This window comes from Giraffa tippelskirchi, chromosome 7, assembly GCF_054371585.1.
Source record: "Giraffa tippelskirchi isolate mGirTip1 chromosome 7, T2T-mGirTip1v1.2.pri, whole genome shotgun sequence".
Lineage (NCBI taxonomy): Eukaryota > Metazoa > Chordata > Mammalia > Artiodactyla > Giraffidae > Giraffa > Giraffa tippelskirchi.
In genome coordinates this window covers 25,013,351-25,240,664 of record NC_137281.1, presented here as the reverse complement: position 1 = coordinate 25,240,664, position 227,314 = coordinate 25,013,351, and the positions used below count along the sequence as shown (strand labels likewise).

The following is a 227,314-nucleotide window of genomic DNA, read 5'->3' as shown; positions in this document are numbered from 1 at the left end:
ACATGCTATCAACATGATTTGTCACTGGTGATGTTAACCTTGATCGCCTGGCTCAACAAGCTGATTTTAAAACTTTGGTGAAAACATAAAGGGTCTAGAATAGCAGAAACAATTTTGAAAACTCAGAAAAGCTGAAGTACTTTCATCATTTGACTCTAAGCCTTACAAAGCTATCATAACCAAGATAGTGTGGAACTGGCATAAGGCTAGACAAATTACTGGAACAGAATAGCAAGTTGAGGAAAAGACCTACACTTACATGGTCAGTGAGTTTTTGACAAACATGAAAACAATTCAGTGAGGAACTGTTTTCATCAAATAGTGTTGAAACACTGAGTATCCACTTGGAAAAAAGAGATTGAGAAAGCCAGCTGAGGTCACCAAGTTTGTGAGTAGCAGGGACATAGATTTCAAGCTAGACTTTCTGGCTATCATGGGCTATCATTGTGAATATGAATTTATTTAAGCCATAGTATTTTCCTGAATCAAATTCAATTTGAAACCATATTCTTAAAAAATGCCTATGTCATGAAAAAAAAAAAAAGCAGAGGCTGAAGAATCATTCCTGAATAAAGGAAACAAAGGTGACATACATAAATGCAATACATTATCCTGACTTGGATCCTTAACCACATAGACATACCAAAATTTCACAAAGAACAGTATTATAATGATTGGAAAATAATGTGGACAGCTTGTTAGAAGATAGTTTTATTTGCATGTTAAATTCTCTGAACTTGAAAATCATACAGGGGCTTTTCATAAAAGACACGGAATTATTTGGAGGTAAAGTGTCATGAGGTCTGCAACTTGCTGTGAAATGGTTTGGTTTAACAATATTAACGACAATAATAAAAATAAATATAAATGAAAGAAAATACGGAAAAATAATAATCATTGGTGAATCTAAGTTAAAGTGGGAATTCATTGTATTATTCTTTCAACTTCAGTTCATTCGCTCAGTCATGTCTGACTTTTTGCAACCCCATGGACTGCAGCACGCCAGGCTTCCCTGTCCATCACCAACTCCCGGAGCTTGCTCAAACTCATGTCCTTTGAGTCAGTGATGCCATCCAACCATCTCATCCTCTGTCGTCCCCTTCTTGTTTTGCCTTCAATCTTTCCCAGCATCAGGGTCTTTATCCAATAAGTCAGTTCTTCGTATCAGGTGCCCAAAGTATTGGAGTTTCAGCTTCAGCATCAGTTGTTCCAATGAATATTCAGGACTGATTTCCTTTAGAATTGACTGGTTTGATCTCCTTGCAGTCTAAGGGACTCTCAAGAGTCTTCTCCAACTCCACAGTTCAAAAGCATCAATTCTTTGGCGCTCAGCTTTCTTTATGGTCCAACTCTCACATCCATTCATGACTACTGGAAAAACCGTTTGAAATTCTAAAAAAGAAATTTAAATGTTAATTTTATAAAAACCACTTTAATCTGATTCTAATTCCAATCGCCATGATGGTGGCAAATTGAGTCTCAGTCATTTATGAGCATTTCTCTCCTCTGCCCCAGGGGTTTTACATAGTGCAGAACATTCAGGAAGGGCCCTCTAGTCTTCATTCCACACTGGTCACTTCCTGAAGATTGGGCAGAGCTGACAGCCTCTGCACTGATGCTCAAATATGTCTGCTAGCTGGGAGTGTTGGCTCCAAGGGTCCAGTCTTTCTGCATGCATCAAGTAACTCTTCCACTTCAAAATCCTGTCACTAACCTAGGTCCCTTTGGCAAAGCTTATAGAGTTCTTGCTCCTGGAGGAATCCCAAACTGCTTTCTTCTTCCCAGACTCAGGAAGCCAAATTTAGCTTTTGTGGTACTCCAAATATATTTGTCCAATCCCTCCCTTTGTGGAGAGTTTCTTCCATGCTAGCTTCTTAGGGTCTTCAAAAACACTATTGCACTCAGTTTCTTAGAGGTGGAAGTAGTAAAGGAAATGCTGTGTGACTTTGCTAACTCACTGTATGAAAGATAAACACATATTAATATGCTTCAAAACAGACTCACAAGGAATTCCCTGGCAGTCCAGTGATTAGGACCCTGTGCTTTCACTGCCAAGGGCCAGGTTCAATCCTTAGTTGGAGATCAAAGATCCAGCAAACCTAAAGGTGTGGCCAGAACAAAAACAAAATAGAATGGCTTAAAAAAAAAAAAAAACAGACTCATAGATAATAGAGAACAAATTAGTGGTTTCCAGTGGGTGCGAGTGGGTGGGAGAGGGGCAGTATTGGGGGGAGTGGCAGGTACAAATAATTGGGTGTAAGATAGGCTACAAAGACATATTGTACACCACAGGGAATATAGCCAACATTTTGTAATAACTGTAAATGAGTGAAACCTTTAAAAATTGTGTAAAAATGTTTGGTGTTTCCCAAAGTTACCCATAGATCATGTGCATCAGCATCATTCAAAATACTTGCTAAAAATGTTAACTTCTGATTCTGTATCCAGACTTGCTGGACCTGAATCACTGGAAATGGAGCTGGGAATTTGCTTTTTAAAATCTTTTGTGTCTTAAAACAATGTTTTATTATCTCATAATTTTGGGTTTAATGGGGCTGACCTGCTGATACAGCCTGAACACAGTCATGGTTTGCATTAAGTTGATTAAGGGACAGTTTCAGCTGAGACACCTTAAGTAGCTGACCTTTGTTGACTGGGGAAAAAAAAAAAGAAAGCACAATGTGTGAGCTGTGTTTTGCTTCATTTGGGACAAAATAGGCCCAAAGAGACAGCATTTCTATAGCCTAAGAGATAGCATTTCATATAGCTCTGAGAAACTGCAACAAAGAGGTAGGGGGGAATGTCAATATATATATGTGATTTTGGTGAAGGGAAAGTACATGCAATGAAACACATATTTTTTGTAGATTACTGCTAGTCATGAGGAGCATATGTCACCATGAAGGATTTTAGTGCATTTCTAGATTCTAGGAGATGCAAAAATTGGGCTCATAAAATCATCTCCTGAAAATCCCTAATTAGCTGAAGACTTGTTCTGCCAGTTTTTCCCAGAGCACAGAGTGCCTCATTCCTATCTCCACCTTAACTCTTTTCATGGGGTGTGGAAGGTCTGTAGCTGCAGTGGCGAATAATTTGATCCTTGTAGAGGTAGGTGGCAAGTGCCAATGTACAGGTAACATCTTTAATCCAGGACTTCTTCACAGCATCATGAAGTGTTCTAAGATAGTGAAGATGGAAATTTCAAGGTCTCTTGAAGTCTAGATGTTATAACTTGCACAGTACCATTTCTGTCACAATCTATTGGCCAAAATAAGTAACAAGGGAAGCCAAGATTTAAGGTGAGGAAAAGTCTCACCTTCAAGATTGAAGGTGGGAGGAGAAGGGGACGACAGAGGATTACATGGTTGGATGGCATCACTGACTCAATGGACATGAGTTTGAGTAAACTCTGGGATTTGGTGATGGACAGGGAGGCCTGGCATGCTGCAGTCCATGGGGTCTCAGAGTCAGACACGACTGAGCAATTGAACTGAACTGAAAGTCTCTATCTCTGGACTGGAGGAAATCTGCTTTTTTGTTGTTGTCGAGCTGCGTGACTTGTAGGATCTTAGCTCCCCCAACCAGGGATCAAACTTGGGCCACTGCAGTGAAAGCTCAGAGTCCTAACCACTGGACTGCCAGAGAATTCCTGGGAATTTGCGTCTTTAACATAGCCTTCTAGTTGACTCATGCACACCAGGGTTAAGTATGAATCATCATTTAACAGATATGTTTACAGAGCTGTGTCCTTTTCTGCTACAAATCTCTGTTGCTAGCACTTAAATTTATTTACATGTAAATGTTTTTTGTTCTTTTCAGAAATTTCTGAAATAGTAATGTGCTTAAGTACCATACGGAGATGGGATCACTGGAGCTCAAAACGGTAGCAGAGTTTGTGAAAAAGAAGGAATTCAAGGAGCTTGAAAGGTGAGTAGGCATCAGAAGGAAGAGGGTATCATTCAGTGGGTGGACCTGATATGACCACAGATGTGGGCTTATACCACTGGGTTTAGAAGTCAGCGGCTGGTGGACAAGGCTTGTAAAAGGGAATGGTTGGGGATGGATTATGGAGAGTAATGACATGACTGAAGTGACTTAGCATGCATGCATGCATGGAGAATATGGGAGAGTGACACGATGAAAACAACATCTCACCATGACCAGTTTGTCAGTTGTAATGGCAGTTAAGAATGCGTAGCTCACAATATTGCGTATTAACCAAACTTATAATTCCAAAATGCTGGGACCTCTAACCAGCCACAGTTGAGGCGAAAGTCTATTTTAGAACACGTAGAAACAGTGTAGTTCTCCTGGTCACAAGAATTCACTTAAAAACAGATCCCTCCCCCCACCTCGCCCTGAACCTTATTTGAGATAATTGACATACAAGAAAATCAGATTCTCAGTAGTAGCACAAACTTGGGATTCTCCATATCGTACCCCCAAACACTGTCTCAAGGTCCCGGTTCACCGGGACCTAGTAATACACTGATTACTAGGCACCAAGCGCTCTGCAGGTACACTCTCTCTCTCAGTCGGCCAAATTTCTCTATAAAATAGAGATTATCATGCCCATTTTACTGGTGAAGAGGAAACTGAGCCTTCAAGAGACTGGATTTGGCAGGTCATAGCCCGGAGAGTGCAAAGTAAAAATGTACATCTGGGGCTGGAACAGAAGCTGCGCAGGAGTTGGGGTGGTGGTGGGGGCGGAACAAGTTGTTCTTGACTCAAGACGGATCCTCTACAAGGGGAAGGAAAACGGGGAAACCTTTTCCCCGTCTTCCAGAATTCTGCAGGTCTGTAAGCTGCTTCCCTGGTGGCTCAGACAGTAAAGAATCCGCCCGCAATGCGGGAGACCTGGGTTCCATCCCTGGGTTGGTAAGATACCCCGGAGGAGGGGTCATGGCAACCCACTCCAGTACTCTTGCCTGGAGAATCCCCATGGACAGATGAGCCCGGCGGGCTACTGCCCATGGGGTCGCAAAGAGTCGGACACGACTGAGCGACGAAGCACAGCATACGAGCCGACTGAAGAAGAAACCTCTTTCTCAGACGGACGTGTCTCTTAGGCACCGTTCCAAAATCACGGTATCTGATTGGTGGGATTGGAGGGGCTAGATGATCCTGATTGGTTAGTTGCACCTCGAACCAGGCCTAAGCCCCTAGGGTCTGGCGAGGAGTGGGTGGGATTTGAAATAGAATTCCTCGTCTCATTGGTGAAAAGAAAACGAACCAGAAACTATTCGCAAGCGTGATTGGCTGTCGACAGGTTGGTCCTGGTTACGGAAGCCGGTGAGGACGGAGCGGGCGGTGAACTTCCAGGAAGTTGGTAGCGGAAACCGGAATAGCGGTGGAAAAGAGGTTATCTCAGGCCCAATGGCGACTGAGGTAGCAAGCGGCAGCGATGGAAAAGAGCAAGGAGTCGAGACATCCGTCACCTATTACCGACTGGAGGAGGTGGCGAAGCGCAACTCCCCGGAGGACATATGGCTGGTGATCCACGGGCGAGTCTACGATGTCAGCCGCTTTCTTAACGAGGTGGGGCCCAGGAGGTGGGCTGCGCTGAGGGGGTGTGTGTGGGAGGGAAGTGAGGCCTAGCTGAGGACGAGGAGGCGTACGAAAAGGGACCGCGACCCTTCGAGACGGAGTTTGGTGGGGTTGGGGGGGAGCCTTAGGTCTGCGTGCATTTCTTCCGGCACTAAGTTCGGGTACCTTCGATAATATGCTTCTGTCACATGTTGAGCACTTACTCTTTGCTTGGCTAAACTTTGAGGCACCGGTATCACCATTTTACAGAAAGGAAAGCCGAGCCTCAGAGTTTCTCACCTAACAGCCTAGAGTCATTCGAACCTAAGTCTGAAAGCGGCAAATCTCTACTTATTTTTTCACTGTGCCTTCTGAAGTAATACCAGTGTTTGGTTTTAATTTTCTTGCGAAGAAGCTGAGATGCCTTCTCCCTTCCTACCGTTATGCTGCCTTGTTTTTTTCTGTTTTGAGCAGACCTTGAGGCCAAAGTTATGAGTTGATTTTTTTTTTTTTTGGCTTCTGACTCAGATTCTGTTACCTCTTTTGTAAATCAAGCCTCTGTATTAGGTTTTACAAGTTCTCCTTGAGACTGGTGCAACTGATTTTTTTTTTTTAAAAGAAATACACTTTTAATTTGTTTAACTCTATTGAGGCGTAATTTACATACAATAAATCCTGCATGTTTAAAATGTACACTTTGATGAGTTTTGACAAATGTATTCACCTATGCAATCACAACTCCAGTTGAGAAAGAACATTTTCATTACAGTAAAAATTTCCCTCTTCTTTTTTTGCAGTCATTCCCCTCACTCCCAATCCCTAAGGGTTTGGGATATTTTAAATGTAAATGTGTTTGGTTGTTTATTTTTGATGTGTATTTTTTTATTTTGAGCAGTAGATTAATAATCTAATGGTTAATTTCTTGGGCATATTTGTATAATATAAACCTACTAACACTGAGAAAAAGCTTAATTTCTCTTAGTTCTCTTTATGAAACAAATATACTAGTAAAAAAGTTTTTTTTTCTATTAATTTGGGGCCTACGGCATAAAACTCTACATCCTGATTCATAAATCTCTTTAAAAAATGTTTAAAACCTAAAATTCTCCGTCCAAACAACATTGATTTTAATAAATCTTCCTAGTGGCCAAGAAGTTAACATCTTAGCATTTTAGTAACTTCTTGTATTTGTGGGGTTTATGGCAGTTAAATGCTTTTAGAAGTGCTTTCCTGTTATTTCGGCCTCGAAATAACTAATTGTGAGTGAGTTGGATATTATTGATCCTTTAGCAGGGATGTAACAAACAGGTTCAGAAAGATTTTGGTCAGGCAGCTGATTGGTGGCAGGGTGTGTCTTAGATAAATTCCTTGTTTTCTCTTGTCTGCATAGCAATACTTTGGAATTCTAGTCTTAGCTATACTTTGGTGTATGCCTCCTAAGTTTCCAGTGTGGCTTGTAGCACAGTAAAGCATAGTTCAAAATGGGTAGCCAGTATGGGTTTTTTTGTGGTTTCATTTCCCCGCCAGTTTCTTCTTGATTGATTGAAAATAGATAATAAACTTGGAAGGAACACTCAGTGCATGTAGTCGACATTAGTTTAATCTTGAACAGTTACTAGCTTGCTTCACCACATGTTGATGGAGCCAGAGACGTCATAGGTGTGCCAGCATGGCCTTCCAAGCTTGACTTGCAGATCTTCACCTGCAGTTCGCCATTCTCACTTAACCCTGTTCCAGTCTCTGTCCCTGTGTTCTTGTTCATTCCAAGTCAAGTGCTAAGGAGAAAAATGGAGCAGAGAAGAGGACTATGGACATGTATGGAGTTCCAGCATGAAGTTGAAGGGTTGAAATTTTAGGTACGGTGACCAGAAATGGCTTTATTAAGAAGATGACTAAAGTAAAGGCCAAAGAGAAGTTAAGGGAGCTGGCCTTGTGGATATCAGCAGGAAGAGCTTGTTCAAAGCAAGTTCAAAGGCCTTGAGGTGCGAGTATGCCCAGTGTGTTGAGGAACAGTGAGGGAGGTTGTGATGGCTGGAGAGTAGTAGATGAGGTCAGCATGATCAAGGTGAGGAGCAGGTCAAGTACAGTTTTGCTGGTTTCAGAAAGGACTTTGACTTTTGTTCTGAGATGGGTAAGCATGGTGGAGCAGAGGAGCAGTAATATGTGACTTCATGGTTTACTATTCAAGCATCACTGACTGCACTGTTGAGAAGAGACTGAAGGAAGACTCGAATCCAGTTAGGAGGCTGTGACGGTAACTCGGGCTAGAGATAGTGGCTTAGGCTAGGGTGGTGGCAGTGGGGGTAGTGAGAAGTGTCAGATTTTGGATGTGCTGTGACGGTAGAGCCAATAAATTTAATGATGCCATGTTTTGTTTTGTTTTTCTAATGATGCCTTGAATTTGAGAGTCAATGGTGACTGAGGTTTTTGCCTTGGAGATCTGGAGGAATTGGGTTGTTAGATCAAATCAGAAAGAAACATCAATTTTCATCCTTTTCTTTTCAATCTGAATTCACTTTGGGGCTCCTCCTTAGAAAGAGGTTCCTCATTTGAATATCTAGCATTTATAGATTGCTTTCTTTTTTGATTAATGAATATGGTTAGAGTGTTACTCTGGACTTTGAATGTGATAATTTAGGATTGATAATATAATTGAATTATCTTCTAATAGATTAATTTAGTAGTTTTCATTCAGTGGTATTGATTTAATTTATTGAAATTACAAATGAAAAACCAAAACATTGCAGTCGTACGCATCATATTTCTGTTACTTAGTGGTTTTGAAAAAAATGACGTAGAAATGGTTACCATATCTTATCCCATTGACTATGAAATATCGAAGTGCATCTGTCTTAGCAAGGGTAAATATGATTTTGTGAACTTCATTTCAGTTTAGAGTCTTACTACTGTATCACAAGTGGGAAAGGTTGGGAAACCATTGTCTTATGTATAATTAACCATTTCTGACAACAGTAACCTAAAATAACCCATTATGCTGTTTTAAAGCTTTCTATGTACTTTTTTAGCGACTGTTGGGATGAGTGGGTATACTGCTTTAGGATCTGCTTCACAGATGGGATAGCATTTTATTCATGCATTTTATTCATTTGTTTAGTGCTGACTCTTTTCAAGTGCTGTGGTACTAGGTCCTGGTAGTATAAGAATAGACATAGATCTGCCCTCTTGAAGCTACCCTTCTAAGGGAGACAGAGCAAAAACAGCCAAGTGTTTTCTTCCTGGGAAGGAAACAGGCAAGGAGTTGAGAAAGTAAAATGGCCATGGTGGGGAAATCTACTTTAATAAGAGTGATCTGGGAAAGCTTCTATGAAGATGACTTTTCGTTGATGAGAGGGAACTAGCTTTGGGAAGATCAAAGAAAAGAGCATTCCTACGGCGTTTGCAGAGTCAAGCAAGAGTTTGGCATGTTGGTGGGACTGAAAGCAGCTGTGGCTTTAGTGTATCCAGTAAAGGTCAAGAATAGCCAGAGAACTTGGCAGGAGCCAGGACAGGCAAGGCTGGGTAGGTGGTATGGATTTGTGAACCATACCATAAGTAAATGGAAAACCACTGATGTGTTTTAAGATGGCGGTGACATTGAAGGAATTTATTTCAAATATATTATTTTCGCTGAGGTTTTGAGAATAGATTGAAGGGAAAAACCATACAGAAGAGAAGAAAGGAACTCTTTAAATCCCAAGAATTTGAATCCTCCATCTTCCATGGAGTGCTGCAGTCCGTGGGGTTGCAGAGTCAGACATGACTGAGCAACTTAACTGACTGATAAACAGAAATAGAATCACAGTATCCCTTAATCAAGTTATAGTGTTTATTAATTGATTCAGTGTAATAGTAACAGTATGTGTTAGGTGCTTATTGTTCTAACAGCTTGCATATAATTTCTTTTTTAATCCACTTAATAGCCCATTGTAGAGATGAGAAAACTGAGGAGCAGAGAAATAACTTTCACAAAGTGATAATGCTAAGTCGTACAAGCAGTCTGACCAGATAGCCTGTGCCCATGATATTAGGATTTGCCTCTGTTTTTTTGGTTTTTTCATGGCTGTAGAATATGGAATTAGATCTGTTTCACAGCCACCTTCTTCCACATCTTAGATGTAATTTGGAAGAGTGGGAATGTGATAGAGGGAAGTTAGAACTAGCACCTTTTTTCGGAACCCAGGTAATTTTTAATTTTTTGAGTAGGTCATATAGGTATACTGTGCAAAGCCTTCTTCCCATCTGCCCACTTCCACCTCCTCCTCAAATTAACTACTACTGTTTGTGAATCTTTCCAGAGTTTTGTTTTGTGCCTGCAAGCAAAAGTGAATGTAGTTCCTTGCATTCTTTTTTTTTTCCCCCACCCATAAGGTAACTGATACATGCCTTGCCTTTTGCACATAACTGTATATCTCAGGAGTCTTTCCATATCCACATTCCTTATTATTCATAGAAATTGTTGAACTGATTCTAATTTATTCAAGCAGTCTCCTATTATAAGCATTTGGGTTGTTAGTAATATTTTGCCGTGTAGATTTTTTCCCCCATCTAAGTCAACTCTATTGACATATAATGTCCATACAACAGAACATACAGATTTTATATGTGGAGTTCCGTGAGCTTTGACAAAGGTCTCCCCTGTATAGCCCCCATCACCATCACTGTTTAGAACATTTCTACCATCTGTGTTCCTTTGCAACCAGTGATTGATTCCTCACTGCAGAACAGTATGCTTTGTTCTGTGTCTGACATCTTTTACTTAACATATCCGTGAGATTCATCTATATTTTTTCTATGTGTCAGCAGCGTGTTCCTGTTTAGTGCTTACTATTTCATTGTAGGTATAGTAAAATTTAGCTGTTTACCTGTTGATTGACACTGGGTTTCCTCTTTTTTTTTTTTTTTTGGCTATTATGAATAAAGCTGTTGTGAACTTTTCATGTACAAATCTGGTGCGTAGACACATTTTCATTCCTCTTGGGGAAATACCTACAAGTGAGATTGCTGTGTTTTTTTTTTTTTCCTGGCTGTACCACATGACTTGTGGGATCTTATTTCCCCAACCAGGGATCCCTTGGCAGTAAAAGCTCTGAGTCCTAACCATTGGATGCCAGGGAATTCCCATAGGTCATATTTTTTTTGTTTTCTTTTGTTTTTGTTTTACTTTTGAAGCAGTTGCCAGACTTTTTCCCCAGAGTGGCCCCATCATTTTACAGTCATACCAGCAACGTGTCAGTCTTCCAGTTTCTCTACATCCTCACTGACACATGATGTATTGTCGGTGCTTTTACTTTTAGCCATTCTGATAGATGTGTACTGGTATATAATAATGGGTTTAACTTGCTTTTCCCTAATGACTAATGATTTTGAGCATCTTCAAGGGCTGATTTGCCTTGTTTATGTCTTATAAAGTGTGTGTTCAGTCTTGCTCATTTTTAATTGTATTGTTTTCTTATTCCTGACTTGAAGGCAGTCTTTATGTATTCTGGATGCAAGTCCTTTCAGAAGTATGTATTGTGAATATTTTCCCACAGTCTGTATTTTGCCTTTTCGTTTTCTTAGGTGTCTTTTGAAGAGAATTTTGGTGAGATGTATATATATATATATATATATATATATATATACATGCACACATATGTATATATACACACACATTTGGTATATAAAACTTTATAATGACTGGATGTGTGCTGTGGGGTTAAAGAGTCTTGTTCAGTTTCCTACTTTACTGTAAACTTAGGAAAATGTGCTCTGTAAAGACCTTTTCCCATCTGTTCAAGGGAGATCATAGTACCTACTCCACAGAGTTGTTGTTGAGACAGTTAATTTAGGTAATTCATACAAAGACTTACCATGGTACCTGACATAAAGAGCTCAGTAAGTGTTAGTGGCTATTTTTTATTAATAATTAAAAATTATGTTGTTTCCTATAGCATCTTTTGAGTGCATAGTAACTAGCACATGCCCTGAAGATGTAAAGGTGAATTAGATGCTTTGGACTTGCCGGGAAGATGAGATCTATGCACAAGCAATTGTTGTGCATAGTAGAGTAATCTTGCCTTAGGAAAGACAGAATGTGGGCTCTGCCTGGTGCCACCCTAGGGTACCCCCTGAAAGCTTCAGAGTTTGACTAAGCACAATTCTTACTTTCTCCAAGGCTGGTCAAATGAAAGTGCAATTCAGTCGTTATCTATCTAGCTTGTGGAATTAACAAATCTATAGAAAGTATGCTTTCTTTCCTTGAACAGGCCCATGTGGCTAGTCCTAGGGAAAGCTAGAAATAACATGAGGCAAAATTTAACCTCCAGTACTGTCCAGGTGAGCTGCCCTGATCGACACATCGACTTTGGTGTGTGTATTTGTGCGGCATACATGCCAGAGAGGGAGAGAGGGCAGGTGGGAGTGGAGGAGGTCACTGTGAGTGCCCCCTAGATCTCACTGTGTTCCAGGTTCTGTGCTATATTCAGGAATATAGCCGTGAGTAAGACAGCCATGGTTCCTGTTCTTGGGGAGCTTATAGTCTAGTGGAGGAAGAAGACATTAAATAAATAATTGCAGTTGTGATAAATAAACACCATGAAGATACCTAAGGAATCATGAGAATCTGTAGCAGTAGGACCTAACATGGTGGGGTATAAGGGTATATCATCTGGTGGGGATGAGTTATGTTTGGATCTGCAGACCTGATATTTAGACACTGAGCAGTTGAAACTGCCAAAGTTACACCCTTTCTGGCAGCCATCAAGTTAACCTCTCCTAGGTGCCTGGAGAATCCTGGGGACGGCGGAGCCTGGTGGGCTGCCGTCTATGGGGTCGCAGAGAGTCGGACATGACGGGTGACTTGGCAGCAGCAGCAGCAGCAGGTGACACCCCTACCTTTCTAGGTTCTTTCTAATCCAAACGCAAATACCTATGGACCTGCACCATTTCCTGCTGTTCACCACCCAGGTCTCTTATCTTTCTTTGAGTTGTCAGACTATTTTTTAGGAAGTAGTTTTTATCCTCTCCAAAACTTTAACCTCCATATCTTATTTTGATGATGAGTATTTTGCTAATCTGTTTGGCTAGCCTGGCCTAATTTTGCAGCTTCCGTAATCTTAATGTTTCTGGATTTCATTTTCCAAGTCAGGTGATCTTTAGCATATCCTATTGTTACATTTTTATTACATCACCATGGAATTTCCATTCACAGAGAATTTGTGTAATTTTTTTCCCAACAAGATTTTTATTCTGTAACTGTCATTCTTCACATTCTCTTTTCTGTTCATCTGTTCCTTATCCGTTCCATAGAATTAGTAATTTAGAAGTATTTGTTAGCAATTTGTCCTCTTTCTTTTCTATACTAAAATATAAATTTTCTGTCCTCCTTTCAATAATACTTAGTACATGCACTTAATGAGAAGCTGAAAGATTTCCCCCACTCCCTGCCACATATTCTGTGGACAATTGAATTTACTAAAACCCTTCACGGGAGGACATCACAAAATTTCGTTTGTATCTGTAAAGTATTTAACTTGATTATTGCTGGACTGAAATAGAAATGAATCCATCACAGGCATTGTTTCATCAATTGAAAGTTTATGATCTTGACTGCCATATAGTTTATTTGAAATATTTGTAATGTTATTTAATTGCTTATACAATAAAAGCTGAGACAAGATCCATTAGTCTTAAAACATAAGGCTGTCAAATTCAGAAGAATCTTTTTTGCAAATTCATATGAGATTTAAAAGCAAAGCAGACAAACGTGGGAAATGTGTACCACCTTATGTTCAGTCAGTTCAGTTCAGTTGCTCAGTCGTGTCCTACTCTTTGTGACCCCATGAATCGCAGCATGCCAGGCCTCCCTGTCCATCACCAACTCCCGGAGTTTACCCAAACCCATGTCCATCGAGTCGGTGATGCCATCCAACCATCTCATCCTCTGTCGTCCCCTTCTCCTCCCGCCCCCAATCCTTCCCAGCATTAGGGTCTTTTCCAATGAGTCAACTCTTCGCATGAGGTGGCCAAAGTATTGGAGTTTCAGCTTCAACATCAGTCCTTCCAATGAACACCCAGGACTGATCTCCTTTAGGATGGACTGGTTGGATCTCCTTGCAGTCCAAGGGACTCTCAAGCATCTTCTCCAACACCACAGTTCAAAAGCATCAATGAAATGCAGTACTTGGATGCAATCTCAAAAACAGCAGAATGATCTGTTTGTTTCCAAGGCAAACCATTCAATATCACAGTAATCCAAGGCTATGCCCCGACCAGTAACGCTGAAAAAGCTGAACTTGAACAGTTCTATGAAGACCTTCAAGACCTTTTAGAACTAACACCCAAAAAAGATGTCCTTTTCATTATAGGGGACTGGAATGCAAAAGTAGGAAATCAGGAAACACCTGGCGTAACAGGCAAATTTGGCCTTGGAGTACAGAATGAAGCAGGGCAAAGGCTAATAGCGTTTTGCCAAGAGAACGCACTGGTCATAGCAAACACCCTCTTCCAACAACACAAGAGAAGACTCTACACATGGACATCACCAGATGGTCAACACCGAAATCAGATTGATTATATTCTTTGCAGCCAAAGATGGAGAAGCTCTATACAGTCAGCAAAAACAAGACCGGGAGCTGACTGTGGCTCAGATCATGAACTCCTTATTGCCACCTTATGTTAGGTCTACTTAATAAAAACAGGGAGAAATTTATGATTGTGGGATAGATTTGAATAGCACTGGTAACCAATCTAGTTCACTAACCTCCAGACTCCTTTGGTCTTACTTGTTTTATTTTTCTGTGATTCAGACAAAAGTAAATTTTTGGGTTACATTAATTATAGGTATGTAAACCAAGCTTTGTATGTGTGTGTGGTAAAGTACACATAAAATTTTCCATTGTAACCATTTTTAGCTGTACCATTAGGTGACATTAATTGCACTCACAGTTTGTGCAACCAACACTGCTCTCTGTTTCTAAAGCTTTTTCATTACCCCAAACAAACTTCATAACCATTAGGCAGTAACTAATCTACTGAAACCTGTGGGCCTAGAGCCTGTGCTTCTCAGTAATTGTGGGCTCATCAGTTGTGGCACATGGGCTTAGTAGCCCCGCAGTATGTGGAATCATCCCAGACCAGGAATTGAATAATCGTCTTTCCTTGGCTTTCTTGACTTTGATATTTTTGGTGATCACAGGCTGATCACTTTGTAGAATGTCTCTCAGTTTGTGATTTTTCCTACGTTTCCTCATAATTAAACCCACAGTGTGCATTTTTGGCCAGAAGACACAGGAATTATGTAGTGTTCTCCCCATTGCTCCTGTCACAGGGTATACAGTGCTGGTTCATCCCATTGCTGCCATTTAAAGGAGAAAAGGGAAAAGAGGAGGGCAGCGGGGGAGGAGCTTATATCAGTTAGCTTTTCAGAGAGCCCTTACTTTAATAAATATCTTTTTCTTGTAGCATCCTGGCGGAGAAGAGGTTTTGATGGAACAAGCTGGAGGAGATGCAACTGAAAGCTTTGAAGATGTAGGCCACTCCTCTGATGCCAGAGAAATGCTCAAGCAGTATTACATTGGTGATGTGCACCCGGTAAGAACCAGCCGAGCTAGGAGTGCTTGTAGAGAGAGGAAGCTGTCTAGCAGCCACAGATCGTGATGAGGGAATGAATGACTAACATGGAGATTCATTCAGCCCAGCCATCAGGCTAAATTTTCTCCAAAATCATCCAGCCTGGCTGTGCTAAGCTGGAGCTTCTTGTTTGTAAATCAGCACATAGAGTATCTCTGAAAAGGAACTGATTTTGGAAGTGGGTTTTTAGTTGATTAATTTCTTTGCAATGAGGTTATTATCATGATCTAAAATAATGCTTTGATTGTTCTTGTAAATTCTTTGCTAAAAGTGGTAACTGTGGACCATGCCATTCTAACAAGGGACTATGATGTGCTCAGAGTCAGGGATGTGGGGGGGAGTGGGCAGGACCCTTCTATAGACTCTGACATTTCCTAGGGAATTGCTAACAGAAGGTAGTCTCATGTCCCAAAGTTAGAAATAAGCACGTAATGAGAGTTTGTTTGGATGTGTCTTAAAATATTATTTGTTTTCCTCTTTAAACAGAACGACCTTAAACCAGGAGGTGGTAGCAAGGTAAGAAGTCCTCTATTTCTCTTGTGTGTTTCAAGTGTTATATATTTCTATTTACTCAAATGGAATTGCTTCTTTTTTTTTTGAAGTATTTTAACGAGAAATGTTTACTTTTCCCTCTAAGCAAAAATCCCATTTTTCAGGAATTTGCTTCCTGTACCATCTCAGAAAAAAGTAGTGGAGTCTTGAACAATAATAGGAACATTTCGTTCAGGCCCCTATTCATTTCTTTAAAAAATTGAAACTCTAAAGCTATGACCGTGTTCTTACATTCAGTAGTATAGGCGATAATAATTGCTTCTGTGTTGGAAAAAAAATTGGAAAGTTGATTTACTCTTGCAAGTCTTAGAACAAGTTGTAGACTGGAATAATTGAGTAACTGGCTGGAACAGGCCTTTCTGTCCCCATTACCCTGTTGTCTGGGCTCAAATAGGTCTACACGCCCTTCCCATTCACTCACTGATACCACAAAAGTAAAAGATTAAATATTTGAAAACTTTAATGTGAACTGCATAATGTACCAGGAGGAAAATTTGAATGCCTTTTTGTTTCCCACAAGCTGGATGCCTCACTTCCCTTATTCCCTCATTTTTTTTTTTCTGTTTTCCTCGACTGTTCTACTCTCTTAATTTAAAGACACAGCAGTTAGTTGTCACCAGAACTTCATGGAGGCAATGCTCCTTCCCCTTTTCCTCCTTCTAGCTTCCCTTTCCGCATTGAGCTGGAATTACTGAACCTGTGTGACAGCAAAGTTGGCCAAGACACACAGATTCTTTCAGCTCAAGAGGTTGCTTGACAGATTCTGCTACCTGTTCCCCCACCATCCAGAGTGTTTGTGTAAATTAACTCTTCCATCTTGTTGCACTCTGCTACTCTGAACTGTTGGATTGTTTATGAAGGGGATGTGAAGTGGTTCCTTAAATGCTTTGCGAGCACTGGTAGTTGTTTGTCCTCCTCTCCTAACACGTGTACTATCCTTTCTTGAATCTTCACTTGTGTAATTAAGGTAAAATTTGAACTAAGCATGGCTTGTGTGGTATATTGAACATGTCCAGAAACCATTGCTCTCAGAGGTCAACATCTGACTTGAGGGATATGTATGTTTGTATAGGAGATGCACCTGATACTCAGGAGCCATAACCCTCTTGTTCACAGCACCCTGAGAGTACTTTTTATATTAAAACAAATAAAATCGATGTGTGGGGGGGAAGTTCCAGTGTCCAGAAGTCTTACAAATTGCTTGTTGTTGCCATTTTTCTTCCTTGGTGGTATAGTATGTAGTTAGGACCATTCTTAGGAATGGAGAGCAGTGTTTTTCCAGTTCTGTTCTTTGTACCGCATGTGTTGGAATCTCTTGGCATGTTTTCTGAAATGCATATTCCCTGGGCTTCCATTACTCCTACTGATTCATGCTCTCTGGAGGTGGGAGTTTGCATTTAAAGTAACCCAGGTAGTCAAGCGCCAGACATTTGGCTGAATGACATGCCCATCTTTTCATGGGAAAACTTTTAGGGAACTTTTAATTCTCTTCTATGGAAAGCACTGTCTGCCTTCTGTAGACCAAAGAAGTAACTAGAGATGTCTCAGATAAATTAAAACTGTTGAGCCTTGAACTTTTTATAAGAAATAAAGAAAAAGAAACCCTTTTAGCTGGTGAGATTTGATGAAATTTGATAAGAATTTAGAAGTCTCCAAATGTAGTTTGGCCCCAGCCCGGCTTAAATTAAACAGTGATTAAGGGCAGTGTTTTCAAGGCTCTGTTTTCCTCATGTCTGCTGTACTCAAAGGACAGTCTCCTTTAAAGAGAGAGTCTGATTATTGAGTGTTTCCAGTCACACTGCTGTACTTCAGGCAGACCCGCCAAGGGAAACCTTTGGGAAAATTTTCAAGACCACCTACATAGGTTGTCATAGAGCTTATATAGTCCAGCCTGATTTTAGTTCCAGGAAGAAATTCTTGAGCCTTCAGATTTATTTCTTACATGGGTTTTAAATAAGCCCTTCTGCATCTAGTGGAGAAGGAAATGGCAACCCACTCCAGTATTCTTGCCTGGAGAATCCCAGGGACGAAGGAGCCTGGTGGGCTGCCGTCTATGGGGTCGCACAGAGTCGGACACGACTGAAGCGACTTAGCAGCAGCAGCAGCAGTCTGCATCTAGGCTGCCGGTATCTCGTTTCTTAATTTTTTTTACATTTACCATGAAGAAGGAAATGTCAAGGTCATTTCATTACTATTCTTTTGGTTAAGGTTTCAGAACCTCTGTAAAGAATTGATTTTTTTTTGCAGTGCCTCATTTAGAGGTTTCTTCCACCTTATGGACACAGTTTTCATTTCCCTTCCTTTATTTCTCTGCTTCTCTCCTCCCTCCACAACTCCATATCTCATCCCCGTCTGAAACTACCCCCGCACCACTGAAAAAAAAAAAACAAACTTTTTTTAAAGCACCTGAAACATGCTATTCCAGAGTGCAAATCAGGAACTTTTTCCCAGTTTTTTAGAAACTACTTTTCATGCTACTTTTGCTTTGACACCGATGGTCGCCATTGTTTCCTTGTTAGACTGATAATGCCTGATGTTCAAGACTGTGAAGTGTTTGTTACAATACCAAAGCTTAAAAGCTTAGAGACTACGGATGTTTTTCTTACCTGCTTCAGTTGAAGATAACTAGAATTAAAAACATTTTTATCTCTTAACTTTCTTCTCAGCTGAATTAGTCCCCATGCTGAGAGCTATCAGTCTTCTGTTCACATTTGAGTTAACATTTTTCTGGTCTGCTTTTGAGTTATGGGAACTCACCTTAGAAACTGTTTTCTATGCCCATTTGCCTGTCTACTGTGCTGCAAGTAACCAAGATACATTTGTGGTCAGTGACGTCTCTTGATTATGCATTTCATTCTTGGTTAAAATCTTTATCAGTCAGAGTCTACCTTCAGTTCAGGAAATAACGTAACATACAGATGCAACCTGACCAAAAAGTGTGGTACTGTTTCATTCATTTATTCAGCAGGTTTTTTTTAGGTTACAGTTCCCAACTGCTTCACTAGTCAAGTCTCATTGCAGTGAATAGACCCAATAACTTGACCATTTTTCCATTTAAATTTTTTGAATGGGAAGTTTGTGGTGTACATAGTTAAAAATTCAAATAGTACAAAAAAGTATACTATAAAAATGATTCCCATCGCCAGCTCTGTCTCCCAGGTCCCCTTCTCCTGAGGTAGCCAGATGCCATTTTCCTCGTTTACTCTTCCAAAGAGATTCTGTGCATACATAAATGTGAATAGATGGATGGAAGGCAGATGGATTGACCAACAGACCAACTACCCCATCCTTTAAAAATCTCACAGGTGTTGTTCTGACCCTTGATTCTTTCTACTAAAACATTTTACCTTAGTGACTGTTCCCTATCAATTTATAAACATCTTTTTAAGCAAGTAAGGTTGTCTCTATAAAAGCTTAGCATGTTTCTTAAACTTCATTTTTCAACTTAAGAAATCTAGTCATTTCCGTCTATGTTAGAAATAATTTGTAAATTGCATTTAAAGGCAGATACAGGGACTTCCCTGGCAGTCCAGTGGTTAAGACTTCGCTTTCCAATGCAGGGGGTGAGGGTTCGATCCCTGACAGGGAGTTAAACCCCACATGCCTCCAGGCCAAAAAACTAAAACATAAAACAGAAGCAATCTTGTAACAGATTCAATAAAGACTTTAAGAATGGTCCACATCAACAAATATCTTAAAAAAAAAAAAAAAAGGCAAATACATTTTTCTCTCCCAGATGCTACAGACTTTTGTTATACAGAGTTTTCTATTATAGGTACATACAGGAACATTCATAATGTTTCTTTTACCTTCTTGTTAATGAGAGGGAAACTAAAAAGAACATGTACTTTATAGTTTTTTTGTTTGTTTGTTTGTTTTTTCTTTTTCTCTTTTTTCTTTTTTTTTTTTCTTCTGCTTTTGACTTCCTCTTCTCTTTTCTTTTTTCCATGTGATGTAGGCCACAAAATAGTAATGAACTATACTAAGTGGTTTAGCTCACTGTGGAGCGTGGCCTTCTTTTTTCTCCCAAATAGCCTGAAAGTACTTTATAGTTTTGTGATGCAGTTGGTTGCATCATACTAAGAATTTCCTTTTAAGAATTGTTAAATATTCCTATCATACCTACAACCCAATTTATTAATATTTGAAATGGATATGCCTTTGGATGAGTAGTGCTTGCTATTTACCAAAGAATTTTGTGTGGTTGTTTCATTGTTGACTGTTTTTTAACCTAATATTTGTATTTTGTAACATAATCTTTTGAAATAAAGCAGACTATAATGGCAAGGTCACTCTTGAAAGACAAAATACCCTTCTTGAGAAATCTCAAGGGTTAGTGCCTCTCCTTGTAATGCTTTATTTAGGAATGATGGATAGTTTTGCAAAACAAGATGTCAGAAGGACAAGGGTAACATCTTTTTCAAATCAGCCCTCCAATGTGGTGATAAGTTTTTCACTTCTTAGGTCCCAGTAGAATAGACTCTTGAGTGTTTTAATTTTTTCCTTCCGTGTTATCTTCTATATCTTGTCACAATGGATTCTTGAGAAAGTCGTGTAGAAATTTGTCTCAGCAGGTGGTTTTCATGTTTGCATTTGCCCTTATGTACAGGGTACTATTTTCTGTATGACTGGGCTGACCAGGCATTTATGCTTTACAAGACTGTAGTTGTTAAGACTGTATTCTCATCTAGAAAGAAATCTTAGTACGTTGGAGCTTCATGAGAAGGCTGTCCTCAAGATCCACACCCCATGGCCATGAATATATTGACATCATGTACTTTCAAAACTCAGACTTCCTAGATTGTACGATGAACCTAACATTAGAATTCATATAGTGATAGCTAATGTTACATGCAGTTTTTTGTATTCTGAGGGGAGAATCCTTTGCAGTAGTTTGAAGCCCAAACTTCCCAAGTTGTTTTTCATGTTTCTGGCCACATACAAACCAAACTATTCTAAATAAAAAGCTACAAAAACTACCAGGACACCCAAATACTCATTAAATTTGTTGACGGTGTCCTGTGGCTTAAAATCTACTTCTTCCAATTTTAAATACTTGGAATCCTCTAGGAATGGCAAATATTCAATTTAGGAATTAACACATAAGCTTCCTATATACCTTATGTTTCCTTTTTATTTAAATCTCTGAAAGTCTAAATATAAGCTATTTAGGCTTGAAGGTATACATATAATGCCCTGTCTATATATTTGAATGCCTCATAACCATAATTTTGACTCATTGCTTCCTGTGTTTATATTCTGGTGACAAAATACACCATTCCTTAAGCATGTATTCTGTTTTTTTCCCTAAACAGGGTTCATAGTGAAATCACCTCCCACTGATCCCTAAATCCTTTCCCATATGTTTGCCAGTTATGAGATTTCTTTATCATTCTTTTAACCACATGAAAGCATATCAGAAGAGCATCTGGAAGAAGCATCTTTATGTTCTACTGTGAGATAGAAGCATCTCTTTGTGGTTGTGCTCCTTCAGTCTTCCTGGATGTGGGAGCATGGTATTAACATCTCTCTAATCGTTAGAAGTCTGTCTGCTCTTGTAGGTTTTGCTGCAGTGCCCTTGGGTCAGAGAAATGTGTTGAGTTAATTGAATATGACTTTAGAATTCAGGTTCATCTGATCTGAGCTTTTCAGTTCACAAGTGAGGAAACTGATTTAGCATGGAGCCTGACGATATCAGATGTAATTTCAGTTATAATCGGCATTAATAAAAAGGTTACTCAAAAAATATGAAATATTTCCTTTGTTTAGTATTTATATGTATGTGCATGTATTTATTTATGTATTTATTTTATGGGGGAATTAAAGCCTTAGTGAATCTTGAACTTGAGGAACCACCTTGTTTAAACAGTTAATTTCTGTTAATTTTGAATTAAAGTTAGAGTAGACTTAGAGCGATGTGGTTGTTTGGGAGTGTTTTCCGGGCTTGTTGGAGGAGAAAGAAACATGGATGTTAATTACTTGAGAAAGCTTTTGGTAGAAGAACTCTGGATTTGAACTGCTGTTTTGTAACTAAAATCATACGGTGTTGTAGTTACTACTCTCTGTGCCAAAGATGGAGACCAGTGCCTTCTCCTGACCAATCTTGCATGTAAATTAACGTGTGGGCAAGAACATAAGCAGCCAAGATATGCCTGAACACCCACAGGGGTAAATTAAAGTCAATCATAAACTGTAGGAATTTCACCTAAGCATCTGTTAGACTCAGCACAGAGCTCTGGAGTGGAAATGAGAACTATGCACTGTGAGAACAGAAAGGTAGATTTGAAGAAAGGTTTTGTGTTAATAGAACTTTTTTCTTTTTAATTTTGTTAAATTAAAAATAACTTCTTTGGCTTCTTTCCGAAGTTGGATGAGGCACTTGGCTACCATGAGCAGTGCCTTAAACAACTCTTTCATTTATAGTTGATTAAAAACAGAGTAACTGTACTTTGGCATTTATTTGGCTGTCAGTATTCTAAAGAGGATATGCTGCTTTCTCTTCTCTTTCCTCCAGTGTTAGGGTAGTTGTTCTTTTTGCCTTCATGGAAAGCTTGATCTTAAAACGGGTTCAGATACTTGGTTAAAAGGAGGAATGAGCAGTAGAAAGGAAGGACGTAAACCATATATATTTAAATTTTTAAAAATTGCCTGTTAGGAACTATTACCATTTCAGTGTATTATGGTCTCGGTATGTCTCCTCTCTTCCCTGCCTCTTTCTTCCCTGGGTTGCTCACTGCATTGTCTCAGGTTCACTCGAGTTAGCACACACCCAGTGCTTGTGGTTGTAAAAGAGGCTAAAAACTTCTAGAGAATTCCTTTATATGAACTAATGGCTTTTAATGTTTTTATAGCTTAAGCAAAGTAATACATATATTATTCATTATGCTCTCATGTAAGCCTTTCAGATTACCTTCTTTTTTTAAAAAATGCTTATTCTACATTTTTTGTTTTATAAATCATTGGTATATTTGTGGATAATGAAAGCATAAAAGACCGTGGACATTTTCTTCATAGAATTCAATCATTTTTTGGTTACTGTAGTGGAATATTTTGAAAGGCAGTGTTATAAATGAGATGCAGACACAACCATCAGTACCACTCCCACCTTTCAACTCTGCAAAACATTTGCTGTATTTCTCAAAGATTGACAGTAACATGTTTTAACTAGCTTGACTCATTCTACTCAAGGAGAAATGTCTCAGATTGTTATCATCAGAGTCTCAAAGAAGTGTAATAGTAAAGTAATAAGATTTATCTAAAACTTATTAGAAGTTTTACTTGCCTGTAGGTGAATTTCTTTCAGGTTTGAGGCATGGTCTCATTTGCATTACAATGTTTTGGATATAGGAAGCTAAAACTCACCTCATGGTCTGCTCTAAAGTATCTAGGCCAGTATGTATGTAGGGTTGTTGGAATTCTTGGAGATTACTGAGAACTGTAATTATGTGTTCATACCCTGGCATACTGCTGACTATTGGCAGAGATGATCTTTCGGGCAGCAGTAACCTATGCTAATGGGTTACTGTCCTCTGGCGGTAAGTTAACATGCTTTTTTGTACTCTACAACTAATTAATGAAATCCATAAGTTCATTTGATGTTTACGTAAATTGAATTTAAAATTTTGGTATCAGCTTTATTAAGATGTAATTCACATGTCATCCAATTCACCTATTTAAGATGTACAGGTAAAGGGTTTTTAGTATATTTAGAGTTGTGCAACCATAATCACAAATCAATTTTTGAGCATTTTCATCACTTGAAAAAGAAACCCCATAACCTTCAGCAGTCATTTTCCGTGTTCCTCCAGATCCTCTTCTCCCTGCCCTAGGAAAACACTAATCTATTTTCTTGCCTCTTGGTTGCCTGTTCTGAACATTTCATGTAAATGGACTTACGTAATACATAGTCTTTTTGTCTGGTTTTGTCAAGTAACATTTTCAGGGTTCATCAGTGTTGTCACTGATGTATCAGTACCTCTTGATTAGTTGCTGCCACATTTTTTAAAAAATTTATTTTGGTATTTTCTTAACCCTAACCCCATTTTTCCTGTTTTTGGTGTGAAATAAGCCCTAAGATCTGTAATCGTAATTATCATGATTTCAGAGAGTAAACCAGTTTGCTTCTCTAAGCCACAGAGCAGTCATCTGCATGCTTTTGAGCATTTCCCAGTTGATTTCTATGTTACAAGAGAGGAGTTTTTATTTTTTAAATATGTTTTCAGGAAATGTGATTTTAACTACTGCCAGTGGCAAGTCCAGCTAAACTAGGCTTATCATTGTGACTGCAAATTAGTTCATTAGTTTATTGTAATATAGTTTGTATCAATGACATTTTTTTTCCCCAATAAATAAAAAGAGTTTAGGTCATTTCTGTATGCTTTCATTAGTGGTTGTTTACTAGAGAATGCCAGTATATTATCAGAAAAAGAATTGCCCATCTTCCCATTACATATGGATACTTGCGAACATCAAATGACGTGAAAGATAAAGTTGTTATTTAGTTTCATAGTTTACATGACTATTCATGAGAAGTTTTATATACTCTGTGTTAATCTTTTTTTGTTTTGTTTGTTTTTAAATATGCATCTTCTTCAGGAGCCTCCGAAAAGCAATACGTGCAAAAGGTTGGTATTCCCTTAATAGACTTTCTTATGCTCCAACATACTATGTGGCAAAGAGGTTCCTTCCATAAATACACATATGTAACATAACTTAAGAGTATAGTTTGACAGCTGATTCTTTTTTTTTTGGTCAAAATTATTGCAAATCAGTAGTCTCTTAGCTTTAGCAAAATTAATTTTTCCAGTTTCAGTCATCTTGAATAATCTCAAAAAAGTTCTTGCCTTGAATAATTTTTAAATCTCGTTGTGACGTAAATCAGAGTCATATGTAATGAGAGGCAAGAGTGCATGGACAAGTATTACTCCTGTCAGACCCATAGTCTCTGCAGCTCAGCCCAGCTATGCAGTTTCCCCTAAAAACTTATTCTCTTTTAATCCTCACAACACACCTATAATGTGGATGCTATTATTACATTTTACAAAAGAAAAAAATTGTGTATCGCAGTCATATTCAGGAGTTTGAGTTTTCTCAAAGGTTTACCTAGTAATATCCCTTGCAGTAATGTTGCTAATACAGTAGTAGTAGCCCTGAAAAGTATACATTTGTCATCCCTTAAATAGTGTCTCTACTTGAGATAAGTGTAGCATCCTTGGCTTATAAAAATTTACAGAGATTACATAGAGCTGTTTCTGAGATCTCATTTAAGGCATTTCATAGAAAGAGAAAATGTGTCTTCCCCCCCATAAAAGTACCATGTCTTTTTTGTTTGAGATAATGGTTAGAATATTTTTAAAAAGTGGAAATTAAAGGAAACTGTTAGTAAATTCAGCTTCCTTGATAGTAAAGATTTATACTCAGCCCAAAGCCCCGTAAAGAATTTGAAAATACAGGCCATAAACTTGCTGTAGACTTTTACAACACTTAAAATTGGTTAAGAATTATTACGTAGAATACATAAAGAATTTTTACAAAGCAGTTAAAAAATAACTTTGTAGAATATGAGAAAAAGACTTAAGCACCTTACAGAAGACGAAGCACAAATATGAGCATATTAAAAAAAAAGAGGTTTGATTTCATTTGTCATCAGAGAGATGCAAATTAAAATCATAGGGTATATTTCACACCTATCAGATTGGCCAAAATTAAAAATTCTAAAAATAAGAGGAGTTGTTTAGGAAGTGAATTACCAATATTCTGAGGCCCTGTTAGGGTCTTGAAGAAGTTTAAATGGGTACAATCACTGTGGAAAACAGTTTATGCATCATCAAGTAAATTTGATAATATAGTAACTTTTGATCCAGCAATTCCATTTCTAGGGATATATATATATATGTACACACTCAAGGAAAATGTGTATACATATATACCAGTGAACACATTACAGGAATGCTCATAGCAACATTATTCAAGATATTAAAATATTGGAAACAACCCAAATACCCATTCATTAGTAAAATGAATGAATTCGTTCTGGGATATTCATACAGTGGAATACTACAAACCAGTAAAAATAACAGTCACAGCTACAGGCAATAACCTGGATAAATTTGAATGAATAGAGTTCTGTCTTATGGGCAAGAGGTTGTTGTTGAACCTGTATCTCCTTTGCTGCAGTATAGATGCATTTCCTCTACTTCTGTTCTCAATGGTCATAAAGTTACAAAGGATTATCTGAGGATTGATGGCCAACCATTCTTAGCCTTTTGCACTGAAGGCTTTATCTTCTGTGTTTTGTCAAGGGTCCTGCTTTTGATCTCTTTTGCCTCTTGGACTGCCCTGGAAGGTTCCTGAAATCATTACTCTTCTGGGGAGATTACTTTTGTGTTTCCCTGTGCCATATTGCTGTTGTACATACTGACCAACTTGCTTATGTCTTGAAGCAAAGCTACCTGGCTGACATTCTAAACTTGTCCAGAACAGCTTTCTGCCATACTTTAATGTACAAAGTGCTTGACATGTTCAGGCAAAGAGAATCATTTTTATTATCGAACCGCAGCTGGTTTTTGTGGACGTCAAAGCCTTTTAATACTAAGACTGCATATGTCTTAAGTGGAGGGGCAGCCAGGTCATTTGGATTAAAACTAGCAGTGTTAATAAGTTCTAATAGAGAGGAAGGATTTTTTTTTTCTCTTCTTTTTGACTGTGCCATGTGACTTGCAAGATCTTAGTTCCCCAACCAGTGATTGAACCCAGGGCCACCGCAGTGAAAGTGAGTCGTCTTAACCACTGGGCCACCAGGGAATTCTCTTTATTTTGAGGAGAATAATGACTGTCCTGAAACTGAGGAAAGTTTCTTTGTAGGACTTCTTAAGCCAGCTACCATTTGCCTAACTTTATTAGCACAATCAGTATGTTCTGTGTGTGTTTGTGTGTGTGTCCTTATTAGTGTCCAAACAAGAGGATAGGAATCAAGCTGCTTGACTAACTCCATTTGTGATTTTGGGTGCAGAGCTTGTGTTTTCTGTGTGTAAAATGAGAATAATAATAGTACTCATTTCATAGGATTGTTGTGAGGATAAAATTTTAAAAATATATTTGGGGCAGATAAAATATCATCAGCAATTGTATTAGGTATCATTGGTTCTACACTGATAATTATATACATAAAATGGTGGCTTTTTCCTGTTTAAGGATGTTAATTGTAGAATATGTGAAAAGGCTTGAAGAAAAACTTAAACTATCTGTAATCCCGTAACCCAGAAATAACCATTTATGTCTTTGTGAAAACACATACTGAGGTGTGTGTGTGTGTATTATCTTTTTTTGGTATCATGCTATGTGTTCCATTTTTAGTGCTTTTAAAATTATTGTTGAACTTTCACTTTAATTAAAATCTTTGTTTTTTTATTTCTCCAAATCAAAATTCTTTGATTTGGAGAATATTAAATGTGGAAGTATTTAAATACTTTAGTATTAAAATGTGAATGTTGAATGATAGGGAACGTTTGGTATGAAATGTTCACAATTTTATTGCTTTTTTTCCCCCTTGAACATCTAGCTACTGGTCGTATTGGATCTTCCCCATCGTGGGTGCTATTCTCTTAGGTTTTCTTTATCGTTACTACATGGTGGAGAGCAAGTCCTCCTGAGGAGACCTGTTGAAGTCTGGAAAGCATTTCCACTTGGGAGCAAGAACTAGAGACTTGTTTGGAGCCTGCAGCGGTGCCCTCTTCTTGAGTCCTGCCATTTGTATTCTTACCCCTTGGAACCCAGACGGTTGGCCAGACATCCACCTCAGCTCCACGGCCGTGTCCAAGTCATTTCTCAGAGCCTTGCTCTCAAAGCACCTGCTCATTTTTCTGTATCCTTTCCTTTGTTTCCTCTGTTTACTCTTTTCCATGAGTGCCTTTATGTTTCAGAACTGTCTTCTATGATTACAGTCCACATGTCATCGTGGCATTCCCTTTGGTAAAATTGCCTGCTTTTCAGTACTTTGAACGCACATTAGAATATTTAACGGTGTGTCACGTTCTGGTTTTGAAGCTTTTCTTTTTCCCTTTTTCTTTTAAGTAAATGTTCCTATTTTTTAAATTATGACTTAATTTTATTGTTTATCATAAGAGGTTTTAATTCATGGCATCAGGTTGCACATCTGTGACTTAAAACACAACTGCAGAATTATCCTGTTCCTTGTTTGTATTTGTTAAAACTGACCAAGTGTAGCAAGGAGCCCTTGCCACCCTCTGAGGCATCAGATGGTGGGGCTGAGCAGAACTCGGCTTCCCTTTTGTTCATGGGGAGTGGAGAGAAACAGGGAGAGGGAGAGATGAATTAGGATGATAGAGTGAATTCACAGTAATCTTTCTTTTGAAAAATATTGAAAAACACTACTTTAAGGGCAAGAGTTCCGAAGAAGCACTAAAACTTGCATCCTTTATTTTGATTTGGAACCAGTTCCTAACCATCTTTTTTTTCTTCTTTTAAAGTTACCATCTTTTATTGGTAAAATGCAAGTAAGTATATCTTTAGAGCTTTACAGTTTTGTAAAGGATTTTGCTGTTTTTTTAATCAATTGGCAGTTTTTTATTTCCCATTTTATAGAAGTAAGAGACTCCAAATTGATCAAAAATACAGTATTTGATCTTTTGCTTGCCCCAGTAAAGTAATTCCCATGGTAAAGCGGCATTTGGAAGCAGGAGAGCAGGACAAGAGTGTTTTCCACTTCATCTGTATTTTACCTCCATGGCTCCAATTTGTGGTTTTGTTGTTTTTCCATTGAGAAGGGGAAAGAAAAAGTGGTACTTTTTTTTTTCCTTGGATAACTGTTTCCGTGAGGAGTAGGTTATTATTCAGAATTATATTACTGTTTCTCCTCAGTTCAGGCGTTTCTCTGGTATATTTGACTACTTTCTTCCTCTCTGTGGAAGCACCTGAGGAGACCGTCCACTGGTAGTTTTCTGCTGACATCTGTGGTGATTCTTCCTCCCTCTCCTTTGAGGATGACCAGTTTGCTCTGAGCCATTGTCACGTACAGCAGGGAACCGCGTGGTTCAGGAAGGACCATGGTCACTGCTCAGCATCTCCTCCCCTCTTCCTGCTTGCCAGAGACTTGACAAGACAGGAAACTACACAGCAAACCAGTGTCTGCCCATGCAAACTACTTAAGAAAAAGTTCAACCCAGGTCTTGTATCCTGTGATTTAGCAGTTGAGCGAATTCAGAATTCATAAAAATAACATTAACCTGGTAATTGTGCACTTGGTTATGACATTATGGAGTAATTTTAGGGGATTTCTGGCCAGCTTTTATATGTCAGGGATGCGGGTTAACTTTTAAAATTTTATCTTTAGAAAATATTTTGTATGCATTATAAGATGCCACTTTAAGATAATTTACTGAAAGAAAAATCTTTGATGATTATGTAACAGAGGTGGTGTGACTTGATTACTCCTCAATTTGAAGGCAAAGAAGGGTTGCCTTGAATAAGAATTGATATTTAATTGCTGTAATCATTTAAGTCACCTGATGACATGGGCCCACACTGGGGTAGAAATGAAGAACAAAGGAGTATTGAGGAGCTGGAAAAGGGAACATTCAAGCTAAAACTAATCCAGAAGATAACTTGGATCAATTAAAAATGTGTTGGCAGTTCCCAAAATTGAATAGAAAACATCTGGCTTAGAAGAAATGTTAAAGAACAATATTCTTAAGTAAAATTTGTGTTTTTTGTTGTTTTTTAAGGTAAAGACCACTGCAAAAGGTTTGTTTTTCTGTTTCATATTGGTTGTCGTTTCCTGTTTACATCTGGACTTGTTTTTATTCAGAGCCAGAGGAATGAAATCCATCCAATACCCAGGGCTCTCTTTTGATCTGCTAATGTGATGTCACTTTGTGTTACAAAAACCACTTTTGTGTCTACTTATTATTCTGCTGCCTACATAAACAGCCAGGTGAAAGGTAGAGCTTGTGTGAGAGCTTGCAGAGGTTTTTTTCTAGGCAATGAAGTAATACAGTATATTAGCCAAATCTATCAAAAAGGACTTTTGTTTTAAGACATAAATGGGAATTCTCGAAACAGCCTTGACACTGATGGGTCGTGAAAAATCCCTCTGCAGAGCCAGTGGAGCCAGTCCCTGTTGTCCGGAGCCTCCTGGGGTGTCTCTGGACTGTTGGGTTGTTTATTCCCAAGGAAGACTTAACTGCCGGCGCCCACCATACTGTCAACATAATGGCTGGAGATCACAGAAGAGGAGATGAGGGGAAATTAGTGCCCCCAAATAAGGATGTTAGTGCTGGGTCCCAAGATTTCCTGCCTCTGTCTCTCAGGAGTTGGTTTTGGTTTCCAAATGACTTACGTTTTGTAAAGACAGGAAAGTGGTGGGGACAAAGTTTATACTGTGTTTAGTTCTCATGTGACCACTTAAGCTGCAACAAAAATCCATTGGAACCTATAATTTGACCCTGTAAAGTTCTTTCAGCAATTGTCGTAAGTGCACATGTTGTGAAATAAGAACATTGTTGTGTTTACACTCACTCAGTTCCCATGTGGAGCAATGAAAAATGCTTTTCAGGCAAGATATATCATTACTTACAGAGTATCTCATGTTTAAAATCTCAAGTGATACCCATCTGATTAAATTCCATTTTAGAAACACAGAACAGTAATGTTCATTACTTCCTTCCCCAGGAGAAATGGATTCAGATGTGTCTTGTGTCAACAAGAGACTGGTGTTTTTTTTTTTTTTTTTCTTTCAACCATCTTTTTCTTGTGCCAGATATCATGAAAGTAATGAGGAGTTTAGTCCCATCTGGCAGTTGTGCTCTGAGAGATCTGGGTTTGTAATTTGTTGGGGGTGATCTCAGAGGGAAGGTTCCAAGAAACAGGTATTTTTCAGGTTACCTACTCCACACCTAGCTTCTCACTCATGACCTTGAGGGGCCAGTTTGCCCCTGCACCTATATTCTCCATTTGCTGTTTAGGCAAAGCACGATGATTTCACTTTCTTTCTTTTGATTTTACCCTCCACTCTAAGGAAGTAATATTAACATTCCTTTTGTGTATTCAATAAATGGAGTTTGTTTACCTATTTCATTTCAGCATATTTTGAACAAAGATCTTTGTCTGCTGGAATGTGCACACAGTGAATGTTTGTTTAGAACTATACACAATAAAGATACTGTTTTCCTTTTCTTGCCCTGACTACAGTTATTTAAAATAAAAAAAAAATCTTTTTTTAGTAGAAATATTGGTTCTGTAGTTCTCAGGTGTTCTGGAAGAAAAGAATTGGAGAGCATAAAAGCCACCTGTGTCTGTGCTAATACTGGGTTTAGTGTAACTGGAGAGAGTTCTGCAGTTCTTCAGGATTCTTGCTGCCGTTGCTCTTTCCTTGATGTGTGTGGCTCATTTGATAATAACAAGAGGCACAAACCAAGACTTTTGCTGTATTAACAGATGTGATATGGCAACGAGGTAGACAGGTTTTTACTGAAACCATCTGGTAAAGAGAAATCAGTTCAAGGTAATAATATTTGTTATCTATAATGCCAGTCTTCAAATGGTTGTTTTTCTTGGAAATAGCTAAACTGTTGGGGGAAATTAAGCATTGAGATCGAAGTTCTAGTGACTGTTAATAAAACAAGGTAAGTAAGCCATTTTTATAGTTACCTTTAAAACACACTGATAGCCTTCTAACATTACCAATGAGACATCGTTCTTTAGGGCATAGTTATTTCACTATCATATGAATTGAGGGTTACTAATAGAGAAGTCCCATTCTTGTTGCTAGTGTTTGAGTCTAATGTTTAATCTTCAGTCCTAATAATTCACTGTTCCTGATGCCTAATAATTCACTGTTCCTGATGCTGAGTGTTTGGCAGGTATTTGACAAATCCTGGTCGATCCTGAAAACCTGAGAAGATTGTGATTTCAGTTGTGTAAATTTAAGGGACCAAGCACCCACACAGTCTGCTAAATGATTGGTAATTGCAGGTACGTAGGTAACCTAACATTAATTAGCTTAATAGATATCTGTATACTCTGCAGGTTTTCCTCCATTTATGAGATGGTTACGTCCCAGTAGTGAGTATCGTACTGGATATCGCTGGCCCAGGTAAAGATCAAAATTCAAAAGTGTGATTTTTACTGAATGCATATCACTTCCACTATCATAAAGTAGAGAAATTATAAGTTAAACCACACGAAGCCTGGAACTGTATTTCCAGGGCCAGTCAGCTTAATCACAAACTTAACAACATTTTAGAAAACAATTCTTGTATGAAGCATTCAGGAGAGACTAGGGTTGGATTTCAGGTAAAACGTGAGAACACAGTTGTAACACTAATTTATGTGCCACCTATTCTGTCATGCAGTATCTTAGGCTTCCACACATTTCTGATTCTGCAGCATCTTTACATGGAAATCGAGGATATCCAAATTTTACCAATGACTTGAAGCCACACAGCTAAGAGGTGAGCTAGACTTTAACCCCAAATCCAGCCCTACAGCTCTCAATGTCTACTGTTGGTTGTTCCCATATGAAAACTAAGCTCTAGAATCTTCCCTGTTGGTTCAGCGGTTCAGACTCTCCTTGCGCTTTCCACTGCAGAGGACACAAGTTCAATCCCAGGTGAGGGAACTTAAGATTCCACAGGCCATGCAGTATGGCCAAAACGACCCCAAAACTGAGCTCTAGCTGTACCAAAATAATATGCCTGGTATATCTACTACTGACTCTCATTTATGTATATAGGTATTTCTGTGTATGGTCAATAAAATAGAATCATGAATACAATCATTTTTCTTAATCAGTAGATACCAGAAGATAGGTACTATCTTAGGAGTCCACCCCCAAAGTCTTCATTGTTGAAGAGAATCATATTGGTTCAGTGTGAACAATTTAAAATGACCCTCACTCCCTTCCTTGCAAAACAGTTTCTTGATGCCAGTTAATGAGGATTTAGATTTGAACTGTATTAGAGTCAACTTTGGAGAAAAGGTAGCCTGTAAAACAGACTATTGATGAAATCCTTAGGCAGCAGAGATGAAAAGTTCTTACATAACTTCTTCCATCCTATAATCCTGTCTAGGGTTCTGGATGAGATTTAACTTGGAAATATATGTACGTGTAAACTTACAGTTATTAATGATGAGTAATTGTTAATAGCTTGGCTTGACTTTTGCCTCTTCTGAACCTATCTATAAATCATCAGGAAATCCGAAAAATGAAAGTCTTCCACTTCATGCCGTGAAGCACACAAGACTTGGAAACTGTCATTTCTGGGTTTTTTGGTTATATCATTGCAAAAGATGATTCAAGGTCATTGGAGGAAACACAACATAATGCAAATACAAATGCTGTTTGTTACAAGTGTGACAAGTGGCATTTTTGATCCATCAGTGCCAGTCTCAGAGCAGTTTCCTATTGTTTGCTCCCGGTCCTAAGCTCTCTGCCTGAAACATCAGTGTGATGTTAACTTCAGAACCACATGGACCTAGTAAGAGAAAAATTTAAGAACCCAGGTGCCTGAATTTCATTTCTCCTTAGAGAAGCTTACTTTGGGGATCTTCCCCACCCCACCCCCCACCCCCCAGGTTCCTCATTTAAGTTTTTCAGGAAGGAAGGTGACATTACCTTACAAAACAATAGGGAGATGTCCACAATAAAAAGGAATCTTCTCACACACTTGTCCACTCTATCCAAGAAATCGAATCAAGAGCAATCCAGGAAAATGAGTTTTCCAAGACTCCCAATCTGACATACCACCACCCCCACTGTTTTTTTTCCCTGAATCTTTTTTTTTTTTTAAGCCTTTTTAGTTTTTAGACTTTTTTCTACACTTCATTCTGCTCCATCTGGCCCCCTTAAACTATAGTGCTCTGGCTCATGTTTTACTAATAAGTGACAAGGTTACACCTCAACTATGCATCTCTTCATTTTTAAGTATTATGGTCCAAAAATATACCCACTAGCCTGTCTTAGAAAACATTTGGAAGAAATAAAGCTGATTTGTTTATAAGCTGGGCCATCCATGTAAACTAGTGCAGTCCTTTTGAAACATCTTTATTGACCTCGCTCAGGGCTAAAGTCTACCTCTGGACCTTTCATGTATGAGTCAATACGTTTGGTTTTTGTCTTAAGCTAGTTCAAACTTGGTTTCTAAAACATATCCTAAATACAGTGGCCTCTGTAGCTTACCTGACCTTAAAATCCCTGCCTCGGTAGCATCTTTGAAAAGGTTCAGCCTCTCCAAGTATACCTAGCTCCTGTAGGGCAGAGACTCATTTTCTTATTCTGTGCCAAGTCTTAAGTATCTTTGCAAAGAAGAACTATTCGTTACTTTAAAAAGATACACACTCAAAAAGAAAATGCAAGTTTATTTTTGTCATAGAATAAGATACATAAATAAGAAATGTATTTAAGATAACAGTTGCAAAGGGAACTTAACTTGTTATGCATCAGTTATGAATGAGCATCTGATGGGACCTAGGGGTAAGGAGCACAACTGAACCTCATGTGCACTAGAACCAGTACAAATCAAGGTGGCTACACTGGTTTCCAGTACAAACCTGTGAGGAAGACTAACTCTTAGAAGTGAGAATGTAATTAGCCAGATAGTATCAGAGTGTCCATTTCTGGTCTCATCAAAGACAGCAGGACACATTCCTCAGGTTTGAATGGGAGAAGGATCAGGGGGAAGCAGATAGCCAAGGCAGGTACTGTTATCATATACTTTGTGTATTTTGTCTGAGTGCCTTCATGAATAGACTGTATGCCCCCTGAAGGAAGCATCTTCTGCATCTTTCAAGTTGCCCTGCTTTATACTGGACCATAGGAAAGACTAAGTAGATTCTGTATGGTTTATCATGCTGTGTCTAAATGAGCAACCTATCCAAACTTGTTGCAGAAGTATCTAGGACTCCCAAGTAGAATTTTGAGATGAATTCTAATTCTGCCCACATCACTAACAACCAAGAACCCCATTCACTCCTGTGTCCCTACAAATCCATTCTGTCTTTGTAAATCAGCTGCCAGCATTTATTGGTTTCATAGATATATTTTAAATGAACTTTATTTTTTAAAGCAGTTTTAACTTTAGAAAAATTGCAAAGATAATACAAAGAGTTGACATAAACTTAGCACCCGGTTTCCCCTATTACTAGCATCTTAAACATTAGTATGGTACATTGGTTACAGTTAATGAACCGCTATCAATACATTATTGTCAAAGTCTGCAATTTATTCATGCTTCCTACTTTTACATAATTTTTTTTTCTGTTCCACTGTTAAATTTAGTCATCAGCTCTTCTTTGCCTCTGCTTGACTGTGACAATTTCTCAGACTCTTGTTTTTGATGACCTTAAAAGTTTTGAGGAATGTTGGCTAGGTACACTGAAGGATGCCCTGAATTGGAACTTAATGTTTTTCTTATAATTAGACTGAGGTTATAGGTCTGGCTAGGGCCCAGGGAAGCTCTAGATGTAATTTGTTATTATCGTGTCATGTCAGGGGTTTATACTATCAATATGATATATGATTGATAAGGTTGTCCTTGATCACCAGGTCAGCCTTGATTACCTATATAAGTCCTGCCTGCCATCATGGAATCGGTAAAGAAGTAGGATTTGTCCTAAGAGTATACTGAAGCATTATGTTCTGTGCTCAACATAACTGGTAACAGACACCATCCCAGTAACTTCAAAAAATGTTTATGACTGTGCCCAAATGGGCAATTCCAAGAGGAAGGATCATTGACATTCAGAGCAGAGGAAGAGAGGGCAGAAGGCCGCTGTGTTTCTTTTGCCACAGTCAATTTATTCTCTCCTCCTAAGAGAGTTACTTACCTCTAATCTTGAATCTCTTTAACATTAGATTCAGCCACAAATCTCCCCTGTTTATAACCCTTGCTACCACTGATCAATATGAAGCATGTGTATACATGAGTGGAGGCAGGCATTTTCGTTTTCATTCTGTGGCTTGCTGTAGGGAGCACTGGTGTGGGCTTCTCAACATCCATCACACCCGAGCTGATAAGTCTAGGACAGTTGGGCCTGTCTTCTGTCCCACGTGGTTCTACATGTGACCCAGTTCTCACCAGTGGGATGAAACTTGTGGAAGAAATTTTCTCTCCAAAGACAGGGGTCACAGAAAGAACTGCTATGGCTGTTTTGCCACCATCTTGAGAAGAAAGCAACACACCAAGATGGCTGAGTGGAGGAGATAACAGGAGACTGTTGCCAGCTGCTGGCACAGTGAACCCTGAAGCACACCCTGCAGCAAGACTTCCATTTAGGTGGAGATTGTAAATTTCCTTATTGTTTAAGCCATTTGAGTTGGGATTTCTATTACTTGCTGCTGGAAGCATCCTCACTGATAAACCGTCCCTAAGAGGAATGACTCATGGGGAAACAGTCCTCCCAGCTTCTGATTAACTCTGCCCTCCAGAGATAATTATCTGGGCCATCAGATACCCAAAAAGTATGAAGGTCACAAGACTAAAAGGAGAGTGGTTATATTTAAGGAGAGGGTGAAGACAGTGGCTGGGAGGGGACCTCAGAGGGGCTTCTGGAATGTTGGTAATTTCTTGATCTGGGTGGTGGTTTGGTGAGTATGTTTACTTTGGGATAAATTCATTGGACTGTAGACTTACGGTTTGTGTACTTTGCTGCATAGAGGTTATACTTCAATTTTTAAAAGAAAGTTTTAGTAAACTTTTAGTAGAGATATTACCTTGTAACCAGACCTCCACACAAACTGTTTATATCTTGAGTGGAAGGATATGAATGCCATATTGTGGTCATTTTATTAGGCAGCCAAACTCAGCTGCAGCGATGTGCTTTCTTTGATAGGCTTCCAGAATCTCATTGTGAAGACCCCCTGTCTCTAGTGTGTGGACAGCCTTGTCTAATCTCAGCCAGAATGCTTCCCCATAGGGTCTGGATGGGAGGGTGTCACATCCTTGCAGATGAAGTACTTCATTGTTTTTAGAGTTCAGTCACAATGACTATTAAAAATAAAATGAAAGCTAACAGGCTGGCGCCTGTCCACATAAGGCTTGGTCTTTCTCAGAGAGGCGTTCTAGTTACAGGAGGGTCCACTCCAGAGAAACCACAGAGTTTGAAGACTGCAGCCAGCAACCTCATGCAGCCTAAGTTGAGACCTCTGGTTCATGGAGGAAAGGATGGAAGATGTTGAGTTAACTGTTTGTGGAAGAAGAATATATAGGCTTTGGGGACCAAATTATCTGGAAAAAGACTTGGCACCACTAGAGGAAAACCAGGTAAGAAAAGTTACCGTAGGGACTTCCCTGGCAGTCCAATTGTTAAGACTTTGCCTTCCAATGCAGGGGGTGCAGCTTCAATCCCTGGTGAAGGAGCTAAGATCCAACATGCCTCTCAACCAAAAAAGCAAAAACATAATAAATGGAAACCATATTGTTAAAAGTTCAATAAGGACTTTAAAAATGGTTCACGTTTTTTTAATTTTTTTTTTTTTTTTTTTAAGATAAAAGTTACCATAAATCATAGGTTGCAGAGTGGAATTGGACCTGGGATAGCAAGTTGCTGGTAATACAAATCCTCATGAGGGAGTGGATTTGGAGAGTGATTACATCATGATACTAAATGGGGAATCTGGTTGGTGGTCAGACCCATGGAATTCAAATCCCTTAGCTCCTTATAGCCCTGTCCTGATTGAGGAGTTACGCTGACCTGCAAAACTGGAAACTCATCAGAATGTGGAGACATCATAATTTCTGTCCCACCTAACTCATCAAGGCACTTACACATCCAGTATATCCTCGCTGAACCTTGTGAGGTAGGTAATTTAGATATGATCATAAAAAAGACAGTGACTAAGAGAACAGACCTTAGAGTCTCAGACCTGTGTTTCAATCCTGTCTCTGTCTTACCAGTGGAACTGTGTTGTGAAATGTACTCAAGCTGAGTGGTCAGTTGTTCTTACCACCATGTGGCAACCTATGGAGACATTTTTGATCGTCACAACTAGAGGAGTGCCCTTAGCTTCCCATGGACGCTGTTAAACATTCCGTGACACACAGGACAGCTCCCTACTGTAAAGGACTCTGCAGCCCAAAATGTCAGCAGTGCTGCTGCTGGGAAACCCCTGACTCTAATCTGATTTTTAGTTTCTTCATCCATACAGTGGGGATATTGACAGTACCTAGTTGGGTTGTTATGAAGAGTAGATGAAATAATAGTAGATGTTGGATTGTCTGTTCTTTCATTCTCCCTGCCATTCTCAGAGCTGCCCTCTTTGGATAGACATCTCTCCAGAGTTACATTTCCATAGGCTGAACTGCCGACTGTCCATAGTTCCCATTTGGTTTCATGATGTTTGTCCCTGGCAGGCGTTTTGTGTGGTGTGTCTCTGCCTCTGTGCCACAGTTGATTGGATCAGGGCAGAGGCTAGATCCAAACTAGAGCAGTAAGAGTTCTTTCCCCAAGGAACTGTGTAATCTGTACTGAGAGATGTCGAGGCTCTGTCTGGCTGGTGTCTTGAATCAGTTCAGTTCAGTTCAGTTGCTCAGTCATGTCCAACTACTCTTTGCAACCCCATGGACTGCAGCACGCCAGGCCTCCCTGTCCATCACCAACTCCCGGAGTCTACCCAAACCCGTGTCCATTGAGTCGGTGATGCCATCCAACCTTCTCATCCTCTGTCGTCCCCTTCTCCCACCGTCAATCTTTTCCCACCTTCCAATGAATATTCAGGACTGATTTCCTTTAGGATTGACTGGTTGGATCTCCTTGCAGTCCAAGAGACTCCCAAGAGTATTCTCTAACACCACAGTTCAAAGGCATCAGTTCTTCCGTGCTTAGCTTTCTTTATAGTCCAACTCTCACATCCATACATGACTACTGGAAAAACCACACCTTTGACTAGATGGAACTTTGTTGGCAAAGTAATGTCTCTGCTTTTTAAGCCGTCTAGGTTGGTCATAACTTTTCTTCCAAGGAGCAAGCATCTTTTAATTTCATGGCTGCAGTTACCATCTGAAGTGATTTTGGAGCCCCCCAAAATAAAGTCTGTTACTGTATGGAGAAGTTATAAACCTGGCAGCTGTGGATGGTCATTTTCTCACATGTGAGTGGAGTGCAAAAACAACCAGTTTACAACAAAAGAGAAGAATGCAACAGTTCCAGAGAGAAGAGCTGCAATAAGAGATTCTGTTCCCTGCTGCACCCTGCCCTTAGGTGATTGAGGCCATTTCTGCAACCATGTCATACTTCTTGCTTGAGCTGGCTTCAGTTACATTTGTTGTGCTCTTGGGACATATTACCGATGACGTATGTAAAAACATTTAGCATGGTGCCCGGGAATAGTCCTAAGTAAGTGTCAGTTGTTATCATTGTTCCCATTTTAGAGATGAGGAAGTCAAGGCAGAGAGATGAAATAATTGGTCTTATGTCACTCGGCTCTTTAGGGGTAACCCGATCTAGAATCCAGGTATCCTGACCCCTCGACATGGGTTCTGTTCCATCTGTCCTTTGAATTGTGAAATAAAACTTTAAGAATAGTGTATGAGTAAGTAAGTACCTATGTACAGTTAAAAATAATTCACAGTGAACCCTGGTGTATCCATCACCCAGGACAAGAACTCAAAAATTGGCTGCCACTCAGAGGACCTTCCTGTGTCCCTCCCTGACACGTCGTCTCCTGCTCTTCCTGCCAGAGGTAACCAATATCCTGTTTTTTGGTTGAAATAATTTTTAATAGTTTTTCCACCCGCATTTGCATCCATAAACCACATGATTTCACTTTCTTTGTTTTGGAATTTTATATAAATGAAACTGTACTCTACATAATCTCTTGTGACTTGTTTCTTTCAACACCGTGTTGGTAAGGCTCATCCATGCTGTGATGTGTAGCTGTAGTTCATTTATTTTCTTTGATGTATAGTCCACAATGTGTTTATGCAAGGTACTGTGAATGGGCACTGGATTATTTCTGATTTTTGGCCAACAGTATGACTGGAAGCATCCTTGTTTGTATGCTGGTGCACATGTGCAAGGCTGTCTCGTGGGTGTGTAAGTAGGAGACGACCTGCTGCGTGTGACTTGCTTTGCTCCACATCCTTGTCAGTTTGGGTTCTCTTTCATGCAGATGCCTGTACCTGGGGCCACAGGACAAGGAAATGACTATGTAGTGCTGTGGGATACACGGATTTAAAATACAGAATCCTGGAACTTCCCAGTTGTCCTGTGATTAAGACTCCAAGCTTCCAATGCAGGAGGCGTGAGTTTGATCCCTGGTGGGGAAACTAAATTCCCATGTGCTGGCAAAAAAAAAAAAAGAATAAAACAGAATCCTTCCTCAAAAAGTTACACATAGAATCACCATGTGACCCAGAAATTCCACATCTAGGTATATACCCAAGAGAACTGAAAACGTGTTCACACAAAACTTGGGCATGAATTTTTGTAGCAGCATTATTCATAATAGCCGATGTGGAAATAGGCCAAGTGTCCATCAACTGATCAGCGAAATGTGGTCTGTACCTATGATGGGATATTATTCAGCATAAAAAGGAATGAAATGCTGATTATACTTCAACTTTGTGATAAGTGAAAGAAGTCCAGACACAGAAAGTCACGTATCATTCTGCTTATATGAAATGTCCAGAATAGGCAAATTCATAGAAGCAGAAGTAGATTACTGATTGCCAGGAGCAAGGGGGCAGGGAAAACAGAGAGTGACACTGATGGGTACAGGGTTCTTTTTGAGGTGATGAATATGTTCTGAAATTGGTTTTCCTGGTAGCTCAGATGGTAAAGAATCAGCCAGGGTTCGATCCCTGGTTCAGGAAGATCCCCTGGAGAAGAAAATGGCAACCCACTCCAGTATTCTTGCCTAGAGAATCCCATAGACAAAGGAGCTTGGGAGGCTATAGTCATGGAGTCGCAAAGAATTGGACACTGCTGAGGGACCAACAGTTTACACTTGACACTATATGTTCTGGAATTAGTGGTGATGGTCTGACCAATTTGTGAATATACTGAAAAAACCACTGAATTGTATGCCTTAGGGGGAATTTAACAGTATGTGAATTATACATACATACATACATACATACATATATATATATATATATATATATATGTTTGGGGGTATTTTATTATTCAGCAGTAGATAAACAGACTTTCAACTAAACAAAAAAGTTTCAAATATTGCTTAATTAGAGGTATAAGTTAAAATTCTTTCTGCTATACTGCCATTTCCCTCACTTATGATAACCTGTTATTAATTTGTGATGGAATTCTATGTGAAGAGTCCTTCATTGGGGTTCCTTATTACTCCTATCTGACGTTTAGGCTGCAAACCTTAAAATAGGTGTGTTTCTAACCTTCTGTTAAACCTTCTGAGGTATTGGTCTTAGCTGGACGTTCCCCCTCTTTGATAAACTCCCGATGTTGAACCTCAGACAATGGTCATGGGAGTGGAAGCAGTTTTTTTTTTTAAACAACTATTTATTTTTGGCTGTGATGGGTCTTCATTGCTGCAGGCAGGCTCCTCTCTAGAGCGTCAGGCAGGCTTATCATTGCTGTGGCTCCTCTTGTTGTCGAGCTCGGGCTCTAGGGCACATGGGCTCAGTAGTTCTGTGGCACACGAGCTTAGCTGTCCTGAGGCATGTGGAATCTTCTCTGACCAGAGATCAAACCCATGTCCCTTGTGTTGGCAGGCAGATTCTTATCCGCTGGACCATCAGGCAAATCCTAAGGGGAAGCATTTTTGTTTTACTTACTGGAATCACCAACTCTTCTAATTCTCTTTAACTTTTCTTTACTTATCAGTGATGTGTTTAGTGTTTCCCTCGGGCCCTCCATCATTCTTTGATTCCTACACTTTCTATGGCACACTAAGTATTACAAGCATGTTCCATTTAATCAATGGTATGTGAATTATATCTGAACAGAAATGTCAATACAAACACAGTTTCCTTATTGTTCATTAATTTATTCAAAACACATGTGTTGAATACCTAGGACATGCCAGATGTTCCTTAGCACATTGTTGGCAAAACTGTGGTCAAGGAGTTAGATATGAACCTTGTTGTGGTCAGAACCACCGTTGGGTAGCCAATGCACATTCAGGTGGGCTCACCAAGGAGACTTTAATGCAGGGACAGTTTGTAGAAGTGCAGGCAGGGCTAAGAGATCCCTGGTGAAGGAATGGTGGTGAGGTACCTTGGGGTGGCAACAGCTGGCAGCCAACGCCACCTGGGCCTGGGAAGACAGCAGGGTTAGGAGAGCCCAGCAAGACCTGAGGGAGGAAGCTGGACAGTGGCCCTGCAGAGGCAAATGGGGAACTGCCTAGGAGCCCCTGTTGTCACAAACTTTAGGTTTTGAGTGAGGAGACAAAGAGAAAAACAATTACAGAAGGTGATTAACAAACAGGATGACATGAAGGAGAGCATCCTGAGGTATGGGTGGCTGTCTGGGAAGGTCTTTCCAGGCAGGAGACACTGCTGAGCTGGGACCTAAAGGGTAGAGCCCCAAGGTGACGAAGGTACTGCTGACCGAGATGGGGAAGCTCAGACGAGAGTCAGGTTTAGGGGAGGAAATTCAGACAGCTTGGCACAGGGACGTATTAAAGATAGAACCTATACAAACGCAGAAGAATAACAAATCAAGGCCAAGCAAGAGTCCATGGGGTGCACAGAGAGGCAGAGGAGGCGAAGCGATGGCTGCAGGCTGACACCCAGCGCCTGCCTCGGAAGCCAGGACGTGTGTGGACTGCACCCTCCCTGGAGGTTACACCAAGTGCTGGCACAGCACTCTGGCTCCCAGCCCGCCCGCCTGCTCGTGGGGCTCCTTCCAGTGTTTATTGGGCCTTCTGCCACATCTGAGGTCCTCCCCTTACAAAGGCAAGAAGGGCCAGGGGAAGGGAGTGTCCCTTCTGAACACCAGATGGGACACATAGCCTTAAATAGGCAGTGGCCACAGGGAGAAAAGTGGGCTTGCTAACTATAAAGGGTCCAAAGTTTGCTTGGAAATAGGCACCCAGGCCCCTGATGAGTACCAGAGCACCTGGAGGAAACAGCAGGCCTGACATCATGGCTGGAGCCAAAGCAAGGCATCAGAAGAAAACTGAGTCTGAACCGGCACCTTTTTCCTCACCTGGTGGGTCCCATGGCAGCAGCCAGAGCCCACCTTCGGGTGCTTCTAGCCCACACAATTTGACACATCTCTATATTTTCTTCCATCAAGGTCTCTGCCCTCTGGCTCTCTGCCCAACCAGTTGCCCACAGACTGGAAAACAAAGGCTCGAAGCCTTCCCTGGAGACCTGGGCTTAAGGGATGGGCCTTGGGCAGGCTGGGCGGATGCTCTGTTGATTTTTTTTTTTTTTTTCCAAGTGCAGAGAATGTGACAGCCAATTCCTGTTGGAAATAGCTTTTGTTTTCTTTGGAGCACAAAGCACTTTTCCTTTCTCGTGATTGTCTCAGTTCAGGTCATGTTTAGGATGATGATTTGCTAACCTAATTGCCTGCCTTCCAGATCCAGAGTTCTTAACCTTTTAGGGTAGAGACCCTATTGCAACTCTGATAAGAATTATGGACCCTGTCTCCCAAACGTACATACACACAGATACCCCCAATTTCACTTTTAATATCAATCCTAGCAGGTTAAAATCCCCTGGGTGAAGAAGAGTGTGTTCTTCCTACCCCACACCCCCCCACCCCCAGCTTTTTTTTTCCATCTAGATCTTAAAATCCCCCAGCACTTCTTGCCTGGCTCCTGCCTGAATTAATCACCCCTGCTGAGGAGCAGGGACACTGGCTGGATTTGGGCTGCCTCTGGTTTCAAGACTCCAGGTCCATGGTGCTTCAGTTTTTCAGGCAGCAGGATATTCCAGTGGGGTTTGTAAAATCTCTGTCTCATCCATGCCTGGTTATTATGGAGGAGCTGGGCAGCCAGAGTCTCGGAGATTCTAGAGGAGGTGGCACAGCTTTGGGTGAGACTAGGGAGACAGGCGTTGTCTGGTTTTGTTAAATTCCAGAAGCAAGTCATTTTGCCAAAAATGCCAAAAATAAAAGGACTGTCTAGACACACACTAGAAGCTCTCCTATGAAGAGAAACCTTCCTGAAGATCATTGATTTATACTTAAATGGCGAGACTAGAGGGTTCATTTATTTATTTATTTATGGCCACACCGTGCAACTTGTGGGATCTTAGTTCCCTAATCTCTGGACCGCCAGGGAATTCCCTGGGTTCATTTATTTAACAGGCATGGTTTGCGTCCCTGGGGTGCACTGTGAATCAGACAGACAACAAACCAGAGAGTTTTAAAGGTAGTGACAAATGCAAGGATGAAAATAAAATAGGGTGAAGTGATAGATGTGAACTGAGAAGGTGCATTGGAGCCAAAACCTACATATTGCAAAAGAAGCTTCCGTCTGGAGGAGAAGAGCTCCAGGTGGAGCAAGCAGCTGCTGAAAAGACCCTGAGGCTGAAACAAATTGGGCTGCTTAAGGGAAAGGAAAAACACCTATGGCTGGTGCAGCTTCCCAGAGAAGGAAGCTCCAGCTTCCTGGAGAAAGGAGGCCGGGACGGGGACAGGAGTGGTAGGTGGCGGGTGGGCCGCGTTGGGCTTTGCAGGAAAGATGATGGAGAGGGCAGAGCAGGGGTCTGTGACTGGATTTGCAGATTTGCATTTTGAGATTTGGCCTCCTCGGAAGAAATGTCTTCAGGGGGAGCAAGAGTGGAAGATGGACCGAAGCAAGGCTGACGAGTAGCCCAGGTGAGTGGGAGATGGGGGCTCTGACCTCTTGGTGGCCATACAGATGGCAAGACAGAACCATCTTCCAATGAACGCACGTGGTTCATATTATGAAATATATGACAGCTCCAGGCGGGTGAGACTCTGTGGGAACCTTTAATTACTGCACAGAAGGACCAAAGTTAAGGTGCTCTTGCCAGTCTAAGGTTTCCTGTTAGCGCCCTTCCAGGAAAAATGTGAACAAAGAAACGAATCCTCTTTTAAAGAAAGTTGCTGGCTGTTCTTGTCTCTGCAGAATGTTAATCATCTTGGCAGGCAGGAGGAGGGGGAGGAGAACTGGTATGTATTAGGTACCAACTGTATACCTTGATTTCATCTAATCCCACAGTAACCCTACAAGGCTCATGGTTTTTTGTTTTGTTTTGCTTTGGTGTTTTCTTTCTTTCTTTTTTTTCTTGAGATGAGGAAACAAGTTCAGAGAGGTTAGGTAAATTGCCCAAGGTCACAAAGATAACAAGTGATAGAGCTTGTTATCTGGACCCAAACCCAGGCCAGTGTGGTTCCAAAACTTTCTACACCATCCCAGGTGAGCACATTGAGGAGGACTTAGTAACCTCAAAGCTCTCAGGGTTTTAGCTACTCCTTGGATGAAAACTGGCCTCTGTTGGGGAGTCCCCTGACTGTTCCAGAACATGGGGTGTGCTGAGCACGGTGATGTCCAAGACTTGCATCTAGAGACATTCTCTAATGTTTAGAAGATTTAATGATGCCAGAGAATCTAAGGGAGAAAGAAGGATTTGAGTCTTCAGATAAACAGGCTCATTAACTAGCAACAACTCAGTAAGGGTGAACTCAATTAGGGCTTACTGGAAGGTGGAATTTATGCCACCTGGCTTGACTCTTAAAATGAGAGACTGATGGCGGCTACCGGTTTATCATGGAGGTGTAACTCAGGGACAGAGACCCTACTGAGAAATTCTGTGTTTTGAATCCTTCCCCTGCTGCTCTGCAGCCAGTTGCATGGCAGGAGGACTCTGGAGGGTTCTGGAGGACTCCAGTGTTTCGAGCAGGACCCCTGGCCCGGGGTCCTTGGAGCCTCAGGACTCTGTGTGTCATGAAGACTCCTTCTGTTCTTGCAGAACAACCCAGAAGGGAGTGGGCCTCGAGGGGTCCACCTTGTCTGACTGCCTGGGATTGTCTCAGAGAAAGACTGGGGCAACATTCCCAGCAACTGGACACAGGAAAAGCCAGCCCATCACACCCAGGGTTACACCCAGGGTTACAAAGAGAAACATGACCCTGTGTTCCTGTCTTTGGTGTTTCAGGCTCTCTGGTGGGCGTGCACACCTATGATTAGACTGCAAGCTCCGTGGAGGGAGGACTATGTCTTCTTTTTATTGTTTTTGCTGTGCTTGAATGAATGAATGGAGGCTGACAGATACTGTCTTCATCCTCTAGGATTTGACATTTCAGCTGGAATTATAAGCCCACAAAGAGAAAACTGAGGCTTCCTTGGTGGCTCATTGGTAAAGAAACCTCCTGCAATGCAGGATATACGGGTTCGATCCCTAGGTCAGGAAGATTCCCTGGAAAAGGATATGGCTACCTACTCCAGTATTCTTGCCTGGAGAATCCCATGGACAGAGGAGCCTGGCAAGCTACGGTCTGTCGGGTCGTAAAAGAGTCTGACACAACTTAGCGACTGAAAAACAAACAAGAGAAAACTGAGACATTAAGGGCAGTACATTTTGAAATCAGATCTAGCTTCCAGCAAAGATCGTAAAGTCTTGGTTTCCTCATCTGCAGAAAGAGGTGATGAAGTGATTGTAGAAAGTGGCTGTAAGTATTGAATGAAGTCGTGCATTTATGTGCTGAGCAGAGAGCTCAGCTCATAGCAACCTCAGAGCAAGTGCATAACATTTCTGCCACGACCCCCTACACCTTCCATGGTACTTCTGTTTCAGTAGGAACTTTCAGATCTTTTCGCTGTGATTCACATCACAACCCTATAATGTGTGTGTGTGTATACCTTCAAGTATAAGTAAAATGTAAATTTTATGAATTAACACCCCTTACTATGTGTGATGGATTCTGATAGTTTCTACTCTATTCAATTTTGTGGGAAAAAATAATGCTAAAGGGGCACAGGAGAACTTTGGGGTGATGGACATGTCCTATATTTTGATTAGGGTGGTGGTGGCGTGGGTGTCTTTGTCAAAAATCGTTGAACTCTACATTAAGATAGGTGCATTTTAGTGCTTGTCAATTATATCTTAATAGATTGGCAACCCTCCAAGTTACTTTTTTATTGAGACACAATTTACATTCCATAAAATTCATCCTTTTAAAGTGTACAATTCAGTGATTTTTAGCATATTCACAGAGCAACCATCACCACTAGCCAGAATATTTTCATCACCGTGAAAAGTAACCCTGTACCCACTGATAGTCACTTCGCATTCCCCCAATTCTAGCTTCTGGCAACCATTAATCTACTTTTCTGTCTCTGTGGACTTGCTGGTTCCAGACCTGCGGGGCCAGGATCAGAGTCTTTGAAGCTGGGCTGGTTACTGGGCCCCTTGGGGAAGGGGCACACTCACCCCCCAGAACTGGGATTTCTCTTTTTGGTCCAAGTTTTGTGTGACTTCCAAGGGCATCAGCGACACCTGTAGGTAACTCACCATTTGCCTCTACTTCTTTCTTTAAAAATATTTTTATTTATTTATTTGGCTGCACCAAGTCTCAGTTGTAGCACACGGGATCTTTCGCTGTGGCCCCCCAGGCCTACCCAGTCCTCTGGAAATACCCCTTCCTCTCCTGTGGAAGATGATGAACAAGGATGCACCCAAGCAGGGGTAAGGGAGGGATTCTCCAAGGTCACTGTGGGAAACCCATCACAGAAATGCAGAAAAAGATGCATGTTCAGGCATATCATGTTCAGCAAGGCAGCGTCTAGAAGTGGATCCGAAATGGGGCTGTTACTGGCTGCCTGGAGAAGGAGAGGGGGCACCTGGAGGTGACTCATACCCCCATGTCCCTGCCCCTTTCCTGCCCTGACACTCCATCCTGAAGTGCTCTTAGTCCCTTCACTCCCACTGCCTGGGAGAGGTGTGGACCAGGAGATACTTGAGGAAGGGAGAGGGTTGTGAGGGGGAACTGACTCTGCAACGTCAGTGAGGGTGGGACTGACCTGGACCAACTGACGCCAGTTCTGTCATTGTCGGGAGCCACGATAGGCATTACTGACAAAATGGAGGCACGGCACCAACCCCCTCTCCTCATCCCCCAGGCACGGTCCCGGGATGAAGGAGTTAGGTCTTGTGATTCTGACTTGTCCTTTCCTTCCTCCAGTTGAATTGGCTGGAAAGAATGTTATAATCCATAAAGTTAACTATTGACATTTGTTCAAGGATCTTTACAAAGAATGCTCCAGGATGAGCACATAGGCTGCAGCTTGAGACCATGGGAAACATTGTTATCTGAAACCTGCCTGTAAGGGGAATGTTTATGGCAAAAGAAGTTTTCTGAGTTTAGGGGTTAGGAATAATTAAAAATAGTTAGAAGCTAAAAGTTTAAGGTATGTTGTAGTGTTGGCATATTTTACTATAGCTTATGGAAACTAGGTATTTTAGAGATACTAATAGCTATAAGCTTTTTTAGGAGATGATGAGCTTAAGTTACTAGGGGATAACAGGATTTAAAGAGATAAGGAATAAACTGAGGAATGTGATATACAGCCCAGAGACAAACTTGAGTTACAATGTTATCACAAGGACACTTAAGAGGGAACTCTGAAGGACAACAATGATTTATGGAGACAGTAAATATGGGTGAGGGGAAACTGAAGATGTCATACCTCTGACCTAATGCTTTTGTAAAAGTATAAAAGAAAACCTGATGCTTAAAATAAACATGCAGCCCAGTGCTTTGAGCAAGAGACTGCATCATTTTCTCCGCCGAGATGCCGTCCAAATGAGTGAGAGGCTGCATCATTCGCCGACCCTATTTATCCCTTCAGGGCGATTCCCTGACTGCCGGAGCTGGGCTCCGGCATGCCATCGTCTAGAAACGGGTCTGACAGATGAGCTTTCCAGAGAGAAACTTGGAGGTGTTATCAAGGGCCACCTGGAGACGTAAGAGAAAAAATTCCTAGAGCTCTAAAAGCCCACTTTTTCCAGCTGTCAGGAAGGAAAAAGAAGGCTCTGGTGATGTCTAAGGAGTGAAATCACACTGACAAGATAAAATTTTAGAGCTATGTTAAGCAGCTGAAGAGCATAATTACCCATGACCCTGTTTATATAAAAAAAGGGTATTATGTATGATTGTTCATAATAGACCCAAATCTGAAAGGAGTCTCACCAGCCTCCCATTAATAACCTTCAGTGAAAGGAATTTCACTGTCTAGTATTAATTTTTTTTTACAGTTGTATGCTATTTGTGTAATTTAATGAGACATATTTTAAATTTATTTTTGATCTATTTTTAAATAGGTGATACATTCACATGGAAAAATCTCCTTCCCATTTTTGTCTTTATCTGCAAAGACAGGTGCTATGCATGCCATAAAGAATGTAAGTTACATTCCTAAGGTTTTTTTTTTTTTTTTCTGTATCCCTCTAGAATTTCTTTATGTATATGTAAGTAAATTTGGATAGAGATTCTTTGTGTTTATTTTTGGCTTCACTTTGTTTTCATTGCTATGTGTGGGCTTCTCACTGTGGTGGCTTCTCTTGTTGCGGCTCTCGGGCTCTGGAGTGCTGGCTCAGTAGTTGTGGTGCACGGGCTTAGTTTCTCTGCTGCACGTGGAATCTTCCTGTATCAGGGGTGGAACCATGTCCCCTGCATTGGCAGGCGGATCATTTACCACTGGACCACCAGGGAAGGCCCTGGATAGAGATTATTAAGGCAACTCTTTTGGATATCTGTCTCTAGGAAGGAAATCAGACTCTAAACCCAGTGACCAAACGTAAGGGCTCTGAGGTTTTCCCATAGTTAGACATATCTCCAGGGGACCAGTGAGCAGAAGGTACACCTTTCCAAAGAGGAGAAAGCTTTTAAACATGATATATGTAAAACAGTAATTGGTAAATGCTCATTATAAAGGGACTCAAGAGGGAGTTCCCTGGTTGGTCCAGTGATTAGGACTTGGTGCTTTCACTGTCAGGGCTCAGGTTCAATCCCTGGTTGGGGAACTAAGATCCCACAAGCCTCATGGCCAAATAAAAAACATAAAAGGACCAAGAAATGCAATAAAAAGGAAAATCTCCAGAAAATCCCCCCAAATCTCTGTATCCCAAACTAACAATAATTGACATCAATAAAACCTCTCATCTGGACCAGTGATGTCCAGTAGAACTTTCTGCAATGATGGAAATGTTTTCTGCACTGTCACGGTAACACTACATATGCCCATGGAGTGCTTGAAATGTGGCTAGTGCAACTGAGGACCTGAATTCTTTATTTTAATTAGTTTTAACTTAACTATCCACAGCCTTGTGTGTCTAGTGTTTGCTGTAACGGGTAGCAGGGGTTGTAGACCCTTTCAATGCAGATGTTTGAGTGGAAGGGTGTAAAGAGAGGCTAGGAGGCTGACTGTTTTGGCTTCACCTGCCAGAGGCTTCATAAGGGTGATTACTAATTAATCTAGGATTTCTATGTGTGGGAATTATCTTAAAGTAATGGCTATGAATTTGTTCAAAATCTTAACTCTGAGAGTGTTCATTAACGTGAGAAACTGGAACATTGTAGGAAAATATTTACTGACGTGAGACTATGTTCACAACTGTCTATTAAGTGAAAGGCACGTTTCAAAGCAGGACAATTTCATTAAAATATGAATCTCCTAGAAAGATACGTTTCATATGCTGCTCGGTACATGGCAAACACTCAATAAATATGTGTTAATGAATAACTGAAGGTTAATAAGGGTTAGCACTGGGTGACAAAATGATGAGTGATTTTATTTTTATTTTTTATTATTTATCTATTTTTGGCTGTGCTCGATCTTCGTTACTGCCCACAGGTTTTCTCTAGTTGCGAACAGCAGGGCTACTCTCCAGTTGTGGTGCGAGGGCTTCTCATTGCAGTGGCTTCACTTGTTGCAGAGCATGGGCTCTAGAGCGCGAGCTCAGGAGTTGTGGCTCACAGAACTAGTTGTCCCACGGCATATGGACTCTTCCTGGACCCGGGATCAAACCCACATCCCCTGCATTGGCAGGTGGATTCTTAACCACTTGACTACCAGGAAAGTCCAATGAGTGATTTTATATTTTCTTCAACTCTCTTATTTACATTTTCTAACTATGGTAAATACATGTACCTTGGTAATAAGAAGCAGCATGAATTGAAAAAAGAAGTATAGTCGCTGGGTCATAATATTTCACAGCTGGAAGGAGCTTTGGAGACAAAGGCACACATGGCTAGTTAATGGCAGAAGCCCAGGTTTCCCAACTATACACAAACATCTCCCCACGCCAAAGAGGAAAGATTGCTGGATGGTCTCTTGTACTGGTGTGGCAGTTCAGGAGCGGATTTAGAAAGGAAAAAACAAAGGGTAACAATGATCTTCAATAAGACATAATAAAACATCATGAAAAATCTCACTAACAAACTCTGGGCATTGATTTTGCTCCAGCTGCGTCTGCCCCACCCAAAGTGTCCTTAGTTTTGGCCCCAGCAGGGACACCCTGCTGGTCTCCCAGTCCGGCCAGTGTGTTGGAGAGAAGTCTCCGTCCCTTGCAGGGGGAAGTCTCCTGGTTGTCTTTACACATTGGCTCTTCTTCACAGCCTATTTTGCAAATTTCTTGACTGAATCACCTAATTCCTACCTCAGATGTCCTTTCTTTTTATCCAGGCTTTGCTGTTGGCATTTGTGCTCAACTTTGGAACTTTATGGAATGCACTTTACTATATGATTATTGCCACCTAGCAGCTCTTGGTTCCACCACTCAGTTAGTTTTATCACACTTTTTTTCGAGTAGTGACTAGCTCGTAAACATTGGTGGCTACAGAAACATACAAAAAGGTATTTATCCACGAGAAATGAGAACATACACCCCAAAATGTACAAAAATGTTCACAGTAGCTTTATCACAGTAGCCCAAACTGTTAACCATCCAAATGCCCATTAACAGGGGAACAGATAAACAAGTTGCAGCAAATGCATTCAATGCAATGCCACTGAGTAACAGAAAGGGATACAATTCCGACACACACACAACAGTGAGGGGAAACCTCAGAGACGCTATACTCAGTGAAAGAAGCCTGAAGAGGGGGCATGAAAAGAAAAGGGGAGGTGTGGGCTGTAAGAAAATAGTAATGAATAGAGTAGAAGTGGGTAGAGAGATAGATGAAACAAGAATGACAGAATGTTGATAATTGTAGTATAGGTCAGTATCCCTGTTGAACATAGATGCAAAAATCCTCAGCAGAATATTAACAGACCAAGTTCAACAACACATTGAAAGAATTGAACACCATGATCAATTTATTCTAGGGATGCAAAATGAAGGATAAAAGCCACATGATCATCTCAATAGATGCAGGAAAAACATTTGACAAAATTCAGCATCCATTTATGGATGAAAACTCTCAACAAAGTTTATAACAAAGTTATAAAGGGAATGTACTTCAACATAATAAGGCCATAGATGACAAGCCCACCACTAACTTTGTTTTCAATGATGAAAAGCTGAAAATTTTTCCTCTAAGATCAGGAACAAGACAAGGATGCCCACTCTTGCAACTTTTATTCAACATAGTATTGAGAGTCCTAGCAAGAACAGTTAGGAAACTCTGTATTATCTTCATAGTTTTTCTGTGTATCTAAAACCATTCTACAAAATAAGATATATTAAAACCTAGATGTGTTAATAATCTAGGCTGTTCTCTCAAGGAATGTAGTGGCTGGGGGCATGAATTCCTAGTTGATCTCCTGGGTCCAAACCTTGACTCCACCATGACCTTGAAAGAGCCCTTTTGGAGGCCAGTTTCGGCTTCCGAAAAGTGGGTATAATACTCAGACCTACCTCATGGGGGCACTGTGAGGAGCAAATGAGATACTTGATACAAAGTGCTCAGTGCCACCGCTCCCTGGTTAGAAATCAAGGCAGATAAGATAAAAGTGATTGAGAGAGAGTGCATTTCTGGGCCAGGCAGTCTGGATTCAAATCCTGGTTCCTCCAGGGCCTGTTCATAAAACTGTGGGCCTGTCACTTGGACTGAGCCTTAGTTTCCTTAGCTATAAAATGGGGTAAATAGCATCCACCGAAAGGGGGGGATTGGAGGATTGACTGGGCACATATAGGTGCAAAGCCCCAGCACTGTGCACAGGGTAAGCACTCCATCAGTGCGAGCTGTAGGAGGAGAGTATTTAGATGTGCGGGAAGAATTCAGAGCAAATAAAACGCCTGAGCGTCCAAGAAGGCTTCCCCGGGAGACTGCGGAAAGGGGCCCTGCTCTGGCTTCTGCGCTGAGGCAGCTGATTGGCTGGCTTCATGATCCTCCAAGGTCCTGTGTGACCTCCTCCTCCACCCTGTGAGGTCCTCCCAGGTCCTGAGCTTTGGAACAAAGCCTCTGCCTGCTGTTCGCTACTGTTCTCTGTCTGAACTCTGATTAGGTCCTTATCTCAGCCGGCTTTGCCCTGCTTGGCTGCCTGTCACATTCAATTTCACTCCAGGGCTTTCATTCTGCCTTGGCCTGAGTGTCTCTGAGCGTGAGGCTCCGGGACACAGGGCCTGGGCTCCATTGCCCTTGGTTCCCACAAGCCTGAGCACTGTGTCTGGAACACAGCAGTGGAACAGAATAAAATTATCTCGAAGCCAACTTTTGGGTCTTGATGTAGTTGGATTTCAAGGCCACTGAGATGCACCAGCACACTTCCCCTGTCACAAAGTACCTTCTGTCTCTGGACTCCCTCTGGCCCCAGGTTCCACGATCAGAACTTCATTGCTTTGGCTTAAGCCAAGTTAGGACCTTGTACCTGATAAAAAATGCAGCATTCTGTCCTAGCAGGGAACAGATGGTCCACTCAAAGGGTTTAACTGAAAAATAAAATCAAGTAAGGTAATTGGTGACAGGACTCCATCCAGTGAAGTGGGGAGGACAGAAAGAAATGGCAGGGATGGCGAGGTGCCTTGGGACTTGTGACAGCAGACAGCTGTTAGCATCCTGGGGTGGCGAGGCTGAAGGGAGCCCAGTGAGTACTGAGCTGTGGAGGAGTCGCCTTGAGGGGGATGAGGCTGTAGAGATGCAACACTGCCCAGGTGTGTGAGTCTGCAGTGAGGATGAAATATCTCCATGTTTGTTTTTTTTTTTTTTAATATTTATTTTTTTGGCTACACCAGATCTTAGGAGGAGAAGGGGATGATAGAGGATGAGATGGTTGGATGGCATCACCGACTCAATGGACATGAGTTTGAGCAAGCTCCACAAGTTGATGATGGACAGTGAAACCTAGCATGCTGCCGTCCATGGGGTAACAAAAGAGTCGGACACAACTGAGAGACTGAACTGAACTAACATCTAAGTTGCAGCACTTGGGATCTTTTCAGTTGAGGCATGCAGGATCTCAGTCCCCTGACCAGGGATTGAACCCCGGCCCCCTCCACTAGGAGCATGGAGTCACTGGATTACCGTGGAAGTCCCTCCATGTTCTTTTCTTGCTCTCAGGTCTCCTAGCAGTGACCCCATTGGCCAAAACCAAATGGAAACCACAGGCTGAGGAGCTGAGGCAGTGTGAAGGGCCTTAAGAGAAGCACAAGGGCAGAGGAAGGGAGTCCTAGGGTGGAATGAGGCTCTCTTGGGGTGGGGAGGGGCCAGAGATCATCGAGGGCCCCATAACTCAAAGTGAGGTCCAGGGACCAGCAGTATCCACATTATCCATATCACCAGCAAGACTGTAGGAAAGGAAGACTCTCAGGTTGCATCTCATACCTGCTGAGTCAGGATTTGCATTTTCACAAGATCCCTAGGTGATTCTCATGTGCCCACGTGTTGAGAAACACTGCTCGAACCCACCCTGCTCAGATGAGCCTGCTTGCTCCTTTTCCCTCAGTATCCTTACGGGCTTCTTTTTCCCTCACAAGTATGTTTGTGCCTTCTTCATTCAGAAAGTCATTCAACAAATACTGAGTAACTAATCCCAAGCCTCGCACAAGGGATACAGAAATTAATAATGGGCAGGAAAGCAGATAGGCAACTTCAACTCAGTGTGGGAAATGCTAAAATCAGGATACTGAGTGTGGGTGGATACGGGTAGCCTAAAGAAGGGGCCCCCCTCAACCGGTGAGGGCGGTGGTAGTGGTCAGGGTAACACTTCCAAGACTTGTGCCCCTGCAATTTGCCCAAATTTCCTTTCCCAGTCCCACCACTCACTCTGCCTCAAATCCTCCTTCCCTGATTATTTCACTATTTGTGTGCCCAGGTTTCATTTCATTAACTAAAGTGGACTCCTCTTGTTTCCTCCCACCCTAACATCTAGCAGGTTCTGAATCCTAAATATGAGGGGGTGAGTGAGTAATGAATTGGCAGATGGATGGTTCAATACAGATGATGAGTGTACTGGGGAATGGTGAGACCCACTCCCTTTATCCTATCACCTATCAACCTGCTTTGCAGACCCCTTATCCCTCTCTTCCTGTCGTATATGATTTTTGAAATATGAGTGTGTATTTCCTCACTTATGGGTTCTTTAGAAGCAGCTCGCAGAACAAGCCAGGAGGCCTCACGTAAGGAAGTGGCTAGAAGCACAAATGCAAGCCAGACACCAGAGTTCAAATCTTGGCTTCATTATTTACTAGGTCCGTGACTTGGGGCATGTTGCTTTACCTCAGTTTCCACAGCTGCCAAATGGAGGTAATAAGAGAGTTACCATGTTCATAGGATTACTGGGAGGTTACACGGGTGTTATCTGTAAAGTGACTTGCACAGTGCCTGGCACTTGGTAAGCGCTATGACAGTGTTTGCCGTTGCTGAGAAATTGTGTGTTGGACCTGTGATTCATTTGCCACGTCTCGGGTGGTCAGGAAGGCTGAGAACATCCTGGAGACTGGTGAATAGACGGAGGCGGATCTTTTCCACAGACACAGCAGAGAATTCAAGCTGGAGGTGACAGGTCTTTGTCCCCAGCAGGTGGCCACCGGGCTCTGGGCTCACCAGGGGCCATCACAGTCTAGTAACCACTTTTATTTTTAATTAAAACAATTAAAAAATTTTTTTTAAATCTTTTTTTAGCCACACTGTGCAGCACGTGGGATTTGAATTCCCTGACCAGGGATTGAACCTGTGTCCCCTGCATTGGAAGCATGGAAACTTGACCTCTGGTCTGCCAGGGAAGTCCCAGTAGCCACTTTCCTAGGAACTGGAAATGCTATATTGTCCTGTCCCCATGGTGGGTGCTGTGACTGGGTCTTGTCAGGGAGCTCCCTGACCACCTTCCCTCTGAAAGCCTTGGGACTGATGACATTTCCACTTCTTCTCACTTCTCACTGGAAGTCAGTGGGTTGGCTTTGGCAGGTAGATGATGATACTCAGATATGGCTGGTATTGAGAGTATTTGGTAGAATTAGGACTTATGAGTTTGCCAGGCCAGAGGGCCAGTCCGTTTCACTAGGGCATCCTCTGGACCTTGATTGAATCTGTTTCTTCTAAGTAAGTGGAGCTCCTGGCTGCCTCCTACCCACCTAGTAGAATGGGAATCAGATTGTGCGCCCTATATCTGAGACTGAGCATTTCTGACTCTGGGCCAGCTCTGAGACATTTGGCTAACTCTGTGGCTCTGAGATGTTTTTGGAAACGTGGGGGATTCTGCACTATGGCTTTCTGGCTAGGCTGCCTCTGATTTGGAGGGAATGGGAGAGATTTCTGTCTTCCAACTCAGGGCTCAATAAACTGATTCTTGGGGAGCAAGGGGCCAGGTGGTGCCACTGGCCAGCCTGGGACATGATGGAGGAGCCATGCAGATGGCTGTCAGACCAGAGGTCAGGGATGGAGTGAGCTGAAACCACCACTTCCAGGGGCTAAAGGTGGGGTCACAAGCACCATGCAAAGCTGTGGTAACGCTCAGGTTCCTAGTAACTGCCAGGAGATGTCAGCTCGGACAGAAGTCACCTCCAGCACCCTCGCCACAATGTTGGCTGGGTCATGTGGGGAGTTGACACCCATCTGACCTCGATTTGTCTTTGCATATTCCTCGAAGGAGCAGTGGCACCCCAGTAATCCTGTTCTTCGCAGAAGACCCTCAGGAGCTTCCTTTTTTTAAAAAAAAAAAACCTTATTTTGAAATAATTTCAAACTTAGAAAAAAGCTCCAAACATACTACAAAGAATTCCTACATATCTTTCAGTCTGTTTGCTGCATATATTCTGTCTCTTTCCATGTTTGTTAGTTGCTCAGTTGTGTCTGACTCTTTGCGACCCCATGGACAGTAGCCCACCAGGCTCTTCTGTCCATGGGATTTCCCAGGCAAGAATACTGGAGTGGGTTGCCATTTCCTTTTCCAGGGGATCTTCCCACCCCAGGGATCAAACCTGGGTCTCCTGCATTGGCAGGCAGATGCTTTACCATCTGAGACATCAGGGGAGCCTTATATATATGTGTGTGTGTATATATGTATATGTGTGTGTGTATACAGAATTTTTTTTTCAGAACCACTTGAAAGTATATTGTAGACACACTTGCCCCTTAATAATTAAGTTTGTGTTTCCTAAGAGCAAATGTATTTTATTACATAACCACAATATAATCATAAAATTCAGAAAAGAGAACATTGATCTGTCACTGTTATCTGCTCTCCAGTTTGAATTCCATTTGCACCAATTTCCGATTATGTATTTTATAGCTATTTTCCCTTTGTCCAGTATCTCATCCAGGCTAAGCATTTCATTTTAGAGATAGATGTCTTTAACTTCTTTACTCTAGAATCCTTCCCCAATCTTTGTTTCTTTTTCATGTCCTTGGGAGTTTTCTAAGCAAATTTAAATCTAAAAGCATTTTCACGACTGTGACTTCTCTAAATGCTAACTCAAAAAAAAAAAAAAAGCCCTTTTCAATTCCTTGCCTCTGAAGCCTCAAGACAGGTGGGTTTGACAACAATCTATTTTGGTCATGCCTGGGTATTTTTTTGGCTTCTCCATCTACACTGGTCTCAAATGATCCTGGAGTTTGCTCTTGGGTAGACCGTAGATGCTAATAAGTACTTGTTGATTTGCCAGGAAAGAAAGTGGATTTGACTTCTGGATTAAATAACCCAAATGACATTCCAGGAAGGTTTTGCTGGTGTGGATAGAGAGACAAAGTGTTGGCACTTCCAGAAGTGAATACCTAGGGCATTAACCCAAGGTCAGCAGCAGGCTTGGAGTTCTTTATCTTATTTCCACCAGGCACTAAGTATACTGAGGTTCTCCGCCTCAAATTCCCCTGCAGGGGAGTCAGGAAGCTCCACTGCAGGTTAAATGCATCACATGGAAGTAGTGAATCACAGAGCTGTTAGGATCCTACAGATTTTGATGTGTACTTTTTTGACCTCCTGCCTGGAGTCTGTAAATTTGGATCATCTCCTTAGGAGCAACAGAGAACAGATCTTCAAAGTCATTCTGTCCAAGATGGCAGCCAACTTCCAAGACAGTCTCCAACCTTGCCTCCTCTGGTATCTCCTTTTATGGAACTAGTCCCCACCCACATGGATTTGGGCTGGCCTATGTAGAATATGGTGAAAGCAACACAGTCTAACTTAGGAGGCTAAGTCGTAAAAGATGAGGCAGCCTCTACCTTGGTCTCCTGGCTAGCTTGTTTTAGAGGAAATCAGCTATTAATATTTTGAGGACACTCAGTCATCCTGATGGGGAAGCCCAGATAGGGAGGAACTGAGCACCTCCCTGCCCCCTAGCCAAGAACCAGCACTAACTTGCTGTTTATGTGAGTGTCATCTTAGTGGATCTTCTGGCTCCCGCCAAGCCTTCATTCGACTGCCTCATTGACCAGCATCTAACTGCAACCTTATGAGAGACCTGGAGGCAGAACCTCGTATTCCAGGTGCTCCCAAATTCCAGACTCACATAAACTGAGAGATAAGAAGTTACTGTTATTTTAACGCATGAAGCTTTGGGGGTTATTTCCTGTGCAGGAATGCTAATTGATACATTATTCCATTGAAAAGTATAGAGAAGCACACGATCCAGCAATTCCATTCCTAGATATATACCCGAGAGAATTGGAAACATATTCCAACATGTTCATTGCAGTATTACTCAAGATAGCCAAAAAAAAGTAGAAACAACCCGAACGTTCACTGATCAATAGATACATGAAATGTGGTATATTTTTTCTGTGGAATATTATTTGGCCATAAAGTGGAATGAAGTACTGATACATACTGTAACATGGATGAACCTTGAAAACATTTGGCTAAAGTGAAAGAAGCCAGTCACAAAAGACTACATATTGTAAGATTCATTTATAGACCATATCCAGAACAGGCAAATCTATAGAGACAGGAAGTGGATTAGTGATTGCCCAGTGGTTGCCTAGTGCTACGGGGCATGGGAGAATGAGTGGTGAGCACCTGTGGATACAGGGTTTCTTTTTGGAGTGGTGATGAAACTGTTCTACATTTGATTGTGGTGATGGTTGCAGAATTCTATGAAATACACTAAGAGCCACTGAATTGTATTCTTCAAACAGGTAACTTGTATATGTGAATTACATCTCAATAAGGCTGTTATAAAAAAAAAATTGTAAAGAAACAAGCTATCCTAGGAACCTCATGGGGTTTAGTTCTTGTTCTTTTCGAAGACAGTGTTAGTGTCTCTCATGTCAGGTGTGTGGAAAAGGTCCTAAGAGATTCACCTGGCTACATGGTAGAAAAGAACTTCTGGAATTGGAAGCAAGGAGCAAATATATGTTCTGCTAAAATCATTAAAGAATAATTCTAACCTACCAAATGCTGTACAATCAGAATCATGAACCGTAACCCTGACAAGATTAGACTTTGGGGAGGAAATTAAAAATAGAACCTGAATTCCTAATTAAGTCCTGGTGAGAATGTGGTTTCCACCCTCTATGACAGTCAGCCGCTGTCAAGAGCAGTTTTCTTCCTCTGCCTGCTGGAGCTTTAGCTCATATGTTAAGTGGCCCCCCCTCATTTTTTTTGTCATCCTAGATCACTGATGTTTTAGCCCAGAGCGTCTACTCTCAACTCTCTGAAGTTTCGGATTAGAAGTGGTCATGGGACTTCCCTGGTGGTCCAGTGGGTAAGACTCCGAGCTTCCAGTGTAAGGGATGCGGGTTGCATCCCTGGTCTGGGAACCAAGATCCTGCATGCCCTATGGCAAAAAAAAAAAAAAAAAAAAGTGGTCTCTGCTTTGCCTCTGGCATATGCAGACCAATATGTTGGGCCCCCGAAAGTTTTGAAATTATTCAGTCACTCAGTCGTGTCTGACTCTTTGTGACCCCATGGACTGCAGCACACCAGGCTTCCCTGTCCATCACCAACTCCTGGAGCTTGCTCAGACTCATGTCTATCCAGTCGGTGATGCCATCCAATCATCTCATCCTCTATTGTTCCCTTCTCCTGCCTTCCATCTTTCCCAGTATCAGGGTGTTTTCCAATGAGTCAGTTCTCCTCAGGTGGCCAAAGTATTGGAGCTTCAGCATCAGTCCTTCCAATGAATATTCAGGACTGATTTCCTTTAGGATTGACTGGTTGGATCTCCTTGAAGTCCAAGGGACTCTCAAGAGTCTTCTCCAACAGTTCAAAAGCGTCAATTCTTTGGCACTCATCTTTCTTTATGGTTCAACTCTCACATCCATACATGACTACTAGAAAAACCATAGCTGGAAAAACCATTGAAATTATTACTTTTATTTATTTGTATATGTTTATTTTTGGCCACGTCTCATGACTTTCAGGATCTGAATTCCCCGACCAGGGATTAAACCTGGGCCCTCGGCAGTGAGAACACGGAGTCCTAACCACTGAACCACCAAGGAACTCTCATTACATTTTTTTAATGATTTTATTTATTTATTTTTGGATTACTGTATCTTCGTTGCTGTGCGGGCTTTTCTCTAGTATGGTGAAGAGGGCTACTCTCTAGTTGTGGTGCAAGGGCTTCTCATTGCAGTGGCTTCTCTTGTTGCAGAGCATGGGCCCTAGGGCATGCGGGCTTCAGTAGTTGTGACTCATGGGCTTAGTTGCTCCACAACATGTGGGATCTTCCTGACCTAGTGATGAAACCTGTGTCTCCTGCATTGGCAGGCAAATTCTTTACCACTGAGCCACCAGGGAAGCCCTTCTTCTTACTTTTAAAGCAGTATCTGACTCTGCTTAATCCTGTCTCCTTTTTCAAAATGTTCTTTTAGAAATAATTCTTTGTTTTTCGGAACTTTATAATTTTTGTAAAATTTTGAGATCTCTTTTTATAATTTTTATAAAATTATAATTTTTGAGATCAAGCATAATCAAGGTGGCCAATAGTTATTTAGCATAAATAAAGAACAGGGCAATTATAGTTTCTTTTTTCACACTCTTGTAGAGATTTTTTGTTTAGATGTCATTAACATTCAGATGACAATTTTTTTCCAGTTTATTGAGATATAATTAACATACAGCCCTATATTAAGTTTAAAGTGTACAGCATAACAATTTGACTTACACTTGTTGTGAAATAATTACAATAAGTTAACGTTCATCATCTCATATAGATAAGTATCATTGTTGTTTTATGTTTTGGGTGTGTGTGTTTTGTAAATTCCGTGAACTCAAAGTCCACGTGTTTTTTTTTAGTATTTATTTATTTATCTGTTTATTTTTGGCTGCACTGGGTCTTTGTTGCTTCATATGAGCTTTCTCTAGTTGTAGCAAGCGGGGTCTACTCTTCATTGCAGTGCGCAAGATCTCGTGCATGGGCTCAGCAGTTGTGGTTCCTGAGCTTAGTTGCTCCTCATCATGTGGGATCTTCCTGGGTCAGAGATTGGACCCATGTTCTCTACATTCTACCCATGCTCTCCACATTAAGGTGGATTCTTAACCACTGGACCACCAGGGAAGTCCTTTTTGTTGTTGTTGTTTTTAAGTGACATGATATTTAAAGTCAGTTCAGTTCAGTCGCTCAGTCGTGTCCGACTCTCTGCGACCCCATGAATTGCAGCACGCCAGGCCTCCCTGTCCATCACCAACTCCCGGAGTCTACCCAAACCCATGTTCATCGAGTCGGTGATGCCATCCAACCATCTCATCCTCTGTCGTCCCCTTCTCCTCCCGCCCCCAATCCTACCCAGCATTAGGGTCTTTTCCAATGAGTCAACCCTTCGCATGAGGTGGCCAAAGTATTGGAGTTTCAGCTTCAACATCAGACCTTCCAATGAACACCCAGGATTGATCTCTTTTAGGATGGATTGATTGGATCTCCTTGCAGTCCAAGGGACTCTCAAGAGTCTTCTCCAACACCACAGTTCAAAAGCATCAATTCTTCGGCGCTCAGCTTTCTTCACCATCCAACTCTCACATCCATACATGACCACTGGAAAAACCATAGCCTTGACTAGACGGACTTTTGTTGGCAAAGTAATGTCTCTGCTTTTAAATATGCTATGTAGGTTGGCCATAACCTTCCTTCCAAGGAGTAAGCGTCTTTTAATTTCATGGCTGCAGTCACCATCAGCAGTGATTCTGGAGCCCAAAAAAATAAAGTCTGACACTGTTTCCACTGTTTCCCCATCTATTTCCCATGAAGTGATGGGACCAGACGCCATGATCTTAGTTTTCTGAACGTTGAGCTTTAAGCCAACTTTTTCACTCTCCTCCTTCACCTTCATCAAGAGGCTCTTTAGTTATAAATTGTAGCAATCTTGTACAGATGAGGAAAGTGAGACCTAGGAACATTTAATGACTTGCTCAAATTGATACAGGTAAATACAATTGGTATTCTCAATCTCAAATTCTACTTTTATTCTGTGTTACCTCTACCCACATGCAGTGGCACTGAATAAAAGGGATTCAGTTCCTTATGAATGGTACACATGATGACCATACTCAACTACTAAGTATCTCACCTGAGTTTTAATTTTTCTATCCAACTGAAGCCATTCCTGAATATATAACAAATACATTAATGTGCACTGTAAGAAACGTAATGAAATATATCCAATTTCTTGAATTTCTCAGCCTCAACTCTTAGTCTTTTTTGTTGAAATGAGAAAATTTAGGATCATTTTTAGTTGTGAATTTTTACTCTGAGATCCAGAAGTCTTTTAGAGTTTCCAGTTTTAAAACTGCTAAACGAACTGTGCCAACAACTTACCCAAATTCCTCATTTGGCTGTTATTAGTGTCACCAGTAAGCGTTTTATTTTTATATATGAAAAACAATGCCTTCTTATCATCATGGTATGCTGGCGGGTTTCTCTTAGGGGTATGGGAGTGTAGAAGGAGGGATTTTAAAGAGTTTCTCACTGATACTCAATGCTGGTACAAGGATGAGGGAGATGCAAAATTTAAGGGCTTGCCAAAACCCACAGCTATCAAGATAAATGCCATTTTAATGGTATATTTTTTAAAAAATCAAAATTAATGCAAAGAATCCATGATGAACAAAATGCTAGTATTTTAAGTAAAGGCAAGACCCGGCAGGGTTAGAATCAGAAAATGATGAATGACGTGAGTTCTACAAGTGCAGAGTCAGATTCTGTCTTATTTAGAATTTTGATATTCATCATGGATATTTCTTTTTTGGAAGAGAAAACATTGCACTAAAATATTATTTATCTTGATTGCTGAATTTTTGGCACCCCCTTAAATTTTCTGCAGTTGAGACAAATATCTCTCTTGTCTCACCCCAGCCCTGAACATCTTTGCCAGGGAAAGCTGGCAAGAAGCTCCCACACCACCCACCCCGTGTGTGCTTGGCTTTGTGAGCTGAAATTTCTCTCCCTGGCATCACCGATGGCAGGAGAAAACTTTTTTTCAACTTTTTCCATTTGGACACATTTATCTGTTCACAGGGCACGTCCTGCAGCCACGTGTTGTCATGGGGTCAGCTGACCCGACAGACCAGTGAGGGAGGGTGTCTTCCTGCTGAGTGTCCACATTCCCTGGATGAAAAGTAAAACTTCTGAAAGTCCTAACGAAGGCACAAAGGCACACATCACGCACTTAATACCTGTCAAATTGAATTCAACTTCTCTTTGGTGTCACCTGAATGTTCTCAAATGCTCCATGTTTCTGACATTGGAGGACAGAGGAACCTGGCATGCTGCAGTTTATGGGGTCGCAACACGACTTAAAGACTGAATAACAACAAAATCTGAGGTTATTTTCCCCCTAATAATCAAACAAGAGGCTTGAGCATCATTGCATAGAGTTTGGGATGCTCCCAAGGGGAAAGGAGAAGGGTTTGTACTGCCTCTTTCCACTCCTGCTTTCAGTTTCTGCTACCCTGACTCACTAACCCTCAAAAAGTTCTTGTCCATGCAGCTGTGATCCTCTCTGGGGAATGCTTTTCGCTCCATGCAGACACTTCTTTCCCCACATCCCCAAAGTATCAGCAACAAGGCTTTTTGTGTAAGAGACTTTTCCTGAAGGTTTGTGGGGAACAAAGAGACTACAGCACAGTTCAGGACAGGAAACATTAAATTTTTTAAAAAGATATGTTTGGATGAGCAAAGTCTAAGATCATTCACTGACAGCAAATTTACACTGTAAGAAACACTAAAGGGGTGTTTCTCAGAGTGAAATGAAATGGTCTCTGATAGAAACTTGGATCTTTGGGAAGAATGAAGGGCAAATAAAAAGAGTAATATTAAGAACCATTTGAAAATACTTCATTTCTTTAAAATACTTATGAAATAATAAGTATTTTACATTAAATGGCACAATATTAATTTTAAATAGACTGTGAAATGTTAGGATATATATATAATCTAAGGATATATATATGAACTAAGGATATATATGTTATATATATAAACTAAGGATATGTATATGATATATATATATATAAATTAAGGACATATATATAAACTTAGATCCTGAAATATATGTATATATTTTTTCTGGCTGCACTACATGGCTTGAAGGATCTTAGTTTCCTGACCAAGGATTGAACACAGGGCCTAGGGTGAAAGTGCCAAGTCCTTACCTCTGGACTGCTGGGGAATTCCCAAGGATATATATTTTAATTTCTACATCGACTACCTCATTTTTTAATTTTTTAATCTAATTTTTATTTTATATTGGAGTATAGATGATTTACAATGCTGTATAGCAAAGTGAATCAGTTATACATACACATATATCTATTCTTTTTTAGATTTTTTTCCTATATAAATTGTTATAGAATATTGAATTGAGTTCCCTGTGCTTATTCAGTAGGTCCTTATTGGTTGTCTATTTTTTTATATTGTGTGTATACGTTAATCCCAAACTTGCTAATTTATCCTTCCCTCTTTATCCTTTCCTCTTTGGTGACCATAAATGTGTTTTTGAGGTCTTTGAGTCTGTTTGTTTTGTAAATAAGTTCATTTGTAACTTTTTTTTTTAGATTCCACAGATAGGTGATATCATATGACATGACTTTTTCTTTATCTGACTTACTTCACTTAGTATGATCATGTCTAGATCCAACCATGTTGCTACAAATGACATTATTTCATTATTTTTTATGGCAGAGTGATATTTCATTGTGTATGTGTACCATATCTTCTTTACCATTCCTCTGTCCATGGACATTTAGGTTGTTTCCATGTCTCAGCTTGTAAATAGTGCTGCAGTGAACATTGGGGTGCGTGTAGCTTTTCAAATTACGGCTTTCTCTGAATATGCCAGGAGTAGGGTGCTAGATCATATGGTAGCTCTATTTTTAGTTTGTTTGTTTTCAATTTTTTTTAAAGAATCTCTATAAAAGTTTTTCAAGTTATCCATAGTGGCTACACCAACTTACATTCCCACCAACAGTGTAGGGGAGTACAGTGACCACTTTAAAAGTGCAAAGAAGCATAACAAAAAGCTGATAGACAAAGTAGATTTCTGAAGAAATATTTAATCCAAAAGAAGACAAGATAGGAAGAAGAGAGAAGCAAACACATACCAGAGGACAAAGGAAAAACAAATAATAAAATGGTAGACATATATATCCAACCAAATCAATAACAACATTAAAAGTTAATAGTCTATAACACTTCAATTAAAAGCTGAAATTGTCAGAACAGATAAAAATGCCTGTTCCAACTGTACCCTGTCTACAAGACACATGAGAACAGTGACTATTATCAGAGATAAAAAGGGTAGTAAGTATCACCAGGAAGGTATAGCAATCATATATAACAGAGTTTCAAAGAGTTTTCACGAAGGAAAAGCAGAGTGACAGAATTCAAAGAAATACAGAAATCTGCTTATCATAATTGGATATTTTAACACCTATTCAGCCAAGACAAAATAATCATAAAAGATATAGAAGATTTGAACACTACTATCAACTATCTTGTAAAGCATCTGCCTACAATGCAGGAGACCCAGGTTCGATCCCTGGGTTGGGAAGATTCCCTGGAGAAGGAAATGGCAACCCACTCCAGTACTCTTGCCTGGAAAATCCTATGGATGGAGGAGCCTGGTAGGCTACAGTCCATGGGGTTGCAAAGAGTCGGACATGACTGAGAGACTTCACTTTCACTTTTCATCAACTATCTCTGTCTTCCCAGGTGGCACAGTGGTAAAGAATCCGTCTGCCAATCCAGGAGATGGAAAAGACTCAGGTTCAATCCTTGGGTCCAGAAGAATTGCCTGGAGAAGGAAATGGCAACCCACTCCAGTATTCTTGCCAGGAAAATCCCATGTACAGAGGATCCTGGCGAGCTATAGTCCATGGGGTTGCAAAGAGCTGGGCACGACTGAGCTCGTGCACACACACACATCAACTATTTTGATCTAATTGATATTTACAGAACAGTGTACTCAACCAAATGCACATTATCTTCATGTTCAAGTGCCCCTGATGTATTCACCAATGATCATATGCTAAGCTGTAAAACAATTCCCAGTAAATTTAAAGTGGCTAAAACTGGGACCTCTCTGGTGGTTCAGTGGTTAAGACTCAGTGCTTCCACTGTAAGGGGCACAGGTTCCAACCCTACTGGGGGAACTAAGATCCTGAAAACTGTGTGGTGCAGCCAAAATAAAAAATAAAATGAAATAAAATGGCTAAAATCATATAGAGAATGTTACCTGACCACAATGAAATGATGAGTCAGTAATAATAATGTATGTAGAAAAATGCCAAATATTTGGAACTTAAATAGCACAGATCTAAATAATTAGTGGGTTTCCCAGGTGGCACTAGTGGTAAAGAACCTGCCTGCCAATGCAGGAAATATAAGAGATGCGGGGTTCAATTTCTGCATCAGAAAGATCCCCTGGAGGAGGGCATTTCAACTCACTCCAGTATTCTTGCTTGGAAAATCCCCATAGCTAGAGGAGCCTGGCGGGCTACAGTTCATAGGGGCACAAAGAGGAGTGCATGACTGAAGCAACTTAGCATGCACACAAATAATTAATACAAAAAGCCTCAGCGAATATTAGAAAGTATTTTAACTGATTGTTTATAAAAATAAAATATACAAGCTTTGTGAGATCAGACAAAACAGTTCTTAGAGATATATTTATAGCTTTAAAACCAAATGGCAGAAAAAAGACTTAGGTTTCACTTTCAGAAGCTAGAAAAAGAAGAGCAAAATAAACCTAAAGTAAATGATGGGAAGGAAGTAAGAAAGAGAAGGACAGAAGTTATAAAAGAGCAGATAAACAAATTTAACAAAGCCAAAATTGGTTATTTGAAAAGATCAACAGAAATAACCCCCAGCTGTACTAACTACTTCCCCCTCCACCCCCTGCAAAAAGAGAAGACAAACTACCAATGTTAGAAATAAAAGAAAGGATATCACTACAAATGTGGAAATTCAACAAGTCTCGTTCATAATCCTAGCAACCTTTTAAAAATGACAACCTAATTCTAAAATTTATATGGAGGATCTATTGATAGAATACCCAAACTGAAAGAAAAAGAAGCTGAAGGACAAGATAAGAAGGACTCATGCTACTTGATTTCAAGACCTACTGTAAAGTTATAGTAGTCAAGACTCTATATCAAGATTCTATTATAAGGATCAACAAATAGGTTAATGGAACAGAATAGGAAGTTCAGAAATATCATGATTTAATTTTTGACAGAAGTATTAAAGCAGTCTAACAGAGCAAGGAGACTCTTCACTGAATTATGCTGGAACAGCTAGATATGTGTAATTAAAAAAAAAAACCTCAAACATTATCTTATATACAAAAATTATTTTGAGGTGGAGCATAGACCTACATGTAGAAACTAAAACTATAAAGCTTCTCTAGGAGAATATCTTTGTGACTGGTTGATAAGCAAAGTTTTTTTTTGTTTTTTTTTAGGAAAATGCAGGCTATGGACTAGGAGATATTCTTTGTAAAGAAAGCATGTATCTAACAAAGGACTGGTATTTGGGATTTAGAAAGGACTCCTCTAAGTCAAGAGTACAAAAGACAAACAACCCATTAAAAAATGGCAAAAATTTGAAGAGACACTTCACAAAGGATGCTAGATGAATGGCCAGTAAGCACTTGATAACATGCTCCATGTCATTAATTATCAGTGCGTGCATGCTAAGTGGCTTTAGTCATGTCCGACTCTTTGTGACCCTATGAACTGTAGCCCTCCAGGCTCCTCTGCCCATGGGATTCTCCAGGCAAAAATACTGCAGTGGGTTGCCATTTCCTTCTCCAGGGGGCCTTCCCTATCCAAAGACTGAACCTGTGTCTCTTGCGTCTCCTGCATTGGCAGGTGGATTCTTTACCACTAGCTCCACCTTGTTGTTGTTCGGTCGCCCAGTCGTGTCTGACTCTTTGCAACCCCATGGACTGCAGCACCCCAGGCTTCCCCGTCCATCACCACACCCGGAACTTGCTCAAACTCATGTCCATCGAGTCAGTGATGCCATCCAACCATCTCATCCTCTGTCGTCCCCTTCTCCTCCTGCCTTCAATCTTTCCCAGCATCAGGGTCTTTTCCAATGAGTCAGCTCTTCTTTCAGCTTCAGCATCAGTCCTTCCGATGAATATTCAGGGTTGATTTCCTTTAGGATTGACTGGTTTGATCTCCGTGCTGTCCAAGGGACTCTCAAGAGTCTTCTCCAGCACCACAGTTCTAAGGCATCAGTTCTTTGGTGCTTAGCATTTTTTATTGTCCAATTCTCACATCCGTACATGACTACTGGAAAAACCATAGCTTTGACTATACGGACCTTTGTAAGTAAAGTAGTGTCTCTGCTTTTTAATACTGTGTCTAGGTTTGTTATTGCTTTTCTTCCAAGGAGCAAGTGTCTTTTAATTTCATGGCTGCAGTCACCATCCACAGTGATTTTGAATCCCAAGAAAATAAAATCTGTCACAGTTTCCATTGTTTCCCTATTTGCCATGAAGTGATGGGATTGGATGCCATCATCTTCATTTTTTGAATGTTGAGTTTTAAGCCAGCTTTTTCACTTTCCTCTTTCACCTTCATCAAGAAACTCTTTAGTTCCCTCTTCCTCTCTTCCTTTGCTTTCTGCCATAAGGGTGGTGTCATCTGCATATCTGAGGTTATAGGTATTTTTCCAGGCAATCTTGATTCCCGCTTGTACTTCATCTAGCTCAGCATTTCACATGATGTACTCTGCATATAAGTTAAATAAGCAGGGTGACAGTATACAGCCTTGACGTACTCCTTTCCCAATTTTGAACCGATCTGTTGTTCCATGTCCAGTTCTAACTGTTGCTTCTTGACCTGCATACAGGTTTTGGAGGAGGCAGGTAAGTGGTCTGGTATTCCCATCTCTTTAAGAATTTTCCACAGTTTGTTGTGATCTACATAGTCAAAGGTTTTAGCATAGTCAATGAAGAAGAAGTAGATGTTTTTCTGGAATTCCCTTGCTTTTTCTATGATCCAACGGATGTTGGCAATTTGATCTCTGGTTACTCTGCCTCTTCTAAATCCAGCTTGTATGTCTGGAAGTACATTTGGAAGCTCCATCTGGGAAGCCCTAAAACTGTGTGTTGCCTCCCCATCGGGGAATCAAACCCCGGTCTCCTGCATGACAGGTGGGGATAATCACCACTATACTAACAAGGATGGCTTAGTTATCAGAGAAATGCAAATTAAAACTACAGTGAGGGGACTTCCCTGGTGGTCCAGTGCTTAAGACTTCACCTTCCAATGCAGGGAGTTCAGGTTCGATCCCTGGTCCAGGAGCAAATTCAATAAAGACTTTAAAAATGATCCACATTAAAAAAAAAATCTTTAAGAAAAAGCACCACCACAGTGAGGTGTCACTACACACCCACCATAACAGCTTAAATGAAAAAGACAAACACCATCAAATGTTAGCAAAGGTACTGAACCAGTATTAACTTTCCTGTCTTGTCGCTGGGAGTCTAAAGTCATAAAGCCACTTTGAAATGAAGGTATGGCAGTTTCACATGAAGCTAAACATACCCCTACAACCCAGCAATTTTGGTTTTAGGTTATTTACGCAAGAGAAACGAAAGCATATGTCCAACAGAAAGACCAGTATGAGAATGGTAATAGCATTTTTCTTTATAAAGCTCCAAACTGGAAGCATCCCAGATGTCAATCAACAAGAGCATGGATAAACAAATTGTGGTACATTCATGCGATGAAAAGGAACAACTACTTATTCATGCAACGCCATGAATGAATTTCAGAAACATTACGCTGAGTGAAAGTAGCCTTAGACAAAAGAGTCCATATTGTGTGATTTCATTTATATGAAGTTCTAAAGCAGGCAAAACTAATCTTTGATGGGAAAAAAAAGGAGAATACAATGACTGTAGTGGGGAGTTGGGAAGAGGCACAAGGGAACTTTCTGGATGATAATAACATTTTAAATTTTGTTAAAGATTTGGATTACAGGTGTATGCATTTCTCAAACTCAGTGAATTATATGCTGTTACTGTGAATGCATTTCTCTTCATGTAAGTCTTCCCTCGAAGGAAACCCCATAAATAAACAGTAAACTTTTGTCGATGATACATATTCTGAAATGCTAGGGAAAGTGCAACTTGCTTTGAAATACATCCAAAGTCATATGTGTATAGATGTTCACTATATAATAATTGCAGTTTCCTATGTTTGTAGTATTGAAAATAAACAGGGGAAAAAGTGAATACTAGATAATGTCCAAGTACCTTTGTAGCAGCACAGTTTGCAGTGGCCCCCATGTGGAAATAACATCTCTGTCCATCAGCAATAGAGAGGATAAATCAATTGCATTACAATCATTAAAATGGAACAGTCTACAGCAATGAAAAATGAAAGATATATAACTGTATGCACCAGTATGGTTGAACCTCACAAATACAATGTCAAGTGAAAGAAGGCAGATACTAAAGGGCATGCCCATCTTGATAATATACAAAAACAGGCAAAACTAGTCCTTGCTGTTCAAAGTCAGGATAGTGACTGCCCTGGGGTGGAGTCACGACTGGAAAAGAATACAAGGGCAGCTGCTAAATTGCCTGACTTGAGTGCTGGTTATATGGGTGTGTGTGAAAAGTTAGCAAGTAGTAGACATTTTTCTCTACATCTATTATTACTTCAATGAAAGAGTTCCAGAAAAAAAAAATTAATGTTAGACCTCACTGCTCTTAAAACAGGTTCCTCAGCCCCACCCCACCCCTGGGAATTCTTTGCCAGCCATTTTCTCCCATTTCTCTTCTCCCAGTTCCCGGCCTCTGACACGCCTATCTCCCTCACCTGCTAGGGGAAAACTCAGTGCAGAGGAATTTAGTTCTCAACTTCTACCCTATTCTAGGTTCCAGGATGGAGCCAGCTGGAAAAGGCTCACCAAAGACTTTACCTAACCTGAAGAGCTGTGCAGCCCCAAGATAAATTCCTTTGCTTCCTGATGGCAACAACAACAAAATTGCTGCAGGCATTCTTTAAAAACAAAGTTGTCTTCCCTTTACATGGGTGTCTGTGTCTTCCCTTTCTACCACCTTCAGTTTATCCCTCTTACTGCCCCCCCCCTTTTTTTAGAGATTTCTTTTTTTATGTGGACCATTTTAAAGTCTTTATTGAATTTGTTACAATATTGCTTTTTTTTTTTTTTCAGTGTTTTGATTTTTTGGCCACAAGGCATGTGGGATCTTAGCTCTCCGACCAGAGATCAAACCCACACTTTCTGCATTCGAAGGCAAAGTCTGAACCACTGAACCTCCAGGGAAGTCCCACACCCCTTCTTTCACTTCAGTCGTGTCGGAATCTTTGCGACTCTTTGGACTGTAGCCCGCCAGGCTCCTCTGTCCATGGGAGTCTCCAGGCAAGAATACTGGAGTGGGTTGCCGTGCCCTCCTCCAGGGGATCTTCCTGACTCAGGGATCGAACTCACATCTCTTATGCCTCCTGCATTGGCAGACAGATTCTTTACTGCTAGTGCTACCTGGGAAGCCCTTTTAAAGTGAGATAGTAGCTTACTCCTTTCACCAACTCTGTGAATACTTGCCTCAGAGATTGTTCTGGTGTTTCAGCTAAGGCCCAAGATACCCCTGGCTTAGGTAAGTCAACCCCTACCAAAAGCTGGAGGTGAGGTTAGAGGTGGGGGGGAAGAGGTTAAGGGATGACAGGGGGGAGGGGAGGAGAAGAGGGAGGTGGGGAGAAGAGTAGGGGACAGAAGCATAGTGGGGTGAGGATCCAACTCTGCTCTTCTCACCCTTGTGATTGGTTGAGAAGGCTAGATGAATGCACATCTAAACAAAACAAGAAAACTATTCAATTAAACATTTCTTCTTTTGCTCGGATGGGTGAATTTCTCTCATCACTTGACAGATCAGAAGCCTTTGCCAGTTGATCTTTCCTTCTTCCTTGAAAGACTCCTCCAGGTGGCATCTTATCTCCCTGTCTGTTCCTTCTTGGTCTCCTGCTGACTTTCTCTTCATCTCTTTGACCTCCAAATGATTGAGCACCCTAGGGCATGGTCCTTACACCCTACCTCTTTAGCTACCTTCACTCTCTGTGACTCCACTCAATTTTGTGGCTTAAAAAAATACTATCCACACCCTAATGACTTCCACATTTGTGTGTCTAGCCAGATCGCTCCCCTGAATGCCAGAACTGTTTATTTAACTGCCTGTTCACCTAGATCTCTAATAGGCATCTGACATTTATCATACCCAGTACCAAGCTCCTGCTTTCCCTCCTCCAAACCTGTTCCTCCCACAGAGAGCTCAGTAAATGGCACCTCCGTTCTTCCAGATGCTTGGGCCAGAAACATGGGTGTCATTCCCGACTCCTCCCTTTCTCTCACCTCCCACCTCCAATCTGTCAGGAAGTCCTGCTGACTTTACTGCAGAAGACACCCAGTCTCTGACTGCTCTCACCACCTTCGTTCCATTCGAGCCTCCAGCATTCCTCACCTGGATTATCAACAGCCTCCCAACCTCGTCCCCTTTCAGCCTGATCTCAACACAGCAGCCAGGGTGATTCTGTTAAAATGCACGTCTGCTTGAAACACTCCATCAGCTTCCTGACTCACTCAGAGTGAACGCCAGCATCCTTACCATGGCCTGCTAGGCTCCGCACGGCCTAGCCTCCTCTCCTTACATCTCTCGCCTCACTTCTGACTGCTCTTTGCCTCACTGGTCTTACTCCAGCCACACTGGGCATTCCTCAGACACACTCCTGCCTCTGTGCCTTTGCACATCCCCTTCACTCTGTTTCAAATGCCCTTCCCCCTGCACGGCTCAATTTCTTCTCTTGTCTATGAGAGCTTAAGTCTGGTATCACTTTCTCAGAGAGGCCCTAGCCCCCTTGCCTAAAATTGTACATTTTCTTATGTCTTCTCTCTCTCCTTTCTCTGCCTCATTTCTCTTGCTGGCACTCCTTGCCATCTTAGATACATGTATTTTCATGTATGTATATTTTTAAAATCTATCTCCCCCCACTAGAATGTAAAGTCCATGAAGGCAGGGATTTTTATATGTTTGGTTCACTGCCAAGTCTTCCAGAACAGTGCCTGTCAAGTGTAAGTGTTCAGTATTTGGGGGGTTTTGTTTGTTTAAATACTTATTCATTTATTTATTTAGCTGCATGCAGGACCTTCATTGTGGCATGAGGGATCTTAGTTCTCCTACCAAGAATTGAACCCATGCCCTCTGCATTGGTAGGTGGATTCTTAACCATGTTGGACCACCAGGGAAGTCCACCCCTTCCTTTCCCCTGCCTGCCCCCCCTCCAGTTGTGGCATGTGAATTCTTGGTTGTGGAATCCTTGCTGTGTCATGTGGGATCTTCTTCCCTGACCAGGAATGGAATCCAGAACCCCTGCATTGGGAGTGCAGAGTCTTAGCCAGTGGACTACCAGGGAAGTTCCCCTCAGTCTTTGTTGCATGAGTGAATAGTTTCTTCCGAGGGCGTGAGAGATGCTAACAGGTAAGAGGAAGTCAGTCAGATTAGAGAAGGCCAGAGGGGCCTACAGATACCTGGGAGGAGATGGAATTTTCTTCAGTCTTTGGGAATGGGGAGTCCTTGGAAAAGTGAGGAGAAAGAGGACTTTTAGCATAGTGAGTAAGAACTTGTGGAGTCGGCTACTGTGGGTTCAAATCCTGCCTTGGTCAGTTACTAGATGTGGACAAGCCACCTCAATTCTCCGGAACTCAGTTTCCATGTATATAAAACAGAGATAACCATAGCACTGACCTCATAGGTTTGTTGTTGTTGTTTTAATAGGTGTTTTTTTGCTTGTTTTTGTTTTTAGGAACTAATGACATACAAATGACATTTAGCAAGGGCAGGGTACTTAGGAAGACTTGGCTCAGAAATTGCTAGTTATTGTTATTGTGAAGAAATACCTATAAAGTAAGACTTCCTGTTGAAGGCACTGATGAGCGTTCAAATGGGACAGAGGGATGGAGCTAGTTGGGCTTGACTTTTCGACTCAGGAGGAGTAATCCCTCATGGGTACACAACAGATTCTTTCTCAGAACTCTCAGTCCCTGGCCTCAGCTGGTTGGGTTGAACCTAACTCCTGACCTGCATTGGCTAAGATGGCCCTGCTTCCAAACAAAAAGGCAATCAGAGTTAGATGCAAGTGTGGTGTGAGGCCTCTGCTGGGGACCGAGCAGCTCCCAGACATGTCTGCCTGTTGCCCTGTCGCTGATGCAATCAGAGCAGAGAGAAATGATTCACTTCGATCCCACCATTGACCTCAGGATTCCAGCCAAGTGCAGGTTTAGGGGTTGCTCAGTGGATTAATTTTTTTTTCCCCCTTCCTGAGTTGAAAGAGTAACTTTGTGTTTCAAAAAAGGTACTTTCTTTATACAGAGAAATTCTGTGGTGAGGGCTTGCTGGGCTTGGTTTGGGGATGAACCACTTTTGCTTATGTCTGGGGAGAGAATGAAATCTACTGCCCCTGGTTTTTTTTTTTTTTTTTTCCTTTTTCCCTCCCACCCAGTAGACATGTAGAGCTGAAAGATGTCTTTCAGAAAACCTGGAGACGAGGGAGTTGACTCGTAGGTAAAAAGGGTGCCCGTTCAGGAGGCTGCCAGAGAGAAGTGGCTTCTTGTTTGTCATCGTGGGTTTGTGGTAAGGAGGTCGGTGAAGCCCTCCCCAGAGGACCTGGCACTAAACAGAACAAATGAAACCTCTATTTGTTCCTCTCGCCCCTGGATTTAGATGGTGCTTTATGGCCAGGGTTATGGGGATCAACCAAAACCCAGGCTAGTGTTTATTCCTGGGACTGCAGAGACAGATGCCTCTCTGTCCTTCCATTTTCCAGGCCAAGAGGGCAGGAGACACTTTCAATCAAGCAGCCAGGCAGTGAAGAATATTTTCGAGGTGCCCATGGTGTCCCCAACGCTGAGCCTCATAAATATAAATAGAAAAAGTACAGAATTGAGGCTCCAGCCCTCAAGGCACATAAAATCCAGTGAGCAGGAGTAGGCGTGATGGGCAAAACTGACTCCAAGAAAACTGAACTGACAGCAGTTTCGAGGTACTAAGAATTAATCTTACAGGAAGTATGAGAAGAGGGAGAAGGTGGGAGAAGCCTTCAGAGAGAGAGACCAGACGCACCATGGTGACAGAAAGCCTCTGTCTTCTGTTCCCTGCTGCAGTCTGGTACTTAGTATAATGCCTGATACAGAGTGGGGATTCAGTAAATATTAAAGGAAGGAATGCAGAAGGAGGGGGCCGATATTAGGAGGATAAATAGGTGAGGAAGAGGGAGGAGGGCATTCCAGCATGAGGAAAGGCCCCGAGAAATTAGTCGGATGTCTTGGTGAGACTGGTTTAACCACAGTGAAGGGTGTGTATTGAGGAGTAGTGGGGAATGAGGTTAGATATGGGGCCAGGCGGGCAGGCTGGAAAGCTAGGCAAAAAAATGTAGAGATCAACCTTCCTCCATCAGGCTTTTATTGAACGCGGACCGTTTGCTAGGTGCTGAGGCCAAAGAAAGTGGTAGAGATCTAAAGATGAATTAAAAGGCATCAGCATCTGTTGGGGATGGACAGAATGGCTGCGCTTTATTGTAATAATTGTGCACGTGATAGTAGGGAAGAAACCTTTTGAGGGTCTAATCACTGTTTGGATGCAAGGAACTGAAGCCATGTCCATCTCGCTCAAATTAGTTTTGAGTCTATGGAAAGGTGTACCAGATATCCAAGGCTAGAAAGTAGAATTCTTTCAAAAGGGAAACCAGAAGGTTCAGTCTGGTACAACGGGCTGGTTCTTCTCCTTCCCTTTCCCCTTGCAACGCCTCCTGGATTGTCTCTGACCTCTACCACTTCTCCACACGCGGCTCCCTTCCCCTGATTCTCTCTCTTGCTAGGATTTTACTCGATGCAAGCTTCATACCTTAACACCACAATACCCTCCTGCTCCAGGGCCAGCCATCCCCATCCGCTTTCCGAGCTTTTTAGGTCAGAACATCAAGGGAAGAAAATCTGATTGGCTCAGCTCAGCCTCCAGATGGATACCCTGGGTCAGGTGATCCCTCAGAACCAATCAACTGCAGTCAGGAGGCAAAGCTCGTGATTCAAACATGGCTGCCTAAGCCTACTAAGACCTGCAGTTGAAGGCTAATTCCAAAGAAGTGTGAACCAGGAGGCAGTAATAGATTAAAGATACTGGGAGCAAATCAATTCACTTGGTAGGAGTGGAGAAGAGAGAAGGCTATCACACTGCTAAGCAAGGCCTGAGTTAAAGGTCTGACTTAGTGTTAGGGGAAAAAATAACACCCCAGTTGTGGATGAAAGCAGGATTTTAAAGCATTTAGGCTGGCTGTGGTCCATAGGACTTTTCCAAAAATCGAGAAACTGAAGGGACCCAGAGAGTCAAGAAAGCTTTTGCCTAATCCAGAATGGAGCCGTTTAGGAACAGGAATTAAAAAACAAAAATGTAGCCTGAAAAAATTTTTAAGGGCAGAGTCTGCTTCTCATTTAATTGCTCTAACCCTGGCCTCATAGTTAGGCTCAGGGTAAGAAACTACGCATTTGTTGGACTGAATCGAACTCCCCTAAAACCCAAACAAGGAACACATTGTTATTTGTATTCTGTTTGAGTCAAAGCCAGGACCAGGAACACAAAACAAAAATCAAAATACGATTTTTCTGACTCCTGATTCAGGGCTTGGGTCACTGGAGAAAGACTTGATGAGGAACAAAAATGCAGCAGAAGGAAAGTCTGGGCCAAGGTGCCTGGCAGAGGGCTAGATGAACAGATAGCCTGTGCCCAGTGGCTCAGAGGCAGATCAAAGCTGGCTTTCCCTGCACAGGCAGTAAGCGTAGCAGGAATCCAGACCTCTCACCCAGTCCCCCACCCACGCTCACAGATGGAAAGCCACCCCATTAGTGGTCACACCTTTGAACACTGCCAACACATGGGCATTTGTGACAAAAATTTTATAGTCTAGCAGGTAGCTCTTTCCAGATAGGTGGCTGTGATACAAGCAGGTCACGTGATTTCTGCCCTGATTCCCCAGGTTCACAGCACACTTGGGCAGATTGCTTAACTGCTTGGCATCTCAGTTTCTTCTCTTTGTAAAACCAAGAATGATTAAATCCTTAATGAGGGTCAGTGAGGAGATTAAATGAGAGAATATAGGCAAAGCAGTTAAGTCAGTACCTGGCACAATCATCATCACCATAATTGCTACCAAAAAACTAAACTGCACCTAGGCCAGAGTCTCCTAGCTGGGCAGAGCCCAAGTTTCTGAGTCCTATTGACCCTAGATCCAAACCCCTACTCCCACTTGTCTGCAGTCTGATTACAGTAGCCATTAAATTAATCTCTCTTTCCTGCCTGATTTTGCTTTCTTGCTCTCTGCTCATCCCCCACCTCCATTCTCTTTTCCTTCTTAAACTGCTTTAGATTACTTTCCTGTTACTTGCAACTAGAATTTGTGCTTGAAGGTCAATTCAGGAGGAGAACATCTGAGTTTGCATTTTCTTTTACGTTAGAAAACAACAATACATTAAGTTTCATGGCAAAACAATATAGGTTATTACAGTTTATATTACTTTGTTTTTAAATAAAGAACACTAGTGAAAAAAATTGATGGTGATTTGTAGCCACCAAAATGTTGAGATTTGGATGTAATACTATCTGGACCATTTGAAAAGAGCAACCAAGGGGCAACGTTTACAAGTTACATCTATTAAATTTTTGAGTTCTTCTGAAGTTAGAGTGAATTTACACCAAGGGTTGCAAACCTCAGTGCTGCAGGAGCCAGGCAGGTAGTGTCAGTAAGTGAGGTGCATGGATAGTGAAAGACAAAAGGGAGTCGTGGGGACTGTGGCAAAGTAGTGAGTGCTTGATCTGTCTTAAAAAAGCTGCTACCACTCAGCCCCAGCCTATTGTTTCCATGTACAAATAAGGGCAAAGAGTTGACAGAGCCTCTAGTTTTTAAGAGATTCTGAACATTTGGGATGTTTAACGTGAGCTTCTAAATTTTGAACTTTGGCTGTGATTTCAACTTTAAAAAGTGGGCGTGTAGGTAGAATGACCAACTATCCCAGTTTGCCTAGGACTCAGGGATTTCCTGGGGTGTGGAAGTTGCATTGTGAACTAGGACAGGTTGGTTACCTTACATGCAGGCCACACAGAACTCTTGTGAGACCTCTGGCTCACATTTCATGGTGTGAAATGAAATGGTCTCATTTCACCCCAGAACGATCTAGTGAAGTAATGTGTGATCAGTACGATTAAGGCCTCTCCCTACTGCTTCCCCTCCATAGCTCTAAAATCTCCTCTCTGCTTGGAGAGGACAGGGCCTCTGGGCAGCCAGGAGATTAAGGAGTTTTTCTCCTTAATCCCTCTTCTTTAGGTTTAAAGAAAGGCTCCATTTATAATTACATTCCATATAGTGAACTTGGATGTGGTCCACTTGTATGAATGTGGAGACTGAAGGCTCAGAATTGGGAGGTGCCTTGCTTGAAGTGAACCGTATGTTGGTGGCAGAAATTAACCCCGAGTGTCTCATTTGCTGGCTCGGTACCTGTCTTCTCTGTTAGGGAAAGGGAAGGAGGCCAGCATTTGCTGACAGTCTTCTGGGTGCCAGGTCCCATGCTGGGTACCCATATTAGCCCTCCTAATTCCCAACAGATTCCTGAGAGAAGAACTGGAGTCCCAGACCCGCACCCTTTCCAGGCCACCACACTGCCAATCCAGGTGTGCTGGGAGAGCATTTGGGATTGCCAGGTTGTCACTGCACAAAGGGAGGGATGTGCGATTCAGGGTAGAGTGAAATTAGGGTGAAAAGAGGATCCCTCTGCCCAAGGCTCACCAGCTGTCGGTGGCTCTGGGTGGGTTACAGGAAGAGACAGGTCCACTCGTCATGAAATCATTCCCTGATGAGATGATGCATGTTAAGTGACCTATAAACTTTTAAGAACATTCCAGACCCACTCATAAGCATTAGGAATCATTCCCTTTGGGAAAGCTGGTGTTCTTGAGGCAACAGAGCGTATACCAGCCGAGTGCGGGGGGTGGGGCATTAGGATTTCCTCTCAACTGGAAGTCTGAATTCTTGTAAAGGAGCCGGAATTAGAAATACGGTTTGTGTCTCATTAATATCTGGAGCCTTTATATCTTATATGTGTCTCTGACCTCTTTTAACAAGAGAAGCAAAAATAACTGTATTATATCACAGTTACCAGAGGAGGTTTTTTCAGATATGAGTTCAAGTTGCAGCTCTTTCACTTAACCTGATGGGTGATGTGGGTCACAGGTGGCTAAACCTTTCTGGCCCTCAGATTTCCCTTCTGAGAATGAGGCTTAACAAGATCAGGACATGGGGCCACCGGAAGGATTAAAACAAGATGATACATACTTTCCATATGACCCAGACATCCCATTCCTATATATTCATCCAAGAGAAAATGATAATGCATGTTCCCGCATGCTCACACACACACACACAATTGTATTTGAATATTTACAGCAGTTCTACTCATAATTGCACCAGATTGCAAACAACCCAAATGTCCTTCAACTGATGAATGCATAAACAAACTGGTACATCCATACAATGGAATAGAACTCACTGAAAACAAGGAATAAACTACAATGGACCCTTAATCAGCATGGGTTTGAACTGTACTGGTTCACTTGCATGCCAGTTTTTTCCAATAATAAATACAGTATCACATGGTCTGCCATTGGTTGAATCTGAGGGTGTGGAACCATGGATACAGAGGAACCTCATATACATAGGGTGAACTGTAAGTTATACATGAATTTTCAGCTGGGCAGAGAGTTGGTGCCTCTAACCCCTGTGTTGTTCAAGAGTCAACTGTATTGATACACACAACATATACAATAGTGGGGATGAATCTTAAATGTATTCTAAGTGAAAGAAGGCAGACATAAACGGTTACAGTATTGGATTATTCCATTTATATGACATTCTGGAAAAGGAACAACTATAAGGACAAAAAACATATGAGTGGTTGCTAGGGGCTGGAGAAGTGAAAATCGTTCAGTCCTGTCCAACTCTTTGCGACACCATGATCCCCATGGACTGTACAGTCCATGGAATTCTCCAGGCCAGAATACTGGAGTGGGTAGCCTTTCCCTTCTCCAGGGCATCTTCCCAACCCAGGGATCAAACCCAGGTCTCCCGCATTGCAGGTGGATTCTTTACCTGCTGAGCCAAAGGGAAAGCCCATTGTGGCTCAGGGGCCAGAGATGAGAGTGTAAATTGAGTGGCAGAGAGGGTGGGTGGTGAATGACTACAAAGGATCGGGAAAGAATTTTTGAAGGTGGGGGGAGGTGATAAAATCTTTAAATATCTTGATGGCAGTAGTGGTTAGATGACTGTATAGATGACAGTCAAAACTCACAGGACTGTCCACTGAAAAGGGTGAATTTTCCTGTATGTAAGTGATGCAAAACAGGGACTTCCCTAGCAGTCCAGTTCAGGGGGTGTGGGTTGGATCCTTGGTTAGGAAGCTAAGATCCTGCATGTCTCCTCACCAAAAAACCAAAACATAAAACAGAGGCAATATTGTAACAAATTCAAACAAAGGAAGAGGGCCTGGCTCAATGCTCCCCAGGAAGAAAATAGCTAGGGACTCCTTTGCACAAAAGTGTTAGTAACGACGTGTTCTTCTCTCCAGCATTTTTACTTTTGTAGAAAAAAAAAAGGGGGAGGTGGCAGTCTGTGCATGTGTATTTATATTTATTTGTATGTGTGAAAAGATATACAAGAAACTAGTAACAGTTGTGAGGTGACCTTGGGAGTGGGATAGGAACTGGGCAGATGGGGGATCCAATTGGAGAAGGACTTTTAAGTGTAACTCTGTGTGTGTGTGTGTGTGTGTGTGTGTGTAAGACATTCACATGGTTAAAAATGTATGTCATTGTATATGCATTTATATAAATGGTATGTAGAGAAGGCAATGGCACCTCACTCCAGTACTCTTGCCTGGAAAATCCCATGGATGGAGGAACCTGGTAGGCTGCAGTCCATGGGGTCACAAAGAGTCGGACACGACTGAGCGACTTCACTTTCACTTTTCCCTTTCATGCACTGGAGAAGGAAATGGCAACCCACTCCAGTGTTCTTGCCCGGAGAATCCCAGAGACGGGGGAGCCTGGTGGGCTGCTGTCTATGGGGTCGCACAGAGTCGGACACGACTGAAGCGACTTAGCAGCAGCAGCAGCAAATGGTATGTAATTTTTGAATTATGTGGAAGTATTACCCATATAAACATAAAATTACAAAAAAAAAATGTTTAAAAGAAGGGGAAGTCTTTAATCCCCAGGCATGACTCCCCTCCAGTGGAATCTGTGAGGGGGTGGCATTCTGTGGCAGTCACATCACATGAGCGTCTGCTTTCTCGGCCTCTGCCCCACCCACCCTACTAATAGACTGAAGACAGGACTTGGCTCCTTGGGTTGATGGGGTTCTCGAGAGGGAACAGAACTGAGAACACCCTTGTTCTCCCTCAGACCTCTCTCCCACATGTCTCCCAATGGTAGAAATCTCTTTTTTTATGTTTTCACCCCACAACTGCAGTAGGACTTCACCTACAGATTCTCCCTGAAGGAGTAAATTATAAGCCTGAAGTCATGCTTTGGTCTATGTGTCTGGTATCAGACTTTTAGATGCTTTCCCAAAGACATATTTTGGGAGAGAGCAAGCAGACCACCTGTATTTCAGGTGCCTGGGCCATTTCAGAACACCTGAAATATAGGGCAATGGAAAGACACAAGTTGCTTACTTCTCAGTCTTGTCGGGGGTGGAGGGGGTAGACCTGGCTGAGAGCTCTAGGAAGGGCCAAGCCATGGGGTCTGTCATGTTTGGGAGGACTGGCTTGGGTTGGAGTCGGGTCCGATTTTGAATCTCACTTTGACTTCTTCCTGTGGGTGAGCCCTTGACTCAGGATCTCTGTACTTCAGTTTCCTCATTTTTGAGGTGAGAATGCTAACAACACCTATGTTGAAGGGGTGGCCACGAGGGTGAGAGATGAAGAGGGGACCCCAGGTGAAGAATGAAGGAAGGGTGAAGGACACACCTTAGGTGCTCACACCCAGATGCCCTTCTCAGCCAGCTCTGCCTGGGCCACCTCGAGGCCTCACATGTGGTTTAGGGGGAAACGGTGACAGACAGAGAGGAGCAGTGAGGTGGAACAATACCAAGAACGAAAGCCGAGCCGCGGGGCTGACTCACTGGCTGACTCATTTCCTTGCCCAGGGATGATGTGAGCCTCCACTGAGCTGCTCCTCTCATCCTCACACTCTCTGTTCCCTTTTTGTGGGGAAGACCCCAGAAGGATCGTCCTGCCTTCCTCTGGAGAGCAGGAACAGAGTACTGGACCTTCTCTGTCATAACCAGGACCAGGGGAGAGGTCAGCTAGCTAGCTACCAGGTCATTTTCCAATCCACAATACAATAGTCCCTGCACGATGCAATCATTTGAAGAAAGGACAATTTTTGTCTTAGAATGTGTGGGAGATTCTCTATTCTTTGTGCCCGTTTCTAGATTATCACAGGGGTATCTGCACCCCACGGAACACTTGGAAAGCTCAGAAGAGTGTAAAGAAGCTGAAAAAAAAAATCACCAATAGTCCTATCATTTAGACTCAGTCATGATGGTGAATTTGGTATTTTTCCATTCAATTTTTTTTCTCAGATTCTACAGTCAAGTTTATGCTGTTTATATTTGAGACAGTGCTATTCAAAAGATATGTGACTGTTTTAGTAGCCTCATTAAAGGAAAATGTAAATAAACAGGTAAAATTAACTTTAATAATTATTTAACCTTTTCAATATAAAATCAGTCTACTTTTTCAATACAAAATCAATATATAAATTTTGAAAATTTAATAATTTCATTAAATTATTAATGAAAGATTTTACATTCTTTTTAAGTCTTTGGAATCTTTTGGGGGGAATTCCCCAGCAGTCCAGTGGTAGGACTCCACACTTCCACTGCAGGGAACGTGGGTTCAATCTCTGGTTGGGGAAGTTTCTGCATGCCGAGTGGCATGGCAAAAAAATAAAAGAAATATTTATTTTTCTCCTACACTACAGCACATCTCAATTCATGGTAGCCACGTTTCAAGCATTCAGTGGACACATGGGGCTAGTGGCAACACTGTTGATAAGCCCAGCTCTATACAATTTCTATCTTGCCTTAGTTACTGCTTACATTGTATCCTAAGTGTTTCTTCATATCATAAAATATCTTTTTGAAGGAAAAGAAAACTTTTAAGAGTTTAATCAACATATAGTGGCAATAGATTGCTTTCTATTTTGTTTTTGTTTTATTTCTCTTCACTCAGGCACAATGTGTGTTAGCCACCTGTTACAATTATCTCCAGACTCTTTTCTCCTAGGTATTCATATTGAGCAGAAATTGGACACATACTATATGTTCTATTTTATAACTGTTCTTTTCACTCAAGGATACATTGTGAACATACACACAATAATGATGACAGTGTCACCTTTGAGCCTCTGAAGAGAGCCAGGCAGGTTCAAACACCTGTGCTCATCTCCTCAGTGGGAGGGGTATTACTTGCATTCCCACTTCTCAGAAGTGATTTTCAGTACTGCAAAGTTGGGATTCCACCCAGATCATATGATTTTTGTCTCTGGAGCCTTTCATTTGGACCATATGGTCTTCTCCTGTAGGGAGGCAGGCAGGGAATCCAAGATATGCCAAAGAAATATTTACAAATTAACTTTTGCATTAGGATTCTCAATAAATAGGAGCTGTCTCTACCCTTGGGTTTGCCTAACGACCTCTGAAATCACCCAGGTAAATCCTCTCTGCCGTCCCGCCCACCCCCCCACCTCCCCGCCGGGCTGTCATCTGCTTGTGGGATACCCTTCTGCTTCCATGTTTCTCCTCCTCTGTGACTTCCAAGGAAGAATCCTGAGAGTCTCTCTAAGTCAGAGTTTCTCAACCTCATCACTGTTGACATTCGGGTCAGATAATTCTTTGTTCAGGGAGGGAGGGAAATGTGCAGCTGTCCTGTGCACTATAGGTGGTTTAGGGCATCCCTGACCTCTGCACACTGGATGCCAGTGGCACTTCCCTCCAAACTGTGAGAAACCATTCCTTCCAGATGCTGTCGGAGTGAGGGGGCAGGGGAAACATTGCCTCTGTTTGAGAACCACTGCTCTAAATATTATTAGATGGAGGAGTCTTTGCTAACCCAAGTCATTTGATGTGACCCTGAGATAAGGTAGGACAATTACTTCCTATAGAGACTGTTGTTCTCACTAAGATAGTGAGTCTTTTCCTCCGCCAGTAAGTCTCCAGTATCTGCATCTAGTAAGGACTTGATAAATGTGTGCACAATGAAAGATGCTGGTGATTTGTTGTTGTTGTTGCACTTTATAGTAGGTTTTTCAAGATTGAACTAAATGCACCCAATATATGTCCTCAGTGATAGTCCTTTTTACAGATTCATTTCTCCTGAAGTTCTATGCCTTTCAGATTCTGATATTCAATCTGTTGTTTTCCTATACCAAAGAGAATAATATGCAGTCTTAGCATTTACATTTCTGACTATCACATTACATTTGGACTGTGCACGTATGTCCTATGCTAGACTGACAAATATTTCTATGAGGCAAAGGAAAGATGAATTTTAGCATTTGCATCATATGCCATCTTTTGAGCATACTGTGATCAACTGTTTTTCTAATTTAGAGTATTTAGATTGTTTCAGATTTTTTCCTATTTTAAATAACACTGCAGTGAACATCTTTGTGTACATATCTCTGCTGTACACTTTTTATTTTTATTTTTTATTTTTATTTTTTAAATTTATTTAGTTGCAGTATGTGGGATCTAGTTCCCTGACCAGGGATAGAACCCAGGCCCCCTGCATTGGGAGAAAGAAGTCTTAGCCACTGAGCCACCAGGGAAGCCCATGCTGTACACTTTTTAAATAAAGAATTCAAAAGAACAAACCTCTTGCTGCTCAACATATAATCTCCTTTGCTGAATTTTATACCTGGAAACTCCTTCCCTGATTCAGGAAACAAACCTCCAAAATGAACTGAACTAGTAATATTCCATTAAATTCAGCTCAAGTTAGCTTCCCTCTTTATGACTATAACTAGAATCGTGGCTTTGGAGACAACCTCATTGTCTGTCACTCCAATTCTTTTAACTTCAGTGTCCTCATCCATCAAGTGGGAGTAATAGTAGTACCAACTTCATGGCGTAGCTGAGGTGAGGTGTGCAAAGTTCTTGGCACCTATTAAAACCAATTAAAAAAATGTTAAGTATTAAAATGTTAATGGTAGAATCTAGGTGGTGGATATATATGTTCCCTATATATTAATAATAATTTCAACTTGTCTATGTGTTTGAAAGTTTTCATAATAAAATATTGAGAGGGGACAACTTCATAGATTAATGTTAACTGATCTCAGGATTGTTTACTAAAAAGAGAATGGGACAAATCTTAGAAAAAGTCAGGCACAAGGTAAGCACGTTTTGCCAAATTTGAAATGTGTAATCTGTTCCTTGGGTATCAGACCCAATGTATTTAGATCTTTCTTGAGTAGAAAAGTGTGAGCAGAGCTTGTGTGAGTGCTGGAAAGGACCGTTGGTTATTTTACCATCTGGTCTCAGAATATAAACCACAGTGTGGGAATAGCATATGCTGTAGAAATGGTTTAGTTTTTTTTTTTTTTTTTTTAAGTTTAGGAGATTAAAAATATATATATATATATATATATATATAGTTTGTTTGCAAAGTTACTTTTAAACATTTAGAAAAAACACATGGTTCCAAGTCGAACGCATCTGAATTGCAGTTCTTTTTAAGCTGCTTAGTAGTTGTGTGACATTTAGTGGAGTCACCTCTCCTCCTTGGGTCTCAGTTTCCTCCCCTGTGAGATGGGGATGATAATAGTACATTCATCACAGAGAGATGGGAGGATGAAATAAGAGCGCATAAAAGTGTGTGATGCTGGACTTGGCACAGGATGAAGGTTAATACCAGTGTAGTTTCTTCTGTTCTAAGGGTCAACGTTTATATATTGTTTTGGCAGTGAATTTTACAGAATGCTGCTCTGATAATGTAACCAAAGGTGATTTTGCTGTTGGGAAGGTCACACAGGGCTCAGGAACTGCCCACAGGCAAGCGTTGAAAAACTCAGCATATTGTTGTTCCGATTTCCTGCTATTCAGAGGCCCTGCACGTGGTGACTGGCTTTATGATTCACTGAGATCCCTCCCAGAAATTTCACTTTGACCTTAAATGTGTGAAAATTCCATTCCTGGCAGGCAGAGCACACTGCTTTGGGGAGGAGAGCTGAACCTATTTTGTGTTTTGAATCTTCTGCTATTGGTTAACATCGGAGGATCCAAAACGTGAGCCCATGATGGGCAGAATATGGGCTGGCTATTAACCTGTTATGAAATGCCATGCCCCTGTGTTTCCTGATATTTACAGGATACGCCCCTCTTTGTACGCTTCACCACTGGCAACGCAAAACACATTGAAAATTACACTCATTATTTTCTATAAAAATCATGGCCATGGCCAGCATCACCATCCTCTTGGCATAGGAGAGAGGAGGATAAGCCTTCATGTCAAGGAAATGAGGCCTCCACCCCACAGGCAGATACAGCCCTTGCCAGAGAGCATGACTGACGGAGCATATAGTGGGGCTCCCCTGATGCCATGCACAGCCTCATGGACCCTGGGAACTGCATGGGTTTGGAGTTAGGTAGAATCTGCTTTGAATCTAGTCCCAGATATTTACTTGCTGTTAGAGAAGACTCTTGAGAGTCCCTTGGACTGCAAGGAGATCAAACTAGTCAATCCTAGAGGAAATCAGTCCTGAATATTCACTGGAAGGACTGATGCTGAAGCTCCAATACTTTGGCCACCTGATGCGAAGAACTGACTTTATTGGAAAAGATCCTGATGCTGGGGAAGATTGAAGGCAGGAGAAGGGAATGACAGAGAATGAGATGGTTGGATGGCATCACTGACTCAGTGGACATGGGTTTGAACAAGCCCCAGGAGTTGGTGATGGACAGGGAAGCCTGGTGTGCTGCAGTCCGTGGGGTCACAAAGAGTTGGACGAGACTGAGCAACTGAAGTGTCTGACTGTGACCCTGACCCAGTTACTTAACCTCCTGAGCCTCAGTTTCCTCATTTGATTGTGATTTCATACGATTGTTTGAAGGCTTAAATGAGATAGACTATTTAAATACTGTATGTGTGTGTTTCGGTTCAGTTCAGTCATGCAGTCGTCTCCAACTCTTTGAATAAACATAAAAGAAAAATGCCTGGAAAGAGACACAAGGAGCTATTAAAAGTGGTTAGAATTTAGGGGCAGAATTACAAGGCCTCTTTTGGTATACATATTATATTTTTATTTAATTTAAGTATAGTTGATCTACAATGTTATGTTAATTTCCACTGTACAGCAAAGTGATTCAGTTATATGTGTATGTGTATATATATATACACATTCTTTTTTAAAAAATTCTAAAAAAAATATTCTCTCCATTATGGCTTATCATAGGATATTGAATATAGTTCTCTGTGCTGTACAGTAGACTTTGTTTATCCATTCTGTATATAAAAGCTTACCCCAACTTCCTACTCCATCCCTCCCCCAAACCTCTCCCCCTTGGCAACCACAAGTCTGTTCTCTATGTCCATGATTGTTTGTTTCACAAGTATTCATTTGTGTTATATTTTAGATTCCCCGTGTAAGTGATATCATATGGTATTAGTCCTTTTCTGTCTGACTGACTTCATTTAATATGATAATACCTAGTTACATCCATGTTGCTGCAAATGGCATTATTTAATTCTTTTTTATGGCTGAGAAGTATTCCTTTGTATAAATGTAGCACATCTTCCTAATCCATTCATCTGTCAAAGGATATTTAGGTTGCTTCCATGTCTTGGCTCTTGTGAATAGTGGTGCTATGAACAGAGGGGTGCATGCATCTTTGAATGGTGGTTTTGTCTGGGTATTTTCCTACAAATGAGATTGCTAGATTGTATGGTAATTCTGTTTTTTTCCTGAGGAAACTCCATACTGTTTTTCATAGTGGCTACACCAACCTACATTCCCACCAACAGTGTAGAAGACTCTATGAGGTCTCCTTTTGGTTTGTATTTGAACATTTCTGTTTTGTTTGAACTTGTTTTAATGCCCCTTTAAATATAATATTATTGGGGAATTATTTAAGATTTACAGAAAACATGCAAAAATAGTGCTGAAATTCTTTATCCTCCTTATCCACTTTCCCCTACTGTAAACATCTTATATAATCGTGGAATATTTGTCAAAACAAAGAAACCAATATGGTAAATTACTACTATTAATCTTCAGACTTTATTTAGACTTCACTGGTTCTCCTCTAGTGTCCCTTTCCTGTTCCAAGATCTCTCAGACCCACATTGCATTTAGCTGTGTCACTTTTGAATTTATGTATCTATCTGTTCCCCTATATTTGGGAATGTATATATATATTTCCATACATTCTCTTGTGTGTGTGTGTATGCATATATATATATATATATATATATATACACACACACACACACACATATATATATATATACATATTTAACCCAAATATAGGTGAAAGAAGAGTTCAAGAGGATTGAGAATGCCTCTGTCATAAAGAGCTGTGCAACTGTGAGTCAGATGCTTCCCCTCTCTGGGCCTTGGTTTTCTCATCTATAATATCAATGGGTAGGGCAAAAGATCACTAAGCTCCCTCTCTTAAGTCCAAGGTACCACCCTTTTTCAGGGGAGAAAAAAATTAGGAAGTTAAAGTGGGATGCAAAGGTGCTTTCAAAACGCAATTGTCAACATGTTAAAATAGATGCCTCAGCTCCAAGGAGTCCCTTTTGGCCTCATTAAGAAAAGGAACAAAGATCTGATCACATCTTCCAACCAGGGACTCCCGACTCCCGTAGTCACTGGGGATGGAGGTATTTGGTGATCTAACAGGTCTTTTCCATTTCTCTCTACTTGGTTGTATTTTTGTTGTTAAGGCTCTAAATGGAGGAAGCCTTGTTCAAATTTTGAGGGAGAGAGAGAGATTCTGTTCAAATTCTTAGAGGAATATAAAACATGGTAAATGTATGGATGTGAGAGTTGGACTATAAAGAAAGCTGAGCACCGAAGAATTGATGCTTTTGAATTGTGGTGTTGGAGAAGACTCTTGAGAGTCCCTTGGACTGCAAGGAGGTCAAACCAGTTCGTCCTAAAGGAGATCAGTCCTGGGTGTTCATTGGAACGACTGATGTTGAAGCTGAAACTACATACTTTGGACACCTTATGCAAAGAGTTGACTCATTGGAAAAGACCCTGATGCTGGGAAAGATTAGGGCAGGAGGAGAAGGAGACGACACAGGATGAGATGGTTGGATGGCATCACCGACTCAATGGGCATGAGTTTGGGTGGGCTCCAGGAGTTGGTGATGGACAGAGAGGCCTGGCGTGCTGCAGCTCACGGGGTCACAGAGTCGGACACAACTGAGCGACTGAACTGAACTGAAATCCTGAATTCTCTTTTTGCTTTATTGTTTATGACCTCCAGACCTCTTGTGAGGAGGACAGTGCCTATAGCCGGGCTCCATTTTTTTTTTTTTTTTTTTACCAGCTGGTTTAGTCTTTTTTTTTTTTAAAGGGTTTTGTTGTTGTTGTTGTTGTTGTTGTGGGCCATTTTTAAAGTCTGTAATGAATTTATTACAATATTGCTTCTCTGTTACGTTTTGGTTTTCTGGCCACAAGGCCTGTGGGATCTTAGCTCCCCAACCAGGGATTGAACCTGCACCCCCTGTGTTGGAACGTCAAGTCCTGAACACTGAACCACTAGGGAAGTTCCCTAGCTGGTTTAGTCTTAGGTTCATGGCAGACTGCCCAAGATATGCCTGGGGAGCAAGCTTTAGATAATAGAAGTCATATCTGATGTCCTTGTCACAGACCACTGGCATGAACTTATTTATTCAGAATTGTGCCCGTGGCAGACAGGTGCTGTCCATGTTTGGTGAAAAAGAACAGGCCATATTGTCACATGATCAGGGAAGCTTTCCTCATCTACTCCTTAGAGATGAGGTCAGGCCCCTAGTAAGTACATTCAAAGCATTTGTTTTATGAATTTTTATATAAATGTATTTCCCACAGTTGTATGCAACTTAGCTCTTGGATTCACTCTGGTTTTGACATCTGTCTACTTAGATCTAATGCCTTCCTTTTATCTGCTGCATAATGCTTCATGGTATGACCATTTTATGTTTTATCAGCCATTCTCCTACTGATGAATATTTTAATTGTTTCTAGCTTTTTATTTTCATTTTGTTACAAACAATACTGCAATCAACATCTTCTTGGTTGCTCTCAAGAGTGGAATTGCTGGGGTATAGAAAATGCTAATGCTGCTGCTTAGTCACTTCAGTCGTGTCTGACTCTCTGAGACCCTATGGACTGCAGCTCACCAGTCTCCTCTGTCCATGGGATTCTCTAGGCAAGAATACTGAAGTGGGTTGCTTTGCCCTCCTCCAGGGGATCTTCCCTACCCAGGGATTGAACCCAGATCTCCTGCAATGCAGGCAGATTCTTTACCACTGAGCCACTAGGGAAGCCTGATACAGAGAATACCTAAGTTTAATTTCACTGGTTCCTGCCAAAATTATGCCCTAATTTCTTCATCTGTAAAATGAGAGGGTTTCAGTGATTTCTATGGTTTCTTTCCGCCAGCTTGTAAAACACAATCATCCTGAGACAATAGAGGGGAGAGGCTGACTTTAAACTCTTGGCAGTGATCTCATATATACTGTGCTCAGCCAGATGCAGTGGAAACAGATAATATCCAGGGTCATGTGTTCCCCGTTGTTGCCTCTCTACATCCCTGGGAAGTGAAAACTCCATAAAACACCAGATCAGATTTTCTTTTAATCCTCTAAGTAATGAAGTGGATAAAAGTTTCTGACAGTGGAAAACTCCAATTATTCAATTACATTAAAATAAATCTGTCAGTAGACTTGGAAATGCAAGCTCTGCTTGCTTGGATAGTTACAAAAGTAAAAAGGTTTCCATACTATGAACAGTTTTCCTAACTTCCGCCACGTGATTGTGATTTAGGGTCATTTTACCCGCTTCAGTTCAGTTCAGTTCAGTCGCTCAGTCATGTCCGACTCTCTGCGACCCCATGAACTGCAGCACGCCAGGCCTCCCTGTCCATCACCAACTCCCGGAGTCTACCCAAACCCATGTTCATCGAGTTGGTGATGCCATCCAACCATCTCGCTTACACCTCCTGTTACCCAACTGTTAATATCAATGCAGTGAATGATAAAACAGTTTGTAAGGGGAACCCTATCTAATTCCAATAAATACCTCACTTCTATTTATCTTGAATGTGTCCATTGTCTCTGGGCAGTAACCACAATTCAGGATATCAGAATACCCACATGTGCAGGCAAATATACATTATATTCCTTAGAAATTAAAGATTCAATAGACATTGACATCATGTCCATGACTCATGTCCTCATGACTCCAAGCTCTTTGAGAGGGCTTTCACCTACTGATATGAGTTAGGAATAGTATTAATACAGTATGGACTTTTCCTATTTAATTGTAGCTACTCAGTCCTTGGGATTATATTAATAAGAATGTATATAAAAATGCATAAGATGATAGCTCAGTGTTGATTTTATACTGAAACTACCTCCAGATATTAGGATCATGTCTGCTAGAAACAAAACTTTAGAACAAGACAAAAATGATGTGGTAATTTTCCTCCCAGTATGGATGTGCTTATTACAAAAGTTTGGAAATTATGATAGAAAAGCAGAAGGAAGAATGAAAGGATGATCACTATTACTATTTTGGTGTAGTTCCTTCCCATTTTTCTGTAGAAATTCTTTTATATTTTGAGACGTTTCAAAAATATGGAAAAATGCAGAGTAACAAAATAAAAACCAGACCTATGTTCTTACTGCTGACTCAGGAATAACCATTAACATTTGTTAATGTTTGCTACCAATCTTTGTTTTGTTTGTTTGTTTAAAGAAAAAAGAAACACTGAAGATAAAGCTAAAGGCTGATTTAACCACCATCCCGTATCATGAGGTTGGGATTTTCCCTTCCAGTTTATTTTTGAATATGTGTGTATACATATAGAAATACGTACATAAATTTTATATGAACGATATATGGTATTCTTTTGAGTAGGTTTTTTTTTAATGTATTCCTATTTATAGGTTATAAAAATTGTCTGGTGACATATAGTGTTGTTTTGAGGTATCAGTACTGGTACTATAACCATTGTTCTGCATCTTAATATTGACCTTGAGGCATGGGAATCCTGAGCAGGATAGGAGAATAAAACCTTAGTTCTCTCATCTGCAAAATGGACACAATAGTAGTAGCTGCCTCAGAGTGGATGACTGATGAGAGTTAACAATAATAGGAATATCAAGAACTCACCCTGTGCCTGGCACACATGCTCCCTGCTGTTTCTCCCCAGCACTGAGAGCCTCCAGCTATTGAATGAGGTTCCATTCCAACTACTGTGTGACCTTCAGCCACATACCTGACCCCTTTGAACCTCACTTTTCTCATATAACGCAGATCAAAATACTATGTATCTCTAGGTTGTTTTGACAAGGACATGAGAGAATAATGTGCCTTGCATGGGACCTCCAATGTTGTAAACACTAAGGAACTGACAGCTGTTATTATTATCTCTTTATCCTTTAAAATGAAAATGTTTTAAAGTTGAAATATGATTGATTTACAATGTTGCATTAGTTTCAGGTGTACAGCATAGTGAATCAGTTATACATATACAGATATCCACTCTTTTTTGGATTCTTTTCCCATATAAGCATTATGGAGTATTTGAGTAGAGTTCCCTATGCTATATAGTAGGTTCTCACTTACTAGTGAGAAAACTACCTGTTTTATACATAGTAGTGTGTATGTTAATTCCAACCTTCCAGTTTATCCCTCTTCCTTCTTGCCCCCTGGTAACCATAAGTTTGTTTTCTGCAGCTGTAACTCTGTTTCTGTTTTGCATGTAAGTTCATTTGTACGCTTTTTTAAGATTCTACATATAAGCAATTTCATACGATATTTGTCTTTATCTGAGTTTAGTTCATTCAGTATGACAATCTCCAGGTCCCTCCGTGTTGCTGCAAATGGCACTAGTTCATTCTATTCTCATTATTGCTATCTCCTTATCCTTTAAAATGAAAGCTTGATCCTGCTTAATCAATCTTAATGGCTGAAAATAAATCCATGGAAAAAATGTTCTGTGGTCAGATGAGTTTGGGAAACCCTGTCTATTCTAGCTAGCCCTTGATTTACAGTGCATAGTAAGATATCAAAAGTGAAGAAGTTAAAAAAACAAAGTCCAAAGTAAAAAGAATTTTAACCCAACATTTCCCACATATTTGATCACAAAACTCTCTTGTTCCATTTACATCTGTAAACATCCCAAAAAAGTAATGTCCTGTGTGGAACACATTTTGAATATTAGTTTAAGATATGACTCCCTCACATTACATAGAAGCATCTGAACTGGGGGCCTACTTTTTGTGTCCACTCAAGAAAACTTAATTCACTCGAGGAAGTTTAGTTGGCTACTCCAAAAAATCTGTGATAAAAGAATACTGGCATAAATTAGAATATGTGTTGACAACCGTGTACTAATTCTCAGATTCTCAGAAAGTTCTGAGAGAGTTACAGATTATTGATCCTGAAACAAAGAGCTTTCTTTAGTTATTTTAGAGGCAGTTGTCCATTCATATATTGGACAGAGTTTTGTGACTAGGAGCAAATCTCTAACAGATGGAGACCCACCTTACCCAAGACTTGGCTTTCAAGTCTGAGGTCATTCAGATGTTCTTGAGACACCATAAACCAAGGCAAAGACCAACTATGGATAGGGAGGAGAAGATATTTGCAACACACATAACCAACAACATGTTTGTATCCAGAATATATGAAAGACTATAACAAAAGACATGCCACCCGAATGAAAAAAAAAAGCGACAAAGGAAATAAACAGAAGAGGACATTTATTAGTCAGTAAATATCTGAAAAGATGCTCAAACTCATTAATAATAAGAAAATGCAAATCCGAACAATGAGATAAATATATGTAGTAAAAGTACATAACCAAGCATGGGATGACACACTCCAACTTCAGAATAGTGGTTACTGTAGGGGTAGAAAAAGGTAAAAAGGATGAGAAAGACTTCTACATTATGTATAATGTCTTCTGTCTTTCTAAAAATTATGAAATATAGGGAAAAGTTGAATTTGTTAAATCTGGGTGATATATGGCATCTATTCCCTGCACATTTGAAGTATTTCCTATTTTAAAATAAACAAAAGGAAAGACTTCACTTTGATTACATGAATGTCAAACTTTGTAAGATATCACTTCATAAAAATATTTTCTTCAATTTCAAGTATTATTTTTATTTCATGTCTTTCATTTATTGATTTTGCACTTTGAGCAAGAACTGTCTGGAATAGTTTATGCACTGTAAACCCCAGGGATGTTGATTATTGTGGTTTAATTATCCTCTTAGGGTCTAGCATCTAGGCATTTAGTCTTGGCTTAATAACTGTTGCCTTTTTCCTTTTTTTAAAAAAAAAACTAGGCATGGATTTAGATGTACTTGACAATAATATTTAGGTGTATCAGTTAGGTCTCAATAAGCTTGCAAGTGACAGAAAAACCATTTCAAACAGGCTTAAGACGGACTTTCATTTGGCTGTGTAAGTGAAAAACTCTGGGTTGCAGGAGATCTGGTCAGGCTTCAAGCACCAGTGGATCCAGGGTCTTAAATGATGACATCTATTCTCACTTTCTGGTTTTTTCTACATTACAAATAATATTGCAATAAGCATGTTATTGCATGCTTATATACATGAGTGAAAGTTCATCAGATCTAGAGGGGGAATTGTTAAGTCAAGAGTATAGAGATGTCCTACTTTCCAAACATTGTTGCCAAATTTCTACACAAAGTTAGGGATTTGTTCATTTGTTTATTTTTTGTTTTGTCAATTTATATTTCCACTTGGATCCGCAGTGTATGAAAGTTCTCACTTACTTTTTGTCTGATTATATTTTGAATTTTAAGATCCCTAAATATTTCTACTCTTTAGCCAGGTGTGTAAGATCAACATCATAAATCATGTTGATAGTATGTTCGCTTGATATGATGTGATGAAAGTGGCATTTTAACTCCGTGGTCTTCCTTTAAGAAATTCATTGCCTCAGTATAATCACACGAATAATATCAGACAAATTCGAATAGAGGAGTATCCCACACTATATCTGTGCAGCATTCCTCAAAACTGTCAAGGTCATCAAAAACAAGGAAAGTCTGAGAAAATGTCACAGCCAAGAGAAATCTAAGGACACACGAGGACCACACGTAAAGGTCCCAGATGAGAGATCCTGGAACACAAAAAGGGTGTTAGGTAAACTAAGAAAATCTGGGACTTTAATGAATAATGATATGTCATTAATTGTAACAAATATACCACACATATTAACGTACAGGGAATCTGGTCATGAGGTACATGGAAACTCTATTTTCTCAGATTTTCTGTAAATCTAAAGCTATTTCAGAATGTAATGTCTATTAATTTTTTGTACTCCTCAGTTCAGTTCAGTTCAGTAGCTCAGTTGTGTCCGACTCTTCACGACCCCATTGACCACAGCACACCAGGCCTCCCTGTCCATCACCAACTCCCAGAGTCTACTCAAACTCATCTCCATTGAGTCAGTGATGTCATCCAACCATCTCATACTCTGTCGTCCCCTTCTTCTCCTGCCCTCAATCTTTCCCAGCATCAGGGTCTTTTCAAATGAGTTAGCTCTTCGCATCAGGTGGCCAAAGTATTGGAGTTTCAGCTTCAACATCTGTCCTTCCAATGAACACTCGGGATTGATCTCCTTTAGGATGGACTGGTTGGATCTCCTTGCAGTCCAAGGGACTCTCAAGAGTCTTCTCCAACACCACAGTTTAAAAGCATCAATTCTTCAGTGCTCAGCTTTCTGTATAGTCCAACTCTCATGTCCATACATGACCACTGGAAAAACCATAGCCTTGACTAGATGGACTTTTGTTGGCAAAGTAATGTCTCTGCTTTTTAATATGCTATCTAGGTTGGTCATAACTTTCCTTCCAAAGAGTAAGCGTCTTTTAATTTCATGGCTGCAGTCACGATCTGCAGTGATTTTGGAGCCCAGAAAAATAAAGTCAGCCACTGTTTCCCCATCTATTTCCCATGGAGTGATGGGACCAGATGCCATGATCTTAGTTTTCTGAATGTTGAGTTTTAAGCCAACATTTTTGTCCTCCTCTTTCACTTTCATCAAGAAGCTCTTTAGTTCTTCTTCACTTTCTGCCATAACGGTGATGTCATCTGCATATCTGAGGTTATTGATATTTCTCCCGGCAATCTTGATTCCAGCTTGTGCTTCATCCAGCCCAGAGTTTCTCACGATGTACTCTGCATATAAGTTAAATAAGCAGGGTGACAATATATAGCCTTGACGTACTCCTTTTCCTATTTGGAACCAGTCTGTTGTTCCACGTCCAGTTCTAACTGTTGCTTCCTGGCCTGCAAACAGATTTCTCAAGAGGCAGGTCAGGTGGTCTGGTATTCCCATCTCTTTCAGAATTTTCCACAGTTTATTGTTATCTACATAGTCAAAGGCTTTGGCATAGTCAATAAAGCAGAAATAGATGTTTTTCTGGAACTCTCTTGCTTTTTAGATGATCCAGCGGATGTTGGCAATTTGATCTCTTGTTCTTCTGCCTTTTCTAAAACCAGCTTGAACATCTGGAAGTTCACGGTTCACGTATTGCTGAATACTGGCTTGGAGCATTTTGAGCATTACTTTACTAGCATGTGAGATGAGTGCAATTGTGTGGTAGTTTGAGCATTCTTTGGCATTGCCTTTCTTTGGGATTGGAATGAAAACTGACCTTTTCCAGTCCTGTGGCCACTACTGAGTTTTCCAGATTTGCTGGCATATTGAGTGCAGCACTTTCACAGCATCATCTTTTAGGATTTGAAATAGCTCCACTGGAATTCCATCACCTCCACTAGCTTTGTTCGTAGTGATGCTTCCTAAGTCTCACTTGACTTCACATTCCAGGATGTCTGGCTCTAGGTGAGTGATCACACCATCGTGATTATCTGGGTCGTGAAGACCTTTTTTTTACGGTTCTTCTGTGTATTCTTGCCACCTCTTCTTGATATCTTCTGCTTCTGTTAGGTCCATACCATTTCTGTCCTTTACTGTGCCCATCTTTGCCTGAAATTTTCCCTTGGTGTCTCTAATTTTCTTGAAGAGATCTCTAGTCTTTCCCATTCTATTGTTTCCCTCTATTTCTTTGCACTGATCACTGAGGAAGGCTTTCTTATCTTTCCTTGCTATTCTTTGGAACTCTGCATTCAAATGGGTATATCTTTCCTTTTCTCCTTTGCTTTTTGCTTCTCTTCTTTTCCCAGCTATTTGTAAGGCCTCCTCAGACAACCATTTTTCTTTTTTGCATTTCTTTTTCTTGGGGATGGTCTTGATCCCTGCCTCCTGTACAATGTCACGAACCTCCATCCGTAGTTCATCAGGCACTCTGTCTGTCAGATCTAGTCCCTTAAATCTATTTCTTACTTCCACTGTATAATTGTAAAGGATTTGATTTAGGTCATACCTGAACGGTCTAGTGGTTTTCCCTATTTTCTTCAATTTAAGTCTGAATTTGGCAATAAGGAGTTCATGATCTGAGCCACAGTCAGCTCCTGGACTTGTTTTTGCTGACTGCATAGAGCTTCTCCATCTTTGTATTTGTAAAGGTATTTAATTTTTATTTTAATTTTCATTCCTCTTGTTACTGGTAAGGTTGAGCATCTTCTCATATATTTATTGACTATCCAGGATTCTCGTTGATGAATTTCTTGTTTACAACCTTTGCCTATTTTTTAAAATGTGTTATTCCATGGACAGAGAAGCCTGGTGAGCTACAGTTCATGGGGTTGCAAAGAGTCGGACACGAATGAGCGTGTAACACTGATTAACACACACGCATTTGTTTTCTTTAAATGATTTGTTGGAATTTATATATATTCAGTGTATTAATCTTATATTGGGTCATCTATTAATTTTTTTGTTGTGTTGAGTTGCAAATATCTTCAGTTGGTAAATATCCTTTGATACTTTATATGGTATATTATGATCTGGGCAGATATTTAAAATGTTATTAGCATCAGATGCTTTTGTTTATACTTGTATTTTTGAGTCTTGTGTAGAAAATCTTTCCCTATTTTGATGTTACAAAGATATTGCTTGCTCTCTTCTAACAAGTTTTGCAAGTTATTTTTTTACCTTAAAACTTTTAAATTCCCTTGGAATTTCTTTTTCTTTAGTGTAAGATAGGAAAAAAATTTATTTTGTTTCTTGTGTAAGTAGCTAATTGTTCCAACATCATTTATTGAGTTTTTAATCTTTCCCCACTGATTTATAATGTGATTTCTATTTTATGCCAAGTTTCCATATGTATTTCAGCTGTTTCTGGGCCTTTGTCCCTTTAATCTGTTTGTGTATCCTTAAATCAGTCTCAAATTGTTTTTTTTAAATATGTCTTTATGATAAATCTTTCTTATCTGGTAAGTCAAGTTCCCTCCTCCATATTTTTTCCCCTCAAAATTATCTTGGCTATTTTGGGCATTATGTTCTTTCATGTGAAATTTAATATCAGTTTATCAAGAGCCATAAAATGTCCTTTTGGAATTTTGATTATTATGATGAATTTCTAGACTGACATTATAGACTAATGAATTTACAGGCTAATTTTGAGTCCTTCTATTCACTAACAAAGTATAGTCTCTGTTTACCTAAGTCATTTTTTCTATTCTTCAATAAGATTTTGTAAATTTCTTCTTAAAGGTCTTGTCCATCTTTTGTCTGTTTTTTCATGGATATCTCATAGTTTTCGTTGCTCTTATTATATTTTTTGTCATTACCAACGCTTTTGATTCTTGGATGTTGTTTTTACTAGCAAGTTGCTGAACTGTTTGAATGTTTTTCTTGGACTTCCTACATAGACAACCATTTCAACTGCAAATAGCAAAGATTTTTCTGTATTATTTTTGAATCTTTACTCCTCTTATTTATTTTTTTCTTATTGCATTGGCTAGGACTTCTAGAACAATGTTGAATAGTAGCATGGAGAGGAAAGCTTATCTTGTTTCTTATTTTAATGAAATGTTTGTAATTTTTCAGCACTAACCATGGTGTTTGCTGTAAATTTGCTGTAGATTTTTGGTATATAGTTATCTTCCATTATCTGTTTTATTCTTCTTACAGTGATAAGACCCCAGATTTTTAGCTGATCAAATAGCTATACAAAATGCATACTATATTTCTCAGCCTCCCTCGCAGTAAGAAGATATGGTCCTCTCTAAGCTTTGGCCAAGAATGTATAATCGAGGTGGTCCATATCCCTTAAAGTGAAGGGGGGAGTGCTCTCTCCTTTCCTTTTCCTCCTCCTTTCCATTGACAGATTTACCTTTTTTCTTTTTTAAAGTATGTGAAGTTTTAAAATTAATAAATTAATTTTTTGGCTGTGAGGCATGCAAGATCTTAGTTCCCCAAACAGGGATCAAACCCACACCCCCTGCAATAGAAATTCGGAGTCTTAGACTCTGGACCATAAGGGAATTCCCAGGTATACCTTCCTGATAGCTGATCTTGTGATGATCATGGAGCTCTCTTGCTAGCCAGGATTGCCCATATTCACATGAGTAAGAAATAAATTCTTGTTTGACCCACTGTTTTTGTTTTGTCATTTGCAAGTAACCTTATCTTAATTAAACATTTATTGGATAAAAGAAGTTCCTTTTTATTCCTAGTTTGGTTGGAGTTTTTGTTGTTGCTTTTTTTTTGCCTCATGACTGAGTAATAAATATTACACAATATTTTTTCCTACATTGATTGAGATGACTGTAAGTTTGTCTCCTTTAAAATATTATTTCCATCTCACCTGTAACATTTATTTATCTTGTGACTTGTTTCAAACCAGGGTAGGAAGATTGATTTTATTATTTTAGAACATAGATTAGAAATATGTTTTCTGCCTGATTATAAATATTTTGTAAGTTGGATAAGAATAAACTGATTAAGGGACACAGAACTCTAAGAACTGTTAACTTGAAATACATTTCTTTAAATCAATTTGCCCATGTGATTATAAACTTTAAGAAATAGAAAAGAAAAAGATAAGACAAAGAGGAAAGACTTTATTCTTTATACATTCAAAATTTTATTTGAAATGATGTAATATGATTAAGGGGAATTTTAAAAAGAAAAATCTATAAAGCTGCCATCTAGGTGCAGATATTCTTATTGTTGCACAAATATTGTTGCAAATATTCTTATTGTTCCCTTAGCTCATTTTTTCCCCTATAATAACTCAGTGAGTGGCAAAGGTACTATTATAAGCCCATTTTGCAGAAGAAAAGATTGAGGCTTCAGAGTGATTAAGAGATTTATTTATTTACTAAGTGGCAGAGTAGAGACTCAAACTTCTGCTTTTCCATCTAATAGTTTTTGAGCTCCACCAAATCAGACAATGCCAGCCATTTTTCAGTTTAGAGTAGAACAATAATTAATGGGCCAAACTTTCTCAGTTACAAATTTTTCTCTTATGTGTTTTTCTTAAATGGATACCTCATGCTTGTCTGTATAAGATGCTGAAATAGATGGTTTCTGATGTAGCATGAAGTTATGTGTCTTGTGATTTTAAGTTTCCCCATCAGCATTTCTGCAGTGTTTTGGAGAGAGCTCAGATTTCCAGGTGTTGAGCCACAGGAAAATATTTTAAAATCATTGCATTATGTTATGCTGAGTAAGCCCTGGAACCCGCAAGCCAAACGCATTTTAGGTCCCAAAATAATGATGAAAAACTACTATGAACTTGCTTCATTCTCTCATTTCATACATTTTTTTTCCTTACTGCCCATCAAAGTAAAGCTTACGGAAGGATATATCCAAGGAAAATAGTTAAGATAAGGCTATAAACACAGATTAGCTACAAGGATTTTTATCTCAGTTCATTCTTATTGTTGCCTACTATCTTTCAGCCTTTGTCCATATACTCTTGTTTTTTGCACTTAAGATTATAGTATAGAGACACTTTTACTGAATAATAACAATAAGAGTTCATAGAATAAGTGTTCCTTATTTACAAAGGTTTTCAAAAAAAGGAAGTAAACTAAATGACAAAAGTAGATGATTGCCTAATTAAGATAGATTCTACAGTTAAGTACTTCTTTGTCATCACACACTCAGTTCAGTTCAGTCTCTCAGTCGTGTCCGACTCTTTGCGACCCCATGAACCGCAGCATGCCGCAGCATCCATCACCAGCTCCCGGAGTCCACCCAAACCCATGTCCATTGAGTTGGTGATGCCATCCAACCATCTCATCCTCTGTCGTCCCCTTCTTCTCCTGCCCTCAATGTTTCCCAGCATCAGGGTCTTTTCCAATGAGTCATCTCTTTGTATCAGGTGGCCAAAGTATTGGAGTTTCAGCTTCAACATCAGTCGTTCCAATGAACACCCAGGACTGATCTCCTTTAGGATGGACTGGTTGGATCTCCTTGCAGTTCAGGGGACTCTCAAGAGTCTTCTCCAATACCACAGTTCAAAAGCATCAATTCTTCAGCGCTCAGTTTTCTTTATGGTCCAACTCTCACATCCATACATGACCACTGGAAAAACCATAGCCTTGACTAGACGGACCTTTGTTGACAAAGTAATGTCTCTGCTTTTTAATATACTGTCTAGGTTGGTCATAACTTTCCTTCCAAGGAGTAAGTGTCTTTTAATTTCATGGCTGCAGTCACCATCTGCAGTGATTTTGGAGCCCAAGAAAAGAAAGTCTCTCACTGTTTCCATTGTTTCCTCATCTATTTGTCATGAAGCGATGGGACTGGATGCCATGATCTTAGTTTTCTGAATATTGAGCTTTAAGCCAACTTTTTCACTCTCCTCTTTCACTTTCATCAAGAGGCTCTTTAGTTCTTCTTCACTTTCTGCCATAAAAGTGGTGTCATCTGCATATCTGAGGTTATTGATAATTCTCCTGGCAACCTTGATTCCAGCTTGTGCTTCCTCCAGCCCAACGTTTCTCACATTATTAAGAATATTTATTGATGTGTACTGATATCCACAGTTATATCAAGAAAACAGGATAATAGTATACATGGTGCAGCTAATTCTTGTATATATAATGCAAATAAACATAGAAAATTTGATCTTCTCTAGGTGGTGGTTTAGTTTTTGACTAATTGTTAATTATTACCTTCTTATTTATATATATATATTTTTTTACAGTGAACACATTGTTTTTGCAGTATAAAACCTCCATATAACTTTTTTTAAGTGAAAAAAAACCCTACTCAGGCCTTTATAAAGCATTAGTGAACATGTGATTTACTGCTACGTTCTGTCAACTTAAAGAGTGAAGGGGGAGGAAATGGCTGTGTCCAGAATTTAGTTTAGATCTAAGAATTTCTTCAAGGTAAGTCCTTCAAATCTGTTAAAATGGTAAGAGTCTAGGGAATCTCCTGGTGCTCCAATGGTTAGGACTCTGCTTTTACTTCGTGGGCCAAGATTTGATCCGGGAACGAAGATCTTGCAAGTTACAAGAGTGGTGGGAGGAAGGGAAGGTAAAGATACAGGTGAAACACTTAAGTGAAGGGAGGTGATCAGATTGCTGACTCCTGGGGCTGACCTGAATGTAGAGTGCCAGAGACATTTAAAGGTAGAAAACTGAAGACTTTCTAAAGCTGGCTTCCCAGGATACAAATTGCCTTGGTAATGACTCTGAGATGTAGTCAGTTAACAAGCATGCATTGTGGACAGGAGTTCTGAGGAGAGAAAAGAAATAGAAATTCATATTTCAATTATTCATTCATCCAGCCATTGCTCAGCCATTATCGATTACTCTCTACACACCCTGCATTGTGCTAAGTGTTGGGCTCTATTCTGTATAAGTTTATAATTTAGTTGGAGAGATAAAAGATGAGCCTCTAAATCATTTGAGAAGTACATACTGGAAACTAGGAGGGAAAACCAGAGAACTTAGTTCAATTAAAGGAGACATCAGAATAGTGGAGATGAGTAGGAACAGGCTTCCTGAAGATTGAAATAAAAAAGTTGAAGGAAGTTTCACAAAAGAGAAAGTAAACATGAAGGGTTTCTGACTAATAATCTGATAGCTCACATGGACCTATAGTCTTTTCATTTATGAGATGTACTGCTACTTCTCCAAAATTTGAGATTTTAAAAATGTGCTCCCTTTCCACAAAACATTCACTTGTTTTTTGTTAAGAAAAGATTAGAGGGAATTCCCTGGTGGTCCAGTGGTTAGAACGCTGCATGTTCACTGCTAAACCTGTGGGTTCAATCCCTGGTTGAGGGCAACTAAGGTTGCACAAGCTTCGAGGCACAGCCAGAAAAGAAAAAGGAAAGAAATAGGCAAAATGAAATAGAAGATTAGAATCACAGAATTTCAGAGAGGGAGTTTACCTTTGTTATTATAAAGTCTGTGGAAGGTGCTGTGGTCGTTTGTAATCGTCTACCCAACATCTGTTCTCCCCTTTTTCCTTGCCAACTGACCTGCAATTGAATTTAGAGCATCAGTGTAGCCATCTAGTGTACCTACACAGTTCTCAGGCTTCTTTGAGCTGAGATGATCATGTGACACCATTCTGGCCAATGATATGGAAGTAGAAGCCACTGTGTGGGTGTTCCAGGAATCAGAGTTGCTCTTTTTACCCTTCATCTTTCCATTTGCCTCTCACCTAGAATGCAGACAGGATGCCTAGAGGTGACAGTCATCTTGCAAACATATGAACAAGGGCCCAAATCTCAAACTCTGGCAGAGGGGAAAGCCTGTGTGCCTGATGGCATTGCAGGACTTCAGGACTAGTCCTGGATTGCCTAATCCAGACTCATTGCATGATAAAAATAAAATCTGTGAGCCACTGGTTATGTTGTTGTTCAGTCACTAAGTCACATCTGACTCTTTGCAACCCCGTGGACTGCAGCCTGCCAGGCTTCCTTGTTGTTCACTATCTCTTGGGAGTTTGCTCAAACTTATGTCCATTGAGTTGATAGTACCATCCAAACATCCCATCCTCTGTCGCCCTCTTCTCCTGACTTCAATCTTTCCCAGCATCAGGGATTTTCCCAGTGAGTCAGCTTTTCACATCAGGTGACCAAAGTATTGGAGCCTCAGCTTCAGTATCAGTCCTTCCAATGAATATGCACGGTGTTTCCATTAGGATTGATTGGTCTGATCTCTTAGCTGTCCAAAGGACTCTCAAGAGTCTTTTCCAGCACCACAATTCAAAAGCATAAGTTCTTTGGCGCTCAGCTTTCATTATGGTACAACTCTCATATCCGTACATGCCTACTGGAAAAACCATAGCTTTGACTATATGGACATTTGTTGGCAAAGTCAGGTCTTTGCTAAATCTGCTGTCTAGGTTTGTCATAGCTATTTTTCCAAGAAGCAAGCATCTTTTAATTTCATGGCTGCAGTCACCATCTTCAGTGATTTTGGAGCCCAAGGAAAAATCTGTCTCTGTTTCCACTTTTCCCCATCTATTTGCCATGAAGTGATGGGACCAGCTGCCATAATCTTAGTTTTATGACTGTTGAGTTTTAAGCCAGCTTTTTCGCTCTCCTCTTTCACCCTCCTAAAGAGGCTCTTCAGTTTCTCTTCACTTTCTGCCATTAGAATGGTGTTACCTGCATATCTGAGGTTGTTGATATTTCTCCCGGCAATCTTGATTCCAGCTTGTGATTCATCCAGTCTGGCATTTCACATGATGTACTCTGCATAGAAGCTAAATAAGCAGGGTGACAGTATACAGCCTTGATGTACTGTTTTCCTAGTTTTGAACCAGTCCATTATTCCATGTTGGGTTCTGCCTTTAGCTTCTTGACCTGCATACAGGTTTCTCAGGAGAAAGGTAAGGTGGTTTGGAGAACCAAATTCTCTTGAAGAATTTTCCATATACACAGTCAAAGGCTTTTGTATAGTCAGTGAAGCAGAAGTAGATGTTTTTCTGCAACGGCCTTGCTTTCTCTATGATCCAATGAATGTTGGCAATTTGATCTCTGTTTCCTCTGCCTTTTCTAAATCCAGCTTTTATATTTGGAAGTCCTCAGTTCATGTTCTACTAAAGCCTATTTTGAAGGATTTTGAGCATTACCTTGCTAGCATGTGAAATGAGCACAATTGTATGGTGGTCTGAACGATCTTTGTCATTGCCTTTCTTTGGAATTGGAATGAAAACTGATCTTTTTCAGTCCTGCGGCCACTGCTGAGTTTTCCAAATTTGCTGGCACATTAAGTGCAGCACTTTAACAGAATCATCTTTTAGGATTTGAAATAGCTCAGCTGGAATCCCATGACCTCCACTAACTTTGTTTGTAGTAATGCTTTCTAAGGCCCACTTGACTTCACACTCCAGGATGTGTGGCTCTAGGTGAGTGGCCATACCATCATGGTTATCCAGGCCATTAAGGCCTTTTTTGTATAGTTCTTCTGTGTATTCTTGTTGCCTCTTCTTAATCTCTTCTGCTTCTGTTAGGTTCTTGATATTTCTGTTCTTATTGTGCCCATCTTTGCATGAAATGTTCCCTTGGTATCTCCAATTTTGTTGAAGAGATCTCTAGACTTTCCCATTCAATTGTTTTGCTCTCTTTCTTTGCATTGTTCACTTACGAAGGCTTTCTTATCTCCTTGCTATTCTCTGCAGCTCTGCATTCAGTTGGGTATATCTTACCTTGTCTCCTTTGCCTTTCACTTTTCTTCTTTTCTGAGCTATTTGTAAGGCCTCCTCAGACAACCACTTTGCCTCTTGCATTTCTTTTTCTTTGGGATAGTTTTAGTCACTGCCTCCTGTACAGTGTTATAAACCTCCGTCCATAGTTCTTCAGGGACTCTGTCTACCAGATCTGATCCCTTGAATCTATCTGTCACTTCCACTGTATAATCGTAAGGGATTTGATATAAGTCATACTTAAATGACCTAGTGGTTTTCCGTACTTTCTGCAGTTTAAGTCTGAATTTGCAATAAGGATCTCATGATCTGAGCCACGGTCAGCTCCAGGTCTTGTTTTTGCTGACTGTGTAGAACTTCTCCATCTTTGGCTACAAAGAGTATATTCAGTCTGATTTCGGAATTGACCACTTTGTGATGTCCATGTGTAGACGTCATCTCTTGTGTTGTTGGAAGAGAGTGTTTGCTATGATCAGTGAGTTCCCTTGGCAAAACTCTGTTAACCTTTGCCCTGCTTCCTTTTATACTCCAAGGCCAAACTTGCCTGTCACTCCAGGTATCTCTTGACTTCCTTTTGCATTGCAGCCCCCTGTGATGAAAAGGACATCTTTTGGGGGTGTTAGTTCTAGAAGGTCTTGTAGGTCTTCATAGAACTGTTCAACTTCAGCTTCTTCATCATCAGTGCTTGCGGCATAGACTTGGATTACTGTGATACTGAATGGTTTGCCTTGGAAGTGAACCGAAATAATTCTGTCGTTTTTGAGATTGCACCCAGGTACTGCATTTTAGACTCTTTTGTTGCCTATAAGGGGTACTCTGTTTCTTCTAAGGTATCCTTGCCCACAGCAGTAGACATAATGGTCATCTGAATTAAATTTTCCTGTTCCCATCCATTTTAGTTCATTAATTCCTAAGAGGTCGATATTCACTCTTGCCATTGCCTACTTGACCATGTCCAATTTACCTTGATTCATGGACCTGACATCCAGATTCCTATGCAATATTGTTCTTTACAGCATCGGACTTTTATTTTCATCACCAGACACATCCACAACTGAGTGTTGTTTCCGCTTTGGCCCAGTCTCTTCATTCTTTGTGGAGCAATTTCTCTGCTCTTCCCCAGAAGCATATTGGACACTTACTGACCTGGGGGGTTCATCTTCCAGTATCCTATCTTTTTGCCTCTTCACACTGTTCATGGGGTTCTGGAGGCAAGGGTACTGGAGTGGTTTGCCATTCCCTTCTCCAGTGGACCACGTTTTGTCAGAACTCTCCACCATGACTCGTCTGTCTTGAGTGGCCCTGCACAACATGGTTCTAGCATCTAAACACAATGCCTGCTTGATAAATAATCTGACCCACTTATTTCACAGAGAGGAGACAAAGGGCCAAGAAAGTTCCATAACCCTGGAGAGAGTGTATCAAGTTAAGACTTTCTCTCTTTGAAGTGACTGAAGACCCAATCCCATACCTCCCATGGAAAAAAAGTTTAAAAACGGATTCATCAATTCAAATCATTGAAGTCAGGCGTGGTTTCCTCCAGAAACTCAAATGACTTTTTTGGGTTGTCTTTTGTCCCCCCCTCTCTCCACTTCTTGGCATCACTTTCTCTGTTCCCTCCATCTCAGACAGGCTCTTTCCTCTGTGTGGCAACGTGACGCCAGCTGCTCCAGCCTGACCCCACCCACGATTAAGTCCAGTGGGCAAGCCAGAACTCCTCCACAGAGGAGAGTCACCCCGCTCAGGAGAAGCGTGACTGCCTGCTAGGCATTCCAAAAGGGCACATCCTCTGCTTAGTATGTGCTGAGAACTAGAACTTAAAGGACCCCTGGTTCCAATTCAGTTTACTTGCCACTTTATCAAATACCCTCTGCTAGACTTAAATAGGCATATGTGACATCCATGAGAAATACAAATCTGTCCCATAGTCCCTCGGATCATGTGATCACATGCTCCTTAGGTAGTTTTTGGCCACTGATGTATATGTGAACCCTGACGAGAAAATACCAAGTCTATCTAGAAGCAATTAGAACTCTAAAGATTGCCCCCGACTCTGAAGACAAAGTCACATTTGGACCTTAGGGTGAATCTGCTCAAGAGCAGTAATAAAAATTACGTCTTCCTTTTTCATTGTGGAGGGATATCTACTAGATCACCTCTCCATGGGTTTTTCTCTCATGTTTTTCTCTTCCTGAATTTCCCCCCTTTTCCTATCTCTTGCACCCCCAAAAGGATACTTACTTAATGACTATGAAGGGCAGACTATCTATTTGTTCCTTAGGGCTCCAGTTCAGGCAGTCAGGGCTCAGTTCAGAGTTCCTGCACCTTCTTTTGTACCTGGCTTTCAAATGCTTTTGTCTTGGTCCAGACCTCACAGAGTAAACCTTAAGTCCATTATTACCCAACTCTTCCATGAATGGAATGTTTGCAAACTGATCTTCTTTAAAAACATCATGGTTGCTTTTTATTTCTACAAGCCTTTTTGTTTATTTCCTTTTTTTTTTTCCCCAAAATTGTTGGCCTTTAGGATTTTTTTTAAGCAATAATTTTATTTATTTATTTATGACTGTGCTAGGTCTTCTTTTTCTCTGCTCTCTAGTTGTGGTGCAAGGGCTTCTCATTGCGGCGGCTTCTCTTGTTGTGGAGCACGGGCTTCAGTAGTTGTGGCTCTAGAGCTCAGGCTCAATAGTTGTGGCGCAAGGGCTTAGTTGCTCCGCAGCATGTGGGATTCTCCCAGATCAGAGATCGAACCTGGATCTTCCACACTGGCAGGTGGATTCTTTACCACTAAGCCACCAGGGAAGCCCTAGGATTCTTGAAATTCTTCCAAACATAGATACTCTGAAGGTGAGGATTTAAGGGCTTCAGTGTTAATGCTGATGTATGTTTAGAGTGAAAATTGGAATGCAAGTTCATATAGATTTGTTTCTTACCAGTTTACTCCTTAACTGAGTTTCAGCAAATTGTGTTTACTTGGATTTCCTATTGGTAAGAAGTAAATGTAGGATAATTTCTTTTCTGGTTAGAGTTTTTGCTGCTCTGGATAACAAAGTGTAAAGTCTCTTGAGGGTAGTTCACATTTAGTGGTATTTGTATCTCCATTAAATATTATTTTTTTGATAGGTTAAGCTCCTGGGCTGCAACGATGAAGAAACTGTTGGTGGATGTTTCAAACCTTTGTCCCATTATCTTCTTTTCTTGAATATCTTCAGACTGTTTTGTCTCCCTCACTCATCCTTTAAGCATTTTTGAGTTCTTCTGATTCTACTTTCGTACTATGTACACAAAGCCTTCCTTCCATTTTTTTCAGGCTCTTCTTTTTCAGGCCTTATTCGTCTTGGCTGGGTTCTCTTTCCAGCCTCTCAGCTGCCAATTTACTCTCTACACTGCTACCTCTGTTACTTTCTTAAAATACAACTCTGGGCAGGTCATCTCCCTTCTCAAAAAAACCTTCAGTGGTTCCCCAGTACCTATAGGATAAAGAACAAAATGTTTGGCATAAAGTTTAAGGCCTTTCACCTCTGTCCTTTTTTCTTTTTTTGTTTCTCCTTTCAGTCTATCCATCTCTGTACTCAGCATCAAATTCCTATTAAAATATCTATAAATGGTTTATTAGAGAGTTTGTTTCATTTTGTCTTGGTGCTAAATTATGTGCTCACAGTAAATTATAAGTTATTTAAGGCAAGGAGGTGTTTTATCTATTTTGATCTTCTTATTGACTGTACAAGCAGTGTTCACAATATACTAGAGAGAGACCCATGAAATGTAATTCACTGTGTTAATTGCTCTACTAACAGTTTGAACAAAATGCTATGGGAACCCAGAGGGGAGAAAAATTAATATTGCTTGGAATGGTTCAGGATGGATTCACAGATGATCTAATATCTGAGGTGGACTTTGAAGGATAAGTAGGATTGGTGCAGGTAGAGAAACTGAATAAATAAATGAATGAATATTCTCTCTAAGCCTCATATTTTATAATTAGATCCTAACACCTGTGGGTAGATCCCTTTGTGTCACTTCCCCATGTCTGGAGCAGTCCACATTTCTTTATTCAGCTGAAAGACATGTTTCTCAGGTGGAATATGTTATTTCCAAAGCAGTCTAGTTTATCCTATAACTTCAGCTTAGCCCTTCAATTCTGGAGCTTAGATGTGGATGACCAATTCAACTATTTTGTCAGTGCATCCTTAACCTAAGTATTTAGCCACAATCCTCAGCAAAGCTGAGAAAAACACATTCTGCTTCTTTGACCATCTACTGACAAAGTCCAATGAAGCCCAGGTATTTCTTGGAATACTTGTATCAACACAAAATAGCTGTGATGCATCACAATATAAACATTGGTATGTTAGAACTTTGCTCAGCAATGATCTAGCCTCTTTTAACCACTTTACAAAATTAGGGTTGGAGTGAAGAGATATCAGCCGTGGAGGATAGTGGGGGAGGAGAAAGAGTGACAGGTGCCATTCCTTCCTCTTCCCCTCTATCAGCTTAAAAAGCAAAAGGATAAATCATTTCTAGATACCTGTACAGAATTCTAGCTAAGCACCTGTCACAGTGTGAGCTTGTTTACAGGTCAGCTCCTCCATTAGACTGAGAGTAAATTTCTCATAGGGCTTCCCTGGTGGCTCAGACAGTAAAGAATCCACCTGCAATGAGGGAGACCTGGGTTTGATCCCTAACTTGGGAGGATCCCCTAGAGGAGGGTAACCCACTCCAGTATTCTTGCCTGGAGAATCCCCATGGACAGAGGAGACTGGTGGGCTACAGTCCATGGGGTTGCAAAGAGTTGGACATGAGTGAGCCACTAAGCACACACACACACACACACACACACACATATTTCTCATATTCATCTTTGTAAAAATCTTCATGTTTCTTGTACCTAGCATGGTTCCCAGAACCCATTTGTGGAAAGACATAAGAATAGATAGTATTCACACAGAGGAATGGTTTTTCATTTTTTTCCAGGTTAAGTATATTTCTTTTTCCGAAAATGTAGAAAGTTAAAGACTTTCATCCTAAAGAAAGAGAGATATGTAGGTACATACTTAGAAAAATTTGTATACAAGTTTAAGGAGATCACAGATGTCTTGAAGAAAACCAAGGGACTTCAGGTTAAAATTCCATGAATTGAGAGAGGGTAATAGGAGATTGTAATGGGAGATTGTAAAACCACTTCTAATTTGTACTCTTGGTCAAACTAATATCACAGCCAAGGTGGGGCTACTAGACTCAATATATATTATAATTAGATGTGGAAAGAGCACCATGGCAAAGATAGGTGGTGGTATCAAGGCCAGTGTGAATAAGGACTTGAGCAGTTTGCTTAAGTCTAATCTGCCTACTCTTGGGATGGGATGACCTAGAGATGTCTTCCTTCCTTTCTTGGTTTAAAGGGATCAAGGATTTCTATTTTCCCATTTAAGTTACTCCTCCCTGATCCACCCTTTGAATTCCTCTGGCATTTACCTCTTTCCTCACTGCTAAATCCTCTGGATTCAAACTGATTGCACTGTATCTCAGAACTTGCAATTATTCTAAATCTTGAGAGACTTTTGTCTCCATTGGGTCTTCAAATGAAAACTCTGACCCAGACCAAGCAACTCATAAAATGCCAAAGTACTTCATCAAAGTGAATGAGATGCCTGATTATCAGATTTAGGTGCACTTTGAAAGATGTCAGAAGTGAGAACATTCTAAACTCCATGGCAAAACTATCAAAACAAATTTCACCTTCAGAAATATTTGCTAGAACATGTTCTAGGGGTGAAAATTGATGCATAAACATCATCAAATAAGAATTCAGTTACAGTTTCAGCACAAATGCTGTCACTGCTATTTCCCACCACTATCAATTCTCCATTATTATGAAGGAGTGCTCCCAAGGTGGGGCAAAGATTATTTGCACTCTAAAGTTTTTTTTGTCTGTTTCTTGAATTGCTCTGGAAATTTTCCTTTCAGGTTTTGTGTTTGTTTAGCAGGTTCACTACAATATACGTGTGACTAAAATTATTTTAAAAGCCTTAATTGTATTAGAATGACGAAAATTCTGAAGATCTTGTGACAACACATGCCTCTATTCTGTATGAGTTTATTTAATTCCTTTTCAGTGGTTGATATTTGAACCTCTTTCAGTGAGAGCAGATCCAGCTATTCACTAAGGTGTTTAAACAGGTCCAGGAGGGGTTAAAGAACACACCGTCAGTGTAAGAACTGCCACTCTATTGCATAATCTACACAACCTTGTAGTTGAATCTGGGCTTCTGGGAACATCTTAATCAAATAACTAGGGAATATGATATAACAATTAGGAAGTAATATAAAGAAATTCTACAAACTATTAAGTCTTCTTTATGTTTTGTCCCATGATTCTATTGTAATTTCCAGTGAGAGGAAATTTCCAAATTTTATATGCTTAAAGTTTTACTTCATGTTGTGCATAGAAAAAGTTTTATGAAGGTGTATGTTCTGGTGAAAGTGTTAGTCACTCAGTTGTGTTCAACTCTTTGCAACCCCATCGACTGTAGCCCACCAGGCTCCGCTGTCCATGGAATTCTCCAGGCAAAAATACTGGAGTGGGTTGCCATTTCTTTCTCCAGGGGATCTTCCCGACCCAGGGATCAAAGCCGGGTCTCCTGAATTGAAGGCATATTCTTTATAGTCTGAACCACCAAGGGGGTGCTAATATGTTCTAGTAATAGAGTGGTTTTTAAAATATAAAATGAGACTACTTCAAATATCAAATAAAATATCAAATAATCAAAATGCTGCTGCTAAGTTGCTTCAGTCGTGTCCAACTCTGTGCAACCCCACAGACGGCAGCCCATCAGGCTCCGCAGTCCCTGGGATTCTCGAGGCAAGAATACTGGAGTGGGTTGCCATTTCCTTCTCCAATACTCAAAATATCAAATATAAATAAAAGGGAAAGCAAATGAGATATTAATGACCAGAAAAGGAAATACCATCGGAACTTGAGGGTGCATGTAATTTACTAAAAACACAGTGATCAGATAATTGATAATTATTTTTGGTAACCTTGAATATTAGGAAGGTCATACTGTATTTTTGTGATCAGAGCAGAGCAAACACTGTTTACTAGTGAATCTGTATTTTTAGTCACTGAAAATCTGCCTGTCTATGTTATTGCAAAGCATGACCATGAAAACTATCCATTTAAGCGTTTTTGGTGGGTTTTTTTTTTTAAGTATCTCTGCGAAAGGATGGGAGGTGGAGTTAACCACTGAGTTTTCAAATGTTTGTTTAGATATAATCACTGCTTGATGCAGGGCTTGATGGAGTGGGTCTTGAGCCCAAAGAATCCCTGGAATTCAGTTGAGGTCAAGTTACTCTTTAGGGAACCCTTATTCACTTTGCTTTTACTCAATCAGGGAAAATCTGATTAACATAAACAACAAAGCTTAGCACAGTACTAGGAAAAAAGTCATAAAAGGGCAGAGAAGTATTAAGGGAAAGGGGAAGGAAGAGGGCTTGCTAATTCTTGACTTGTTAATTAGGGTCAGGACAGCAATGGGGATTTCCTATACCCTAAGTTTGTTGAATGATTACATAGGTCTGGGGGAGAGGGATAAGCTCAGAGTGACTCACTCAACTTTTTTTTTTTTGTATTGGGGTTCTGCCTGGTACCTTGCAATTTCCTCTTCTCACATTATGTATGGACTCATGGAGTGGGGAGGTCTCCAACAGGTGTTCACACCCACTTAGATTCAAAAGCTTTGGCCTAAGCCTTGGACTGTTGGGCAATGTGGGGTTTGAATCTTCCTCTCTCAAATGAATGGGACTTTGGCCCATTTTGAAGTGACTTCCGTTGGGACTTGTTACAACAGCATACAGCGGTGATGTACATTTGAGAATAATTTCTGGTTCTGCTTTGCCATCTTGGGGTGGCTCTGAAAAGCTTTCTTACCTCTGACAGGAAGAGAATGTTCACAGGGTTGATTACTACACAGAAGGCAGTGAAGAGAATTGGGCAACCTGACTCAGATGGAAAGATGGAAAGATAGGTAGACTCTGGTGACACAAGTTTAAATTCCAGGTCTGCAGGTAAAGCTTTGCAGAGGCCCCCACCCCACAGACACCTGCACAGGGGTCTCCTTTGCTTAGGGCTTCTCCCTTATCCCCACCACTCCAAGTCCAGATGAACTGCTCAAACTCTTAGGGGAAAGGTTCTACAAACCTTTTGTGTGCATGTCTGTATATACACACATATATGTATATATATATAAAAGACCAATGTTTTTTATGATTTGTAACTATCTTTGTAAATAATAGAAACTAAACCAACTCAAATAGCTTAAAAATATTGCCCCAGTGGCTGCTGGCATTACTATTCCACACAAGAGTAAAATTATTTCCTATGTAGCATACCTTGCACTCCAATTGATATGATTTGATTGATTTTTAATAACTTGATTAAAAATTTCTCAGAAGTCTATTAGAGTCAGGAAACGGTCTGCGGTGTACGTGAGAATTTTCAGTTTTTGCACCGGAAACTTCTGGTCTCCTGAACAGAACAGCAAAAACTCAATTAAATTTGTCCTTCCTCCATTCTTGTCTAGTCCACAGGTTAAAAAAAAGAAAAACTGTAAGAATGGTTTTTAAATTTGCTTTTTTCCCTCTACAACAGTCATGTGGATTCATAGGACTCAGGTTTTAAATTGACTTTTATCTCCCAGCACACTGAGAGACTTAAATTGTTTTTTTTTTTCAGCCTCTAAAAGTTGGGGGTGGGGAGGAGAGAAAGAAGGGGAAGGGTAGAGATGGGAGAGAAGGTACTTTAATTTAAAAACAACCAATAACTCGAGGTTTTCAGGATATGGTCTGCCATTTCCTAATTAAGAAATGAGTTTGATAGTCTTTCGGCCAACTCAATTCAGACATTGCTATGAAAACCCCAAAGGAGTGGTAACTCCAACGGACGAGACTCCACTCCCCTCTGAGACCCCACGCCTGCCCGCACGGGATGTCCCGGGTCTGGGGGAGGGGGGTCTCTCCCCTCTTCCCGGAGACACCTCGGCTCCCCTAGGTCTGTTCCTCCTGCGCTCAGCTCGGAGCTGGGCCGGCCGCCTCCGGCTGGCCGCCACCAGGTCGGTGCAAATACCTTTTCCCTCCCCGGGGCCCCAGGCGCGGACACCTCCCAGCCTCCCTCCCTCGCGGCAGGCGGGGCCGTTTCCCAGCTCGGGAACAGCAGCCTGGGGCCGCGGCAGCAGGAAGCGGAGCCCTTGTTGATGCTGTTCCGTGGCGCGCCTCCCCGCCCGCCGGTAGTCGCCTGGGCTATTCCCTGCTCTGGGGCGCCCCCCTCCGCGCATGCGCAGTGCCTCGCGGGAGGCGGGGCTCAGATTCCTGTCAGCGGCGGCGGCGGTGGCGGCGACCGTCAGTTTTCGCTGAGGAGAAGCACGAAGCGGACCCGTTGGCTCTCCCCCTCCCTTTCCCCCGTCCTGAACCCCCCCTCCTGGCTCGCCGGGAATTAGCCCCCGTGGAGTTTCCCCTCCACCCCGCCGCTGTTTCCTCGGTTCGTCGGCTCGGTGGAAGTCACTGCCCTCGAGGAGGAGGCAGCGGCAGCCGCCCTCGCCTGCTGCCCCTGGTTCGGTGCCCGCGGTCCCGGAGAGGAGGTGCCGCCGCCACCGCCGCTCCCCCCCTCCCGCTGCCCTCGGGCCGGGCTGGGTCGAGTTGCGATGCCCTCGGACTTCATCTCATTGCTCAGCGCGGACCTAGACCTGGAGTCGCCCAAGTCCCTGTACTCTCGAGGTGAGTCAGGCTGGGGGCTGGGGTGTGTGTGGGGGAAGCGCGGAGGCCCGACCCAGGGGGAGCCGGAGGGGTCCCAGTTGGGGGGCGGCCGAGCCTCCGCCGGCATGGCCTGTCTTGAGCGGGTGGTGAGGAGAGGCCGAGGGGCTGGGGGTGGTGGTGGAAGGGGCCCGAGAGGAGTGGTGACCCCTCCCCCGTGGAGCCGCCTGCCGCCCGGGGCCCAAATGCCGTCGGCCCCCGCGTCTCTGCGGCCCCCGGTGGCTCTGAGCGCCCCTCGGTGGTGGGCCTCTCCCCTCTCCCCGAGCGGCCGGCCCCGGCCTCCCGGGCTTGGGGATCACCCAGGACTGGGCCCCGCGCTGGAGCCGCCGCGATCTGGGCGCCGTGGCTCCTCTTACCAGGACCACCCTCCCCAGCAAAGTTGCCTCCAAAGGGGCAGTGTATCCTGGAGCTGGTTCTGGGTTCAGGATCACCATTTTTCTCCCCTTCCAGGTTGTTTGTGCGCCGTGGTTCTCCCCCCTCTCTCTCCGGCCTAGTCCACTCCCTCCCCTTGTTGGGACGGCCCCCCTCGACCAGGCGTCCTTCTTTCCTCGTCATCTTATTGCTGGGAAGAGCCCGAATTTTCTTTTCTTTTCTTTTTTCTCTCTTTCCACCTCTGTGGCATTCTAATTACTTACTTCTCTCTCTGTTTTACAAAGAGAGGGGTGCTCTCTCTGCATTAGTTTTATTCCTCTCCTGTCCCAGGGGTACCAGCTCAGGGCACAGAAGCTGTCCTTTGAGAATTTTCTTTCTTTTTTGGGGCTTGTTGTAGGGAGGGGGCATTGGACAGAGTTTCCAGTTTTAAAACTCTGTTGGCTAAGGCTTGGAGGGGATTCCCGGGATATAAAATATTAACACTTGAGCTGATCTCTACTGGGGTTAAATTCCTATACTGGACACAAGAATGTGTTAGGACAGGTTCCTTGTGCGAGGGCTATCAAACCAAAATTCTCTCACTGCACTTTTCAACACTTTTTAAACCATTGAGAGGGGCTAAAAGATATTACCGAGCTATTAGCTATTTATTTTGACGTATTAAAAAAATGTATACCAATGTGGACCTCTTTACCGAGAAATTCAGGGTTTCTTTAGTTTTGGATTTAAGGTATCCACTCGCTGATCTCACCTCCCCCGAAAAGGGCGGGTTGAGCCTCACCTTCTTGTATCTAAATCGCTTAAGTGAATCCGAGTGCGATGGTTTACTCTGGAAGGTACTGGGCTTTATAGACTGACGTTTGTAGAGTCCTACTTAGTGACTGTAGCCATTGTCTTGTTGTTGCTCTGATGACTTTAGTTGGCAATCACCATCCTGTAGGATGTTTTTTGGCAACATTACCTGAAGTAGCTTGAAAATATTGTAATTTTGAGTGTCAGAAGGAAGAGACAGTATCTAGAGGTGATTCTTAGAGGAGGGCTAATGTGATACAATTGGGTGTTAAAAATAGTCAGGACATTAACACCATTTGTGCAGTAATCATCAGATAATTTTCCATGAAACAAATGCTTTATGAAAATCTAAGTTTAGCATGAAGACCAGTGTAGAGGCAATCCAGCCTTCCTCTGCAGAGAATATGTTCACAAATATGGACTTTAGCTGTTAAAAATACGTGACAATTATATAAGAGATGTATGCTATCCTTGGCTTTTTTTTTAGTCATTCAGCATAAAAAGTACTTAATGCTTTTTGTGTTTTTCAGATTCTCTGAAGTTACACCCATCACAGAATTTTCATAGAGCTGGACTATTGGAAGGTCAGCAAAGTGCCATTTTAAAGCATATTGTGTGAGTATGCAAAGGCTTTCTCTAAAATGGAGTTTAAATGAGAAACTTTGCAAACTCATACAATGTAGTTTTCTCCTGAAGAGCCTGATCCTTCTTTTAGAGCAGCTGAATGTTTTAGTGGATTTTATTGCTGTGTTTGATGTCTTTGTTAGCTATTGTATCTGTTTTGAGAAGCTTTGGGAAAAAAACCCACAAAACTTAAAAATTATGTGTTGGGTGTTCTACTTTAGAATTCCGTATCTTGATTCAAGTTTTTTACAAAGCAAACTGAATGTGAAAAGGCTCTAACATTAAGTAAGATAATTAATATAACTAAGAGTGACACCAAACACATGTTTAGTTTGAAAAGTCAAAATTTAGAACTTCTATAGGCCGAGCATTTCAGAATGGCATATTAGTTATTTATTACAAAAGCATTGATGTCATTACTTTGCATCATTTTTAAGGATGAGGAAAGCCAAGTAATAGAGATAATGATTGAGTTATGCTTAGGAAAAAGAGTTTTAGAAAGTTCTGGAAATGTTAATAGACTGTAGAACAAACGGCTGACAGTTACTTTAGAAAACTTTATTCTGTGTTGCCTTCAGCGTTTTAAGACAAAAAAAAAGGACTACTTGTTTTATTTTTGTAGTTTTTGAAGTGATTTCACATATATCATTTTTGAATCTTATAATCCTGGGAATTGGACTACAAGGACATTAACTTCCTTATGATGAGTAACCTGAGACTGAAATTAAGAGACTTGGGGAGGGGGGAGAGTCATACAGTAGCAAAGTAAACAGTGCTTTTGTGTTGTAGTTGGTACTTTTTACCCAAAACCAAGCTGCCACTGTAATATATATGTAATCCGTAACTTAAGCATTTTATGGTCCACTTAAAAAAGGCCCTAAATATTTAAGTTTGACTTGAGTGTAGGTTTTTGCCTCCCATATGGTCATCTGGTATATATAGCAAGGGAAAAAGTGTGTTTTGTATGTAAGCTTAAATTTGAATACCATTTAACTACTTATTAGCTCTGTGACCTTGGGCAAGTGATTTTATCTCTCTAAATCTTAATATTCTTTTGTTAAAATGTATATAATCTCTTAAATTTAGTGAGCTAATGTGTATGAAAGTGCTTAGTATAGTGTCTGGCTTAATAAATGTTGTATATTTGTTCCTTTAGTATCAGCCAAGTTGTCTTAACTGTAATTTAAAACATATAAAATGTTCTCAAATGAATTATGTATTATATTTATACTTATAAAAAGTCCATAGATATATATTAGTATAAAAATCAACTACAATCTGAGGCAAGGAATTTCTGAAGTGTCTCTTAGTGAAGCATATTTGTTGTTTTTATTTGTAATGTTCAATTTGTGACCATGTTGTGAAGTCATATTTGCCTGTATAAATATGGGCAACAAATTAGAGTGTTATAATTGTAGAGATATCAGGCAGGAGAAAGAAAAGAAAAAAATGTTAATTACTTAAGCAAATGTTTTGAAATGCAAACATCAATTTAATATGCATATTTATATGTTTAACCAAAATGCTTTTACTAATTTTTCATTTTGGTTGAGAGGATATTCACTTATTTAAAGTAAGATCACCTTTTACAGATTATATATAAATTGTAAAATGTATAATATCAAGTTTGTCATATCCTTTTATATCTTTGATACAAAGTATCAAAAGAAAGTTGTTTGCTTGTATGATAAAAGAGTTTAATCTATGTACCCTATTCTATTTTCAACCTTTTATTATGGAAGTTTTAAAGAATATACAGAAGTGGAGAGAATAAAATGATGAAGCCACATAGACCCATGACCAGACTTTAACAATTATCAAAGTATGTCTACTCTTCTTAATCCTCTCTCCTCCCTCAAGCTGTATTAAAGCAAGTATCAGACATCATAATTGTTTCATGTATAAATACCTCTGTATTAGAGTGATATTTCTTATATTACTTCTTAAAATACTCTTTTATTCAAGGAAATACATATTCTAATTTATTTCAACAAGATATAATATAGCAGGAGGCTACTGCTTAAAGTGTATAAGAAAATCTAAGCTGAATTTGTAGGTTATGTGGTCAGACTTAGGTTCAGATCCTTGTTCGACATTTGTGTATGATCTCAGCTTAGTCATTTAGACTTTCTGTGCTTCAGTTTTCTCTGTTTTTTAAATGGGGACAATAACAGTATCTTCATAGGTGTTGTTAAGATTATTTGAGGCAAATTCATGTAAAGCATTTAACCTGGCACATAGTAAACACAGTAAATGTTACCTAAATTTAAAAAATTTGAACAGTCATCTACATAGTTTTTACTGTGTGCCAGGAACTTTACAAATAGCTCAATTCTCATAACAGCTATTTGAGATCAGTATTATTACACCATTTCACAGATGAGGAAACTAAGGAGGCATAGGGAGTTTCAATAACTTATATAGAAAGTCACACAGCTGATAAGTTGTAGAGACAAGATTCTAACCCAAGTAGTCTCACTTTAGAGTCTGTGCTCTTAAGTACTAAACTGTACTGACTAGCTATGATATATAATATGAAGTATTGTCTAGTAATATTTATTGTATGCTCATGTCAGTAGTCCAAATTTCCATCTGATAACTAAAAAATCAGTCTTAAGTGGGGTTTCCCTGGTGGCTCAGTGGTAAAGAATCCGCTTGCCAGTACAGGAGATGTAGGAGATGCAGAAAGATCCCCTGGAGGAGGAAATGGCAACCACTCCAGTATTCTTGCCTGGGAAATCCCATGGACAGAGGAACCTGGTGGGCTACAGTCTCCTGGGTCTTAAGAATCTTGACATGTTCAATTCAGTTCAGTCACTCAGTTGTGTCTGACTCTTTGAGACCCCATGAACTGCAGCACGCCAGGCCTCCCTGTCCATCACCAACTCCCTGAGGCCACCCAAACCCATGTCCATCGAGTCGGCGATGCTATCCAGCCATCTCATCCTCTGTCGTCCCCTTCTCCTCCTGCCCTCAATCTTTCCCAGCATCAGGGTCTTTTCCAGTGAGTCAGTTCTTCGCATCAAGTGGCCAAAGTATTGGAGTTTCAACTTCAACATCAGTCCTTCCAATGAACACCCAGGACTGATTTCCTTTAGGATGGACTGGTTGGATCTCCTTGCAGTCCAAGGGACTCTCAAGAGTCTTCTCCAACACCACAGTTAGTAACTAAACACGTGTGCACAGCCCAGAGTGAGGGAATTTAGTTGTTATCATACAATTTGTTAAGCTTTTTAGAGAACTTAGGTTTTACAAATTAAAGTTTTTTTGGTGGGGGGCGGGGGATTTGAAACTAAAGTTGGAAAACCTACAGTTGAATTTTTAGCTTTAAAAATAGTTTCAAAATCTCTTTACTATTCATATGTTTGCATTTATCTTACATATCAGTGATGGACCTTTCTACTCTGTCTCCTCCTTTTTAAGAACAGGAAATTAAGTTTTGCTTTTTTTATTTGAGATATAGTTGACATATATTAGTTTCAAGTTGACAACAAAGATTTGATATTTATATATATTGGGAAGTGATCACCATAAGTCTAGTCAACATCTGTCACCCTACATAGTTCTGCTACTGTTGTTTTAATGTAGTAGTTGCCCAACAGTAGGAAGACGGTCTAGCTAGCTAATATAATGATTCATACCCATTAAAATAATTTTTCTGATGACCCCATGGTTACATGTGAAACTCTTAATAAAATAAGTAAATAAAAGACGTTGTAATTATATTAAAAATAGCTTGCATAGAAAAAGTCCTGGACAAAACTATATTCTGCAGATTTTTACCTTTTGATTCTATTTTTGCATTTTCCCTACCTTCTTTAAAGAAGGTAATTTGTATATATTTTTTAAAAAATAAAGTGGTTTACACTTAACAGTGTTCAGACGTTAAGGCTAAGATTCTTCTTTGTTGTGCCTGGAAAACAATGTTCAGCTACAAAAAAAGGTACCATTTCTTACATTTTCGATATTAAAAAATGTTGATTTTGGCATATATAGTTTGCTATGTAAAAACTGACATACTAAGTTAAATAAGCAATAAGAGGTCATTCTAGATATACCTATAGAGATGTAATATAAGATGGTAGAAAATCAGATAAAACAGGAAACATAAGCAAATTAGAAAAAATAGAGTAATAAAAACAGGGAATTAAAATTTTAAAATGCTTCAAAAAGTATGAGTTAAGAGATTACATTAAAATACTTTTAAAAGTATGAGTCAAGAAATTACATATGGATCAAATTAAAGAACTGGTTAGATAAGAGCTAAACAACAATATGATGTAATCCTGATACAACTTAAACATTTAAGACTGGAAGATTTTTAAAAGAAAAGATGCAATATTGTAGTGAGTTAGGGAAAAATAAACTACTTAAAAAAACCATTACTCTAAATCTATTAGATATTGTACCGTGCAGTAATTTTACTTTATAGTTCAAAATTGAAAATCCTAAAAATAGTAGCAGGTTTTTTTTTTTTCTTTAACAGATTTTAATGGGATATTACTGGGATATTTAATTACCTTTAAGTCTGGTTTATTTTTTTCCTAGGGCTTGTGTTCATAAGATAATTAGGGCATACACAATGATATGTATTAAGATAACTTACTGGAAAGGACTTTTTGGAAATATTTAATGTTAAAAGTACTCTATTGAATCCTTTTCTGGTTTAAAATCTATTAACCTCTATTTGTCTATACCTAACAAACTAAAAATATTATTATGGAAATAATTATAGAAATGAATTTTAAACATAACAAAATTATACCTAGTTCATGCCAACTTTTTGTTTCTAGGATCCATCTCTCTAATTTCCTTTCATTTGTTTTTTGTCTCTTCCTAAACTTTCTCTCTTTTTTTTAATTTTAATTTTTATTCAGTACTATAATTCGGTTGCTTATTACAGTGAAAGGATAGAAATGCATATTTAATCAGATGGTTCTTGGTCTGCTCTTAATTCACTCTTGACTCTACTGTATTTATTCCAGGAGTCCCCTAAAACTTGAAAATGAAAGTACAGAAAGACATTTCTTATTGTGATCAATAAGTACATAAATAGCCACTTTTTATTAGAAAAAGTTGACTCATTAGATTGTTTTCTATTAAGGATAACATGTAATTAGAAAAAATAAAGCTCAAATTAATCTGAGCCATCAGTTGGGCCTGATTATATAGTGACAGAGGATAATTCTGTTAAGTGTAGAGAGGTAAAAGATGTTCTTCAATAGTAATGTTGCTTATTATACTCTTTTCTTGTTATTAAGATTTTATTTCAAGTTGCGTGAAAGAGATTCATGTGTCTTTTATTTCCTGTTGTCTTAGTAAAAATCAAGGTTAAAAAAAAAAGTATAATACACTAATTATAAACATGTACTTGAATGAAAAGGTAGAAATCATCTTTATGGACTAACTGATGATTTCAGCTTCCAAGTATAAATAAAACCTCATGTTGTGATGAAGAATCTATATTTTTGGTTTAAACTAAAGATGCAATGCATGAGATTTTTCAGTTACTTTTATTCTTAGTAACTATTAAAATAGATCTTTTCCTTTTTTATTTTTAATATTTACTTGATAAGTTGTTGTTTAGTTACTAAAGTCGATAATGGTTACTATTGCAGGCCAGCCATGAATCCTTATCCTGTCTTTCCCATTTATAAATGTTGTTATTAGTCCTTTAGTAAATTTGGTACTTGGTTTTTAAAATGAGACAAGAACAGAAAAGTTACTAATAAATAGTGAGCCAAGTTGTTGATTACTCTTTACAAATTTAGTTTTAGTTTAAAAAAAATCTACATAAAACCATCTTTGTAGGACATGTTAGAAGAAACAATGTTGGTAAAGAGAAGGAAGAGTAATAAATTCAGTGTTAGTAATAATTGAAAACATTTTTTGAGCAATTTGTGTTTATCAGCTTTTACAGATATTTTCCACATTTAATCCTCAGAAAAATCCTGTGAGTATCCCTGTTTCATCAGTGAGGAAACTGAAGTATAGAGGGATTCACTGATTTTCTAAGGTTGCGTAGCTAGCTAGTAGAGGAGGCTGGAATTTGAAACTTGGCTATTTTACTCCAGAGTTTTGAGTTTTTACTTACTCTCTTAACAGTACAAATACTTGGTAATTGGCATTTATACTTCAGGCCCTAATAAGATTATACCACTGTTCAAGTGGTGTAAAAAGAATACTTTGTGTAGATTTCTTTAGCTTAACAGTTCCCATAAAATAATGAGAGAAATTCTATAAGCCACACATAAAAATCAGTAAATATTATGATGATGACCCTTTTGAGGAATATTTTAACACTCAAAATTAGCAAATCAATGCCTGACTTTGGTGGGTGTCTTTAAGATTTATCTGAAGCACACTGCTGTTTGAACCTCTGTCTTGACTGATGATAGTGCTCAAAAGTGAAAAGAAAGGGGAGGGGTAAGCAAGCCACCACCTAAGGAGAACTGCTTTAAAAATGGAGGATGCTGTTGGTCTCTTCATTTCTTTGGCAGTAATTTTATAGAAGCATAGATGTCACTGCACCCTATTTCTGCTGGTATGTTTCAGAGCCTAACTAAACCCAAGAAGAAATGAGCAATAGAAAAAGCAGTACTCATAGAGTACTGGGAGTTAGTTCTGTTTCTTGCTGTGGTTGGGTTAGTTTTTGAGCTTGCTGAAAATTGTTAGGCAGTAGAAAATCTGGATATTAATTTTGATTAAGCCTTTAGACCACGTGGAAAATCGTATAAGTGGTCCTTTTCTTCAGCAGGGACATTATCATCAGACTTGCTTACCTAAGAGTTTTGAGGAAGAATAACTGAAATCATGTTAGAGGATTTTGAAAAAAATAGTGATATTTTGCAAAAGGCCCTATTAAATTTACTTTGGTTCTTCTTTCCATTGTCTCACTCTCTTTTCCCCCTGGTCTTCCCATTTTACCCATGCCTCCATTTTCTCATGGTTCTCTCTACATTTTGCTTGTTGGTTCTGCTGTTACTTGTTGTATCCTTTCTTTCCTCTCTTTTAACAAAAACAAACCATCTTTATAGAGGTACACAGGTATACCCATTTTAAGTGTTCCTTGAGTTTTACAGGTACACCCATTTTAAGTGTTCCTTGAGTTTTTAACAAGTGTATACATGGTGTAACCACTACAGACAAGCTATAGAATGTTTTATTCATCCCATAAAGCTACCTCTACTCTTCTGTAGTCAATTCTGCCCACTCCAGCCCCTCAGGCAACTACTGATCTGTTTTTCCTTACCATAGATTAGTTTTGCCTTTTTTAGAATTTAGTATAAATGGATTTATACAGTACATACTCTATTTACAGTATACAGTGTGTACTCTTCTCTTTAATTTTGTTTTTCAACCATTATAACCTTCTAAAAAGGAAAACTAGTTTTCTAAAGGACATAAAGTTAGTAAGGCATTTTTTATTTCTGTATTCTGAATGTAGGCAAGTGTAGTTTATTTTAGAGATAATTTTTTTATGTCTATGTGCAGGGTTATAGGTTATGTAGTCATATTATTGTTATAGATATATTATTATAGTAATATTATTATTATTCATTCAGTCAAAGTGAATTTATTCCCATGTATCCTGGCCACATATTGCTTATAGTTTAGTAACAGAGATTGTATGTAAATAAACAGTGATAACACAGAGTTTTAAAGGGTTTTATAATTCACTCTAGAATGGAGGATGAAGTTAATATGAAGTTCCTGTTTGTTAATAGGAAAATACTTTTGTGCAGAGTGTATCTGAGTGTTATTTGTCCCTCTACTTAATAACTGTAAATTGAGGTTTAAAACTTTAAACTTTCTTTTTGAAACCGTTTAAGTCTTCAGAAGGTTATAAAGTTGAAGAATATGTAGAGGGTATGTACTTATCTATACTGATCATAAAGGTAAAAACTGTGAGCTTTCTGTCCCATGTGAGTACTATCTTGTGCTTGATTGTGTATTATAAATGCTAATTTTGAGTAAAATTCATGTTTGCCCGGTAATCATATTATACTACTAGTTTGAACATTAGACATTGAAATACTTTTGTTAAACAGTGTAACAGAACAATTAAATGTTTGTTGATGAAGGTGTGATTAACCTTAACTATTTGCTTGAATTAAAGTTTTCATAAAGCAGTTATCCTTCAATTAAAAATAAATTAAAAAATAAAAAAGTTTTCATTACAATTTTCTAGGGAAGTCAATTAAAACCTTGTGTTTAAAAGTGTCTGATAGCAGTAAAAAATCCAAACATAGTCTTAACAAGCAGCTATCCTTCACTGTAGATTAGTAGTTAAAAGTCTTAGAGAGTTTGTTACTGTTACTGTTTTTTCCAGTTTTTAAGTAACAACTTGCTTGTTCGGTTTACATTCTGAAAGGAAGATTTCTACTTAAAAAAATACTACTGTAAATTGTAATTAATAATAATAAATGAATGTTCACAAGTGTAAATGCTCAATTTATAAGTACCTAGATGATGGGCAGTTATAAGTGCTTGAGAAACACTGTAAATTAAAAGTTTACTTGAATAAGGTTTTATAAAATTGTTTTGTGAACTCCAAAACTGTTTCCTTTATTCTTTTAAATTTTTATTGTTAGGTTATATTCTAGTCTGTACTTTTAGGTAATGTAAAGTAAATGAATGGGAAATATAAACATACAGCTTGAATTTTGTAATTTTATAATTATTTTTGAAGCACTTTTCATTTTCTTAGTTTACTTTTGCCTATGATATTGAGTATAGAGTGAAAATTTATATATAATAATTGAATAATGTGCCTTGGATAAAATCACCACTTAATTCCTTTAAAAACTCTTTATTGCTTAAAAAAAAAAAAAAACCTGGATAATGAAGTTATTGAAGAACAGAAAGTCATTAGTTAACCAAATTACTGCTCTGTTATAGTAAGCATAAATAACATGTTTATAGTGTAAAATATAGTAAATAAAAACTAAAAAATAACTTTTTTGAGAGTGTTTCCCAAACTTCATAAGAGTAGATAACACTGTAAATTCTGCATAGGAAGAAAAAATTAGTGCATACTGAATTGAGAACAAGTAAAAAGAAGAGTTGAAATCGAAGAATATGAAGTGATTTTCTAATAAATTCATAATAAATTAAAAGTGGTAGAGATGATAATAAGTAAATCAAAGTCCCACATACTTATCTGAATTGTGAATGAAAACACAATTTCAAAAACATATATGATTAATAGCTGTGTAATTTTAGGCAAGTTATTTAACCTTTCTAGTTTGTTTTTCTATGAAGTGAAGCTAATAGATTCATATATTTGTTAGGAGGATTGGATTGGATATTTGTTAATATTTCTAAAGAGCTTGAAATAGTGCTTGCTTTGTAGTAAGCACTATATAAATATTTGTTAAATAAAATTCATATGTAGAGGTAAGTTATTTGGCAAACATACTTACTCAAGATACATTAAGGAAAACAGGGTTCTATTATTATGCATAAGCTTCTGAACACCCAAATCAGATGTTGTTAAATTTGTATGCTAAAGCTTAGATATTCACAGCGGTATGTCTTGCAGGATTTATCTTCCTAAAATACAAATCTAATCATATTCCTTGCTTAAAAAAATCCTATAATGGTGCCCATGGGCTTTAGGATGAAATCCACATTCTTAAAGACCTACCTGTTTCCTGATTATCATTTTGTTTTAATTATGAAATTCATAGAGCATAAAGTTTATCATTTTAATAGTTTTAAAATGTATCATTCAGTGAGTTTTAGTCCATTCATAGTGTTGTGCAACCAGCACCATTATATAATTCCAGAACATTTTCATCACCGCAAGCAGAAACCCCTTACTCATTTAGCAGTCATTCACCATTCCCTTCCCCACCCTCAGCCCCTGGTAGCCACTCATCTGCTTTTTGTCTCTATGAATTTGCCTATTCTAGACATTTTGTATAAAAGAAATCATATAATATGTGGTCTTTTTTGACTTCCTTGCTTCACTTATAATGTTTTCAAGGTTCATTCATGTTGTAGCATGTATCAGTAATTCATTTCTTTTTACGGATGGATAATATTCCATTAAATGGATACATAGTTTTTGTTTATCCATTCATTTATTAGTTGATGGACATTTGGGTTGTTGTGGCAATTATGAATGTTTATGTACAAGTTTTTGTGTGTACGGATGCTTTCATTTCTCTTGGGTATATACCTGTGAGTACAAATGGTGGGTCATATGGTAACTATATTTATCTTTTTGAGGAACTGCCAAACTGCTTTCTACAATAGCTGTACCTTTTTACATTTTCAGCAGCAGTATAGGAGGGTTCTGATTTCTCCACATTGTTGTCATTCTTACTGTTAATCTGTCTGTTTGATTATAGATATCTCTAGTGGGTATGAAGCAGTCTCCTGGGGTTTTGATTTATATTTACCTGATGACTAATGATGTTGAATATCTTTTCATGTGTTTATTTGCCATTAATATCTTTGGAGAAATATCGATTCAAGGCTTTTCTCATTTAAAACTGAACTGTCTTTTTGTCGTTTAATTGTAGGAGCTCTTGTTATATTCTTTTTACAAGTCTCTTATTAGATATGTGATTTACCAAAACTTTCTCCTGTTCTGTGAATTGTCTTTTCACTTTCTTGGTAGAGTCTTTTGAAGCACAAATCTTTTTAATTTTGTTGACATCTACTTTATCTGTTTTTGTTGTTGTTGCTTATGCTTTGTGTCATATTTATGAAACTGTTGCCTAATACAAGGTCAGAAAGATTTACACCTATGTTTCCTTCTGAGAGTTTTGTAGTTTTGGCTCTTACATTTAGATCTTCAATCCATTTTGAGTTAGTTTTTGTCTATGGTGTGAAGTAGGGGTCCAGCTTCATGCTTTTGCATGTGGATATCCAGTTGCCCCCTGTACTATTTGTTGAAGAGGCTGCTGTTTCCCATTGAATGGCCTTGGCACCCTTGTTGAAAATCAGTTGATATAAGCATATGGATCCTCAGTTCTTTTCTATTCATCTCTATGTTTATTCTTATGTCAGTACCATACTGTCTTGATTACTGTAGGTTTGAAATTAGGAAGAATGAGTCTTTAAATTTTGTTCTTTTATGAAATTGTTTTGGCTATTCAGGGTCCCTTGAATTTCCATTTGACTTTTAGAATCAACTTCTCAATTTATGCAAAAAAGTGAGCTGTGATATTAATAGGGGTTGCATTGAATCTATAGGCCAGTTTGAGAAGCATTACCATCTTAATAGTATTCAGTCTTTATGAACATGGGATGTGTTTTCCTTTATTTAGGTTTTCTTTCATTTCTTGCAGCAATGTTTTGTAGTTTTCAGAATATAAGTTTCACATCTTTTAAACATTTATTTTTAAGTATTTTAGTATTTTTAATAAAACTATGGAAATAATTTGAAGAAAGATCTCTTAAAACATAGGAGAGCGTTAGTATTAAAGTAATAGCTTATGCATGTGATCAGGAAATGAAACCCAAACCACAATAAGGTAACTGACTATATAATATTAGAATCAACCATGGAAATTAAAGCTGCAATAAACCATAAAGAGCATTTAGTAAAGTCCAGTTTTGTTTAAAAAGTTATACTGATACCTTGTTTCTCAAGGACAGGACTATACCTCACATTCTCTTATGTGGCACAAGTGCCTTATATCTGAAAGGTGCTTGAATGAATGAATGAATGAATGAATGAATACCACATCCAAAAAAGAAGGAAGGAATGGTCTTGGAAGTCTGAGGATTGTGCTCTAGTTATATAAACCATGTAGAAGGCATTGATTGGAATAATAAGCAAATTAAAATTATTACAGGTCGAAGGATGCCTAGGCCTTTAAAGAATTGGAGCTATTTAATCTGTTAAGACAAAGGTTTAGGTAATTAAGATGAAAATGGAGGTAGATTTGATCACTAAATCTAGGATACTCAAATAAGAAGGAAAGTTATGACCAACCTAGACAGCATATGGATGTGAGAGTTGGACTATAAAGAAAGCTGAGCGCTGAAGAATTGATACTTTTGAACTGTGGTGTTGGAGAAGATGCTTGAGAGTTCCTTGGACTGCAAGGAGATCCAACCAGTCCATCCTAAAGGAGATCAGTCCTGGGTGTTCATTGGAAGGACTGATGTTGAAGCTGAAACTCCAGTACTTTGGCCACCTCATGCGAAGAGCTGACTCATTGGAAAAGGCCCTGATGCTGGGAAAGATTGAGGGCAGGAGGAGAAGGGGACGACAGAGGATGAGATGGTTGGATGGCATCACCGACTCAATGGACATGGGTTTGGGTGGACTCCGGAAGTTGGTGATGGACAGGGAGGCCTGTCTTGCTGCGGTTCATGGGGTCGCAAAGAGTCGGACACGACTGAGCAACTGAACTGAACCGAACTTGAAGCTTGACCACCTTCACCCATTTCATTTACAACACCCACCCTCCCCTACCCCCAAAACCACCAGTCTATATCTTTGAGTTCCGTTTTTAAGAAAAAATTTTGATTGATGATATAAATGAGATCATACAATACTTGTCTTTCTCTGTCTGACTTATTTCACTTAGCATAATACCCTCAAGATCTATTCATGTTGTTAAATGGCAAGATTTCCTTCTTTTATGGCTGAATAATATTTCTCTGTGTTTGTGTGTATATGTATCACATCTTGTTTATCCATTCATTTATCGATGGACCCTTAGGTTGTTTCCTTGTCTTGACTGTTGTAAATAATGCTGCAGTGAAAATGAGGGTGCAGATACCTTTTCAAGATAGTTGTTTTGTTTTCTTCAGGTAAATAAATACCCAGAAGTGGAATTGTTGCATCATATGATTCTACTTTTAATTTTGGAGGGAACGTTTGTACCATTTTCCTGGTGGCTGCACCTGACTGACATTCTTGAGCACAGGAATTTATGGTATTTAAATAAAAACATCTCAGTTAAATGAAAGAAATACATAGGTGATTGGCTATAAAGAAACACAGTATGAAGAGTCTAACTATACTTCGTTTTATTGATTAGGTTAACTGCTCCCGTGTATTTAGTTTAATAGCACAATACTGCTCGTGCTGTTAAACATTTATTTAAGTTATATTTAAGAGCATATTGACTTTAATATATTTTTTATAAGTATTGATAAACATAAATGTTTTAAAATAAAGGCACTGATTTAATAAAAATATATTAAATTGATAAGCACATGAAAAGATTTTCAACATCGTTAGCCATTATGGAAATGCAGAAGAAAACCACGGTAAGATAACCACTTCAGATGTACTAAGATGGCTATAATCAAAAAGGTAAAATTAGTGTTGATAAGGATATGGAGAAATAAGCTCATACATTGCTGGTGGAGTATAAAACAATACAGTCACTTTGGAAAATAATCTGATAGTTCCTCAAAAACTTAAACAGAGTTACCATATCCAGCAATCTCGTTTCTAGATACATGCCCAAGAGAAATGAAAACATCTATACACATAAAATCTTGTATGTATATGTTCTTAACAACATTGTTCATAATAGACAAAGTATGGAAACAACACAAATGTCCATTAACTAATGAATGGATGGATAAACAAAAGGTAGTATGTCCATTTAATGGAATAGTATTTGGCCAAAGGAATCAGTTACTGATACATGCTGCAACATGGATGAGTCTTGAAAATATGCTTAGTAGAAGAAGGCAGTCATGAAGGACCACATATTGTATGATTCCATTTATATAAAATCTACAGACTAGGCAAATCTAGAGAAGCATTAAGTAGATTAGTAGTTCCTAGGGATGGACAGTGGTATGCAGAATTATAGTTAAACCATTTGGAGTTTCTTTGGAGAATGATAAAAATATTCTAAAATTTATTGTGATGATGGATGCACAACTGTACTGAAAGCTAAGTTTCCATCAACAGATGAAAGGATAACTAAAATGTATACAGTGGAATATTATTCATTCTTACAAAGGAATGAAATTCTGATATCATCTTACAACATGGATTAACCTTGAAAACATATGCTAAGTGAAATAAGCCAGACACAGAAGGACAAATATTGTCAGTTTCCTTGGAGTATCTAGAATAAAGACAAAAGGTAGAATAGTGGTCACTAGGGACTATGGGAAGAGGGCAGTGAGAAGTTATTTTTTAATGGGTATATATAGAGTTTATGTTTGGGGTGATAAAGAAGTCCTAGAAATGAATAGTAGTGATGATTATTGTACAGCATTGTGAATGAACTTAATGCCATTGAATTGTTGACTTGAAAAATGGTTACAATGGTACATTTTATGTATGTATATTTTACCCCACATGTGAAATGTTTAAAAAAGTAATTTTAAGAATAAGATATAGTAACTTTTTTGTTGTTAAAGTTAATGAAACAGGTAATTGTGTGGTGGCACATGGAAGGGAGACTGTTTCATTTTCCCATTTAACACAGTGTACTTTAGCTGTCTGAATAATTTAAATGTGCTTTAAATGTAAATGGGATAATCTCAATACCAAGTGTGCTACATTTTAAATAATCAAAAACAAAATTTTGATGAGCACATTAGACTACAGATGAATTTGTGAAAAATTCATGAAGTAGATTAACCTCATTTAGATTGGAAATTTTTTTGACTATTAATATGCATGGTTGATTCATTTTGCTAATTTCTCGAAAGCAAATGTTTATATTTAACAGTAGCATGAGGATTGCAGTTTTCCAATAAATGTCACACAATAATGACAGTGAGCTAGGAGGAAGAAAAACTGCATAAATTAAGTGAGATATGCTTCTATAGCTATGGAAACTATTTTGTTGTTGTTCAGTCGCTAAGTTGTGTCCTACTCTTTGCGACCCCATGAACTGCAGCACCCCAGGCTTCCCTGTCCTTTACCATCTCCTGGAGTTTGCTCAAATTCATGTCCATTGAGCCAGTGATACTGTCTAACCATCTCATCCTCTGCTGCCCTCTTCTCCTTTTGCCTTCAGTCTTTCCCATTGTCAAGGTCTTTTCTAAAGAGTGGGCTCTTTGCATCAGGTGGCCAAAGTATTGGAGCTTCAGCATCAGTCCTTCCAGTGAATATTCAGGGTTGATTTCCTTTAGGATGGATTGGTTTGATCTCCTTAAAGTCCAAGGGACTCTCAAGAGTCTTGTCCAGCACCACATTTCAAATGCATCAATTCTTTGGTGCTCAGCCTTCTTTATGGTCCAGTTCTCACATCTGTACATGACTACTGGAAATACCAAAGCTTTGACTATACAGGCCTTTGTCTGCAAAGTAATGTCTCTGCTTTTTAATACTCTGTCTAGATTTGTCATAGCTTTCCTTCCAAGGAGCAAGTGTCTTTTAACTTTATGGCCAAACGGTGATTTTGGAGCCCAAGAAAATGAAGTCTGTCACTGTTTCCATGTTTCCCTCATGTATTTGTCATGAAGTGATGGGACCAGATGCCATCATCATAAGTTTTTGAATATTGAGTTTTAAGCCAGCTTTTTCACTTTCCTCTTTCACCCTCCTCAAAAAGCTCTTCAGTTTCTCTTCACTTTCTGCCACTAGAGTGGTAACATCTGCGTATCTGAGGTTGTTGATATTTCTCCCAGCAACCTTGATTCCAGCTTGCGATTCATCCATCCCAGCATTTTGCATGATAAACTCTGCATATAAGTTAAATAAGCAGAGTGATAATATACAGCCTTGTTGTACTCCTTCCCAGTTTTGAGTCATTCAGTTGTTCCATGTCTGGTTCTAACTGTTGCTTCTTGACCCTCATACAGGTTTCTCAGGAGACAGGTAAGATGGTCTGGTATTCCCATCTCTTGAAGAATTTTCCACAGTTTGTTGTGATCCACACAGTCAGAGTCTTTCACATAGACAGTGAAGCAGAAGTAGAGGTTTTTCTGGAATTCCCTACTTTCTCTGTGATCCAACAAATGAATGTTGGCAATTTGATGTGTCTCCTCTGCCTTTTCTAAACTCAGCTTGTACATCTGGAAGTTCTCAGTTCGCATACTGCTGAAGCCTAATTTAAAGGATTTTGAGCATAACCTTGCTAGCATGAAGAGTGAGCGAGTGAGCACAATTGTCCTGTTGTTTGAACTTTCTTTGGCACTACCCTTCTTTAGAATTAGAGTGAAAACTGACCTTTTCTAGTTCTGTGGCCACAGCTGAGTTTTCCAAATTTGCTGACATATTGAGTGCAGCACTTTAATAGCATCATCTTTTAGGATTTGAAATAGCTCTGCTGGAATTCTATCACCTCCACTAGCTTTGTTTGTAGTAATGCTTCCTAAGGCCCACTTGACTATACTATCTAGGTTCACGTACCTAACATTCCAAGTTCCTATGCAAAATTGTTCCTTAGAGCGTCGGACTTTAACCACCAGACACATCCACAGCTGAGGGTCATTTCCGCTTTGGCCCAGCCGCTTCATTCTTAGAGCTATTAGTAATTCTGGAGCTGTTAGTAATTGCCTTCCGCTCTTCCCCAGTAGCATATTGGACACCTTCTGACCTGGGTGCGGGGGGCTCACCTTCTGGCCTTTTCATACTATTTATGGAAACTGTAAACCCTACTAAGGTGTTCTTTTTGTATTTATACTAATAATTAGTAGAGGATAATGAGGACCCTGGATAACTGCTAGATTATCACTAGTTTTGTTCATTTTCTTAATGATCTCTTTTATCTTTTTATTATTTTTTAGCTTTTATTTTATATTGGAGTATAGTTGACTAACAATGTGTTAGTTTCAGATGTGCAGCAAAGTGACTCAGTTATTCATATATATGTACCTATTCTTTTTCAAATTCTGCTATATTAATAAAAATGTAATTGTATTCCTCAGAGGACCTGGGTAAAATGCATTGTTGGCTAGTTCAGTATTTGTTTTGTGTAAACATTAAAGTGCTTAATTTATTTTCTTTTGGTCCTCAAACTACTAAAATGTTCTCTATTTAAAAGGACGTTCTCTTAAATTATTGCCACAGCTCAAAGTTTAAGTTTGAGAATAAATGAGAGAACTTAAACATGATTCAGTTTAATGAAGTTAAATTTATCTTGACTAGTACTTGCAAGTTTACTGGTAAATGCTTGGTAATGTTTACTGGTACAAGTATGGTTTATGAATAAATAATGTTTTAGGTGTAAATAATTTACACTAATTTTTGTAGAATGATTAGTGCTTTTACTGAGTACTGATTTCATCACAGATTCCCCAGCTACCCTGTAAGCTTAATATTGCCCCTAATTACAGAATCTAACCTACTCCTAAGAATATGTAAGATTAGGTCTGTAATCAGGCTTGGGTTTACTCATTTGGTGAAGTTATGATGGGCTGCTTGAGGTGGCAAACTTCAGAAGGGAGATGGCCACTAATTCTAAAAATAGAAAGGTAACCTAAAGCTGAAAGGTAGCTAGTGAGTAACTGTGTTCTCACCATACTTACTTGCATATTTAGTCTAAATCCAAAGTGCATTTTCTGTTAAATTTAGATGTGCTTTGTTCTCCTATGCATTTATACTAGTATTTCTTGAACTAACTGTTAGGCCTTTTCAGAACATCAATTATCAACCAATATAGAAATAAACTGTATGTTGGAATTTCCCAAGTCAAATAGATTTAAAAGTGAAATTTAGTAAACCTTTATTATGTGAATAAAACAGAAAAAGTGAACTATGAAGAGTAAGGTCTTTTGGAAAAAAATCACTGTAAATTGGAACTTATAATGTTGCCCAGAAGAGAGAAACCATTTGTTGGATAGGTCAAATTAGAGGGATTTTGGTGGAAAGGTTCTAGGCCTTCTGTTTAGAACTGTTTGAATATTCACCACTGTCTAGTTCTGGAACCAAAGATGGAGCAGAGCATTACAGGGAGGGTCCTTCAAAACTCTGGGAAGGACCCTCCCTGTAATGCTGTGCGCCATCTTTGATTTCCTGCTTCCTTTTTAGTAGGACATTATTCATCTACTTGTGTGTTAATTGCATAGGGAAGAGATCATGGATTGTAGTAAACATAGCTTTTCATAAAGGGACTGGTTGGGGTATACTGTGAGAAAAGTACCATTTAAGCAATTCAAATGTGGATGTGCTATATTAGGACAGATAAGCAAATCCACATTTGGATTGCTAAAAATCCTTGTATGTAGATAAAACTTCAACGTGGAAATTCAAAGGATAATATTTGGTAAAAATAAGAGAGTAAAGAAGTTTTTTGAATTAAAATAGCTAGGAATAGACAGTAAAAAGCAGTATCTCTAATTTTAGCATTCAGCTATGACTGAATAGAAACTTCAGGATGATTCAGATAACTTCTTTGAGTCTTCAGGGTAAGGCTCTTGCATTCCAAATCTTTCTTATCTTCAGCAGGAAGGTTTTTTTTTTTTATACTTTGTTAATTTTTCACTATTCTTTTTCCATATATTCTGTCTATCATCATAGGTAATTCTTTGACACCCCAGGTATCTAAAGAGCCTTCCTTACTTTGACATTTGTAAGTCTTCTCAGTACAGATTTAAATGAGTGGTAAATACCAACTGGCTTAATACTGATTAATTATTAATTAATAAATAATTCTGAATGAACCAATAAATTGACAAATCTTATTTTAGATGATTGGCAATGGGATATAACAAAATGTTTTCCTAATAATTTTGGGTTTGAGCATTTATTTAAAAACAAAAACCATATTAGCCAAAACTCAGGATTTTTCAGGAGAGGTGTTTCATAATTCAGAACAGTATTATTTATTCTTTGTATCATTAAAATAAAACTCAGTTGAATTTCAGCTTGTAAATATTAGAAAATTCTTGTTTACAGTTAACTTTGTCTCAGGTTATATGGAGAAAATAACTTCTAAAGTGGTTTAGATAGTAATACTTTAAGTTTAATATTCTATAAATTTCAAGTTGTGTTCTCTTTTTCTGGCCTTTCCTCCCCTTAGTTGTTGTTCAATTGCTCAGTTGTATCTGACTCTCTGTGACCCCATGGACTGTATGTAGCATGCTTCCCTGTCCTTCACCATCTCCTGGAGTTTGCTCAAATTTACGTCCATTGAGTCAGTGATGTTATCTAACCATCTCATCCTTTGCTGCCCTCTTTCTCCTTTTGCCTTCAATCTTTCCCAGTGTCAAGGTCTTTTCCAAAGAGTTGGCTCTTCTAATTAGGTGGCCAAAGTATTGGAGCTCAGCTTCCACATCAGTCCTTCCAGTGAATGTTCAGGATTAATCTCCTTTAGGATGGACTGGATGGATTTCCTTTTGATGTCCTTGCAGTTCAAGGGACTCTCAAGAGTCTTGTCCAGCACCACAATTCAAATGCATCAGTTCTTTGGCGCTCAGACTTCTTTATGGTCCAATTCTCACATCCGTACATGACTACTGGAAATACAGTATTTGACTATACAGGCCTTTGTCAGCAAAGTGCTATCTCTGCTTTTTAATACTCGAGCAAGTGTCTTAATTTCATGGCTGCAGTCACCGTCTGCAGTGATTTTGGAGCCCAAGAAAATAAAGTCTTTCCCCATTTTTTCCCCATATATTTGCCATCTATAGCTCTTGTATTGGACTAAGGACACAATATAAGAGGGAATCACTCTAACAAAGTTCACAGTTGAGAGAAAATAAAATCAGCAAACTTTAAAATAATGCACTATGTGCTTTATTAGAAATAAGGGGGGTTATGCAAATAGAGAAGAGGTAGTCCTTAACACTGTTTGTAAAGGATCAGCGAAGGCTGCACAGGATATGTGACTCCAGAAGTCAGTCTTGAAGACTGAAATTGGCATTTAGCAGACATTTTTAAAATTAAAAATTATTATTTTATTTTTTTGTGGAGAGTTGAGAAAATGCCAGATTTAACTGCATTTTTTAGTTATATTAGTGTCCAAAATGAATAAACTAGTTTTAGATTACCAGTGTGTTTTGAATATTATAGATTATGTGTATACCTTTACTAAATATGAATAAATGCATTAAACAAATCTTTCTGCAGTGTGCAGTATCTTAGTTCCCTGACCAGGGATCCAACTCATGCCACCTGCAGTGAAAGTGTGGAGTCTTAACCACTGGACCGCCAAGGAAGTCCTTAAACAACAAATCATAGTCAGAATTTTATTTTAATTGGTCAAGTTTTTAAAAATATAATTTTTTTTTTTTTTACTAAGTTTCTGTATCTCTCTGTCTCTCTAGAAGATGTTATAGTGAAATACCTACAGAGGAGACCGAAATGGCATTTGCCATCAGAATAACTTTAAGTCACCTCTAATATTGCAGTACAGTTACCTTTTTAACAAAGTAATTTTGAGAATACAGATATAAATGTTGTAATTCTAAAACTAGTAGGTATGTAGAATAGGATGAGAAAAAGGAAACAGGAGGAAATGAATTGAGTTTATTATTATATGAAACTATGCCATTTTTGGTACAATGTAAGAATGTAATATTATCAGCACTTTTTAATAAAAAACCCTTATATTTTAACCTGTTTTTATGTTAGAACTTTTCCCCCCAGGTGCTGTTTTCAGCTGTAGCTGTTAGAGGGCTGAATTTATCCTTTTCTACCTAGTTGTTTATTAACCTATTAGCACTTGACCAACAGGTTCAGAAAAACCTACTGCAAGTTAGGTGAAACTGCTAAGAGATGGAATAGGAACCATTCTGCTTCTAGTGTATCTTCCAAATCTGGTTTCTTTTAAAGATAAGTTCCTTTTAAAGAAAAGTTCCTTTTAACTTTAATAAACTGATGTAAAATGTAATGATAAGTAAGATTATTTCTGTTGTTGGAGAATGGACAAGTAGACAGCTTACACTCGTATTACACTTTGCCCACAGCTTTGTAGAGCACTTTGATATACATTACTTCATTTAATCTTTTTGCACCTGGGAGGTATAGTTATCATCCACATCTTATAGAAAATAAAACCAAAACCCCAAATGATTGAGAGACTTGCCTAAGTTTGCACTGTTAATCAGTAGAAGAGCTAGGTTTTGAAAGGTATTCTGACTTCTGATCGGTTCTTTTTTTCCCCCTGTAATCTTGGCTAATATCATGTATTTACCAACTGACTGCAGATGTAATAGTAAAAGAAAAAAATGTGATTCCTACCCTAACTTAGCTTGCCTTCTGATTGGGGAAACAGACTAACAAATAATCCATCAAAAATAGTATGTTTAAGTGCTCTGAAAAGGGAAATAAATACAGATTGATGAGGTAGGACATGAGAAGGTGCCAGTGTGCCAGGGAATTAGAGAGGGGCTTTTGATAAAAGGTGAAATCCAGACTCAGTTCTGAAATGATAATTCATCAAGTAAAGGTGAAGGTACTTTGTTGGAGGAAGAATGTTTTAGGCGAAGGGGAGAATATCATATTGGAAAATATTGAGATGAGTATGTTGGAGAATTGAAAGAAATTCAGTACAGTTGGATCATAGAGCTAGAGATTGGGGAAGGGGCAAATAAGTGAGAGAAAAGGTATAACAGTGCAAGATGTGGTAAACCAAGACTGGATATGCTAAGAACCTGAATTAGTGCAGCATAGATGAAGTGAAGAGACCCTCAAGTATCATAGAAAGCTGAATAAATGTGATAGAAGTATCATAGTCAACTAGTGACATTTTATACAGTTATTACATGTCTTGTGTTTTTTTGTACAGTAAAAGTCACAGTATCCTGATAGTTGAAAACAGGTAATTGCACTATTCACCATGGTGAATCTTGGAGATTAGCTCTGGCTACAGCCATTTCTACTTTGGCTTCACTACTCTGGCATGTGTAGGTTAATCTTCCTCCAGTGTGTTCTAAACTAGGTTTTAGACCCAAAGTTAATTGAGGATGAATAAGTAAGTGAGCATTACCCTTGATAGACATTAATAGTCTCTGTTGTCTGGAGAAGATGTTAGGGAGAAAGTAGGAATGGAGGGGTAGGAATTATGATTTGTTGCCATAATGGTTTTTAGTTATTAATTTTTAAGCAAATTTTAATCTTTAATACACTGAATATTAAGGTATTTGGGAAAGTGACCATTTATTAGTTTATTTAATGTATTTTGTTCTCAGTGCTTTAAAGAGACTTACCATTGTTAATAATAGAGCAGACACAATTTTAGCGTAGTTTGGTAAGTGCTGCTTAGAAATAATTATTTCATGCTAAAAGTAAGGCTAAGTCACTTCAGTTGTGTCTGATTCTTTGTGACCCTATGGACTGTAGCCTGGCAGCCTTCTCTATCCATGGGATTCTTCAGGTGAGAATACTGGAGTGGGTTGCCATGCCCTCCTCCAGGGGATCTTCCTGACCCAAGGATCAAACCCAGGGATCTCTTACATCTCCTGCAATGGCCGGTGGATTCTTTACCACTAGCATGCCCTGGAAAGCCAAGCAGAAGATGATGAGTTTCATTTTGAGTATGCTGAAAATAAGATGCTTGTGGGATATTGAGCACCTCCTATATTCTAAGCACTAATCTAGATGCTGGGGCCACAGAATTAAAGAAAACAAAGTTCCTGCCCTCACCAGTTTATATTCTGGCAGTTGGAAAGAGACAGTGAACAAATGAATATCAAATGTTAGAGGGTAAAATCAGACAAATCCATAGAGACAGAAAGTAAATTAGTGGTTGCCAAAGATTTGCAGCATGAGGGAATGGGGAATGACTTGCTAATGGATATGGCATTTCTTTTTGTGTTATGAAAGTGTTTTGGAATTAGGTAGTGGTGATGACTTTAAAACTTTGTGAATATAACACAAACCACTGAACTGCACAGTTTAAAAGGGAACACTTTTGTTACGTGAATTATATCGATTAAAAAATGATGGGAGTGACAAAACTAAGTAGCATTAGGAAAGATAATACAGTGCTAGTGGGTGCTATTTTATATAAGGTGGTAGGAGTGCCTCAAAGAAGTTGTGCTTCATTTGTACATGGACCTGAAGGAACTGAGGGAGTAAGCTATGGTATTATCTAGGGAAAGAATTTTCCAGATAGAGGAATGGTTAAGTTCAGAGGATTTGAGATTGGGAAGGTGCTTGGCATGTTCAAGAAACTACTAGTAAGGAGGCTAGTGTGCTGGAGCAGAGTAGATAAGGAGAAGAGTTGTAGGAGATAAAGTGAGAGAGATGTTAGGGTGCTAAGATCACATAAGAACTTTAGGTTTTACTTTGACATGGGAGCTAAGGAGTGATGTGAATTAGGTTTTGCTTGTGTTTTTATTTTCCAGTTATTTCTTTGAATTAGATTTTAAATGGATTATTCAGGCTACAACGTAGATAACAGTCCAGGTGAGACAGTTAGACCAGGATGGTAGTAGTGGAGGTAGCAAGAAATGTAAGAGTTCTCGATATATTTTGTAGGAAAAATGGACAGGAATTGCTTAAAGATTATGTGTAGGGTGTGAGAGAAGAAGGTAAGTGAAAGATGATAACCACATTTTTTGAACTGAGCAGACTGAAAAAAATGGAGTTCTCTTTTAACAAGATGGTAAAAGACTGATGGGAGGGTGAAGTAAATAAAGAAATTGGGTTTAGACTTACTAAAGATAAAATGTCTGTATAAGTATCCAAATGAAGATACTGGTCAGTATTTATATCTAACAATCTGGAACTGGAGGCAGACTTTGATAGTCATCGATTTATGAATATTATTGAAGTTATGGTTGAAGTTGAAATTAACAATCAAGAAGGAAAATAAGAAAGAAGAAGGTTGAAAATTCTTTTCCCAGAACAAAACACTCAAAATATTTAAGAGGAATGGAAAAAGTAGTGGACTGAAGAGGAATCAAAGAGGGAAGAAGAGAAACAAAAGATGATGGAGAGAGGCGTTACTGGTAATAGAGTCAGAAGTTGCAAATAAGTCAGTTAGGAGTTTATTGCTAACAAAAAATTTGATGGACTAGTGGGAACAGAAGCCAAATAGTAGCAGGCTGAGTAATAAATGTAAGTAGAGGAAGTGGAAGCAGCTAGTGAAGACCACTGTTGTACTAAATGTGATTGTGAAGGGAAGGGAAGTTGGAAACTAGAAAGAGATACAATAGGAATGGGAATTTTGTGGAATGAGGGAGTTGAAGATAAAGAATAGGAATTTATTAATAGAAGAAACTTTTGAAGGACTGAGGAAGGAAAAATGGATCTAGTACACAGAACTGCTTCTTCTCTTGGACCTAAAGGGACAAAGTAAGGATAATTTGTATCTGGGAAAGGAAGTATGGGGAATTCGTGTCTTACAGCCTGCCTATTTTCTTTGTGGAGTAGTGAACACTCATTTACCAAAAATGATAGATATGAGTTGGTGGCTTTAAGATGGGAGAGCTGAGGGAACTCTCTGGTGGTCCAGAGGTTAGAACTCCATGCTTTCACTGCTGAGGGTGTAGCTTTGATCCCTGGTTGGGGAACTAAGATTCCACAAATCATGTGGCTTGGCCAAAAAATAAAACAAAAAACAAACAAAAAAGACTTCCTGAGCTACTTTGAAAATCATGAATTCATAGTGGTACTAATCTGTTTGTTTTTATTTTCTCCATTGAAACTTAGATGCTGTGGTTCAGGAAGATGAATGGTTAGTGTTATTGAAGATGAGTGGTTAGGGTTATTGAGGATTGTACAAGATTAATAGAATGAATATGTTAGAAAAGCAATAAGGGCTGGATAAAGAAGTTCTCAAGACACAACCTACAAACCGTCTATTCCTTGAAGTTATTCTCCATTGGTCTTTTTCATTTTGTGTTTCTTTTCGCTGTTGATACTGCCTTGTATTTAATCTATATAATGAATATTTACATATTTATTTATCTTGAATTTTTAAAATATAGAAAGATATAAAACAACAAATTACATGAAAGTCTATTGTCTCTCTATATGGCCACCATTAATATGTTAATTATTCTTTCAGACATCTCTCTCTATACTCTATGTATGTATTGTTGTTTAGTTGCTAAATTGTGCCTGACTCTTTGTGATCTCATGGACTGTAGCCTGTCAGGCTCCTCCCTCCATGGGATTTTTCAGGCAAGAATACTGGAGTGGGTTGCCGTTTCCTTCTCCAGGGGATCTTCCTGAACCAGGGATTGAACCTGCATCTCCTGCATTGGCAGCTGGATTCTTTAGTACCACTGAGCTACCAGGGAAACCCCATCTACTTTACATTATTTGTTCTTATTGTACATTTCTGCATAAATGAGATTTAGTACATCCTGTTTTCTTATCTGCTTCCTGATATTATTATGTATTGATCTATTATAACTATTACAATAGCTTCAAAGTACAGTAGTCCCTTAGTATCCACCAGGGATTGGTTCAATCCTGGATTCGACCTCCGGGGATACCAAAATTTGTAGCCTTTGTGTAAAATGGCTAGTATTTGCATATAACCTATGCACATCCTCCCATATACTTGAAATCATCTCTAGGTTTACTTAATAATATCTAATACAATGTAAGTGCTATGTAAATAGTTGCCAGCCTGTAGCTGTTGGTTGAATCCAAGGATATAGAACCTGAGGATACAGAGGGCTGACTGTATTCCATAATGTAATAACAAAATATACTTAAATCAACTAATCTTTGATGGGCTTTTATTTTATTTTTTAACTGTTAAAAACATCACTATGTTTTATTTTTTTAACTGTTTTAAACACACCATGCAATTTTTTTTCTGCACTAGTATGATTATTTTCTGTGAGTGATAATAGCTAATACTTATGTACTGTTTTCTCTATGGTGACCTCTAGTCTACCCATTTAAATTTGTCTTTTATTTTTAAATTTGTTCTGTCAAATTTCAAGGGATTTCCTTCAGAGGTGCATCTTTTAGCTTTATCTTGAGAATGGAGTAACTAAAGGAGACTACTCACTTGTAATTGTAATTAGATAAAACCACACCCAGGTCATCCTATAATGTTTTGGTTAAATGCTTATTAGGGGATTCAAATCCTTGTTCTGCTACTAACTGTAGTTGTAGAACTCTAAACTTTAGCTTTCTGGTTTGTTGAATGAAAGGCATTTAAAGCATAAAACCTTTTTTTCTTGGGAAAATTTTATATCTAAGAAGAAATAATTATTTTTTTTAATTTAGCTAATTAAAATCCTTCAGGATGCAATTTAATGTTAGAATTTCCTTTTCTATGTTAGGAAAGGTAAATAAATCTTCATTATTTTTTGTCTAGTAAATGTTCATAAAACTAAATCTATTGCTATAAATCATGTGTTCAAAGAATACTTATTGATCAAAGAAAATGTCCATGATGAATGTTAAGGAAAATATAAAATTATGATCCCAATTTTATTAAAGAAAGTCTAGTAGGAAATAGATTAAAATGTTAGAATGGTTATCTCTGAGAACTGGAATTTGAAGTGGCTTTATTTTCTTCTTTATACTTAAAAAATAATTCTAATTTTCTATAATGATGTATCTTTTTTATATCTTTTATCACTTTTATAATTTAACAAAATGTTAAAATAGGAAGCTTCATGTATTAGAACGTTGTAACTAAATGAAACTTTTAGGATACCATCTTTTAAATTTTTCCTCACAGATTTTAATTTTCAGTGTTTGCATTTATTTCAGCCCTCTAAGTCCTCTTCATGTTTTTCATTTATACAGAGCTTAGAACATATTTCTCTATTAAGGTCTGCTTCTGTGATGTGGATAATTTCAGGATTGTCTTTTCTTTCACATACATTCTAAATCAAAGAACTTGAGATTTGAACAGTTTACTTGTCAGTACTATTATATACAAGCAGTTTTTGGTGATTGAGAGACCTACCAGTTATAGATTTCCAATAATATTAATATTAATTACTGAAATTAGCTATATTATATTAATGATTAACTATATAATAACAATAGCTAAAATTCTTTCAAAGAAGCTGGGTCATTAAATTCTTGAATTATCTCATTTAATCCTTAGAACGACCCTCTGAAGTATAGCTAACATTGTAACTCATCTATTTTACAGTTCGGAAAACAGGCTAAAAGTAACTTGTTCTGGGGTACCTTGTAGCAAGCAGTAGAACTGGCATTCAGTTCAGTCCAGTTCAGTTCAGTCGCTCAGTCGTATCCGACTCTTTGCAACCCCATGAATCACAGCATGCCAGGCCTCCCTGTCCATCACCTCCCGGAGTTTACCCAAACCCATGTCCATCGAGTCAGTGATGCCATCCAACCATTTCATCCTCTGTCGTCCCCTTCTCCTCCTGCCCCCAATCCTTCCCAGCACTAGGGTCTTTTCCAACGAGTCAACTCTTCGCATGAGGTGGCCAAAGTATTGGAGTTTCAGCTTCAACATCAGTCCTTCCAATGAACATCCAGGACTCATCTCTTTTAGGATGGATTGATTGGATCTCCTTGCGGTCCAAGGGACTCTCAAGAGTCTTCTCGAACACCACAGTTCAAAAGCATCAATTCTGCGGCGCTCAGCTTTCTTCACCGTCCAACTCTCACATCCACACATGACCACTGGAAAAACCATAGCCTTGACTAGACGGACTTTTGTTGGCAAAGTAATGTCTCTGCTTTTAAATATGCTGTCTAGGTTGGCCATAACCTTCCTTCCAAGGAGTAAGCGTCTTTTAATTTCATGGCTGCAGTCACCATCAGCAGTGATTTTGGAGCCCCCCAAAATAAAGTCAGCCACTGTTTCCACTGTTTCCTCATCTGTTTCCCATGAAGTGATGGGACTAGATGCCATGATCTTAGTTTTCTGAATGTTGAGCTTTAAGCCCACTTTTTGACTCTCCTCTTTCACTTTCGTCAAGAGGCTGTTTAGTTCTTCTTCACTTTCTGCCATAAGGGTGGTATCATCTGCATATCTGAGGTTATTGATATTTCTCCCAGCAATCTTGATTACAGCTTGTGCTTCATCCAGCCCAGCGTTTCTCATGATGTACTCTGCATATAAGTTAAATAAGCAGGGTGACAATATACAGCCTTGACATACTCCTTTTCCTATTTGGAACCAGTCTATTGTTACATGTCCAGTTCTAACTGTTGCTTCCTGACCTGCATAGAGGTTTCTCAAGAGACAGGTCAGATGGTCTGGTATTCCCATCTCTTTCAGAATTTTCCACAGTTTCTTGTGATCCATACAGTCAAAGGCTTTGGCATAGTCAATAAAGCAGAAACAGATGTTTTTCTGGAACTATCTTGCTTTTTCGATGATCCAGCGGATGTTGGCAATTTGATCTGTGGTTCCTCTGCCTTTTCTAAAACCAGCTTGAACATCTGGAAGTTCACGGTTCACGTATTGCTGAATCCTGGCTTGGAGAATTTTGAGCATTACTTTACTAGCATGAGATGAGTGCAATTGTGCGGTAGTTTGAACATTCTTTGGCATTGCTTTTCTTTGGGATTGGGATGAAAACTGACCTTTTCCAGTCCTGTGACCACTGCTGAGTTTTCCAAATTTGCTGGCATATCGAGTGCAGCACTTTCACAGCATCATCTTTCAGAATTTGAAATAGCTCAACTAGAATTCCATCACCTCCACTAGCTTTGGTCGTAGTGATGCTTTGGTACTCATTTGGTACAGAAACTGCCTCTCCCATTTATCTGTCTTGGTTGTTGTGTGAGATTTGCTGGGATAATTTGTATTTAAAACATTTAGCACTGCATTTGGGTACCTAATAGGTGGTTACATGGATGTGGGACTTTGTTTTGTCCTAATAGGAAGAGCAATTACTTTGTATTAGGTGGCATATTCCACCTGGTGGCCAGATAAGGAATTGTTCTTTAAAATGTCTTTATTGATATGAAATTCACATGAATTAACCATTTTAAAGTAAGCAGTTCACAGTATTATGCAACCACTCTCTCTGTATCTAGCTTAAAAATATTTTTACCACCCTCAGAAGAAACCTTGTACTCATTAAACAGTTGTTCCCTATCTCTCCCTCTCCCTAGCCCCTGGTAACCACCAGTCTATATTCTTTCTCTATGGATTTATCCTTCTGGTTACTTTACGTAAGTGAAAGCATACAACATGTGACCTTTTGTGTCTGACTTCTTTCACTTAGTGTGTTTTCAAGATATATCCACCTTGTAGCATCTATTAGTACTTCATTCTTTTTTATGGGTGAATACTATTCCATTGTATGGATACCATAATGTATTTTGTCCATTCATATATTTTAAAAAAATTTTTGTTTATTTATTTTTGGCTGTGCTGGGTCTTCGTTGCTGAGCAGACGTTTCTCTAGTTGTGGCAAGTAGGGGCTACTCTCTAGTCGCAGTACACGGGCTTCTCATGTCAGTGGCTTCTCTTGTTGCAGAGCACAGGCTTTAGTGCAGGTGGACTTCAGCAGTTGCAGCATGTAGGCTCAGTAGTTGCAGCTTCTGGGCTCTAGAGCACAGACTCAAAATAGTTGTGGTTCATGGGCTTAGTTCCTCTGTGGCATGTGAGATCTGGGATCAGGGATTGAACCCTTGTCTCCTCCTGCATTGACAGATGGATTCTTTAGCACTGAGCCATCAGGGAAGTCCTATCCATTTATTTTCTGATGGACGTGTAGGTTGTTTCTACCTTTTATCTCCTGTGAGTAGTGCTGCTAGTCACATGCTATGAATATGCACACACATGTATTTGTTTGAGTACCAGCTTTCTATTCTTCAGGATATAGGAAGTAGATTTTTTTTGTTTGTTTTTTTAAAAGTAGCCTTTAGGGATTCTTTAAAATTCTATAAAAATATTAACAAAAAAGAAAGTGAAAAAGCAATATATTAAAAAATACTATTGTACATGTTTATGTCTTTATTATCTTACATGGAGCCTTATAAATATTAGATGTTTGGTAAATGTTAAAAATGAACTATTGGTTTTGAGACTGCTTTCTAATTCTGATTTAGCTGTCAGCTGTCTGATTTGGGGCAAATTCTTAACCTTTGGCCCTATATAGATGAAGTTTAGGTATCTATGACCTATATAGATACAGTTTCTATAAAGTAAGAAAGTAGACTAAATAAACTCTAAAAATCAGATTATTAAGTTCTGTAAAAGTCTATACCTTTTTAAAAAAAATATGAAGTGTTTTGGTACTGCATCTTATTTCACACTCCGGAAGATCAGGTACTTCCCAGCCCTTGACTATCATATACAGTTTCCTTCTCATTAAATTTGCCTCTGGAGAGGGATCAAGAAGATCATTCACATGATCAAGAAAGTTGAGATCACTATTTTAGTCTTTAAGCTCTTGAAAAGTTTCTTCAGGAAAGATTCATCGTTTGTTTTTTCCTCCTCTCATTTCACAAGAAAATCTCAGCCATAAAACTCCTAGTGTAGAGATTGAAAACTTAGATGCCTACAGGACTCGGTGTAATGTAAAACAGTGAAATTGGCTGGGTGGTACTCTCAGTAACTGGAAATCACACTAAATGAGTTTTCCTTGTGGGAATATATACTTAATGTTGCCAGGTCTTGTGATTTGTCAAGAGAAGCCAGAAATCTGGATTATGTAAAATCCCATTATTAAATGTTGACTACTAATTCAGAATGTTTTAGAACACTGTGCAGGCCAGACAGAACACTTTTGCCCTCCAGATATGTGCTTTAGAAGGTGCAAGACCTGCAGAAAGAAAAGCTGTGCATTTCAAAGTGAAACTAGTCATTTTAAAATGGTCATGAATATTCACTTGATTGCCTTTGGAATGAAAGAAATAATGCTCGGGGAATGTCTCATATCCATAACAACCTCCTCATTGCATACCCATTTGAGGACAGAAATTATGACTTTTATTTGTGTTATTAGCTCCAGTTAATATCTCCATAACTCAGTGGCTCCTAGTAATCCTTCAGTGAATGCATGTAGTTTTAGCAGCTGTGGCTCCCTTTATAACAAAGTTTATAGACTTATGGTAGAGATAGCCGTAGATTATAACCAGTTCACATGTAAACTTCTGGCACATTTTAGGTTGGGAGATTTTAGGTTGAGGAAACAGCTGTAGTACTGTGTTGTTAGTGTATGTTTAGCTCTTGTTTACCTTCAGATTTGTATTTTTAGCTTTACTAGGACGATAGTAATTATTTCTGTATTTTTACTTTGTTTCACTTCCCTAAAAAATTAACTGATTTGAATAAGTGTACTTCCTTGTTTTTATTTTTGTTTTTTTAAAGATGCTGCCACATCATTAGGTTTTTCTGCCTTGCGTCCTTTGTATGAAGTTTGAATTCTGTTTCATACTTCTGTTCATTTATCCATCCATTTAATAAACGCTATATTGACCTAATCAAAGATGCCAAGGTCCTGCAAGAGGTGCCCTCTACCATCCCTGCCTTATCTCATGCTAGGAAGCACATTCTCTTGGTTACTCTGCTTTTGCCACACTGTGCACCTTTCGGTTACTCAAACAAGCCACGTCTTTTCCTGCCTGTGGACTTCTGTACATGTTTCCTCAGATGATTTTACTTCTCTTTCTGCTCTTTTTGAGTTGCTGATTCACTTATACCCAGGAACCTTTCAGAGAGGCCCTCCCTGACTGTCTTCTCTTATAGTAGTTTCCACTTTGTTCTTTATTACAAATTCTTATTTGTCTTTTTCATAGCATTCGTCCCACTTTGAATTGTTAAAAATGATTTCTTGTTTTCCTGTTTCTCTCAGTACAGAAAAATTCCTTATGGACAAGGACCTTTTTGTCTTATTTAATTTTTGTATCCTTAGCTCACAGTAAATTACTTCTGGTTGAGTTAATTACTTGTCAGCATAATAATCATTGTATGCCTGCATTATGCTGGACAGTTTGTTTTAGGTGTGTTGTATACATTATTGCTAGTGCTCACAACTCTACAAGATAAATAGATGTCATATTATAAGCTTACTGTCATATTATAAATGAGGCAGTCAAGGCTTACTATGATGAGTAAAGACAGAAAGTCAGAAAGTAGAGCTGTAATGAAAGCCCAATTCTCACTACCTTTGCTTCTTCATTATGACATGCTACTTACCTCTTATTTATGGTAAACAATATTGGTATCCTGACACAAGGATCATACTGCTTTTATACATTTCTGTGTAACCTTGTGGTTTTCTCCTTCCTCCCTACCCCACTTCATGCAAAAACGATTACAGTAATATTTGAAATACCTAATAACTATCTGCTATGTATAGTGTCTCTTGATACTGACTTTCTGATTGAAGTCAAATGAAAATTCATATATTTTTGTTTAATAATAATAATGACAACCTCTAGTATTAGAAGTTTTGTACCTTGAGTCTTAATCCCTAATTCCTCTATGTAATTAGCCCTTTAAACATTAATAGATATAGAAGGATTTCTTACATGCCTCTTAAGCATCTACTTCTAGAGCACAACCACTGCCCAAAAGAAATAATTGAATTATCTTTGAGCACTTTGAAGTGTGCCCTCCAAAGTCCCTCAACTTTTTGTCTTTCTCTCTTTTTTTTTAATAGTGAAAACTTTTATATTTGGAATTAACCGGCTGGACTCACCCAAAGCATCATAGTCAGGAGCCATTCAAACATATGCCTTCTTCTCCATCAAGCTTGATCAAGGTGTTGACCTTAGCTACAACAGTGTCATATAGCTTCTTCACAGCCTATTTAGTTTGGTGCTCTTTGGCCTTGACATCCACAATGAGTACCATTGTGTTGTCTTCTGTTTTCTTCATAGCTGACTCAACAAGGAGGGGGATTTTGATGATAGCCTAGTGGTCAAGTTTGTTTCTCCTAGGGTCACTCTTCTAAGGATATTTGGGGTGCCTCCTGAGCCACAGTGTTTTGGGTTGCTGGAAGGTGGGTGACATGTGGATCTTTATTTGTGTGTGTGGCTGTGGATGCCTTTCACCATTGCTTTCTTTGCCTTCAAAGCATTTTCTTTGGCTTTGGCAGGGAGGCGCAAAGGCTTCCTTCTTCACTTTCGGTGCCTTCTTCATGAAAACGCAACTTTTTGCTTCTTTATCTCAAAAATTTGTTTGGGTCTTCTTATTTTTATATTTTCTTTTTCTTTCATGTTAGTAGAAGAAATGCTAAGGCACCCTCAAATCTCCTGGACTTGACTCTGCAATGTACTGCTGCTGCTGCTAAGTCGCTTCAGTTGTATCCGACTCTGTGCGACCCCATAGATGGCAGTCCACCAGGCTCCACCGTCCCAGGGATTCTCCAGGCAAGAACACTGGAGTGGGTTGCCATTTCCTTCTCCACTGTGATGTACTACTTTGCTTTAATAGTTTTCAACTCTTGTTTTTCATTATTTACTATTATGTTTTTTTTCTTCATGGGCTTCCCTAGTAGCTCAGCTGGTAAAGAATCTGCCTGCAATGCAGGAGGCCCTGGTTTGATTCGTGAGTAGGGAAGATCCCCTGGAGAAGGGATAGGCTACCCACTCCAATATTCATGGGCTTCCCTGGTGACTGAGATGGTAAAGAATCACCTGTAATGTGGGAGACCTGGGTTCGATCCCTGGGTTGGGAAGGTCCCCTGGAGGAGGGCATGGCAATCTCTTGTTTTTCATTATTTTCTATTATGGTTTTTATTTCTTCATAGTAGTAGTTGTCAAACTGTTTAACTACGATTTCTCTGGAATTGCTGCAGCACATGATAATACAATTCTAAAAGAAATTATACTTAAAAAGAAAGTTAGAAAGCAGACTCCTTATAGTAGTATAATTCTATAACAATGCCCTAGAAGACTGTTTTATTATATTCATTGCAACACTAATTTCAACTTTACCATCTAATTGTCCCATAACCCTCTATTAGCACGCAAGCATTCTTCTGGAAATTTAGTTGTGACTTCACAGTTGTCAGATATGGTGGTGGTGTTTCAATTAAATCTCTTCTGTATGTTCTCTCTTGGGTCTTCAAACTTTTCCTCACTACTGGCTGTTTTCCTTATACTGTCAAGCATACATATTTCTTCTTCCACATAATAAAATAACATAAACCCATTATTTGGCCCTGTCTCCTTAAGTATTCTTCTTTATCTCCTTGCAAGGACTTTGTGACATAGTTGTCTATATATCTGCTTACACTGCATTTATTTCCTCACTTCTATTTGGTTGTCAACTCTTTTCCTTCTGGCTTCTATCCCCATCACTCCCTTGATACTTCCTTGGCAAAGGTATCAAGAAATATCTTTTGCCACATCAAATAAATACATTCTTTCCAGTTTTTCTTATTCGAACTAAATGAGGCATTTTCATTTTGGGGCATCTGCTTCCAAGACTGTTCTTTTTGACACTTTCTCCAAGCTATCCTCTGACTCTTTCTCTAGTTTTTTTCCTGGCTGTTTTTTTTCCCTCACTCGGACCCTTCTGCCTCTTCATTCATTATATGGTTTGTCAGCATTCTTATGTATTCCCACAGCTTCTGTTTTCTTCTTCATTTGTCAAATAAATGCCTGTTTGTTCCAGGCACTGTGCTGTTGCTGAGAAGACAGTATGAATGAGATGGTCATGTCCACTGTTCTCATGACATATGTAGTTTAATAAGAAGTACATGGAGGTAAACTGGTAATTGTGAAACAGTGGGTGGTAAGTGTTCTGGTAGAGGAAGTACAGAGAAAGGATACCTAACTAAGACTGGAGTGGTTAGGAAAAGCTTTGGGGGAAGAAATAACAGTCAAAAGGGGCTGTGGGAAAGTCAGTATTTCAGGGAAAAACAATAGCATTTGCAAAGAAATAAAATAAGGGAGTGCATGGCTAAAGTATTGAAAATCATTGTATCTTGAGAGTGAAGGGAAAGAGAATGGAGGAAGGGTAAGGGTGCATGGTCATAAATTATGCACTCATGTAAATATTCATTCAATAAGTATTGGTGCTATTATTTTATAATTATAATGTCACATAATTATACATTTTAATAGCCTAATTTTCACTCTTGTTGCTATGAACAATCACAACTAGGTTTTAGAAGATATCTGAGTCTGATAATTGCTTATTGCTATAGACTGGTCTTATGATAGGTTTTTGCTGCCTATTTTACTACATCTGACTTGAAAGTCTATTTTATTGATTATTCAAGACCTTGGCCTACGATCTATTTATGGCTCCTCAGGGTCTTAGTTGCTGTGCGCAAGCCTTCTCTAGTTGCAGTGAGTGGGGGCTATTCTCTAGTTGTGCTTGGGCTTCTCATTGCCATGGCTTCTCTTGTGGAGCATGGGCTCTAGGGTGCTTGGACCTCAGTAGTTGTGGTGCACGGGCTTAGTTGCCCCATGGCCTGTGGAATCTTCCCAGACCAGGGATTGAACCATGTCCCCTGCATTGGCAGGTGGATTCTTAACCACTGGACCACCAGGGAAGTCCAGATACTCAGTTTTTGGGGGGCATAGCCTACTGTGTCTTTATTTTCTTTTACATATTCCTTTGTGCATAGAATACAAAGGGTACATTTGTATGGGTCTTTATGTACAGAGTATTTTTGTAATTTTACAAGATTCTCATTTTTTTAAAACCTTGAAGGACTTAACCCAGTATTTTTTACATGTGGCACATTATATTATTTATCAGATATTTAATTGAATAACCTAAAAAAGTTCTTTAAATCCCTGGTGGTTCAGCTGGTAAAGAATCTGCCTGCAATGCGGGAGACCTGGGTTCGATCCCTGGGCTGGGAAGATCCCCTGGAGAAGGGAAAGGCTACCCACTCCAGTATTCTGGCCTGGAGAATTCCATGGACTGTATAGTTCATGGGGTCGCAAAGAGTTGGACACGACTGAGTGACTGTCACTTTCACTTCACTGTCACAAGTAGAACATGATGATATTAGTTCTAAGTTCTTTCTGAGTAAAGAACATACTACTATGGGTTAAAATTATAATGACTTCTGTGTTTAGCCAAGATGAGGCTAAACACAGGGACCAGATTTACTTACCCTCTTTCCTGAAGCAACTAAAAAGCCATATAAATATATGAGACAATGATTCTCTTCACATTTAACATCAGGCAGTGAAGGAAAGTGATCCTTGAAGAAAAAAAAAAAACACAAGAAGAGCCCTGCAAGAGCTTTACTCCCTGGAGAAAGTTCCAGGCTTTGGTGTGAAAGGGGAAGTACAAATAGAGTCCAGTAATCTCTGAGTTGAGGAGGTAGAACTAGGAGTCTGGGAAAGCCAGATAGCTAGAGTTCTCAGGGCAGAATATTAGAAAGGAGGGAAATGGAGACAGAGAATTCTAGAGATCTGCAGAGGGTGTCCTTTGAATATTCAGCTAAGTGGTGATCATTACATGCAGGTGGAAAACCACCCATGACTGAGGAAAGAACTACCTAAAAGGATGAGAGGAAACAGTGTTCAGATCTCACTGAGGGCTGGATATGATGCCTGTTTGCAGCAGCAAGAGTAGAATACTTTCTTTGTTTTATTTATTTATGAATGGGTGCACTGGATCTTCATTGCTGCATGAGGGTTTTTTTCTAGTTGCAACAGGCAGGGGCTTCTCTCTAGTTGTGGTACACGGGCACTTCTCATTCCAGTGGCTCCTCTTGTTGCAGAGCATGGGCTCTATGCGCGTGAGCTGCAGTAGTTGCAGCATACAGGCTCAGTAGTTGCTGCGCAATGGGTTAGTTGTCCCTCGGCATTTGGAATCTTTCCTGATCAGGGATCGAACCCGTGTCTCCAGCATTGGCAGGTGGATTCTTAACCACCAGACCAACAGGGAATCCATAGAATACCTTTTTACACATGAGTAGTGTTAAGAAGGATCTTGCCTCGGTAGTAATACTGGACCAAACATGCTCTGGTCACGGCTAACAAAGCTTTAAAAGCAAAAGCTAAAACTGTTCCCTAGTAACTTAACCATAACCCAAAGTAAAGCTCAAGAATATTTATAGGAATATGAAAATATAAGGACACAAAGTGAAATTCTCAATGTTTGGCATCAAATCAAAAATCATTACCATGGTTCTAAAAGTTTGTTTTATTTTTATCGAAAACCACCAGTCATGGAAAGAGGCAGAGAATTACAAAATGTAACGAGGAATATCAATAAATTGAAACTGATTTTAAAATAACTTGTGGCTTTTTTAGCCTGTACCCATTGGCATTACCAGATTATCGGCCTCCCCAATACCCAGTCTGGTATATATGAGGCAAAAAGCAAATTCGTGGGTCCCACCATCCCTGGCTGTGGCCTACTTTCTTTTTATCTCACCTTTCAATCTTCTTATTTTTGTGTTTTTTTCCTTTTAAATGTATGTAGTGTTCAAGGTTTTTAGCTGAACTTAGTGAAAGGAATAGTGAAAAGTGTGTCTACTCCATCTTTCTGAAAATGAATGCCTTCAAGACATTTCTTTCTGGAGTATAAACAAATGTTCCTTGATGAATCAATTGAATATCAATGTGAAAAACAATGAACTTTGAGTTCAATAATATTGATAAAACCAATTCCAGATGGCTCATAGATATGAATATGGAAGATAAAGCACAAAGACTTCCAGAAGAAAACAGAATATGTTCATGTTCTTGGGGTATGTAAATATTTCTTAAACAGTACGCAAAAACCACTAATCATAAATGAAAAGATTCATATATTGAACTTGATTAAAATTAAGAACTCTTGTTTATTAAAGGTAACTATGGAGGTGGAAAGGCAAACCATATGTGGGAGAAAATATTTACAGTATGTACATTTAACATAGGATTTGCATCTAGAAAATATAATGAACTCCTACAAATTAATATTTTTAAAAAACAGCAACCAAATATAAAAATGGGTAAAAGACTCGACAAACCATACCTTCTGACTCAGCAATTTCAACCTACATATATATCCAATGGAAGTATATATATGCACATATAAGAATGTTTATGGCATTATTTTTGTAAAAGGTGAAAACTATAAACATTAATGATTTAACAGCAGAATGGATTTAATTATTGACTATTCCGTGCACTTTGCCTCACTGGACTGTAAATGTTTGAAAACAGATACAGGTCACTTTAGTGTCTACACTTACACACACAAAATAAATTAGTGGTGATAAAATTATGTTTTTCTTCTTTTAGAAAATAAACTCCTGAGGTACCTTGTAATCCAAAGTCCGTGCAATTAGAAATAACATTGAAGTTAAGAACTCTATTTTATTTATTTTATTATTGTGCCTAGCACATAATGGACAGTTAAATAATGTGCTTATGAATGAATGAACAGATTATCATTTATTAACTGTCTTTTCGGAAAAGGCAATGGCAACCCACTCCAGTACTCTTGCCTGGAAAACCCCATGGACGGAGGAGCTCGGTAGGCTGCAGTCCATGGGGTTGCTAGGAGTTGGACACGACTGAGCGACTTCGCTTTCACTTTTCACTTTCATGCATTGGAGAAGGAAATGGCAACCCACTCCTGTGTTCTTGCCTGGAGAATCCCAGGGATGGGGGAGCCTGGTGGGCTGCCGTCTGTGGGGTCGCACAGACTCGGACACGACTGAAGCGACTTAGCAGCAGCAGCAGCAACTGTCTTTTCAACTTCAAAACCAAATATGCATAAAATAATGCTCTGTTTATTTCATTTTCATTGATTATTATATACATTGATAAGTACATGGTTATTTTAGTTTATTAAATATATGACTATTTAAGATGGTTGACTATCAAGCAATGGAACAGATTTCTATTCAGTGTTGGTTTTGGAAACAGTAAACTAAATTGCAAGTGTGTATACATTATTGTATGCACTGTGTTTAGTCACTCAGTCATGTCTGACTCTTTTGGTTGAGATGCTTCTACTGCTTATATTCCAGAAATGAACTTATTTTGCTTCTCTGGTAGCTCAGTTGGTGAAGAATCCACCTGCAATACAGGAGACCCCGGTTCAATTCCTGGGTCGGGAAGATTCCCTGGAGAAGGAATAGGCTACCCACTCCAGTATTCTGGTCTGGAGAATTCCATGGACTGTATAGTCCATGGGGTCGCAAAGAGTCAGACACAACTGAGTGACTTTCACACACAGTTACATGTGAGTTTAGTAAGGACAGAAAATTACGGGATACTGGAGCCTCCTTCTCTTTTTAGCAAGCAAGCTGTCACCAAAATTTAAACTTGAGTGAAAGATCCGTGACACAGATTGTCTGTTTTATAACTGGTGTATCTCCAGGAACCAAGAGAGTGCTTGGCTTACATTAGGCATTTAGTAGATGTTTGTTGAGTGAATGAATAAATAAATGAGAATATTTATTCACCTGTGCTTCATTCTATAGCAGGTACAATGTTGTCACTGCTGATATGTCATTTATTATTTCTTTTATATATTAGCAATGTTTCTGAAATAATATGAAAATTAGAAATTTTCATTAAGCTTATTTTATAACTAAAAATTATTACCCAGTAACTTTCTTTAGTATTTTGATAACCTCATCAGCACACATTGAACTCCCATTGTGAGTATAGTACTGCTAAACTTTAGTCATTCAAAGAAGACATACCACAGTTTCTGCCCTTGAAGAGTTTTCAGCTAGTTGGAGAGAGAGAAAATAGACATAAGGATGATACATAACAATATGAGGGTGTCAGAGTTATAGTACACATGAGAAATTAATGTTATGTTCAATGAAAAGTTTGATACTAAGTTTATGTACATTATTCAACTTTTTAAAAATATGTATAGAAAAATAGGGAAAGAAAACATAAATATACTACTATGTTTTGGGTTGTGAGATCATGGGCAAATTTACTTTTCCTTCATACACATCTGTATTTTCAAAAACAAGCAATAACTTTAACAATTTTCTGCCCCAGTTCTAGCACAAGATGTGTATTAAAGCGAAAAATAAAGCAGTCATGTACCCAGTATCATCAATTGTAGATCCCTCTCCTGTTTATACATTCACTAGGTAGTCAGCCTCATCATTTAAAACTAAATTCATTGACTTTCCAGTTTTACTCCTAAACTCTCTATCATGGGACACTGTACCACCTTACATTAATTTTTCGTGCCAGAATTTCTGTGTGCTGCTTGGAACTATTTCTGTCTCTCCCTCTCCAGTCATCCAATTCAGTTAGTTCATCAGTTTCCTGAACATGTTTAAATTTGTGTTCCATTTGCCATTATCACTGCCTTGGTTCAGGACCTCATTATTTCTTACTTAGAGGATTGTAAAAAACTTAACTCTTAACCACCTGTAGGATGTAGTCTATTTTGCATATACCTGGGCAGGTCATCGTCCTCAAATATAAATCTGAGCTTATCTTGTGTCTTCTTGAAACACTCAAAAGCTCCCTGTGTGCTGAGGGATAAAATCGTTATTGCTTAGAATGATTATACAAGGCCTTTCATGATCTTACCCCTGCATGTCTTCAGTAGACTCATCTCTTGCTACTTCTCCATGTAACTCCTGTATTCTAATTTAACTGAATTACTTGAAAAACTGAAATAAGCAAAATGCACTCTCCTTGTTCAGATTTTCTTTTACAGTTTCTCCTCCTTCTTCACAAATATGTTTGTCAAATACCCAATTCAGTTTTCGCATACCCCATGCACCCTTCCCTGACCTTTACAGACAGTGTTTAGGATTCCCTCTTCTCCAGTTGCATAACAGTCCATATTTCTATTAAAGCACATATTATATTTTTTATTGAAGTATAATTGATTTATAGTGTTGTGCCAATCTATGCTGTGTAGCAAAGTGACTCAGTCATACACATATATACATTATTTGTACATTCTTTGCCATTATGGTTTATTACAGGATATTGAATATAGTAGGGAATGGTAATCCTCTCCAATATTCTTGCTTAGAGAGTCCCATAGACAGAGAAGCCTTTAGGGCTACAGTTTGTGGGGTGGTAAAGAGTTGGACACAACTGAGCGACCAGCACTAACACTTACTGAATATAGTTTGCTGTGCTTTACTTTAGGGCCTTGTTGTTTAGCCATTCTGAATGTAATAGTTTTGCATCAACCAACCCCAAACTCCCAGTCCATTCCTCTCTCTCCCGGCAATTTGGCAAACACAAATCTATTCTCTATGTCTATAAGTCTGTTTCTGTTTTATAGATAGTTTCATTTGTTGCATGTTTTAGATTCCACATATAAGTGATACCATATGGTATTTGGCTTTCTCATTTTGACTTCACTTAGTATGATAATCTCTAGTTGCATTCATGTTGCTGCAAATGGCACTATTTTATTCTTTTTTATGATTCAATAGTATTCCATTGTATATTTGGACTACATCTTTTTTTATCCATTTGTCTGTTGATGAACATTTAGGTTGTTTCCCTGTTTTGACTATTGTGAATAGTGCTGCTCTGAAGATAGGGATGCATCTGTCTTCTTGAATTACAGTTTTGTCCAAGGAGTAGAATTGCTAGATCATATGGTAATTCTGATTTTAGTTTCCTGAGACACCTCCATACTATTTTCCATAGCCACTATACCAACTTACATTCCCACCAACAGTGTCAGAGGGTTCCCTTTCCTCCACACCTTCTCCAGCATTTGTTATTTGTAGACTTTTTAATGATGGCCATTATGACCAGTGTGAGGTTGTACCTCATTGTAGTTTTGATTTACACTTATGTAATAATTATTGATGTTGAGCATCTTTTCATGTGCCTACTGCTATCTGTATGTCTTCTTTGGAGAAATGTCTGTTAAAGTCTTCTGCCCATTTTTCATTTGGGTTGTTTGTTTTTTGTTGTTAAGTTGTATGGGCTGTTTATATATTTTGGAGGGTAAGCCCTTGTCTGTCACATCATTTGCAAATATTTTCTCCCATTTGTAGCATATTGCATTATTTTAAACTTGATTAATTTTATTTTCTTTCAACTGTGAATTTCTTAAGAGTGATTTCCTCTTATGTTGTGTCCTTAGTCCAGTACAGGAGCTAAATATATGATGAATGCATGTTTAAATTAATTGTTCTGTCAGGTTGAGGGTGTTAGTGAAGATGAGATGGCATAGCTAAAAATACTGCGCCAGTGAGTGTGGAATATAAGGTGTCAAACAAGTTTGTTGGTCTTTCCTGGACTTTTCACAGTTCTGATACTTTTGAAGACTACAGGTCACTTATTTGTGGAATGTTCCTGATGATTGCATTCAAATTATGCATCTTTGGTACAAATACCACAGAAATAATGATGTATTCTTCTGCATCCTAGGGTGGCATACAATTTTGATTTCTATCATTACTGATGATACTCACTTTGATCACTTGATTAAGATGATACCTGTCAGACTTCTCTAAAGTTACCCTATTTCTCCTTTGTAATCAGTAAATATTTTGTGAAGTTGTGCTTTGAAACTGTATAAATATCTCATTCCTCATCATACTTCCAGTTTATTCATTACTATTTTATGTCAGTATGGACTTTTATTTTTTCATTCTATTTTAATCTGTTACTATTATTACTCTCTTTTTTGGCCATGCTGTACGGCTTGCGGGATTAGTTCCCCAACCAGGAATTGAACCCAGGACATGGCAGTGAAAGCACTGAGTACTAACCGTTGGACTGCCAGGGAACTTCCATTGCTTATTTTCATGCTCATGTTGGTTAGTGAGAGCCTGGTCAAGATAGTTTCTGTATCCTTTTGACATGTCTCCTTAATTCTTTGAGTACTTCCTTACTTTAGCAAAACAATATATATATCAGGCTAATTTTGTACTTTTTGTATCCCAGTCCTGATAACAGCTATTTCTCAAAGAAGCCCTAACTACTTTCAGTAGAAAAGAGTATTTAGAAACCAGGATCTAGATACTAGGTATGCTTATTTTCCATGAGTATGCTTTTGAGGTTGTGCTTCTTACAGAATCTTTGAGAAGACAGAGCTAGGGAATATATGTATGCTTATAGACCCTGATGCTGGGAAAGATTGACAGTGGGAGGAGAAGGGGATGACAGAGGATGAGATGGTTGGATGGCATCACTGACTCAATGGACATGAGTTTGAGTAAACTCTGGAAGTTGGTAATGGACAGGGAGGCCTGATATGCTGCAGTCCACGGGGTCACAAAGAGTCAGACACTACTGAGCAACTGAACTGAACTGAACTATACATATATTGGTCATTGGTCATCCACCAATCTCAGTCTCCCAATTCAGGAAGTTACAGACACTGGTGGTTTAGTTGCTAAGTCATGTCCAACTCTTGCGATCCCATGAACTGTAGCCTGCCAGGCTCCTCTGTCCATGGGATTCTTCAGGCGAGAATATGGGAGTAGGTTGCTGTTTCCTTCTCCAGAGGATCTTCCCGACCCAGGAATAGAACCCGGGTCTCCTCATTGCAGACAGATTCTTTACCGACTGAGCTATGAGGGAAGTCCTTATATACCTGTATACATTTATATTTTTATTTTTCTTTCTCTTATGAGTCATGCTGATACTTCCAGTTGCAGTTTAGTACCATACCTCCTTGTTTTTCTCCCTGTGTTTGTAACTCCTTTGTTCAACACTGCAAAACTTTATTCCCTTTAATTTTAATATATTTACTTATTTGAGCAATCTCCCTCTGTGTAATCGGAGAAGGCGATGGCACTCCACTCCAGTACTCTTGCCTGGAAAATCCCATGGACAGAGGAGCCTGGTAGGCTGCAGTCCATGGGGTCGCAAAGAGTCGGACACGACTGAGCAACTTCACTTTCACTTTTCACTTTCATGCATTGGAGAAGGAAATGGCAACCCACTCCAGTGTTCTTGCCTGGAGAATCCCAGGGACAGGGGAGCCTGGTGGGCTGCCATCTATGGGGTCGCATAGAGTTGGACGTGACTGAAGCGACTTAGCAGCAGCAGCAACAGACTGTGACTGCTTTCCTCCTTCATCCTATGTATGCTGTGACACCCAGAGCTGCCCTCCTGCTTATCTGTTGACACCCTCCTCACCCTCCTTGGGTTCTCACTCCCCATTTTGGGCAGCCCTGCTAGGCAGATAGCCTTTACCGTACTAAGATTTTGATATTCTACTTAAAAGATGCCCTTTGCTCCTGCTCCCTCAACCTCATGAATATCTTGTTTACCCCACTGGGACTCCAACATCTTATGCTGGGCTGCCCATCCATGGGAATGTCCTCTTGATCCTGCTCAGGCTTGAGGGCCTCACATGAATGACCTCCTCACCCTGCTTAAATTTCTAATTCCCATGCTGGTCTTCCACACTCCCCTCATGGGTACACTCTACTTCCTGCTTAATCTTTGATACCCAGCCTAGGCAGCCCTATTATATGGACATCCTTCTTACTGCTTGGGTTCTTACACCCAGAGCTGGCTGCCCTTGCATGAATACCCTTTGTACCTTGCTCAAGCTTTGTTTCCCTGTGTTGGCTACCCTCCGTCACCTCACTGGCTTCAGCTGTGATATCTTGTGCCATCCCCTTAAGGGTACATTTCTCACCATGCTCTGACTCCGACACCCTATGCTAGACTCTCTGCCTTTCCTTCTCTGCATACCATCCTCATTCTGTTTGGGCTGCCCATCACAGGAGACCTTGACTTTGCTTGGACTCTAACCCAGTAGGTTGTCCTTCTGTGTGTCAGGTGAAATTTCCTCTTCTCATCCTGCTTTCTTGGGTTCCATCCCACCCTTCCACTCTCTCCCACCTTTCCCCACCCCCACCCCTAGATAAGTTATTCATTATGCTTGGGTTCTGACACCACATACTAGGCTGCAGATATTTTATTTACATTGCTTGGACTCTGCACCTGGTAATCTTTTCCCTTTCCCTCCCTCTCCCCCTTAATACTTTCCTCACCCTGCTTGGGCTCTGAAACCATTTGCCAGGCATCCACCACCCCCACCTGCACCCTTCTCATTCTTCACTTCTGACACTCAGCCCTAGTCCTCCTTACTCTTCTTGAACTCTGAACTCTACAGTTCTTTAAAGCTGTATTGAAAAAATATTCTTATAAGATGTTTGGAAATTATAAATTGATAAAGGTTGTACTCAATAGTCAGGTCATAGGTAGGACTTTGAAAGTGTTTATTCTAAAACAGACTTAAATAGCTTCTTTTGAAAATAATATAAATAAATTAAGGAAGTATAATATATAACAAAAGTGGTTAAATAGAATACTCCATTCTGTATCTCATAAGTGTTACTAAGTTATGTTGAAAATAATTGTGAAATTTTAAAGTGAAAAATAATACCTATTAGAAAAAATAGAACTCAGGTTATTCTTCTTATTTCCCAAATTGCTGCAATCTGTGCTGCTGCATATTGTTTAAAATTATTATAGACCACTAGCTTGAGGAAAACAGTAATAAAATATATTCAAAAAGAGGTGATATGATTAAATAAGTAACAGCAAACTAGTAAATTGATTTAAACTTAAATGAGAAAAAATTTATTAAAACAGAGATCACATGCAAGTTATTCTTGGACTTAATAATCTTTTAGAAACCAAATATCCAGTAGACCTGCAGCCAGTACATTTTCCAGTGGAGATGCCAAGTATGATGACTGTCAAGCCCAAAGTGTTTTTAACAGAATGAATGCTGTCTCTCTTCAATGCAGAAGTATGTTGGCACAGTGGAGGTGCCAGGCATTTTGTTTCAGAATGGCTGATGTGAAACCATAGCCTTGAGATTCACCAGCTTATTGAGGTAGTTAATAAAGATGTGGAAGAGTAAGGCAATTAGTTCCCAAACCATTTGCAAGAACTCTTTGTAAGTCTTTTTTAACTCTTCTGGATGCTAAAGTAGCTTTGTATATAGAGTTAAAAAACAAAGTGAAATCCCATTTTAGAAACAAGACACAAACCTTTATAAATACATTTCCACTATTATTAGAGTGTTTGCATCTAGTATCAGGGAGCACTCTTTATTTGAATAACTAATATCTGTGCTGAGCATTAATTTACTTTTCATTAATTTTTTAAAGCATTTCCAACACAAGGTATTTTTTTTTTTTTACAACAAATACTTCCATTTAGCTGATTGCTTGACAGTTGAATAGAAACATTCATTTGTTTACACCACCACCACCTTTTATATTGTTCATCTCTGCGTGAAGATAAGTCTCTGGTATTAGTTGTGTACAGCTATGATTTGTTTGGCTACCTGAAAGTTAATTAGTGTCTTCAGAAAAGTTCAAGAGTGGGTGGACTCTTAAAATTCTGATCTTTACTTTCTGACTCTGAAGCAGCTGAATATTGAATGCTAGCTGTCAGGTCAACAAAGGCAAAATGGCAATGTTGTTGTTTAGTCCCTAAGTCATGTTCGACTCTGTGACCCCATGAACTGTAGCCCGCCAGGTTCCTCTATTCATGGGATTTACCAAGCAAGAATACTACAGTGAGTTGCCATTTTCTTCTCCAGGAGATCTTCCCAACCCAGGGATTGAACCCTTGTTTCCTGCATTGGCAGGCGGATTCTTAACCACTGAGCCACCAGGGAAGCCCCAAGAATAATTTACAGAGTTCTTTTTAACAGATCATCTTAGTTAAGCCTTATAGCAACTCTGAAGGCTATGCACTGTCCATGCATAGCTTTAATTTTTATTGTATTTATTGATTAGATTATATATTTTAGTAAAAAGAATATTCTTGAGCCTGCTGTCCAGACCAGCTTATTTCTGCTACTCCTTTGTCCTATATCCTGTCTCCCTATCAAAGGAAATTGCTGTCCTAAACTTTATCATTCCCTTCTTTTGTTGTTTTATCACATGTATTTTTCTTTTCCTTTTTTTTTTTTTTTTACTATTAAACAAGTTTCACATTCTTTACTGGTAAAACCGACCTCACATAATTATTTTGAAATTAAGTGAGTATGTATATAAAAGACCTGTGCCTGTGCCAACAAACAAGTGCTCAATAAATGGTAGCTATAATTGCGTTACTAATGGTGTTATTTTGCAAAGGAAAAAAACTAGAAAAGCATGTCTTTTCTCAGCTGTTTCATTTGTTTTTTTCTTCCTCGATTCTTCTGTGGGAAAGTGAGGCATATAAGGGTTTGAAGTCTTTCATCTTTTTTGAAACTGGGCAACATGTAAAATAGTACAATGGGATTTGGTTGATCAGCAGTTAGGAAACAGAGTTTTTAATTGAGAAGAATAAAAAAAAATGCTTCACTATTAAGTTACCATTTTTTTCTTCTCTTTCACTGCCTTGTGCCCTCAGGATAGGATTTCTGTCTCCTTGAATTTGATGCAGTGTGATGGGACTCCTCCTATAGCCAGTGTTGCAGAGTTGAAGACCAAATTGGCCCAGAAATAACTAGTGATATAAAAGGGTCAATTAGAATTTATTGAATGACTGACTGAACACACACACCAACCAGTTAGCCAATTTTTACATTGTTTACCTTCCCACCAAACATTGGGAAGCATTAGTTTGCTTTTAATATCTGAAAATGATTTCATTCTTCTAATCGCTGTAGGCTCTGCACTGTTGCACTAACGTAAAACAAATTCTTGATCTTCTGAGCTTGTTTCCTTTTCTGCCTAACTACTTTTTTTCATATACTTATGTTAATAATTTATGGTAACTATTCTGTTGTACTTGATCTAAGTCTGTTACATGGATACTTAATCCCCACTTATATTGGGATTTTGGTCAACTAAACTTTATAATGAACCATTAAATGAGTTGATTAACATTATTGCACAAATTATTAGCACATTAATGGAAAAAATATGATCACTCCCATTCTGACAGACCAAGGAAAGAATTCTTTTTTTTTTTTTTTTATAAATTTATTTATTTTAGTTGGGGGCTAATTACTTTACAATATTGTAATAGTTTTTGCCATACATTGACATGAATCAGCCATGGGTTTACATGTGTTCCCCTTCCTGGACCCCCCACCCACCTCCCTCCCCATCCCATCCCTCTGGGTCATCCCATTGCCCCGGCCCTGAGCCCTTGTCTCATGCATCAAACAAGGAATGGTGTTCTGTTTCACATATGATAATATACATGTTTCAATGCTATTCTCCCAGAACGTCCCACCCTCACCTTCTCCCTCAGAGTCCATAAAATTGTTCTATGCATCTGTGTCTCTTATTCTGTCTCGCATATGGGGTTATCGTTACCATCTTTCAAATTCCATATATATGCATTAGTATACTGTATTGGTGTTTTTCTTTCTGGCTTACTTCACTCTGTATAATGGGCTCCAGTTTCATCCATCTCAGTAGAACCGATTCAAATGTATTTTTTTTAACGGCTGAGTAATATTCCATTGTGTATATGTACCACAGCTTCCTTATCCATTCGTCTGCTGATGGACATCTAGGTTGCTTCCATGTCCTGGCTATTGTAAACAGTGCTGCGATGAACATTGGGGTACATGCGTCTCTTTCAATTCTGGTTTCCTCGGTGTATATGCCCAGCAGTGGGATTGCTGGATCATATGGCAGTTCTATTCCCAGTTTTTTAAGGAATCTCCACACTGTTCTCCATAGTGGCTGTACTAGTTTGCATTCCCACCAACAGTGTAAGAGGGTTCCCTTTTCTCCACACCCTCTCCAGCATTTATTGCTTGTAGACTTTTGGATAGCAGCCATTCTGACTGGTGTGAAATGATACCTCATTGTGGTTTTGATTTGCATTTCTCTAATAATGAGTGATGTTGAGCATCTTTTCATGTGTTTGTTAGCCATCTGTATGTCTTCTTTGGAGAAATGTCTGTTTAGTTCTTTGGCCCATTTTTTGATTGGGTCGTTTATTTTTCTGGAATTCAGCTGCAGAAGTTGCTTGTATATTTTTGAGATTAATTGTTTGTCTGTTGCTTTGTTTGCTATTATTTTCTCCCATTCTGAAGGCTGTCTTTTCACCTTGCTTATAGTTTCCTTTGTTGTGCAAAAGCTTTTAATTTTAATTAGGTCCCATTTGTTTATTTTTGCTTTTATTTCCAATATTCTGGGAGGTGGGTCATGGAGGATCCTGCTGTGATTTATGTCGGAGAGTGTTTTGCCTATGTTTTCCTCTAGGAGTTTTATAGTTTCTGGTCTTACGTTTAGATCTTTAATCCATTTTGAGTTTATTTTTGTGTACGGTGTTAGGAAGTGTTCTAGTTTCATTCTTTTACAAGTGGATGACCAGTTTTCCCAGCACCACTTGTTAAAGAGATTGTCTTTTCTCCATTGTATATTCTTGCCTCCTTTGTCGAAGATAAGGTGTCCATAGGTGTGTGGGTTTATCTCTGGGCTTTCTATTTTGTTCCATTGATCTATATTTCTATCTTTGTGCCAGTACCATACTGTCTTGATGACTGTGGCTTTGTAGTAGAGCCTGAAGTCAGGCAGGTTGATTCCTCCAGTTCCATTCTTCTTCCTCAAGATTGCTTTGGCTATTCGAGGTTTCTTATATTTCCATACAAATTGTGAGATGATTTGTTCTAGTTCTGTGAAAAATACCATTGGTAGCTTGATAGGGATTGCATTGAATCTATAGATTGCTTTGGGTAGTATACTCATTTTCACTATATTAATTCTTCCAATCCATGAACACGGTATATTTCTCCATCTGTTTGTGTCCTCTTTGATTTCTTTCATCAGTGTTTTATAGTTTTCTATATATAAGTCTTTTGTTTCTTTAGGTAGATATATTCCTAAGTATTTTATTCTTTTTGTTGCAATGGTGAATGGTATTGTTTCCTTAATTTCTCTTTCTGTTTTCTCATTATTGGAGTATAGGAATGCAAGGGATTTCTGTGTGTTAATTTTATATCCTGCAACTTTACTATATTCATGATTAACTCTAGTAATTTTCTAGTAGAGTCTTTAGGGTTTTCTATGTAGAGGATCATGTCATCTGCAAACAGTGAGAGTTTTACTTCTGCTTTTCCTATCTGTATTCCTTTTATTTCTTTTTCAGCTCTGATTGCTGTGGCCAAAACTTCCAAAACTATGTTGAATAGTAGTGGTGAAAGTGGGCATCCTTGCCTTGTTCCTGACTTTAGGGGAAATGCTTTCAATTTTTCACCATTGAGGATAATGTTTGCTGTGGGTTTGTCATATATAGCTTTTATTATGTTGAGATATGTTCCTTCTATTCCTGCTTTCTGGAGGGTTTTTATCATAAATGGATGCTGAATTTTGTCAAAGGCTTTTTCTGCATCTATTGAGATAACCATATGGTTTTTTTCTTTCAATTTGTTAATGTGGTGTATTACATTGATTGATTTGCGGATGTTAAAAAAACCTTGCGTTCCTGGGATAAAGCCCACTTGGTCATGCTGTATGATCTTTTTAATATGATGTTGGATTCTTTTTGCTAGAATTTTATTGAGGATTTTTGCATCTATGTTCATCAGTGATATTGGCCTGTAGTTTTCCTTTTTTGTGACATCTTTGTCTGGTTTTGGAATTAGGGTGATGGTGGCCTGATAGAATGAGTTTGGAAGTTTACCATCTTCTGCAATTTTCTGGAAGAGTTTGAGTAGGATAGGTGTTAGCTCTTCTCTAAATTTTTGGTAGAATTCCGCTGTGAAGCTGTCTGGTCCTGGGCTTTTGTTTGCTGGAAGATTTCTGATTACAGTTTCGATTTCCGTGCTTGTGATGGGTCTGTTAAGATCTTCTATTTCTTCCTGGTTCAGTTTTGGAAAGTTATGCTTTTCTAAGAATTTGTCCATTTCTTCCAAGTTGTCCATTTTATTGGCATATAGCTGTTGGTAGTAGTCTCTTATGATCCTTTGTATTTCTGTGGAGTCTGTTGTGATCTCTCCATTTTCGTTTCTAATTTTGTTGATCTGATTCTTCTCCCTTTGTTTCTTGATGAGTCTGGCTAATGGCTTGTCAATTTTGTTTATCTTCTCGAAAAACCAGCTTTTAGTTTTGTTGATTTTTGCTATGGTCTCTTTTGTTTCTTTTGCATTTATTTCTGCCCTAATTTTTAAGATTTCTTTCCTTCTACTGACCCTGGGGTTTTTCATTTCTTCCTTCTCTAGTTGCTTTAGGTGTAGAGTTAGTTGATTTATTTGATTTTTTTCTTGTTTCTTGAGGTATGCCTGTATTGCTATGAACCTTCCCCTTAGTATTGCTTTTACAGTGTCCCATAGGTTTTGGGTTGTTGTGTTTTCATTTTCGTTCGTTTCTATGCATAATTTGATTTCTTTTTTGATTTCTTCTGTGATTTGTTGGTTATTCAGAAGCGTGTTGTTTAGCCTCACGCTTTAAAGAATTCTTTAAAAAGCAAAAGTAAAATCATTTCTAGATTTTGGAAAAAAGAATGAGAAAGAGAGTGAGTGCATTTGAGTACACTGCACAAGAACAGTTTTTTACCAGCTGTTACATTGGTCTGTATCAAAGTTCACTTTATTCTTTTGGGCAGCTATTCCAGCTTTTCGTTATCTGTGATGAATTATGACATATGATATATTCCTCTTAGGCCTGTGTCATTTGCGAATTCCTTATCTTTGTTCAAGTTGTTGATGTAACAACTAACTGCATTTCTCAAGGTGGGGAACCCATACGTTTTTGAGTGCTGTTGCTTAGAAACATCTGTTTTATGAAGTCTGCATTAATTCATCTTATTTATGAGAACTTTTAAAGATTTTCATCAGGTTATTTTACTGAATGTAGGAAGGGCCTTAAAAAGCAAATTAAATTAGTTGGCAGTTTAGCCTTCACAGTTTCACTTTTTACAAACAGAAACTATGTGAAGAGGTATTTTGTCCATGAAGTTTATTAGGAACATTGAGAGACCTAGCTCCCTCTTGTGCAGTTGTCAGTTATCCTTATTCTATTCCTGTTTCTCTCTTTTTTAGAAACAGCTTTACCCATGTAAAATTTGCATATCATAAGATTCACCCATTTAAAGTGTACAGAGTCAGTGGTGGTTGGTATATTTTATAGAATTGTGTAGCCATTGCCATAATCTAATTTTGGAATTTTTACTACCCCAGAAAGAAACCTTGTAACCATTTTCTCTCTCTAAAAGAAAAATCTTGAAAATTCTTTTAAAATCTAGTAGGTTCTTTAAAAAAAACCAAACTGTAGTACAGATTATAATTTTGTTTTCTAAGGAGGTCTTTTCTCGGCAAACTGCTTTTCCATTTGAGGCTTCACATTCTCTTTCTTCATATCCTATGCTTATAAATCTAGAATTTCTTTCCTCACATATTTATTTAGCTAATTTAACAGATAATGCAAGGAAAATAGATACGGCTACTTAACATGAGGCGGGACTGTTTGTTGTTTCATGTCTTTAAAGAGCCTGTGCTCTTCTTTGGGCTTCCCTGGTGACTCAGACGGTATAGAATCTGCCTGCAATGTGGGAGACCTGGGTTCAATCCCTGGGTTGGGAAGATCCTTGGGAAGAGGGCATGGCAACCCACTCCAGTATTCTTCCCTGGAAAATCCCCATGGACAGAGGAACCAGGTGGGCCCCAGTCCATAGGGTTGCAAAGAGTAGGACATGACTGAAGCAACTTAGTACACATCCAGGCCTGAGAGTAAGACCAGTGTATGTGGTCAGGTTGTATAGTTTTATCTTGGAGGGAGTCTGTTTGAGGTAATGCGCTAAAATAAAAGCTTCATTGAGGATTTAAGTTGCTTAAAGTAGTGGAGCCAACAGAGTTCTGTCTGAAGTCAGAGCCTGTGTTGGTAAGGACTGTTGTTAACTGCTGTTTTCCTTGGAAAGATAGGATAAAACTTCTGAATTCTGTAATTTTCAAACACTTGAGTCAGTTAATCAGAAATACCTTTGGTGAAGGAATGAATCCATGTGTCCTACACCTTGCACTTGACTTACTTGATTTGGAGGGTAGGCTGTGGAGAAGACTGACATATAAGAAGTTCTATATTTAGTTACTTTCCAGTGTATTTTTACTAACACTGCTTTTATACTTCTAATTTAGACTCAACTTTGTATTCCTCTTTAGGAAAGTGAAATGTGGTTAGTGATTGGGCTGTTTCTAGGGTTTGTTTTTTTTTTTTTTCCCTTGACATAAATGCATTTTGGCATTTCCTTTCTCTTTTTATCTAAGCAAATTTTACTTTCATATTTCTTTCTGTTTATCTCCTCCCCCCAAAAAAGATCTTGGGTATGCTTTTCTTTTATATATAAGAATCTCTTGTTTTCAGCATGGATTGAGAAAAATAATTGTATTAAAATCAATATTTGATGATGTGGCATTTCTGTTTTAATTAGTTTCTCCCTACTCTTTCCTCTGTATTATTTGAAAGATGGAAATAATTTACTTAAGCCTTCTCAGTTCAATTCAGTTCAATTGCTCAGTTGGATCTGACTCTTTGTGATGCCATGGACTGCAGCACGCCAGGCCTCCCTGGCCATCACCAACTTCTGAAGTCTACTCAAACTTACCTCCATTGAGTCGGTGATGCCATGCAACCGTCTCATCCTCTGTCATCACTTCTCTTCCCACCTTCAATCTTTCCCAGCATCAGGGTCTTTTCAAATGAGTAAGTTCTTCGCATCATGTGGCCAAAGTATTGGAGTTTCAGCTTCAGCATCAGTCCTTTCAATGAATATTCAGGACTGACTTTCTTTAGGATTGACTGATTGGATCTCCTTACAGTCCAAGGTACTCTTGAGAGTCTTCTCCAACACCACAGTTCAAAAGCATCAATTATTTGGCGCTCAGCTTTCTTTATAGTCCAACTCTCACATCCATACATGACTACTGGAAAAACAAAAGCTTTGACTAGATGGACTTTTGTTGGCAAAGTAATGCCTCTGCTTTTTAATATGCTGTCTAGGTTGGTCTTAACTTTTCTTTCAAGGAGCAAGCATCTTTTAATTTCATGGCTGCAGTCACCATCCGCAGTGATTTTGGAGCCCTAAAAAATAAAATCTGTCACTGTTTTCATTGCTTCCCCATTTATTAGCCATGAAGTGATGGGACCAGATGCCATGATTTTGGTTTTCTGAATGGTGAGTTTTAAGCCAACTTTTTCACTCTCCTCTTTCACTTTCATCAACAGGCTCTTTAGTTCTTCTTCGCTCTCTGCCATAAGGGAGGTGTCATCTGCATATCTGAGGTTATTGATATTTCTCCCAGCAATCTTGATTCCAGCTTGTGCTTCATCCAGCCCAGCGTTTCTCATGATGTACCCTGCATATAAGTTAAATAAGCAGAGTGACATTATACAGCTTTGATGTACTCCTTTCTCGATTTGGAACCAGTCTGTTGATCCATGTCCAGTTCTAACTGTTGCTTCCTGACCTGCATACAGATTTCTCAAGAGGCAGGTCAGGTGGTCTGGTATTCCCATCTCTTTCAGAATTTTCCGCAGTTTGTTGTGATCCACATAGTCAAAGGCGTTGGCATAGTCAGTAAAACAGAAGTAGATGTTTTTCTGGAACTCTGTTGCTTTTTCAATAATCCAGCAGATGTTGGCAATTTGATCTGTGGTTCCTCTGCCTTTTCTAAAACCAGCTTGAACATCTGGAAGTTCACGGTTCATGTATTGCCGAAGCCTGGCTTGGAGATTTTTGAGCATTACTTTGCTAATGTGTGAGATGAGTGCAATTGTGCGGTAGTTTGAGCATTTTTGGCATTGCCTTTCTTTGAGATTGGAATGAAAACTGACCTTTTCCGGTCCTGTGGCCACTGCTGAGTTTTCCAGATTTGCTGGCATATCGAGTGCAGCACTTTCACAGCATCATCTTTGAGGATTTGAAATAGCTCAACTGGAATTCCATCACCTCCACTAGCTTTGTTCGTAGTGATGCTTTCTAAGGCCCACTTGACTTCACATTCCAGGATGTCTGGCTCTAGGTGAGTAATCACACCATTGTGATTATCTGGGTCGTGAAGATCTTTTTTGTACAGTTCTTCTGTGTATTCTTGCCACCTCTTCTTAATATCTTCTGCTTCTGTTAGGTCCATACCATTTCTGTCCTTTATTGTGCCCATCTTTGCATGAAATGTTCCCTTGGTATCTCTAATTTTCTTGAAGAGATCTCTATTCTTTCCCATCCTATTGTTTTCCTCTGTTTCTTTGCATTGATCACTGAGGAAGGCTTTGTTATCTCTCCTTGGTATTCTTTGGAACTCTGCATTCAAATGAGTATATCTTTCCTTTGCTCCTTTGCTGTTTGCTTCTGTTCTTTTCACAACTATTTGTAAGGCCTCCTTAGACAACCATCTCTTTGAACCAGAGATCAAAAACCATTTTACCTTTTTGCATTTCTTTTTCTTGGGGTTGATCTTGATCATGGCCTCCTGTACAGTGTCACAAACCTCTGTCCATAGTTCTTCAGGCTCTCTGTCTATCAGATCTAATCCTTGAATCTATTTGTCACTTCCACTGTATAATCGTAAGGGATTTGATTTAGGTCATACCTGAATGGTCTAGTGGTTTTCCCCACTTTCTTCAATTTCAGTCTGAATTTGGCAATATGGAATTCATGATCTGAGCCACAGTCAGCTCCCAGTTTTGTTTTTGCTGACTGTATAGAGCTTCTCCATCCTTGGCTGCAAAGAATATAATCAATGTGATTTTGGTATTGACCATCTGGTTATGTCCATGTGTAGAGTCTTCTCTTGTGTTGTTGGAGGAGGGTGTTTGCTATGAACAGTGCATTCTCTTGGCAAAACTCTATTAGCCTTTGCCCTGCTTCATTCTGTATGCCAAGACCAAGTTTGCCTGTTACTCCAGGTATTTCGTGACTTTCTACTTTTGCATTCCAGTCCCCTATAATGAAAAGGGGACTATAATGAAAATAAAAGATGATGCTGTGAAAGTGCTGCACTCAATATGCCAGCAAATTTGGAAAACTCCGCAGTGGCCACAGGACTGGAAAAGGTCTGTTTTCATTCCAATCCCAAAGAAAGGCAATGCCAAAGAATGCTGAAACTACTGCACAATTGCACTCATCTCACATGCTAGTAAAGTAATGCTCAAAATGCTCCAAGCCAGGCTTCAGCAATACATGAACTGTAAACTTCAAGATGTTCAAGCTGGTTTTAGAAAAGGCAGAGGAACCACAGATCAAATTGCCAACAAAAAAGCAAGAGTGTTCCAGAAAAACATCTATTTCTGCTTTATTGACTGTGCCAAAGCCTTTGACTATGTGGATCACAATAAACTGTGGAACATTCTTCAAGAGATGGGAATACCAGACCACCTGACCTGCCTCCTGAGAAATCTGTATGCAGGTCAAGAAGCAACAGTTAGAACTGGACATGGAACAACAGACTGGTTCCAAATAGGAAAAGGAGTACGTCAAGGCTGTATATTGTCACCCTGCTTATTTAACTTATATGCAGGGTACATCATGAGAAACGCTGGGCTGGATGAAGCACAAGCTGGAATCAAGATTGCCAAGAGAAATATCAATAACCTCAGATATGCAGATGATACCACCCTTATGGCAGAAAGTGAAGAAGAACTAAAGAGCCTGTTGGTGAAAGTGAAAGAGGAGAACAAAAAATCGGCTTAAAACTCAACATTCAGAAAACTAAGATCATGGCATCTGGTCCCATCACTTCATGGCAAATAGATGGGGAAACAGTGGAAACAGTGGCTGACTTTATTTTTTAGGGTTCCAAAATCACTGCAGATGGTGATTGCAGCCATGAAATTAAAAGATGCTTACTCCTTGGAAGGAAAGTTATGACCAACTTAGACAGCATATTAAAAAGCAGAGACATTACTTTGCCAACAAAGGTCCGTCTAGTCAAGACTATGGTTTTTCCAGTCGTCATGTATGGATATGAGAGTTGGACTATAAAGAAAGCTGAGCACCGAAGAATTGATGCTTTTGAACTGTGGTGTTGGAGAAGACTCTTGAGAGTACCTTGAACTGCAAGGAGATCCAGCCAGTCCATCCTAAAGGAGATCAGTCCTGGGTGTTCATTGGGAGGACTGATGTTGAAGCTGAAACTCCAATATTTTGGCCACCTGATGCGAAGAACTTACTCATTTGAAAAGACCCTGATGTGGGGAAAGATTGAAGTCAGCAGGAGAAGGGGACGACAGAGGATGAGATGGTTAGATGGCATCACCGATTCAATGGACATGAGTTTAGGTAAACTCTGGAAGTTGGTGTTGGACAGGGAGGCCTGGCGTGCTGTGATTCATGGGTCGCAAAGAGTTGGACACGACTGAGCGACTGAATTGAACTGATAATGAAAAGGACATCTTTTTTGGACATCAGATGACCATTATATCTACTACTGTGGGCAAGAATCCCTTAGAAGAAATGGAGTAGCCATCATAGTCATGAAGAGTCCAAAATGCAGTATTTGCGTGCAATCTCAAAAACGACAGAATGATCTCTGTTCATTTCCAAGGCAAACCATTCAATATTAGTAATCCAAGTCTATGCCCCTGAAGAAGCTGAAGTTGAACAGTTCTGTGAAGACCTACAAGACCTTCTAGAACTAACACTTAAGGCTTTTAGCAACAGTTTAACAAGCTGCAAATTTTTATTATATTCAGACATATATAAAATTTGCCAAATGCTATGAAGATGAAAATTTCAAGTGTTAGGTAATAGGTTTTCAAAAGAAAATTTTGAGTTCATTCTTTATTGTGAACAAAGATCATTTAATACTACAACTTCTAGTTTTAGCTTTCCTTCATGATATTCTTTCTTACTCCTAGCTTTGTGAAATTCAGGATACATATTTTAACTGGGAGGATCAATGTCTTTTTGAATTCAGTAAACAGTTAACTAGCAATATTGTTTGCTACCAAGGATAAAATGTCTTCTAGTGCTACTTTTATTTTTTTAATCACTTAGTACAAATAATAATCTTCCTTAATTGTTGGAATGTTGCTTTTCTTGGAATACTCGGCAAGTCCCTTAAATTCTGTGCCTTGATTCTTTAGAAAATGAACATAGGATTCTTTTTTTTTTTTAATTAATTTTTTTATTAAAGGATTGAACATAGGATTCTAATTGGTCTTCTGAAGTTTTTTCCAACATTGATTCTACTATCTTTAGAGGATATCTTGATTATTATTTCCATCCAAAATGCATGTAATAATAAGTATAAAATAATTTTTGAATAGTAGATATAAATTTGATTTTATGGACAATTATAATATTATAAAATATATTTAAAAGATACAGTATTCTTTAATCTGGGATACAAAAGTAATCATAGTCTAATAAAGGCATTTATGCTTTTTCATTTCAGAGAATCCTATGCTTGTGCCTTTCTTGAGTTGGAGATACCACAGAGTAAGAAGTAGTTCCTTGAGTCATAACATTCCTCTTTATAGCTTCTTTAGGAGGGAAAAATTCAATATGATAGCAAATTAAAATACTTGATGAAAGTGCTGGATAAAAGAGTAGGAGTAGACTAATGGTCTGTTTGAAGAAGCCAATTTATAGCTGATATGCACTAGTACATGCCATCTTACATGTAAAGGATGATAAATAATACTTTTTTTTTTAACAAAGAAAGGTGTTGGAGCATCTTGGGTTATTTGACATCTCTACTGTCTAGTTTTATATGGTTTAAAAATTTTAGTAACTTTTTCTGTATATCATCAGCATGAAAGGAAAAGCCAAGAAGAAAATGGGAGTCAGAATGAATGGAAAATTCATTGTGCAGTTCACTAAAATTATAATAAAAGAAAAATGTTTGCTAATAATTTTTACAACAGTAATTACATGAAGTTTAGTGTGTGCGTGTATGAATAATATAATTCTTGTGAGTGGAAAGACATTAATTTTGTGCTCGTAAACATTTTTTCTCTTTCTCCCAACAGAATCTGTCTATGATCTTCTCCCAAAGGAGTTACAGTTACCACCATCTAGAGAAACATCTGTAGCATCAATGAGTCAGACAAGTGGTGGTGAGGCAGGCTCGCCTCCTCCAGCTGTAGTTGCTGCTGGTATGCATTTCATTTTACTTTTTAAAGAAAACTAAAGCATTATCTGGTCAACATGAACAGTGCTGGCAAAATTCGTATTAAAGAGTGTGTGTGATTTGAGGGTTTGTTTCAGGAGGTTTTAAAATACATACTTTTAACATTAAAAATTTTCTATAAAATACTCTTGATACATTTATTATTTCTTAAAATTTCACATTGGCGCATCTGTTAGTGCCATCTCCCAGAATCGATCTTATCTTCAACTATGGGAGTGAGTTTAAAGCTCTTTGGTTGACTGCACATAATAAAGTTATTAAATACCAAGTTGTGGATAGAAAATTACATTTGAGTCTATAAAACAGTTACTTTTGAAAGTATGCTCAAAGGGGAAAATGTTTTGTGTAATCTGAAAAAGGACTCAAGCACTCAAGTGTTCTTTTTGTTTATATCATGTTACTATAACCTTTTCCCTACATTTAAAAACATGTGTGACCTTACACTTATTTTAAATTCAATCAAAAGTAATGGAAGATTTGAATGTAATGTTATATAAAGATACTTTTTTGTATCAGTGAAAAAGTATGGAAAGTAATGTTTGAAATTTATCAAGTTTATTTTTGATCAGCTCTCAAATCATACACTTTATAATTATATAAAATTGGTTCAAATTTTTATTGAATTAAAAGAAAAGATTGACAGATAAACTAATAGGAAAATGTCTTGATTATGATAAATAATAAGAATGCTTCAATAATACTAGATTGCCCAACTGTAATTCTTTTTTTAGTTGGGTTTACAGTTTACTAAGTGTGTTTGGTTTTTTAAAAAAGCTAGAAAATTATATGTACATACTCTGAAGCTTTATCTGTCTCTTACTAATTAGAGGTTTCTTGCCCGATATGATACCTCTCATCTTTTAAAATGCTACTTAAAATCCATCAGAGTATAGTTTTCAGTAAATTCTTTTTGTTTCAAAGAGAACAGTGAAGTGGAAGGTTGTGATTTAAATGAGGATATTGGTACTCTAGTAGAACTTTGGGTATTTTTCTTATTTGCATTAGCCTAAGCCCAGTCAACTTTGTGTACCAATATTTCCCCTGAGCCATACAGTGTAATCTGCAGCCTTCTTGGTTGAGGGCAGGAAAACTTTAACCATGGCCAAGAAACATACCAGCCCTGCTCACTGTTCATGTGTTGCCAGACATTTTCTAACAGATACTGTGGATTTAATTGTGAACTTTTTAGTAACTGAATTGTAAAGATAACCTGGTTTCACTTTATATGCACTGAGTATTTTTTCCTGGAATTTAAGTATTTAGCTTTAAAATAGTATCAGATAATAAAATATTTTTTAAAAATTTTAAATGAAATATTTCACTTTAAATCCACAGGTAGAAATTGACTAACTGATTTCTTTTGTATCTTTTGAGATTTTTTTTTAAAGCCATGTTGAATCTGTATAGAACTAAAAGTCTGTTTCTTCTGTGCTTTTTAACATCTGTTGACAGTAGATCCAGTTCCTTTTAAAAGCTGAAAAATGTTAGCTAGGTTTGGAAAAAGAACAACACTTCCTTTTAAATAATACCAAAGTCAGTTTTAGAAGTTTTTATATATAAATATTGAAAGTTTTTGAATTTGAGTCACTGATGGAATGTTGATCCTTCCTCCCTCTCTCCCTCCCTCCCTCCATAATCCTCTCCAGATAAATTAGAATGAAGGCTTTGAGTTGAAAAATCATGAAAGTAAGAATTCACTAAAGGAAGTATTCTGAAGTAATGAAGTCTTTTATTAGATCAAGCAGTTATTGACATTGTAAGATTATGAAAAGAGTAAGGAGGTAACCTTGACAATTTTCATATATTCACACACAGAAAGTTTCTGTGATCTAAAACCCATTTGTAATTTTTTTTTACACATATTTACTTTTAACCAACATAAACTTATTCTAGAATTCTAGTCCCATATTGGTAGAGCCTTCGTCATACAACATTATAGGTAAGAGAGTTTAAATTGCAGAATAATTATTGTAGGGAGTTCAGTTAGTATGTATATTTAGAGTTGCTTTTTTAAAATTTGGCATATTAATATCCTTAGCGACATAAATGTCAAAAAGAGTTTTGGAGTAAATTACCAGTTACTCAGTGTTTCCTGGCCAAAAGACTAGATATTTAGGGAAAGATACATTAATTTAGACTTTTCTGATTTTTTTTTTAATCTGTAGCATTTGCTGTTTTAATATGAAATGCATAAAAATGATGACTCTTGATGTAGTTAATTCTTCAGAGTTTTGAAGGAGCTGGATTGGCTGCTATCAGGTATGAGGGCCTGGTGGGAACAGACTTCTAGTTCTGCCATAAAGGTTTGTGTTTCACAAATTCTGAATCAATTTAAATTTTAAAATTTAGAGATTGGGAATATAGATATTCATGTACATTTTAAATTATTTAATTATTAAAAATGTGTTTCTCAGATTCGCCAATCTATATTTTTTTCCCTTTACGTATTACTGAAGGATTGAGTAAACATGATGCTGCTAATCCACAATCCAGAATATTGGGTAAAAAATGCCTCTTAAACCTCCTTTTATGTCTCTACACTATACACACTTTTAATACTGTCATTTATAATATCTTTAGTCTGGTAAGACCCTCGATTGGGAGTAGGGGAAAGAGGGCTTCCTTCCTCACAATGTCACCCCTCTCCAGAGGACCAAGAGTCACAGTCTGGAGGTATAGTTGAAAATCAGCAGTCTGGAATTTGTATTTTAAACCATTTTTAAAAAACAGCTGTTTTTATCCCACCAGAAAGTTTCTTAGTAGTTTGAGATTCAACATGTGAATGTATAAAAGTTTTAAAGTACAGACTTCCTGAAGAATATTGTAGGTTTCTGGTAATTAAGACAGAGGCCATTTTTCTAACATAAAGTTATCCAAATGAATTTATTATATTTTTTGGCAAAATAAGGAGTTGTTCAAGGAGTAGATAAAAAATGCAAGTTGTGAAAGGATTCTTTTTGTTGTTTCTTTAATCCTATAGTATAGGTTATAAGACACTAAAATATATTAGTAAGAATTACTAAGAAGAACTAAAACAGTCACATTAGAATTTAGGGGTTTTAAAGAGATATGGCAGATATTTTTCTTAAATAACAGCTTTATTGAGATATTGTTGTTGTAAACTGAAAGGTGAATTGATCTTGGTTATTCCATATGATCAATTCCTACTTTTCCTAGAAAACTGGACCGCTTCCAAAAGGAAGTCAGTTACAAACATGTTGCCAAGTAGGTTTTAAAACTACTCCTCATTCTGTCTTTTAAAATTACATATAAATACATACATTTATACATACAGAAATATGTGTATGGATCTATGTATAGATGTTTACTAACATCTGCATTATTAGAATGAAAAAAACATCAGCAGACTTGGACCATAATGGTTAATTCAGAAACAATTACCAATTTGGGAGACTGTCCATATTGTAAATTTTCACTGACAAAAAGTACACATGACCTATTAATGATTTATTTCCTAAATGTTTACCTTTTTTTGTCCTCTTAATTTTTAGCAACTTTTATAAATATTGTGATTTATTCATTTTCTGATAGAATAAGCACATTTTTGTGTCACCTGAGTTTTAGAATAGCATTTTGAAACTGCACAGATTCTCAACCATTCATGGACAAAATACATATATCAAATAGACACGGTTTCTTTTTTCCCTGTGTTTTGTAGAATTTCACATTAATAAGTTAATGTACAGAAGTGGGCTTACTTTTTTTCTGTTACCAATAAGATTGATAATAAGCAAAAGGTATTACCATAACCGTTTTATAATAATTAGTTATATAAATAATAGTAATCAAGTTATATAAAGACACTCCAACTGTACTAGAGTGAGGGGAATTGATAAGGGTAGGATATAACAAGAGACTTCAGCTATTTCTATGACATTATTTTTCTTTTCCTATATGTGAAATACAATAAAATTAGCTTGAGCTTTGGAATCATAAAGAACTAATATGAATCTGATTGCTATCTTATCATTTCTATCATATAGACAGAATCTTGTGGAAATTCAGTAAATATTTCATATTACCCCTGTAACTGGACAGTAATGACAACTTTCTTAAGGCTACTTTGAAGGTAGATACTTAATGTTGCTTGATGATTAATAATGTTTAGATGAACATTGACCTCCCTCCCACATGGATTTCTCCTTTCATTTTTTAGTAAGGTTTTTAAAAATAGATCTTATTTTTATAAAAACAAGTTTTTAAGCTTTATTTTGCTTCTTTCTTTCCATTCTCACTCTGTTTTTTACATTATTTTGAAGTTTTGTGTATCAGACAACACATGGGCCGTGGGATTTCCTCTCTGAGTTAGTCTTTAATGTTGACACTCTCTTACTAGGAACCTTTGTAAATAAAAAAAAACATGGATGGAGGATGATGAATCATAGGGAGAACAGACACTTCCCAATGAGATGATTCTGCAGATTTGACTGATTAAGTATTCTTCCTAGAATTCTCTTCTTACTTTTAAAAAAATTAAATGATAAAGTTGGGTGATCGATTATCAAAACTTTTTAGTAGAGCAATTTATTGCTTTTGGTTTTTGTCTAGATGTTTTATTTTATCTACAGTTGGATCTAACATACACTCTAATCCAGATCCAGTTGTGAAACCATTCTGAATAATTAAGTTAGAAGATTTTGATGATACAAAAACTATTTTCTTTTCCTTTTTTTGGTCACTTCTAAAAAAAGAAATGTGAAGACATTGGACTGGTGTTAGCAGGAGTGCCTTTATTATTTAATCTAAACTATATTAAAATGTATTATATGATAAAGCATTGAAGTGACCTTCAAATAGCATCCCTCAGAACTGCTTTTTCTCTCCAGTCCTTAAGTTAATGTGGTAGTAATCTCTCTTTTTGTCTTCAAGTAACATTACCTTTCAGGTAGTATAATTGCTGTCTATTTATTTTAAACCTGTTCTTCCTGGGGTCTTTGACAGCAACAAATACAGTTGTCAGCTAGTATAGTTCCCTATTGTGTTTAAATTATTTGAGGGTGAGGATAGTAACAACGACTGATGCTACCTAGTAGTATTTAAATCACTGGATGATAGAAGACATCTTTCTCTTTGAGAAGATTTAAAAAAACAAATTGTATAATGTGTACTTAGTACCTGTTTTACCCTTAGGGTTGAATAGGACAAAATACATACTTAAAACACATTGCTTTAAGTGTCAGGACACTTGCAAATGTTGTAAGCATTTTATTTTTCAGTAACATTATTTAATAAATATTCTGTGAATATATTTATTAATGGCACTCAGACAAGGTAAAAATAATTATTTTAGGAGAATTTAGATTAAAAGTGGGAAAGTAGTTATTGTGTAGTATTAGAATTCTGACTGGCAGTTTGATGAACTGGAGGAGAAAAGGATGGTCTATAGTAAGTCAGTAACAAACCTTTCAGTTTCAGCAGTAGAGCTAATTTTTTATAAAATAGAGCCACTGGGATCAAGCATTGTATACACAGTAGCATATCTAATTTAAAAGTGTAAATTAGAACTTCTGTGGCAGTTCAGTGGTAAGACGCTAAGCTTCCAATGCAGAGACATGGGTTCGATCCCTAGTTTGGAACTAAGATTCCACATGCTGTGTGGCACAGGCAAAAATTTTTTTAAATTAAAAAAAAATTTTTTTAAGTGTACATTAGTAACTTTTGGGGGGAGGGGTATGAAGAAGTGTTTGGAAGCTGGCCTGAGAAATGAAAATACTCTTTTGCTGTAAAACGCAGATTTTTTTTTCTGTTTTTGTGTATTTGTCAGAACATAACATTTTCTGCTCTTTAAGGAAATTTGGGTAAGGGAACAGTTTAAAAACACTTAGAGCATTCTGGCTTATGGATTAGATTGCATTAGTAAACAAAAGAGCAAATTGGTGAATATGAGTTAACAAAAATTTTGAATAAGAAATTTCCCCTTATGCATTTATTTGGGTGTTAATAATTTAATTTTTTAAAGTTTGTTTTAAAACATTGCTTATTGTAGCATATAAACTCATGTTGGGTGGGAAAAGTACAAATGAGAAATTGAAACTGTTTTAAACATGTAAATTAAATGATAGACACTACAATTTTGGGGTTTTGTTTTTTTTCTTTTGTTTTATTTTTATTTTTGTTTTTTGGTAAAGTAATCTGGATTGCTTATTTTATATGCTGGGATGCTAGTTGTTTTTTCTATTAATACACTTAACTTGCATTCTAGCTTCGCCATTCAGAGACAGGCATCGTGTGGTGGGTTGTGTGACAGTGTCTGTCAATAGTGAAGACAAATAGTGCCAGAGACACTTAACCCATCCAATCTCACCCAGGGTATAGGTCGGTCTCGTTTTCAGACTTCTTCATAAGTCTTTTTTTCTTTCTTTCTTTCTTCCTTCCTTCCTTTCTTTTTTTGTTTCTAAATAGTGGATTGATACTGATTGAAACTAAAGCTTTATGTAAAGTTTTAAACTTTACGTTAATATTTAACGAAGAAGAAGAAGAAAAGTAGAAAACGAAGGTTGGCATGTAAGGTGTTGACAAAGCAGGTTTGCAGCCACTTTGTGTGTTGTAGATTTTTCAATCCCTTGGCAGCATGAATGTTGGCCTTTTAAATTTTTTCCTGTCAATATCTTTCTTCTTTGATCTGAAAATATGTTCTTATATCTGGTGACTTTTATCAAACAAAATGTTTAGATTTGAAGTCATTGTTACCAGTAAGAAAAATGAAATACTTACAAAGAATAACTTAGGCTGAACAGTAAATGTTTTAGACCAGAAATGGTTTCCGGATAACCTGTGTTGTTTTTTATTACTATTTTCTGAACAGTTTTGTTTACTCCTTCTCTGTTCCACTATTGGTTCACTTAGCACACTTGTAAATTGTTATGGGGTTTTTTTCTTTTAAGGAAACTCAACTGATTTTGCACTGGTGTTGAAAAGTTATAAAATATAAGTGCATATTTAAATACTAGGGACCACATTTTTATCTTGAAAGCTTAGTTAAATGTCATTTCTGTTATATTTTTAAAAATCAGTGAAAGGTATTTGTTACTGTTGAGGACTTTAAAGAATGTTTCTAATTTCACAGCTTACTATAAAAAGTTTAGTTAGGTCCACAAAGTATCATCTCTTTTTTATGATATTTAAAGCACTAAAATGATGTGATAATTTAATTTCTTGTTTACAAATCTAGAACTAATAGTTCTTAATTTTAAAATGTAATTTAAGCAAACTGTATAAAATATACATGGATTTCTCTATGTAGTATCATTTAAAACTCCATTTTCATCTTTCCAAACAAATTAATAATATAGTTGACCCTTGAATGACAGAGGGTTGGAGTGAGTAGAGGTGCTGTCCCTTAGCACAGTCAAAAATCATGTATTACTTTACAGTTGGCATTCTGTATCCTTGGCTCTTCATCCACAGATTTGAAATCTACAATGTTCTTGCTATTATTTTATGCATTTATTTTTAATAGATAATATTAAGAATTTGCTAAATTTTTTAGTAAATTTATGGATTAATACACAAGTACGTAGGGGCTTCCCAGGTGGCTCAGTGGTAAAGAATCTACCTGCCAATGCAGGAGATATGGGTTTGATCCCTGGGTCAGGAAGAGCCCCTGGAGGAGGAAATGGCAACCCACTCCAGTATTCTTGCTTGGGAAATTCCATAGACAGAGACCCTGACAGGCTACAGTCAATAGGGATGCAAAGAGTCATACATGACTGAGCACACAGCACACAAGTAGGTCACTTGACACAGCTGAGTTTTAAGAAAGAAGGTTCTTAGCACATTTTTGTAGAAATAGTAAGTTACCTCTAAACTCTTTTGAGTTACTCCCAAACTTTCCCTGTAGCAGATAATGTTGTTATAGTAAGATATAGTCTAAGCATTTTAAGTAGTAAATCTTTTTTTTTAAAACCTGATATGTGTCTATTATGAACCCATCGGTCCATTTATTTACCAGTTTAATGTAACTCAGCATACACAGGAAATTTTGACCTTCCCATAAATCAATTTAATTAAAAAGTAGAATTTTTACTACATGAAAGTCATAGTATGTTATGTGTCTGGGGAGTCTAAGATGAGAAAGATGTTGTCCATGCTTTCTAGGGGCCCATAGTTCTTATCCCTTACTTTACCACCTCACTTAGCCTTATTAATGCACTTAGCCGATGTTTTCCTAACCAAAATGTAACATGCTTTTGTAAAGGGTTTTATATACCATCTTCATCAGTATCAGAGGAACAATGATACTATTGTAAAGAGTTTTATAGTTCAAAAAATTGTCTTATATTCATTATGTTCTTAAAATAAGTAGAACTTTGGTAATTTAGGATCGAACTGAGGTAACTTTTAAAAAGTAATTAAAAAAATTAAAGAATGCTTACTACTGTCTTTTGACAGTTTATGTTTTCAGCTTTAATAGTTTTGTGCTCATGAACTTTTTAATTTAATAAGTATATCCAGGAAACTGCAGGTATACTATTCAAAATGTGTGTTAGATGTCCATGGAAAATGTAGAGAATATTTTAACTTACGTAGGGTATGATATCACAGTTTGGCATACCTGTCCCAGAACAGAGATTTATGTACAATTATATCAATTGGGTTTTATAACCATGATTTTTAAATAAGACTTGCAAGATTTAATCACGCATACTTTTAAAGAGCAATACTAGATTATATCTTGCATATTAAATTCATAAATATCACATAACTTACTTTTGAGTTCATGATTACATTTTACCTAACTTTGCATCTTTCATGGACAGGGATCCCTGAGATATTCATATTCTGCATTCTCATGTGCATGGCACTTAGATTCAAAGAGTGGGTGGGAGAAAACGTCTTTTTAGAAATACAAGTTCACAGCATTCATGTTGCATGCCTTGTGTGTTCCACTGCAAATACTGCATGCTGCCTACTTGTATTTCTCTGAAAATGGTGAACATAGGCTCATACACACAACAACATGTAGTTTCTTTTTTGCCAATAGTTGGAACAGATGGAGGAATGTTAGACATAATACAATTTTTATCTTTTCTAAAGTGAATTCTGTCATATTTTTCAAAAAAATAAGGAAAAAACCTTGTTATTTAAACCCAAAGTGGCTACAAATCAGCTCCTAAACTGTCACTGACATTAGTATCTAGAATTTTGTAGTGTTTACAAATCTTTTAAAATATTTATTTACTAAGAAAACATTGCATTAATGCATGATACAAAATTGATAAAATTTTTCTTTAAATTGGAATGCAGTTTAAAGTGACTGAATTTTTCCAATTTCAACTACTGCATTTGACAAGGATACAAACTGGAAAATGGAACTGGTATCATCTAATTGCACTAAGTGCCTTAACTCATGGTAGTTGAGAAAAATCTTTCCATGTGGCATTATGTAGATTACATTATTTATGGCTAATATTAATAACAGTACTCTTCAGCCTTGACAGCAGTGAAAAATTGTGGGTGAATTTAATTCTTTCAATGATTTGAGTGTTCTGGTGCATTTTTTCAATTTAAACATAGATCTTTGGCACTTGGCTTTTGATTATCTAAACATTGGCATTCTTACATTTCACTCTACATAATTGATGTGGATGTTGCAATTCTAGTAACTGCACATCACAGTTTTAAATTTTATCATGCCACTTTAAAATAGTAGCATACATGCTATAGATGAAAATTAATTTCAATTTAAACATATTGTTAGTTGTCACATGTTGCCTATTTTCATTTTTGTATATGTTTATGATTATAAACCTTTCTGTATCTTATACAAGATAAAATTGTATAGGACTGATAACTTCCAACTGTAATATTAGTGTGCTTCCGTAGATTATGTTGTTAAAGGGTTTAGTAATTGTATTTTTCAATGAACTGATCTGCCAGTGGCCACATATTTTGAAACGATCCTGCTTTCGACTTCTTTGGTTAGGCATAGGCAAGGGAAATTATATTATGAAAAACCTTTTTATAAGAACTATTGATAATTCTGGTTCTTTGCAGAGATTTTTTTTTTCTGTTCAACTCTTTTTCATTAGACTTCAGTCAATAAAATTTGCTGTTTACTCACCTGAAGAAATTCCCTTAATAGTTAAAATCAAGTAGACCTTTTAAAGAGAGAGTAAATGGACAGTGGTAACCAAGTGCTGAATGTGTATAATCAAGTACTTTACAAGAAAAATCCTTCCATTAATAAATCCTTCCTCTGCTTTTCATTCTGCTATAAAGGATGGATTTATTAGAGATCATGGTTTTGAACTGCCACTTCCAACGTCTGGAGACCCTCAGTAGTTAACTTGCTTATCTTCTGCAGCCCAGCCTGTTCCAAATCAAACCTTTTTCATTTTTATTCTTTTAGATTTTAAAATAATCATAGTGACGGTACCAGTTCCATTTTGCCTCCGATTCAGTTGATTATATATTTTTTCTATTTATTTCTCATTTTATAATTGATATCTGGAATAATCAGCAGCTCTTTTCTCATTTATTTTCTCATATTTTTATTCCAGGATTTGCCTCTGAAGCAGGGAGTGTCTGCATTAAAAATGACCTGTAGTTCTCTGCTTCATAGGTTAGAAACTTATTTTAATATTTTGTGGCTAAGCACAGTCCCACTTTTCAAATTCTATAATGGATTATTTAATTGGCATTGAATGTGGACCACAAGCATATATTTCATATTGGGGTTTTTTTTTTATTATTTTAAATGATTAAAATTCAATAGAAATATCCAGCTGAGGCAATAAAAGCTTTATTCTTGCTTTACAGCTTAAAATATTAAATTAGATTTTTAAAAATCTATCAATTATACCAAGTAAAATAATGCTATTTTGGCATTTTTTTAAAATTGTGCTTTTTTAGGCCTTGTATTGCTTGAAGCATTTATATTCTAAAACTTAACCAAATTCCAACTATTCATTATGGGGAAAAACAATCAGTTCACAAATCACATTTCAATGGGACTGCTAGCCAGCGTAGGTGAAAACATGTATAGTGTATTTACTCTTAAATTGTACACTGCAGATGCTTCTTCAGCTCCCTCCTCTTCCTCCATGGGCGGTGCTTGCAGCTCCTTTACCACCTCTTCCAGCCCTACCATTTATTCTACCTCAGTCACCGACAGCAAGGCTATGCAAGTCGAGAGCTGCTCCTCAGCCTTGGGGGTAAGTAACCGAGGGGTAAGTGAAAAGCAGTTAACCAGTAACACAGTTCAGCAGCATCCATCAACACCGAAGAGGCACACAGTCTTGTACATCTCACCACCACCTGAGGACTTGCTGGATAACAGTCGGATGTCCTGCCAGGATGAGGGGTGTGGATTGGAATCTGAGCAGAGCTGCAGTATGTGGATGGAGGATTCCCCCTCCAACTTCAGTAACATGAGCACCAGTTCCTACAATGATAACACTGAGGTACCTCGTAAATCACGAAAACGAAATCCAAAGCAGAGGCCGGGGGTCAAACGACGAGATTGTGAAGAATCTAATATGGATATATTTGATGCCGACAGTGCCAAAGCACCTCACTATGTGCTTTCTCAGCTTACCACGGACAACAAAGGCAACTCAAAAGCAGGAAATGGGTTGGTATTCACATTTTTTTTAAAGTTCTCTCACCATTATGCAAAACAAAAAAATAAGTCATTCCTCATTTTTCTTAATTGCTCAGCTCAATTTGCATCTAAAGCAAGGATACTAATTTTATCATTGATATAACATGAAAATTTTAACTTAAAATGATCAGGTTTCACAAGAGAAGATAATAAATACCAGCAGATTTTGCCAGTAGGTATCTTAGGGTATGATTAAGTAGTAGAAAATGAAAATAATCTGTTTAAGAAATAACTTAAATTTCAGATGAATTTATACTTTAAAAGATTTTTAAAATATTTTTACTCATTGAGATAGTAATGTAATGGCTAGTAATGTAATGGCTCTAGCTAAAACCGACTTTTACAGAGGGCTAATTTGTTTTCTCTTTCACATTGTATTCCCCATATGATTCAGTTTATTTCCATTTTTGTGAAGACCTTATTTTCCTTTTATTTGATGAAAACAAAAAAACTACATTGATAGTTTGAGTCTCAATTTAGATTCATGTATTTATTTTAAGCTTTTTGTTTAATATATTTTGCCAGTTTAGGATTTCTTTAAATATATCACTTTTTTTCTGTGATTCTGGGTTATGTATTTAAAGGATAATAGAACAGAATCACGGTACCTATTTTGAGTTTTCATTCATTTCTGCCAGTTTACAACACATACTAAATATATTTCAGTAGCTATATTACAGAACGTTCACTTCTAAAGTACAGAATACTATGACTTAACTTTCTAATTCCTTTGATACTTTCATTGTAACATTTAATTGCTAGACTTCTGATTACATTTTCCTACAATATATTCAGCGTAGTTTGATAAAGTTTAACTTACTGGATCTTGAGAGATTACTTTTTTTGGATGGTCCTTTAGTTGACCAGGATCTCCTACACTTTTAGGTTGTCACAGAATACGATGGAGATGCTTTTGATTGGTTCATTATTTGATTACATCATTGGTGGATTTTTTTTAGTTAAAAATCTAATTGAGAATTACAGAGAATATCTTTAATGTTTCTTAAACTTGTCCTTAAATATTTTCTCAGTATATTTTAAAAGTAATATCTACCATTTAAGCAATGGTTATTCTATACTACTCTCTTCTCTACTCTCATCTAAAACTCCTTTGGGGTGATGAAGTTAAATAAAAATGCCCATTTAAATATTTTTCATTTTTAGAAAGTCCAGGTTAGGAAATTATCTAAAAGATATTTAGATACCCTTTCCAAAAGTATTTCTGTTACCAGAGTCAACAGTTGTAGGACATTTTGTAGAAATATTACCTATAGAATAATGCTCTGAAACATAGTAGCATAGATATAAAAGGTTCATATGTGTCTATCATTAAATACAGGTATGTGTTTATTTGGGCTTCTGTGGAGAAAGTGGTTTTTTTTTAAGTTCCATAAGAGAGATTTTCATTTTTGTACTGAAATAAATGTTAAAGTTCAGATGAAGAACAAATAAAATTTTGACTTAACAGTTAGTCAACACACATGATTTGCAGTTGCTGTTAAAAAGATATCTTGACATACATCTTTTCTGCTTCTGCTTTTGTATGATAGATATATCTTAGAAATGATTTGAGGTTACCCAGGGAAAGTATAATAACATTTGTCAAGACAAAATCTCTCATGAAATAATTCATGGAACAGAAACTCATCAAGCAGCAGAAGAAATGTCCAGCTTCTTAGGTAATGGAAAAACATTTGACACTAGCCTATGAAAATGATGCAAGAAGTTTAAACTTTGAATTTATAAGAACTATATTGAGGAAAGGATAAAACCATATGTAAATATAAAAAAAATAGGTCTTTGGAAACAGTTGTTAAGAGAATCTCAAAAGTTCATAGATGTTAGAAAATGAAAGAAATTTTGCCATAAAATTTCTATTTATATACAGCTACATTATAGAAAATGCACTCTCAAATATTTTGGTACAGCAGTTTTTATTTATCTTCAAGATGGAAATAGCATTTTGTATAATTAAAATGTTAAATGAAAGACTTTGCTAAGAAAACAGAACTATTTTTAAAAAACTACTCAGTTATTTAAGCATTCCTAGCCATATTTTTCTTAAATTCTTCACCTAAATATCCTGAGAATGAGTAGCTCAGTGTCTCTTCTGGATATTCCTAGAAATTAAGATATGATATATGTGAAACTGTTTTAGGCATTTTGTAGTAAAAATTATTTTTGTAACAGGCAACCAGAAGGATGTGCAGCACAAAAGAATTAAAGTGTCATTTTAAGACTTCTGAATGGAATATCGAAAATAGTGGATTTTCTTTTTAGATAGTCAATTTAAAAGTAAAATCCCATACAGATAGCTGCTATTTTCTTGTTTTTTCCTTAAGTCATAATGCATTAAAAATTAGTAATTTGAATGAATACTTTTCTAACAATTAGTTGATGTTCTGTTTTATACAGCTTGAGATCTAAATATGTGTGTATACCATTTTTACATTTAAACCTAGAGAATAAAGTTAGTTTTAAGGGCTTTTAAAAGTATCATTTCAGAAACTGATTACATGTATTGTTCTTTAAACCATAATGTGTATACTTCATTAACTTAATAGTTTTCATCCCAAATGAAATGTTTTATTGAAATAATCAAGCTCAGTATCTTATTTATCCTCATAAATATTACTTTGGCTAGCATAAGTGAATACAAAAGCCATATCTTGCCAAATTAATGATGTGCTACAGTTTTCTTATATTTCAGACTGAAGTCTTCCATTTTTCATTGTAAAGTTAATAGATATTAGTTACAAACATTTGAAAAATGCAGAAAAATAGAAGATAAGAAATAATCTATAATCTAGTAAATCAATATAACTAATACTAGAATTTTGTTATATTTTCTTTTAGTCCCTTTCAGTGCATATTTGGGGATGTTTTTATATTGTTTGAGTGAATATTTTTGCTTTGATTTTTAAATTAAAAAAAAAATTTTTGACCACACTATGCAGCATGTGGGATCTTTGTTCCACAACCAGAAATCAAACCCTCACCCCCTGCATTGGGAGCACAGTCTTAACCACTGGACTGCCAGAGGAGTCCCTGCTTTGATTTTTCAAATGATTAAAAAACAGTATCACTATAGAATTTCATATGCAAAATACTGTATTCACTGCAAAGGTTTGAGTTTCTACCCAGAATGATGAAAAAATAGAATTTATTGCCCTTTGTTTTGACTTTGACTCCATACTTATGTTCATAGAGTTTTTTCTTACAGGGCCTTTTAAATTACTTATACAGGTAATCTTTGACTTAATTATGTCAAACTTCATCAACAAGTTTGCCTTCATCAGCAAATACTTTTTTTCAGCATCTTTTGTTTCGGGAATTGTGCAAGGTTTAAGGAATATGAATATGATTGAGCAAAGTACTTCCGCCTCAGAACCCTTTTTCTCAGTCAGTCTGACTGCATTCCTTTGCATCCCTTCTTCCCTCCATTCTTCTGTCCCTTTCTAGCCTTACATGAATGTAAGGCCCAAATTCCCAGTCCCAAATTCCATTGAGAATGTAGCCTTTCCCTCTTCATTATTGACTACTGAGACAACAATTTGATTAGAAATGGAGAAGTAGGGACTTCCCTGACAGTCCAGTGGTTAAGACTTCACCTTCCAATGCAGGCGATGCAGGTTTGATCCCTGGTCAGGGAACTAAGATCCCACATGCCTCAAGGCCAAAAAAATAAAAACCCAAAATATAAAACAGAAGCAATAGTGTAACAAATTCAATAGAGTTTTAAAATTGTCCACATATTAAAAAAAAAAATTATTTAAAAAAAAGAAAGAAAATGGAGAGGTAAACATTGGAGCTAGGTTTTAGGCTGCTTAGCCACCTGTGTTGAAGTCATAATATTTCTCCTGGGACCTGTTTGCTTTTGGACAGGATTTTGGCCACAGTCATCTCTTGGATTCTGTATCTTCAATATGAGTGTAAACTTTAGGACTGGGAAAATCATGCCAAAAGCATTATAGGCCCTGATTCTGTTTTTAAATGTACATAGGTAATTTTTAAACTAATAGTATTGTCTTCTATTTATTTTTATCACAGATTTACAGTACTTCAGATTAAATGTGTTGACCTGAAGTCCTAACCACCACTTGAAATATTTCTTCAAACATACATTCTGCATAGGAAATGCATGATACATCAGTAAACACTGGAAACCCAACTTAAAAAAATAAGTTAAACTGCCTAACTGTAAAGCCCAGATTATACATTTTTTTATATGCTAAAGGCTTTACTTATTTAATCACAAATGAAAATACTCTGAAAAATTGAACTTCTGGGAAAGATTGTTTAAAATGAAGCTAATTTCCAAATAAAAATCGAATCACTTTTTTTTTTAGTATAACTTTCTCAGTTTGATATACTGAGGAAGATATCCAAAAGAATATGCATGTGTACCTTTGGTTTTTTTAAGGCCTTTTATGTTTTTTTGTTTTTCTTTTTGCTACCCCTACTTTTGCATTGCAAGACCTATTAGAATATAATGATAATCTTGTAACTTTATGTAACACTCACACATATATGTAATTTTTAAACTTTATTTTGACTGAAGTACAATGTGAAAGGTTACAGTGACATTAGCTATTCTCTTTCCTGTTATGTTTGGTTTATTGCATTCAGTCTTCCTTCCTCTTGCCACGCAAATGCATTCTTTGTCTTCCCTGTCCAACTTTATTACAAAATTCAATTTTCAGTTTTTTTAATTGAAGTATTTAGTTGATTTATAATGTTGTGCCAATCTCTGCTGTACAGCAAAGTGACTCAGTGTGTGTATATATATGTACACACACATTCTTTTTAATTACAAAGTTTTAAAAGATACTTTGCTTATGGAATGTATCATTCCTTAGGCTGTATTTATTTTGTCAGTAAGGTAATTAGTTGTTTTTAATGTTATTGCCTGTTCTCTTTCTTCCTTTATCTTGGATGACTTTTGTAGAAAATTCTTTTTGATACTTTTTCCACTTTGTGCTTTGATTTCTCAGAACATTGGAAAACCAAAAAGGAACTGGAGTAAAGAAGAGCCCTATGTTATGTGGACAGTATCCTGTTAAAAGTGAGGGAAAGGAGCTGAAGATAGTTGTACAACCTGAGACCCAGCACAGAGCTCGGTACCTGACTGAGGGCAGTCGTGGCTCAGTAAAGGACAGAACACAGCAAGGCTTTCCTACAGTAAAGGTACTTATTTTATTTAGCTGTAAATGAAGAATTTTATCCACTTTTATTTATTAGTTATTTTGTTTTTAACCAATAAAAGCTGTCTAAAATAAAGCTAATCGCTGTATATATTAGAAATTAAAGTAAAAGTCTGACTGAATCATAAGCCAAATATTGTTACTCTGATGTCATTTGAATTTTAGTTTAAATGGAAACAGAATGTGTTCTAACAAGTAAAATATATGGCAATCATGAACTATCTTCCCTTTATGTTTGACATTGGTAGCAACTCTTTTACATTCTTTCCAAACCTATATTTTAAAAATATTTTAAAGTGAATTCAAAGAAATATTGTATAAATCATTGTGGACTTGGAAAATAAGGTTTTTGAGATGTCGAAAGCAATCAGGTCTACTCAACTCTGAAAAGAGTTGGTTGATAACTTAAGTTAGTCTTCAGTTTAGGAAACAGGATATCAGTTGAGTCTTTAGCTTTTCAGAACTTAGGCTAAAAGGAAAAAGAGGGAGCAGTTAAATTTCAGCACCTGGCCTACCTTATTACAAAGACTTTCTCTCTTTTAAGACAAACCAAAATAAAAGTGGAGTTCAGTTCAGTTCAGTCGCTCAGTCGTGTCCAACTCTTTGTGACCCCATGAATCGCAGCACGCCAGGCCTCTCTGTCCATCACCAACTCTCGGAGTTTACCCAAACCCATGTCCATCGAGTCGGTGATGCCATCCAGCCATCTCATCCTCTGTCATCCCCTTCTCCTCCCGCCCCCAATGCTTCCCAGCATTAGGGTCTTTTCCAATGAGTCAGCTCTTCACATGAGGTGGCCAAAGTATTGGAGTTTCAGCTTCAACATCAGTCCTTCCAATGAACACCCAGGACTGATCTCCTTTAGGATGGACTGGTTGGATCTCCTTGCAGTCCGAGGGACTCTCAAGAGTCTTCTCCAACACCACAGTTCTAGGGGATATTTAACAAGTGTTCCTACCCCTTGCAAATTACTAAACAGGGAGGAATTTTGGCTAGTCACAGGGTAGATTCTTGTAAATACAGTTTGTGTAAATGTTTTAGTTGAACATCATTTCATTGAATTGCCTTTCTTTTTATACATGAAAGAAATAATGGCAGAAACTTGAAATCAAGAAACTTACTCATAACCATTATAAGGTTGGTAAATAGTTACATGTACAGTCATTCCTACCCCTCTACTGCTCACCACACCAATCCTTCTTTAGTCCCCCAAACTTAGGATAAGTAACAGGCAAGTGAGACATTTAAATTATGCTTTGTATAAATATTTGTTTAACCAGACATTTTGATAGTTTGAATTTTTTTAACCTAATTGCTCTGGCTTTAAGTAAGTTTTGTCTAAGTACTTGTCTATGGAAGTACTGTTAGATTAATTGCCTGTAATAGGGGATGAATTGCCTGATCTTAAAAGTTTACTTATTCACTCATTCAACAGATATGGTACCCTTCCATGTGCCAGACACTGTTCTGTGGTACTGCTGACTAACAGTTTGGGTAGACTGCTTATTTGCCTGCTTATTCAACTCATTATGATACCGTAGATACTGAGATATAGCTATTCTTGAATAAAAAACATTTATGAGTTATTTTTAAGCACTTTGATGTGCATTGTACAAGTTATTTTGTGATTTTCTATGTTCTGTATTAGCAGCTTCAATGTTTAACTATAAACCTTATCAAGAACCCAATTTATTTATTAGTCAGCATACAAATTGTAATTTAATTTATGAAGGCTTGCTAGAGACCTGTAAAAGACCCATAGGTCCTGGTTTGAACCAGCAGTTTTTCAGATCGTAATGTTCTGGCCCATGATTTTATGATGTTGCATATATGCATCTAGTCTATGAAAATGAGCCTCATTCCCCTATTATTTATATAGCTGAAGATCAAATGCTTTCCTACTCAATAACTTTCACAGAGTAAAAATTTAGTAGATGTACTTTTATTTGATGATGATGCTACTAACACGGTTTAGTGAATTTTCCGTTAGTGGTGGTGGTAAATCCTGAGTAACCCACATGCTTTGGCAGTCCATAAATTTATAAATACCTCAAAGGATTGTGTATTCATTCTCATCTGGTTGTAAAAATTAGTTACAAATAATAATTTTTCATTACACATCTAAAATTTTAATTAAAATGTAATTGTTGCAGAACTAAAACTTACAGTTTTCTTCAAAAATTTAGCTAATTCCCCTTTATGAAAACATTTTTCCTCTGTTTCTCTGGAGGACTTATTTCTTTACTGTAATCCAGTTATAAATATAATAATATAAGACTTGACTCTGTTTGATTTTTACAGTTCGATTATTTGAAATGCTAATTGGTGTTTATGCTCCATGTTATCTCATTCCAGCTGGAAGGCCATAATGAGCCAGTGGTGTTGCAGGTGTTTGTGGGCAATGACTCTGGTCGAGTGAAACCACATGGATTTTATCAGGCCTGCAGGGTAACTGGGCGAAATACAACTCCCTGCAAAGAAGTGGATATCGAAGGCACTACTGTTATAGAAGTCGGCCTTGATCCAAGCAACAATATGACACTGGCGTGAGTACTTACTAAAAATTGTTTTGTTAATTCATTACACTTTTGCAATAGGAGGAAAAGTTTTTAGTTTCTAATGTAAATATAAAAGATTTTGAGTTTTAAGCATTGCAAATAAAAAGAATAGATTATGGCAGAATTGTAGTGGGGGAAATGAATTCTTGTTCTTTGCTAGAGAATTCGCATGGTGCAAGACAAGGATATAAAAGCAAGGTGGAATGCTGGCTTTTTGGAAAATAATATAGACTTATATGTTGGTTTTATAATATTAACATTAAAAACTAAAATTACAACCAATGTGATTTGCTTTCCTAAATTCCACTTTTGTAGTGTTTGCAGTCAAAACTGACAGACATCATTCATGGTGTCTTTAACCAATCTTGGAATGAAAAAGCATATTGTTAGTCTAAATTTACCTTCTATTTCTGTTTTCCTGTGTTAAAAAAAAAATTATGTCCCAGGATTACCTATTTTTCATGTTATGCATTTTCATTTCCTGAAATATATTACAAGTGTCAAGGATTTAAATTAAATTTTTTTTTCCTTAACCCTTTTGTTGAGGACCTTTAATCTGAAAGATAAACTTAACAGCAGCAAATATTGATATGGGATAGACCTTGTTGTAATTACTTGTATTGGATAGCTAAAGACTTTTCTTTACTTGGTGTTTTTTTTTTAATGTCTCTGCTTTTTATTTTATTTTATTTTATTTATTTATTTATTTTTAATTTAAATTAGTTTATTTATCTATTTTTTAACTTTACAATATTGTATTTGTTTTGCCATACATTGACATGAATCAGAGGGAAATAATAAGTTGGAAAAGGGAAATTTTGAAACAAATTTAATAAAGGTTTTTTTTTAACTTTTGAAATTATAAAAGTAAATGTATATGGTGGAAGATAGAGAGTTACTGATTATAAAAATAGTACTTATTCCTTATAAGTTGAAAACAAGAATAAATTTTAAAAGTTAGCAAAAATTAGTAGTAATAGAAAGCTAAAAACATATTCCTCAAATGCCAACTTCCAAATTAATAGAACTAATTACTATTTTGACGTTTATTTTTCCATCCTTTTTTCTGATGAAATGAGATGGTACTATACTCACTGCTCTGTAACCTACTCTTCACTTACTATGAGCATTTTCCCATAACATTAAACATTATTTAAAGCATACATTTTAATGGCTGTACAGTGTTCCATTTTGGGGAGAGACAGTTGCTAGTTTTTTTCCAAGTAAAATCTGTTCCTTATTTTAATATCTGAATTAGGTACAAAAAGGAAGAGGATAAATTTAATTTTTAAAGCAAAAATATCTCTTGTAAACCGTTACTTATGTTCAGATTTTGAAATAGTGATTTCTGTACTATTTTTCCCATTATTATTATAAATAAAAAGTTGACCGGAGAAGTTATGAATATTTAGAATTTACCCTTCTCTATTTTTTAAAATTTGGAACCATATAATTATATTACATATTCAAAAATTAATAAAGAAGGAAATTAAAAAGAAAAGTTTTAAGAATATATTACTATTTATTTATACAGCAGAAAATATCAGTTAATATATTTTTTCTGTATTAGGGTTGACTGCGTAGGGATATTGAAATTGAGGAATGCTGATGTTGAAGCCAGAATAGGAATTGCTGGTTCCAAGAAAAAGAGCACTCGTGCCAGATTGGTTTTTCGAGTTAATATCACAAGGAAAGATGGCTCCACTTTGACACTGCAAACACCCTCTTCTCCGATTTTATGTAGTAAGTAAGAAAATATGAAGATATTAAGTATATAGAGGTTTTTTTTTTCCATTTTCTGTTTATCGTTCAGATATCTCTAAATTTCAGTTGTATTACATACTCGAGCTTATGATCATGCAAACTTTGCAACATTTTAAAAGCTATAGTCAAGTTTTCTAGACTAAACTAAAGGTGGGTAATTTCTAATAAAATTCAGAAGTTATGTATCATTTTGTAGTTTTCTGTTAATCTTATACTGATTTAAAAAGTAATTTGAATAGTTTGCCTAAGTAAATTACAAATCTGAAGGATTTTCACAGCATCTTCATTTTGTGGTAAATTGCTGTGATCCTAAGTGTTTTATGTTAGAACAGTAAGATAAGAACTGTTAGAACAGTAAGGTTAGAACAGTAAGGTAATAGTAAGGTAACAGTAAGGTAAGCAGAACTTTGTAAATATATAACAGTGAGAATTCTGATTACAAATTAAAGTGCTGTAGTATAATGGAAAATTAAATTCTTACTTTACTAACCTTGGCATAGAAAATAAATGATGTGTATATGTGTGTATTTAAATTCAGTCATGTTATATGTGCCTCACCATATAGTCTGGTTTCCCTGTAATGAGTATTAGTACAAGTAATACATAGGAAAATTTTTTCCTTTGTACATCCCTTAAGAAGATTTGCGTTAAGTGTTATGTTCTTTGACCTTGCTTCTGAATTCAAAAGAGCAGAAGAGACTGAGTTCCATTCACTTGAATTTCCTGTTGGATGGTTATGAGTATTATGACCTTGGTACTCCCAGACACTTACAAAGCCTTTGTTATTTAATTGTAGCTTAGTTTTGTCAAATTATTCACCCTTAGTAAATCTTATTTTTCCCTTCCTTTTACTTCATTTCAGATATGAATCCCTAAACGTTAGCTTGTCAAACACCCTTGTTTTAAAAGGGTAGTAGTAAATATATTTGTGATCTCAAGAGAACTCAGAAGACTTCTATTTTTCATTATTATGAAAAATTTGTTACGGTATTAGTGTTTCCTTCAACTATTTCTGGATAATGTTCACTTATAAATATGCTCCTTTTAAAGTTTGTAGATTCCCTGTCCATTCTGTTGTGTTCAGATAGGGACAGAATAAATAATCTGTAGATAGTTTATTGAATTCTAAAGTTTTTCTAATTTGGGTGCTAGTTTACTATAAATCACAATATGCCTCAACTTGAATATTATAAGGATGGAATTTCAATTTTAGTGGGGTACATGCAGTTCTTCTTTTATGTGATCTAATAGTTTGAGCATGACCATAGCCACTCTCTGAAGACCAGATCCAGGAGATGCTGGATAATTCAGATCATACTGCCTTAGTAGGAACTGGGGGATGGTTGTCAACTTTATTTTATTTTATTTTTTAATTAATTTATTTTAATTGGAGGCTAGTTAGTTTACAATACTGTGGTGGTTTTTGCCATACATCAGCATGAATCAGCCGTGGGTGTACATGTGTCCCCCCCTCCCCGTCCCAAACCCCCCTCAACTTTATTTTATTAATAATTGTTTATTTCTTCTTTCAGTAGCTCATTTCTTTATTTCCTATTTAAATGAAGTATTGTTAAAATATAAATATAAATGTGTCCAGCCAAAGATAGAAAATATAAAAGAAACAGAAAACATGATTTTCTCAAATTTTTCATCTATAGGTATAATTTTCATTTGTTAATTAATGGTAACATATTAATATGTTCATGTTGCAAAAAGTGTTATCTCCCTTTGAAGCTGTGTGAATATGATAGTCCTAAGAAGCAGCAGCATATAGTGGAAGGCATATAGAGCTAGTAATAAAAATTGCCATTTTTGAATTCTTCACAGTATGCCAGAGATTTTATTAACAATTTTATAAGCATTATGTCATTTACCCTCACCATTGCCTTTTATTGTTTCTGTTCTACAGTTGATGAAACTGAGACTTAAATAACTTCCTCAAGGTCACGTAGCTAGTAAATAGTAAGACCAGGATTAAAAGCCTCCTTTTTAGCCATTGTGCTGTGTTGCCACTACAGTCACTTAGAATTTAGCAATGCTAAAACAAAATTTGAATGATTCATTTTATCCCAGCTATAGTCTCCGATGGTTAGGACTGTAGTTACTGTATGAAATTATGTTAGAAAACTATTTCCTCTACCTATGAGATTTGTGTTGTGTAGTTTAGATTTTTTTATGAATTTAGAAAGTAGGTCTCAATTTATATTAGGGGATTTTGCTTGGATACCTATATTATCCCTTCCATTTCCTTTTGTAAATGTCATTTGTTATGGAGGTGTAGGATATATATTTTTATTCCTTTAGTTGACTATTTGGCATTTATATTGCCATCTGCTTGGTGAAATTGAATTAGATAAACTTGAGCAATACTTTTTTTTTTTAAAGAAAGAGGTGCCTTTGCAATAATAATTCGTTAGAAATGGAATGGGAGGTAGAAGGAAACAGGAAGATGAGAGGTAAGTAGAAAGGAAGAGGGGCCAAAAGGTGCTAGAGGTGGAAGGGAGGAGAGGAAACAGATACTTGATCTTCCCTCTAGAGTCACTCAGTGGAAAGAGGCCTAATGCCAGAATTCATGCTGTGCCTTGTGACCTTAGAAAAACAATCCTGCTTCTACTTGTTGGTTTAACAGTGGCCACTGGATCCATTTTCTTTTAGTTTGTTTATTTTTAAGGGGATAGAAGAATCCTCTCCTTTCACACATTTAGATTTCTCCAGAAAATATATATATACTAGATCAAAGTAAAAATATCAATTTTCATACTTTTTTAGTATCTACCCTTCTATGATAATTTTAATGTGGCAAAATTAATCATAGCTTTCTTCAATATAATGTATATTAGGCTTTATCTTACTAATACTTACTGTATTAAGTCTTACTGAAATTAACAAGTTCTTCCTTTACTTATCTCTGGCTCTTCCACAACTTTAGTTCAGTTCAGTTCAGTCTCTCAGTCATGTCCGACTCTTTGAAACCCCCATGAATGCAGCACGCCAGGCCTCCCTGTCCATCACCATCTCCCGGAGTCCACCCAAACCCATGTCCATTGAGTCGGTGATGCCATCCAACCATCTCATCCTCTGTCGTCCCCTTCTCCTCCTGCCCTCAATCTTTCCCAGCATCAGGGTCTTTTCAAATGAGTCAGCTCTTCTCATGAGGTGGCCAAAGTATTGGTGTTTCAGCTTCAACATCAGTCCTTCCAATGAACACCTAGGACTGATCTCCTTTAGGATGGACTGGTTGGATCTCCTTGCAGTCCAAGGGACTCACAACTTTAGGGAATGGGTAATATCATTCAGTAAACTTTTGTTGTATCTTCACAGACGTTAAAAAGGCTTTCTAATTCTTTTGACAGGTTGAAATATTTGCTTTGTTATTTTTCAGTATTCAGATGTTCATTTTCTTCAGCTTTATTTTTGAGGCTGCTATTTGAACAGCCTCTAAAAACACATTGTTTTTTATAATACCAGAAAAATGGCTGCTTTTTTCTGTTATAATTTTTTAAAGCAATGTGATCCCTTTCAAGAGACAGCTTACTAATTACTTAAAGGTAAAAATAAAGCAACTAATGCTTAAATAATCCTGGCTTCAGTTCTATTTGGTATAGAGTATGTCCTGTTAGGTAACCACCAAACTTTTTAACAGATAAGACCTTTTAAGGTCAAAAGTTAAATTATCTTGAGCAGACTAGTTCTTTGTGTAATGTAAATACAAATATATAAAAGATAAATATACATTGTACCTTCAGAGGGGCCTCATTTGGCAGTCTTATGCCTTTTAATGCATAAAAGGGAAAAAGGAGATAGGAAAAAGTTTTGATAATCATGAGCAAAGTGGAGTTTCCATATAATATTTTATAAGTGGGTGGGGGGAGATTATAGACTTTCCATTCATTTTGTTACTATAATATATCCATATAATTTTGCACCTCTTACTGTTTTCTAATCAAAATAATATTTATCATATTTTTCTTGAATGTCATTTAAAAAAGAGTATCTAGTTCCAGTGTTACTCCAAAAAGTTATAAATTGGTTCAGTTAGTTCTTTGTTTTAAAAGGGTGTATGACCGATAACTGTTTCCATCTGTTCATACATTAACCCTGTGGTTCTAGACAGTATATATGTATATACAATCATAATTTTTTTAAACTCTTAGGCATTGCTGAAAGTATTATTTGGCATTTAATTAGGATAAGATACTTGTTTGTATCAATAAATGAAACTAAATGATACTACAGTAATAAATAAACAACCAAAAAAATCTAAGTGCTTATACAACGCAGTTTTACTTTTCCCTCATTTTATGATAATATTGGCTGCAGTTGAGGAACAGCTCCATTTTCTTCAATGTGGGAACCAGGCTTTAGAAGCTGCCTTTTTCTGGGATATTGCTATTTTTTTAGTGGAAGAAAAAAAAGATGGTGGAACCATGTGGAGATGTTAAAGCCTGGAAGTGGCACATTACTTCAGTTCACATTTCATTATATAAACAAGTCACGTGGCCAGTCTTTACATAAGTGGGGCAAGAATGACCTTGTGTGGAACAAGAGTCTTCTCACAGAAAGGGCAGGCCTAGGGAAAACGGGGCAATAAATACTTTGACAATAGTAATTTCCCACAGTATTTTCTTGTAAAGATAAAATTGATTATCAAATATATAAGTACCTAAGGAGAAAACAACTTAAAAAATTTGGTTAAAGTTTAGTTATTGTTGTTCAGTTGCTAAGTTTTGTCCGACTCTTTGTGATCCCATAGACTGCAGCATGCCAGGCTTCTCTGTCCTTAACTTTCTCCCAAAGTTTGCTCAAACTCTTTTCCATTTAGTCAGTGATGCCATCCAATCATCTCATCCTCTTTCTCCCCCTTCTCCTCCTTCCCTCAGTCTTTCCCAGCATCAGTGTCTTTTCGAATGAGTCCGCTCTTTGCATCAGGTGGCCAAAGTATTGGAGCTTCAGCCTCAGGCTTTCCAATGAATATTCACGGTTAGTTTCCTTTAGGATTGACTGATTTGATCTCCTTGCTGTCCAGGGAACTCTCAGGAGTCTTCTCCAGCAAAACATTTCAAAAGCATCCATTCTTTGGTGCTCAACCTCCTTTATGGTCCAACTCTCACATCCATACATGACTACTGGAAAAACTATAGCTTTGAATATACAGATCTTTGCTGGCAAAGTGATATTCCTTCTTTTTAATATGCTGTCTAGGTTTGTCATAGCTTTTCTTCCAAGGAGCAAGTGTCTTAATTTTGTGGCTGCAGTCTCTGTTCATAGTGATTTTGGAGCCCAAGAAAATACAGTCTGTCACTGTTTCCACTTTTTCCACCTCTATTTGCCATGAAGTGATGGGACCAGATTCTGCGATCTTAGTTTTTTGAATGTTGTGTTTTAAGCCAGCTTTTTCACTCTCTTCTTTTACCCTCATCAAGAGGGTCTTTAGTTCCTCTTGTTTTCTTCCATTAAATTAGTATCATCTGCAAATCTGAAGCTGCTATGTAATTCTCCTGGCAATCTTGATTCCAGCTTGTGATTCATCCAGCCTGGCATTTCACATGATATACTCTGCATAGAAGTTAAATAAGCAGGATGACAACATACAGCCTTGTCGTACTCCTTTCCCAATTTTGATCCAGTCCATTGTTCCATATCCGGTTGTAACTGTTGCTTCTTAACACGCATGCAGGTTTTTCAGAAGGTGGGTAGTCTGGTACTCCCATCTCTTTAAGAATTTTCCACAGTTGTGATCCACACAGTCAAAGGCTTTAGTATAGTCAGTGAAGCAGAAGTAGATGTTTTTCTGGAATTCCTTTGCTTTTTCAGTGATCCAACAGATGTTGGCAATTTGATCTCTGGTTCTTCTGCCTTTTCTAAATCCAGCTTGTGTATCTGGAAGTTCTCAGTTCACACACTACTGAAGCCTAGCTTGAAGGATTTTGAATATTGCTAGCCTGTGAAATTGTACAGTAGTTGGAACATTCTTTGGCATTGCCTTTATTTGAGATTGGATGAAAACTGACCTTTTCTAGTCCTGTGACCACTGCTGAGTGTTCCAAATATGCTGACATATTGAGTACAGCACTTTAACAACATCATCTTTTAGAATTTTAAATAACTCAGCTGGATTTCTGTCACCTCTACTAGCTTTGTTCATAGTAATGCTTCCTAAGGGCCATTTGACTTCACACTTCAGAATGTCAAGCTCTAGGTGAGTGTCCACATCAGCATGGTTATCTGGATCATTAAGACCTTTTTTGTATAGCTCTTCTGTGTATTCTTGCCACTTCTTCTTAAACTCTTCTTTTTCTGTTAGGTCCTTGCCATTTCTGTCCTTTGTTGTGCCCATCTTTGCATGAAATGTTCCCTTGGTATCTCCAATTTTTTTGAAGAGGTCTTTAGTCTTTCCCATTCTGTTGTTTTTCCTCTATTTCTTTGCATTGTTCACGTAAGAAGGCTTTCTCATCTCTCCTCACTATTCTCTGGAACTCTGCATTCAGTTGGTTATATCTTTCCCTTTCGCCTTTAACTTCTCTTTCTTTCTCAGCTTGTAAGGGCTCCTCAGACAACCACTTTGCTTTCTAACATTTCTTTTTCTTTGGGATGGTGTTAGTCACTGCTTTCTATAGTGTTAGAAAACGCCATCCATGGTTCTTCAGGCATTCTGTCTATCAGATCTAATCTCTTGAATCTATTTGTCACCTCCACTGTATAATCGTAAGGGATTTGATTTACTGAGCATGGCCCTGCCCACCAAAGCAAGACCCAGCTTTCCCCACAGCCAGTCTCTCCCATCAGGAAGCTTGTACTAGCCTCTTAGCCTCATCCACCAAAGGGCAAACAGAAGAAACAAGAACTACAGCCCCACAACCTCCAGAATGAAAACCACAATCCCAGAAAGGTAACCAAAATGATCGCATGAACCAGAGCTTTGTGTAACTCAATGAAGCTATGAGCTATGCTGTGGAGGGCCACTCAAGATGGATGGGTCAAGGTGGAGAGTTCTGACAAAATGTGGTCCATTGGAGAAGGAAATGGCAAACCCCTCCAGTATTCTTGCTCAAGAACCCCATGAACAGTATGAAAAGGCAAGAAGATAAGACACCAGAAGATGAGTCCCCCAGGTCGATAGTTGTCTGACATGCTACTGGGGAATAGCAGAAAAATAGCTCCAGAAAGAATGAAAAGGCTGGGCCAAAGCAGAAACAATGCCGAGTTGTAGATGTGTCTGGTGGTGAAAATAAAATCCGATGCTGTAAAGGAACCTGGAATCAAGGTAAATTGGATAAGGTCAAGCAGGAGAAGGCAAGAGTGGACATTGGTGTTTTAAGAATCAGTGAACTAAAATGGATGGGAATGGGCAAATTTAAATTCAAATGACCATTATGTCTATTACTGTGTGCAAGAATCCCTTACAAGAAATGGAATAGCCCTCATAATCAACAAGAGAGTCCGAAATGCAGTACTTGGGTACAATCTCAGAAACAACAGAATGATCTCAGTTCGTTTCCAAGGCAAACCATTCAACATCACAGTAATCCAAATCTGTGCCCCAACCACTGATGCCAAAGAAGCTGAAGTTGACCAGTTCTATGTAGACCTACAAGACTTCTAGAACTAACACCTAAAAAAGATTTCCTTTTCATCATAGGGGATTGTAATGCAAAAGTAGGAAGTCAAGAGTAACCTGCCTGGAGTAATAGGCAGGTTTGGCCTTGGAGTACAAAATGAAGCAGGGCAAAGGCTAACAGAGTTTTGTCAAGAGAACACATTAGTCATAGCAAACACCCTCTTCCAGCAACTCAAGAGACAACTCTATACATGGACATCACCAGATGGTCAATACCGAAATCACATTGATTATATTCTTACAGCCAAAGATGGAGAAGTTACAGTGAGCAAAAACAAGACCTGGGGCTGACTGTGGCTCAGATCATGAGCTCCTTATTGTAAAATTCAGGCTTAAATTGAAAAAAGTAGGGAAAACCACTAGGCCATTCAGGTATGAACTAAATCAAATCCCTTACGATTATACAGTGGAGGTGATGAATAGATGCAAGGGATTAGATCTGGTAGACAGAATGCCTGAAGAACTATGGACAGAGGTTCGTAACATTCAACATGTATTAGATTATCTCATTAATTTAGAAGTTGATGAGTTATACAGCCATGTTTAAAATTACTTTTGCAGTATATATTTTATTAGGATTTACTAAAACAACAAATAGTGTAATCTGTTTCAAAGTGCTTAATCTTACGGGAGCAGTTTTCTGAGTACCTAAAAGGTATGTATTTGCATTAACCAGTATTCCAGGGAGTATTCTGGTGGAAACCTAGTCCTTAGGTGTTAATATAGAAGAATGTTTCTGGGGTCAAATATATTGAGAATACTGTGTACTACACCCACTTCTTGGATATTTATAGTGTACCTAAGAATGTGAAATGTTCGGGGAAATTTTGGAACCTATTTTACTAAACAGTACATATTAAATTTTCTTAAGAAAATCAGGAAGATTAGTAAGCCAGTTATAGTTTATTAGATCTGGCTCCTCCTCAGTACTTCTCTACCTCTTTGTTAATTTACTAGTGGTTAGTTAGTCTTTATAATTGAAAAACAAGTGTGTTTTATTTTTATCCTCAGGGTATCCTAATTCAGGGAGATCCTCTGGTAGAAAGAATTATTCTGAAATGGCTTCAGTCTGTTTTCAGGCGTTCTTTTCATTTAGGGCCTCTAAGTCCTAGGTCTGGATCCGTAAAGATAACTCTCAATACCACCCAGAGGCTCCACTTTGCCTCAGGAGTCTTGTGAAGGCGTAGCACAGGTGACATTTTTAAGGTTAGGATTGTGAGATGTTTGTTATTAAATTGATTTCTTTTGAATGTTAAAAGAACAAAAACATGACCAAGTTCATATTTTACACCTTTTTTTTTTCATGTAATGAGAAAACAAAGATGACATGTAACATTGCTTTCTGTTATGGTAAATTTTAATTTGCAGAATGAAAGTGAAAGTTGCTCAGTCGTGTCCAACTCTTTGCAACCCCAAGAAGCCTGCCAGGCTCCTATATCCATGGAATTCTCCAGGCCCGAATATTGGAGTGGGTAGCCATTCCCTTTTCCAGGGGATCTTCCCAACCCAAGAATTGAACCCAGGTCTCCCGCATTGCAGGTGTATTCTTACACCCTCTGACCCACCAGGGAAGCCCAAGAATATTGGAGAGGATAGCCTATCCCTTCTCCAGCAGATCTTCCCAACCCAGGAATCAAACCAGGGTCTCCTGCATTGTAGAATAAAAGAAGGCAAATTCAGGGGTCAACAAAGACAGCTTACAGAACTGAATAATTGAGAGTTGATTTTAGATAAGAAATGTGTTGGTGGTTCTTCTTATGGAATGCTTATATATACCTACAGCTCAACCGGCAGGAGTGCCAGAAATCTTAAAGAAGAGCTTACATAGCTGTTCAGTGAAAGGAGAGGAAGAAGTATTTTTAATTGGCAAGAACTTTCTGAAAGGAACTAAAGTTATTTTCCAAGAAAATGTTTCTGGTAAGTAGGCATAACACTGCCTTAGAAATTGTTGGGTGTTTCACTTTGTTATAGAGATACAGTTGTAGCTACAAAGTAAAAAATTTTTCATAATTTTAGTAAGTCACTGTTTTTTATTTCAATCAGATGAAAACTCTTGGAAGTCAGAAGCTGAAATTGATATGGAATTATTTCATCAGGTATAATTTAAACTTTTTATAGTTTGATTGTTTATTCTCTAAGAAACTGAGTTTTGCTCCAAGATTTTCCTAAATCAACAGATTAAATTTCTTATTTATATGGAATTGATGTAAATCATTTAAAGTTTCTTTCTTGAGTTTCTTTAACTGAAATAGATTTATTCCACTGATGCTAGAAATGATAGTTCTGTATTTGAAAAGTTAAGAACATGAGCAAATCACCATTATTAATAAATGAAACATGTCTTTCCTAATATTTATTTGCTATCTTTACCTACTTTGGATTATCTTTGGATTATCTTCACCTACTTTTTAGTAAGAGAAACTTATTTATTGAGTACCTGCTATGTGCCAGGTGTTTTATATTTGTTCATTACCTTTTGTACTCAGAAGTACTACTTGTTACACTTAGAGTCTGTATTACAGGACCTTGGTGTATATTCGTTTTTGGTTTAAAATATTTTAAAATTCCTTTGTGTTCTGAAAAAATAAATAAATTTAACATTATATATCCAATATATTATATCCAATATATTGCCAAACTCAAAGCTAAAGGTACAATGCTGCCTAAGAGTGCCCTCACTTCAGACACCAGCTGCAAGTTCAGGGGTCCCCTGAACAGGTCTCACTTTTGAACAGTTGACTTCAAATTCAAGGGTTTCCACTACCCCCAAAGATTTGCTAGTAGAACTCATAGAACTCAGGAAAGCACTATACTTAACAATTTCAGTTTTATTACAGCAAAAGAACACAAATCAGATTATAATTTCTCAACTTCTAGTCTTCTGGGTTCTTTATGTTGTATTTTTTAGAGAGTAAGAATAAAAAAAATAAGGTGGAGCTTTGAAGAAGATGGAATTTTCTATTTTTAATAGGCTAATGTCTATTTCATGTTCTATAAAACAAGTTATACAGTGGATTAATGTAGAATAATCTTAAAAACTTGGTGGAATGGAAAGGAATTATATCCTCATTTGGTGGCTATATATAGAGGCCCTGGGGTTTTTGCAAGCAAGTATGTAAACAGGCTAAATCATAATATGATCTTTCATTAATTCTGTGGTTCTGCTATTTATTAAAATTTTTTGATCTTTTTCAGAGAAAACTTTCTTTTTTTCTTTCTTTCTAAAGGGCTTTCTGGGAAGTGTGTTAGAGTGGAATCAGAGCTGAGATATACAAAATAAGTCCTAAAGATTATATTATATTAAAGAGAAAACACAAAAATTAAACATTTAGAAGAAAGTATGATCAGAAAATACATTAAAAGTAAAGAAACTTTGAGTGTGGTCAGTAAAGAAATTACAGGCCTATAATGAAAAGTTAAAAGGGCCTCTATAATAATAAAAAATGACCAGAAGATGGTACAGTAGAAAAGACCATTTAATGATGACTTTGCAAATTGCAAATATAATTGTGATAGCTATTCATTTGAAACTCCAAAAATCAACTCATCAGATATTAAACTTTTTTCTTACTTGAAAATTGAGGCTAACAAAGTCTGGGAGAATAATTCTTTGTCAATATTTGGCTCTTCTAATCAGTGCCATAATATAACTCATACTCATGTATACCAAAAACAATAGGCACATGGTCATTACATCTACTCCCATTTTAACAACTTTAGATGAATTCTGTAGGGCCTTAATTGCCTATTAAATGTATATATAAGATACATATGTTAAAGACAGATCTCTCTCTACATATATATAGTATATATATATGTATTGTTTTTAAAGATAAGTTGGTTTTAAAAGAAAGAAGGAGAGTTTAGCAGCTTGAATGTGGAGGTGATTTTAAAAGGAAACTAGAAGCAAATATTTCAGAACCTGGGAGAGCTCTATTTTTTTTTTTTTTTAGCTTCTTTTGTTTTTTTATTTAATTATTTACTTTATATTGGAGTATAGTTGATTTACAATGTTATGTTAGTTTCCAGTGTATAGCAAAGTGATTCAGTTATACATATATCCATTCTTTTTTCGGATTCTTTTCCCATATAGATAATTATATGGATATATGTTATTACAGAATATTGAGTAGAGTTCCCTGTGCTAGACAGTAGGTTCTTGTTGATTATCTATTTTATATATAGTAATGCCTATATGTAAGTTCCCAAACTTCTAATTTATCCCTCCCTCCCACCATTCCCCTTTGGTAAGCATAAGTTTATTTTCAAAGTCTGTGAATCTGTTTATATTTTGTGAATAAGTTCATTTGTATCAGAAGTCTATAATTTGATTTAAGTATAACTTGTTTTACAGAACATGAAATAGACATTAGCCTATTAAAAATAGAAAAATGTATAGATTATAATTTCTCAACTTCTAGTCTTCTGGGTTCTTTATATTGTATTTTTTAAAGAGTAAGAATAAAAAAAAAAATAAGGTGGAGCTTTGAAGAAGATGGAATTTTCAGTAGAAATATGTAAAGAAAATTCTCAGAAGAAATGCCCAAAAGATCCTCAGAATTTTGGGGAACAACTAGGCTAAACAAAGACTTGAGAGTTTTGAGGTTATATGTTTTCAAATTGGTTTTATTAGGAATTTGTTTTGTGTCCCCAGTTATTTTTATGTATATATCCCCAACTGCAAGATGACAATTTTGACAATGATAAATTATTCCTTAGGAAAGTGAAAAATATCTAGCACCATTGCTTATAAACTTGAACAAAAGATTATCTGCTGGGGTAAAGAAATCGTTATTTTCAATCCAACCAGATTTTTCTAAGAAATTAAAATTTAAATATTCTTCCCTTTTTACCTCAGAGAACATTCTATCTGCTCCACAGGCCTCCCAGCCCTTTGTATGTTCTGTGTGTATTATACTCCTAGTTCAGTGGTAGTTAATTGCTCTTAATTTTTGAGATTAGGTTTTTTTAAAATTTACTGTCAGTACTCACAGTTTACTTAGTTTTTAATTCAAATCTTTTGTAGAATTTCTTGATTTCAGATTGAGGATGAGTGAATAATTTGTTCATTTGGTTTTTAAAAAGTTTCAAATTAGGTTTGTTTAACTACGCTCTCTAAAACAAGTGGAGTAAAAGATTTAAAAAATATATATATATGTTCATCTGACTTTTAGATACTAATACTGTTACTAATTACCAAGAACAAATTTTTATTCAGAAAGATAATTTCAGTTATTGAGTTGGTCAAATAATCTTAAGACTGGGAAGATACTTCAGAAGTCCATCCATTCCGCCATCTCCTTAACTGTAGGTAGAACTGCTTTGTGATGTAGTTGCAGTGTTTAAACAAAGGAGGAAAAATGAAGGTGGGCAAGATTTTAAAACTCTTATTTCTTAGAAGTTGACTCAGTACAGATGCATTTTTTGATGGCTTCATATACAATTGAGTATGTGCTTTCAGATTTTTGCCCCCTAATTCCTGTGGATGTATATACATTTATATGTTTTTTCACCTGAATTAGAAGTGTGATTTTTTTGAGATAGCTAACTGGACTCAGAAAGCATTCTACTATTGCCATAAGTAAGAAGCAGTTTTTAAATTTATAACATGACTGTTTCGGAGCATGTTTTAAGATGGCTTAGAAACAAATTAAGTACTCAAAAATCAAAATCTTGGCCTCATTTGTCATGTTCTGTTCAACTGAGTCAGCCAACTTCCAAAGTCTGACTAAGTAAAAAATGACATTAAACTCATTTCATCCTCAGCTGTCACCCTTGGCCTCCTGCATATTGCATACTCAGTACAAAAGCACAGTCACTACCCTTTGCTGTACTTTTCCAGTACTATAACATAGCAGGGAAGAAGAGAATAAGTCAGATGCAGTTCATGATATCTTCTAAGAAGATGTAGTCCCCTTGAATAAGTGCTGCTGAAGCATTTATGGAACTCTTCCCTTCTCTTAAAAGGATGCTTCTACCACTATTTTCACACACAAAAAATGACCTTGATTTACTGGGTTTTGGGTAAACTGAACCCTGTTGACTTTAAATGAGAATTAGTTACTAGTTTTAAATACAAATTTAAATATTTTAAATTTAAATAGACTAGATGAGAATTAGTTATTAGTGGTTAGAAAGCAGTGAACTGCACTGCAAAGTACATCTCACCGTTAAGGTTTACAAAACATGGTAACTGACATTGTGCTTGGTGGGCAATTTTTTTTCTTGAAAATATATTCATTCTTTTTTTCAACAAATCTATTTGAGTATATCCTGTGTGAGGTGCTTAACAGTGGAGATAGGATGAAGAACAGAACATCCTAGCTTCTCTTGGAACTTGCATTCTTGTGGTTGTAGAGGGGACAAAAAAACAAGCAGATAATCACAGTAATTTTAGGTGATGATAAGAAATAAACAGGATTCTGTGATCAGATTGGAGAGGGATGCCACTTTAAAGAAGATGGTCAGAGAAGGCTTCTCTGAGGAGATGACATTTGAATGAGACCTGGAAATGGGTAAGAAGCTGGATATTTAAAGAGATAAAAGAGAAGAGTATTCCAGTGAAAGAGAATAGCAAGTTGTAAAGGCTCTGAGGTAAAAATGAATTTAGTGTATTAGTGTAAGAAGGTCAATGTGACTGGAGTATAACAAGCTAGAGGAGAATGGAAATGAGATAAAGATGACAGGACAGGGACCTTTTATGCCATTGCAAAACATTGGTGTTTTACCTTAAAAGCAATTTTAAGATTAATGTCTTGATGCCTATGAACCTGAACTTTTAAATAATACTTTTTTCCCCCTAGTCAAACTTTTTAAACTTTACAGCTAACAGGAAAGTACTTAATTATAGTATTTTACTTCAGATTTTTAATTTATATATTGCTTTATTTCTGCCTCTTGTAATTTTCTTTCAATTAGAATCATCTTATTGTGAAGGTTCCCCCATATCATGATCAACATATAACTTTGCCAGTAGCAGTGGGAATATATGTAGTAACCAATGCTGGAAGATCTCATGATGTTCAGCCATTCACTTACACTCCAGACCCAGGTATGTCAAAATAAAAAGTTCTGAATCAAAAGGAGTAATCCATTTCTGCTTCTTCAGAAGAATATGAAGACCAGCCAATTTAAAAGAGGAAGTTGTGTGTAAAGGTAAATTGATACCAGTATTTTTTGGAGATGGCATTATTTCCCAAGAAGATAGCCACCAAACTCTGCTTTTACTCTTAGTTAAGAGAACCGTTTCTGCCTTAGGGTCTAATAATAAAAGAAATGTTAGGAATTCTCTGAAGTCAGGCTCTCCAGAGTTATCATACAAGTACTCCTTATATGATAAGGTAAGAATTACCATTCATTGAATACCTCTTATGTACAGAAAGGTGAAAGTGATTACTTTAGGAAACTGCTAGTAATTTTCAGTCTGGCTGTCTTACAGGATGCATTTTGGGAGAGGTGAGAGAGAATCTCAGAGAGATAAGTGATAATATCACAAGTAGAGTCATATGCCTGTAACATTTTCTAATTTGTGTAGTCAAAAATATCAAAGACTTCTGATGAATAAGTATTTTAAAAATAATTTTAACCATTTAGGTAAAACAGGTGCTTTAGAAACCAGAGCAGTTGTTTAAAAATTTATATCTCTGGGTAAGAAGTATCTTATGAGATTTTTGCCTACATCCATTTAGTTGCCTGGAGAAGACTTTTCCTGGAAAAGTAGAGAAAACATTTTGGAAATGGAAACGCTTCACATGTTTTGTTGACCTAGACTCGGATGCTGCCATGCTGCCATTGATTTATCCCATTCGTATCTCAGGCATGCTCCAGAATTAGAAGTTCTTCCATATCTCCAAGTTTACTGATAACATTTTTCCTAAATTGCTCAGGATTCAGTGAGGTGCAAAGTGAAAAACGGTAGCAAGGAAAGAAAGCCCTGGTAACAGAAGTGATGAACACAGTAGCTAGGACAGAGTTATAATTAGTCTTGATAATTCTTCTCTATCACTTAATGTTATCTCTTCCCTTTTTCTTTTGTAAATCATGTCCAACTTCCATAACATTGGTTATTTCCCACCAGTTTGTTGCAAAAGTATGCCATAATGGAGAAGGAAATGGCAACCCACTCCAGTATTCTTGCCTGGAAAAGTCCATGGACAGAGGAGCCTGGTGGGCTGCAGTCCATGGGGTTACATGACTGAGCACGTGTGCATGAGGGTGGAGAGAGATGGGTTGGTAGCAATAAACTGGTAGAACTAAAAAAAAAAAAAAGTATGCCATAATATAGCCCTTATGAAATTCTTTTAGTGTTTGTCTCAGAATAAAAGATCACGTGTAGAAATTTCAGACAGAAAAAGGCAAAGTTTGGGAATAATATACTGGCTTCAGCAAAATTAGGAAAGAGGGTACTGGTTTATACTTAAAAATCAGTTGATTGTTTTCTTTCTATAAAAGTCTCAAAAATCCAAGAAAATTTGATTTAAAACTAATGGTAGTCTGGAGAAGGCAATGGCACCCCACTCCAGTACTCTTGCCTGGAAAATCCCATGGACAGAGGAGCCTGGTAGGCTGCAGTCCATGGGGTCGCTAAGAGTCGGACACGAATGAGCGACTTCACTTTCACTTTTCACTTTCATGCACTGGAGAAGGAAATGGCAACCCACTCCAGTGTTCTTGCCTGGAGAATCCCAGGGACGGGGGAGCCTGGTGGGCTGCCGTCGATGGGGTCGCACAGAGTCAGACACGACTGAAGCGACTTAGCAGCAGCAGCAGTGCCTAGCTCAGCAATGTGTTAAAGAACTTTTGCCTTATCCAGGTAAAAGAATAATACGACATCAGGAATGTTCTTCGTTGGCCACACTTGGTGATTCGATGTGTAGTTCAGAAAATAAAGATGGAACCTTTGTGAGTCCTCTTAGGTTTACAATAAAAAATGTACCATGTGAGACACCAAAAAAAAAAAACAAAACTAATGGTAGTTAAAGCATTTTAGTAATTGCTAGAATATTTAAGTATTTTATGTGAAGAGAAGCTTGCTCATAGAGGGAGAAAAATGGCATACAGTAATTAATACATTCGTATGGGAAGGGCAGAAGGAAGTGTGTGTGGGGGGAGGGGGAATAGCTTTAAAGTTTTCACCATCCTTAAAATACTTAGATTTTGTTGTCTTTGTTTCTTTTTATTGATCAATAATAAAGATCTTCAGGACTTTGAAGTGCTTAGTATCAGCACTATGAACCTTCATTTCTTAGTGATGAATGCTCATTATTAAAAATTTTCCTTTGAAAAATTACCAAATACAGAGCCTACACTAATTGGCTATATTTGGCCACATTTAGACCATCACTGACATATGTTTATTCTTTTATGTTTTTCTCCCTTGTATTTGATATATACTAGATAGCAGTCGCTCTCAGAAACTCTTATCTGAATAAATATATTTTGTGCAAATTTTATAGTGAGATCTAATGCTTCAGTTTCTGCCTTTATGATATAGCTAATTACAGAATCTTCCCATAATTTCACTTTTTTGTATTTTATAAAATGTGAATGTCTTTTTAGGTGTGCATATGAGAGAATATTTCAGGAAAACTTGGTTATAGATAATTTGCACTGTCTCATTATGATACACTAGTTGCTGTTGTGACTCAACTAGGGACTGTGGTTAAAGATTTGCATATCCAGTGGCATATAGTAATTATAATTATAGGGCTTCCCAGATGGCACTAGTGGTAAAGAACCCTCCTGCCAATGCAGGAGATGTGAGAGATGGCGGGTTCAATCCCTGGGTCAGGAAGATCCCCTGGAGAAGGAAATGGCAGTCCACTCCAGGATTCTTGCCTGGAGAATTCCGTGGACAGAGGAGCCTGGTGGGCTACAGTCCATGGGGTAGCACAGAGTCAGACACGACTGATCAGACTTAGCAGTTAGCACATAGTAACTATAACAGCTAAAACAAGACCCACCCTCATTTTTGTGAGTTAAGAGTAGAAATGGTGACTGCTACACCATTTTGTCTAAATATTTAAGTTACAGATAAAAAATTAACAAATAAATATATTTTATCCTATTTGACCTAGATACCTTCACCAGATTTGAATTTAGGATTTTCAGACTGCTTGTAGGTCCAAACTGGAATATGGCAACATGAAGAAAGAGGATTTCCCAGCCTGCCACCCTTCTTTTCCCTCTCCTGGCTCCATCCTCCACCTGGAGGGCCTTGATGCACCAGCTGATGCTCCTAAGCTCCGTTCACCCTATAGGCTTAAGATGGCACACATAGTCTATAGAGTAGTTGTGCAGAACATTTTGGTATCTTATGTACTTGGTATGTAGTCTAAAAGTAAGATTGGGGCAGGGGCTCAAGTGAACATAAACTGGCTCTGCATGCTTTGCCAGACACAAGCCCCTCTAAAGCCCTTTGAGTCTATACTGCCAAAAATATATCACATGTGCATCCTTTTAGACTGTTGCTTTGCAGACTTAAAAAACCTTTTGTTTCATTGCTAGTTAGTCACTGAACCATTGCTTGACCATTAATTTGTTTTACTTCCATCTTTTAAGACACAGAAATCATATTAGTTGTTTTTTGCAATGATTCTGCAGTGGTAATTGCTATAAGAAATGGAAGATAAAATATTTATTCATAATTTTTTGTTGCTTTAAAAACAAATGACTAAAACTTGTGTTAAAAGTAGAAATTTAAAAATTTTTCGAAGATTAGTTTCCATTCTTAAATCTGTAATTGTAGAATAAATGTTACACTTTAAAATTGTCTATGAATTTCTTTTCCAGTCAATTCTATTCAGTTTGATAATTTCACTCAATTAACAGTTCGTTCAGATTATCATTTGTTGGCCCTTACATATAGCATGCTTAGATACATTTTTAACCTCATTCTTAGGAGACATGTACATTTTGTCTTTTTATTCACAGTTAATTATCTTTATATTCTCTGTAACTATCATTTTGCATTATGATGTCAAGAATAAATTGATAATAAATTGGCTCAGTTCTTATTCTGGACAAGTTAGGGAATATAAATACATTGAAAAATAGAATTAGCATCTATTTAAATAAAATTATTATACAGTCATTTTAAGAAAACCTTTTATTTGGAATTTAACTTTACCATTCAAAACTGATCTCTACTCTTATGCTCATGACATTGAAAATTTTCATAGTAGGTGTACTTGATATGTGTAGATATAATAATGTAGTAATTCTTCATTAATAATAGCAAAGATTATTATTTCTAAGGCTTTATTAAAAAGTAACAATACTATATATTTTGTATATTCAGCACAGTTTTTAAAAAAAATTATCTCAATTATGTTTCTGAATCAGTATTTTTTAAATCATTTATGTAAGTGAATGGTGAATTTTTTTCATGCTAGTGTTACAGTATATTTGGTATCAATACGTTTTTAAAGACCTCATGTCAGTCTTCTACTCATTTGTGCTGTTACAAGAAAGATTTTTAAAAGTTGCTGTTATTTTTATTTTGTTTTAATAATAAGCATATGCTCCTGCCCACTTGGAGACTGGTGCATTTTAGAGGGTAGACTACTACCCTCTAGTGATTATAAAAACTCATCTGAACCTAGAATTTCTGTTGAACAAATAATTTAATAATGCTTTGTGAGAAAATACTCCTGTTAAAGAATTTTAAGATACATATTTTTCAGGATAAGTTTAAATAAATACATTAATCTTTTTTGTTTAATAACAGCAGCTGTTGCTTTGAATGTGAATGTAAAGAAGGAAATATCTAGTCCGGCAAGACCTTGCTCTTTCGAAGAAGCCATGAAAGGTACCAAGTTAATTCTGCTCAAAAACTGTAAATCAGTGATGCTATATATTTTCTCTAACAAACCTTACTATTTTATTTACTGTTGTGTACTTGAAACAGCAGATTATCTTTGATATTGTAAAATAAATACTTGTTTAACTTCACTGAATGCAGAGACTTGCTTCCCATCTTGATATTTCCCTTCATTTGCCATATAAACAACTTTTTAAAAAACATATGTTACAGTTAAGGAGTTTTTGTTTTGTTTTTTATTCCCTAATATTAAAAATCTTTAAAGTATATATAGAGTACAATAAGGTATGCAAAATAGCTGTATAAAGTTTCTTGCTGCCAGTGAGTAGGACTTGACATTGAGGCTGAAGAACCAAAATAAGAACTATTGGCATTTGAAAAAGTTGCTTTAGGTACCATTCTTTCTTCTGATATCATTATTTCCAAGCAGACAATGACGATATCTTCAGGGTGTTATAATGTGTTAGAGTAGACTCTTTTCTTAGCAGATTTCTCATACATCTGTGATGCTCAATTATGATGCTTTTGTGCCATTGTATGTTAAGATGTCAATTACATAATGGTCATTGATTTATTCTATAATTCTAACTTTTTCTTACACTTTTGCTGTTAAATTCATGACTTAAATTTTTAAATTTTATATACTTATATTTTTAAGGGGCATAATATCCTTAATACATTTTATCAAATACCATGGAATTTTTCCCTGTGTCATCGTAAAATTCAGCATTCACATATACAGTTCAGTATGGCTTGCCATTATAATTTCTGACCATCAACACTTCCAAAATAGGTTAATTAGGAATTATGCACTAGTGTGAAAAGAATAGAAGAGAAAACCAAAGGAGAAAAGGAAAGATATAGCCATTTGAATGCAGAGTTCCAAAGAATACCAAGGAGAGATAAGAAAGCGTTCCTCAGTGATCAGTGCAAAGAAATAGAGGAAAACAATAGAATGGGAAAAACTAGAGATCTCTTCAAGAAAATTAGAGATACCAAGGGAACATTTCAGGCAAAGATGGGCTCAATAAAGGACAGAAATGGTATGGACCTAACAGAAGCAGAAGATATTAAGAAGAGGTGGAAAGGATACACAGAAGAACTGTACAAAAAATCTTCACGACCCAGATAATTACGAAGGTGTGATCACTCACCTAGAGCCAGACATCCTGGAATGTGAAGTCAAGTGGGCCTTAGGAAGCATCACTACGAACAAAGCTAGTGGAGGTGATAGAATTCCAGGTGAGCTATTTCAGATCCTAAAAGATGATGCTGTGAAAGTGCTGCATTCAATAAGCCAGCAAATTTGGAAAACTCAGCAGTGGCCACAGGACCAGAAAAGGTCAGTTTTCATTCCAATCCCAGAGAAAGGCAGTGCCAAAGAATGCTCAAACTACCGCACAATTACACTCATCTCACACGCTATCAAAGTAATGCTCAAAATTCTCCAAGCCAGACTTCAGCAATACGTGAACCATGAACTTCCAGATGTTCAAGGTGGTTTTAGAAAAGGCAGAGGAACCAGGAATCAAATTGCCAGTGTCCACTGGATCATTGAAAAAGTGACAGAGTTCCAGAAAAACATCTACTTCAGTTTTACTGACTATGCCAAAGCCTTTGACTATGTCGATCACAACGAACTGTGGAAAATTCTGAAAGAGATGGGAATACCAGACCACCTGACCTGCCTCTTGAGAAACCTGTATGCAGGTCAGGAAGCAACAATTAGAACTGGGACATGGAAGAACAGACTGGTTCCAAATAGGAAAAGGAGTACATCAAGGCTGTATATTGTCACCCTGCTTATTTAACTTATATGCAGAGTACATCATGAGAAACGCTGGGCTGGATGAAGCATAAGCTGGAATCAAGATTGCCAGGAAAATTATCAATAACCTCTGATATGCAGATGACACCACCCTTATGGCAGAAAGTGAAGAAGAACTAAAGAGCCTCTTGATGAAAGAGGAGAGTGAAAAATTTGGCTTAAAGCTTAACATTCAGAAAACTAAGATCATGGCATCCAGTCCCATCACTTCATGGGAAATAGATGGCAAAACAGTGGAAACAGTGTCAGATTTATTTTGGGGGGCTCCAAAATCACTGCAGATGGTGACTGCAGCCATGAAATTAAAAGACGCTTACTCCTTGGAAGGAAAGTTATGACCAACCTAGACAGCATATTAAAAAGCAGAGACATTACTTTGTCAACAAAGGTCCGTCTAGTCAAAGCTGTGGTTTTTCCAGTAGTCATGTATGGATGTGAGAGTTGGACTGTGAAGAAAGCTGAGGGCCGAAGAATTGATGCTTTTGAACTGTGGTGTTGGAGAAAACTCTTGAGAGTCCCTTGGACAGCAAGGAGATCCAACCAGTCCATCCTAAAGGAGATCAGTCCTGGGTGTTCATTGGAAGGACTGATGTTGAAGCTGAAACTCCAATACTTTGGCTACCTCATGCAAAGAGTTGACTCATTGGAAAAGATCCTGATGCTGGAAAGGATTGGGGGCGGGAGGAGAAGGGGACGACAGAGGATGAGATGGTTGGATGGCATCATCGACTCAATGGACATGAGTTTGGGTAGACTCTGGGAGTTGGTGATGGACAGGGAGGCCTGGCGTGCTGCGATTCATGGGGTTGCAAAGAGTTGGACAGGACTGAGCGACTGAACTGAACAATAAGATTTAGAACTTGATACACAAATGTGACATTATATCCAGACATGAAAGCATTCATTTCTTCGTTCATTCAACAAATATTTATTTATTCCCTAGTATGCACCAGGCAACAACAACAAAATCTCTTGTCTTCATGAAACTCACATTCTAATAGAATCCAAAAGTAAGAATAGCAGTTGATGTTACAGGATCAACGTAAGACAATGCTAATTGTCTTTCAAATTATCCTGTGAGGTGGGCCTGTAATACTTTTAAATGCCTGCCTGTATCTGAAGCTTTGACTCAGACAGAATTGAGTTGTAAGTTGAATTGTGTTGGTATTGATAGAATCTAGGTGAAAATAGATCCAGAGAACTCACGCATAAATGATTTCTTAGAGTAATGAAAGCAGAATATCAAAAGTAGGCACTTTTTCCTCCCCCAGCATAATCAGTTTCCATAGTGATTGTTTCTAGCCAATTGGCTGTGAGAAAGGTTGAATAAAGACCAGAAGATTTCTAGTAATTTTAAGTCAAAATATTTACAATAATAACTATCCTGCTTATATACCATATTCCATTTTAAAACCCTCTTTGTGGCCAGGATTTCTTTTCCAGTATCATGTATAAAAATATTGAATCACCTTTTTGTACACCTGAAGCTAATATAATATTGTGTTAGGTTTTTCAACTAAAAAAAAAAGTTTAACAGCTAAGCTTTCTAAGGAATCTGTATTTCTTTACACAGAGTCTCAAAGTAGTGATAAACCTTGAGCTCAGAATTTGGCTTGTGTTCAGCTCAGAAGCCTGCCGTCAGCGACACTTCATCAGTGTGCCCCACTAAGTGCCAGTGGCAGGCTTAAATAGACAAAAAAGAAAGAGAATCAAGGGGAAAAGTAGGTAGCATGAAGTGGTAGAACCTACATATCTGCTACATATTGCCTCTCCTTGGTTTCTAATCTGTAACTACTTCTGAAAATGGAAGTAGGTGGAAGTAGAAAAATACTTGCTGGTTTTGCTTTGGAAATTTAATTGGTAAACCTAAAATATTAGTTGTACTTAAATTTCTGAAAAGAAGAAAAATTAAGTCCTATCTCGAGAAATGTGTTCATATGTCAGTTTGGCAAATTCAAGTTTTCTAAGACATTAATTTAGAAAAGTGAATCTATTTGATTAGTTGATGGGATCTTCTAATGAGAAGCTTGAGTTTTGTTGAGGAGAGAAATGTTCAAGCAATCCTATAACCCCCAAAAGTTTGACTTTGTAATTTCCAGGCAACCAGATACTAAGAGAAGACTATAACAGTTGTGACTGAGTAGCTTTAACCTCCTGGAGATTTCCAGGCTGCATGGTCATGTTAAGCAGTGTAATTCAGGGCCTTTTGAAGAGTGCTGAGAGGTATAACTTGATAACTGAGTGCTCAAGCTTGTTGATATTTAACTTATCCTCAGGCTACTACCAGGAGTCCTCAAGGTACTGCTACTTACTTAAAAAGAGGGAGGACACACTTTGGACACATTTTGTATCTCATGCTACTATCAGAGCATCAAAAAACTAATGTTTTGAGTCATGACTAAGGTGTCAACACACAGTAGAATGATACAGTTGATTTCAGTGATTTTCAACTTTTTTTTTTTTTTGGTGTGTGTGCAGCAATGAAAACTACTGGATGTAACTTAGATAAGGTAAATATGCTTCCTCCTAATGCTCTGATCACTCCACTCATATCAAGCACTATGATTAAGAGTGAAGACATTACTCCAATGGAAGTAACAGCAGAGAAAAGATCGCCTTCTATTTTTAAGGTGAGCTACATTGACTAGTGCCCTGTCACATCTTAACCTCAAATATAAAAATAGTTATATTTTGAGTAGTTTGATTTCTTTTCCCTGATTATGCTTTTTACTTTTCCTATTTCTTTTATACCTGTTTCTCTTTGGATGCACTTAATGAATTTTGCTTTATAGAGTAAATGATTTTACTGCAGAGCAAATAAAATAGAATAGCCTGCAGAGCAACTTCCAATATACATTTTTGACAATAGAGGAATTAATGCATTAGCTGGACCTTTGTGATGTTTGGTATAATAAAAGTACAGGTTTAACATTTTCAAAACTAGAGACATTTTGTTTCCTTTTTCTTCCCCAGTCTTTTCGTATAACTCCTTTTCCATTTTTCTCTTATTTCTCCCTCCCAATAATGTTATAAGTGATGCACAAATGGAGATATTTTAAAATTTGCTAGTAATTCATGAACCATAGAGTTAATGTGTACTTACTGTCCTAAGCATATCTGCTGCTGCTGCTAAGTCGCTTCAGTCGTGTCCGACTCTGTGCGACCCCATAGATGGCAGGCCATCAGGCTCCGCTGTCCCCGGGATTCTCCAGGCAAGAATACTGGAGTGGGTTGCCATTTCCTTCTCCAGTGCGTGAAAGGGAAAAGTGAAAGTGAAGTTGCTCAGTCGTGTCCGACTCTTAGCAACCCCATGGACTGCAGCCTACCAGGCTCCTCCATCCATGGGATTTTCCAGGCAAGAGTACTGGAGTGGGGTGCCATTGCCTTCTCCCCTAAGCATATCAATAGCTGATTATTCGTCTATGTCTACTTCTGTTGTTTGACTGTCTTTGCTTATATGCTTCTTTAAAAATCCTGATGACAGTAAGACATAATGTTATCACTTATAATCATAGTCTTACACTTGTTTTCCAAATAATAATATAGACTGGGATTGGTCCTGCATATGTTTTTATAATAATAATTTTTGAAGAATTGTATGAGCTCATTTATACATATATGTATTATTTGGCTTTTATTTTTTAGACTACAAAGACAGTTGGATCAACTCAACAAACATTAGAAAATATCTCTCACATAGCAGGAAATGGGTCTTTTTCATCATCATCTTCCCACTTAACTTCTGAAAATGAAAAGCAACAACAGATTCAGCCCAAGGCATACAACCCAGAGACGCTGACAACTATCCAAACACAGGACATTTCACAGCCTGGTACTTTTCCAGCAGTTTCTGCATCTAGTCAGCTGCCCAACAGTGATGCACTACTACAGCAGGCTACACAGTTTCAAACAAGAGAAACTCAGTCTAGAGAGGTGTTACAGTCAGATGGTACAGTGGTTAACTTGTCACACCTGACTGAGACATCACAGCAACAGCAGCAGTCTCCACTGCAAGAACAAGCACAGACTTTACAGCAGCAGATTTCATCGAATATTTTCCCTTCACCAAATAGTGTGAGTCAGCAACTACAAAATACGATACAACACTTGCAGGCAGGGAGTTTTACGAGCAGTACTGCCAGTGGCAGCAATGGAAATGTTGACTTGGTCCAACAAGTTTTAGAAGCACAACAACAGTTATCTTCAGTTTTATTTTCTGCTCCAGATGGTAACGAGAATGTTCAAGAACAGCTTAGTGCAGACATTTTTCAACAAGTCAGTCAAATTCAAAATAGCGTAAGCCCTGGAATGTTTTCCTCAACAGAACCAGCAGTCCATACCAGACCAGATAATTTAATAGCTGGAAGAGCTGAAAGTGTTCACCCACAGAGTGAAAACACATTGTCTAATCAGCAACAGCAGCAACAGCAAGTGATGGAATCCTCAGCTGCAATGGTGATAGAGATGCAACAGAGTATCTGCCAGGCAGCTGCCCAGATTCAGTCAGAGCTGTTTCCTTCATCTGCTTCAGCAAATGGAAACCTTCAGCAGTCTCCAGTTTACCAGCAGACTTCTCATATGATGAGTGCGTTATCAGCCAATGAGGACATGCAAATGCAATGTGAATTGTTTTCTTCTCCTCCAGCAGTTTCTGGAAATGAAACTACTACAACTACCACACAGCAGGTTGCAACTTCTGGCACTACCCTGTTTCAGACATCAAATTCAGGAGATGGAGAAGAAACTGGAGCACAAGCAAAACAGATTCAGAACAGTGTCTTTCAGACCATGGTCCAAATGCAACATAGTGGGGACAGTCAGCCTCAAGTTGGCCTTTTTTCATCTACAAAAAGTATGATAAGTGTTCAAAATAGTGGTACCCAGCAGCAAGGCAATGGTTTATTCCAGCAAGGTAATGAGATGATGTCACTTCAATCAGGGAATTTTTTGCAGCAGTCTTCTCATTCACAGGCTCAGCTTTTTCATCCTCAGAATCCTATTGCTGATGCTCAGAACCTTTCCCAGGAAACTCAAGGTTCTATTTTTCATAGTCCAAGTCCTATTGTCCACAGTCAGACTTCTACAGCCTCCTCTGAACAAATGCAGCCTCCAATGTTTCACTCTCAAAATACCATGGCTGTGCTGCAGGGCTCTTCTGTTCCTCAAGACCAACAGTCAGCCAACATATTTCTTTCCCAAAGTCCAATGAATAATCTTCAAACCAACACAGTGGCCCAAGAAGAACAGATTTCATTTTTTGCAGCTCAGAATTCAATTTCTCCGCTTCAGTCAACATCAAACACTGAGCAGCAAGCTGCTTTCCAGCAGCAGGCTCCAATATCACACATTCAGACCCCTATGCTTTCACAGGAGCAGGCACAACCCTCCCAGCAAGGTCTGTTTCAGCCTCAGGTTTCCCTAGGCTCCCTTCCTCCTAACCCAATGCCTCAAAACCAACAAGGAACAATCTTTCAGTCACAGCACTCAATGGTTGCCATCCAGAGTAACTCTCCATCCCAGGAGCAGCAGCAGCAGCAGCAACAGCAGCAGCAACAACAGAGCATTTTATTCAGCAACCAGAACACCATGGCACCGATGGCGTCTCAAAAGCAGCCACCACCAAACATGATATTCAATCCAAGTCAAAATCCAGTGGCCAGTCAGGAGCAGCAGAACCAATCAATTTTCCATCAACAAAATAATATGGCCCCAATGAATCAAGAGCAGCAGCCCATGCAATTTCAGAACCAGACCACAGTTTCCTCACTTCAGAACCCAGGCCCTGCCCAATCCGAATCATCACAGAGCGCCTTGTTTCATAGCTCGCCTCAGATCCAGTTGGTCCAAGGGTCACCCAGTTCTCAAGAGCAGCAAGTAACACTCTTCCTCTCTCCAGCATCCATGTCTGCATTGCAGACCAGTATAAACCAACAAGACATGCAACAGTCTCCCCTTTATTCCCCTCAGAACAACATGCCTGGAATCCAGGGAGCCACATCTTCACCTCAACCACAGGCTACTTTATTTCACAACACTACAGGAGGTACAATGAACCAGCTACAGAATTCTCCTGGCTCTTCTCAGCAGACATCTGGAATGTTCTTATTTGGCATTCAAAATAGTAAGAAACTCTTTCTAATCTCCCATTTCTTAAATGTTATTGGTTGAAATGGTCACGTTTTTGTTACTAGAAGGAAGCACAATACAGTGGTTTTAAGAGCATAGGTTGTAGTTGGACAGAATTGAGTTCAAGTCCCAGCTGTACCACTTATAGACTGAGACCTTGGACAGGTTATTTCACATGCATGAGAGCCTCCATTTCCACATCTAAAATGGTAGTAATATTACATACTTGACAAGGATATTGGGAGGATTAAAGGTGGTGATATATATAAATGTATGTGTCTGCCATTTTGAGGTATAACCTTGAAAGGAAGATGAAGTACAAATGACAGAAAATTTTTCAGCCAGTTAAAGCAAGTAGTTTCCAAGGAGGTAGAAACCCATGTTTCTTTAATGTTTATGTACCAAGGACATTATATAGGACTTATGTTGATAACTAAGCAATGTTGTATTTTTATACTGCTTAGAGAAAACTGAGGATGCATTCTACTACTGTTTGATGAAAACCTTTTTGGAGGCTGTCAGGTTCCTCACTTTTAAGTCTCTAATGAGTGAACAAAGTAATGCATTTATAGTAAATACCTAGTAAATACCTTCTTATGAATCTAAACAGAAAATAACTAATCAGGTAGTTTCTCTGTTTTAAATATCTTTGCAGACTGTAGTCAGCTTTTAACTTCTGGACCAGCTACATTGCCAGATCAGTTGATGGCCATAAGTCCACCAGGGCAGCCACAAAACGAGGGCCAGCCACCTGTGACAACACTTCTTTCTCAGCAAATGCCAGAGAATTCTCCACTGGCATCCTCTATAAACACCAACCAGAACATTGAAAAGATCGATTTGCTTGTTTCATTGCAAAACCAAGGGAACAACTTAACTGGCTCCTTTTAACTAGATATGTAAGTAATGCATTTTGGCTTCTTTTTTATTGACAAGCATCAATAAATTTTATTATTCTTAGCATACTTGGGTTAAATATTAATACTGTTTAGATTCTGATCTTTTAAAATATGGCTTTATCACAAAATGGTACCTTTTTTATCCTGAATTGATTGCTCTGAATGATAGCTTATAGTCGTATTGTTAATACTGGGCATTCCTCTGGCTCGTAAGTTTCTTTGCCCTTGAAATGACAGAACATCTTATGAATGTACTATATATTGGATATAATTACATCTCATATTTCACTTCCTCAAGAAGTAAACCTTGACTCTGAAAAAATATGACAGTATAAATGTGGTAAAGTATCATTTATAGTACTATAATATACTTTGAGATCATTCAGGGCAACAGGAACTTTGTAAATGCTTTCCCTCCCTAGTGAGTTATATTAAACATCTTCTTTTTTTAGAAATTCCATGAAGAAAATCCTGATTTCAAGATATCCTGAGATCTTGTGATTCCATGAGGATTATTGAACTGTTACTTTAAAAAGAAAACAAAATATGAAAAACTGTGATTGAGTAAATGGATAGATTTTACTCTGGCTGCAAAAGAGCACACCTTGGCTACCTATTGCAGTGATTAACCACCATTGTTAACATCTTTATGTTTTATGTTCCTAATAACAGTGATGACTGAGAATCTATTTGAGTTTCCAGCTGACAGAATTAATTATTGCTATTTTCGTAGGCACTCTTTCTTTAAAAGTACAGTTTAAATTGACAAGCTGGATCACTCAGTTATTATTGCTATTAGAAAATAATTCATGTTTCATGTTTACTTTTGTTCATTTGTATTTTCTTTTCTGCATTGTTTAGTCAAGTAGCGGCTTATAAAAAAGAGTTCAAATAATAACTAAGGCTGTGATTTTTCAGTATAAAAAGCACAGCTATTGGCTATAGTGAAGGAATCTTTTCTCAGTTTTTATGGAGAAACTGAAGGGTTAACATTCTGACAAGTAGGCTGTATTAAGAGCTCTGCACGGATAAGAGGTCTCTATCACAGACAACACACTTACAAATAGGGAACAGCTGGAATGCTATTGATTTTATTTTTCAGAGAGTCGTTAGTTCTCTATGTTTCTGTTAAGGGTTTTAGCCATAACTGTGCATAGAAAAATAAATATCTTGCTTTATTAAAAAAATTAAGGGGACGATATATGGTAAATTATGTTCTGATAGCCTCCTACAGTAGTTAAAACTGACAGCAATTTGAGTCTGTTTTCTTCTTTTCCCAGTCTTGGACTGGTATTCCCTTTTTATGTTCATCTGTGTTAT

At 38.2% G+C, this 227,314-nt stretch overlaps 2 protein-coding genes, 3 long non-coding RNA genes and 1 other non-coding gene across 17 annotated transcripts; 3 read left to right on the top strand and 3 right to left on the bottom strand.

Annotated features, from left to right (window-relative positions):
• Window positions 1-5,300: 5,300 nt before the first annotated feature.
• Window positions 5,301-30,878, top strand: CYB5B (cytochrome b5 type B). Of its 3 annotated transcripts, none has more exons than XM_081512736.1 (5): window positions 5,301-5,538; window positions 14,968-15,096; window positions 15,622-15,651; window positions 24,286-24,311; window positions 27,248-30,878. In XM_081512736.1, exons 1-5 carry the CDS (start codon window positions 5,377-5,379, stop codon window positions 27,336-27,338), a joined length of 438 nt encoding a protein of 145 aa, XP_081368862.1. In that variant the 5' UTR covers window positions 5,301-5,376; the 3' UTR covers window positions 27,339-30,878. The 3 variants fall into 3 exon arrangements, with proteins under 3 accessions (XP_081368862.1, XP_081368861.1, XP_081368860.1); XM_081512735.1 differs by having other exon boundaries at window positions 24,283-24,311; XM_081512734.1 differs by having other exon boundaries at window positions 24,283-24,315.
• On the bottom strand, window positions 19,639-19,742 carry LOC145515979 (small nucleolar RNA SNORA4). Its single transcript, XR_014061170.1, has one exon. It is a non-coding gene; the product is annotated as a small nucleolar RNA SNORA4 (small nucleolar RNA).
• An 826-nt stretch (window positions 30,879-31,704) lies between the features above and the next one.
• On the top strand, window positions 31,705-36,734 carry LOC145514604 (uncharacterized). The gene is made up of 3 exons (XR_014060266.1): window positions 31,705-31,798; window positions 32,058-32,156; window positions 35,249-36,734. It is a non-coding gene; the product is annotated as an uncharacterized LOC145514604 (long non-coding RNA).
• Window positions 36,735-100,772: 64,038 nt separating this feature from the next.
• Window positions 100,773-115,518, bottom strand: LOC145514587 (uncharacterized). Its single transcript, XR_014060256.1, has 4 exons — window positions 115,369-115,518; window positions 114,725-114,860; window positions 104,067-104,156; window positions 100,773-103,405 (listed from the first exon to the last, which is right to left on the bottom strand). It is a non-coding gene; the product is annotated as an uncharacterized LOC145514587 (long non-coding RNA).
• Window positions 115,519-115,659: 141 nt separating this feature from the next.
• NFAT5 (nuclear factor of activated T cells 5) lies at window positions 115,660-226,548 on the top strand. 10 transcript variants are annotated; one of them, XM_081512681.1, is made up of 15 exons: window positions 115,660-116,104; window positions 176,390-176,515; window positions 187,588-187,976; window positions 188,075-188,146; window positions 193,171-193,363; window positions 195,736-195,926; window positions 197,509-197,681; window positions 207,103-207,237; window positions 207,364-207,416; window positions 212,239-212,371; window positions 217,049-217,129; window positions 221,448-221,599; window positions 222,615-225,090; window positions 225,751-225,994; window positions 226,447-226,548. In XM_081512681.1, exons 3-14 carry the CDS (start codon window positions 187,963-187,965, stop codon window positions 225,984-225,986), a joined length of 3,909 nt encoding a protein of 1,302 aa, XP_081368807.1. In that variant the 5' UTR covers window positions 115,660-116,104; window positions 176,390-176,515; window positions 187,588-187,962; the 3' UTR covers window positions 225,987-225,994; window positions 226,447-226,548. The 10 variants fall into 10 exon arrangements, with proteins under 10 accessions (XP_081368807.1, XP_081368800.1, XP_081368802.1 ...); XM_081512674.1 differs by adding an exon at window positions 175,813-175,856 and having other exon boundaries at window positions 187,588-188,146; XM_081512676.1 differs by lacking the exon at window positions 115,660-116,104 and adding exons at window positions 150,563-150,625; window positions 175,813-175,856 and having other exon boundaries at window positions 187,588-188,146.
• On the bottom strand, window positions 188,500-191,969 carry LOC145514588 (uncharacterized). Its single transcript, XR_014060257.1, has 2 exons — window positions 191,842-191,969; window positions 188,500-191,125 (listed from the first exon to the last, which is right to left on the bottom strand). It is a non-coding gene; the product is annotated as an uncharacterized LOC145514588 (long non-coding RNA).
• Window positions 226,549-227,314: the final 766 nt, after the last annotated feature.

Bases quoted from the DNA above. Each gene is read 5' to 3' on its own strand.
- NFAT5 (XM_081512674.1), top strand. From the start codon at position 176,458: ATGAGTCAGACAAGTGGTGGTGAGGCAGGCTCGCCTCCTCCAGCTGTA. The intron at 195,927-197,508 runs GTGAGTACTTAC...TTTCTGTATTAG, and splicing joins AGCAACAATATGACACTGGC to GGTTGACTGCGTAGGGATAT. The intron at 217,130-221,447 runs GTACCAAGTTAA...GTGTGTGTGCAG, and splicing joins TTTCGAAGAAGCCATGAAAG to CAATGAAAACTACTGGATGT.
- CYB5B (XM_081512734.1), top strand. From the start codon at position 5,377: ATGGCGACTGAGGTAGCAAGCGGCAGCGATGGAAAAGAGCAAGGAGTC. The intron at 15,097-15,621 runs GTAAGAACCAGC...CTCTTTAAACAG, and splicing joins ACATTGGTGATGTGCACCCG to AACGACCTTAAACCAGGAGG. The intron at 15,652-24,282 runs GTAAGAAGTCCT...CATCTTCTTCAG, and splicing joins AACCAGGAGGTGGTAGCAAG to GAGCCTCCGAAAAGCAATAC.